Below are 288,358 nucleotides of genomic sequence, written 5' to 3'. Positions count from 1 at the left end.
ACTCTGACGGGCCCTCTTGCCCAAGCTTGGATAGATGCTCGGCGTCGCATAGCAAAGATAACTCCCGGGCAGCTCGGCGATAGCAACCTTCAACAGGCCACCGGGGTATGCTCTCCTTTTCTTTATTTGCATATTCGAATTAGGTTTCTAACCTGTGGACATTTGTTGGTAGAACTGGGTGGAGCAGATCGCTATTAGCAATCGATTGGCTGAGCTGGAGGACGAGTTGAAAAAACAAAAAACCGTTGGGGGTAACGGGCAGTCGGCTGCCGCTCTGGCGAAGGCCAAAAAATCGCTGGATGCCGAACGGAAAAGGGCTAACGATTTGGCGAGCAAAGTCGTTCGGCTTGAAACGATGATCAAGCAACGAGAGAAGGAGCTCAAAACGGCGACCACTCGGAAGCAACAGGCCATCAATGATATGGACCGTATGAAGGTGGAGATCAGGGGGTTGGAACAACGCATCAAAGACTTGGACGCCCTGTTGGCCGCCGAGAAGGAGAGCCGCTCGGCGGATCTCCAAAGATTCGACGGAGATCTGGCAGAGCTCCAAGCCGCCAGTGATGCCGCCCATGCCGCGCTCAAGGAATACCAAGAGGGGGAGTCGGCCCGCTCTGACGAGGTGAGGAAAGCGTTCCTTTGCTCGGAGGACTTCGGAGAGAAGTTCACCGACAAGATATCCCTCACGTTCGAGGAGGCGATCAAGGCGGCGGTGGGATATCTAAAGACCAAAGGTCACCTGCCTGCCGAGTTGACCATCCCCCCCGAAGATATAGCGAGCGTGATGGACACCATCCCCGACGCTCTCTTTGATTTTGATGTGTGAGGAGCGTTTTTATAAACTTTTTTGTATTCCAGCCGTTCGGCCCGAACTATCTCTGTAATGACTTTTTTAGCCTGCGTAATAGATGATCTTCTGTTCCTTTCACCTTTTATTGTGGCAAGAACTTACTAAATATTCTTTATAACCATTCCGCTCGGCACCTCGCTATGCCAGACAAGCGAATTATCTTTAATGTCTCATTACGCGCTTGATCAGCCGCTCAGCACGCAAACTTGTTTGCCTCTTTAATTCCGATTAACCATCCTTTGCTCGTCTCTCGATCTTTAACGACGGTGCTCGTCGGCGCGGACGTTTATAGCCGATCGGCGCAGCTCTCGATCTTTAACGACGGTGCTCGTCGGCGCGGATGTTTATAGCCGATCGGCGCGACTCTCGATCTTTAACGACGGTACTCGTCGGCGCGGATGTTTATAGCCGATCGGCGCGGTTCTCGATCTTTAACGACGGTGCTCGTCGATTTTCCGCTCGGTTTTTATAGCCGGTCGGCGCGGCTCTCGATATTTAACGTCGGCGCTCGACGGCGTGGATGTTTATAGCCGATCGGCGCGGCTCTCGATCTTTAACGACGGTGCTCGTCGGTTTTCCGCTCGGTTTTTATAGCCGGTCGGCGCGGCTCTCGATATTTAACGTCGGTGTTCGACGGCGCGGATGTTTATAGCCGATCGGCGCGGCTCTCGATCTTTAACGACGGTGCTTGTCGGCTTTCCGCTCGGTTTTTATAGCCGGTCGGCGCGACTCTCGATATTTAACGACGGTGCTCGTCGGTTTTCCGCTCGGTTTTTATAGCCGGTCGGCGCGGCTCTCGATATTTAACGTCGGTGCTCGACGGCGCGGATGTTTATAGCCGATCGGCGCGGCTCTCGATCTTTAACGACGGTGCTCGTCGATTTTCCGCTCGGTTTTTATAGCCGGTCGGCGCGGCTCTCGATATTTAACGTCGGTGCTCGACGGCGCGGTTATTTATAGCCGGTCGGCGCGGCTCTCGATCTTTAACGACGGTGCTCGTCGACTTTCCGCTCAGTTTTTATAGCCGGTCGGCGCGGCTCTCGATATTTAACGACGGTGCTCGTCGGTTTTCCGCTCGGTTTTTATAGCCGGTTGGCGCGACTCTCGATATTTAACGTCGGTGCTCGACGGCGCGGTTATTTATAGCCGGTCGGCGCGGCTCTACGGTTTAACGTCTGGGCTAGACGGCTTCAAGGCTAACTCCTTACCACGTCGAGCGACCTTGGCCTTCATATCCCGCGCCTGAACAATATTTATGCCCGGCCGAACAGCACGGGTCATTCGCTCAAGAGTTTAAATATATACCCCTCCCGGCCGATCGGCTTGGGGGCCTTCGCTCACAGCACTTAGCCCGGATAATTTATATGCCCCTGCCGAACGGCAAGAGGTCTTACGCAATAATCCTTTCGGCGGAGAATGCTTAATGTGTTTCCATCTCTTTGCTTCCTGCATCACAAGTACATAGGCAGCTAGCATATACAACAGAATAAATTACATCCGTGCCCCTTTCATCCAGCCCGATAAGGCTGGAGGTGATTTGCACTCCACGGTCGCTCCAGCTGCCGTCCGTCTTCATCCTCCAAATAATAGGCTCCCGAACGGAGCTTCTCAATAACCTTGAAGGGACCTGCCCAAGGGGCTTCAAGCTTACCGACGTCGCCGACTGGTTTGACTTTCTTCCAAACGAGTTCGCCGACCTGAAACGATCTGGGGATTACTCTTCGGTTGTAGTTCTGCTTCATCCGCTGCCGGTATGCCATCAGCCGAACGGATGCCTTTGCCCTCTCCTCTTCTACCAAATCCAGCTCCATGTTTCTCCGTTCGGCGTTGTCATCATCGTAGCTCTGGATCCGAGCGGACTCAACGCCGACTTCAACCGGAATGACTGCTTCGCCGCCATATACCAGATGGAACGGTGTGACTTCTGTCCCTTCTTTTGGCGTCGTTCGGACGGCCCACAAGACGCTCGGCACTTCATCCGGCCAACTTCCTCCCAAATGGTCGAGCCGAGCGCGCAGAATACGAAGAATTTCCCGGTTGGCCACTTCAGCTTGCCCATTGCTCTGGGGATAGGCTACGGACGTGAAATGTTGCTCAATGCCGTAGCTCTTGCACCAATCCTCTAACATCTTCCCTGTGAACTGCCGCCCGTTGTCGGACACTAGTCGGCGAGGGATGCCGAACCGACAAATGATGTGTTGCCAGATGAATTTTTTAACCATTTGTTCAGTGATCTTTGCCAGCGGCTCGGCCTCCACCCATTTGGAGAAATAGTCGACCGCCACTAGTAAAAATTTCCTCTGTCCGGACGCCATCGGAAATGGACCGACAATATCCATTCCCCATTGGTCGAACGGGCATGAAACGCTTGACGCCTTCATTTCTTCGGCCGGTCGGTGGGAGAAGTTGTGATACTTCTGGCATGAAAGGCAGGTAGATACTGTCCGAGCGGCGTCTGTTTGTAAAGTTGGCCAAAAGTATCCGGCCAAGAGGATCTTCTTGACCAATGAGCGCCCGCCCGGATGACCCCCGCATGATCCTTGATGTACTTCCTGGAGGATGTAAGCTGAGTCCTCCGAGCTTACACATTTCAGTAACGGGCGCGAGAAAGCTTTCTTGTAAAGCTGATCTCCGATGAGTGTAAACCGACCGGCTCTTCTTCTGAGGAGCCGGGCTGCATATTCATCGGAGGGTGTGGTGCCCGAATGGAGAAATTCTATAATAGGTGTCCTCCAGTCGCTTGGAAACGTGAGGCCTTGCATCCGATCGACGTGCGCCACCAGCAGTACTTTTTCAATTGGTTGCTGAATGGCTACTGGTGCTATTGAACTCGCGAGTTTGGCTAACTCGTCTGCTGCCTGGTTCTCCGTTCGGGGGATCTTCTGTATAAGAACCTCTCGGAAAGTAGCTTTGAGTTTTTCAAAGGCCTCAACGTAGAGTTTAAGCCGAACACTGTTGATTTCAAAGGTGCCGGAAAGTTGTTGAGCGGCCAACTGTGAGTCCGAATAGAGAGTCACCCGACCGGCACCCACATGCCGGGCTGCCTGCAATCCGGCTATGAGGGCCTCATACTCTGCTTCGTTGTTGGTAGCTTTGTAATCCAGCCGGACGGATAGGTGCATCTTCTCTTCTTGAGGTGAGAGCAACAATATTCCAATCCCACTTCCGAGCCGAGTGGAGGACCCATCCACATATATTCTCCACATAGCTTCCGGCTCTGGCCTTTACACTTCGGTCACAAAATCAGCCAAGGATTGGGCTTTGATCGCCGAGCGGGGTTGATATTGGATGTCAAATTCACTTAATTCTATCGTCCACTTGATGAGCCGTCCGGACGCTTCTGGATTCAACAGTACTCTTCCGAGTGGACTGTTCGTCCGGACAATGATGGTGTGAGCCAAGAAATACGGTCGAAGGCGCCGAGCGGCTAGAACCAAAGCAAAGGCTAACTTCTCGAGCCCGGTGTAACGAGATTCAGCATCTTTTAAAATATGGCTTAGAAAATACACCGGCTGCTCTTCGCCGCTCGCCCTCACAAGTGCTGAGCCTACAGCATGCTCAGTTGACGACAGATACATATAAAGTGACTCACCCCCGATCGGCTTGGCAAGTATAGGCAGGGAATTAAGATATGTCTTCAATTCTTCGAATGCTCGGTTACATTCTTCATCCCACTGGAACTTAGTAGCCTTGCGCAGGATCTTGAAGAATGGTAGGCTCCGGTCGGCGGTTTTGGAGATGAATCTGGACAAAGCAGTTATCCGGCCGGTCAACCGCTGCACTTCCCTTGTGTTTCTGGGAGGAAGCATGTCTTGCAGAGCTTTCACCTTGCTGGGGTTGGCTTCAATTCCCCGCTCGGTCACTATATATCCCAAGAAACGCCCTCCTTTTGCTCCGAAGAGGCACTTTTGGGGATTTAGCTTGACTCCATATTTGCGAAGCGTTCGGAAGGTTTCTTCCATGTCCTTGAAGAGATCGGCCGCTCGGACGGATTTGATAAGAATGTCGTCCACATAGACTTCCAGATTACGCCCGATCTGCTCCTTGAACACCTTGTTCATCAAGCGTTGATAGGTGGCCCCGACATTCTTCAATCCGAACGGCATCACATTATAGCAATATGTGCCGTTCTGACTTTTTCTTGATCTTCCGGGCGGCGGCACTTGATGATATCCTTGATAGGCGTCAAGCATGCAAATTAATTCGCACGTAGAGTCCACCAGCTGATCTATCCAGGGCGGAGGATAGAAGTCCTTGGGGCATGCTTTGTTCAAATCCAGAAAGTCGATGCAGACTCTCCACTTGCCGCCGGCTTGAGACTAATACTACGTTAGCCACCTCGGAGCTGCACTTCGTATGTGGCGGCCTCCGAGTTTCTCTACTTCCGCCGGATGATGGCATTCGCCTGAAATCCCTTTTCTGCTTCGCCGGCGTCGGTCGGACATGCATTCATCTTGCGCGGACTCGAAATTCGGCAACTCATGTGTCGACTGACGAAGACATCATGATTTCGTTGGAGACATTGGATCGTTCCTTCTTCGCACCTCCTCCGGATCGAGGCGATAAAGTTGTAGCCTCCGGGTCGGTGAATCTGTACTTCCTCTTTTTCTTCATAAATTAAAGAGGGCGGCTTTTCAGTGATGGCATTTACCTCGATTCGGGGTGCCTTCCGAGCAGAGTTGGATTCTGCTCGGACCATCTCGATATAGCATCGCCGAGCTGCTAACTGATCACCCCGTACTTCTCCCACTTTGTCTTCGACGGGGAACTTCATCTTCTGATGGAAGGTGGAGACGACCGCCCGGAACTCGCTGAGCGCCGGTCGTCCCAAAATGACGTTGTATGATGAGGGAGAGTCCACCACCACGAAATTGGCTGTTTGCGTCCTCCTGAGCGGCTCTTCTCCCAATGAGATAGCCAGCCGTATTTGTCCGACCGGCTGCACTTCGTTACCCGTGAACCCGTAGAGCGGCGTTATCATGGGCAGCAACTCGGCTCGATCAATTTGCAGCTGATCGAACGCCTTCTTGAATATAATGTTGACCGAGCTCCCTGTGTCAACAAATATGCGATGAATAGTGTAATTTGCTATTACCGCTTTGATGAGCAGAGCGTCGTCGTGGGGCACTTCTACTCCTTCTAAGTCTCCGGGCCCGAAAGTGATTTCCGGTCCACTTGCCCGCTCTTGGCTACAACCAACTGCGTGGATCTGTAGCTGCCGGACGCCCGCCTTTCTAGCTCGGTTGGAGTCTCCTCCAGTCGGCCCACCAGCAATAACGTTGATCTCGCCCCGGGAAGTATTGCTTCTGTTTTCCTCTTCCCGAGTGGACGGTCGGGACCGTTCTCTGGACGCCCGGCGATTATCCAGTCTCGGAGATCGGTGTCGATCGGGTGTCTGTTGATGTTGCCTCTCGGTGCGGGTCCGGTCAGCTTCATGAGTCCGTCTCCTGTCGGTGGGAGGTGACCGTCGTTCGGCATTCCTGGGAACGGGATTGGCCACGAAGGGAAGACTTCGACAATCCTTCGTGTTGTGCGTATTCGTCTGGTGGAAGGAGCAGAACATAGGGGTCCACCTCTTCTTTGGCTTGGGCCGAGCGGCAGCCACTTCTTGTATGTGCGACCTGGCGTGGGGGGATCGGATTGCTTCGGCTCTCGGTCCTCTAGGTGGCTGCTGAGCGGCGTGCTGTTTCCGCTCGGCATGAATAGGTGCCCGCTCGGTGGGAGTTTCCTTTTTCCGAGCGGCTTGTGCTTCTTCCACGTTTATGTATTCGTTGGCCCGATGTAGCATATAATCATAATCTCGGGGCGGCTTTCGGATGAGCGACCGGAAGAAGTCCCCATCCACAAGGCCCTGCGTGAAGGCATTCATCATCGTCTCCGATGTGGCCGTTGGGATATCCATCGCCACTTGGTTGAATCGCTGGATGTAGGCTCGAAGCGATTCTCTCGACTCTTGCTTGATGGCAAACAAGCTGACACTTGTCTTCTGATAACGCCGACTGCTAGCGAAGTGGTGGAGGAAGGCCGTTCGGAAGTCTTTGAAGCTAGTGATGGATCCGTCCGGCAGCCTCCGAAACCACCGTTGAGCCGATCCCGAGAGAGTTGTAAGGAAGACGCGGCACTTTACTCCATCTGTATATTGATGGAGTGTAGCTGTGTTATCAAACTTACCCAGATGATCATCCGGGTCCGTTGTTCCGTTGTACTCGCCGATCGTCGGAGGCACGTAGTGCTTGGGTAGAGGGTCTCGTAGAATAGCCTCCGAGAATTGGCGATTGATCCGCTCGGGAGATGAGTCCGCCCGGGGGGCTTTCCCTTTTCTGTCATCCCGCCTTGGCATTTCGTCTGAAGAAGAGCCTCTATCTCTTCGAGTTGGTGCGGCTTCAGGGGTGCGAAATAAGGCCCGGTGGAATGCGACGGTGGCTTGAGGTGCGTCCGCTCGGCCACCAGACGCCGATGTTGCTTGTTGCTCCGGCCGCTCGGCTGATGCTTTTTGTTTTAACCCCACAAGTTTGGCGGCCCTCATCTCAACCAAAGCGTCGAGTTCTTTCGTCGAAAGCGTCACCGTGTCTTGTCGTCCAGCCTCGTCCATTGTTTCCGTTCGGATGCAGGAGCGTTCCCACAGACGGCGCCAAATTGATCCTGTCCGAATCACCGAACCAAAGGATGCTGGGCACGTGGTACGCTCCTAATCGAGGACGTAGACCTCCGTCTGGTCGCACGAATCTCCGGCGAACCTGCACAAAAGTCGGGCCGGGAAGGGTTCCCGGCGTCGACCCTCCGACGCTCAAGTCAGGCAAGCAAATAATGCAAAAGGTGGCTCCAGAGATGATTTTTTCGCGTACCTCCGGCGAAGTAAGAGGCTCTATATATAGAGCGAGGAGAGAACTAATGCACGTTCATCGAGGTGCAGACGTGTCAACCACCCATACCTCGGTATGTACTTGTCAGAGAGCTTACCTGACACCATACTGCTACAGTCCGAGCATGTCTTTGATGGGACAGCAAGACACCCCGTCGCCAGACTAGGGGTATGGCGTAGCCATACGACTTGACGGCTGTCAGAGGGTGTTCCCTTCCTTTACCCACCGCCCGGCCGGGACGTCCGTCTGGCCGACCGGGCGAAGAACGTCGTCCGGACGGCCTTAATTCCCTGCGTCGGCCGGGCGGCCCGTCCCTCCGCTCGGTCATTATGTACTGTTTCATTGAGCGTCGGAACCCTGATCCCTACCAAGGTGCCTTTTACTACCAGATGTCCCTTCCTTCTAAATCCGGTCGGCTCGTCCTTCTCCGGCGGGCCACTGGGCCCTTTAACCTCCCCGCGGTGTTGATCCCTCGTATGGGGTTCCGGATTCTTACCACCGGATCAAATAGATTGTATCATAGATTTCCAATAAATATGTCCTCCTACCACAGTAAACACATATCCTATAGTAGACCACATGTCATCTAAATCTCCTGCATAGTTCGCATCTATGTACCCTACAACTTAAGGATCTTCCAATTGTCTACTGAACATGATGTCATAATCAGTTGTATTTCTCAAGTATCTGAAAATCCATTTTACTGCATTCCAATGTGGTCTACCAAGATTTGAGAAAAACTTGCTTAGCATACTAATTGCTTGCGTCAAATCTTGTCTTGTGCAGACCATGGCATACATCAAACAACCGACTGTACTGGCATAAGGAACTTTTGACATCTCTCGGACCTCGTCATCTATCTTTGGACACTGTGTACTGGATAACTTGAAGTGATGCGTCAGGGGTGTGCTCACTGACTTTGCATTCTTCACATTGAACCTATCCAGTACCTTCTCCACATGACAATGTTGAGACAACCATAATCTCCCTACAACTCTATCCCTGTGAATCCCCATCCCAAGAATCTTCTTGGTCTCTCCCAAATCTTTCATGTCATATTCTTTGCTCAGTAGTCTCTTCAGTTTGTCAACATCTTTCATCTTCTTCGCAACAATGAGCATGTCATTTACGTATAGTAATAAGAAAACTAGTAATTCATCTTCAAGGCTCTTCACATATATTCAACAGTCATATTCAGATCTCTTATATCCATTTTGAATCATGTATGAATCAAAATGTTTGTACCTTTTCCTAGGAGATTAATTCAATCCATAGAGCGATTTCTTCAACTTGCAAACCAACCGCTCTTATCTGGGCTAACTAAATCCCTCAGGTTATGACATAAAAATTTGCTCTTCCAAATTTCCATGAAGAAATGTCATCTTCACATCCATTTGCTCGAGCTACAAATTGTGATGTGCCACCAAAGCTAACACCGGTCTAATTAACGTATGTCTTACCTCTATGCACTACCAACCGAACCTTGAACTTTACTTCTTCTCCCTCTGACATTATTTCCTTCTTCTTGCATATCCACTTACACCCTATAGCTTTCTCTCCTTCAGGAAGTTCCACTAGATCCCACGTTTGGTTCTTATGCAACGACTCCATCTCCTCTGTCATAGCGCCTGTCCACCTGTCCTTTTCAAAGCTGTGTATCACCTCCTGAAAAGACGTAGGGTCTCCGCTACTAGTGATAAGCACATAAGATATCAAGTCTTCAAATCTGTATCTAGTAGGTGGTTTTACGACTCGTCTCATTGTACCATCAACTATAGTGCGATGCTTCGTGTGCTCTGAGCTAGAATCATCGGTCTGTAGCTCCACCTATATAATATTTTTCTTCATGTTGCTTTGTGGTGTTTCTTTTCCTTCTTCCTGAGTACATTATAGAATAGTTTTCTTGTCAAACACCACATCTCTACTGATCACCACCTTGTTTGCCTTAAGATCCCAAATCTTGAAGCCTTAACTCCTTTCTAATACCCCAAAAAAAATGTACTGCTTTGACTTCGTATCCAGTTTTGATCTTGTTGGGACCCTCAGAGGCCGGCTAGAGGGGGGGGTGAATAGCCCCTATACAAATCAAGCAAAACAAACATTTCTCGGACTTATAACTTAATTAAACTAAACACTGACATAAACAAAATAAGAGATAAACCAAAAAGACGAGACTCACAGATTTACTTGGTTACAACCGGGGAAGTTGTTAATCCAAGGAAGTTAAAGTGCACTAAAATTCTCCTTCAGACGGAGAAATTTCTTTACAACAATGGAAGCATAAAAACAGAAAGCCAAAATAGAACAGTGGATGTGTACAAGTATTGTTTCATAATTTCTTGTTATTTTTTAGCTTTGGGAGCAGGGTTGCTTATATAGCCCTGCTCGGGGCGCTTGGAAGGGTTCCAGGCGCCTGGAGAGGGATAAAATTTTATCCCCTTTGCAACAGATCATAGTCAAACGCGATTCGGATAAAATCCTGTTTAGGGCGTCCGGACCAGGAAAGTCAACCAAGTTGACTTTTTCCAATCCGGGCCTTCCGCTCTGGTTTCGCTCGCCTCGGTCCATGTCTTCCGCTCCGGTTCCTCTTGCTTGGGTGATCTCGACCATCCGGAATAAGGTTCACCCAAACCCAACTTCTGACCTTCTCGAGCAAGTTTTCGCTCCTGGCTTCTCGTCCCTCGGAAACGTCATGCACCTCCTTCTAGTCCGCCCGTGTACTTTTCGGCCTCGTCCCTTAAACGCACCGAGCCCATCGGCTCTCTCCCGTGCAATTCTTCTTGCTAGTTGCGTCTTTTGCTCGACATCCTGTGCTCCTAAGTTCCTGCACACTTAGACACATGATAAACACAACAGGATCTAACCTAACTTATTTGATCACATCAAAACAACCTAGGGGTACCATTAGATCTTTCCTCACTTGAAGATAGGTTGGACATCTAAAAACTTGAAGATGAGAGTAATCTACTTGATTCCCTGTCCATACTTCCTCTGACACTTTGTCTTCTAGTGCTGCCCTTGGTGATCTATTAATGAGATAACATGTCATGTTAACCACTTTCACCTAGAAATTATTTGCAAGCCCTACATTCAGCCTGAAACATCTTGCCATCTTAATTATTGTCCTGTTCAACCTTTCTGCCACCCATTCTGTTGAGGTGTCTTGTGAACCAAGAAATTGCTCATTATCCCATGCTGCTCACAAAATTCTTGAAATTTTGAATTTGTATACTCAGTCCCATTGTCTGACCCAATGCATTTGATCTTCCTTCTGGTTTGGTTCTTCACTTCAGTTTTCCACAGTTTAAACTTTACAAAAGTTTTTTACTTGTGATGCATAAAGTATACCCACACCTTTCATGAGAAATCATCAGTAAACCTCATAAAATACAAGTGCCCTCCACATGATACTACACTGGCTAGTTCCCAAATATCCATATTACGTAGTCCAGAATCCCCTCTATCTTGTTTGTTGTCATCTTGAATTGCACTTTGCTTTGTTTTCCAAGAACACAGAATTTTCAAAATTGAAGCTTGCATATCTTGGCACACTTCAACAAATCTCTCTTGTGAAGTTCTAGCATCCTATATTCACCCATATACCCTAGCTACATATGCCACAAGACAGTACTGTCTAATTTAGACTCCACCTACAACTGTAGTCCCTATCAACTTGTAGATGTTTCCTACTACCTTTTATCCTTTTATTATCGTCAGAGTTCCCTTGTTGACCTTTATCACCCCACTCACTGATTTGTAATTGTAACCAATATCATCCAGTGTGCCTAATGAGATCAAGTTCTTCCTTAGCTCTGTATATATTTGACATCATATAGGGTTTTGATCACACTATTAAACATCTTGATTCTGACGTTTCCTTTGCCAATAATTTTGCATGATGTATCGTTTACCATTAACACTGAACTAGAATCCACTACCCTATAGGTATCAAACCACTCTATGTTTGGAGTCATGTGATATAAACATGCAGAGTCTAAGATCCATGCATCCGTCAATTGCTCTGAACTTAGCATAACTGATAGCATATCTCTATCACCACTCTCTAAATTTTCCTCTTCAACTATGTTTGTAGATTTTGCTAAACTACCTTTGTTCTTTGCAACATGTTTCTTTATCTTTGGACAATCTCTCTTAATATGGCATTTGCCTCCACACTTGTAGCACGTGATCACCTTCTTCTTTCTTGACTTAAAATGAGCCTTATTGTTGTTGCCAGATCCATGTCAAGATTTGCTCCTACCACACTCTTGGTTGTTATTTACCATAAGTCCTTCTCCTTAAGAAACTTCATCGCTTGTTTTCTTCCTTTGACGAAAACCTAGCAACGCATCTTTGATCTCCTCCAATTAGGAGTTTCCTCACCCCACATCAAAATAGTAACCAAATTCTCATACGTAGGAGATGAAGGTAGAGAATTCAACAACATCAGCGGGTCTTCGTCTTCGATCTTCACATCAACCCGCTTCAGATCGCTCACAATCTGATTGAATATGTTGATGTGTTGGCTCAGATTGATTACCTCTATCATCTTCAGCTTGAATATTTTTTACTTAAGATACAGTTTGTTTCTCAATGACTTTGACATGTGCCGACTTTCTAGCTTTTGCCAAACTGCTACTGGTGACTCCTCGTCCGTGACATGGTACATCACATCATTTGTAAGACAAAGCTTGATTGTTGTCACTGCCTTCACTTGAAGTTCTTCCCAATCTGATCTTTCCATGCTTTCCGATTTTCTTTCTTCTAGCATCTTCTCCATGCCTTGTTGCACCAACAAGTCCTTGACCCTTCTTTTCCATAATATGAAGTTCTCGGTTCTGTCAAACTTCACCATATCAAACTTCACAAAAGTCGTCCCCAACACGTTGAAAAAAATCTGCCAAAAATCTATAGCTTTGATACCAATTTTTGCGCAAAGAGGGGGGCAACACCTCTCAACCTCTAAAGCGGAAGAAGAGAAAGAGATTGCGCGGAGCAACAAGATAAGACGCACAAAAGGAGAGCAAACACGAGGAATGAGAAGAAGAAGAAGAGTTATCGTGGTTCAACGGCATGCCTACTCTACAAAAATGGCTGAAACTTTATTAGAATTCTCTCTATATAAGAGAATCATATTACATGATTTTTGTGATTGTTATTGTACGATAGGTTTATAATGATCCCTATAAATAATGCATAAACCTCAAACCTGATAAAATCATAACAGAATTTTATTATGAAAAATCGCAACAGAATTCTGTTATGAAAATCGTAACAAAATTCTATTATATAAAATCATAACATAATTTTATTACGAAAAATTTTAACAGATTTTTTTCTTCCATAACATCCATCGCATTGGCCTTTATCCGAATATAAGTCACCTGTCAACACTAGGGCTAGCGATGAGATAGAAGAGATCTATGATACAGAGACGAGTCATGGGTGAGTTGTGTGTGGAATATATCTATGGCTTTGGACTAAAGTAGAGGTTCATGTGTGAGTAAAATATGGATTAAATTAAATTACTCGATAAAATTAATTAAATTTGAAAGTTCTATTCGGTTAATTTAATTTGTCTTTAAAAAATCAATTTATTTTTTATTTTGATTTTAAAATTTATAAATCAATTAAATTAAAATAATTATTAAAAGCAGTCACGGATGTAAAAAGAAGTCAAAATGATATGCTGAGTTGGGGCAAAGTCAAGAGAGGTTAATAACCATCTCTCTGAAACCAAAGCTGATCGGCCAATCGGCCGAGCAGGCCAACTAGCCAAGTAGGTCAACCAGTCTTCTTGGTTGAGTAAAGCAAAGTGAACACTTTTTGGCTAAGTATAGTAGAGCCAACCAGCCTGCCAATGTCGATCCGACTGATCTACCTGCCATTGTCGACCTGATCGACTGACCCGCTAGTGCCGATCTGATCGGCCACCCCACCAAGGCTGACCCAACCGACCGACCCACCAGGGCTAACCCGCCACCACCGACGTGCCAATGCCGACCTGACAGGCTGACCCGACCTGACTGGCCGCTCAACCATTCTTCAAACCAACCATCTTGCCTAGCAGAGTGGAGTCAAACTAACCAATCTTCCTATCTAAATAGAGCATCCAACTAGCCAGTCTTCCTAGACGAGCAGAGAATTCGACCATCCAGTCTTCTTGGTCGAGCAGAGCATCCAACCATCCAGTCTTCCTAGCTAAGCAAAGTATCCGACCAGCCAGTCTTCCTGGTAGAGCGAAGCAGAACCAAGTAAACCTATTAAAAGCCCGTTAGACCGCTGGGCTCATTAACCTTTTATCTTATCTACTAACACATAAGCAAGGGCAACGTGACCCTTTGACACCTAGACAAGGGTATTATGACCCTTTGACATCTTTTGTCTTGACATGACCCTCCTAAAAAAGACTACCCCCATAGATCAACGGGAGGGGAGAGAGGAGGAGAAAAGGAGAGAGACTCTTTACTGTATATACTTATTTTGTTATTTATTATATTGCACTATTCATCTTCTTTATACATGATATCATCGAAAACTAACTTGAGCGGTGGCGACCAGCATTACGACTTGCTCATTGATCTACCAGAGGGCACCCCCTGAGCCAGGGTACGTTTCTCATGCTTATTCTTCATGCATTTCATCTCTCTACCATTTAGCTGACTCTTAAAAACTTTCTGCGACTGACCTCAAGCATCAGAGTGCAATGCCAAGGCAAGCTCGGTCTGTTTGTAGATTCTTCTAGTGACGGGACAACTCACCCTCTCCTCTTGATTTTTAGCTTGAAGTCTTCATCGCGGTCAACACCAGCACAACATCATTGGTGGTCCACTCTTCTCAGCTTTTGGACGGGATCAAATTTGGCGTCGTATGTGGGAACTTCACCTGATTTGAAACGTAAAGATGGATAACGCCAGAAAACCCTCTTCCGCCATCTTATCTCAAGAGGACTTTGGTTTATTGGTAGCGATTAGAGTGAAAGAGATGATGCAGAAACAACAAGGGGTGAATCCTTCACCTACAGAAGTACCTGTTGGATCGAAAAGAATTTAGATATCTCCACAATGACATGATATTGTCCACTTTGGGCCTAAACCCTCATGATTTTACTCTTGGGCTCTCTCCAAAAGGCCTCATTCCAATGGAGATATCTTTCTCTTTATAAACCCATGATCTTTTCCATATGTTTTCAATGTGGGACTATGTTTGCAACCTTGTAACACCAACAATCCCCCCTCAACCAAAGGACCACAGGCTTCCCATGTCCTATCCTCAACCCACCAGGTCTTCCTGCCCCTCGGTCCACCCGACCTGCTAGGATTTCCTTGCCTAGTCGCAACTAGGACTTCCTACTTGGTGTCTGGTCCTCTTGATCCGAACATAGGAGCCCCAATTTTCTTTGTTTGAGGCCAATATTATACTCATATGGCTTAATCAGACCATAACTCTTGTGCACAATAGGCGGTTAAACCTTCTGGCAGTCCGGGCTCTGATACCAATTGTTGGATCGAAAAAAATTTAGATATCTCCATAATGACATGATATTGTCCACTTTGGGCCTAAACCCTCATGGTTTTACTCTTGGGCTCTCTCTAAAAGGCCTCATTCCAATGGAGATATCTTTCTCTTTTTAAACCCATGATCTTTCCCATATGTTTTCAATGTGGGACTATGTTTGCAACCTTGCAACACCAACAGTACCTGCAGTAGAATCCATTAAATCCGAGCAATCTCAGAGGATCTCCACTGGAGATATACTTCGAGATCCTCAGATAGAGTTCAAGGCTCTCCCTCCTTCCTTGTAAGATGCAGGTTGGCATCTGAGCCACCCACTTGAGCCAATAAGAAGGGAGGAGAGAGCAGTGCATGAAGTGAAAGATGCCCTAGAATCAACTATGGTGCCAGACCAATCACCTCCTAAAAGGCATCGACATTTATGTAATTACCATCAATCTCATCATCATTCTACCCATTAATGTCATTAGTATGCTAAGATGCTCCGTCGAATGGCAGAGTCAAGTGAAGCAGACAAAAGACCAACCTTGCGCCCCTCTTGAGGGTATTTTCCAAGAGCTGACTCAATAAGAAGATCCTAGATGGCACTTGAACTAAGCGTCTAATTGGCAGTTCGAGTCAACAATGTTAAAATAGCAAAACCAAGTTTGTCGATCGGTAGCCTCAAGAGGCATGTAATCAAAGATCGGCATGCTCAACTCGCACAAACGTTTGATTGGCATGCAAGAGCAAATCGAAGTCCAAAGTAAAATGTAAAAGAACGTCCGATCAGCATGTCCGATTAACATGCTCAACTCACATGAACGTCCGATCGACATGCAAGAGCAAATCGAAGTTAAAAGGTAAATGTAAAAGAACGTCCGATTAGCATGTCCAATCGACATGGCCAACTCTCATGAATGTCTTATCGACATATTTTAACCGGTAAAATTTTAATCAACTTCCTTTGCTTGGCCATGGGATCATTATGTTCGACAATCCCCATTGAAAAAATTCATCGGCTAGAAAAAGCCAATTGACTTCATTTACCATCAAGTGGAATCGGATTAGCACAAAAAAATTTTCAAACAGTGGCAAAGCTGATTCGTTTCAAAGGGACAACATCCCAACCAAATTCTAAATGGCATCTCGACCGGTAGCTCCAAACTAAATAGTCACTCGGCTGCCCCTAAACTTAAGAGTTCCGATCGGATCAACATTCCTTACCAAGTCATCACTCCTCTAAGTCGATCCAACTAGTCTTCTTGGTTGAGCAAAACATAGCCAACCAGTCTTCCTAACTGAACAGAGCAAAGCCAACCAGTCTTCCTGATTGAGTAGAGCAGAGCCAGTCAATCTTCTTATTCTAGCATAGTAGAGCCAACCAATTTTCTCGGCTGAGCATAGCCGATTTGCCATTCATCCTGGATGACCTGGTGAAAATCCTAGGAGTCGTCGACATCAAGTGAAAGACTGGATGGGCCGGGGATTGAAGTCCAACAGAAAGTCCTAAAGTCTCATATGCTGAGCAAGAGTCTAGACGGTCTGAAGGACTAGTCTAACAAAAGGTAAACTCTCCTGAGAGGAGTAGGTGAGGATGCGTTCCTCGAAGAGGGAATAGTAGGGGTCACTCTAACTTAAAGTTTTAGCGAAACTCAAAGTCAGTACCGGACAGTCCAAAGGCTGCCAAAAATTATCTTTACATGTTATTTGTCTTTTATTCTAACTTTGTTTTGCAAGAAGATTAACACTTTACATGTTAAAATTTTGGCTTGTTCGGTCATGATCGGTTGACTGAACCCTCAAGCAAAAAGATCAGATAAGCAGTGGCTTGATCGGGTTCTACCAAGAGATTGGTCGACCGAACCTCAAGTTCAGTCGATCGAACAGTAGATAAGCAGGGACTTGATCGGATCGGGTTGATCGGACCAGATAAGCCAGCGAGGATAGCGGGATTGGTCGATCAAACGATGGGATTGGTCGTTTGAACAAAGGCTTTATCCAAAACGGTAGCATCTAGACGGAAAGCTAGGCAGATGTAGAAGGCTCGATCAATCGATCAATGGTGAGCTAAAGATTGATACCGATATCAGTGGACCTGAATCAGGTCTGGCTCGACTATAAAATGAGGTTCGACTAACAGCTTCAGAGACAGACATTCAGACATCATTCACATATCCCATCGAAAATAGAGCTCTCATTCCTTGCGACAAATGGGACGCACCAACCTATAAGAAGATTGAAGTAGATGCAAAGGCAACTTAGACTCTTCAATGTGGCTTAACCAAAGAAGAGATGAACCGGGTCGACCCCTTCAACAACGCTAAGGAATTATGGGGAAAGCTAATTGAGTTATACGAAGGCACCTCCGACACTAATGTAAGTAAGCATGACTTGATTTTAAATAAGTTATACAATATTAAAATGTAGGAAGGTGAGTCGACAAGTCAACTCCACGCTCAAATCTAAGATCTGCTTAACGGACTACACGCAATCGACCAAAAGGTAGAGAATCGTGTCATTATCAGGTACACACTTAATGCATTTCCAAATAATATTTTATGGATATCCATGGTAGATGCTTACAAAGTATCTAAGGATCTTTCATTAATTAAATTAGATGAGGTATTTTTGGAATTTGAACTTCATGAACAGGCTAATGCATTGTTGGCTGAGAAAGGTATTACTTTGGTCGTAGGTACAAGCAGAACATGGGAACCAAAAATCAAGTGTCGAACCAAACCCGAGCTCGAAAATGAATCAAACTCAAAAGACGACGATGAGATCACTATCGAGCTCATCAACCTTGTATAAACATTATACAAGAAAAAGAAGGGCTTCACAAAATGTGAGATCAAGAAGGTGATCCAATCAAAGACGATGCAACCAAGCCCCAACTCGAAAACAAAGTCTGAAGTCACCTTCTATGGCTACAACAAGAAGAGACATATCAAGGAAAATTGTCCAAACCAGAAGGAAATGAAGAAGCAATGAAAGAAGAAGGCGCTACAAGCAACATGGGATGAATCATCATCGAAACACTCCAATAAAGAACTCGAACAGATAAGCTTCCTCGCACTTCTGGCCCGAGAGCAAGTTATCGAATCTGAGTCCGAGACAGAATCAGAAGCTGAGTTCGAATGAAGCCATGGATCTGTATCCAGTTCAGAAGGTTCCCAATCCCCTGGAAGTGACTAAATCCAACCTCTGGGTCAAGTCACTCTAAGAGGAGATCAAGGCCCTCAAGGAAGTGACTAACCCAAGCTCCTTAACCTAATCAGTTCAAGCTGGAACTTCAACTCAAGTCCAACAACTTGAGGAAGAAAATTCTAACTTGAAAAGTCAAGTCAAGGAACTTAGAGACTCATTGGAATGGTTCACTTTGAGTTTCAAGAATCTTGAGCTAATTTTTAGGAAACAAAGGGTCGTATACAACCGATTCGAACTTGGGTATAAAGTCAAACATAAATTTAAATCCTACCTATCTCTTGTTAATTGAGCAAATAAAAAAGTAGTCCAAGCACGAGTCCCCAAATCTAACTTGATTAATCAAGTTGGACTTGATCAATATTAGATCCCCAAAGATCAAATTCATTACCTTGATAGACTTTATCGAGGTTATGATCTAGGGTGAGCCAATAGAAAGACCATCCTTATTATTAAATAAATTTGTTTGATGTTTAATTTACTTCTTTCTTTATACTTGCCTAGATTAGGATACATAAAGACTTAGGCTTGATCAACACTTATTTAGTTAGATCAAGGATTCTCAGAAAGAAAATTAAATATTCAATTTCATTAAAAGACTTTGTCTAGAAGTGGTTGTTGTTCCAATATCCAAGAAGACATAATGCCTCGCCACAGCCTAGAAGTTAATTATGGAAATGAATGTTAATTTACTAACTATTAAACTTTACTCTAACTCAAACGTAAATCAACCTCCAGGATTTGAGGATTTAGACCACCCAAACCATGTCCTTAGGTTAAAGAAAGTTTATATGGATTAAAACAAGCAGTTAGGGCTTGGTATGAACGATTATCAACATACCTAATGATCCGGCAGTAGACCCAGGGTAGGCTAACTAAGCGAGCCGAGCAGCTGGGGTAGGTCCGAGCGGAGCTAGAGTTAACCCATCCAAGGGCTTGGGTTTCCGACGTCAAGGCTGGGAGATCGAAGGGCCGAGCGGTAGTCCGCTCGGCAGAAGCATAAGGGCCGAGCGGGAGTTCGCTCGGCAGAAATATGGGCGAGGGTAAAAGGTAGCCGAGCGGCTCATCCGCTCGGCCCTGGATCTAGGATGTTAGCAGGAGCATGTCTGATGATTAGGCCGTACACAAAATCGCACGATGGAGGATCTCGCCGTCACATCGTGAAATGGTCGGTACAGTAGCAGTATGGTCTCATGAACATCTTCCTGATAGATCCATATTTGGGCATGGCCCTTCTGACAGACCCATACTTGAGCATGGTCAAAGGCATGTTGTTGATTTGACCGGGGCATTCGGGTCTCCTCCAAAGGTCTATATAAGGCCTCCATTTCTTCACCGGAGGTATGAAAAATCTTGATTTGGGAACCACCTTTTTGTTATTCCTCGCCTGACTTGAGCGTCGGAGGGCCGTCGCCGGGACACCCCTCCCGGCCCGGTTTTGTTGCAGGTTCACCGGAGCATTCGAGGATTCCGCAGGAAACACCACGTGCCCAGCGTCCCTTGACTCCTGATTCGGACAGGATCAAATTGGCGCCGTCTGTTCGACGTTTCCGCCGCATCTCCAATGGGGGATCCTCGACATGCGGAACGCCCAACTCGGCGGGAGCCGAGGAAACAGGATCGATTTCCGCCTCAACCGCCGCAGAATCGGAAGAGGCAGCTTCTGTTTCAGGGGCGGACTGTGCCCCTCCCTCTCCTGTACCTGCCGGGCGGCTAGGGATAAGACCCCGCTCGGCGAGCTCCTTTTTGGTGGCCGCTTCAATCTCATTGGACTTCAGTTTCAAATGAGCAGTAGCCTTAGAGCGCCACATGACTTCAGCTGCAGGGGAAGAATCCTTACCCATGCGGTATGGGAGATTTGAGCGGATCAGAGACAACCCGAAAATGTACAAGACGCCTTCGCAAAGTAGCTTGTTGATGTTGAGCTTTTGGCCGGCCAGCATGTTGGCTGCATGAAGGTAGTCCGGCTAGCTCCTATACTTTCCGAGATCTGGTGGAAGCGGTACAGCGGTCTGCCACTTGGTTCGGAAAGATGGCAGCTCGGGAAGACACAAGTAAAAGAAGTACTCTTTCCAGTGTTTGTTCGAGGTTGACATTTTGTCAAAGAAAACAAGGCCGATCCACGACTGGAAGAGGAAGGTGCCCCACTCGGACTGTTTGGGGTAGTAGAAATAATGGAAGATCTTGGGGGCTAAGGGGATGTCGTGTAGCCTAAATAGGACAACCACTCCGCACAACAGCCTGAAGGAATTTGGGACAAGCTGGCCGAGCGGGAGGCGGAAGTAATTGCACACTTCACGGACGAACAGATGTAGGGGAAAGCACAGACCGACTACAAACTGGTTGAAAAAGAGACAAATACAGCCGGTCGGCGGGTCATGTGGCCGATCGGTCGCGTCGGCTAGGATTATTTCGTGGTCATCAGGAAGCTCATATGTCCGGATGAGGCGCCGGGCGTGCTCCTCATCGAATCGGCTCTCCATGGTCAAGTACCAAGGGCCCAGAGCGCTACCAGCGGGTGCGGAGGAGCTTGCCATCTCAGAAAAGCGGAAGAATGGCGAGAAATTGAAGAAAGGGGAAGGAAAGGGGCGAAAGGAGCAGGAAAAACCTAATAAGTGAAGGCAGAGGACTCACGGGGAAGGAAAGAGGTCGGAAGAATCACCGATGAGGGGATCGCCGCCTAAACCCAGACACTAGATCGCCGGAGGCCGCAGCAATGGAATGGAACAGAAGGCAACACGCAAACAAGCGTGCGGCGAAGGAAGGAGAGGAAGACTTTATACTGCAGAGGCAGGTCAGCCTCCACCGTCCGATCCAGGGCACGAGAAACAAGGACGCCATCGGGCCGTCCATTTCAAACGGGCGCATCCCCTCGTAAGTGACGTCGCCGCCACACCAGGATCGACACGTGGCGCTCTGTCACCGAGTGCAATTAATGCGCGTCATACCGCGCATGCTGTGATTTAATGAGAAAGATTTTGCGCGATTTTCGGGAAATGCAGGCGAATAAACATTTATCTGGAACGACAAGGCATCCCAATTGAATAGCCGAACGGCCTAACCTGATGTAAGGACCGAACGGCTCAAAGAATATTATAGGCGACGACTACCCGCTCGGACACGCAGTCCAGTCAGTCGGACTTACTGCCTCCTTCGACTAGACTTGAAGGGAAGGCAAGTGATCCGGCAGTAGACCCAGGGTAGGCTAACTAAGCGAGCCGAGCAGCTGGGGTAGGTCCGAGCGGAGCTAGAGTTAACCCATCCAAGGGCTTGGGTTTCCGACGTCAAGGCTGGGAGATCGAAGGGCCGAGCGGTAGTCCGCTCGGCAGAAGCATAAGGGCCGAGCGGGAGTTCGCTCGGCAGAAATATGGGCGAGGGTAAAAGGTAGCCGAGCGGCTCATCCGCTCGGCCCTGGATCTAGGATGTTAGCAGGAGCATGTCTGATGATTAGGCCGTACACAAAATCGCACGATGGAGGATCTCGCCGTCACATCGTGAAATGGTCGGTACAGTAGCAGTATGGTCTCATGAACATCTTCCTGATAGATCCATATTTGGGCATGGCCCTTCTGACAGACCCATACTTGAGCATGGTCAAAGGCATGTTGTTGATTTGACCGGGGCATTCGGGTCTCCTCCAAAGGTCTATATAAGGCCTCCATTTCTTCACCGGAGGTATGAAAAATCTTGATTTGGGAACCACCTTTTTGTTATTCCTCGCCTGACTTGAGCGTCGGAGGGCCGTCGCCGGGACACCCCTCCCGGCCCGGTTTTGTTGCAGGTTCACCGGAGCATTCGAGGATTCCGCAGGAAACGCCACGTGCCCAGCGTCCCTTGACTCCTGATTCGGACAGGATCAAATTGGCGCCGTCAGGCATCCCAATTGAATAGCCGAACGGCCTAACCTGAGGTAAGGACCGAACGGCTCAAAGAATATTATAGGCGACGACTACCCGCTCGGACACGCAGTCCAGTCAGTCGGACTTACTGCCTCCTTCGACTAGACTTGAAGGGAAGGCAAGTGATCCGGCAGTAGACCCAGGGTAGGCTAACTAAGCGAGCCGAGCAGCTGGGGTAGGTCCGAGCGGAGCTAGAGTTAACCCATCCAAGGGCTTGGGTTTCCGACGTCAAGGCTGGGAGATCGAAGGGCCGAGCGGTAGTCCGCTCGGCAGAAGCATAAGGGCCGAGCGGGAGTTCGCTCGGCAGAAATATGGGCGAGGGTAAAAGGTAGCCGAGCGGCTCATCCGCTCGGCCCTGGATCTAGGATGTTAGCAGGAGCATGTCTGATGATTAGGCCGTACACAAAATCGCACGATGGAGGATCTCGCCGTCACATCGTGAAATGGTCGGTACAGTAGCAGTATGGTCTCATGAACATCTTCCTGATAGATCCATATTTGGGCATGGCCCTTCTGACAGACCCATACTTGAGCATGGTCAAAGGCATGTTGTTGATTTGACCGGGGCATTCGGGTCTCCTCCAAAGGTCTATATAAGGCCTCCATTTCTTCACCGGAGGTATGAAAAATCTTGATTTGGGAACCACCTTTTTGTTATTCCTCGCCTGACTTGAGCGTCGGAGGGCCGTCGCCGGGACACCCCTCCCGGCCCGGTTTTGTTGCAGGTTCACCGGAGCATTCGAGGATTCCGCAGGAAACGCCACGTGCCCAGCGTCCTTTGATCCTGATTCGGACAGGATCAAATTGGCGCCGTCTGTGGGAACGCTCCTGCTTCCGATCGGAAACAATGGACGAGGCTGGACGACAGCACACGGTGACGCTTTCAAGGGAGGAACTCGACGCTCTGGTCGAGATAAGGGCCGCCAAACTCGTGGAGCAAAAACAAAAAGCATCCGCCGAGCAACAAGCGACATCTGCGTCTGGTGGCCGAGCGGAAGCACCTCAAGCCACCATCGCATTCCATCGGGCCCTATTTCGCACCCCTGAAGCAGCACCAGCTCGAAGAGATAGAGGCTCTTCCTCAGACGAAATGCCAAGACGGGATGACAGAAAAGGGAAAGCCCCCCGGACGGACTCATCTCCCGAGCGGACCAACCGCCAATTTTCGGAAGCCATTCTGCGAGATCCTTTGCCCAAGCACTACGTGCCCCCTACGATCGGCGAGTATAATGGAACAACGGACCCGGATGATCATTTGGGTAAGTTTGATAATACCGCCACGCTCCACCAATACACTGATGGAGTGAAGTGCCGAGTCTTCCTTACCACGCTCTCGGGATCGGCTCAGGTGGTTCCGGAGGCTGCCGGACGGATCCATCACAAGCTTCAAGGACTTGAAGCCTTCCTCCACCACCGCCCGCGGTCGGCGTTATCGGAAAACAAGCGTCGGCTTGTTCGCCATCAAACAAGAGCCAAAGGAATCGCAACTTACATCCAGGCGATTCAACCAAGTGGCGATGGACATCCCAAACCCATGGAAGCGATGATGACGCCTTCACACAAGGCCTTGTTGATGGGGACTTCTTCAGATCGCTCATCCGCGCCGAGACTATGATCACATGCTACATCGGGCTGAATACATAAGCGTGGAAGAAGCGCAAGCCGCTCGGAAAAAGAAGCTCCAACCGAGCGTGCACTTATTCATGCCGAGCGGAAGCAGCACTCCGCTCAAGAACCACCTAGAGGACCAAGGGTGAAGCAATCTCCCCACACCGGATCGCATGTACAAGAAGTGGATGCCGCTCGGCCCAAGCCAAAGAAGAGGTGGACTCCTATGTTCGCTCCTTCCACCGCCCGACACGCACAACACGAGATTGCCGGTCTTCCTTCGTGACTAATCCCGTTCCGAGGGTGAAGCGGTCTCCCCGTGACAGAGGCGAAGGGCTCGGGAAGCCGCCGGACCCGCATGGAGAGGCAACATCACGGGCCTGATCGGCACGATCACCCGGACAAGAGAATCGTCGGGCGTCTAGGGAACGGTCCCGACCATCCACTCGGGAGGAAAACAGAAGCAATATTTCCCGGGCGAAATCAACGTTATTCTGGCGGGCCGGCCGGAGGAGACTCAACCGAGCAAGAAAGGCGGGCGTCCGGCAGATCCAGGTAGCCAAGAGCGGGCGAGCGGACCGGAAATCACTTTCGGGCCCGGGATTTAGAAGGAGTAGAAGTACACGACGACGCGTTGCTCATTAAAGCGGTAATAGCAAATTACACCATTCACGCATATTTGTTGACACAGGAGCTCGGTCAACATCATATTCAAGAAGGCGTTCGATCGGTTGCAAATTGATCAAACCGAGTCTTGCCCATGATAACCCCGCCTCGGGTTTTGGCAATGAAGTTCGGGTCGGACAGATTTACCGCCATCTCATGGGAGAAGAACGCTCCGGAGGACCGGGACAATAAACTTCGTGGTGGTCGACTCTCCATCATCTTTCATTTTGGGACGACCGGGGCTCGGCGAATTCCGAGCGGTTGTCTCAACCTTCCACCAGATAAAGTTCCCGTGGAGGACAAAGTTGGAGAAGTGCGGGAGATCAACTAGCAGACTCGGCGTTGCTATATAGAGATGATCCGAAGCTTCTTCCGCTCGGAAGGTCCCCCGAATTGAGGTGCACGAGAAACCCCCGCTTTAATTTATGATGAAAGGAGGAAGTTCAGATCCATCCGACCCGATCGGAAGCCACCACTTTCATCGCTGCGGATCCGGGGGAAAAAGGAGAGGCTGATCCAATGCCTCCGGCAAAATTATGATGTCTTTGTCCAGTCGACACATGAGTTGCCGCATTTCGCCAACGATCTTGCATGAATTGCATGTCCGGGACGCTCGGCGATGAAAGCAGAGAAAAGGGACTTGACGAAAGCGAATACCATTATCCGGTGAGTAGAAAAACTTCTAAGGGCCGGCCACACCAAGGAGCAACGTAGTCTTGGTCTCAAGCCGGGCGGCAAGTGGAGGGTGTGCATCGACTTTCGAGACCTGAACAGCACCAAATCCTCTGCCCCGGATAGATCATTGGTGGACTCTACGGCCGAATTAATTGCATGCTTGATGCCTACCAAGGGTATCATCAAGTGCCGCCGGGAAGATCAAGAAAAAGTAAGCTTTGTAACGACACATATTGCTACAACGTGATGCCGTTCGGATTAAAGAATGCCAGCAGCAACCACGCTCGATGAACAAGGTGTTCAAGGAGCAGATGGGCGGAATCTAGAAGTTTATGTGGACGACATCCTTATCAAATCCGTCCGAGCGGCTGATCTTTTCAAAGATATGGAAGAAACCTTCCAAACACTGCGCAAATATGGAGTCAAGCTAAATCCCCAAAAATGCCTGTTCGGAGCTAAAGGAGGGCGTTTCTTGGGGTATATAGTGACTGAGCGGGGAATCGAAGCAAATCCCAACAAGGTGAAAGCCCTGCAAGACGCCCCCAAGAAATACAAGAGAAGTGCAAAGGTTGACCGGTCGGATAATTGCTTTATCCAGATTCATCTCTAGAACCTCCGATCGGAGCCTGCCCTTCTTCAAGATCCTGCGAAAAGCTACAAAGTTCCAGTGGGATGAGGAGTGTGACCGAGCATTTGAAGAGTTGAAGACATACCTAAATTCCCTGCCTATACTTGCCAAGCCGATCGGCGGGGAATCACTGTATATGTATCTGTCATCAACTGAGCATGCTGTAGGCTCGGCACTTGTGAGGGCGGGCGATGAAGAGCATTTTGAAAGATGCTGAACTTCGCTACACCGGACTCGAGAAGTTGGCCTTTGCTCTGGTTCTAGCCGCTCGGCGCCTTCGACCGTATTTCTTAGCCCACACAATCATTGTCCGGACGAACAGTCCACTCGGAAGAGTCCTGTTGAATCCAGAAGCGTCCGGACGACTTATCAAGTGGACAACAGAGTTAAGCGAATTTGATATCCAGTACCAGCCCCGCCCGGCGATTAAAGCCCAATCCTTGGCTGATTTTGTGACCGAGGTACAGAGGCCAGAATTGGAAGCTCTATGGAGGATATATGTGGATGGGTCTTCCACTCGGCTCGGAAGTGGGATTGGGATATTGCTCATCTCACCGCAAGAAGAAAAGATGCACCTATCAGTCCGGCTGGACTACAAGGCCACCAACAATGAAGCAGAGTACGAGGCCATTATAGCCGGATTACAGGCAGCACGGCATGTTGGGCGGTGAAATCTTCTATTTTGAAGCTAGCCTAGCAGGACAACAAAGCACCTTTGAAATCAATAGCTTGAGGAAATTCGGCTGAAGCCTTTGAAAACTCAAGGCTACTTTTCAAAGAAAAGATCAAGAATTTTCATGATAAGCACATTGTGGGTAAGGAATTTCATATTGGAGATAAAAGCTGCTGGTGGCGCACGTCGATCGGATGGAGGGGCTCTCATTTCCAGACGACTGGAGGACATCCATCATAGAGTTCCTCCGCTCGGGAAAAACACCTGCCGATCGGGATGAAGCCCAACTTCTCAGGAGGAGGGCCGGTCGGTTTACACTCATTGGAGATCAACTGTACAAGAAAGCTTTCTCGCGCCCTTTGTTGAAATGTGTGAGCTCAGAAGACTCGGCGTACATCCTTCAGGAAGTACACCAAGGATCATGTGGCGGTCATCCGGGCGGGCGCTCGTTAGCCAAGAAGATCCTCTTGGCCGGGCATCAAGTATCACAACTTCTCCCACCGACCGCAGAGGAGATGAAGGCATCAACCATCTCATGTCCGTTCGATCACTGGGGAATGGATATTGTAGGTCCATTGCCGATGGCGACCGGGCAGAGGAAATTTTACTAGTGGCGGTAGATTACTTCTCCAAGTGGGTGGAGGCCGAGCCGAAAGATTACGGAACAAATGGTGAAAAAATTCATCTCGCAACACATCATTTGTCGGTTCGGCATCCCTCGCCGACTAGTGTCTGACAACGGGCGGCAGTTCACAGGGAAAATGTTAGAAGATTGGTGCAATAGCTACGGCATTGAGCAACATTTCAAAGCAATGGTCAAGCCGAAGTCGCCAGTCGGGAAATCCTTCGTATTCTGCGCGCTCGGCTCGATCATTTGGGAGGAAGTTGGCCAGATGAAGTGCCGAGCGTCTTGTGGGCCATCCGGACGACGCCGAAAGAAGGGACGGGAGTCACACCGTTCCATTTGGTATATGGCGGTGAGGCCGTCATCCCGGTTGAAGTCGGCGTTGAATCCGCTCGGATACAATGCTACGATGAGGGCAACGCCGAGCGGAGAAACATGGAGCTAGATTTGGTCGAAGAGGAAAGGGCAAAGGCGTCAGTTCGGCTGATGGCATATCGTCAGCGGATGAAACAAAACTACAACCGACGCGTCATTCCCAGAGCATTCCAAGTCGGCGATCTTGTCTGGAAAAAGGCCAAGCCGGTCGGCGACGTCGGTAAGCTGGAGGCTCCATGGGCAGGTCCTTTCAAAATCATCGAAAAGCTCCGCTCGGGCGCGTATTATCTGGAAGATGAGGGCGGTCGACAACTAGATAGGCCGTGGAGCGCGAACCACCTCCAGCCTTACCGGGCGGGGTGAAAGGGGTATCACTGTAAACCACTACGTGTACATTTTTCGACTGATTATTGAAAATGCAGAAATGAAAAATCCGAGGAGCAGAAATAAGACCAGATCATCAGCACTAGAAGACCCCAGGCCGCTCGGCCGGGCTGCGTATAGAACATAAGCATCGTCGCCTAGAAGACCCCAGGCCGCTCGGCCGGGCTGCGTATAGAACATAAGCATCGTCGCCTAGAAGACCCCAGGCCGCTCGGCCGGGCTGCGTATAGAACATAAGCATCGTCGCCTAGAAGACCCCAGGCCGCTCGGCCGGGCTGCGTATAGAACATAAGCATCGTCGCCTAGAAGACCCCAGGCCGCTCGGCCGGGCGGCGTATAGAACATAAGCATCGTCGCCTAGAAGACCCCAGGCCGCTCGGCCGGGCTGCGTATAGAACATAAGCATCGTTGCCTAGAAGACCCCAGGCCGCTCGGCCGGGCTGCGTATAGAACATAAGCATCGTCGCCTAGAAGACCCCAGGCCGCTCGGCCGGGCTGCGTATAGAACATAAGCATCGTTGCCTAGAAGACCCCAGGCCGCTCGGCCGGGCTGCGTATAGAACATAAGCATCGTCGCCTAGAAGACCCCAGGCCGCTCGGCCGGGCTGCGTATAGAACATAAGCATCGTTGCCTAGAAGACCCCAGGCCGCTCGGCCGGGCTGCGTATAGAACATAAGCATCGTTGCCTAGAAGACCCCAGGCCGCTCGGCCGGGCTGCGTATAGAACATAAGCATCGTTGCCTTGTAGACCCCAGGCCGCTCGGCCGGGCTGCATACTATTATGGCAGGATGGGAAACTAAAACCCTGCGCTGTTCAGGGTGATAGAGGGAGGTTATTGCCTAGGAGCGAATGCCTGAGCCGCTCGGCAAGGTACATTATAGCCGAGACTACCTCGGGGAGGATTATATGCAAGCCCAGCGCTCGATGTGAAGGCCCGAGCCGTTCGGCCGGGTATATGGTATCACTTGAAGACCGACGAGCACCGTCGTTAAAAATCGAGAGTCGGACCGGCGACTATAAACCGCCGGGCGACCGACCAAGAGTCGGGACGCAGTCGGACCGGCGACTATAAACCGCCGGGCGACCGACCAAGAGTCGGGACGCAGTCGGACCGGCGACTATAAACCGCCGGGCGACCGACCAAGAGTCGGGACGCAGTCGGACCGGCGACTATAAACCGCCGGGCGACCGACCAAGAGTCGGGACGCAGTCGGACCGGCGACTATAAACCGCCGGGCGACCGACCAAGAGTCGGGACGCAGTCGGACCGGCGACTATAAACCTCCCGGGCTGGACCTCTGCACGGACCAGCATATCATATATTCTCTCCCCCGTTCGAGGTCGCGTTATCACCGAAGGCCCTCGAGCCGTTCGGCCGGGAGGATTATGTCCGAGCCACGGGCTCGATGCCGAAGACCCTCGAGCCGATCGGCCGGGAGGATTATGTCCGAGCCACGGGCTCGATGCCGAAGACCCCCGAGCCGATCGGCCGGGAGGATTATGTCCGAGCCACGGGCTCGATGCCGAAGACCCCCGAGCCGATCGGCCGGGAGGATTATGTCCGAGCCACGGGCTCGATGCCGAAGACCCCCGAGCTGTTCGGCCGGGAGGATGTGGACCGAGCCAAACGCTCGATGGGAAGACCCCGTGCCGTCGGGAGTGTAGTCTCGAGATCGACAAACTGTCGTTAGACATCGAGAGCCTCACCGACCGGTTTTCAGTTTGCCAACACTTGGCATTTGCTGAATACAAGCAGTGTGAATCCTCTAAGCGATTTAAACGAATAGAGCTTAACTGACTCTACGAACGAGCACCAAGAATACAAAGGCAATGAAGGGTAAACAATTTTAACAAAGGCCATTGCGCCGAGCGGCAATTACAAAAATTTAACATCCGCCCAGCGAATGAAATACAAAGAGTGCTTAAATGACGCACATCACTCCGGGTCCTCGAAATTAAAGAAAGCATCGGGGATATCATCAAGCAGGGCCGTCAGGTCGGAGGCGGGAATATGCATGCCTTCAGGAAGGTGGCCGCTCTTCTTCAGATACGCCACGGTGACCTTAACCGCCTCGGCGAAAGTAGAAGAGATGTGGCCCCCAAACTTTACGCCGAACCTCTCTGACTGAAGGTATTCTTGGCGCGCTGCAGCCAGGCGACTCGGTTCTTCCTCCTTATATTTTTTGAGGACCGCCCGGGAGCCAGTTAAAGAATCTTGGAGGGCCTTCAAGTTTGCTTCAGCCTTTGTGCGTTCGGCCGAACGGGCCTCCTGTTCGGCGTTCAGCTGGGCCTCCAGATCCTTGGATTGTTGACCTAGCGCACGGACCTCCACTTTCATTTTGTCCAGGTCAGCGATCGCCTGCCTCTTCCGGCTACCAGCGCGCTTCACCTCTTTGTCGCGCTTCTTCACCAAGGCCTCTAGCCTGATCGGCGGCCTTTTTCTGTTCGGCCTCGAGGGATTGTTTCTCCCGCTCGGCCGTGGAACCTTCCGACACTTGAAGTTTTTCAGGAGGCCCTCTAACTCGGCCACCGATGGCTAGTGGCAATTTGTTCACCAGGCTGTAAGGGAAATAATAATATCGGGAATCAAACAATAGCATGACACGGAATGAAGATGGGTTTACTGCGTCACGCATATTATTATCGCCGAGTCGATCGCCTTTGAATCGGGCGTCCTCGAAGAGCTTAGCGGCGGACCCGTCGAGGTTATTTCGTGAGCAGGGCTCGACGGTACCGATCGGCGGATAGAATCTTGATGGTTGGATGGCCGGATGCCGCTTCGGCAGCTGCGGTAGCCTGGCCCGAAGACTCCCCTATAGTGGAAGTTTCGCCGAACCGTCGCAGCGACGACGAGTCCGGGAGGAGAACCAGAAAGCTGTGCTGGTGGCGACGCCATAGGGGTCCCGATCCGTGATGGCGTGCGGTCGGGCGAAGTCACGCCGATCGGCGCTTGTAGTCCCTCCTCCTGGGTCGGCGGAGGGTTCAGGTCTCTTCGACGCTTCCGCCGCATCTCCAATGGGGGATCCTCGACATGCGGAACGCCCAACTCGGCGGGAGCCGAGGAAACAGGATCGATTTCCGCCTCAACCGCCGCAGAATCGGAAGAGGCAGCCTCTGTTTCGGGCGGACTGTGCCCCTCCTTTGGTGGCCGCTTCAATCTCATTGGACTTCAGTTTCAAATGAGCAGTAGCCTTAGAGCGCCACATGACTTCAAATGAGGGGAAAAAATTAAAATCGGTTAGACAAAAAAGCGAAGGGAATGAAGAATCCTTACCCATGCGGTATGGGAGATTGGCCCGAACGGAGACAACCCAAAATGTACAAGACCCCTTTGAGCAGCAGGTGGTCAATTTTGTACCACTGACCAGATAACCAGTTGGCCGCATGAAGGTAGGCCGGGTTGCTTCTGAATTTGCCGAGCTCCGGCTGGGTCGGCACAGCAGTTTGCCATTTAGTTCGGAATGCTGGCCGATCGGGGAGTCGAATGTAAAAGAAGAACTCCTTCCAATGCTTGTTGGAGGTCGGCATGTTATCAAAAAACTTGAAGCCTATTCTGCTTTGGAAGATAAAAGTGCCCGGTTCTGATTGTTTGGGGTAGAAGAAGAAATGGAATATCTTAGGGTCGAGAGGAATGCTGTGCAACTTAAAGAGGACGACCATCCCGCTCAGCAACCTAAAGGAATTCGGCACAAGCTGGCCGAGCGGGATGCGGAAGTAGTTGCAAACTTCCAAAATAAAAGAATGAGTGGGAAATCTAAGGCCGCCCTGGAATTGGTCTAAAAAGAGACAAATAGAGCCGGTCGGCGGGTCATGTGGCCGATCGGTCGCGTCGGCTAGGATTATTTCGTGGTCATCAGGAAGCTCATATGTCCGGATGAGGCGCCGGGCGTGCTCCTCATCGAATCGGCTCTCCATGGTCAAGTACCAAGGGCCCAGAGCGCTACCAGCGGGTGCGGAGGAGCTTGCCATCTCAGAAAAGCGGAAGAATGGCGAGAAATTGAAGAAAGGGGAAGGAAAGGGGCGAAAGGAGCAGGAAAAACCTGATAAGTGAAGGCAGAGGACTCACGGGGAAGGAAAGAGGTCGGAAGAATCACCGATGAGGGGATCGCCGCCTAAACCCAGACACTAGATCACCGGAGGCCGCAGCAATGGAATGGAACAGAAGGCAACACGCAAACAAGCGTGCGGCGAAGGAAGGAGAGGAAGACTTTATACTGCAGAGGCAGGTCGGCCTCCACGTCCGCTGGTGTCGAGCACGACGCCATCGGCCGCCAACAACGCCTGCGTCGTGGCGTCGCCGCCCACCGGATCGATCGTCGGCGCTCCGTCACCGAGTGCAATTAATGCGCGTCATACCGCGCATGCTGTGATTTAATGAGAAAGATTTTGCGCGATTTTCGGGAAATGCAGGCGAATAAACATTTATCTGGAACGACAAGGCATCCCAATTGAATAGCCGAACGGCCTAACCTGAGGTAAGGACCGAACGGCTCAAAGAATATTATAGGCGACGACTACCCGCTCGGACACGCAGTCCAGTCAGTCGGACTTACTGCCTCCTTCGACTAGACTTGAAGGGAAGGCAAGTGATCCGGCAGTAGACCCAGGGTAGGCTAACTAAGCGAGCCGAGCAGCTGGGGTAGGTCCGAGCGGAGCTAGAGTTAACCCATCCAAGGGCTTGGGTTTCCGACGTCAAGGCTGGGAGATCGAAGGGCCGAGCGGTAGTCCGCTCGGCAGAAGCATAAGGGCCGAGCGGGAGTTCGCTCGGCAGAAATATGGGCGAGGGTAAAAGGTAGCCGAGCGGCTCATCCGCTCGGCCCTGGATCTAGGATGTTAGCAGGAGCATGTCTGATGATTAGGCCGTACACAAAATCGCACGATGGAGGATCTCGCCGTCACATCGTGAAATGGTCGGTACAGTAGCAGTATGGTCTCATGAACATCTTCCTGATAGATCCATATTTGGGCATGGCCCTTCTGACAGACCCATACTTGAGCATGGTCAAAGGCATGTTGTTGATTTGACCGGGGCATTCGGGTCTCCTCCAAAGGTCTATATAAGGCCTCCATTTCTTCACCGGAGGTATGAAAAATCTTGATTTGGGAACCACCTTTTTGTTATTCCTCGCCTGACTTGAGCGTCGGAGGGCCGTCGCCGGGACACCCCTCCCGGCCCGGTTTTGTTGCAGGTTCACCGGAGCATTCGAGGATTCCGCAGGAAACGCCACGTGCCCAGCGTCCCTTGACTCCTGATTCGGACAGGATCACCTAATATTTGAAGGGTTTGACCAAGGCTAAATAGACCAAACCTTATTTGTTAACCCCTTAGATTTTTTTTATAGCTTAAATTTATATAGACGACATAATCTTTGGCTCAACAAATACTAATTTTTAAAAGATTCATTAAATTAATGGAAAATGAATTTGGAATGAGCCTAGTAGGAGAACTCAATTTCTTCTTAGGATTACAAATGAAATAAATAAAAGAGAGAATTTATGTTTTTCAAACAAAATATGCCAAAGAATTAATTAAGAAATTTGGAATGAAAATTTCTAAAAATATTAATACCCTAATGACAACTAATGTTAAAATTGACTCTGACTTAGATGGAAAATAAGTAGACTTAAAATATTATAGAAGTGCAATAGAAAGTCTGCTTTACCTAACTGCAAACCGACCTGATATTTTATTTACAGTAGATATGTGTACTAGATACTAATCTTATGCAAAAGAATCACACTTAACTAATGTAAAAAAGGATACTTATACACATTAAGAGGACTATAAGTGTAGGACTTTGGTACCCTAAGACTAGTGTTAGAGTGTATACTAAAAGCCTAGCTTTTGTAAACATTTATTTGTTAAAGTAAAAGAATCACATTGGTCAATATCTGCATTTATTTATTAAATGTAATTGTTCAATTAATTTATATAGTAGACAACATGGAGTGTGGTGTCACACTCAGAAGATCATGTTGTCGATTCTCTATAAATTATAAACAGTTGCTCGCGACTAAGATAGAAAGGAAAAAACTATCAGTATAGTCGTAGTGTAATTAAGTATTAATTTATCTTGACTAATAAATTACACTAATACACTTTAAGTGTATTGAGTAGGATCATTTAGGTATGTTCTTTTTGTACTGACTTTGTAAAAGAACTAAACCTTAGTTATTATGGAAGTGTGTGCTCTTAATCCTAATATAATAACAAGTACATATATTTAATATTTATTTCTTTGATTTATCAAAGGGTGAGGTTTAGCTCGATAAATCAATATGCCCGATAAGTTGGGAAATGATATTACTCATAGTGTGTGTTGTTGATTATAGAAGGAATCTGTGTCCTAGTTATCTAGGTTGAGAATGTCCCCAAGAGGATCTCATAAGGATTGCCATGTTAAACCCTGCAGGTGGACCTAGTCCAACATGACAATAAAGTTGAGTGGTACTACTCTTGGAGCTAGATATTAATTAAGTGAGTTGTCAGTAACTTACTTAATTAGTGGACATTCATAATCTTAAACACAGGGAGACTAACACACTCATGATAAGAAGGAGCCCATAATGTAATTTGGGATTGGTGTGGTAGTGCGGTAATAACTCTCTAGTGGAATGAGTTATTATCAATGAACTTGAGTTGTGTGTTCGGGGCGAACACGGGATACTCAAGCTCATCGGAAGGTCAAAACCAATTTCTCCTCTAGGTTCCTTTCGTAGCCTCATTATAGCCTCAAGTCCATCCAAATGTAAGACTCTTCTTGGTGTCCAAGAAGGAGGCCGGACCATTGCTTGGTGACCAAGCAATGGTCGGCCACTTCCTCTTGAAGGGGCCGACCCTATAGCTTGGTGACCAAGCTTGTAGGGGTCGGCCATAATAATTCAAAAAGGGAGGGTTGTTTTGAATTTTTAAAATCTTCTCTTTGTAGAAAACTATAAGTTTTAAAAGAGAGATTTTAATTTTTAAAACTTTCCTTATTTGAATTAGGCCACATGTTTAAATAGAGAGTTTAAAAGATTTTAAAACTTTCTTTTTTTAACCATCCTTATGGTTTAAGAAAAAAGGGAAAAGAAGTTTTAAAATTTAAATTTTCTATTACCATGTTAAAGAAGGAAATTTTATAAGAGAGTTTTTAAATTTAAAACATGGTTTTAATTTTTAGAAACTTTCCTTTTTTAACTCCTACTTTAGGAAAGAGAGCTTGTAAATTTTATAAGAGGATTTTTTCTTGTAAATTTTTTTAAAAAAATTATTTTTCCTTTCCTTTTAATTGTGACCGGCCGCCTTGCTTGGTGCCCAAGCAAGGGCCGGCCAATAGGATTAAACCAAATTCAATCCTAAACCAAATAAGATTGATCTCGACCATTGATTGATGATTGATTCAATCAAGAGGAAAGAAAAGGAAAAATAAAAAGGAAAAAGGAAAAACTCTTGGATGATTTTATTTTTTGTAAAAGGTTTTTCCTTATTTGCCTTGGGCAAGTAATATAAAAGAAGGGGTGAGGGGACTTCATGAGACACAACTCTTATTCTTTTGCTTGGGTGATCTCTTGGTAGCCGACCCTCTCCCTTCTTCCTCTCCCTTTGCTCTCTTCTCCTTGGTGATGGTGGTGGTCGGATTTTAGAAGAAAAAGGAGGAAGCTTTTTGGTGGTGTTCATCTTGGAGGATTGTCACCCACACGACGTCCAAGGCGAGGCGAGGAATATGACAGAAGATCTCGAGGTCATTAGCTTACAAAGACAAGGTATAACTAGTATTTTTCTTCCGCATCATACTAGTTATTTTTCTTTGTATGAATTCTAAATACAAGAGGCAATTAGATCTAGTTTATCGAATTTATTTTTCGATTTTGTGTTTTCTTCTTTTTCGAATTTGTGATTCGATTGTTCCTTTTGGTTAACCTAGAGTTATCTAAGGAAATAAATATTAGCTTTCCTTAAAAGACTTTGCCTAGGCGGTGGTGGTTGCTCCCATATCCAAGAAGGTCATGTGTCTCGCCATGCAGTCCTGGAAGCCAATTTTGGAAATTAATATTTATGGAATTAATAACCTAGGTAGATTTGAATCAATAGTGTTAAGTTCCGCTTGTGATTCAAATCTAAACCATTAAGAACAGATAAGTTAAATTTGGAATCAATGATGTTAAGTGTTGGAGCAATCTAGGTGCCCTAAGTTTTGATGTTTGGGCAAAGGTTTAAGTTAGGTTTATTGTTGTATTTGATATGCATTGTGAGTGTGCAGGATACAGGTACAACAAGGAAAGTCCAAGGGTGAGTCTTGGCGGTGTAAGTCCAAGCATGTAGTCTTGGCAACGTAAGTCCAAGTGTGATCTTGGAAAAGGAGGAAAGTCCAAGGATGAGTCTTGGCGGTGTAAGTCCAAGCATGTAGTCTTGGCAACGTAAGTCCAAGTGTGACTTGGCAATGGATGAAGTCCCGGAGGCGCGATCTCTTGGCAAAGGAAGACCCGACAACAATGACAAGGCCGATGGAAGCTCCAGAAGGCAAGACGTGAAGGATGGGGAGGCATCCGAGGGACGCAAGGCTGATGGAGGAGGCTAGAAGGCTAGGTCTAGGTTGCTCGGGCGAGAACGAGTATTGAGTGAATGTACTCGAGGTAAAATATTAGAATTAGGGTTTACTGTAGCGTTACTGCAGCAGTACTGGTGACTGTAGCAGTCGACTGGTGCACTGTAGATAGCCGTTGAGAGAGCCGTTGGGCTGACACCAGTCGACTGGTGCAAGGACCAGTCGACTGGTAACGGGCAAATAAGCTTACTGATTTGTTCCAAGCTCTATAAGAAGGAGCTTGGGATGGCCGGCCAAGGTGACGAAATTAGACTTGGTTAAAGCCTAATTAGTAGTCACCAAACGTGCTCAAGGTTCTCTTGTGTCCAAGTGTTCTTGGTTGGTGTTGTGGTGAGGTTTCTCCACCCACAAGGAGGTTGAGCTAGCCGGAGTTTGCCAGGGACTAATCCACCGACGGATTGAGGGATCGTCCACCTTACGGACACGCCGTGGGGGAGGTGCATGGTATCTCCGAACCACGTAAACACCTTGTGTTAGGGTTTGTGTTTGGTTGTCTTCTTCTTGTTCTTTTTAGGTTAACAGTGTTTGTTAGTTTGTTTTGTATTTTTCGTGCACTAACATTATTAAGAAGTAAAGTTTTGGGTGAGACGCTATTCACCCCTCTAGCGGGCAAGGTCCTAACAAGTGGTATCAGAGCGAGGTCGCTCTTCTACGGACTAACCGCCAAGAGAGCAAGAAGCTAGAGGAAGAAGAAGATGGAGTCCGAAGGACCGCTCGGATGGGATATCCGAATTCCACCTCCGTATGACAAAGAAGACTTCAATTATTGGAGGAAGCGGTTGGAGACATGGTTCCAAATGGATTGGAATCAATGGGTTGTCTTGAGTGACCCATTTGAAGCTCCTACGGACAAGAAGGGTAAACGCCTCCGACCTCGGCATTGGACCGAAGAGCAACGAGAGCAATCGGAGGCGGACAAGGAGGTAACGAGAATTTTACATAGTTTACTACCTTCTAATATTTTGTTGAGTGTAGGTGAAACCACAAATGCAAGTGATCTTTGGAAAAAGATCATTGCCTATCATGAAGACCCTACAAAAATCCAAGGAGTGGAAGAGCCCAAGGAGAAGGGTTCATTGGTCCAAGAAGAGAAGGACCAATCGAATGTTGACATGAGCTCAACATCCGAGAAGGAGAAGGAAGATGAGGAGGTATCATCCACATCATCAAGGGAGGAAGAAGTGGAACCTTCCACATCTTCAAGTGAAGAGGAAGAAGAGCAATCCAAGGAAGAGGAGATCTTAGAAGCTCAACCCTCCACCTCAACTACCAAGAAGAGCACAAAGGACCACATCAAATGCTTTGAGTGTGGTAAGATGGGGCACTACAAGAGTAGATGTCCTTCGCTCAAGAAGGTAAAGGAGGTAAACCCTAAACTCACTAAAGTTAATTTAGAAACTAATGTGAGTTGTAGGAAGAAGAAGAAGAAGGAGAAGAAGCATATTAGGTGCTTTACATATGGTGAGTGGGGTCACTACCACACAAAGTGCCCAAGGAGAAGAGAGCTCAAGAAATTGGTGCACTTGAAGAAGTGGGAGAAGAAGAGAGCTTCAAGGGTAAGGGTGGTAAACCCTAGTTTGAATGCTAGTTCAAATTTAAATCATTTTAATACTAATTATCATGAAAGTAGGAAGCATGATGACACTAAGGGTAAATATATTCCTCCTCATGCTAGATTTATCACACCTAAGGCTAGGAAGGTAGATAACAATTTAGGGAATAACTCTAAGGATTATAGATATATGCCTAGATATAGAAATGCTCATAGGGGTCAAGAAAAATCCAAGTCTATGGATTCAATGACGGAAAACCAAGTCTTGAGGTCAAGACTTGATAATTTAGAAAGAACCCTAGCAAGAATGGAAAATATTCTTAAGGATCAAAATGAGCATAACCTAGGAAAAGCTAGACAAGAGCCATCCAATGGTTATATAGGTTTGGGATACAAACCTAAAGCCAAGAAGGATGTGACTTCCTTTCATAGGGTTCCATATAGTTATGGGACCAACCCTAGGTTTAGTGGTCAAGCTAAAAGTACAAGGGAAGTTGTCCCTAAGAGTACTTTTGCAAAGACCAATGTGACTAAGACTTCTAAGAAGTCTAATAATGTCACAAAGAATGTCACAAGGGAGGTCATCCCTAGAGTTGACTTAGTAAAGGTGACTAAGGCTCCAAAAAGGCTAAACAAAGTCACAAATAAGGTTACAAGGGGAGTTAGCCCTAGAAATGACCTAGTGGAAGTGACCAAGGTTTCTAAGAAGCCTAAAAAGGTCCTTAGGAAGGTATCTATGGAAGTCATCCCTAGTGAGTACCTAGAGCATCCAAGGAGCACCAATAGGTTTTGGGTTCCTAGGAGCATATTCTCTACACCCTAGATAGGTTAGAGAGTGTCAACTCCAATTGGAAAGGTAGTTAACCCAACCTTTGTAAAGTTGACACTTGAGAGCATTTTCAAGGTTATTGTTAACCTTTGAAAAAGAAAAAGGTTATTGGGTTACTCTTTGAAAGAGTAATATATGTGTCAAAATTTGAGGAGTTAAATATAATTTAAATTGACACACTAGAGAGAAGCAAAAGTAATGCCAAATTTGGAATTCGACATTTTCTTATGGAATTAAGGGAAATGCAAACCTTAATCCAAATTGTCACTCTTGGAAAGAGTAACATGTGCCAAATCTTAAGGAATTATGTTTGAATTAAATTGGCACAATGTGGAAAAACATAAGAAATACCAAATTGGGGGTTTGGTATCTTCTTAGGGTAATTAAAGGAAAATCTAGGTCCTAATGTAAGATGTTTACTCTTTGGAAGAGTAAAATGTGTCAAACTTTGAGGTTTTGAACTTAATTTAAATTGACACATTTAGAAAAGGATAAGAAATGCCAAGTTGGAGTTTTGACATTTTCTTAGAAGGTTAAAGGCGAATCTAAGTTTTAATTTGATTTCATTTACTCTTGGAAAGAGTAAAATGTGCCATACTTTGAGGAATTTGTTTAACTTAAAATGGCACAAATTTAGAAAGAAATTAAAGAAATGCCAAGTTGGGGTTTGACATTTTCTTGATAAAATTAGGCAATCTAGGGTTAAATTTTGAGTTAGCTAGGGTTAAGAATACTTAGATAGGTAATCTAGGTAAATTTTATTTATGCTAACTTGCCATGATTGTTTGCCCATCATATGTCATGACATCATATTTAGCATTCACATTTTATTATGAAAAATACAAAAATGCCATGTCATGTCATACATACATCATGTAGCTATAACATGCTTTGCTTTTGAAAATTGCTTATTTTGATGTATGTCATTAATCATCATGCAGTATGTCAATTTCCTTGTGATTAAGGACAAAAGGCGTTTATTATGTATGGAAGTGTTCCAATAAGAGGGATCATATCAAGTGACATCCTAGATGGATGATCATGATTTTTACAATGCCTAGATAGAGATGCATGATCCCTTAGTTTAGGGCAAGACCAAATATACATCTCGCAAAGAACTATAAGGTGACTTGTATGTGTTTTAATACACGTTAGATACAAGTGAGATGTTAAGATGGTGAACAAAACTCAAGATGTTGATCTAGTGCATCTTGTTGAGTTTTAGGTTCATCAAAACACATAGTTATGTGTCTTCTAATCATTGGGAAAGCTAATGTACAAGTCATGTGCATTGAGCCCAAAGAACGTGGTTGGATATTGGTTTTGAAAATGATTTCAAAATACTTTTGAAAAACCATTGTGAAGACTATCTTTTGATAGTAATCATCATTGAAAAGTTAGACACAAATTAGGAGAAAACATTGAAGTTTTCAAGAGTTTTCAAATTTGTGTCAATCTTTGAAAATAGAAAGTATTTTCATAGAAAACTATTTTTCCCTGATAAAGTATACCCTAAATAATGTCTACATGAGTTTTCATGATGAAAACAAGTATGAATTGGTTAAGAAAAACTAGAGTGAAGTTTCGGTTGAAGTTTAGTTTCATTATTGAACTTTGAACCTCAAAACTTCAAGTTTTGATTTTCCTAATTATTTAAGAACCCCAAGTCATTGTTGGTGCAATGATAGAAGTTTGACCATATTTTTAGAGGGAGTTACTATTTGAAAACATAAAAATCTTTTCCAAGACCAAAAGGAGGTCAAGTGTTAAGGTAGCACATGACATTGGTAGGAGAGGTGTTACCAAGGACAAGGGAGAGTCATCCAAGGTCAATAAGAAGGAATATGCTAGGGTAGCATATAATTATAGCAAGGATGAGGTGTCCAAGATTAAGGACAAGAAGAAATTAATCAAAGACAAGGTGTCTAAGGTTAAGAATGTGAGTTTAGTAGTCCAAATGTCACCCGAGGTGCATCGAAGTGGCCTAGCCATAGTGGATGAGTCACCAAGGAGGTGACTAAGGTTAAGATTCCTAAGGATAGGAAGAGCTTTTGGGACCCATGATATATGGGTTATCAAATGTGCCAAGTGGTTAGGAGACAGACTTAAGTCTCTAACCTAGTGGGTTGGCACAATTGGGATGTGTTTCATGCATGAAAATATGACATTAGGGGTCATATTGCATAAAAATTAGTTTTTGATGTATAGATGTCATATAAACCCATTCTAGGGAAGTATTGTGATTTAGTATGGGCAGATACATCAAGAGGAAGCCAAAATTAGGACTTTAGGTCAATGTTCAATTGAACTATTTAGCTAGTTTTGAATTTTGTGTCAATCTTGGGATCTGTGATAAATATATTTTATATATATATTTTTCCCAAGTAGACAAGGGTACAATAGACCTCTCCACAAAATTTGGGGATTTTTGGAGGTCTAGGGAATTTTTGGTGCATTTCTGAAGTTGGCCTGAAAAGGCTGATTTTTGCAGAAATAGGGTGCCAGTCGACCGGTAACAATGTTTTTGAGCACAGAATGTCTCAGCTCATTTTCGATACCGATCGGTGATGATACCTGGTAACAGTAGATTTCGACCACAGAATGCTTCTGTAAGGTTCTGTCGAAGGGGTCAGTCGACTGGTACCTAGTTCAGTCGACTGATACCAGCCTAAAAATGTTTTTTAACATTGTTCTTGACCGTGTCAACTCGTTTAAATGTATGAGATTCATGGGGGATAAATACATGAGTTTAGGGTCAATTTGGATGACATGTTTTCAACAATTGGGATATTGTTAGAGCTCTTTTTGATGTATGGCAAAGGGGGAGAAGTCTAGGTTTAAGTGGGAAACCTATACACCTTTGCAAGAAATCCTAACTCGAGGGAGAGCTTAGGTGAAGGGGGAGCGATTGTTTAGGCAAAGGGGGAGAAGTTTACCTTTGCGGGAAATCCTAGCTCAAGGGGGAGCTTAGGTGAAGGGGGAGCCTAGAGATTTAGGTTCCATTATTTATGCATGAGTTGATTTGCATATTTATTTGCATATGTATTGCATTTATGTTTCCCTAACTTAAACAGGTTGCTAAACATCAAAAAGGGGGAGATTGTTGGAGCAATCTAGGTGCCCTAAGTTTTGATGTTTGGGCAAAGGTTTAAGTTAGGTTTATTGTTGTATTTGATATGCATTGTGAGTGTGCAGGATACAGGTACAACAAGGAAAGTCCAAGGGTGAGTCTTGGCGGTGTAAGTCCAAGCATGTAGTCTTGGCAACGTAAGTCCAAGTGTGATCTTGGAAAAGGAGGAAAGTCCAAGGATGAGTCTTGGCGGTGTAAGTCCAAGCATGTAGTCTTGGCAACGTAAGTCCAAGTGTGACTTGGCAATGGATGAAGTCCCGAAGGCGCGATCTCTTGGCAAAGGAAGACCCGACAACAATGACAAGGCCGATGGAAGCTCCAGAAGGCAAGACGTGAAGGATGGGGAGGCATCCGAGGGACGCAAGGCTGATGGAGGAGGCTAGAAGGCTAGGTCTAGGTTGCTCGGGCGAGAACGAGTATTGAGTGAATGTACTCGAGGTAAAATATTAGAATTAGGGTTTACTGTAGCGTTACTGTAGCAGTACTGTAGCGTTACTGTAGCAGTCGACTGGTGACTGTAGCAGTCAACTGGTGCACTGTAGATAGCCGTTGAGAGAGCCGTTGGGCTGACACCAGTCGACTGGTGCAAGGACTAGTCGACTGGTAACGGGCAAATCAGCTTACTGATTTGTTCCAAGCTCTATAAGAAGGAGCTTGGGATGGCCGGCCAAGGTGACGAAATTAGACTTGGTTAAAGCCTAATTAGTAGTCACCAAAGTGCTCAAGGATCTCTTGTGTCCAAGTCATCTTGGTTGGAGTTGTGGTGAGGTTTCTCCACCCACAAGGAGGTTGAGCTAGCCGGAGTTTGCCGGGGACTAATCCACCGACGGATTGAGGGATCGTCTACCTTACGGACACGCCGTGGAGTAGGAGCAAGTTATCTCCGAACCACGTAAACACCTTGTGTTAGGGTTTGTGTTTGGTTTGTTGTCTTCTTCTTTCTTGTTTTAGGTTAACTTTCGTATTTGTTAGTTTGTTTTTGTATTCCGCTGTGCACTAACATTATAGGAAGTAAAGTTTTGGGTGAGACGCTATTCACCCCCCCTCTAGCGGACGTCAAGGTCCTAACATTAAGTTCTGTCTGCGATTCCTTATTTAACTTATAAATAACACAATAGGTTATTTAAGAAAAGGTTCGACACTTGTACAAAAATTTTTGTACAGTGGAACCGGTACGTTTTCCTAGGTTTAACCAACAACTAGCACATTTGACTTAACTGGATACTCTAACTTAGACTATGCTGGGTGTAAACTAGATAAAAAAAAAATACAAGTGAAAGCTGTCAACTTCTAGGACAGTGCCTAGTAAGCTGATCTAGTAGAAAACAACACTGTATTGCTTTATACACTACTGAAGTAGAGTACATAGTCATGGGGGAATGTGCATCTCATCTATTATGGATGATGTATACCTTAAGAGATTATCAATTAGAATATAAAAATATAAAAATTTCAATTGATAACATAAGCTCAATCAATCTAACTAAAAATCCAATACATCACTCAAGGACTAAACATATAGAGGTTAAGCATCAGTTTGTAAGGAATCATGTAGCTAGGAGAGATATTGTACTTGACTATGTTGAGTCCAAGTCAAATATAGTAGACATTTTCACAAAACTCTTATCTAAATTTAAGTTCAGTACACTTAGAAGATAATTAGGTATATGCATAATAGAATAAATTCTAAAATTTTCAAAATCATTCCTTTTATAGTGTTACTTTTTCAAAAGTTATGATTTTTCAAAATTATATTATCTTTTCAAAATTAGTTTGATTTTAAAATTCTAGGATAAATTATTTTATTTTCTCCAAAATTCATAATTTTATTAGTATTTTCAAAGATTGGACTTAGCCTAGATCTCTATCTCCCTAGAAAGCATATACCCATAGGTTTCAGCTAGAGCATCTTGTTGGAACCTCGTGATAGTTTTGATGTGATCAACCAGGTTAAGTTAAGTTTTGTTGTGTTTGATCCTTGTGTCTAAGTGTGTAGGAGCTTAAGAACACAAGAAGCCGAGCGGAAGACATATCTAACGAGAAGGAGGACACGGGAAAGGAGCTGACGGGCTCGGTGCATCCGAGGGACGAGGTCCTGTGGAATAGTACACCGGTGGATGAGAAGGACGTGCGGGATGTTCTGAGGGACGAGAATCTGGAGCAGAAGCCTAGACACGACCACGGGCCGGGTCTGGCTCGGACCCGGCCTGGGCCCGTAACCGGGTCAACGGGCCGGGGTTGTCCGTTGACCCGGTTCACCGGGTCGAATCGGAACCGACCCGACAAGTTGCCGGGCCAGTTCCGGTTCAGTTGCTGCAAAACCGGCGAACCGCCGGTTGACCGGTGATTCAGCCCGCCGGTTCAGCCATAATAATTTTTTTTTTAATGGCTTGAACAGTCGATTAATCGGCAGTTCCAACGGTTATGACCCGTCGGTTAACCGACGGTTCATAGCCGTTGGGGGTATTTTTTGGATTATTTTTTTCAACAGTTAGGATCATTTGATCATTTTTTTATCAATGGTAATAATTTAGTGTCCGTTACTATCAAACCTCAATAAATAGAGAGCTTATTTCATCATTTTCACACACATCTTTTCTACTTTTACTCTTAATCTCAATTTCGTATTCTCTACATGCTTTCGTTTCTAATTTTCAATTACAATGGAAGGAGGCCACGGAGGTGCATCATCTCGAGCTCGGAAGGGAAAGCAAATAATGAATCCACGGGAGGAGGACCCCAACATTCAATCCACCGATGATGAGATCGAGCATCATCCGAATCTGACACCCGAAACACAAGGAAGTACCGAAGCGCCTCCGTACCTTCACTGTGGACGGCACCTTCCATGGCTGGAAGGCGCCTTCGATGAATAGTATGAAGGCACCTTTCTTCCCGATGGAAGGCGCCTTCGACCAGGTTGATTTTACCGTTGCCAAAGGATAAAAATTTATCCTTTAGCGGCTCGCTGGAGGCACCTTCCAGCCTGTTGAAGGCGCCTTCAACCTGCGGATAAAGTTTTTCAGGAACTATAAAAAAGCCCTTAGAGCTAGGAAACAGAAATCAACTCTTGTAATATTTTCTTACCAACTGTTTGAGCATTCAGTGAATATAAAAAGTTTTTCCACCTACACAAAGGAGATCTTTCAGTACTTTCATTATCCTTATATTAACAACCACCTAGGTTGTAATCAGGTAAATTCTGAGTTTCCTCTTTTTAGTAGTTAATCTGAGTTATTAGTATTGTTGCCTTTAATTTGAGTTGCAAGAACAAGAAAGGTGTTGTTTTTCTTTTTTAGGGAATTCACCTCCTCTTACCAACCCCGCTGAGCCAACACATCTCACAAGCACACTAGGAATACCTCACTCGTGTATGAAAAATACTTAGAATGGAGTGAGATTCATAAGGTATACTGTCTGGACTTCAGAATGCTTATGTTTGTGTATTAGCATAAGTCTTGACTATAAATATCAACTCAAATTGATCAAGTTAAGATATCTTTTTTAGTCAAACTAATTGAATTACATACTTAACTTGACTAATCAAGTGAACGCTACTACCTTATGGTAAAATGCTAGTAACTTATGGTTAGACATTTTTTCTAAGGAAAATAGATGATCATTTTAAAGATTTTTTTTTTAAAAAAAAAAACTCCCTTTACTTTGATCTTTACATGCTTGGACTCTAGAATAATCACTATTGTTCCCTCAAACTTAATAATTTTCAAAATTAATTAACTCCAGCCCACACAAACTTATAAGATGAACATGTTTGATAACTTAGAAAAAGTGAGATGGAAAATCAAGAAAATAGATAATGACTTTATGTTTTTTTTTTGTTTCTCATGCTTGAACTCTAGAACCCTCAAACTTAAATAATTTAGTTAAAAATTTTAAAGTATTAATCAAGGGGAAGTGAAAGGAGTTAAGCTAAGTTAAATTTTTTTTTAAAAAAAAAGTTAAATATTTTCTTAAAGTTAAATTATTTTTTCAAAATCTCAAAATTAAATATCCTTTTAAGTTAAAGTATTTTTTAATTTTAAAGTTAATTTATGTTTTTTAGAAAAAAGGTATGCTCTTTAGAAAGGTTAAAGTATTTTTAAAAAGGAAGTTTAGTTTTTTTTTTAAGGTTTCAGTATTTTTAAAAAGAAAGTTTAAATCATTTTTGAAAGATAAGTTTAAATATTTTTTTTTTCAAAAGACCTGTTTAATTTTTTTTTTGTGGAAAAATAAGTTTTGAAGCATGCGTAAACCAAACGCACCCTAAGATATTTTATTTGAAATTAAGTTTTTTTTCCTCCTTAAATAATTTTTAATATATGTCAAAGGGGAAGAGAATATTTAAAAGTTAAGGAGGAGAGAAAATTAAGGGATTGTTAAGGGGGAGAGAAAGTTAAGAGATTAAGGGGAAGCTAACAAGTTAATTCTTTTATTTCTGAAATAATTTCTTAACTTTAGCTATATGTTGTACATTTGTTGTATGTTGCTATATATTTTACTTAACTTTTGAATCAAGTTGTCATAATAAAAAATGGAGAGATTGTTGGTGCAAGGAGCATCAAATGATCGAACCCGAGTTTTGATTATGGCAAAGGGTTCAAAAGTCAAGATATTTTATGATCTAACAAGTGTGATTGAGCTTACAGGAAAGTCCTAAGTGTTCCTAGACAAAAGTCCTAATGGATTCTAGGTAGGTGGAAAACTCTAGGGGGGGTAACCCTAAGTCCTAGCGGGTGGTAACTTTAAGTTATGAAAAGTCCTAGCAGCGGTTAGACAACATAGTCCTGGTCCAGGGGACTGGGCAAAGTCTTAGGAGATTAAGAACGTTAGGTTAAATCTTAGAGTGGACTCTAGGTGAAAATCTTGGGGGTCGCGGACAACAAGTGAAAGACTGGACGAGTCGGGGATCTAACGTCCAGCAGAAAAGTGCTGAAGTCTCAGCTGCTGAGCAAAAGTTTAAACGGTCTGGAGGACCGATCTGGTAAAAGGTAAACTCTCTTGAGAGGAGTAAGTGAGGGTGCGCTCCCCAAAGAGGGAACAGTAGACGTCGGTCCGACCTAGAGTTTCAGCGAAACTCAAAGTCAGGACCGGACAATCTTAAGGTTGTTAAAAATTATCTTTACATGTTATTTGTCTTTTATAACTCTATTTTGCAAGAATACTAATACTTTGTAAGTTAGAATTTTGGTTTGTTCAGTCGACCGAACCCTCAAGTAAAAAAGATCAGATAAGCAGCGACTTTATCAGGTTCTACCAAGGGATCGGTCGACAAAACTGTTGGGACCTTAACGTCCGCTAGAGGGGGGTGAATAGCGGCTCACCCAAATCGCTCGCTTCCTACGTTGTTAGCTTGCGCAGCGGAATAATACAAAAATAAACAAGCTAAACAAAATACAAGACAAGAAAGAATGCAAACCAAGCTACACGATCATTTACGTGGTTCGGAGATAAAGCTCCTACTCCACGGCGTGTCCGTAAGGTGGACGATCCCTATCCGTCGGTGGATTACTCCCCGGAAGACCTCCGGCTGGCTCAAACTCCTTGTGGGTGGAGAAACCTCACCACAAACTCACCAAGACCTCTTAGACACAAGGAAAACTCTTGAGCACTTGTAGACTACTAATTAGACCTTAACCAAGTCTAATTTCGTCAACTCAAACCAAGCTCCCAAGCTTTGGTTTTATAGCCCGCGGTTGAAAACCCCGCCTACCAGTCGACTGCTAAAACATCTGTGGAAATTCGACCGTTACACCTCAACGGCTCGATTTCACACATTCTGTTCGCTGCCAGTCGACTGCCCCAGTCGACTGCTAAAACATGCAGTCGACTGCTACAGTACTGCTACAGTAAACCCTAATTCTTATATTTTACTCCGAGTACAATCTCTCAGCACTCGTCCCTGCCCGACCAACCTAGACCTAGCCTTCTAGCCTCCTCCATCAGCCTTGCGTCCCTCGGATGCCTCCCCATCCTTCACGTCTTGCCTTCTGGAGCTTCCATCGGCCTTGTCATTGTTGTCGGGTCTTCCTTTGCCAAGAGGTCGCGCCTCCGGGACTTCATCCATTGCCAAGTTACACTTGGACTTACGTTGCCAAGACTACATGCTTGGACTTACACCGCCAAGACTCATCCTTGGACTTTCCTCCTTTGCCAAGATCACACTTGGACTTCCTTGTTGTACCTGTATCCTGCACACTCACACTGCATATCAAATACAACAATAAACCTAACTTAAACCTTTGCCCAAACATCAAAACCTAGGGTCACTAGATTGCTCCAACAATCTCCCCCTTTTTGATGTTTGGCAAACCGTTTAAGTTAGGGAAACAATATATCAATAATAATGCAAATAAACATGCAATCTACACATGCATAAATCATGGAACCTAATCCTAGGCTCCCCCTTCACCTAAGCTCCCCCTTGAGTTAGGATTTATTGCAGAGGTAAACTTCTCCCCCTTCACCTAAGCTCCCCCTTGAGTTAGGATTTATTGCAGAGGTAAACTTCTCCCCCTTCACCTAAGCTCCCCCTTGAGTTAGGATTTCTTGCAAAGGTATGTAGGTTTCCCACTTAAACCTAAATTTCTCCCCCTTTGCCATACATCAAAAAAAGCTCCAACAATATCCCAATTATCGGACTCTTTGACCTCTAATGACCATAGACATCATGTATTAATTTCCCATAAGATTACATACATGTTCACCTCTCTTTTAGTCATTTTCTAGTGCTGAAAAACAATTTTAGACCGTATCAGTCGACTGCAAGAAGTATCAGTCGACTGCCCCCATGAAAACGAGCTTACAGAGACATTCTGTGCTCGTGAACAGTGTTACCAGTCGACTGGTAACTGTACCTGTACGCTATTCATGAAAAAATCAACCTTTTCTGGCCAACTTCAGAAATGCGCCAGAAATTCCACAGACCTCCAAAAATCCCCAAATTTTTTGGAGAGGTCTATTATATCAATATCTACTTGGAAAAAATATATATAAAAATATATCTATCACCAATCCCAAGATTGACACAAAACACAAAACTAGCTAAAAAGTTCAATTGAACCTTGACCTAAAGTCCTAGTTTTGGCTTCTTCTTGATGTATTTGCCCATACTAAACCATAATGCATCACTAGCATTAGTTTATATGACATCTATATATCAAAAACTAATTTTCATGCAATATGAACCCAATTCATATTTCTATGCATGAAACTCAACTCAATTGTGCCAACCCACTATGTTAGAGACTTAAGTCCGTCTCCTAACCACTTGGCACATTTGATAACCCATCTACCATGGGTCCCAAAGGCTCTTCCTAACCTTAGGAATCTTAACCTTAGTCACCTCCCTTGGTGACTCATCCACTATAGCTAGGTTACTTCGATGCACCTCGGGTGACACTTGGCCTACTAAACTCACCTTCTTAACCTTAGACACCTTGTCTTTGATTAATTTCTTCTTGTCCTTAATCTTGGACACCTCATCCTTGCTATAATTATATGCTACCCTAGCATATTCCTTCTTATTGGCCTTGGATGACTCTCCCTTGTCCTTGGCAACACCTCCCATACCAATGTCATGTGCTACCTTAACATTTGACGTCCTTTTGGTCTTGGAAAAGATTTTTATGTTTTAAAGGAGTAACTCCCCCTAAAAACATGGTTAAACTTCTATCATTGCACCAACAATGACTTGGGGTTCCTAAATAATTAGGAAAGTCAAAACTTGAAGTTTTGAGGTTAAAAATTCAATAATGAAACTAACCTCAACCGAAACTTCACTTTGGTTTTTCTTAACCAAACCATACTTATTTTCATCATGAAAACTCATGTAGACATTATTTAGAGTATACTTTATCAAGGAAAAATAGTTTTCTATGAAAATACTTCCTATTTTCAAAGATTGACACAAATTTGAAAACTCTTGAAAATTTCAATGTTTTCTCCTAGTTTGTGTCTAACTTTCCAATGATGATTACTATCAAAAGATAGTCTTCACCAAGGTTTTTCAAAAGTATTTTGAAATCATTTTTAAAACCAATATCCAACCACGTTCTTTGAGCTCAATGCACATGACTTGTACATTAGCTTTCCCAATGATTGGAAGACACATAACTATGTGTTTTGATGAACCTAAAACTCAACAAGATGCACTAGATCAACATCTTGAGTTTAGTTCACCATCTTAACATCTCACTTGTATCTAACGTGTATTAAAACACATACAAGTCACCTTATAGTTCTTTGTGAGATGTATATTTGGTCTTGCCCTAAACTAAGGGATCATGCATCTCTATCTAGGCATTGTAAAAATCATGATCATCCATCTAGGATGTCACTTGATATAAACCCTCTTTTTGGGATATTTACCATTTATAATAGATGCCATTTGTCCTTAAATAACAAGGGAATTAAAGTAATGCATGATGTTACATGGCATACATCAAAATAAGCAATTTTCAAAATGAAAAGCAAGCTATAGCTACATGATGTATGTATGACATGACATGGTATTTTTGTATTTTTCATAATAAAATATGAATGCTAAATATAAATATGATGTCATGACATATGATAGGCAAACAAAACATGGCAAGTTAGCATAAATAAAATTTACTTAGATTACCTATCTAAGTATTCTTAACCCTAGCTAACTCAAAATTTAACCCTAAATTGCCCATGATTTTCCATGAAAATGTCAAAACCCAATTTTGACATTTATTTTTCCTTTCTAAATTTGTGTCATTTTAACTTAAACAAATTTCTCAAAGTATGGTACATTTTACTTTTTCCAAGAGTAAATGAAATCAAATTAAAACTTAGATTTGCCTTTTACCTTTTAAGAAAATATCAAAACCCCAATTTGGCATTTCTTATCCTTTTCTAAATGTGTCAATTTAAATTAAGTTCAAAACCTCAAAGTTTGACACATTTCACTCTTCCAAAGAGTGAACATCTTACATTATGACCTAGATTTTTCTTTAATTACTCTAAGAAGATACCAAAATCCCAATTTGGTATTTCTTATGTTTTTCCACATTGCGCCAATTTAATTCAAACATAATTCCTTAAGATTTGCCACATGTTATTCTTTTCCAAGAGTGACAATTTGGATTAAGGTTTACATTTCCCTTAATTCCATAAGAAAATGTCGAATTCTAAATTTGACATCACTTTTGCTTCTCTCTAGTGTGTCAATTTAAATTAGATTTAACTCCTCAAATTTTGACACATTTTACTCTTTCAAAGAGTAACACTTATCATCCTTTTCATTTTCAAAGGTTAACAATCACTTTGAAAATGCTCTCAAGTGTCAACTTTCCCAAGGTTGGGTTAACTACCTTTCCAATTGGAGTTGACACTCCCTAAACCCATCTAGGGTGTAGAGAATATGTTCCTAGGAACCCAATACCTATTGGTGCTCCTTGGATGCTCTAGGTACTCACTAGGGATGACTTCCCTAGATACCTTCCTAACGACCTTTCTTGGCTTCTTAGAAGCCTTGGTCACTTCCACTAGGTCACTTCTAGGGTTAACTCCCTTTGTAACCTTATTTGTGACTTTATTAGGCCTTTTTGGAGCCTTAGTCACATTGGTCTTGCCAAAAATACTCTTAGGGATTCCTTCCCTAGTATCTTTAACTTGACCTCTAAACCTAGGGTTGGTCCCATAACTATATGAAACCCTATAAAAGGAAGTCACATCCTTCTTGGCTTTAGGTTTGTATCCCAAACCTCTATAGCCATTGGATGGCTCTTGTCTAGCTTTTCTTAGGTTATGCTCATTTTGACCCCTAAGAATATTTTCCATTCTTGTTAAGGTCCTTTCTAAATTATCAAGTCTTGTCCTCAAGACTTGATTTTCTCCCCATAAATCTCTAGATTTTGGTTTTTCATTGAATCCTTGAGCATTTCTATTTTTAGGCATATATCTAAAATCCTTGGTGTTATTGCCTAAGTTGTTATTTACCTTCCTAACCTTAGGTGTGGTAAATCTAGCATAAGGAGGAATATATTTATCCTTAAGGTTATCATGCCTCCTATTCTCATGATAAATAGCATTAAGATGATAAGAGTTATTTCTAGCATGCTTTTTATCATATGTCAACGGAATGGATTCATTAAATGATACCTTGGTTTTTACCTTGGAAGCTCCCTTCTTCTCCCACTTCTTCAAGTGCGCCAATTTCTTGAGCTCTCCTCTCCTTGGGCACTTTGTGTGGTAGTGACCCCCCTCACCACATGTAAAGCACCTAATGTGCTTCTTCTCCTTCTTCTTCTTCCTACAACTCACATTAGTTTCTAAATTAACTTTAGTGAGTTTAGGGTTTACCTTCTTGAGCGAAGGACACCTACTCTTGTAGTGCCCCATCTTACCACACTCAAAACATTTGATGTGGTCCTTTGTGCTCTTCTTGGTAGTTGAACTAGAGGGTTGAACTTCCAAGATCTCCTCTTCCTCGGATTTCTCTTCTTCCTCTTCACTTGAAGATGTGGACTCTTCCACTTCTTCATCTCTTGAGGATGCGGAAGATCTCTCCTCTTCCACCTCTTCCTTCTCTTTCTCTTCCTCCTCTTCCTTTTCCTCCTCGAATGTTGACCTCTTGTCAACATCGGATTGGTCCTTCTCTTCTTGGACCAATGAGCCATTTTCCTTGGGCTCTTCCACTTCTTGGATTTTTATAGGGTCTTCATGATAGGCAATGATCTTTTTCCAAAGATCACTTGCATTTGTGATTTCACCTACACTCAACAAAATATTAGAAGGTAGTAAATTATTCAAAATTCTCGTTACCTCCTTGTCTGCCTCCGATTGCTCTCGTTGCTCTTCGGTCCAATGCCGAGGTCGGAGGCGTTTACCCTTCTTGTCCGTAGGAGCTTCAAATGGGTCACTCAAGACAACCCATTGGTTCCAATCCATTTGGAACCATGTCTCTAACCGCTTCCTCTAATAATTGAAGTCTTCTTTGTCGTACGGAGGTGGAATTCGGATATCCCATCCGAGTGGTCCTTCGGACTCCATCTTCTTCTTCCTCTAGCTTCTTGCTCTCTTGGCGGTTAGTCCGTAGAAGAGCGCCCTCGCTCTGATACCAATTGTTGGGACCTTGACGTCCGCTAGAGGGGGGTGAATAGCGGCTCACCCAAATCGTTCGCTTCCTACGTTGTTAGCTTGCGCAGCGGAATAATACAAAAATAAACAAGCTAAACAAAATACAAGACAAGAAAGAATGCAAACCAAGCTACACGATCATTTATGTGGTTCGGAGATAAAGCTCCTACTCCACGGCGTGTCCGTAAGGTGGACGATCCCTATCCGTCGGTGGATTACTCCTCGGAAGACCTCCGGCTGGCTCAAACTCCTTGTGGGTGGAGAAACCTCACCACAAACTCACCAAGACCTCTTGGACACAAGGAAAACTCTTGAGCACTTGTAGACTACTAATTAGACCTTAACCAAGTCTAATTTCGTCAACTCAAACCAAGCTCCCAAGCTTTGGTTTTATAGCCCGCGGGTTGAAAACCCCGCCTACCAGTCGACTGCTAAAACATGCAGTCGACTGCCCTCGATTTCACACATTCTGTTCGCTGCCAGTCGACTGCCCCAGTCGACTGCACCAGTCGACTGCTAAAACATGCAGTCGACTGCTACAGTACTGCTACAGTACTGCTACAGTGAACCCTAATTCTTATATTTTACTCCGAGTACAATCTCTCAGCACTCGTCCTTGCCCGACCAACCTAGACCTAGCCTTCTAGCCTCCTCCATCAGCCTTGCGTCCCTCGGATGCCTCCCCATCCTTCACGTCTTGCCTTCTGGAGCTTCCATCGGCCTTGTCATTGTTGTCGGGTCTTCCTTTGCCAAGAGGTCGCGCCTCCGGGACTTCATCCATTGCCAAGTTACACTTGGACTTACGTTGCCAAGACTACATGCTTGGACTTACACCGCCAAGACTCATCCTTGGACTTTCCTCCTTTGCCAAGATCACACTTGGACTTCCTTGTTGTACCTGTATCCTGCACACTCACACTGCATATCAAATACAACAATAAACCTAACTTAAACCTTTGCCCAAACATCAAAACCTAGGGTCACTAGATTGCTCCAACAAAAACCTCGAGTTCAGTCAATCGAACAATGGATAAGCAGCCACTTGATCGCACCGGGTTAATCGGACTAGATAAGCTAGCGAGGATAGTGGGATCGGACAATCGAACAGTGGGATCGGTCGACCAAACAAAGGCTTTATCCGAAGCAGCAACATCTGGACAGGAAGTTGGGCAGATACAAAAGGTTCGGTCGACCGATCATGAAGGATCAGTGGTCCAATCAGTGTCGACTCAAAGACTGATCCAGAGATCAGTGGACCTGGATCAGGTCTAGCTTGGAACGATTCGACAACGACCAAACGTTACTTCAACAATTGGCGAACGATTGTTAATTCTATTGTTGTCAGTAACTTGAATTTATTACTATTGTATTTCAAGTGTATAATCAATGTTCGAATTATTAGTAATTACCCGACGAAAGTGATCAACGATGGCGGGCCTTGAAGTTGGAGTCCTCAAATGCTCCAAACTAAGTAAAACTTTACCATGTTAGCATTGCTTTTGCTTTCTTCTGTTTATTCCGATGCGTTTTACTCTGAAGTTTTTAAACGAATGAGAAATAGCCACGAGTGTTATTCACCCCCTCTAGCACGTCTCGATTTTACAGACTGGACTAGCATTCAGGTCATACATCGTGATTCTGATCTCTGAGGCATTCAAGTTATACACCGTGCCTCCAAAATCTAAGGTGATATGATGATGAAGAGGGGTCCCACCGAAGATGGGTCAAAGCAGGGAAGATGGGTCAAAGCAGGGAAGAACGACTGATATGGAGGTTAATGTCAAGATAGTCAAAGTCCTGGTCCACCGACTGGGAGTAGTAGGCTGAACGAGCCCCAAGGCTAGTCTAGCATGGCTGTCCAGATGGCCATCCGAGAAGAACCTGTGACTATGAAAGGTAGCCCTCCGATAACAAAAAAAGCCAAGTGAAGGAATATAGCTCTCTTTAGTATGACTGAGCAGGGACGTCCTTACCGAGCGTCCTCCAATCGGCCTATAGTGCGACCCACCTACATATCTCATCAAACTCTTTTGGAGGTTTATGCCACTAATAACAAAAAATGTCTAACAAGCAAATCATACTTTAGAAGCTTCCAGCTTATGACATTAGTTATTTGTATGCTCGCTTAAGGAAATGTGTTAGAGATACTTTTTTACTTGTCTTTTTCTATGATACTTTGAAAAATGTGCATACACTTTGAGATGTGTGCACATACACTACAGTGACACTATAAAAGGGGGTTTCCGTCCACAGGTGGCGGTGTGTGATATCTTGTTATTCTACACGCTCTAGCTACAATTTTCACTACTGTTTTCCACTAAATCAAAAATTGAATTGAGCATTAGAGGACCAACGCCAAGAACCCCTTCCCGGTCCGACACTAAAACTCCTGGTTTTGCAGGACAGCGAGGAGTCTTCATCAGGTCAACCATAAAGCCACGTTCACAGCCCGTCATCTTCTCCTCTTTCGGATAGGATCATAAAGTATTCAAGTCCTACACTGTGCCTCCAAAATCTAAGGCCTTGGTACATCATGCCTCCAATTCCATGGCATTTGGTGTTGGACCCCGTGGTTGTTTTAATGTGATCAACCAAGTTTAGGTTAGATCATGTTTGTCTCATCCCTGTGTCTAAGTGTGCAGGAACTTAGGAGCACAGGAAGTCAAGCGGAAGACGCAGCTAGCGAGAAGGACGGAACGGGAAGAGAGCCGACGAGCTCGGTGCGTCCGAAGGACGAGAGAGCTGCGAAAGAGTACACCGGTGGGCGTGAAGAACGTGTGCGGTGTTCGAGGGACGTAAAGCCGGGACGGAAGACTGCTCGAGGAGAAGGCCGAGAATTGGGTTCGGGTGAGCCCTATTCCGGATGGCCGAAATCACCCAAACAAGCCGAACCAGAGCAAGTCAACCGAAAAGTTGACTTGATAAGTGTTCGGTTGACCGAACCCTCTTATCGGTCGACCGAACCCCCTTTCATCAGCAACCAGCCGTTGGAGACACATCAGCAGCCACGTCAGCTATTGGGTTTTTGGGCCGCGAAAATCGCTTTTCCCGTCGCGGAAACCCCGAATCACCCAAAGTCGTAGATCCGTGCAAGGAAAACCGAACGAAATACAAGTACAAGTTTGAAAAAAAAACCTTTAGATCTACTCCTAGATCTATGTGTTGAGAGCTTTACCCTTGTTGCGTGCCCTTTCGCGTTCCCGCTCGTCCAAGGAGTTGCCGGATCTCTAGACAGTCAAGCGTCGGTCCTCTAGAAGTATCCACACGGACACGTAGGTGGAGAAGACCTCACACAAAGGTGTGCTAGAACCTTGTGTGGTCACGGCAAGAGGAGGAGAGGGAGAGAGCTCTCTTGAGGAAGAAGAAGAAGAAGTAATGCCTTGAATGAAAATCAAATTTCATTCACCACTTTTGTGTGGCTGGCCACTCCATGGAGTGTAACTCCCATTCCACATTAATCACAATTAATGTGAAGCCATTAAGAGGTGTTGTGTAACTCCTATGATGTGGCACATCATGAAGATGTGGACCATTACCATTGGTCCACATCTTGCCACCTCACAATGATGTGGCAAATGAGTAACCTCCACTCATTTAATGTGGCGAACCCACATTAAATGCAATGGAGGCTTGTAACCTCCATGAGGTGGCAAAGCAAGATGATGTGGAACAACACTATTGGTCCACATCTTGCCACCTCACTCATGATGTGGTAAAGAGTCAAGTCAAACTTGACTCTTCCTCTTCCTCTCTAGTCAAGTCAAACTTGACTCAATCTCTCTCATGGTTGATCTAATCTAACCATTTGATTCAAGCCAACTTAATATAATGAAACTAATTCATTAAATTAAATTGATCTAATGAGTCATAATCTAAATTAGACTCATTAAATACATGAATCAACTTGAGTCTAACTCAATTAGCCCAATTTGGATTACTCTTAATCCAATTTGATTCATCAAATGAATCTAATCCTCTTGGTTCATCGTATGAACCAAATCTCCATCTAATTGTCCTTAGTGTGTGACCCTATAGGTTCTTGTAACGTTGGCAATGCCCCTAAACTCATTTAGGAGCATAAGTAATGAGCGGTATCTAGCAACACATCATTACTACCCAAGTTACAAGAATGTTGAGATCCAACATCACCTTGTGACTACTAATTGTGACTCCTCACAATATGTGACATTGTCCTTCTATCCTAGACATCTAGATTGATCAATGTGAGACATAGACCGTGTCATCCTCTAATCAATCTAAATCTTGAACTCCAAGTAGACTCACTCAATCAAATGAGCTCAACATCTCATGTTGACTCACTTGGGCATGGCCATGCACTTCGTGGTCTAACTCTATCAAGAATATTGATGTCGCTCCCGTCATATGGGAGAGATAGATCTCATCTACATCACTCACATCCCTCTGCATAATTTGTTACATACCCAGTAATCGCCTTTATAGTCCACCCTGTTACGGGTGACGTTTAACAAAACCAAAGTACATAACTCCTTATGTAGGGATCCATGGTGACTTCAGGTCAAAGGACTAATAGTCATACTAATAGCCACATGAGAAAGTATATGACACTCATATAACGATCCATGATACTTTCTCATGGCGGGTCATTCAGTATACATTCTCTAATGCATACCCATGTGTCAGCTTGATATCTCTATATTCATGACTTGTGAGATCAAGTCATCGAGCTGACCTACATGCTAGTCTTATTGCATTAACATTGTCCCTGAATGTTAATACATGACTAGGAATGATTTAGAGTAGTGTTCCCTATATCATCTCACTATCGATTCAACTAATCGATTGATATAGGTATGAACCTTCTACTCAAGGACGCTATTATACTTAGTCTATTTGGCACTAATACAAATAAGTATAATAACCAAACAAATGCCTTTATTAATATACAAGAATATGATACAATGAGTCCATACAATCATCAAATGATTGGCTCTAGGGCTCTAACTAACAATCTCCCACTAGCACTAGTGCCAATCAGTATAGGCTCTAAGGCCTAATGACCTAGTGTGACCATCATGCTTTCTCTGTGCCAAAGCCTTGGTCAAGGGATCTGCGATGTTAGCCTCTGTAGGTACTCTGCAAATCTCCACATCTCCTCTATCGATAATCTCTCGAATGAGATGGAAACATTGTAGAACTGCTGTGAACTCTGCCAGCTCATAGCACTACCATTCAAGCAAAACACGAACCTCGACTGTGATCTTTAATCATCCTGATCGGTCTGGAAGCTGGCATCATTGTAACCCTTTACAGTTAGCTCATTATTGCCTCCATATATCAAGAAATATTCTTTAGTCATTCATAATTACTTAAGAATATTCTTGACCGCTATCCAGTGACTTTCACCTGGATCTGACTGGTATCTGCTCGTCATGCACAAAGCATACGAGACATCAGGTCGAGTACATAGCATGGCGTACATGATTGATCTTATGGCTGAGGCATAAGGGATCTGATCCATGCGGTCTCTCTCCTCTCTAGAAGAGGGACCTTGAGTTTTCGAAAGACTCACGCCATGTGACATCGGCAGAAATCCCTTCTTGGAGTTCTGCATGGCAAACCGTAGGAGTACCTTATCAATATATGTACTCTGACTTAGGCCAAGCAATCTCTTAGATCTATCTCTATAGATCTGTATCCCTAGAATGCGGGATGCCTCACCTAAGTCCTTCATTGAGAAGCAACTCCCTAGCCAGGTCTTGACAGATTGAAGCATAGGGATGTCCTTCCCAATGAGTAGTATGTCATCCACATACAATATGAGGAAGACAACTATATCCCCTACAATCTTCTTGTAGACACAAGGCTCATCTTCGTTCTTGATGAAACCAAACTGTTTGATTGCATCATCGAATCGAAGATTCCAGCTCCGAAAGCTTGCTTTAGTCCATAAATGGACCTATGCAGCTTGCATACTCTGCTAGTATGCTCTGGATCTACAAAACCCTCATAGATAAGTCCATCCATGTCAGTCTTTCTCTTAAAGACCCACTTACACCCAATGGGTTTTACCCCTTCAGGTGGATCAACCAAAGTCCATACTTGGTTGGTGTACATGGATTCCATCTCGGATCTTATGGCCTCTAGCCATTTCTCGGAATCTGGTCTCATCACAGCTTCCTGATAGGTGGTAGGCTCATCCTCTATGAGCACAATGTCATCATGGTCAGACAAGAGAAATGAGTATCTCTCAGGCTGACGACGTACCCTATCAGACCTGCGAAGAGGTATGTCTACTTGAACTGGCTGTTGGTCCTCATCACAGCTTCCTTATAGGTGGTAGGCTCATCCTCTATGAGCACAATGTCATCATGGCCAGACAAGAGAAATGAGTATCTCTCAGGCTGACGACGTACCCTATCAGACCTGCGAAGAGGTATGTCTACTTGAACTGGCTGTTGGTCCTCAACTCCTTGTGGACAACATCATCCACAACACTTTGTGGTTCCAGTTCAATTTCCATCGAGGCATCAATGCTATTGTTCGCATCTTGAACTTCTTCAAGATCGAATGCGCTCCCACTAGTCTTTCTAGAAACAAAGTCCCTTTCTAGAAAGACCCCAATCTTTGCCACAACTAACTTGTGCTGACTGGGAATGTAGAAGTAATATCCCTTAGTTTCCTTGGGATATCCAATGAAATAGCACTTGTCGCAACTGATGAATCTCGGTGAATCGGTAACAAACCAAGATTCCATCCAATACGCGCTCAACGCCTTCCCTAGAACCCCTGAATGGCCGTCCTTAGTAAATGTATACTACATCTCTAAGGACTTTGAGGTAAGTAGTTTAGAAAACTTATTTTCTACTTTCGAACTTCACGAGTCTCGACTTGCAGAGAAACCAGTAGAGAAGTCGAACCTGAACATTGCCCTACAAGCCAAAAAGGACGATCTCAACTCCGAAGCATCGATCGACGAAACTGAAGCGACACTATTGGTAAGACGTTTCAGTAAATTTCTTAAAACTAATAAATTTAAATCGCAGTCGAGGAAGCATCAATACAATAGAAGGACAGTCCGATGCTATAATTGCAATGAGGAAGGGCACATCAAGGATGACTGCCCCAAACTGAAGTAAAAGAACAAAGAGAAGCCTAAAAAATTTACGTCCTCTACATACAAGAGCCTGAAGGCTACATGGGACGATTCTTCATCCTCCGAGTCAGAAGCCGAAGCTTTCTCGGGACTAGCACTGGTGGCCAATCATCTCTTTGAAGATGACTCGGACTCAGAGATGAGCATAGATGAAGGGGGAGGATCATCAGAAGAGGAAAGTTACGATGAAGGGGGAGCCTCACCAAGTAAGGTAAGTGAGGTACGTGCACTAAAACCTAAACAGTCATTTCAAATTATTATAGCTCTTTTTAAAGACTTAGCTAAATTAGAAAAAGAAAATACTGAATTGAAATTGAACTTAGCAAAAGCATGCCCACTAGAAATGTATGATAATTTAAAATTAGAAAATGAAAAATTAAAAGTTGAAATTGAGAAATTGAAGAATCATGATGCATGCTTAAATAAATTTCCAAAATCAAAATTAAGAATTTATAGAAAATTAAACTAGTATATTAGAAAACATTAGGGACATTTTAGGAAAATTCTCAGAAATTATGTTCCCCCTAAATTTTTGAATGACAAAACCAGTAGGAAGGAATCTATACTGGATTCCAAAATCTTTACTAAATTAGAACTATATAAGTTAGAGCTTAACAACAAGTAAATTAAACAATGAATTTCTTTATGAAGCTTTGTCTAAGGAAGTGGTTGTTGCTCCAATAACCAAGAAGGCCTAGTGCCTCGCCACGACCTGGAAATCCGAAATATTGAAATAAAATGTTTAACTAACTTTATGGTAAAAGCATTAAAATTAGAATAAAACAATGCTTTAAAAGGTTACTTAAATATTTTTTTAAATACTGCACATGAAAACGTTTTGAAATTACTTTTAAAAATGAACTTAGCATTTTATTCAAAATGACTTAGAAAATTATTTTTACCCCGTTTTTGCTGTGATCAAAGGGGGAGAGTTTAGTAACAAGTTTAGGGGGAGTTAGGAAAAATTAAATTTTTTATATTTTTTCCCTTCTAACTTATGTTGTAAATTTTATTGTGCTTAAAATGCTAGTTTAGTAATTTTCTTAAAGTTACTATTTGTTTGTTTTTACCTTAACTTAAACTTGGGTTGATGCACATCAAAAAGGGGGAGATTGTTGGACCCTGTGGTTGTTTTGATGTGATCAACCAAGTTTAGGTTAGGTCCTGTTTGTCTGATCTCTGTGTCTAAGTGTGCAGGAACTTAGGAGCACAGGAAGTCGAGCGGAAGACGCAGCTAGCGAGAAGGATGGCACGGGAAGGGAGACGACGGGCTCGGTGCGTCCGAAGGACGAGAGAGCTACGAAAGAGTATACCGGTGGACGTGAAGAACGTGCGCGTCATTTGAGGGACGTAAAGCCGGGACGGAAGACAGCTCGAGGAGAAGGCCGGGAACTGTTAGAGTGTATACTAAAAGCCTAGCTTTTGGTATAAACATTTATCTAGAAATAAGAATCACATTGGTCAAATGTCTACATTTATGATAAATGTAGTTGCTCAATTAATTTATATTGTAGATAACATGGTGTGTGGTGTCACATACAGAAGATCATGTTATCGGTTCCTTATAAATTATAAACAGTAGCTCACGACCAAGATGGAAAAGAACAAACCATTGGAAGGTCGTAGTATAATTAAGTATTAGTTTATCTTAACTATATAATTACACTAGTACACTTAGAGTGTATTGAGTAGGACCATTTGAGGTCGTTCCTTTTATACTGACTTTATAAAGGAACAAAGACCTCAGTTATTATGGAAGTGTGTGCTCTTAATCCTAATATAATAACAAATACATATATTTGATATTTATTTCTTTAATTTATCAATGGGTGAGATTTAGTTCGATAAATCAATAAGCCCGATAAGTTGGGAAATGATATCACTTATAGTGTGTGTTGTTGATTATAGAAGGAAACTGTGTCCTAGTGATATAGGTTGAGAATGTCCCCAAGAGGAGCTCATAAGGATTGTCATGTTAAACCCTGCAGGTGAACTTAGTCCGACATGACGATGAAGTTGAGTGGTACTACTCTTGGAGCTAGATATTAATTAAGCGAGTGTCGTGAACTTACTTAATTAGTGGACATTTGTTATCTTAAACACGAGAGACTAACACACTCATAATAAGAAGGAGCCCAAAATGTAATTTGGGATTGGTGCGTAGTTCAATAATAGTTCTTTAGTGGAATGAATTATTATTGATGAAATTAAGTTGTGTGTCTGGCGAACACGGGATGCTTAATTTCATCGGAGACCAAAACCAATTCCTCCTCTCGGTCCCTATCGTAGCCTCTAGTATATAGAGATTTATACCCACCGATACCCACCTTCTTACCCATCCAATGGGGCCGGCAAAGATAGCTTGGAACCCAAGCTAGGGCCGCCAAGACCAAGTGGATGAGCCAAGTAGGTGGTCGGCCAAAGCTTGGGTCCCAAGCTTGGGTGGCCGACCACTAGAATATTAAAAGGATTTTTATTAAAATTATTTCTTATGTGGATATCATGATTTTAAAAGAGAGTTTAAAATTAAAATTTTCCTTTTATAGTTTTCTACAAAAGATTAAGAGAAGAGATTAATCTCTTTCCTTATTTGTAGTTTAAAAGGATGGTTTTAATTTTTGATAAAAACTTTCCTTATTTGTAAATCATCTACATGTTTAAAAGAGAGTTTAAAATTTGAAATCTTTCCTTATTTGTTGATTAAAGAAGGATTTTAAATTTTAAGAAAACTTTTCTTTTTAACCATGTTCATGATTTAAAAGAAAGTTTAAAAATTAATAATTCTCTTTTATTAGTTTCTACAAAAGATTGAGAAAAGATTTGATATCTTTCCTTATTTGTAGATTAAAAGAGATTTTAATTTTTAGAGATAACTTTCTTTTTATCCACATGTTTAAAAGAAAGATTTTAATTTATTAAATTTCTTTTTAATAAACCAATCATGAAGGGATTAAATTATTGAGAAATTTTTATAAATTTCCGGAAGCAAATAAGGAAGTTTTAATTGGTGTTTAAAATTTTATTTGCTTGGAGTTTTCTTGGTGTGGCCGGCCATTGCAAAATTGAAAAGAAAAATTGTTTTTTAATTAAATAAATTTTCCTTTTCAATGGCAAAAGAATTAAGGAAGTTTTTATTAAATTTTCCTTATTTGCCAAGACCAAGGATTATAAAAGAGGGGGTAGAGGAGGCTTCAAGATGAACAACTCTATTATTTTTCTCCCTCTTTTCTTCCTTGGGTGTGGCCAGCCCTTTCTTTCCTCTCCTCTCCTTTGTGTGGCCGAAACCTTCTCATGGTGGAGATAGCTTTGGTGGCCGAAACTAAGAAGGAGAAGAAGGAGAGAAAAGAAGCCTCTTTTCTAGCATCCCTTGGAGCATGGTGGTGGTGGCCGAACCTCTTCATCCTAGGAGAAGTTTTGATGGCAAAAAGGGAAGAAGAAGGTGCTAGGTGGTTCTCATCTCGAAAGATCGTTGCCCACACAACGTCCGAGGTTAGAAGAGGAATACAGTAGAAGATCAAGAGGTCTTTCTAAAAGGTATAACTAGTAATTTTTCTTTCCGCATCATACTAGTTATTTTTGGAAATAATACTAAATACAAGAGGCATACGATTCTAGTGTTTCGAATTTGTTTTCGATATAGTGTTATTTTGTTTTTCTTTTCCTTGTGATTTGATTGTTCTTTTTGGTTGACCTAAAGTTATTTTAGGAAATTAAATATTAGCTTTCCTTAAAAGGTTTTGTCTAGTCGGTGGTGGTTGCTCCCATATCCAAGAAGGCCATGTGCCTCGCCACGTCAGTACTGGGAACCAATTTTGGAAATTAATATTTAATGGAATTAATAACTTAGGTGATTTGGATCAAACGTGTTAAGTTCCGCAGGAGATCCAAGTCAAAACCTAAAAGAACAAATAGATTAAGTTTTGGATCAAACGTGTTAAGTTCTGCAGGCGATCCAAAATTTAATTTAAAAGAACACATGGTAGCTAGGAAAATGTTCAGACCTTTGTACAAAATTTTTGTACAGTGGAACCTCTAGGTTTTCCGAGTAGCAACCAACAGGAACTGGGTTCGGATGAGCCTTATTCCGGATGGCCGAAATCACCCGAGCAAGCTGAACCAGAGCAAGTCAACCGGGAAGTTGACTTGATAAGTGTTCGGTCAACCGAACTCTCTGATCGGTCGACCGAACCCCCTTTCATCAACAACCGGCCGTTGGAGACACATCAACAGCCACGTCAGCAACCAATGGCTGATCGGTCGACCGAACCGGAGATAAACCAGAAGACTTAGTCGAGCGTACTGATCGGGCCAGCTCAGAGAAATCGTTGGCTGATCGGTCGATCGAATCCAAGCTCGATCCAAAGAGACTACACCTGGATGGAAGGCTGGACAGGTACAACAGGTTTGGTCGACTGAACCTGGGGATCGGTCGACCGATCCTTCTCGAGTCAAAACCTGATCCCAAAAATCAGGTTATCTGATAAGTCTTGGAACCCCTATATAAAGGGGTCTCGAATAGCTGTTCAAGCACAACGAAAAAAGCAATCAACCCTCTGTGTTTTATTTTCCAAGCAATAGTTCTGTGCTCTCAAAGTGTAAAAGGCTTCCCGCCTTCAGAGAAGGAGACGTTTCTAGTGCGCTTTCAAACTGTCTTGGATTAACAACCATCTTGGTTGTAACCAAGTAAAAAACACTGAGTCTGGTTTTCTCTGTTCATTCTTTTTAATTCTGTTTAATTTTATAACTATTGTTTTATTTGAGTTGAAAGTTTGAGGAGGGTATAATTTTGATTGCAGGCAATTCACCCCCCTCTTGTCGGCCTCCGCTGCACCAACATTTGGGTCCTACACCATGCCTCTAAATTCCAAGGCATTTGGGTCCTACACCATGCCTCTAAAATCTAAGACATTTGGGTCCTACATCGTGCCTCTAATCTCTAATGTATTTGTGTTCTACACCGTGCCTCCAAATTCTAAGACATTCGGGTCATACATCGTGCCTCCAAAAAGATATTTGGGCCATACACCGTGCCTCTGATCTCCAAGACATTCGGATCATATACCGTGCCTCCAAATCCCCACTGGGCAAAAAGCTTCTTGGCAACTCCAAATTTAATTAGCAACATCCAAACAACAGCTCCAACCGGCAACCCAGCAATCCCAAGCAGTTCAACCATCTTGCTTAGCAGCTTGAGATTATCTACTCAAGTCATCTCACAGATACGTTTGAAACTTAAATTTTATAATTAAATAATATATATATATCTCTTTTTATCCGTCAACCTAAAAAATCAATCAAGTTCCAAAGGTCATTCAACTGGCCAAGTCCATTTAACAAAGTCCATGGTTGGAAAATTCCAAATGACAATTCCAATTTAATCGATAGGCAATCAACCTAGTGGCATCCCAGGGACCGATTCCTTGTAAAATTACAACTCCCTACAAATTAATCACGTGTAACCACGTGCAATTGGAAAAATCTCATTGGGTTCACCCAACTTTGGCAACACTCTATCACTCTCAAAGTCAAAACACCAATCGGTATCGCACGACCTCACCCGGAGACATTTACAAGTAGTGACAAAAGACAATCGACAATCGACACTTGAAGGATAATTTCCAATCAAATTCATGTTGAAAAATCTTCAAAAGCCTAGATGATAGGCACTCCCAACCGATCGACACTCTCCAAGTGAAATTCTAATCGGCCTAATCAATTACAAATCGAAGAAAAAATTTTCCTACCTAAACCTCTCACTCAGGAGCGATTCAGTCTGGTGATAGGCTTAGTCTAGTCAATCAGATTCACACATTCTTCGACTATACTTGAAGAGGAGGCTTATATTGGGGTTGCAAGATTGTAAACATAGTCCCATATTGAAAACACATGGGAAAGATCATGAGTTTATAAGAAAAATATATTCCCATTAGTATAAGGTCTTTTAGGTAGAGTCCAAAAATAAAACCATGAGAACTTAGACTCAAAGTGGACAATATCATGCAATTATGGAAACATCTAAATTTCTTTTAATCCTAACAATTGGTATGGATCGTTTTTCACTGGACTAACTGCTGGAAGAAGCACGAGCCAGAGTCATGATCCAAGATCGAACCATGTGGATGAAACCTTGAACGAAGTAGGTAGGGGAGGCCCTGAGCAGGTCAAGAGTAACTCAATGCTTGAGGGAAAACGTTATGGTCCTTTGTTCGAGGGAGAGATTGTTGAGGTTGTAAGACTACAAATATGGTCCCACACTGAAAACATAACCATATGGGTGAAACCTTGAATGAAGTAGGGAAAGCCTTGAGTAAGTCAGTGACTTGATGCTTGAGGGGAGACCCTGAACAGGTCAAGAGTAACCTGATACTTGAGGGGATATAGTCTCACATACAGTCTTCCTAGCTAAGCAGAGTATTCGATTAGCCAGTCTTCTTGGTAGAATGGAGCAGGATTAAGTCAACCCATTAAAAGTTTGTTAGACTGTTGGGGCCATCAACCTTTTGTCTTATCTATTGACACATAAATAGGGGTAATATGACCTCTAATTTCTTTGTCTAGACAAGACCTTCACACCTAAATAAGGGTATCATGAGCCTTTGACATCTTTTGTCTTGACATAACTCTCCTACAAAAAGTTTATCCTCGCAGGCCAAAGGGAGGGGAGAGAGGAGGAGGAAAAGGAGAGACTCCTTACTGCATATACTTATTTTGTTATTTATTCTCTTGCACTATTCATGTTCTCCATATAGAATATCATCATAAACTAATTTGAGCGACCGGTGTTACGACCAACTCACCTATCTACCAAAAGACGACCCCTAGGTCAGGATACGTTTTCCATGCTTATTCTTTACATATTTCATCTCTCTACCATTTAGCTAACTCCTTACAACTTTTTGTGACTACCCTCAAGAGTCGGAGTGCAAGAATGGGCAAATCCGATCTATTTGCAGATTCTTCCGACGACGAGGATTGCTCACCTTCTCTTCCTAATTTTTACCATCACTGCATCACCAACTATCTACTCTTCTCAACTTTTAGACGAAATTAATCATCAATCAATACTGTATATTTGAATCGGACAATAACAATACAACTCGATTCAATTGATGATAGCATCAATTGATTGATGCTGTCATCAATCAACTGATTAATTAATTGATCATATTAATCAATTTTAATATAAATTTAATTAATCAATTTGTTTTTTAACGGACTTGGTTATTGAACACTTAAACTGCCGAGAGAAATGCTTTAGCTGCCAAACACTTTGGAACCTAGTAACGCCTGATGCCGAGTTAATCTAAAAGCGATTCCCATATAACTAATGGACTAGGCGACGCCTCCCACATGTACTGCCGCAACTGACACTGCACCACGCTGCTGCAGCAGAGCTCTGCTCCTTCGAAACAACCTTTATATAAGCAAAGCAGCTACGCTGCACCCTTTTTCTAACAAACCACCACCTGATAGAGCTCGCCGTTCCTGGCCACTCCACCTGTTCCTGTACCTTTCTCCTGCGCCTTCTTTTTGACTCCCTATGCAGGGAAAAGAAATACGGAACGCTGACAGCGCTGCTGTATGCACGGCTCAGTGACGGAGCTGGTACGATCGGCAAAAGCGGAGCTGCAAGAGGAAGGAAAGAACAAGGAAGGATTTGAGGGTGGGAAAGGACCGTAGAAAGAAAGAAAAGAGGCGGATTCTGAGCTCACATCCATCGATTCTTTTGTCTGTACGCCTCCGCCAGTGCCCCTGCTTTCCGGGGGGCGCTTTAGAGCCCCCGGACAAAAGGAGGAACAAAACCTCTGTTCGCTAGTAATTAATATTAATGCTCTTTAATCATGAAAAAGAAAGGAAATTTTTGATTCAACGAGTTAACTCGAAGAAGATGCAGTTGATTCGCATGAAAATGAGATAAAGTTGATATAGTGAAGAAACGCTTCGTTGCAAGGAAGGGGAAGGGAGCTAATTGATTAACTATATAGCATCAGCGGTTGTGGAGTGGATCGGAGGCGTGGGGGACTCTCCGCTCGCTGCCTTGAAGCCAGGCCTTCGCCGGAGCATCCGCGCCGCCGCGCGCTGGCGCGGAAGAAGCCTGCAGGTTGAGTTTGGCTGCGTTCTCCTCGGCTCCTGCAGCCGCGGCGGGCGAGGAGAGAAGGAAGAGGAGCAGCAGCAGAAGCAGCGGCGGAAGGAACGGGAGGAGGAGAGGCGGCGGGTGCAGGTGAACTAGCGGTGCTGCCCGTGTCATGGCGCCGGCTGAGGGATAGCGAGGAGACATGGGAATGGAGTGGAGCCCTGCCGGCTGCGGCTTTAAGCATTTTCGGTCTCGCGCTGCTTTAGACTTTGGTTCGCTTTGGGAGAACCCGAGACAGGAAACTGCGGCTCCAACTGTACGTGCGCATATTTGCCTCGGCGGGCGAGCCGCTTGTCTCCGCGCCGGCCTGGGCCGCGACGGATTATGTGGACGGACCGATGGGATGGCGCGGCAGAGTGACGTCGTATGCTACGCTGCGTGGCAGCGGTGACAGGCCAAATAAGGAAATTATCGATTTAGGCTTTCCGTTTGATTTTGTTTTAAGTACAGATAGAAAGGTTTTTTACCGAACTTAGTTTTCTAGAATTTTACATAGTCACCGAACTTAGGTTTCTTTAATTTTTTTATATATTAATGATGAGGTTTATATATATATATATATATATATATATATATAAATCTTCTCCTGCGGTGCATTTCTTACGGTTTTGGTGCGGTTGCCTTCCTGATCGGTCCGGTGACCGATCAGGGGACCTCCTGATCGGTCTCTGGACCGATCAGGGAACCTCCGCTTCTCCCGGCGTTTGCTGGTGATCGGCGTTTGACGCTGGCGGAACACCCCTCGCCCGGATCACAACCGGATTCCGGCCGAATCGCGGCCGGATTCCGGCCAGATGGCTGTCGGAATCAGGCCGTCTGCGCTGCGACGCTAGCAGACGCAACGCTGCCGATTCTGGAAACTATTTTTTAGGGCGCCGGCAGCCATCTGGCCGGAATCCGGCCGCGATTCGGCCGAAATCCGATTGTGATCCGGCCGAGGGGTGTTCCGCCAGCGTCAAACGCCGATCACCAGCAAACGCCGGGAGAAGCGGAGGTTCCCTGATCGGTTCAGAGACCGATCAGGAGGTCCCCTGATCGGTCACCAGACCGATCAGGAAGGCAACCGCACCAAAACCGCAAGAAATGCACCGCAGGAGAAGATTTCTCTCTCTCTCTCTATATATATATATATATATATATATATATATATGGGTGTAAATAAGTCGAGTTGAGTTTTAGGGTGTTCAAATTTATTTGATAAGATAATTAAGTTGAGTTGAGTCGAGTCGAATTTAAAATAAACCAAACTTTTAAAATAAGTGTTCAATCTTGGTTTGATTTTTTTTTTTTTTAGTTTGAGCTTGGTTCGTTTAGATATTATAAAACTCTCAATTCAAACTTGACTTGAACTTGATTTGAACTTGATTCATTTAGATATTATCAAACTCTCAATTCAAATTTGTTTGATTGTTTAAAATTTTTAGTTGTTTAATTAGTTATTGAGTTTGATAATTTAAATTTATTTATTTATTTTATTTTATTATTTATTTAATATATTGAAAAGAATTTTATTAATGAATATGGTTCGTGAATATTGTTCATGAACATCGTTCACGAATATTGTTCACAAACGTTGTTCACGAACGTTAACGAGCTAAACATATATGTATTCAAGCTTATTTATTTAGCTTAACGAGCTACTCAAGCTTGTTTGTTTAATTAATCTTATGTATATTGAACGAACATAAACAAACTCTTATCAAACTAAATACCAAATTTATTCATGAATGTCTGATTTATTTATAACTCTATTTACATAAATTATTAATATACCGTACAGAGTGACATAATTGGTATTTTTATAGATAATTATTTAATAAATTTTAGAATCCATTTTTAACCGTGTAAAATATTGAATTTGATGGCTAATGTTTCTTATGCAAAGAGTTATTGTTGTACTGTCCCTATGATTTTCCCTTTCTAGAGAGTATGTAGAGAGTATGAGACGGTCCTCAAGAGATAGCTAAGCTAATGATTTCATTTTTTTTCTCTAATTAAAATGCATTCGATGTCCATAGAATCATCTCGACAAGACCTCTTCTGTGTCTAAATCAATGTGGTATTGATTTTCCTAGATTAAGGAATGAGTTGACTCAATAAAATAATTGAGATAGAGTATTTTTGGCCGGCTGGAAATTGATCAGATCGAATTTCTTCAAGGCGGGTGGTTTATTTTGCTCAGTAAGTTAGGAGGTCGGCTCTCATTGGGTTGGACTTCAATGAGGTTGGCCTTTGTCAAAATGACTTCTCAACAGCGTCGGTTATTGTTAGGATGACTTTTTAGGAGATTGACCTTCAGTCAAGTCACTTGAGCACCAAAGGAATCTTCGAATAGAGGTTTGTAAAGTCTCAATGAAAACAATAAAAGGGGAGCCAAGACAAACTTTGACAAAGCTTTTCCGACGTGACGTTCAAGTTGGACTTTGGAGAAAAGATGAAGAAAATGAACGGAGAGATATATAGATTTTGATTGCTTTGATGTTATAATTTAAATCATAAACCTTAAACTCGGAATCATCTTTAAATAGAAAGGGAAAGAATAGTCCTGATTCCCAAAGGACACATTTATTTTTTCTTAACCAAGATGATACACCTCTTGACGATCAACACTTCGATAATCATCGTGTCAAATCAATGTTTCAAATTGGGACGGGCCCAACTCCGATGTGACTTGGAAGGACTTGCCTTGAGGTCTTATAGGAGGGCCGACTTGACCCGAGCTCTCTCAGATCTTGCTCGAGCTTCATTTGACTTGACTCGAGTTTATCTTAGGATTGTAATTGAGCTGGGCCGAGCTTAGTTAATCTCAACTCGAGCTCAAGCTCAAAAAATAAAGAAATAAAGAGGTTTAGCTTGAACTTGATCGAACTTGTGAATTTGAGCTCAACTCCAGGCACTGCAGCTACCTCCGGGCACTATAGTCACCTCCAAACATTATCGCCGGCCACCATTGTCGATCACTGACGTCGTTGCTTCATCACTTTTGAAAGCCGCCGTCGACCGTCACCGCCAACTGCCACCTTGGGTCATCGTTAGCCAGTATTGTCGGCCACCACTACCTCCGGCACAGGTGCGATGACGGCCACCTGTTAGGATGTATACTAAAAGCCTAGCTTTTGGTATAAAACATTTATCTAGAAATAAGAATCACATTGGTCAAATGTCTACATTTGTGATAAATGTAGTTGTTCAATTAATTTATATTGTAGATAACATGGTGTGTGGTGTCACACACAGAAGATCATGTTATCAGTACCTTATAAATTATAAACAGTAACTCACGACCATGATGGAAAGGAACAAACCATTGGAAGGTCGTAGTGTAATTAGATGTTAGTTTATCTTAACTATATAATTACACTAGTACACTAAGAGTGTATTGAGTAGGACCATTAGAGATCGTTTCTTTTATACTGACTTTATAAAGAAACAAAGACCTCAGTTATTATGGAAGTGTGTGCTCTTAATCTTAATATAATAACAAGCACATATATTTGATATTTATTTCTTTAATTTATCAATGGGTGATATTTAGTTCGATAAATCAATAAGCCCGATAAGTTGGGAAATGATATCACTTATAGTGTGTGTTGTTGATTATAGAAGGAAACTGTGTCCTAGTAATCTAGGTTGAGAATCTCTCCAAGAGGAGCTCATAAGGATTGTCATGTTAAACTCTGCAGGTGGACTTAGTCCAACATGACGATAAGGTTGAGTGGTACTACTCTTGGAGCTAGATATTAATTAAGTGAATTGTCAGTAACTTACTTAATTAGTGGACATTTGTTATCTTAAACACAGGGAGACTGACATACTCATAATAAGAAGGAGCCCAAAATGTAATTTGGGATTGGTGCGGTAGTTCAATAATAGTTCTTTAGTGGAATGAATTATTATTAATGAAATTAAGTTGTGTGTTTGGGGCGAACACGGGATGCTTACTTTCATCGGGAGACCAAAATCAATTCCTCCTCTCGGTCCCTATCGTAGCCTCTAGTATATAGAGATTTATACCCACCACATACTCACCTTCTTACCCATCCAATGGGGCCGGCCAAGCTAGCTTGGAACCCAAGCTAGGGCCGGCCAAGACCAAGTGGATGAGCCATGTAGGTGGCCGGCCAAAGCTTGAGTCCCAAGCTTAGGTGGCCAGCCACTAGAATATTAAAAAGGATTTTTATTAAAATTATTTCTTATGTGGATATCATGATTTTAAAAGAGAGTTTAAAAATTAAAAATTTCCTTTTATAGTTTTCTACAAAAGATTAAGAGAAGAGATTAATCTCTTTCCTTATTTTTAGTTTAAAATGATGGTTTTAATTTTTGGTAAAAACTTTCCTTATTTATAAATCATCTACGTGTTTAAAAGAGAGTTTAAAATTTGAAATCTTTCCTTATTTGTTGATTAAAGGAGGATTTTAAATTTTAAGAAAACTTTCCTTTTTAATCATGTTCATGATTTAAAAGAGAGTTTAAAATTAAATATTCTCTTTTATAAGTTTCTACAAAAGATTAAGAAAAGATTTGATATCTTTCCTTATTTGTAGATTAAAAGAGATTTTAATTTATAGAGATAACTTTCTTATTATCCACATGTTTAAAAGAAAGATTTTAATTTATTAAATTTCCTTTTTATAAACCAATCATGAAGGATAAAAATTATTGGAAAAATTTTATAAATTTCCGGAAGCAAATAAGGAAGTTTTAATTTGTGTTTAAAATTGTATTTGCTTGGAGATTTGTATAATGGCCGGCCATTGTAAATTGAGAAGAGAAAAATTATTTTTAATTAAATAAATTTTCCTTTTCATGGCAAAAGAATTAAGGAAGTTTTTTATTTAAATTTCCTTATTTGCCAAGACCAAGGATTATAAAAGAGGGGGTAGAGGTGCCTTCATGGGTGAACGACTCTATTATTTTTCTCCCTCTTTTCTTCCTTGGGTGTGGCCGGCCCTTTCTTTCTTCTCCTCTCCTTTGTGTGGCTGAAACCTTCTCATGGTGGAGATAGCTTTGGTGGCCGGATCTAAGAAGGAGAAGAAGGAGAGAAAAGAAGCCTCTTTTCTAGCATCCCTTGTGATCCGGATGTAGGGAATGGCAGGGGAGTAATTAAGGAGAAGGAGGAGGGCTTTTTTGGTATTTGGACGTTTAGGTTTTTTGTTTGGGGATTAAGGCAAGCACAGGGGGGCTCGCGGAGGAGGGGCTGCCGCCGCCAGGGAAAAAGGGAGGGGGGTTTTTGGGGGTTCTGTTCGTGAGAGGAAAAGGAGGTCGCCGCCAGGAAAAATGGAGTCACCCTCTTATAGGGCTCCTCGCCGGCGCCGACGCCAGCCACAGGCTGCTCCACCTCCTCCTCTCCGGTCTCACACCATCAACGCCGCCTAGGAGAGGGCGTTTTTACCGCTGCCAGGGAGAAACCGAACACCGCCGTCGGGTATGGCGCCCAACGCTACCTTCTCCTCCGGTATCGCCTCCTCCAGCAGCAGTCGGCGTCTCCAGCCGCCACGGCCGCCTCCGGCGACTGCCACAGCCGTCGCCGGCGTCTCCAGAAACCTCCGACACCTCCGCCACTGCCGCCTGCACTTCCCGTGGTGGGTGCCGGCGATCACGGCGAATACCACCGCCATTGCCGCCTTTGGTAGCCCGCCGATGTGGATCCGGCCATCGTGCCGGTGTATTTCACTGTTCGTACCATTATTATGCTTGTTAGTCATTCGTATTATCTGGCCTGCGTGCCGTGTGCCGGCCTGTGAGCCGCTGTATTGTTCCGGACCGCTGCGACTTGATTATCGACACGACCAGCTCACTCATCCATCCGAGGGCGCCCCCCTGGGACAGGGTACGTTCTCGTACTCGGTATCTGTTTATTTTACTACTATTCTGTTATTATCTGGTTACTTATATGTCTGTGGGATTCGCCTCGAGCACCGAGGTACCAGAGACCGGGGGAACCCGGTCGCTGGATACAGGTACAGTTAACCGGAGGAGGACTTCTGACGATCTGGTCAACGTAGAGGACAGCTCATCAGCCGGGTTATGGGGATGCGGTCAACCTTCCAGACACGTCACACCGGCAGGTTCGTTTTCTCAGCTTCCAGACAGGATCACCTTGGAGCATGGTGGTGGTGGCCGAACCTCTTCATCCTAGGAGAAGTTTTGATGGCCGAAACTTGCAAGGAAGAAGAAGATACTTGGTGGTTCTCATCTCGGAAGATCGTTGCCCACACAACGTCCGAGGTTAGAAGAGGAATACGGTAGAAGATCAAGAGGTCTTTCTAAAAGGTATAACTAGTAATTTTTCTTTCCGCATCATACTAGTTATTTTTGAAAATAATACCAAATACAAGAGGCATGCGATTCTAGTATTTCGAATATGTTTTTCGATATTGTGTTATTTTGTTTTTTTTTCCTTGTGATTTGATTGTTCTTTTCGATTAACCTAAAGTTATTTTAGGAAATTAAATATTAGCTTTCCATAAAAGGTTTTGTCTAGTCGGTGGTGGTTGCTCCTATATCCAAGAAGGTCATGTGCCTCGCCACGTCAGTACTGGGAACCAATTATGGAAATTAATATTTAATGAAATTAATAACTTAAGATGATTTGGGTCGAACGTGTTAAGTTCCGCAGGAGACCCAAGTCAAAACCTAAAAGAACGAATAGATTAAGTTTTGGATCAAACGTGTTAAGTTCTGCAGGCGATCCAAAATTTAATTTAAAAGAACACATGGTAGCTAGGAAAAGGTTCAGACCTTTGTACAAAATTTTTGTACAGTGGAACCTATAGGTTTTCCGAGTAGCAACCAACACCACCACCAACAGTCGTCTCCGGCAGAAGTCGTAGGATATTTCTATCATTTTATAATAATACGAATTATATTCTTTATAAAAAATAATGAACACAAAACAAAAGAATACCATTGTAATCAAAGATTATATACATTATATTACCAAACATAGTAATGTAATCAAAATTATATTATATTACATTATAGACATAAGCTTAATTACATTATGCCCAACCAAACGTCGCTTTATAGAAAATTCCGTTCTAAAATCTTAACGGATTATTACAGATATTGTGTTGATTATACAACATGTTGAGAGAAAAAGGAATCATATTATGGTGGCAAAATGCGAATACACTCGCTCTCGTCCCGTCAATTCGTCCCAGGGCCAATACGGAGGAGGGAGAAAGGAATCTTATTATTGTGGCAAAAGGTGAATATGCACGTCCCTGCTAATTTGTCCCAAGGCCAACACGAAGGAGATAAATCATGGACGACTATTAACCTTTGAAATAATGACTAGTGAAAGGAATCGTATTATGTGGCGAAAGACGATTCGCTCGTCCCCAGCGCCCCCGCCAACCCATCCCTAGGCCAACACGGAGAAGATAAATCACGGATGACTACTAACCATTAGTGCAAATGGCCAAGACAGGAAAGGAATCGTATTATGTGGCAAAAGGCGATTCGCTCGCCCCCAGCCCCCCGCCAAACCGTCCCTAGACCAACACGGAGGAGGTAAATCACGGGTGGCTACTAGCCATTAGTGCAAATGGCTAAGACAGGAGGGAGGTCATGCTCGGTTATGTCGAGTTTCGACCCCAAGACCTCATGTGACAACACCTCATGTTTTAATGATCGCACCGCCCCGAGCGGAGGAAAGGAATCGTATTATGTGGCAAAAGGCGATTCGCTCGCCCCCGCCAACCCGTCCTTAGGCAAACACGTGTTAGAGTGTATACTAAAAGCCTAGCTTTTGGTATAAACATTTATCTAGAAATAAGAATCACATTGGTCAAATGTCTACATTTATGATAAATGTAGTTGCTCAATTAATTTATATTGTAGATAACATGGTGTGTGGTGTCACACACAGAAGATCATGTTATCGGTTCCTTATAAATTATAAACAGTAGCTCACGACTAAGATGGAAAGGAACAAACCATTGGAAGGTCGTAGTGTAATTAGGTGTTAGTTTATCTTAACTATATAATTACACTAGTACACTTAGAGTGTATTGAGTAGGACCATTTGAGGTCGTTCTTTTTATACTGACTTTATAAAGGAACAAAGACCTCAGTTATTATGGAAGTGTGTGCTCTTAATCCTAATATAAAGCACATATATTTGATATTTATTTCTTTAATTTATCAATGTGTGAGATTTAGTTCGATGAATCAATAAGCCCGATAAGTTGGGAAATGATATCACTTATAGTGTGTGTTGTTGATTATAGAAGGAAACTGTGTCCTAGTGATACTAGGTTGATAATGTCCTCAAGAGGAGCTCATAAGGATTGTCATGTTAAACCCTGCAGGTGGACATAGTCCGACATGATAATAAGGTTGAGTGGTACTACTCTTGGACTAAGAAATTAATTAAATGAGTTGTCAGTAACTCACTTAATTAGTGGACATTCGATATCTTAAACACAGGGAGACTAACACACTCATAATAAGAAGGAGCCCAAAAATGTAATTTGGGATTGGTGCGGTAGTTCAATGATAGTTCTCTAGTAGAATGAATTATCATTGATAAAATTAAGTTGTGTGTTCGAGGCACGGGATGCTTAATTTTATCGGAGACCAAAACCAATTCCTCCTCTCGGTCCCTATCGTAGCCTCTTATTTATAGAGTACTATACCCACATATACCCACCTTCTATACCCACCTAAAGGGGCCGGCCAAGCTAGCTTGGGAACCAAGCTAGGGCCGGCCTAAGCATGGTTGGTTGGCCCTAGCTGAACCCAAGCTAGTAGGGCCGGCCATAATTAATTAAAAGAAAATTTAATTTTAATGTTTATTATTATGTGGAAGATTTAATTTAAAAGAGAATTAAAATTAAAATATCTCTCTTGTAAAGATTTACAAAGATTAAAGAAAGAGATTAGATCTCTTTCCTTATTTGTAGATTGGAGAGATGTTTTATTTTCTCTTTAAAATTATTCACATGTTAATAAAATTAAAATTATAGATATTTCCTTTTATTAACCATGAAGAGATTTTAAAGAGAAATTTTATTTTTAAAATTTCCGAAACAAATAAGGAAAGTTTTAATTGTTGATTGAAACTTGTCCAATTTGCTTCCTATTGATTGGCCGACCATCATTGTTTAATTGGGGAAATATTATTTTATTTTTCTCAATTAAATCATGTCAAGAAAATTAAGGAAAATTTATTGTAATTAAATTTCCTAATTTACCTAGGCCAAGGAATATAAAAGAAGGGTGAGGTGCCTTCACAAGACAACATCTATTATTCCTCTCCTCTTTTTTCCTTGGCCGGCCATCATCTCCTTCTCTTCCTCTTGTGGTGGCTGAACCTCTCCTCTCCCTTGGAGTTCTTGTGGTGGTCGGATACTACTGAGAAGAAGAAGAAGAAGAGAGAAAGCTAGCATCTCTTGGAGCTTGGTTAGTATTTTGGTTTTCTCCTTGGTAAAGCTTTTCTTTTGTGGCCGAACCTTGGAGGAGAAGAAGGTGGTTGGTGGTTTCTCATCTTGGAAGATCGTTGCCCACACAACGTCCGAGGTTAGAAGAGGAATACGGTAGAAGATCAAGAGATTTTTCTATAAGGTATAACTAGTAATTTCTATTTCCGCATCATGCTAGTTATTTATGGAAATAATACCAAATACAAGAGGCTTACGCTCTAGTATTTCGAATATGTTTTTTCAAGTTGTGTTCTTTTGTTTCTTTTTCTTGTGATTTGATTGTTCTCTTTGGTTAACCTAAAGTTATTTTAGGAAATTAAATATTAGCTTTCTATTAAAGGTTTTGTCTAGTCGGTGGTGGTTGCTCCCATATCCAAGAAGGCCATGTGCCTCGCCACGTCAGTACTGGGAACCTTTTATGGAAATTAATATTTAATGGAATTAATAACTTAAGGAGACTTGGGTCGAACGTGTTAAGTTCCGCAGGAGATCCAAGTCAAAACCTAAAAGAACAAATAGATTAAGTTTTGGATCAAACGTGTTAAGTTCTGCAGGCGATCCAAAATTTAATTTAAAAGAACACATGGTAGCTAGGAAAAGGTTCAGACCTTTGTACAAAATTTTTGTACAGTGGAACCTATAGGTTTTCCGAGTAGCAACCAACAACACGGAGGAGGTAAATCACGGGTGACTACTAGCCATTAGTGCAAGTGGTCAAGACATGGGGGAGGTTATGCTCGGTCACGTCGAGTTTCGACCCCAAGACCTCATGTGGCAACACCCTATATTTTAATCATCGCACCGCCCCGAGGGGACGAAAGGAATCGTATTATGATATTACATTAGGCAGTGCGTCATCGTTAATTTGATATAAATTTATTAATATTTTTAAAGTTGTTAATAACTTTTAAATAAAAATATTTATTAAAAATAATTATTTTTTATTTAAATAATTGATAATTTTAGAAAATAAATACATCCGTTAATAAAATACAAAGTATAGTGGGTGATGTAATTAAGGCTTTTGATAACCGTTTCCTTTCGACGCTCCTCAAGTCATCGCCTGTTTTGAAAACCCCGCTCGCGTCCGCCCTGTCAACTCGCTTTCGTCGCCGCTCCGGCGAGCGATCCCGCTCGTTTGTCCCGCCCCCTCCCTCCCTTTTCGATTTTCCTCCGTCCCTCCACCAGATCCACAAACTGCCTCTTCTCGCTTGGCGCCGGTCGACATGAGCACCGCCACGATGCTGAGCGGCGGCCGCGAGCTCTCCCAGCCGCCCTCCGATGGAATCTCTAACCTCCGCTTCTCCAGCCACAGCGACCTCCTCCTCGTGTCTTCCTGGGACAGGGTAAGTAGTATTTGAAACTCACCTGCGATCCCCATCCCGCCATCCCTCCTCCCGACCAACATAAATGAAAAACCCTAAATCCCATCTAGGGCTCGAATTACTTTGAACTATTTCTCCATCTTCGATTGACTCGATTGATTTATCTAATGTTATTTTCAGACTATTCGTCTTTATGACGTCGGTGAGAACACTCTCAAGGCGGAGTTCGTGCATGCGGGTCCCGTCCTTGATTGCTGCTTCCATGATGATTCATCTGGGTTCAGTGCCGGTGCTGATCATTCAGTGAGAAGGTATGCAGGGAGGGGGTTCCGTTGATTATTTAGCTTTAAACAGTTCTAATGCTTAGTATAAAACCAATAGACTTTGCTTATTGTTCCATCGTTTTTGTGGTTAGCGAACTAGCAATAAAACGTTTGGATCGTTGAATTTGTAATTTTCTGAAGGAAGCTTCATCGTTTGGCGGATTGTCTTCAGCACCATGTATTTATTCAAAATTAATTGGGCTAACAAAGACTGTTTTTTGGAAGGTGCTGAATGGTAGGAGCAGATGCTGAACCCACATAGTTACATCTTTCAAAATTTCATATTTATCTTGATCCTCTATGATGAAACACTCTCTATCTGTAGGAATATTTCTTTGACATGTTTTTTTAATTGGCACGCCTCTCCAGTCCTAACAAATTCTCTACACTTCATTCAATGAATATGTACATTTTCCCCAAAGTTTCTCTTTTTTGGAGATATTTTTATTTAGATGGTTGGAAAATAACTTCATCACTCATCTGAGTTAGAAAATTTCCATGCTCATATGCCTATTGAAAACATGAAGGAAAATGTAGGTTGGGAAAGGAGTGAAATTAAAGATATCTATTGTTTCTTTGTCAGGAAAAAAACAGAAGGGAAGTTTTATATAGGAATTTATTCTCTTCAAATCCACCAAAACTTCACTGGCCGAAATAGTCAGAAATTTTTTTTCCTAATAATTCCACCTATGATCCCCATAACATACACAAAATATATATTATATAAATATTTTAAATAATCTATATCATATACATAAGTAAAGTTCATTTATGTATTACAAATGTAATTCATATGTATATAATATAAATAAAAATAAATTTGAATTTCACCTATCTTTAAGGTTATATGTTTAAAGGTCTTTTACACTCCTTTTGGGACTTCACAGTATTTATTTTTTTGAAGATATTTCTGAAATTTCAATTAATTTTCTCATGCATATTTTTCTTCCCCAAGGATACACATCCTTGATGTTAATTATTCTTTTTGATGAGTGTTTTTAAAATAGAAGTGGCAATGATAGTGTTTGTTAATGAATATAAGTTATGTATTGGAGAATGATAGATTATGATTTTTTTTCATAGCATTAAGATCATATAAAGAGCTTATGGATTAAGATTACGTATTACATAAAGTTTGATTCAATGTACCAAACAATACATGGATGACGGCAATGGATGTAAGCAATGAGAAACATATACTACCATGATTGGCAAATTTGGAATGGGCAATAGGGTGGACATGGGTGGAGAAGGGATTTTAATAATCTTTATTCTTTATGAAGGGACATTTGCAAGATATTAGAGAATATTCATGATGTTGATCATCATCATTGAGCTAAGTTTGCCCCATCTATTCGAGATCAGCTACATAAATCTTATTACTCTATTGAGCTATAATAGAAAATTAATAATAGTATTCAAATCAATTAAATTATTTTTCATTACATTAGCTAATATTTTCTTTGGTCTGCTCAGGCTTAATTCTTTGAATGAGATAATCTATTCTTTGCCTTTGAACTTTTTTATATGATTTCAACTTATTTTCTTTCATTCTATCATATTTTATTGCTAACCTGATTATTTATTTATTTTTTTACTATTTTTACTGGTAATCCATCTTAATATTCTCATCTTTATTACATTATTATTATTATTTCAATATGATGTTTTTTAATAACTGAATACTCCAATACATTAAATATCACAAGTCATACCACAATCTTATAAAATTTTCTTTTTAGCCTAATGGAATACCACGATCACACAAGACTCTTGTTCTCTCCATTTTGATCATACATTCTTTATTCTATTAATTGTTTTTTAACTAATATCTCCTTCTTGTTGGACAATAGATTCAAAATACTTAGAAATTATTAATTAAAGATTACATGCCAATCCATCTTAAGTATTTAGTCAATAATTTTCTTATTATTGAAATTATATTTCATATTTATTTTTGTTCTACTTATCTTAAAGCTTTTAGTCTTCAAAGGTTTTCTCCATAATTTAATATTAAAATTTAATCTAATTACACACTTGTAAATTAACACAATATCGTGAGCATAATTAGTTAGTCCATTTAGTATTAATGTCAAAAGATAAGGATTTAGAACTATTTTTGATGTAAACCTAATGACCGTCAATTATAAGAAAAATCCTTTGTTACCTTCACATTCTAACACAACGTAATAAAATTATAACATATTCTTTTTACATTAATATAATTACTTGTTTTTTTCTTCTACAAAATCCATCACAATAATTGCCAGTTAAAAATCAATAGAAGTCATACGCAAATTCTTTCTTCATTTCTCTATATTTTTCTTTTCATTGCCTTATTCATTAAATAACATCTATGGTACATCTTTCAAACGTGAAGCTATTTTTTTTCTTGAAATAATTGTCTAATCTCTTATTCTTCTTTGGCAATTCTATCAACATTTTAAAGGACAATTCATCTACTTGATACCTCTATAATTAGCACAGCATTGTATATCAACTTCATTCTCCTAGTTATAAATATGGTTGAACAACTTTCCTCCATTCTTTGATCAACTTCTTGATTAAAATTTTATTGAATAACTTAGTAACTAAATTATACCTTAATCTCCTAAAATCTTTTAAACTTTAATAGGAATATCATTTGATCTACACTTTTGCCTACTTTCATTTGCATTAATACTTCTCTAAAGTCGGTTTGTCTAATGTCACTAACAATTCCATAGACACGTACTTAGACGACTAATAAGTGATCTAATTAGGTGATGTGATCACGACCGATATACACATTAATTGAAGAAGGCAGCGACAAAAAAAAAAACTTGGTTAGTAATGATAAAATAGGATAAAATTCATTTAAATGAAAATAATATAGTAGGAGATTGAGCCGGAGGATCCAAGGAATGAAATGTCGTTCTGTGCCGGGTGGTATGAACGGTTTTTACTGTTCCATCGCATAGGTGAAACAAGCACCATGCGCGCGATGATTTCGGCGTGCGTCATGCACATCAGCGAAAGCACACGTGACAAATGGAATCGAATCGATTCCTTTTGTCGTGATTGATTAATCACATAACAAATTGTTTCCTTCTTAGACCTGACCACGGTTCGGAACCGCCGGTTCGACGGTTCGGAACTGTCGGTTCGACGGTTCGGAACCGCCGGTTCGGAACTGTCGGTTTGACGGTTTCAAGCACGTCGACCCTTAATCTTAACCGCCCAAGACAGTTATGGTTCACGGTTCGGAACCACCGATTCACGATTCTGTTCACGGTTCGCCATGGTTCACCACAATTCAAGATTATTATGTTAAAAAAATTAAAATTTAAAATTTAAAATTATTGTAAAAAAGGGCTTGCACTTATTTAAGTTGCCTATGCATCCCCTTAGGGTTAGGGGTGATCGCGGATCGAGTTGGTTCGGTTATTAGGGTAAAAAATTATCCGGCCCTACTAGATCAGATAATACAATATCAGGAGCTACATCCGGTCCTATATCCGACGGTTATTATGTATCAGATATTCGACGGGTTGTCAATTATTTGGATATCCGACTCTATATCCAATGAAATATAAAATATAAATATAAAACAACAAAAAAATAAAATATTTTAAAATGATAATAGGCATTATTCATTACACGTTGTAGCAGCTAATTGCCAGTAGCTACTATAACGTGTAGCAGCTTATTGACAGTAACTACTACAACGTGTAGAAACTTATCGACAGTAGTTGCTACAAGTAGGGGTGATTGCGGATCGGGTTGGTTCGGTTATTGGGATAAAAAATTATCCGACCCTACTAGATCGGATAATGCAATATCAGGACCCTACATTCGGCCCTATATCCGGCGGATTTTTATTTTTCGGTTCGGGTCGGTATGAGCAGGTTGGTCGGTTTGGCGGATTGACTGCTCACCCCTACTTAGGGTATAGGGGAGTCAAAGGCCACGTAGTTCTTTACATTTTTATCTTTTACATTGTCACTCACTTTCATTTCTCGTTCCTGTCATATTCGTTCCTTCAGTATCAAAATCTTCAACTTCATCATCTGAAAAACATTCCTTGGATTCTTTTCTCTACTCTAGTCCAATCGTCCCGTAATGCTTGGGCTTCCAATGAGTCGGGAGACAAAGTTGATCGTTGTTTATCTAATATGTTACCGCCGACACTGAACGTCTGACATTGGACAAGCTAAAATTTCTTTGGTGATCACGGAGAGGACGGGAAAGTTTTGAGCCTTCTATGACTACCACTTTAAGATATCAAAATTTTCGCTATCTGCTTCATTAAAATAAAAAAAAGTCGTATAATAATTCTCAAGTTCCTGTATGGAACTTGAGGATCCTCGTGGACGTTTTGTCCGTTCTTTTAATAAAAGTTGTGCTTTTGTAAGTTTTAAATTACTACTACTAGTTTGTTGTATTTAAGAAACATTAATTTGTGTTCTATATTTTACATAATATTGATTATAAATATCATATAAATAAATTTTAACATTATATATAATAAACTGGATCAGGAGAAGAAGAATTTTTAATTGGAATTAAAGCGCCATAATATAAATTTAACATTTCTTGTAAAACTTCTAATTTAAATCTAGGATCTAAAGCAAATGTAATTAAATAAATTTCAAGAATAAAATAAAAATATTTTTCCCATAAAGTTTTAATAACTTAGATGCAAGGAGATAAAGATTCATTATTAATATGTTCATTTAAAACTAATACTATATTAGAAAAATTTTCTAAAACTAATTGAACAGTGAGATAATAAACACCGAAAAGTTGTTCAATTGCATCATTAAATACTTTTAAAATTTTACAAATACTACTACAAATATTCCATTGTTGTGAAAATAAATATATATTAGTATTAGTATTTTATGCAAAAACTGAACATAATAATTCTTTATATTGAAATGAATCTTGTAATAATTGGTATGTTGAATTCCAACGTGTTGGTACATCACGTGGAAATTTTTTAGGTCTTATTCCATTAGTTTTACAAAACCTATCCCATTGTTTCATTATAGATGGATGAGACCATAAATAAGAAATTGTAATTCTAATTGGTTTAATATAATTTTCTAAAATTTTTAATTCATCTTGAACACATAAATTTAAAACATGGCATACACAACGAATATGAAAAAATAAACCGCCAATAATAGGTTGATAAACAAATTTTAGATCATTTATACCAGCGGTATTGGGACTAGTATTATCTAATGATATTGAAAATATTTTATGCGTTAAGCCATATTTTTCTAAAATTAAACATAATAATTGTGCGATTTTATAAACATTATCTAATTCATCAAAAACTCTATAAGCTAACAATCTTTTTCGGAGGTTCCAAGAATTATCGATCCAATGACAAGTCACACCCATATATGAATGTGTTTGCCAATGATCGCTCCAAATATCGAAACATAAAGAAACTTTATTATCTAATTTACTAAATTCATCAATTAATTTTTTCCTTGTTTTACTAATTTTTTAATTATACGAGTAAGTGTAGTCCTAGAAACACATTTAGCACATGAATTAAGAGATTTTTTTATAAAAATCTTTAAATGTGCATTTAGATCCAAAACTAAAATAAAGATGTTCTACGGAAATAAATTTAGTTAATAATTTTCTTAATTTATTATCCGAATATAAAAATAAATCGGAATCAGTACTATCGCTAGTTGAAAAAAATCTTGATAATTGTGTTTGAGAACGGTCGAGTTCATATTTTGTCGGGTGCTTCGTTTGTACATGTCGTTTCAACTACCCATAGCCGCCGTCGGCTTAGAATTTGTAGGAAGCATTGCAGTGCTTATATTTTGCACGCATTTTTCTCGACGGAAGATTGACCTTCTCAAAATATTTAGTAACAATAGAAGACTTTAGAAGAGGAAGTTCTCGAATCTTAGAAGTAATTACATTGGTACTTCCTTGTGTTTCGGGTGTCGGATTTGGAAGGTGCCCGATCTCATCATCGGTGGATTGAATGTTGGGGTCCTCCTCTCGCGGATTCATTATTTCCTTTCCCTTCCGAGCTCGAGATGATGCTCCTCCACGACCTCCTTCCATTGTAATTGAAAATTGGAAACGAAAACGTATAAAGAATACGAAATTGAGATTAAGAGTAGAGAAGATGTGTGTGAAAATGATGAAATGTGCTCTCTATTTATAGAGTTTGGATAGTAACGGACACTAAATCATAGCCATTGATCAAAAAAGGTCAAATGATCCTAATCGTTGAAAAAAGTACTAAAAAAAAAAATCCCCCATCCTCCCCAACGGCTAGGAATCGGCGATTAACCGACGGTTCAAATTGTAAAAAAAAAAAATTTGTTGAACCGGCGGTCCATCGGGTTTTCACCAAAGGAACCACAACCGGCCCGTTGACCCGGCTACGGGTCTAGGCCGGGTCTGGGCCAGACCAACCCGACCCAGACCCGGCTCGGGGTCGGGTCTTTTCCTTTTGTCGCGATCGATTAATCTAGTAGAATGAGAAGGTAAAAAAAAACCCTATATAAAGAGGCACAGCGATCAACAGATCAGTGGTGAGGCGACGAGGAGAGGTGGTGAGATGACAAGAGTAGGGAGATGACAGTAATACCGGCGACCACTCTTGAGTTATGATTTTCTCCTATTCGCAAATGACCCAGAGGCGTCCTTGTCTCAGATGCATCGCAGGTGGCGCTGGAGGAGTTGCAGGATGCATGGCTCCAGAAGTGTCCGCCATCGAATGCTTTCGCAGGCGCTGGAGGCATCTTGCAACACTTTTGGTGTCGCAGGAAGCGTCCAACGAGCTTCGGGCACCATTGGACGCTCCCCTTTCGGCGTCAAAGGCGTCGTGGGACGCTTCTCCAACGACGCTTCCGGCACCTCCGAAAGCGTCCAACGATTCTAGTGCCGCCGGATGCTCCTCCTTTGGCACTGAAGGCATCGTGGGACACCTTCGGCGCCTCCGGAAGTGTCCAACAATGATTCTGACGTCGCTAGACGCCCCTCCTTCGGCACCGAAGGCGTCGTGGGACGCCTCTGGAAATGTCTAACGATGATTCCGGCGCCGCCGGACCTCCTTCGGTGTTGAAGGTGTCCCAGGATGCTTCCGGAAGCATCCAGCGATGTTTTTGGTGCCGCCCCCCTCGCGGTGATATTACTTTTCACCTTATCGAAAATTAAATTGTCGATTTAATTAATTAAACAATTACCAAGTATGTGTGATATTTCAAATATATTTTTATAAACCGAAATTAAAATATCCCAATAAAATATTTAAAAACTATATTTAAAATTATTTTTTAAAAATAAATTTTATTAAATAATATTCTGATTTTTTTAAAATTATAATAATTCTGATTTATGTTATAATTTTTTTTTTATTTTTTTAAATTTCATTTAAAAGTTTTAAAAATATTATAATAATTTTGATCTATATTTTAATATATTTTTTATTATTTTAAATATCATTTAATGTCTAAATTTTTTTTAATAATTCAGGTTTATATTCTAATATTCTAAAAAATTATATTAAATTAAATTTATATTCTGTTTAATTGAAATTTTTTTTACTATTTAAAATTTATATTATTTAAATAAATAAATAAATAAATAATTTATATAATTATTATATATAAAGTAACACCTTTGTGTTAATTTATATATTTATTATAGATAATATTTTTTTTATCTTAGAATTAATATTATCATATTTAGCTTTTTTACTTTTAGGATTCTTACTTTCTTACCATATGAAATATATATTTCATATATTTTTATTTTAGAATGTCTTTACCAGATATGTTTAGGAAATATTACTTGTCCTTTATTTTAGAAGTTTTGATAAAGGTATGCTGTCAAGTTTATGATTCCTAGTAAAACACTTATAATCTTGTGCACTTCTGATCATTCTAAATTGAGAAATTTGAATTAATATTCTTAAGAGATTGTTTCAAATTTACTTTATAAAATTGTGTTATAAAAGATTGTTTTCAGGAAATTGCTCTTTATAATATATTCTTGATGTTATAAAATGATGACCATTACTTAAAAATATGTATTATTCTTAATTTTTTATAATGTATAGATAATGACACCAAAACAACAATCTCATGATCCAGTCTGAAACACGTACGCTGATTAGAAAATCAATTCTATTGGCAATGTTTGCATTGTGATATGATTGGACGCGGCGATGGGGTCACACGCTTAAAACATCTTGTTGGTCCATATTTAGATGAACAAGTGGAGGAGATCAAGACTTTGATCCTATCATGCAAGAAGCAATGGAACTTATACGAGGTTACGTTGATGTGTGATGGCTGGATAGGACCTACACAGATGCACATTATCAAGTTTTTACTATACTGTAATAGAAATGTGATATTTTATAAATCTATTGATGCAACTATAGATTATCATGATGCACCTTACATATATCGTTTGGTGGATAGTGTAGTTCAAAAGATAGGTGCAAAATATATAATGCAGGTGATTACAGATAATGGTGCCAACTTTAAGAGGGTTAGAGAGTTATTGGAGCAAAAGTATCAAATATTATTTTGGATACCATGCGCAACACACTGTATCAATTTGATGATGATAGATATCAATAAGCTCGATATAGTGAAGAAGGTAGTGAAAAAAGGTCAATCTTTAACAAAATTTCTTTATAATCATCATTGAGTTCATGGATTAATGAGAAAATTTATTGATGGAGAAAGTATGCTACCAGGAGCGACTAGGTTTGCCACTCGCTCCTGTTAAAATTGTTGAATTAGAAAAAAGTTAGATTAAAGGTCATGTTCTCGAGGATTGGGAAGCCTCTCAATATTCTAACACGATTGAAGGTAAGGTGTAAAAAATTATTATATTTGTTTGAATTTGGGACTATATTGCAAATATTCTTATAGTAGTAGAATCATTGTATGTTGTTCTACGTAAAGTCGATATGGACAAGAAGCCACAAATGAACAACGTTTATCGCCTAATTTATGAAGTAAAAGAGGAAATTAAGAGACGCCTGCAATCACCAACCAAATATCAACATTACATAAATATAATCACTACAAGATGAGACGATCAAATGAGAAAATATATTCATTTGGCCCATATGTATTTTTTAATGATTAAGAATTTTTAATATTGTTATTAATAATTATATATGTTTTAATTATTGTAGGTTATTATCTAAATTCGGCATATCAATACTGTTATAAACTTGGCATAAAAGATGATTTATTAGTGCCCTTCAGACATGTAATATCAAAACTACATACAAATAGAGAATCAATTGCTGAGACTATTAATGAAAGTCGATTATTTTGAGAGACATGATTTTTTAGCGACTCTATTGCAGTGTTATACAGATATAAAATGGATGCAGGTAAATATAGTAAAAATTATTACTAATTATTGTCAACAAATATAAATACTATTTACATTTTGTTCTTATTTATCTTACAGCTAAGTGGTGGTTACAATATGGAGGATCAACTCAAAATTGGAAAAAGATTGAGTACGAATTGTCTCACACCCAACATCTTCAAGTGATTGTGAATGAAATTGGTCAACTATCTCCCTCATTCATACAAAAGTATGAAATCGTTTTTCTTATCATCGCTTGGAGAAGATGATCTACGTTCATTATAATATGCGTTTTCAACTAAGAGCAATAATAGAAAAGAATGAAGAACAAGAGTCTGGTGATGTAGACTCATTTAATATTGGATTTGTCCAAATTGAGAATGATCCAATGATAAATTGGTGGAGCGCTATTGAGGCTGAGAATTCATGACTTGATGAAGCAGGAGACCCACCATCTCAATTTCTTACTTAATAGATTGAAAAAATACAAGCTATAGGTGAATTTGTGAGGAAGAAGATGATGATGAAGCTTTTGATTGAGAATTTTGATTTTCCGGATCTCGGTCTAGACGTTCTCAAACATCCCAATTCCAAACCCAATCAAAGTCTATAGATAAAGGTAAAAGTAAAGGCAAAACTCTTGCAATATTTACTGAAAAGAAAAAAAAAAGACAAACTTACTCCTTTTACGGGAAGGGGTCAATTGAGAATTAGAGAAAATCCACTCGATACAATTGATGAGCAAGAATATGATGACAGTGATGAAACATCATCACCTTCTGACATTGTAGTTTAACAAGAAGTTCGAAATGAGGATAGTGATGTTGATAGCAGTGTAAGTACTTATGGAAGTGATGACAGTGGTGATGCATTTGGTGGTAAAAATTATGTTTCCTCTACTCTAGCACCGAAACCATGGATATGTGAGATAGATTACACACATACAACTCAAGATTATGATCATGGAGCTAGAAGTAGCAGTATTCAATATCAACGTCGATATAAGGTGACAAACAAAAGAAAACTTATAATTATCAAGATATGCGGGAGAGTTTAGCGGAAATTGATTCTGGCTGAAATTCATCATACTCGTAACCTTCTTATTATAACTCTAATGCATCATCATATGCTTATCCGTATCCTTTGCCTATACCTCTATCCGTTCTGATTTTAGTGGTGCTAGTTCAAATCCAACTTCAGTGATGAATCGAGACACGTTGATGGACGTGGAGAAATCAATATTAATATTGCATGTCTTGGGATGATTATTTAATCTGGGTGCTGGAGACATATGGAATTGACCTAAGCAGAATGTTGCAAGAATCAATGATTCCATCTGATTCACGCCACTCCTTTTGGTATTAGTAAGCTACTCATTTTGGTATTGTATCAATTTTAATTCAAGTTATTGATATATTAATTTTCTTTAAAGAAAACTACATTTAATTATTTTTTTCTAATCATATTAAGTCGTCTAATAATTGAAAATTTATATAAAATCAATATACAAATTATTTTTAAATTATACATAATAAACATATTTATCTCATAATTACTATATATAAATAAAAAAAATACTAAAACTATATCGGCACGACACGATACGATATCAAAACCTTATCGTTCTAGTCTAAGACCGAAACCTTAGCACAAGTGGAGATTTTAAACCTTGGGAGGATCTATATAGCTGCCCTCACTTGGTGGAATAAAGACTTTGTTGTTTCATTTTCCTAAACCAAATTATTTGTAGTATGCTTAATCAATATTTTGTAATTATAATTTCCTACCTAAATATAATGCTTTATCAAGAACCTTATTGTCTAGAACTTTTTTATTTTCAGCTAATGTTAATCATTTTTTTCATAATCTAAATACCGCTAATATTATCTATCCCTTCATTCTGAACTTCTTCCATCATTCTATCTTTGAAAAAAAAACTATTATTTTTTCCCTTAAAATTTGATTTTGGTTATTCAGTTTTTTTTTACTACTTACATTTTCTAGTACCCATATCTAATACCTCTAGTTGGTATTGTTTAGTAATCCATTCCCTACATATACATTACAATTTTTGTACATAATTTATCTACCTTCCTATTAAGGAAAAAATTTAAGTCCAATTATTGCCACTCACAAAAATAATATGCTCATCTCTATTCTTAAAATGAGGATTAACTATTATAAATTTATAAGATATAGTAAAGAAAATCTAAATCGTATTATCGTCTTGGTTTAGTTGACTAAATTCAAAATATCCGTGTTTACCTTTGTATTCTCTAGAGACTCCCTGCATGTCCATTTTAATCTCCACATAAAATATTTAGTATCTCATTTCCTAACATCAACTTTAGTACAATAATTCTTTCTCAAGAATCTTTGAATTTTGACAGTGAGAACCCTTGGTTATTTTTTATCATCTTTGCTTTTGATGAGATGAGTGTTTGTATACAGCCTTCTAGCTCACACTTGTAGATTAAGATACCTAGTGGTGAAAAGCTCTGTGTGTCATGGATTGGTGACAACGTACCCTCATGACAAAGTAGGAGCAGGGTCCATGTTCATAGGTTTAGGCAATTTTTTGCCTTGACTATTTTGTCTAACACAACTCTCAACCTTTTTTTTGGAAGCATAGGATTGAGATCGGCAAACTATTTTCTTATATATTTCTAGGAAGTTTATTTTATCTTATGCATTAGATAAAGTTTGATTAGATTAAACAATTAATTAATAATATATTTGGATTGTCTAATTTATTTAGTATCTATAATAATTTGACGTTATTGGCTGTACTTGGCATTAACAATAGTAGGCAGTTATTACAATATTATGTTATAAACTTGACATTTAATATTCAAGGAAATGTTAATTGTTTATTTCAGATATTGTTTTGCAATATGATTAAAATATGAAACACATTAGTAGTAGCCAGTAGGTGATGCTTCATGGATTACAACTCACTGTATTGTGGTTGTAATTGTTGTATTGCAGTCACAATGTTGAAAGTGGTAGTAAACCACTTGTAAATTTGTCATTGGAATTGTATGAGGTTAGAAAATGGATGGCGACTAGCTTACAGAATTGAGACTCCACTCCACTCTGTTGTAGGCGATAACTATTTATGCTTTGCAAGAGGAGGGAAAACAACCAGGCACTATTTTGCAATGGGTTGCAGGTGAGGCCCAAATGTTGCTATGATAGGTTGTTGAAGGGCGCAAGAAAGAGGAACATATTGATGTATCTAGGATTATGTGGTATTACTTGTAAAGCCATTTTTATTTTTTTGTTTTAAAAGAGAAAAAATATTTAATTTTTGTTAAATTTACCTTTTCCAAGTAAGTTTCCCTTTCCTCTCTCCTCTTCCCGTCTTTGCCATTTCTTCTGGTACTTGTTCTCTCGGGACGGACAGTTGGCTAACGCATGGTGGTGTTGCTACCATAAGGTCTGGGGGTCAAATCTCGACTAGTAGCCAAGTCCTTGCCCCTCCCCCATGCACTATTTAATTGTTCAAGCCTAGTAACCACCTGTGATTTATCTCTTTCGTGTTGACCTGGGATAGGCTGACGGAGGCGCTGGGGCGGGCGAATCGCCTTTTGCCACCATTTCTTCTGGTACTTATTTTCTCTTTGCTATTTCTTCACTGTTATGCAATGCTTCATAAATCTGTTCTACAACCGAGTGTGACATCTTACCATGACATACCACAGTTTCCATCAAGTGTCACTTGTGATGAAGAAAATTTATGTTAACCTTCTCCCTTCTCTCGTTGCTTCACATTTCAATAGCTGACACCCTCTGCCTCAGTTGTGTTTTGCACTGCTTTTATTTGAAGGAATCGGAGACCAGTGACAAGAATAGAGTGTAACAGCTAGGTAGGTTTGCGATGAGAGTTATTGCACTAAAAAAAACATGATTTGCGACGAATTTATGATGAAATTAGCGAAGAAAAAACTTTTGTTGCAAAATATTCGTCGCTGATCAGCGACGAAAATATTCATCGCTGATCAGCGACGAAACAACGACAAATTTAGTGACAAATAGTTAGTAGCTTTTGCAACAAATTTTGTTGTCGCAAAATCCAAATTTTTCCAACAATACATATCTACAAATCTGTGCTATCATTCATACATATAAACCTAAACCTGTAAATCGGATACAATCAACAACAAAGATCTCACATAACAAAATCAAACATCCCATACATATAACAAATGACAAATCATACATGGCACCAAAGATCCAATACATAATATGATACATCGTACACATCAAAATTCCAAAACAAAATCTAATCATCACATACCATCCAACATTGTTCCAATCAAACTAGACAATGTAACATAAGATCCCATAACATCACAAAATTCATCTCCAGAGTGATCTAGCAGATCTTTGAAAGCTTCAAATTTCTATCAACCAACAGTTTTCTCTCAACGCTCACATGAAGTCATTTTCAAGTTCTTGCAGGGATTTATTAGCAGATGCAATCTTCTTGTTGAATGTCATCTTCTCAGAGACCATCAGACTCTTGTAGCTCCTTACCTCTGCTTGTTTTTCCTTTTCAAGCTTCGGCAATTCTTCCCTCTTCTTCTGCAAGGCCATGAAATCGAGGCGCTGAGGAAAATAGATTTCTCAAAATACAAGTAATGTTCCAATCTGGTTTGGGGGGGGGGGGGGGGGACTGCATGGCAGAATAAAAACTGAAACATTCTTTAGTCACTCATGGCAGAATAAGATAATTCATAACACAAATTGAACCTCAAGAATATAGAAGAAACCTAGCTGTACTTGATAGAGCTGCCTATTGTCCCCAATTAACAATTTTCTAAGATGTCATCCAAATGTTCTTATTCATTAAACATGAAAAACAACTCATTTTATCCCTTAGCTGGTCTGCCACATTGATAGCTTCTATCAGCTTCAAACAAAGAAAGTTAATTGTCTCGCTCAAACAAAATACCAATATATGTACTGGAAATAAATATAAAAGCTAGTTACAAGTGATTCTCTTCTACTGTGCCCTTCAAATGAAATACAATGACAGTGTGGAAAAGAGCCAATTCAAATAACAATGTTTTGCAAAGTGCAACCTCTGTCATGCTTGCAATATAAAGCTAAAGTCTCTCAACTTATAATTAGATCATATTAATCAATATAATGTCTATTGCTTTCATATTTACCCAACAATTTCAACTGCAAATTTATACCTTTCAAGTCTGGTTTCCTCTCAGCCTTGGTCTTGTTCAACCTGTTAACAACCTCATTTATGCGTTTTTCTACCTTGACTGTCTTAACCTGTCAGAATAAACAAGGCCAGTTACAGAGACTTCAAAAGAAGGAAGACAAAGTCAGACATATCAAACCAAATTTCATTTCAAATAACAAACAAATGTAATCACAATTACAATATAACCATCTCCATAGTCCAGACTATAATAAAGGGTAATTGTGCATAAGAAGGGAAAAAAAAACTAAGTTAAACCAAATAGATCAAAACAAAATCAAATTAAAATACAAAAAAGACAACTGCACATCAAATAAAAAATATTTGAAGAATCTAATGTAGCATAGTACATAAATGGTGCTAAAAGGATATCCAAATTTGGAACATGAAGATTTTAGTTTAAGATACTTCTTGAATGAAGGCTAAAAGGATATCCAAAAAAGACCTCTCAACCTTGGTCTTGTTCAACTTGTTAATAATCTCATTTATGCATTTTTCTACCTTGACTGTCTTAACCGGCCGCGGTTGCGAGGCCGGCAGTTGACGCGAGGCTGACAGCGGACGCGAGGCCGGCCGCAGTAGCGCCCAGCCGCGCTCAGTCGCACCCAGCTGCGAGCGCCGTGCAGAGGAGGGGAGGGGAAAAGAAAAAGGGAAAGAATTGGAGCTTACTTGAGGAGATCGGCATGCTTTGTGTTGGAGAAAACAGGAGGAGATCGGCTCATGTGTGCATGCGGAAGAGATAGCGAAATTAGGTCATGAGGGATTAAAGATCCCTAAATGACGAATCCAGTATTTGTCACTGAATCAGCCACGAACAGTGTATTCATCTCTGAATCAGTGACGAATGCATGGATTCGTCGTTGAATTTGCGATAAATCCTGATTCGTCGCTAATTCAGCGACAAAATCTGCATTCACACTAATCTAATACCCGATCATTCTGCAATTTAATCTAAATTTAGCGATGAATTGTAAATTCGTCACAAATTAAGCGACGAATTGTAAATTCGTCACAAATTTAGCGACGAAACATATCTTCGTCGCAAATTTAGCTACGAATATACAATTCATCGGAAAGTTTCTAAACGAATCTATTATAATTTGCTACAAATTTAATTTTCATCGCAAATTAGTGTCGAATTTAGCGACAAATAGTTTGGTCGCTATTTTTGCGACGAAAATTGTTTTGTTGTTAATTTTGTTGCTGTTTTGTGATGAAAGTGTTTTTCGTCGCTATATTTGTTGTTGCTTTGCGATGAATTAATTTCGTCGCTAAAATTCGTTGCAAATCAGGGTTTTTTTTTTTAAGTGTTGAAGTGTTAGGTCTTGCAAAACCTGGGTTTTTTTTCCTTGCAAATGAAAATATGATAATACTGGTTGATTGAAGTCTAAAGAATGATACAAGCATGTGGTCATATAGCATTAGAAAAACGGTTGGTTGCAAAAGAGTGGCAAGTTCAGATGGCAGTTGAGAAGCCTCTCCTGGTTTAGTCTAGTTCTTTTGAAGCTGAAGTGATCATCTGAGTACACCACAGAACTGTCCAAGATTTCAGTTCTTTGTTTCTTGTCTGACAGAGCAATCTATACTTTTATACTTCTATAACTATCTGAGTGCCTAATCAATTAGACAGTGAACATAGTTTAGCTATCTCGCCAGCAATAATACAGAGATGAACTGCCTGAGTTAACTATTCTTTCTGAATTTCATTATTTCAGGCATGTCTTTGGTTCTGGCAAGGAGGATATTTTGGGACATCATGATGCTCCTGTTCGATGTGTGGAATACTCTTATGCTGCAGGTACCTTTTTTTATTCAAAGTTGCTAATAGCCTAGTAATAATCTTTTTCTTCTACTTGATCCTGGAAGACTGAAAGAATGCATAGAATATTTATGTTTCATTTTGTGTGTTTTCCTATGTCCATTTTTTTTTGTTACTTTCACAAGTCTTATTGCAGGATCTTAGTTGTGCACTGAGGCTCGTTATGGAAGATATTTTTATGATTTTCTATAAAAGAATGTTATCTAAATCTCTATGAGCAGATGCGCTTAAGTTTATTTTTGAACTTAAATTCATTTGAATCTTTTTAGGCCAAGTTATTACTGGAAGTTGGGACAAGACATTGAAATGCTGGGATCCCAGAGGTGCTAACAGCTCAGATCGTGCACTTATTGGAACATATGTGCAACCAGAGCGAGTGTATTCTCTCTCTCTCGTTGGTTACCGTTTAGTAGTTGCTACTGCTGGAAGGCATGTGAATGTCTATGATTTGCGCAATATGTCCCAACCAGAACAACGACGGGAATCATCATTGAAATATCAAACTAGATGTGTTCGATGTTATCCCAATGGCACAGGTGAATATATTGTTCTTCAGTTTTTTTCATTAGCTTGTATTAAGTACTAAAGAAAATGAAGCATTTCCATGTAACCATAAGTCTGCTTTGTCTGTTTAGGAATTAGTTCTCATATCTAATTTAGTAATTTCATAACTGCATTTAGGAAAATTGGATTCTCAAATCTGCTGCCGTGTTCACTAGGAGGAAGGGGGTGAGGGAGAGAAGGGATGTGAAGATGGATAGGCAAACTTATTTTTTTCCTTCCAAGTGTCATATTTTGATCTCAAATGTGGGCTTGTGCTGACCCACTCAACATGGTCTTTCTCAGTCTCTATCTGAATTTGGGCAAAATGACCAATAGGAACTTTCCTCCTGTTCATCCCTCCTCTCCGCTCCTCTCCTCTCATTTATTTTGCAATTAAACAATGGAAAGCAAGCTTTCTTCCCATCTTTGATCCTTCACCTTCTATTCATCCCTCAGTGAACATACACCAATAGTTTCGCAAATATATTATGTATAAAATCTTGATATGTTGCGGACCTTCTTCTACGAACCTGTGCGTACCCCCGACTCGGGGCACCTCGAGTGCATGCAAATCATGCACTCAGTGCACCCCAAATGCACTCGGGGTGCCCCGAGTCTGGCATGCACACGGGTCCGCAGTGTAAAAATTCTCATTATGTATATATATAGTAAAATATAAGTTTTTTTGGTATCTATTTATTCTTTGTTACCGGTAGAAATGTGAATCACTATCATTGCAGATTTGCTAACATCTCTCTTCTCAAGTGATGTGATGAATGACTGAGTCATTGAGCTGAACCTCCAACTATTCTTGATTACTAGAGAGAACAGTTTTTCTTCTTCTTCCGTTGCTTTCTTTAGTCTTGTTTGACCCAAGCAATTATGTCACTTACAATACTGTTAACATTTTGATTGGCGATTGCTGAGGTTTACATTGTAATATTTGTTATTGTTGATTGCAGGATTCACTCTCAGCTCTATTGAAGGTCGAGTAGCTATGGAGTTCTTTGATTTATCTGAAGCTGCACAAGCTAAGAAGTATGTCCTCCATTAGTCTGCCATTGAATCAATCTATTCCCTCTGTCATTCTAAACTAGATGAAAGCACTTCATAGAGAATTTCACTATAAAATTTTTCGCTTTAAATTGGATCTATACAATTGGGCAAAGCTCGCCCCTAGCATCCCGTTCAACCCGCCTCAGGACCATCATGAGGGAGGTAAATCACGGTGGCTGAGAGGTAAGAAGATAGATGGGAAGGTGAGTTGTGTGAGGGTGCAGGGATTTACGCCCCGCCAACTCCGGGATTCGACCCTTCGTTCATTGGGCAAATCTGCCATCCACTTACCATCTCAGCTACGCCTGTGGAGGCAAATCGGATATATACAAACATGAAAAGTGTAGTTGCCTAATCCCAGCTTGGTAACCAAACCTGAAATTTCTTCATTAATGTATGCATGCACCTACTTCCTTGCTGCGCACTTGCATTAAGCTTCTTATGGAGTCATTTGCATCTAGTTTCCACTTTAATCATGTTGGATAACGTTTTTCTAAAAAAAGCTACAGCATCAGTCATGACTGATAAATATCAACTGTAACACTTGATTATCCTCATACCCTATTTTAGAAGAGAAAAAAAATATATCTCAATTTTCTTTTTTATCAAATACACTCGTATTTATATATATAAGACTCCCTTTAATTATGCTATCAATTGCTAATTACAATCAATTACAATCAAGCTAATCAATTACAATCCCAATAATTAAGCTACCGTATTCAACACTCCCCCCCTCAAGCTGGAGCATATATGTTAATCATATCGAGCTTGTTACAAAGTTCGGAGAATCATTTTTCTCCTAATGCTTTAGTGAAGACGTCAGCAACTTGGTTGGATGACGATGTGAATGGAGTAGCAATTTTTTAGCTCATTACACACTTGCGAATAAAATAACAGTCAACCTCGTTATGTTTAGTTCTCTGGTTACTTGCAATGTGAATAACCGCTTGATTATCACGGTACATAGGTAGTGGTTCATTGTAGGTGAATCCTAATTCTTCAAGCAAATTCTTTAGCCATAACATCTCAGTTACAATGGGAGCAGGTTCGGCAGTTGACCTAGTAATAATAGTTTGTTTCTTACTTCGCCATGTTACTAGATTTTCCCCTACATAAGTGCAATATCCAGAAGTGGACGTCTGTCGATCTTTAATCCAGCATAGTCGACATCTGAATAGGTTTCGATCTTTAGGTGTCCATTTCTCTTAAATGACTGCCCTTTCATTACTTGATGTACTTAAGAATCCTGATTGCAGCATCTTAGTGAACTTACTTAGGCTTTTCCATACAATGACTAACCATTCCCACTGCAAAGGAAATGACCAGTGTTGCACGGATACGGATACGGGTATCGTATTGGATACGACACGGATACGGGGATACGAAAAATTTTAAAAATATAGGACACGATACGGCTAGGAGACGGCGATTATTAAAAAATAAAAAATATTATATATATATATATATATCGTATTAAAAATTAAAAATCCTATAATAGAAAACCATGTTCATATTAGATCAACCATAATATCCATTACAAACAAAAAGTAAACATAACAAAATGCAACACACCAAATACATCTTAAATAAACAAGTAAAACTGTAAAAAAAATCAAACATCCATATCGGTCTCATCGCCAACACCGCCTTCGTCAGTAAATAAGACCGACTCCAATTCAGGTTCATCAAGAGACAAATTGGCAATTTCAAGGATAGCAGCACCCTCCATGTCCATGGAATCAAACCCATCTGCTCCAACATCCCACATCTTACTTTCTCCTTCATTATAATGTGGACTCCTCCTAGATAAAAGACGAAGGTTATAGTGAACATATACCAAATGTTCCGCTCTTTGTGGTGTTATCTTGTTCCTCTTCAATGAGTGTATGAAATTGTAGGTGCTCCAATTTCTCTCACAACAAGAAGAAGAAGATGGGTGCCCAAGTAGCTTTAAAGCTAAACTTTGAAGAGTTGGTGTAGAAGCACCATGGATAACCCACCACTTAGTTGGAGACATCAAACCTCGATCACGCATTGAATCATTATCAGAAAAATCATCAATGGCAGCTGAAAAAGAGGCAAACTCCTCATTAACACTTCTTCGTTCGGATGAATTGGAGTAGTATCTTTCAATGCACTTTTTCCTTTCCCTTGAAACTTCGATGTCCCTATGAGGAGGAAGACGATTAGGAGATTCTTGGAGCCACTCATGGCTATAATACCTACATAAAAAGATTGATAGTTTAACATCATTCATAAACTAATATTTCTAATTTGCTAAAACTTAGAAAGTTAAAATTTTTTAGAGATTTACCTTGGATTCAAAGAATGCGCCAAACAATGAAGAGGTGTATTGCTTTTATTCCATCGCTCCACTAGAATATTATGAACAACATCATAAAACTTTGAATCTCCACTATGAGGCCCCTTTGAGATAGCAACTCTCATTTTTTCTATCATTTCATCCCACCACTCATAAACTAAATGAAGACAAGGCTGATCAGTGTTTGCTTTCCTTAGCATCTCATAAATTGGACTTGTGAAAGCAAGTATATAATCAATTTGTTCCCAAAATTGATCATCCAATATCTTGTACTTCACTACTTTGGCCTTCACTACATCATCCTCCTTGTACAAATCCCATCTTTCACTAATCACCATGTTTTCAAGACATTTCTTGATTTGTCTGAACCTTTTAAGCATAATGATCGTAGAAGCAAATCGAGTATCCGCAAGTGATAGCATCTTCAAGTTTGAGTTATCGTTGAACATGGATAATCTCATATTGTGATTCATGATAAAATTCTTGATCATTGAAGCATCATTTGCTACTTCTGCTATCCACTTGCATTCATCAAAGGCTTCTTTGTTTTGTAGAGAGTCAGTCGGTGCACAAATATTCTTCAAAGCAAGATTCAATGTGTGCACAACGCAAGGAGTCCAAAATATGTGTGGGTACTTTGCCTCAACGAGTAGCCCAGCAGCTTTGCAAACAGGAGCATTATCGGTGACCACTTGGACAACATTCTGATGTCCCACTTCATTTATGGTATTAATGAGCAACTTAGAGATGAAAGCTTTATCCTTGTACTCACCTTCACAATTTATCGCCTTCAAAAACATAGGACCACTTTCGCAGACAGCCATGATATTAATTAGCGGTCTTCTTTGCACATCCGACCACCCATCACTACAAATACTAACTCCCTTTTGTTTCCAAGCAGCTTTTGTTGGCTCTAAAAGCTTTCCAATATGAGCTTTTTCTTTTTGAAGAAGTGAAGTTCTCAATAAATTGTATCCAGGTGGAAGATAACCTGGAATTGTTCGTTGAGTAGCCAAACTGAAAGCACGAACATAATGAGGATTCCTAGCAATATTGAAAGATAATCCCCCAGTGTAAAACAACCTTGCAATTTCAGAGTGGAGCTCATCTCTGGCATTCAAGTTAAAAGATTTTTCAAGCGGGCCAAGTGGTCCTTTCCTCTTCTTTGTTGGATCATCATTTTGCAAAATACCACTAGTACAAAATGAGGATTTTGAAGCCATATTTGATGATGTAGATGACGAAGGCAGCGGAACTTCTTTTTGTTTAGAATTCTTCTTTCTCAATTCTGCATCATCAATAAGTTGTTGCATACGCTTCATTTGATCCATTGTAACAGCCGTACAACCTGCAATTCCAGCACCTTTTTGTTTTAACAGGTGTGCTTTCACCCTTGAATATGATCCTTTGCACACTTTATTACATATATTGCATGACCAAGTAACATTTCCTCCTCCAACTGCCTTTTCCACCTTGGTTACAAATTTCCACAAAGGAGAATAATCATCAACATCCTCATGTGCACTGCCACTCTCATTTTGAAAACTTTCCATGGCAAGTAAACTGAAAATAACAACTAACTGAACTAAGAAATAAGAAGCAAAGCAGGGGACTGGGGAGCCTATTGTTAAACTTACCAGAAATCGTACCAAAAGCAAAAACAAATTTGTGAACTCAAAAGAAAAAACAAAAACCTAAACTTACCACTTTACCAGAAGAGGGCACTGGGCAGAAAGAGGGCAGCGACGGGAGAGCTGTTGCGAGCAGCGGCGGGAGACGGTGAGCAGCGCCGGGCTGCTGCTGGCTTCTGTGAGGGCTGCTGTTGAGCAGGCGACGACGCGACGCGGACGCCTGGCTTTTGCAAGCAGCGGCGGCGACGCTAGCTTGAGCAGAGAGGCGACGCTGGCTTGAGCAGAGAGGCGATGCTGGCCGCGGGCTTCTGCGAGCAGCTACGAACTGCTGCTGGGTTCTGCGAGCAGTGGAGCTGTGGCGGACTTTCTTCGAGCAGCAACAGGCGACGCGGCGAAGAAGTTGTCGCGATGGAGAAAATAGAAAAGCAATCGGGGGCGTGGGAAGAGTAATTTAGGGTTTTTTTGTGATTTTAATAAGTAGTCCTCATAATTTTATTATTTTTCATTTTTACTCTCGAAATTTTTAATTTTGTTACAATTATGTCCAAACGTGTCCGAAAACGTGTCTTGTCCGTGTCCTAGCCGTGTCTGGCTGGTCAAACTTGGAAAAAGTCAACGACACGGTTTTTGCCGTGTCCGACACACGTATTTGCGTGTCGTGTCCGTGTCCGACACACCCAAAAATTTTTTGGGAGGGGTGTCCGTGCTACATAGGAAATGACAGGTTTCGTTGTTAAGTAAATGATTTTCCCAACAAGTCGTCTATATTTTTCCTTATCCTTAAAGAGTTTCCTAATATCATCCCAAACACTTGGTTTGATATCGATAGGAGTATCAACCGGTTTTGTTCCAAGCAATCCAATTTCTTTGAGTAAATCTGTATTATATTTCCGTTGGCATAATGAAACTCCTTACCGTAATTTTAATTCCCAACAAAATACTTATGACGCCCCATATCCTTAGTAACAAAGTGTTGATGCAAATATTTCTTAGTTTCGTTAATCCCACGTATATCACTGCCAGATATTAGGATGTCATCAACATAAACGATAAGTACAAAAAATGATCAGATTTACACTGCCTGAAGCCAACAACTTTGATTATATTACTGAATTTATCAAACTTAACTCTGGGGCTTTGTTTAACATCATAAATAGCCTTTTTAAGTTTGCAAACCATAGAAGCATTCTCCCCCTAGTAATATATCTTGGAGGTTGCTCTATAAAAATGGTCTTGTGCAAATCACCATAAAGGAATGCATTTTTCACATCTAGCTGAAACATTGGCCAAGATTGATTAACAACCAAGGAGAACAAAACTCTAATAGAATTCAGACGGGAGAGAATGTAACACCATAAGTTTGTGTAAATTCATTGGCTACAAGACGAGCTTTGTATCCATTAATAGTACTGTCAACTCTATAATTCAGAGTAAACACCTAACAACAGACAGTAGTGCAGTTACTAGTTCCCAAGTACCACGAGAGGTAAGAGCGGATATTTCTTCATCCATTGCAGTCGCCAAGCAAAGTGTTGATAATCTCAGAGTAGGAACTTTGGTAGATCAAAGAGAAATAACAAAAGCGCGGAAAGCAGGATCCAGATAATCAAACGAGATATGGTTAAACAATGGATGAGTAGTGCAACAACGAATACCTTTACGAAGAGCAATGGACAAATCAATATCGCAGGGGTGAGGAGCACTAGGAGTTGCAGGAAGTTGGCATGGAACCCGAGACATATTCTGGCTGAGAATGCCTCGTATACACCTGCAATGGTTTGGGAGACGAAGCATCTGTAGTAAAAGACATAGATCCGGTGATTGAGCAAGATGGGGGAAAAGTATAGTTGGCACTCAAAAACATAACATCAGCACAGATGTAATTGCATTTTGTGAGTGGATCAAGATAATGATATCCTTTTTGTGTACGAGAGTATCCAAGCAAGATGTATTTAATGGAACAAGGAGACAATTTATTCAAGCCAGGAGGAAAATTATGAACAAAACAAACACGATTGAATATGTGAGGAGGCAGAAAATAGGATTGTCAAGACGAAGACATGATAATCGGATTTCCCCACGTACGCGACATTCTATTTTTGAGGAAGCAAGTTGTGAGAACATCACCACCCCACAAATACTTAGATGCATGTGACAGAAGTATACGAGTTGCGTCTAAAATATGACGGTGTTTGTGTTCACACCATTTTGTTGGGTAGTATATGAGCAAGACGTTTCATGAATTATGCCATGAGAATCATAGAATGTGGAAACAGTTTCTGAGTGAACTCAAGGGCATTATCAATACAGAGAGTGCACAAGTCAACAGTATATTGGGTGTTTATTTCATTATAAAATGATTCTAGTACATTAGGAATCTCACTTCTATTTTTGAGTAGATATAATCATGTCATGCCGGAATAATCATCAATAAAAATTATAAAATACTAAAAGTCCCCCCTAGACTCAACTTTACTAGGTCCCTAAACATCACAATGAACCAGTCTAAAAACAAAAGAACTACATTTATCAACTTTGGAAGGAAAAAGATGTGCGATGATGTTTGCCGAACTCACAGGCTGGAAATCAGTAGACTGAACATGAACTAAATTTTTAAGAGAGGAAGAAGAGGGGTGACCTAGACGACAATGTCATTGATAAAGAGAAACAATTGTCGAGAGTGCCCGGGAACATGCAGGTGTAATAGAATCCAGATAGTATAGGTCATTACGCTCATGTCAGCCACCAATCATCCTCTTCGTTTGCAGGTCCTGAAAATTGAATTTTTGTGAGTCAATGCGAAAAGAACATTATCAAGAATGATATTTGTAGTGGGCCTAACAATACCTATTCCCGTAATCGGAGAATAAGTGCCATTGGCTAGACGGACAGGAGATAAAGCTGAGGAAACAAGAGAGGAAAAGAGGATAGATTTGTTACCAATAATATGGGCAAAAGCACAAAAATCCAACATCCAAAACTTATCATGAGATATAACAAATGCACCTGCAGAGGATGAGGTAGTGACACATGAAATGCTAGTAGAAGAACGAAGCAATTTCTCATAGTCAGTACGAGAAACAGATACCATATCATTGTTTGGTGATGGTTTGGTAGACGCACTATTAGCGCAATCAAGCTTACCAAACTTCACCCAACACTTCTCGGAGGCATGGTTGGAACAATCACAGTGAACACATGAACAACCACCCTTGGTGGCATCAGATCTGCGACCCCGACCGCGATCACCATTACAACCTCGAGAGGACCCCAGGAGTAGCCATAGCCGAAGTGTCGAAAGATGGGGAAGAACCAACGTCAGAACGACCCGTGGTCACACGAAGAACCCGAGGTAGAGCATTCAATATTGTGTGAATGTTGTCACTTGCTAGCAAATTATCCCTAACCAGTCGTTGAGTGGAATCTAAATCGGATAGGAACTTTGTGACCAAGAATTCTTCCCACTGATTCTTTTGTGTTTGAGCATCATAAGAGAGAGGTTGGTATAACAAAATTTTATCTGCAACCCCTTTAAGAGTAGTAAAGTAGTTACTAACAAACTGATCGTCTTGGTGAAGAGTGGAGATTATTTACTCTAATTCGAAACACAAGAAACATTCTTGTCATTCGAATACATGCCTCGTAAAGCATCCCACATCTCTTTTTGGTAGTTTCCACGAACATAACATTAGTGCTCACTGACTCCTCCATGCCGTTGAGGAGCCAAGCCATAACAGAACAGTTGTCTAAAACTCAATCTTAATATTTTGGATCTTTTATGTTCCTTCTTCTCGTGAGACCTCAGGAATACTTCAAACGAATGTGATCACAAGAGATAGTTGGTCCCATTCAATATAATAGTGGTAGCCAAATTGGGTTTAGAATCTGAAGACTTCATCGCAGGAGGAATTCAAGGACAGAAACTTGAGTAGTAGTAGATTAGAACAACATCGCTTGATCCCCTCCTGCGATCGAGCAGAACTTGAGATCTAACAGCCGGTTGAATCAAGAAATTCCTATCTGCTGCTTACTCTAACTGCGTGAGATCTAGCAGATGAGATGAGACCGAAAGGAGAGGGCTGGTAGTTGTGTAGCAATAGGTGACACAACAGTATTAGGGTTTCTGGTAGTGGCAGCAGGAGAAAAAAATAATAAGAAGGATTAACCTTGCTATGATACCATGTAGATGACAAAAATGTATCTCAATTTTCTTTTCTATCAAATACATCTATATTTATATACATAAGACTCTCTATAATTATGCCCATCAATTGGTAATTATAATCCATCACAATCCCTATAATTAAGCTACCATATTCAACACCTGTATTCTCTCTCTAACATCAGAATTGAGGCTTTGAGTTTTCATTCTCAAGAATTAATTTTTCAAGTTTTGCCACAGATTTTGCTACTTCATCATCCTTTATCCATGTCACCCTCTTTCTCGTGAATGATGGTTCAGGTACGCATTCAAGTGCCACAGGAAATCTGAAGCTGGAAGGGATACTGTTTATCCTGTTAATGCAATGGCATTCCATCCGATGTAATATATCTAAATACTCCTGATAGATAAATGATAAATTTTAAGCAATTATACTTATCAATTTTATTTTATTTTTCTTGAGATATGGGACGTTTGCTACTGGTGGGTGCGACGGTTATGTTAATGTGTGGGATGGCAATAATAAGAAAAGACTATATCAGGTACACTTCTAATACAATTGATAGTGTACTAAGAAGTTAGCACTGACACTGTGTTTCTGCAGTATTCAAAATACCCAACTAGCATTGCCGCATTATCCTTCAACCGGGACGGCCGGCTGCTCGCTGTAGCATCGAGCTACACATTCGAGGAGGGAGAGATACCGTAAGTTCTTTAGCTTTCTTTTTTGGCTCAGCATGAGCAATCATTGTATGCTTTAAACTGTTTTATTGTTTTGATACAAAGCTGAGTTTCTGATACTGACAGACACGAGCCTGATGCCATCTTCGTTCGTAACGTAAATGAAGTCGAAGTCAAGCCGAAACCTAAGGCTTTGCCGGGGCCGCCACCTTAACCTGGAAACTTCAATTCTTTTTAATAAGCCATGAAGATCTATACCTGTACCAGGGAATTTCTGCTTCCACTTGTAGGATTTGCTAGCTATTGAGAATATCCAGTAAAGTTAAAAGAGACCAAAGTCGTGCAATTTAGTATTTATATTATTGTTATAATTATCTTTATTGCAATAGTTTTGGAAATCATTTTTCTCAGTTTGTATCCTTTTTTCCTGTCTAGTGATACAATTCTGCTAGCGAATAGAAGCAATGAGGAAGAAGATTCAATTTTCAAGTATGAGATGCAATACATCTCAGGACGAACAAGCCATCTTCAACTCAAAGTGAAAACCATGGTGCTTATGGCAATCACTGCTTCAATTTCCACTTCTGCCCCTCCATTTTCGCACAAGGAACCCTAACTCATACCATCAACAAGCATTTTAGCCTTCATCAAGAATTACAACATAATGCTAACGCAATTTTACAAGGAATCAATTGTGTTTAGGACCCTTCTACAGAAAATGGTGGGCATTGACAACATGAACCCAAAGAAGTAACTCTTTCCTGAGCAATTCATCTTCCAAAGCACTCAATCAAGGAATCAACCATGCGATCAGTCCTCATCTGGCACACTCATGCTCTCCAGCGCAATGGCTGCACTCTCGACATGCTGCAGAAGAATGCCGTAGATCTTCCTCCTCACTCGCCGGCATGCCTCCACTTCTTCACCCTCCGTCCACATCTTGTCTCTCCCTTTATCCCTTGGCCAAGTTGAGTCCTTGCTGGTGATGTTGTTCAGCCAGTCATCCACCCTCTTCAGTTGGCACAAAAGGGCAGCTACTTGGGCCTCGCACGAGTCAGACCCCGATCCACTTACAGAATCGAGAAATCTTTCGAGATACCGCAGGAACCGTCTGTTGAACTCGCACTGCAATGCATTTGAGGCCACCAAGAGGTTGCCCACCTTGGATGATGCATTGTTCCTTGGCTTGAAGCTTGGCACGCAAGGATAGCTTGAGGCCACTTGTGAATCTTCAGTTGCATTGTTCATTTGAGTTGGGGGTTTTGCGAGATCCGATTCAATGGCTGTTTTGATCCACAAGGTGGCACAGCTTTTCCTCTCTGACGCAACCTGGGACGATTCGTTCGGTTTCCACAAAGATTGCACGATCAATCTCATCTGTGCCAGCTCCCGGTGGAAGTTCAAGAAGCTGTTTACGACACGCTGCGGATCGCCATCCTTATCGACTTGCAGCTCTGCGTACAAGCTACAAGAGGCAAAATCTGAGGAGAAATGCAAGGAGCTGAACAAGTTAGTTAGTCTTCTCCAATCTTACTTGAGGCACTCGATCAGTTTCTCTGAGGCAGAGGCTTCCAGCAATGAGTCTATGGCAGCCTGAAGAGCTGTGTCTCGTTGCCTCATGACCTCCTGCAAAGGTGGAAGCTATGGAGCCATGAAAATGGAGGAGAACGCGACGCAAAACTGTTACCTTTCCCTGCTTGATCAGGAATTTCGTGCCGTGATGTGAAGAACCCAAAGAACTGGATATGGAGGAGGTTTCTGAATCAGGGAGTTTGCGTTTCGTAGGACTTGCAGGCAAATTGAGAGATTTCTCAGTGTTTCTCGAGGTGAAGCTGCAACGCTGAGGAGAAGATTTACAGGTTTTGGTCGATCAGTCGGAAGAAATGGAACAGTTCGTGTTGAATTGGAGTTGTACCTTGGCGCCGGTGTTCCAGCTTTTCCTCGGCCGGAGCACGAACTTCGAGGAGGAGGAGGGGGATGAGGAGGAGGAGGAGGTGAAGGAAAATCTGGAGTCGTCGGAATCGTAATTCTCGTCGTCGACGGAGAGGCCGGTGGTCATGTTGATGGATCTCGGTAAAGGGGAAGTGGTGGGGGAGGAGGTGAGGATGAGATTGAGGGTCTGGTGGCGGTCGTCGGCGAAGGAGTGGCTCCTCGAATGCCTCTTTTTCTTCTCCGGTGGAGGGACAGGGGGCGTGGCGGCGGTGGGGCGGAAGACAGGGGAGGACTTGGGGGCAGGGGAAGGGTGAGCGACGTCGACGGTGTCGTGGTTGCAGGGGTGGCGGCCGGAGAGCAGGCGAAAGTCACGGAGGACGGGGACGGGGGAGGCGGGCTCGAGGCGCCGGGTGTTGATGAGCTGGCCGATCTGGAGGCGGTCGGCGAGGATGAGGTCGTTGAGGTCGGGGGAGAGGGAGACGAAGGTGGAGTGGGAGGCATCGGAGACCTTGACGTAGAAACCCCGGTCGGGGCGGAGGTCGGGGCCAGAGAGGGCGGGGACGATGCCGGTGATCTGCAGGACGGAGGGCGGCTCGTGGAGAGGGCGTCGAGGCGGGGTCCCGCTGGAGGGGGCGTCTATGTCCTGGAGGAGGCGGAGGAGGACGCCGGGGCTCAGCGAAGCCATGGGAGGAGGCGGAGGAGGGGCCCCACCGCGTTCCTTCGACAGAAGGGGAGGTGGAGGGGAGGGAAGGTGGGGAGTTGGCGCCAAAGGGGGAAGCCGGTCCCACCGAGTTTGATGGCGGGAAGCGCGTCGGTCGGTCGGATGGACTCCAGTGACGATTGGTGGGAGGAGGAGAAACAAAACAGTTGGCAAGTTTGGGAATGGCTTGGATTTCCTAAAATAGATAAATTAAAATGTTTTTACAATTGTTTAGGAAAATAGACGTTCAACGTTTTTGGATTAATAAATACATATTTTCAGGGAAATGTATAATTATTTTAAGGGAAAAATAAAAAAAAAATCTTTTAGGGGAAAATATATAATTATTTTGGATTAATAAACTAATTCAATGTTTGCGCATGACTTCAACCAAGAGCCTGGTGTGCCCCTTCTTCCCTATCAATCTCTTGCTTCAGAGGATCTCTAGATCCATGATCTCTAGATTAATTCGGTATCCCTATTCATTTATTAATAGGATGGATTATATTTCATCTATTAAATAGATGGGTCTAACTCACCCTACCAATAATTAGATATGACCTCCCTGATTCAAAAGATCCTGAGAATCTGCTTATTTGCTTTGGTTGAGGATTCACTTGCAAACTAGTATTTTACCCGACACAAGTGGGAAGAAAGAGATGAAGCGAGACGAATGAATGAAGTCCTTACGAAGTTAGAGTGGAGAAGGAAAATGCACCTCACTATGTTTAAATTAATTTATCAGATGAATCTGAAAGCATGAGCGAGTGTAGCATCTACATCCAGACCTATAAAATACTATTAAATTAAAATATTATTTTTTAAATTTAATCAAAATTATTTAGTCAACAATAATTCCAACTTAATAAACATTAATTTAATAATATTATAATAATTTTAATCAAAATTTAGAACAATTTAATTAAAATGCTATTTGAACAAATATATATATATATATATATATACACATACACAAAATTGTTATTACCTTTTGCTACGGAACCATACGGACAAACTCACGTAGCATATCTTTCTCATTATTTCTTATCGCGCCACAGCAATTTTTCCTTATTTTATTTTCCTCTCGTCGTCGCCGAAGCCTCGCGTTTCTCCTCGCCGCCACTGCAATTTCTCACAGCGCCTGCTCTCTCTCTCGCCGCGATCCTCCTACATCAGTCTGGAGCTCAAAAGAGAAAAATGAAACAAAGAGAGGAGGCATTAATTCAAAGTCAAGCCGGTGATATTAACAAATATTTTAGGAGAAATAGCAGAATAGAAAGAGAGGAATTAGGTGATAATTTGGTGATTGAAGAACAAAGTCACAATGAAAATGAGGAATTGGTTGACGCCGCCAATTTGATCGCGGCGAATGCTAACTTAGAGGCAGACTCTCAACATGAAAATTTAGCTTCAACTCTGAATTTGCAGCATCCTGAAAATTGGAATAACATCAGTCAAAAATTGAGAGATTACTTAATAGAAATGGGTCCAAAAAGAGTGAATGATTTTTTGTTTCCCAAGGATAGTAACAATAGACAGTCCGCTCCGACTCCGGTGCGACTAGATCCTCAGCAGCCGAGACTTGCAGGTCGACGGTGGAATATGTGACCGATGATCCCCAGGTTTGCTGCCGAGTGGGTCCAGGCGGCCGAAGGCGTCGGCAGGGGGCAGGTGGTGAGCCGGGGCGGTGAGCGGAGAGAGAGAGAGAGAGCAGGCTGAGGCGAGAGAGCAGGCGCGGCGAGGAGGATCTCGAAGCTTCGACGAGAGACTTCTGTGGCGGCGAGGAGGGCAGTGGGCAAGTGCCCTGCGGGGGCGTGGTGAGCATTGCGGTGACACACAGAGAGCAGAGAGAGAGACAGGCTGCGGAGAGAGAAGAGCAGGAGGGCGGTGGGCAGGTGGCTGGGGGGGGGGGTGCGCGGTGAGCATTGCGGAGAGAGAGAGAGAGAGCAGGTTGCGGCGAGGGAGAGAGAGTAGGCGCGGCGAGGAGGATCTCGAAGCTTCGGCGAGAGACTTCTGTGGCGACGAGGAGGATAGCGGCGAGAGAGAGAGCAGGCACGACGAGAGACTGCTGTGACGGAGAGGAGGAGGAACGTGAGGCTTGAGGCTTTGGCGGCGACGAGAGGAAAAGAAAATAAGGTAAAATAGGAGAAAGATATGCCACCTGAGTTTGTCCGTATGATTTTGTAGTAAAAGGTCCATAGGATAATAATTATATATATATATATACTAAAAATGTGATGTCAAAATAATAATTTAAAAAAAACACAAAATAACTTTAATGCGAGATAAACTATATAAGAGACGCCGTCGCCGAACAACCAATGCCATCGCCAGTCTAATTATTTCTCTCGACCTTGCCCGCGCTAGGATGCCCTGCCTCCGCCCAATCCCCCTCCGCCCATCCCCAAACCCTAGCGCCAATTCACCCTCCCTCCATTCCAGACCACCAATGCTTTCCGCCGCCTTCAGAACTTCCCTCTTCGCCCGACCCACGCCCAGGGGCCGCCTCGACAACCGCACTCCCATTTCTTGTCTTCCTCTCAGAATTTACCCTCCCCCGATTCGATCCTGCAACGGGCGCAGGAGCTTTCTTGCCTCCATTTCCAGGAGCCTCTGCTGTTCCACTGGCAGTAGAGTCGCCCGTTCGCCAGTTGGCAGTGGTCTTGATTCCGATACGAGAGCGATGCCTTCCTCGGACCAGAGAGTTCCAGTTCTTGAGCTGGTTCGATCGCGGGGTTTCCGTTCTCTGCTTGCGATGATTGCCTGCGGGTTACTCGCGGCAAACTGTGGCAGAGTTCTTGCTGCAGAGGGAGTTGCGGAGTCTGGCATTCTGGCGTTTGGTTCCAAAAAAGCAGTTTTTAGTGGGTCGTGGCCTAAGTTGTTACAGGTTCTTGGCGTGCTTCGGGAGCAAGGTTTGTTTTTGGCTGCGCTGCTAGGGATTTCTGCCTTCTTTTCTATGGCGGAAACTTCCATCACGACTCTGTGGCCTTGGAAGGTGTGAAAAATATCGTCTTTTTAGTCTCAGTTATCCTGGATGCGCATAAAGTTGTGCAATTCTTACCTTTTGCAGTTTCGCATAGCATCCGCTGAATCTAATTTTAGGTATAAGATTTAGGTCGCCTGGAAAGATGTTTCGCTGCTTCAATTTTTCTGCTTTATTTTCTGTGGTAGAAACATCCATCATTTTACTGTGGTTTAGTAAGGAATATCGTGCTTTTATGTTAGTGGCTGTACATAGAGGATGGACGATCGTCTAATGCATAAGGCATCCATGGCATTGATCCCTTATGATGCTATTCGAAGTTTCAAATAGAATTTTCTAAATTTATGTTAGGTTGAGGAGTTAGCATCACATGGAAAAAGACATCTTGTTTGCTTGTTGGACTCATGAAGAGAGGAATGATATCCTAGGATTTATGCAACCATCCACCAACCTTGTTTGAAGGAAGGCTGTCTTCCATTTGTTGTTTTACTGTCATAAGATGTAGGTAGTTTCCATTCTTGTTTGTTCAGGTATAATTCCATATGATATTAGTCAAGTATCCATTTCCATGCTCGTGTTTATTGAGTCAGCATTTTTTTTTGTTATTTTTGAGCAATGCTAATCATTGTTTTATCTAAATGTTAGTCTTAAATTTACTTCCAAAGAAAGGAAGATATGGGTCTGTGAGGAGAAGGCATACATGAGGCCAAGCGGCCTAAGCTAAGTTTTTCCACAAACTTAGTGTTTCTCAACTTTGGTTAACTTGTTTAGTTGACAAGACAAATTGACAAGAGAAGAAAGAAGTAGAATACTTAGTTTCCTTCATATTAGTTCCACTATTGTATGGCAGTCTTTTATTTCTTTCAAACTGCACCTGATTCGCTTATGTATTATTGACCTGTAATGCTCAGCTAAGAGGAAGTGGAGGAATAATTTGATATTGTTTTACATCATTCTGGTCTTCACTTTTTCTTCATTTATTCCTTACACAACAATTTCAATCTAATTAGGATCCTAGAGGTCTTTGAAAACCCATCATAGCATGGCATAGTTCATGATCCAGGGAGGCGGTCCACTTCATGCTAGTGACAATACAGAACTATAGATGACTAATTTGTCAAATTGTACTCAATTGCTTAGTGCCTAAACCATCCTACTCACAACCAGTTTTATACTGGTTCAGCTTCAGTCGTGATAACCTTGGTTTACATCATCTCCTCGCATTCCAATATCTTGTTTGGTACTACTTCAATGACATCCTACTGCCTGCGTTAACTTGCATCATGTGACTCCTATCTCCCGTTTCATTTCCATTGTCGACACATTGGACTAATATACATTTAGGACCATCATTGTATTCCATGTTATGCATCTTTTCTAGAATATAGCATGCCTACATTTCATATACTTGTATTATGGGCTATTATTAGGTGCTAATATGCTCTGGATCTGAATTCTGGTTCTTTTGGAAATATAAATTTGCCCTGCCGGAAATAGTGATTTTAAGTTCGGAGATGTTGGTTCAGAGACAAGCCTTTAAAGCAATGACAAGGTTTCTCTGATGTGACTAATCTGCCATAAAATACCATTTTTTTTAATAATGAAAAGTTGTAGTACATAGATTGACACTCCTCAAATTTAAATAGACTTTACTGCACTAAGAGTCGTTCTTTCTAGAGTTGGGTTAGTCTATAATAAACTAACAGCAGTTGCATGAGAATTGCACATGCTAGTTTAGTAGCAGACAACAAGAAATTGACTTTTGAATTGCTTCCATATGCTTCTTTTAGCCATATTATTGAAGACATGAATATATGTTCTCCCCTATTCTTGCAAGCTTAGAATTGTAAATGACACAAGAGCGGCATAATTATGTTATTTATGCACTGAAAGTGAATATTACAATTAAATTGTAAATGCATTTACCTGTATTTGTCTATCTCCAGCATAATAAAGCTTATGTGAATGTGTTTACCTGTATTTGTATACTTGTATTTGTCTATCTCCAGCATAATAAAGCTTGAAGGGCGTAGTTATTTTATATCAGGTTCGTGAATTAGCTGAAAAGGATCCTGAAAATGGTGTGTTCAGAATGCTTCAGAGTGATGTTACTCGGTTTCTGACAACCATTCTCATTGGCACAACGTAATAATTGACAATTTAGTACTGCACATGAGCTTTTGTGTTTGATGTTTGTGTTATTTAAAGCTCCCACAAGTGTTTGAGTTCATAATTGTCTTATGTTTATTTTTGGTGATGTGCATTCAGTGTGGTCAATATTGGTGCCACAGCACTTGTTACGGATGCAGCAACTGCAATTTTTGGAGAAGCTGGAATTAGTGCAGCAACTGGAGTCATGACTGTATGCTCTTAACTTCATCTGCATTCTTATTACACTATGAAAGTTTATGCAGAGGTATAGACTGTTATTTATACACAGTAAGTTTATGGAGGGATCCTTCTGTATTAGCTGATTGGGTACCCATTAATCAAGTTGGGCCAAACTCTGTTTCCGTGCATTCCTAATTCATACCACAGCAGCATAACCATGTCATATATTACATTACGAAATTATATGTAGTATCTGCAATAACTTGAGTCATCCTGTTTTGATGTTTTATGTGTGTTTTTGTATGTTCTTGTCTTAGAGTTGTATAAACAATTGGACTGATTAGTATGTTTTTCATGATTTTAGGTTGCTATTTTGTTGCTAACAGAAATTACACCAAAAAGCATTGCTGTTCATAATGCCGCGGAAGTAGCTAGGTTTGTTGTCAGGTGAGATGATTTTCTGATGAAGCATGATTTTCTTTTCTTTAACCAATTAAGTATTGAATCAGTTACTAAATCTTGCATGGATTTTTAAAATGTTAACAAATCTTTCATAAACTTTCATTTTTAACAAATGCATTATATCTCTTAAATTTGTAATTGAAACAAAACTAGCACATTCTCAATTGATGCATTTTCTATGAATATTGAATTACATTATATATGGATTCAACAAATTTGAACATAATTTGTTAAAAAGATTTTAAGATAAATAAAATTTAATATATTAACATATTACATATTTGATCATTAGAGAATCAAAATGGCATGATGCCCTGTGAAAACATTATCCTGAGGAACTAATTAAAATTATCTTAAGTTTTTTGCGATTGATTAATTACAAAATTGGAAGGATATGATTTACTTGCGCAATGTGAAAGTTTGTTTTAGATTTGTTGAACCCTCAAAAGTTATTGATAGATTTAATGATTAGGTTTTTGTCTCTCTGTTCTCTTCTTAAATTGGTGTGTAATGATTTCTTATGTTTCAAACTAGGTTAGACCAGTAGCATGGCTTTCAGTAGTGCTATATCCTGTTGGGCGGATCACCACTTTTCTTTCGATGGGTATGCTTAAAATGCTAGGTCTAAAAGGTAGAAGGTAGGTTGTATACACATTAATCTGTTTATTCTTTTGTTTTATTTTCTTTGGCTCTTCTTCATGCTATCTTGTGATATAATTTATAAATTGGATCTTTGCATACAATTCTTTCTTAGTTTTCTTACTATAATGCAAATTCATTATTATAATTATTAGAACATACTCAAAAAAATGATGAGAGGTAGAACATCACTCACTTTTTTTTTAAAGAACTCGAAGGAAAGAAGAGACTTGGTTGTCTCAACTCATTTATTTCCACTTTTGATCTTTTAATGTGTTTAAAAGGTGTAATGAAAACCTTTTTAAAATGATGAGATATTGATGTATGTATGTGTAGATGCCTTTTTTTTTTTTAAAGCTTAGATAGGAAGACTGTACCTTAAACATAACTAGCATATGGACCCTCACAATTTGTGGAGAACACTTTAGTTATTGAAATAACTCTTGCAAAATATGTTTACATGATAAAATCCAAGTCCAACAACAAATATAGGATTGATGGCAAGAATTCAAAATTTTCATAGTTCTCAATAGCAATCAAACACATTTAGAAAGCATAATTTTCTCAAACAAACCACGGAAGCATGTTATCAGCAAGAAAAACATAAAGTATATTAGCAACTCGTTGAAAACAAAGCTTTACCCATTTTCAAGAAGATCAGCAATTGCATAGTGTAACACGGAGAAGATCATATTTGTCCCCTCGGGATGGTCTAGTGGCTCATGTGCTACCATCATGAGGTCTGGGGTTCGAATTTCGGCATAGTCGAGGTAAATGCCTCCCTCATGCGTTAGTCACTATTCTAAAGGCTAGTAGCCACCCATGATTTACCTCTTCTGGGTTGGCCCTGGATGGGTTGGCGGGGCGCTGGGGCGAGCCTAGTCGCTTTTTTTTTTTTGCCACCACGGAGAAGATCATATTTAAGAGAAACCATCTAGATGGAAGATTTTGATTATATATTTTTTTCCAATGGACACAGTCATTTTCATCTCATGTCTGTAAAGAAATTAGCCAAAAAAGTATTTATAGAACAACATGGACTACAACTTGTAGTTGGCTTAACTTCTTAATTTCAAATTGCCTCTAATAAAATATTATCTAGATACAATCAAATGCAGTATTGGACATAAAAAATTGCCATAATTTAGGATTGCAGTTATCAAATCCACCATAGATGAAAAAGTTGATGTTTTGTATAACTCTTGCTAAGCTAAAAATGGAGAAAATGATGGATAAATCAATAAATTATAATTAAAATTTAACTCTATACCAACTAGAGTTTTGTGCATAGGGTTATCCTTCCGACTATACTATGCAACGATAAAGTTGCTGCCATATAACCTAGAGGTCATGGATTCAAGTCTCGGAAATAGCCTTTTGCAAAGTAAGATAAAACTGTGCACAATAGACCTTTTTCTGGAACCCCATATTAGCAAGAGCTTCGTGTACCGGGCTGCCCTTACTACTATTTTCAACAATGTAACTAATCTTAGAACAAAGAGAGTTTCATTCATTGGAAAATAGCTCAGCTAGCATGCACAATATCAGTAATCACGCTAACCCAAGCTTATTGAAGCTTGTGTCAAAAACACCTCTGACATCATCTAGCATTCACAGTTGCAATTCTAATATTAACTGTCTTTAAAGCTGGAGATATCATTGACACCATTATAAACATTCCACATATGTGCTTTTATTACTGTAACTTCTTCATAGTTTCATACTTGTGTTATGTAAAGAAAAGAGACCAATTTTATTACTTGTGTTTTGATTACCCACCAGAGAAACTCTAACAAACCCATCAAACTTTTCTATGAATTCATCAACTGGAAGTGCTTCCAATGATGCATCCTTATCTTGGCCAATAAAGGTGGAGAAAAATATAAAATATTAGTTCCCATTCCAGACATTCTACTTGTCCTCTAGCTATGACACAATGATCACCTAATTACAATTAAATTTCATCAGGAATAACAAAAAATAAAATGGAAAGCAACAATAAAAAGATGAGATATGAAACATGCAATTGGTACCAAATATGTAGAATTGTGTCATGGGTAAATATACAGACTCAAGTTCTTGATGAATACGTTAGTAGTAAGCATATATGTGACAATGTATTGTGATAGCCCAAACAATAAAATATACATTTGCGGAAGCATAAACAATAAATGAAATACTAACATGAAAGGTGTAACGTGGTTTAAAACTTTGCTTCTTCTCCACATCCTACAGCACGCCGAGTGCATCACCCCCACAGATCCATTATCATCACCCCTTAATCAAGGGGATAGGGTAAGTTTTTACAAGTCACAGTTTGTACTCCTAGGATAACACCTTCACCCAAACTAGGGAAGAGGTAAACTACCGAGAGTGTGAGATGTTGAAGCCTTCCACCTTAGTCCAAGCTCTTGGATTCCTTTGAACACTTCATTTTGAAGAGCTCCAAAATTTTATTGAGTTTTGTTAGATCTTATAATTGCCCAAAAGCCCTCTAAGAGCATATATCCCTTTGGTTCCATTGTTCACCTTAGAAGGCTAAAAATGACACCTTATGAGGTACAGTGTTTAATCACCATGTATAATTTGAACGTTAGAATTTCAACAGTAGAGTGTTTAATCAATTGAAAATACCCATTTAGTTGATTGACCAAGGCTCTTTAATCACCATGTATAATTTGAACGTTAGAATTTCAACAGTAGAGTGTTTAATCAATTGAAAATACCCATTTAGTTGATTGACCAAGGCTCTTTAGTCGATTGAGCTCTAATAGAGCCATTTTGTTCATATATTAGATTTTAGTATACCTGCGACAAATTTGTGTAGGATCGTAGAAGTTGAGGGAGGGGGTGAATCTCGATCATTTAAAACTTTGCTTTTTCGTTTTTGTAAAACTGAATCGACCTAGAGTAGCAGCGGAATAAAAGTAAAGAAAAAGACGCAATTCGGTTTTACTTGATTCGTAGTTTAACGACTACTAGTCTAATGCCCATGATTCTTGATCGCTTTCGATGGACAATCTAAGATAGTTCTTCTCTCCAAGAATTCTCGGAGAAGAAGCAGATTCGTACAAGTATGAGATATACAGTAACAAACTATGCAAGTACAATAAAAGCATACAAACAACAATCATATGAGATTAAGCGTAGGTTGTTGGAAGCCCGCCCACCGTTGTAGTAGTTGTAGCTTGCACAAGTAGTAGTAGCAGAGACGAACAAAAGAACAAACATAATTGATTTCGAACAAAGAAGTGATATCGGTTCGGACCTCAAGGCCTTCCGATTGAAACCATGTTCTGTCGATTGAAACCACATTCTGTCGACTGAACCTTTCTATTGACGGAATCTCCTATCCGTTGACTGATGCCCACACCCTTGTTTGCCACGATCCGATCTGTCCGATCTCATAAATCTCGCTCGACTAATCTAGCTTATCCGTCGACGAAATCCTGAGTACTTCTTTCCTGCGCTATTCGATCTGATCGTTTGGCATTTTCTTTATGGTTTAGTCTACTGATCACCTTGATCCGTCGACAGAACCAAATGTTTACCATATTAGCCAAGCTTTGATTTGATCTCTGTCATGTTGGCTGGATCAGTCAACTGATCTCTACGTTTAGTCGATTGAACCCTTGGTCAAATCGGGACTTTGTTTATATGTAACACAAAGTTAGCATAGGCAGAAATAATAATAATAGTAGTCTTGCAAAACATAATTAAACAATAATATAGATGCATGAATATGACAGTTAGGATTGTTTGGATCTCAACTTAGAAACCTCCGTTGGTTTCTTTAGTTGGATCAACGTCTAGGGTTTGTCTCAACTGATACATCACCTCACTATTCCACTTCAAGAGTTTACCTTAACTTACCCGCCAAACATCTGGTTCTCTAAACCTATTTGGACTTCATCTATCCGTTTAGTGTCCGATCGACCCAATCCACTAAAACTTCTCACTATCTAGGATTCTCTCCCCTAGGGTTTTCCTTTGCTCGGAGACTCCTCCAAGACTTCTCACTTACATAGGGTTCACTCCCCTAGGGGGTTTCCTTTGTTTGGAGTTTATTCCTCCCAGACTTTTCAACTACCTAACTTTTGGTTAGGACGTTTCTTTGTCTAACGTTTAGTACTAGTCACTGGTAGACTTCTCCCCTGTCTAATTTAGGACTTTCCCTTGCCTAACCTCCTGTTAGGACTTCTTATTTGTCTAACCTCTAATTTCCTTTGTCTAACCTCCAATTAGGACTAGTTATTCGGTAGACTACTCACCTTTGCTTAACTTCCAGTTAAGACTAGTTACTTGGTAGATTTCTTACCATTGCCTAACCTCCAGTTAGGACTTCCCTTACCTAACTTCCAGTTAGGACTAATCACTCGGTAAACTTCTCACCCTTGCTAATCATGTAGTCAACCTTGACTTGATTAGATTCCATTAAACATATTGTCAAACAAACATCAAAATCTAGAGGTCGATTGCACCGACACTTTGATGGACTTGTTTAGTCAATTCAAGCTAGGCTAGGCCTGATCAATTTCAAACCCTGTTGCAATCTATGAAACACCCTTCGAGCATCTCAAAGCTTCAACACTAACTCCTAACCAGCTCACTCGCCCCTTAAGCAATCACACATGATGCAATTTACATTTTTAGAAACAAACACAAGATTACATCATTGTAATCAAGCAACTGGGTTCATCTATTTGGGTCTTCAACTGCCCGCCCTCAAATGATTTGATCACTCCTCGATCTAAGATTTCAATCCTCAAATCCATCTCGCTCTTTCTTGATTTGGGCTTCTCGTCCTTTAGTACTCGAAGTTCCTTGATTCGGACCACTTGCCCTAGAGTCCATCAATTGCTCGATTCACTACCTTCCCTCGAGCACCAAGTCTGTTTGGTATGACTAAACGTGCACATGTGATGTAGCAACAACAAATACAAAGCTAACTTAAAATCAAAATAATATGGTCTAACCCAACCACAAAGGAGTCATCATTTTCCCAACACAATCATTTTAATTTTAAGAATGATTCTCAGATTGGGGGTTATATGAATAAATTTCATTGTGAGGACGAAGTGGATCAAATGGAGTTGAAAACCAACAAATTCCTAGCCTATATAAAAGAAACCTTTTATATGCTTAGTTTTTTCCCCTTAAGGCATGGTTTTAAATTTTGAGCCGTATCGAGAACGATACGGTTTCGGTATCGTGCCGTGCAAATATGATTTTAGTATTTTTTTAAAAATATAAAATATATTAATTAAAAAATATTATTATAATATTTGATTACTATAAATACTTATTATTAGGTCAAATTAATATTTTAAAAATTAGAATTGAGGAAAAGTCAATTTAGGATTAATTAAAGTTTAGACAAAATAATTAGGATCAAGTATATTTAAATTGAATTGAATTTATTTTATTCAGTTTACTTTTTATTAAATGTGTTTAAATATGAAGAGGAAGGAGAAAGAATTAAGAGGGGAAAAAAATAACTATTAAATAAATTAACAGTTAAAAAAGTAAAGTTTTTTTTTTCTTTAAATTGAAAAAAACTTAGCCCGCGAAGCTTGCGCGTGACCTCCTCGTTGCGATAGGGCTTGCCCATAGGCTCCTGACGATCGTGGGCTTGCGTAGGCTAGAACACGGCCTCCTCACTACTACGAGGCTCTCGCGCGGCTAGGGTTGAGTATTCGGTTAAAACTGAATTGAATTAATCGAAATCGTACAAACTGATTTTTTTTGAATTAATCGAACCAATCGAAATTTTCAATAAAAACCGAGTTAATTGAACCGATAAAATATGGTTAATTCGGTCAGAATTAACCGAACTTCCGAATACTGAGAAGAGCTTATACTCAGATGTTTGCGATTAACATACCTACGACGAGAAGAAGATAAAATTGAACATACAAGAAAAGGCTAACCAAGTAAAATTCTCATACCAAAAGATCAAAATTTCGGTTTTCATCAAAACAAGGAGGTGCGCGCAGAACATTTTTTCCTCTTAAGAAAATATATGAATAAGAACAAAGACATTGATCAAGCAAGCACAAATAACTTCTTCTGACCAAATAATAACTTGAGGGGAGGGAAGAATGTGATTAGGGTTTGGGAAATGGAAGGAAGCGAAGTGGACACGGCAAAATTGTTGAATCTGGTTCTGCCCTACCAAGAGGATTGCTGGAGCGAGTGGGAGACATCGGTGCTGGTCAACTGTGAGAACTTGCAGCAGAAGCATTGAGGATGGTGAGAGTGACGGAGAGGATGGGAGTCGGGAAAGGAGAAGCATGGGTATCACCGACGCTGTTAGCTCCAAGCTGTAGGAGGGGAGGGTAGGGGCTTCAACTTCGAAAGGTGAGAGCGACAGAGGCTGTTGGTGAAAGCGACGGACAGGAGGGGAGTCTAGAGAGTAGATGAGGGGAGCCGCGAGAGATGAGTCACGGGAAATAGGAAATTGAGGATTTTAAAGTGTTTGGTTTGGTTTTTTTCAGTTTAACTGAAGAAGAAACTTTAAAATCGAACCCGAACTGAACAACCTGAATTAACCATTTTTTTTAAAACTGAATTCCGAAATAACCTAACTGAATTGAAAATTTTGGTCGGTTTAATGAATTGTTGCTCATCTCTACTCGTGGTTGTGGGGCTTGCGTGCGACCTCCTAGCAGGATTTTTTTTCCCGGGGTAGGGCTGAACAATAAATTTAGCCTGTGCTATCCGGTATGACACGAGATTTTAAACAATGTTATTAATTACAAGATTATTTAATAAATATAATCCCAATCACTTTTATAAACTCAAAATAAGACCAAGTCAAAAAAAAAGTTTATATCATCTCTAAAATTATAATGAACCTTAAAATCCATTGAAAATAGGAGGTCTCAACATGTTGCATTGTTGAGAGCGGTGCATGTTGCATGCAAATGTCAGAAAAATTTGTTTGTCACGAGATTGTTCTTTGTCAAGTAATAACCATTGAAAACTTCTTTTGATAGAAAATCCAAAATGGGAATGTTGAGAAAAGGAGATTTGAGGTGGTTGCCTTTTGTTGTGATGGAAGGTCGCTAAAGGAGGGTCTCCATCTAAGATCCTAATTCCAAAAGGGTGGGATATAGTTGACGAGTGGGGTGGAATGGGGATGGTAGTATACCTGGCAAGGAAGGGGGAGAAGGGGAAAGAGGAGATCAGGAAAGAGTAGTGGGGTGAAGATCATGCCAGAGGGGAACAACGATGGGAAGGATGTGCCAGAGGGAGCCTACCTTAATGAGGTCCTTGTCCTTGTTGATCTCAACCTTGGATGGTATGCCCATTGGATATCTTCGATGGCAAGGATGGCAATTCATTGGCATGGAGGCAACATTGAATGAGGTCTTAGCATGACGAAGGGTCAAGATTAGGGTTTTGAAGAGGAGGGTGTGGTGTGTTGTTATCGGACAAGATGGCGTAGGAAGATGGGGAGAGAAGCTATTCTGTAGGATGATGAAGAAGAAAGGGACGGTATATGATTGGTGGCATTGGGGTGTATGATGGATTATGGCATGGGATGGGGAGGAGAGATACAACTCCATAAGAACGATAATATCTTGCAATCCGATCTTGTATAATTGATGGTTGAAATTTTGCATTGTATAGTGAGCAATTCGATATTCCATGAGCTTTTCCTTCGTATGTTCTATTGGCATGCCGGTTGGCACCTCGTGAGCACAAAAATCTCACAGGCTTTAAAAGTATGTTGTTAATTGTTTAGATGTGATATGACATAACACAGGACTTATGTTGTGAACCATGGCTCCCCTTTATATTTGTTGATGAAATGAATCAGTTTGTTACACTCATTGGTTATACAAGATTCATCCAAGATCAGTTTGTTACACTCATTGGTTATACAATTACAAGATTTACCAAAGATTATCTTCATTGATTTGATTTAATATATATATTTTATTTATTTATTATTATTATTTTTAGCTAGCACTAGGTATCCAGCTCTTCAAACCGACTAATCCTGGGGTGATTGGCCGGCCCAGCTCATGAAAGTTTTCCACCGGCCACTAGTGTAAATTAGGAAACGCTCATGAAGGCCCATCCAGACGGCTAGGTTCTTAGGCCTGCTTCTCACTTGAGGGAAAATATCTTGTATTGCGCCGTAGTTGAGATTCGAACCCTTGATTATTCGTTGGAGGACCTAACCATTGCACCATTGCTGTGTTGGAGATGATTTGGACCTAGCTAGTACCTACACATATTTAAAATATTCTGTTGGTTCTCTATGATTCCTTGATTTTATTGATAATATTTTGTGGATAAAATATTCTATTGCCATTGTTATTCAGAGAGAATTTTTGCTCCATATGTAGGATTCAAACATAAAATTCTATAACCAATTACATGTGAATGAAATATTCTATTGCCATTTATGTCCTCTTTAAAATAGTTAAAGTCCCATCAAAAAACAAAAGATTTGGCAAAGACTATAATAGTGCAACAATAGAGACTACAGCAATGGAGAAACTTGACAACATTTCGGCTGAAGGTTAAATTCTAATTGATAATGATCTTCAAGCTGAGGTACCTTCTTTTTTGATTCACCTCAGACTGAAGATGCTGTAGGATTTTGAAGATTGTGAGGATGAAATGATAAGTTGTGAGAGGTTGCAAAGTGAAATAGAAATTGCCTGTCTTCTTCTCTAGGGATTGAAGATGAGATACCCTAACCCTAAGAAATAACTTGCACTGATACCTAATTGAAAGGGATAAAATGCTATATTAATATTGTTATTTAAAGAGAATTATTGCAACCCATATATTGGACACAAACAAAATGCCCTATAACTAAATACGAAATGTAGGCCTATCAACATATAATCATAATTCCAATGGTTCTCAAAATAATTCTAGTAATGCCAATCATGATTAACTAGGTGTTTTATACAACTTTAGCGGACAAATTATCAAGGAAAGGGACAATACTTGACAATAGTAGCTAATATTGGAAAATATCATACTTGATGAAAGAAAGAAGAGTTCACTATGGCTTTTATGAGAGAGGAAACTTTAAGGAATTACTCTAAAGAGTAATCTACCTTCGTTGTGAGAGTTTTTTTTTTTTTTGTTAATCCATGATTTACTTGCTAGAAAAAAATTTGAAACATGTCAAACTTATAAATCAAACAAATTTTTACATAAAATCATACCTTGAGTTATCCAAAGCTCATTAGTTCTTGAACAAATCTCTCTCTCTTTCACACAATTCACCACTTCTAAGCTTTTGCTATAGTTGAACTTTACCAAGATTGTCCTCTCATGTTTAGCAAAGTGATGGGTTCACCAAACTATAACTCCTTATTGGATGATTTAAGTGATGCAACACTAAGAAGAAAAGCGAACCAAACTTGATTAAACTGAAAATCATCAAACCCTATGGGTTGGGGTCTCTATTAAAGGTCCCAACATTTACCTATTTGCCAAAATAACTTATTCCCCTAAAACAAATTTGATTTATCTAGTTTTGCTATGACTAATCAAAATAAAATCACAAGTTCTATAAAATTCTAAAATTTAAAACTCCCTAGTCCCTAATTATTTCTGTATTACTAAGGGCTCATATACTATATTGAGCCTGATCCTACATTGTCCTCCCACAAATCTACCATAATTGCTATGTAGCACTATCTAATTCTGCTACCAAAATTGTGACAACTCATCCCACTAAAAGAGGAAAATATTATCAAATAAAAATAATTCAATAAAAGGGAATCCTAATCCCTTTTGTAAGTTGACAATGAGATCAATTTTTCATAAAAATATTCAAGGATTTTGGTGCTTAACTGTGCCGCTTGAAATGGGCACTTTTTATTGCTTTTGCATTGGACCAACACTGACACCCCACCGGCATGGATGTGCCTATGGAGAATCCTATGCCATCCATCCTCGCCAGTTGTTGTTGGCACAGAGTGTGATAGAAGGATCGAATAAATTCATTAATTCGATCATCATAGGTAATCAAAGAGCATGATTAAGGCTATAGATGCTCAAAAACTCACTTGACAACAACATACGTAAATCAGTGGGAGAGAATAACAACAGCGAGGGCAAGTGATGACTCTTTTGCTCATAACAATGTCCACGGGTATGTTGAGATTAAGTTGGAAGGATGGTTTTGCCAATTGTGATCGCTCAGCCAAATTGTGACCATGACCACCCGGGGAGGGGGAAATAGCAAAGTAAATTGCAAGCGAGAGAGAGATTTATAGATTTTGGATTTTTTTAATATAATGGTTATTATTATAATCATTATATTAAAATCATATTAGTGATATGTATTTATAACAGTGTTATAGTTCATATAACCATGTTATAAATAAATAATATATATCAGTTTTATAAGGCAGTAACAGTGATAAAATTAATTATATGATTGTTATATGGATTTGTAATAATGTTATAAACCTGTTATAAACTCATAACAATAATTTTATATTATATAACTATTATAATAATAAGATTATATATATATATATATATTGCAATTATATAAATATATTATATTAATTAATAATTCATTAAGGAAATTGATAATTATTTAATATAATTATAATATATGAATTTATATTTTTGTTATTATTTTTTTATATCTAATAAAAATGGAAATAATATTTAAAAAAAACTAAAAATATTTGAATTGGAAACTTTAAAATCAATTTGACATATACGATGTGCGGTAATTTTCAATTAATTCAAATTCATTTGAATCGATTAAATTTAAAATTGATTTTAGTTTAAAAAAATAATTTTATAATTTCAAAAATCATTGTAACATTTTAAAAACTTTAATATGTTAAAAATTTTAAAAAGCATGACTTTAAATGTTTGAAATAAATTTGATTTCAAAATAAATTCCTAAAATATATTTTAAATGTTTAACTTAAATTTTTAAAAATTACAAACTTTAAAAATATTACAAAATAATTTAAAACCTTAAAATAACTTCAAATATGATGAATACTTTTTAGAATTATCTTTGACTCTTTAGATGTACTTTTTGTTTTATTAACCACTAATTTATAAGCATAACAAATTTGGGATGACAAAATTATTATGTAGTCTAATAGTTATTCAAATTTTTTGAATAATATTCCTATATGAAGATATTTATTCTATTTTTTTTTGTAAAATTAGATTTTCTTATGATTTTTTTATGAATAAGATCATTTGACAACAAAACAATTGTCTTAGTCTTATAATCCAATTTGGAGACACACTTCGATTAGTGAATCAATTTCATTAGCAATGTTTGCATTGCAATATAATTGGATGCGTTGGTGGGATCACATGCCTAAAATAACATCTTGTTGATGGATATCTAGAAGTTTTTTGGTAAAAAAAAATGTTCTTCAAGAAATCTGTCATGTAATGTAGACTTGATGGCAAAAAAGAATTAAAATATACAACAATCAACAATCATGCTTTATCCCATTAGATGGGGTTAGCTAAAAAAAAAAATTAAAATATAAACAACGTAAATTTTTTAATAGACGAGCCTATAGAGAACTCGTGTATGTTGAACTTGAATGTCATGGTGAAGGTATTCTAAATTATGAAAACTTTTAGTGCCTCTCTTGTTGAATATGTGTATGAGCAACTTATGCGATATAATGGTGACACAATTGACACTAGTGGAAGTGACTCAAGTGGTGCTAGTGGAAGCTACCTAACAACATTAGGGAGGAGTGCAAGTATTTATGTTACCTTAACATGAGGTGGTATTGGTAATTTCTTTTCTTCTACGGGATGAAGGCTTAAAGTTGATATTGCTGATATTGATCCGCTGACATTCCAAGACTAAGTTGGTAAATAGACTAGGATAAGTATTACTAATTTTTTTATTCCAATTGAATTTCCCCTAATGCAGTAAGCAATACATACTACCATAGCATGGTGTCCAACATCCAAAAATCTACCTTGGCATCCAATCTCCAATTGCATATGAAATTTCTTATCCTTATTTTTACAAACAAGCGTACGAGATAAAACTTGGATCATATCGTGCGAGAAGTAATGAGGCCTATATGGAGTTATGTTGATGTGTGATGGCTAGACAAGATCTACATAGATGAGTATTATTAATTTTCTACTACATTGCAATCGAAAGGTGATATATCATAAATCTGATGATTAATTGTAGAATATCATGATACATCTTACATGTAATCGTCATTGGGTTCACGGATTAATAAGAAAATTTATTCACTTTAAGAGGCCTAGAGAGCGATTAGTGCAAGAGCATCCAACATTGTTTTGGATACCATGCGCAGCAAACTGTATCAAGTTGATGATAAAGGATATCGGTAAATTCAATATAGTCAAGAAGATAGTGAAAAGAGGCCATCTTCTCTATAATCGTCATTGGGTTCACGGATTAATAAGAAAATTTATTGATGGGAAGATTCTGTGACCAACAACAATTAGGTTTGTGACTCATTTTCTCCTATTAAAGTCTTTGTCTCCGAAAAAAGTGGGATTGAAGACTGTTTTCTTCTAAGGATTGGGCTGCCTCTTGATATCGACTGAAGGTAGGGAGTATAAAAAAATTGATATATATGCTAGATTTCGGAACTACATTATAAATATTCTTATGACAATAGAGCCCTTGTATATTGTTCTACGCAAAATCAACATGGATAAAAAGCTGCAAATGAGCAATGTTTACCATCTAATTCATGAAGTAAAAGAGGAAATTTAGAGGCGTATAAGATGGGACAACCAAATGGGAAAACATATTCATTTGGCAAGTACATATTTTTTTAACAATAATTTATTTAAAAATATTGTTATTAATAATTGTATATGCTTAATTATTCTGTGCAATTATTTCACCGGTGTATCATTGTATCAATACTAATTAGGCTAATCATAAATGACAATTTATTAGTAGCCCTTAGAAATGTAATATCAAGTCTACAAATAAATAGAGAATTAGATTCTGAGGCTATTAACGAAAATCAATTCTTTTGGTGATCCTTTAGCATTGTCATGGAGGATCACCCCCAAATATGAAAGAAGGCTGCCGTACGAATTCTCTCATAGACGACGCCTTTAAGTGGTTGCGAAAGAAATTGGTTAATTTTCTCTCTCATTCATTCAAACATTCGAAATTGTCTCTCTTATTGTTGATTGGAAAGGTTGGTCGGCCTCCATTATAATATGCGTCTTCAACTAAGAGGCATAATAGAAGAAAAAGAAGAACAAAGTGATGTAGACTCATTTGATATTGGATTTATTTAAATTGAGGATGATCCAATGATGAATTGGCAGAGTGAGGTTGAGAATCTGTTACTTGATGAAGTTGAAAATCCTCCACTACCAAGTGCAAGTTAGAGGAGATGTTGGTGAGGAAGATGATGATGATGATCAAGCTTTTGATTTTCTAGATCTTGTCCCGGATGTTCCCATATATCCCAACCCCAAAGCCGATCAAAGTGTATGGGTAAGGGTAGAGCTCCTACAATTTTTACTAAAGAGAAAGGAAATGGCAAAACTCCTGTTTTCAATGGAAGGGGTCAATTTAGGATTGGTGAAATCCACTTGATGCAATTAATGAGGAAGAATATGAGAGTGATGAACCATCATTACCTTATGACACTCTTACAAGAATTTTAAAACGATAATCATGAAAGTACTCAAAGGTGATAACACTGGCGATGCACCTAGTGGTCAATGCCGATATAAGGGTGACAAACAAAAGGAGACTTATGATTATTGAGATATGCAAGAGAGTTTATTTGATATTGATTATGATTGTAGTTCATCATATTCTCTCAACCTTTTTATTATAGCTTTAATGCAAATGATTCATCATATCAAAGCTAGGGGACATATCTTTATCCTTATTCTGTGTTGTACCTATACTAATTCCAATTCTGATTTAGTAGTGCGAGTATAAGTCTAACTCCCAATGGTGAATCGAGACATATTGATGGACATATGGAGAAATTAATATCAATACTACATGCCATAGGATAATTATTTAATTTGGGTGTTGCAGAACTTTGAGTTTGATCTTACAATATGTTGCTAGAACCAATGCTTCCATGACACTACTTTTGGTATTAGCAAGGTGACATGTTATGATGTTTCAATTTTAATTTGAGCTAATGATGTATTATTTTTTTTTTCAAAGAGAAATATATTTGTTTGCTTCTGTCTAACAATTTTAAATTGTTTAATAGTTGAAAACTTATAAAAAGCCAATATAAAAAACAATATAGAATTTTTTATAATAAAAAATATATCGAGTAAATACACATTTACCTAAGAATTACTATATATATAGATAATGTATAATATAAGTCAAAACCATCATACTATTGTCTCTTTACTTTATAATATAAAATTTAATGTTATTTACATTCTTAAATCATATTGACAATTTTAAATATTCTTATAATAAAAAAAATATAATTACATTAATTACAAGAATAATTTGAAGTAGTGAGAATTCGAATTCACTATCCATTCATATGAATATAACAAAAGCAATATTCAAGATTATCAAATCTTTGAATTTATGACAATTTGAAGCCGAAGACCAATCTTCAACAATGCATATTCTCAAATTCAATCTCTCTCAATAAAACTACCTATTTTATTATGTGCAAGAATAACAAAAAAATAAAATTTGAATTTATATCTTGCTAAAATTTAATGTATTGAAATATGGACGCAATAGTAAACACCTGAAATATAAAATCATTAGTGAGCATTTATAATAATCAAATATTAATAAAATGATTCTTCAATTAATATACACTAATATTTTAAAAAGAAAAATAGTATTGAAATCGTATCGGTGTGGCATTATATAGTACCGAAATTGTATCGTTTTGATCCCGGATGAAAACTTCGGCACAGTTCAAAATTTTAAACTTTGCTATTCATTACTCAAAACTTCAACAAATTCTCAAATAAGTAATGACCTTTTAAAAATCTAAATAAACTCCCAAATAATTTAAACAACCTTTATTTTAAATCCCTAACTAGGTCACAAAGGTTACCTAATTTATAAATCCAATTATACAAAATAACTTTTTTTTTCAATCCCAAAATATGCATTATATCTTCATACTAAATATTTAACAATAAGGTTACATTGTGGGCGATTACCCATTCTATATATTTATGAGTTTATTTAATGTCCATGTGAATAGAATATTCTGATTCATGACAGGATATTTTTATGTTATATTGATATGGGTGAATTGGTAAAATTAAATAGGTTAATTAATAACTTTGGTTTTATAACTAATTTTTGCATTGACATCATTTAAAACAACTTAGTTTATTTTAACTTAGTTTTTTGGGTAAAAAATAACTTATGTAACCTTGCAATTATGTGGTGTGGTCATTCTAGCACTGTGTCACCAATGTTATTGGTTAGTAGGGTCTTGTTTTCACTGGTTCTATGCTTCATCAGTACCCTGTCGATGTTCTTCACTCAGACCATGTGTCAAAATTGTGTAGCCCTACTTACATGTTTTTAAGGATGTGGAAGTTTTGCTGCCTATTCCATTGTTTATTTTAATTTTGATGGTATGGCCAATTTGAGCACTTTTGATGTTCCTATGGATTATTTCTTTGGAAGAGTGGATCCCTTCCCAAGTGGCATGAGATCAAACTTATATATGTTCTTGAATACACCAACTTGCACTGGAATCTGCATTCTCATACTATGATTTTCTCTCTCCCTCTAGATACAAGATGTACCATACCTTATATGCCTCTGTCTGATTAAACAACAATCCAATGATCATTTTCACCTTGAAACCGAATGGTGGCAAGTTCTTTATATGATTTCTTTACTATTCCATGTTGAAGAAACTTTACTATTAATTTATCTTACCTCTCATCATTCTTATTGTCAATATAGTGAACCTTATGTGACCGAAGATGAACTGAAGTTGATGTTAAGAGGAGCAGAACTAAGCGGCGCAATAGAAGAGGAAGAACAGGTGCTGCAATCAATATTGATTGATTCAAGACTTTTGTTTTTTTTTTCTCCAAGGAAATTTGCTTTAGCTTTTGAGATTAAGTAATTATTTGTTTGCCACTCTTTGTGCTAGTCAATTCACTTAGTAAAATGTAATATCCAAGATTTTTTCTTCATATATTCAATTTTATTTCGGGAAAACACATGGATAAAACTAGTATCTACAAGTGTGTATCTCTTAAAATGTAACTAATATTGACATGCCTCGCACAGTTCCTTATCTTCTAGGCATGCACAAGTTCCCTTTTTTATTTATATTTTAGATATTAATTTCAATGGGAAAAATAGGTCATAGTGTCCTACCATTATTTTCTAGCATGATGTCCAATGAAAGTGTATTATTACATACTGGGTTGTGTGGCTGAAATGGGTAGTCATGGTAAATTTCGGCATGTTAAAATAAGATGGTCATTAGGTTGTTGATATAAATCAAATGGTGATTGAGCATTTCTCCAAGAGGATAGAGAATGTTATGGTTTAACATTGCACTAACAAGAGGAGGTAGAAGGAAGACATACTTCTAAAACACAGTGTGCTTTTTTAATGCATTGGTGTTTTCTTTTCTGATTTTTCGTACAAAGATAACATTTATGCATCCTCCAAAAAAGGTGTTGGAAACTTTAGTTTTTGTTTTTCCCCTTATGTACTCCATGTGTACTATACATCTCATTTTTTGCATTATTTGCTTAGTCATGTTGTCTAATTGTATGACAAACATCTAAATGCTTTATGTAGTGCTTAATAACAGGATATGATTGAAAATGTTCTAGAGATAAAAGATACGCATGTCAAGGAGGTAATGACTCCTCTGGTTGATGTAATTGCCATAGATGCAAGTGCAAAGCTAGCTGATTTCAAAAATCTATGGGAAACATATCAATATTCAAGGTATGTTGGACAATTGATTTGTGTGATCATCAATTTGTCAAAATCTGATATACCTATTATTCATGCTAATGCTAGAGTACCTGTTTTCCAAGATCGGATTGATAACATAGTGGGCATTGCATATGCAATGGACATGCTGGAATATGTGGAAAAGGTTAGAGTCTCTTAAGTTTGTTGCTAGTGAGCCAAAGTGTCAAATTTCCAATTTTGTCCAATAACTTTTTCCTGCTCTGAAGGCTGACCATCTAAAAGACTCGACTGTAAGGGAGATTGCTCACATGCCGACATACTTCATTCCTGGTAATGAAATTTGGATATTTAAGCCGTCAAATTAGAACATTCAAAATCCTAACGTGCATTTCATGGCCTATTATGTTTCAAAAACTTGTTGCTTTTAGTACTTTTTTCATTGTTAAGCATAATTATGAAATTCATGACACAATTCTGATCATATGACATGTTCCAATTCACATATAAAACAAAATGTTCTTATGTATAATTCAAAAATGAAAAGAAGTGTGATTATTCAGTATATTTAATATGATCCGATACAGATCTTATGCTGGCTCATTAAAGTTGAATTAATCATCTAAAAGGATATCTAAGTTATTAAAAATTACTACTAAACCAACATATACCAAATTTATTATCAAAGAAAAACGAAATGATGATTTTTTTTACCATACCATAGAAGTATAAAGACCAAACAAATAGAATCTTATAGTTAATGATGACATAGAAGAAAAACAATTCTTGTCAAATGTGAATTCTCAACACCTAATGATGGGAAAATAAATCTTGTCACATTGTTACAAAGAATGCCAATAAAGGTGAAATAGCGACTTAGAAGACATGTCATGCCTAACTTATCTACCATTAGAGACAATCATTTTCTATATCAAAAGAATTTGGCAAGTAAGATTTCTATTGCTCATTTTGTTTAAAAGGGCAATCCGATGCACGAAGCTCGTGTGAATGTGGGGTCCCGGCAAAGGGTCAAACTATATTGGGTTTATTGTACGCAACCTTACGTTGCATTTTGCAAAGGGCTATTTCTGCGACTCGAATCTATGGCCTCAAGGTCACATGGCAACTTTACAATTGCTCATTTTGTTTCAATTCTTAAAATGAATACATAGTAATGTGTCTTGTTGTTGATAGAAGAAATGTTCCTATATATATTTTTTTATCAATTAAAATCAACTTATTATTATGCTATTAAATGAAATATTATATTATTCACATGCTTCTAGATATCAAGACTATTTTGAATAAAGATGAATTAATTTTTAACATATTTTATTTTATTTTTATTTAGGTCTACAATTCATAATTCACCAAAACTATTTAATTTTACAACCTTGTCAACAAGTTTTGTTTCCAGTTATTCATTTAAATTCAACTCATGTTACAGATTCGATGTCTGTGTGGAACTTGTTGAGAGAGTTACGCATTAGGAAAGTCCACATGGCTGTTGTTTTGAATGAATATGGGGGAACTGTTGGTGTAAGTTATATTTTCAGTTTTTTTAAGGAAACTCAAACTTCATATTTTTGTTTGTTGGTACTGATACTCTTAGTTGCTTTTTAGAGAAGTGCCTAACATTGGTTCATGAAACATTTAGTTTTTAACATTGTCATCCCATTATATACATGTTTTTGCCATATTTTCTTCCATGTATTTTAGAGTGTGGATCTTCTTATGTTATCTTTCATGTCTCAAAACAGATCCAACAATTATGAAGTGCAACTTGCTGCATTGTTTGGTTCATGAGAAATTCTTCACTCTTTACTTTCCAGGAAAAAGTAAAGAATTTTTTTAATCATTTTTTTATACCTCTGTATGGTGAAATTCATTCTTTTAAAAGGACAGCCCGGTGCACAAAGCTCCCGCCATGCGGGGTCCCGGAGAAGGATCCATTGTACGCAGTCTTACCCTGCTTTTTGTAAGAGGTTGTTTCCAGGATTCGAACTTGTGACCTTTTGGTCACATGGTAACAACTTTACCGTTGCGCCAAGGCTCTCCTTCAAATTCATTCTTTACACAAAATATATTTTTTTTATCTCTCTGAAAATAAGAAAAAGTATTATGAACACTGTTAGAAAATAAAAATAGAAAACATTGAACTATTTCCTTAAACACTAATACAATCAAACCACACATGCTTCTCGTATGGGCAATATACTTTAGGTTTGTAAACAATTTCTCATTTTGCTTGTGATCCTTCCTTGTAGATCAAACACTACTACAATGATCATGCCTAACCTTATTCTGCAATTTTTATCAATTGGATATGACACGGTCTTAAGAGGATTGGCACAAGCCACTAATTAACGAAATAGTGAGACAAGTTGGAGATGGTGCATTATATCGAAGTTGGTTTAGCAGCAGTGTCAATGGGTTGCCCAAGCTATATGACTCAGGCCCGGTTGGCTAATTTAGGTGTTGGGCCGGGTTGGGCATGACACACTTTGTCATGGGCATGACCAACGACATTATCTTTCCTTGCCCAACCTGAGCTAGTTGATACCACCCTTATTTGCTTAGTCCATTAGCTGCAAGATTGATACCCATGATTATTTTGTCTATTGCTCTTTCTTTGACGACTTGTAGTGGTTGCTAACATGAGCAGGAAGAGCAATAGAATCACAGAGGCAACTGTTTGTTGTCGGTAGACAAAAGAGACGCCGAATAAAGAGAACAAACATGAGGGGCTGGTTCTTGAGGTTGGCTGTGTTGAATGAGGAATCAAGAATAGGAAGGCTCATGACCACTTCTACACCAAGCTAAGGTGTGAGCGCTGCACAAGTGGTGGAGGCACAAGTGTCGCACATCACGATCGTGAAGGAGGTGACAATGGCCAATCACACACATACTGTGCAACGGTCACGAGTGAGCATGTGAAGGACCTGAGAGCCATTGGGTCGAGTACTAGTGTGGCTGTGGAGACACTTGTGAAGCATGTACAAAGAAGCTAGTACTATAGTGAGATTTTGCACTGTGGTGTTCTGCCCAAGATGATGTCACAATTGTAGTTGACAGCAGAGGTGTGCAACACACAAACTATTGAGGAGAAGCAAAAAGGTGGATGAGGGTGTTGGTTGTTACTCGGAAAACCTAGAGGTTCCACTGTACAAAAATTTTGTACAAAGGTCTGAACCTTTTCCTAGCTACCATGTGTTCTTTTAAATTAAATTTTGGATCGCCTGCGGAACTTAACACGTTTGATCCAAAACTTAATCTATTTGTTCTTTTAGGTTTTGACTTGGATCTCCTGCGGAACTTAACACGTTCGACCCAAATCACCTTAAGTTATTAATTCCATTAAATATTAATTTCTATAATTGGTTCCTAGTACTGACGTGGCGAGACACACGGCCTTCTTGGATATGGGAGCAACCACCACCGACTAGACAAAACCTTTTATAGAAATCTAATATTTAATTTCCTAAAATAACTTTAGGTTAACCAAAAAGAACAATCAAATCACAAGGAAAAGAAAAAACAAAAGAACACAACATCGAAAAACATATTCGAAATTCTAGAACGTAAGCCTCTTGTATTTGGTATTATTTCCATAAATAACTAGCATGATGCGGAAAGAAAAATTACTAGTTATACCTTGTAGAAAAACCTCTTGATCTTCTACCGTATTCCTCTTCTAACCTCGGACGTTGTGTGGGCAACGATCTTCCGAGATGAGAAACCACCAACCACTTTCTTCTCCTCCTAGCTAGGTTCGGCCACAAAGAAAGAAGCTTCACCAAGGACGAAGAATAAAACACCAACCAAGCTCCAAGGGATACAAGCTTTCTCTCCTTCTTCTTCTTCTCCAAGTAGTATCCGCCACCACAAAACTCCAAGCAAGAGATAGGTTTCGCCACCACAAAAGAGGAAGAAAGGAAGAGGATGGCCGACCACAATAATTTTCTTCAAGGATGAATTGCCACCACCAATGCTCCAGGGATGCTAGAGATGAGACTTGCTTTCTCCTTCTTCTCCTTCCTTGATCCGCCACAAACAAAAGCTCCACCAAGGATAGGTTTCGCCAACAAGAGGAGAAGAGAGAAAGGGAAGGCCCGACCACCAAGGAAGGAAAGAGGGAGAAAATAATAGAGGTTGTCACATGAAGGCACCCTCACCTCTTCTTTTATATTCCTTTAGCAAATTAGGAAATTTAATTACAAAATTTCCTTAATTCTTTTCATGTAAAGAAAAATTATTTTAATTAAAATAATTTTCTTCTTTTAAAAACAATGGTCGCCACTTAAAAAAACAAAATAAGGAGAGTTTTAATTAATTAAAACTTCCTAATTTGTCCGAAATTTTATAAAAATTTCTCCAATAATTTTATCCCTTTTATGATTGGTTTATAAAGAAATTTCTATAATTTTAATTTTTCAACGTGAATAATTTATAAAGAAGAGAAATAAAATATCTTTCTAATCTAAAATAAGGAAGAGATTTAATCTCTTTCTTAAATATTTTGTAGAGACTTATAAAAGAGATATTTTAATTTTAATCTCTTCAATAAATTATATCTTTCACATAAGAAAATTTTAAAATTAAAATTTTTAAATTAAATAGGGCCAGCCACCTAAGCTTGGGCCACCCATGAACCAATGGTTTGGTAGGCCTAGCTTGATCCACAAGCTATCTTGGTCGGCCCCTATAATGGGTATGAAGGTGGGTATAGGTGGGTATAGTACTCATAAATAAGAGGCTACGATAGGGAATGAGAGGAGGAATTGGTTTTGGTCTCCGATAAAATTAAGCATCCCGTGTTCGCCCGAACACACAACTTAATTTTATCAATAATAATTCATTCCACTATAGAACTATTATTGAACTACCGCACCAATCCCAAATTACATTTTGGGCTCCTTCTTATGAGCGTGTTAGTCTCCCTGTGTTTAAGATATCGAATGTCCACTAATTAAGTGAGTTACTGACAACTCATTTAATTAATATCTAAGTCCAAGAGTAGTACCACTCAACCTTATTATCATGTCGGACTAAGTCCACCTGCAGGGTTTAACATGACAATCTTTATGAGCTCCTCTTGAGGACATTATCAACCTAGTATTTCTAGGACACAGTTTCCTTCTATAATCAACAACACACACTATAAGTGATATCATTTCCCAACTTATCGGGCTTATTGATTTATCGAACTAAATCTCACCCATTGATAAATTAAAGAAATAAATATCAAATATATGTGCTTGTTATTATATTAGGATTAAGAGCACACACTTCCATAATAACCGAGGTCTTTGTTTCTTTATAAAGCCAGTATAAAAGAAACGACCTCAAATGGTCCTACTCAATACACTCTGAGTGTACTAGTGTAATTATATAGTCAAGATTAACTAATACCTAATTACACTACGACCTTCCAATGATTTGTTCCTTTCCATCATGGTCGTGAGCTACTGTTTATAATTTATAAGGTACTGATAACATGATCTTCTGTGTGTGACACCACACACTATGTCATCTACAATATAAATTAATTGAACAACTACATTTATCATAAATGTAGACATTTGACCAATGTGATTCTTATTTCTAGATAAATGTTTATACCAAAAGCTAGGCTTTTAGTATACACTCTAACAATCTCCCACTTATACTAAAAGACTAAGCTGCTATATCTGCTGCCATACATCTGATTCCTAATCCTTCAACATGCCCATCAAAAGCTCTTGCCTTAAGGACCTCAGTGGAAGGATCATAGGTCATCACCGACGCAATCTAGGCAACAACTTTTCCTCGCTTATACGATTTCTCGTATTGGTGGTACTTGCGCTCTATGTGTTTACTTGCCTTATAGACTTATGGTTTCTTGAGTTTCATATCGCACCAACATTATTGTAATAATCTTTGGACAAACCGAAATCATATCTAAGTCTATCTTGAGGTTATTAAGTCATACACTTTTAATGGCTACCTCAGGCTCGCCATATACTAAGCTTCTATGGTGGAGTCCAGAAAACACCTACGCTTATCACTCTTTCATAGTTATGACTTTACCTCCTAAAGTAAACACAAAACCCCGAGGTCGACTTATTATCGTCCCTATCCGATTGGAAGTCAAAATCCACGCAACCCACAGGGACCAAATTAATCGCCTTGTAAGCTAGCATATAATCTCTAGTTCCTCTAAGGTACTTTAATATAGCTTTCGATCCAATGTCCTTGGGTTACTTTGATATCTCCTAACTATGCCCGGCAAAACTGATCTCGTGCATAACATACATTAGGTTGTCTAATTGCCGAAGCATAAAGAACTGCCTACGTGTCCTCAATCTCCTTTGATGTCATCGGAGACATCTCTTTAGATAAAGACACTCCACGCTTAAAAGGTAAGAAACCTTTATAGGAGTTTTGCATGCTTAAAATGAGCAAGGATTTTTCCGATGTATCAAGCTTCGAGATAAGTAAAATATATTTTTCTTGCGATCCCTTATTACTTTGATCTCAAGAATATACATTCTCCCAAGTCCTTTATATCGAATTGTTTGACAACCATACCCTTCCGACAACATTTTGATATTGTTTCCAACTACCAAAATGTTATCTACGTATAGTACAAGAAATACCACCACGCTTTCATCGCACCTTTTGATACACAAGACTTATCGGTTACTAAATAAATCCAGTCTGGATTACTTTGATAAACCGGATGTTCCAAGACTTGAAGCTTTGCCTCACCATGATCGATTGAGCTTACACACAAGATGCTCTTAGCCTTTTGCAATGAACCCTTCTGTCGCTTTATATGGATGCTTTCTTCAAGACTTCCATTAAGGAATCTTGTCTTGACATCCTCTTGCCGAATAGATAAAAGAATCCTGATAAACTTAAGCATGATTACCAGTGAAAAGTTTCCTTTTCATCAAGCCTTGCTTTGAAAGTTACTACCTTCCCATCCCTCTTTCCTATTATAGACCTTTTTACACCCAACGGCTTTTACACCATTGGTGATTCTACAGCTTCCAGATTTTATTAGAATCATATATTCTAATTCTTTTATTCATTACTCTTTGCCAAGATATCTGCATCTTTATCTTGGAGTGCTTCATCATATGATCGGAGATCGGTTCATGTCCTCCAGGATCGAGTCCAAAACTCCTAAAACATGAACCTATTTAGGTTGACAACTCTCCCACTACAACAAGACACTTTCTGAATTGTGTATCAATTTGTGATACGTGTTGCAGTTTTCTTGGTATCTCATCTTATACTTGGTACTAGGTTGAGCGTGTCCTTTATTATTTCCTTAGAACAAATTTACTTATGAGCACGTGGTTCATTATATAGTCATTTTCTAAAATCAGCCATTGATGCTAACAACGACCTTCCGATTTTTAAGACTATAAACCTACTTTGTTTATCTAGATAACTTACAAACAAGTGAACTCTATCCAACTTATCATTATCTCTCTTGTGCTAGATTACGAATCCGAATATGCTTGAAAATAGGCTACGCCTGTTAGAATTCTATATGAGTAGAGAGTTATGACTTGGAAGGAACTATGTTCACTTTTTTCTGAGTTTATCCTTAAAATAAATTTGTAATTTTTGAATAACTCATCATCTATCTAATTATTCCATAAGAGTTATTTACCTTCTTCTACTACACCATTCTGTTGTGTGCAGTTAGTTAGGATTGAAATCTAACTTCCGATAAGTGACTCTAAAATCTCTCAAGAGGTACTTGCCCTACGATCTTCCATAGTGACTTTTACTTTATTCCTCCGCATCAACCTTGACTCTTTGAACTAATCAAAGTACTTAGTCTCGCGGTACATTAAATTTATTAGTATCTTGAATAGTTGTCATAAATAGATAAAATATTCAATACTACCTCTTATCTGGATAGTCATAGATCACACAAATCCGAATGAACCGATTTCAACATATCTTGACTCCATACCCTTGGACTTAAAAACTTCTTGGTTATTTTCTTCCAAGTAAGACTCATAAGTTGGAAAGATTTCCACTACCAATGAACCCAAACGTTCATTGTACCAATGAATCCTACTCAAGTATAACCTAGCTTTAGATACCAAAGATATAATTGGTTCATTTCAAGGTTGCTTTCTCTTAAAATTAGAAGATGTGTTACTAATTTCCATTTGTTGCATCGTGGGAGTTATTGGATTATAAATTGTCCAACCATCATACCGGAATAGATAACTTTCCTATTTTTCTTGATAACAACTTTGTCATAAAAATGAAATAATATCTATAATAGTTTAGAAACTGAAATCAGGTTCTTTCTAAACTTGGTACGTAAAGACAATTACTTAAAATCCATATTTTATTCTTATCATAAGATAAATATCTCCCACTGCAACAGCTACCACTTTTACAGTAGTGCCCATGTGGACGGTGATTTACCTTTCATTTAGTTGTCGGGTTTCCTGGAACCCTGCAATGAATTGCAGACATGATTAATGGCATCTTGTATCTACACTCCAGGTTCTGGTAGATAACACCACTAGACATGTTTCAACTAATGAATTAAATACACCTAAATTGTTCTTAGTTCTAAGAAGACAGTCAACCTTAATGTCCAAGTCCTATTTCCAATCATTACAATTGGGACTACTAAGTCTTTTTCTATAGTATGACTACTAGGGATTGACAAGCATCCTAAGAATCACAAAAATATTTGGTCAAGATCAACTCCTTAAAATCTCCATAAATTTTGTGTATACAAAATCGAAGAGGAGATTTTATTCATTAATTTTATTATCTCGTCAACTTTACTTTATGACGAATAAAATTAATAGTTGATCTGTCTTTGATCAAATATTCGTCAAAACTCTTTCAATTTAAAATAACATCGATTCCTCAAACAATATTATTTAAATTTACCAACACCTCAAACACGTGAATTTCGTACGCCACGTTAGTGGACGTATACAAAGTCATCATTTGTAAGAGGAGGGTTTTACCCATTGACTATCTTGTCAATATAACTTTTGACAAATAAAATTACCTCAAACACCATGAATCTTGTATGCCACGTTAGTGTGGACGTATACAAATTCAAACATTGTAAGAGGGGTTATTAATTTTATTATATCGCCAATCTAGTTTTATGACAAATCGATAGTTGGTTTCCTTCGTCACACAAGTGATAGTAGTGACTCCGTTGGGAGGACTAATGTGTCTAAGTGTATACCATTACTGACACTAAGTCCATTAATAAGATTATGCCCTTCCGTTGGGAAGATCACACGCCTTAATTAACTTCCTATAGTCATCCAAAATGGAAGTGTGATCACAAACAAGCTCATCCGTTATGGAGGAAGGCACTCGAGCCAACGCTTGTTTGCATCACTTACAAACCAAGAATGGAGACCGTGGATTTACTTAAAATCCTCTCCCACTTAGTTATTTATAAATTAGGAATTTTAACTATGCTAGCCTATTAAATATGTAAACCAACATGCACACACAATATATAAAAGCAATAAATAGAAAATCTAATTTTCAACTATTATGGCTTTTATCTCTAGTTATCCTTCGTGTGTTGTCATCCCAAGCTGCTGCCATATCGCATCCATCTTGCTCCTAGTTCCGCTGCGCCTCTGGTCCTTAGAAGGTTCCACGCTTTGCAAGATTCGATCCGCGACATAAATAGAATTTTACATTTTGATCCTATATTCCATAAAAGGAATGTACATGTATCTAGATCAAAAATAAAATCCTAATTAAACTAAATACAGCTCCTGCTGTATTTTAATACAATCATGCACACACATATAAATGTCCTTAACATGTCCAAGAGTCCAATCACACATAATAATTAAAAGCCATAATAGTTGGATCCTGCATCCACAAAGTTAGCACGTCCTACTATTAACCTGCCTAAATTATGTATGACATGTGCATAATTAACCTAATACCAAATACACAGAGGCAAAACCCTAGCTCTGATACCAATTGTTGGTTGCTACTCGGAAAACCTAAAGGTTCCACTGTACAAAAATTTTGTACAAAGGTCTGAACCTTTTCCTAGCTACCATGTGTTCTTTTAAATTAAATTTTGGATCGCCTGCGGAACTTAACACGTTTGATCCAAAACTTAATCTATTTGTTCTTTTAGGTTTTGACTTGGATCTCCTGTGGAACTTAACACGTTCGACCCAAATCACCTTAAGTTATTAATTCCATTAAATATTAATTTCCGTAAGGCGAGGCACACGACCTTCTTGGATATGGGAGCAACCACCACCGACTAGACAAAACCTTTTATAGAAATCTAATATTTAATTTCCTAAAATAACTTTAGGTTAACCAAAAAGAACAATCAAATCACAAGGAAAAGAAAAAACAAAAGAACACAACATCGAAAAACATATTCAAAATTCTAGAACGTAAGCCTCTTGTATTTGGTATTATTTCCATAAATAACTAGCATGATGCGGAAAGAAAAATTACTAGTTATACCTTGTAGAAAAACCTCTTGATCTTCTACCGTATTCCTCTTCTAACCTCGGACGTTGTGTGGGCAACGATCTTCCGAGATGAGAAACCACCAACCACCTTCTTCTCCTCCTAGCTAGGTTCGGCCACAAAGAAAGAAGCTTCACCAAGGACGAAGAATTAAACACCAACCAAACTCCAAGGGATACAAGCTTTCTCTCCTTCTTCTTCTTCTTCTCCAAGTAGTATCCGACCACCACAAGAACTCCAAGCAAGAGATAAGTTTCGGCCACCACAAAAGAGGAAGAAAGGAAGAGGATGGCCGGCCACAATAATTTTCTTCAAGGATGAAGAATTTCGGCCACCACCAATGCTCCAAGGGATGCTAGAGATGAGACTTGCTTTCTCTCCTTCTTCTCCTTCCTTGATCCGGCCACAAACAAAAGCTCCACCAAGAAGATAGGTTTCGGCCAACAAGAGGAGAAGAGAGAAAGGGAAGGGCCGGCCACCACACCAAGGAAAAGAGGGAGAAAAATAATAGAGGTTGTCACATGAAGGCACCCTCACATCTTCTTTTATATTCTTTGGCCTAGGCAAATTAGGAAATTTAATTACAAAATTTCCTTAATTCTTTTGCCATGTAAAGAAAAATTATTTTAATTAAAACAATTTTCTTCTTTTAAAAACAATGGCCGACCACTTTAAAAAAACAAAACAAGGAGAGTTTTAATTAATTAAAACTTCCTAATTTGTCTCCTGAAATTTTATAAAAAATTTCTCCAATAATTTTTATCCCTTTTATGATTGGTTTATAAAAAGAAATTTCTATAATTTTAATTTTTCAACATGTGAATAATTTATAAAGAAGAGAAATAAAATATCCTTTCTAATCTACAAATAAGGAAAGAGATTTAATCTCTTTCTTAAATATTTTGTAGAGACTTATAAAAGAGATATTTTAATTTTTAATCTCTTCAATAAATTATATCTTTCACATAAGAAAATTTTAAAATTAAAATTCTTTTTAAATTAAATAGGGCCGGCCACCTAAGCTTGGGTCCATCCAAGCATTGATGTGGCCGGCCCTTGCTTGGCTCCAAGCTGGCTTGGCCGGCCCCTAAATGGGTATGAAGGTGGGTATAGGTGGGTATAGTACTTCATAAATAAGAGGCTACGATAGGGACCGAGAGGAGGAATTGGTTTTGGTCTCCCGATAAAATTAAGCATCCCCGCCCTGAACACAACTTAATTTTATCAATAATAATTCATTCCACTAGAACTATTATTGAACTACGCACAATCCCAAATTACATTTTGGGCACCTTCTTATTATGAGCGTGTTAGTCTCCTGTTTAAGATATCGAATGTCCACTAATTAAGTGAGTTATCGACAACTCATTTAATTAATATCTAAGTCCAAGAGTAGTACCACTCAACCTTATTATCGTGTCTAAGTCCACCTGCAGGTTTAACATGACAATCCTTATGAGCTCCTCTTGAGGACATTATCAACCTAGTATCTCTAGGACACAGTTTCCTTCTATAATCAACAACACACACTATAAGTGATATCATTTCCCAACTTATCGGGCTTATTGATTTATCGAACTAAATCTCACCCATTGATAAATTAAAGAAATAAATATCAAATATATGTGCTTGTTATTATATTAGGATTAAGAGCACACACTTCCATAATAACCGAGGTCTTTGTTATTTATAAAGCCAGTATAAAAGAAACGACCTCAAATGGTCCTACTCAATACACTCTGAGTGTACTAGTGTAATTATATAGTCAAGATTAACTAATACCTAATTACACTACGACCTTCCAATGATTTGTTCCTTTCCATCATGGTCGTGAGCTACTGTTTATAATTTATAAGGTACTGATAACATGATCTTCTGTGTGTGACACCACACACTATGTCATCTACAATATAAATTAATTGAACAACTACATTTATCATAAATGTAGACATTTGACCAATGTGATTCTTATTTCTAGATAAATGTTTATACCAAAAGCTAAGCTTTTAGTATACACTCTAACAGAGGGGAGGCCACCGCCAGCCTCCTCTTAGGGGATACCACTTTGAGAAACATTTAACTCTAGAAGGGTGGCTCTAATACTTCATAGAATTTGGGAAAAATATATATTGTATTGCCTCTCATGGGATAACCAGAACCCATATGTACATAGGACTCTCAGCATAGCCCTAATTCTAAAATATTAATGTTGAATTAAACTCACTACATAACAACTTATTAACCCTGATACTTATGATAGGGTATATTGTCCTATGTTATTTTCAGCAATGTTTTATTAAATATTTAGTTAGAATCATCCATATATACATTTACTTAACTATTTCACCTAGTCATTTTGTTTTTGTCACTGTTGTGTTGTTCTGGTGCAACTTAATTTTTATATTGTCACATTTAATTTTTACAATTTCTTCCACTCTTGGAACCTTGATATTGACTATTGTTATAGCTTTATACTCTAAATCTAACTAGAATCTAACATCCTATACAGTTACAAATAGACTAATATTATAGCTCTATATTCTAAATCTAACTGGAATCTACCATCCTATACAGTTACAAATATATTTCTGCTTGAACTCAAGTTAATCAAATTTGTATTGTCTTCTCTTTCTTTTTTTTGTTTACTTTTGACCATGGCCATTGCCTTGTAACAGATAGTAACTCTAGAAGATGTTGTTGAAGAAATTGTAGGAGAAATCTTTGATGAGAATGATTCCAAGGTAAGCAAATTATATTGTAGCATCTATGAGATTTTTTTTTATATTTGTGATAACACCTCATAATCAAATTTTCATGTTGATTCCTTGATTTACGTCTTCCTCTTCTTAAGAACATATAGATCTAGTTTAAATATTGATTTTCTTTTCATTTGCCCACTTAACATCATTAGGTTCCTCCTATATAATAGGATCTGAGATTCATGTTCCTGTGTGTTTATTTTGAAATCAACTAATTTGTCAACAACTTTTCTCCTCTTAATCACACACTTATATTATCATTTCTGCCTTCCTCTTCCAAGTCACTAGACCACATATATTTCACTTTGGAATGCTTTAGTTATGAGGATTTCAGGTTATTGTAGAAATAATTTGCTTACGCTGAAATACTTACAGTTGTTGCATGTCTAATTGAACTAAATTAAACTAAGAAATTCATGTAACAAAAACCTTACATATATAAAATTTGAATTATTGTAAAGATCCATTGTTCCAACGAAATGGTATGATTGTAAATCATCTCATCCTCGAAGATCCAAGCAATGGTTGAAATGTCGAGCTGTGCTATCTAACATGAGAGTGATACCTAAGACTAAGCGACAATCGAATCATTATTGTGTCGCTTGCACTGATACAATAATAGTGGTATTGGACCAAAGTGTAAAGATTTGTCTTTTCTTGTTTATACTGTGCCAAAATTGATGAAATTCTAGAGTCATAAAAGGGATGGATGAGAAATGGTTACAAATCAATGGATTGGAAATTAAGCTATGTGGAGAGTAAGCTATGCATGCCTGAAAGAAAAAAACATAATGGGCAAGTAATTAGGTAACGAATTGTGAGAAGTTGACCTTGACGTCTAATAGCATTCTGAGCCTCGAGACACAATTTCATCGTTGTGCAAATGTGCTATTCTGCCGTTGCATAATTAGGGATTTGGATGTCATACCTAATTATGTCACTTATAGTAATTGTATAAGTTATATAATCGGACGGGATCCTCTAGACCCGTACCTCTAGTCCGCTCCTAGAACAGGAGTCGCTCATAGGTGGGATTCCATGGACGTCACCTGTTTCCCACCAATGAATGAAGTGGTCCATCCTGATGTTATAATTAATCAATTATTATTAATTTAGATAAGTTATTATTATATAGCATATAATTATAATTAAATAATTTAAGTTATAATTAGTATAACTTAGTTATAATAACTTAAAGTACAAGTGATGATGATTTAATTATAAAATTATATGTAAATATACTAAGTTATGATAACTTAATTGTAAACTTATAGGTAATTAAGTTATTAACTTGATAAAATGTTATGCAACTTATATCACAATTGTTATGGAACATAAATATTGACTTGGATAACACTAGTGTTCTAAATGGTGGTCTAAGTGAAAAGCGGGCATCAACCGCACTGCCTAATGCCTTATGTAGTGCTTTAGGCGGTCAAAGATGAGGTGAGGCGGGTGAGGCGAGTCAGTATGTGAGGCGGTCAAAGTCAACAAAATTTAAAAAAATCTTGGATATATTAATTCACTATCTCCCTACCAAAACATAAATAACTTTACCAACCCACCAAGTCACGCACAACCTTAGATACATTGGAGGAGGATGAAGAAGATGTTAATTTTGAGTCCGATGATGGGAGGATTCTAGATGTTGCTGGTGCATGTGTAGATGATTTAGAAGATTAGTTATGGTTAGTCTAGTCCTTGTTGGCTTCTTGCTATATTGGATTCAAATTTTGAATTTTAAACTTAGACTTTTGGTAAAAGTAATGATATTACTTTTTTAGTGTTAATATGGTAATGAATCTTTATTAATTATCTTGTTAGTTGCATTTATATATTTATTTGAATTGTATTTACCAAATTAATTAGGTTTTTAGTTAACCATATAACAAATAAAACAACAAAATTTTCATTTCTATCACGATCATACTCTACTTTTCACAATAGATTTTTTTTTTCTATTGTGAAAAGTAGATACAAAAAAACCCCAAACCTAATATACATACTCTTATTCTACATATCACATCCACATACGATATTTATATACCACAGCAACTAGTTCCAACTGATCCTGTTTGATATTGAGGAGTTCAATACACTAATTAATGTTAATCATTTATACCTTATATAAATTATATTGTATGAAGCTTATTTATACATAAACATCATTTAATTACATGCATCATATAAAGAATGATGACTATTGATAAATAATATTATGTATAAAAAATAGTAAAAAAAATGCAACCACCTAGGCAAGGTGGTAGGCGGCCATTGATCGCCCCACCACCGCCATTTACAACACTGGATAACACATACGTATACATATTTATAGAAGTACAAATATCTAATTAATTTATTGAACAATCTATTGACTTGTACAATTATTTAATGAATCAACATATTTGATTTACTCAATTATAAACAACCACAACTAAAATATAAGCATCAAAATTGTATTGACACGACACAACACGGTACCAAAATCATATTGTTCCAGACATATATCGAAACTTTGGCACAACTTTTGTTTATGTTTGAGGGCCTTGGACAAGGTCTGCATGCCAATTGACGAACGGTGCAAAATGTTTTTCTCTTGTCAAACAACATGAAATGATGTGTTAATCTATGATGGTTGGTTCTTTTTAGACTTAGTTAAGTTGTCAGTTTGTCGAAATTGCATGATTCATATTGTTCATTTGTGTTGTAATCTAGCCCAAATTATTTTCTTCTCTTAGAACATGGGTTCTTTGCCTCTATATATAATATGATTTAATGTTTCTTTGTTAATAAACACAATACATTATCATGCATCTCAACTTTATCATGTGTAATCATGGAATTAAGGTTTCGCTGTTTTCAATCCTCTTAAGGGGGTATGGAGTCTCCCTCTCACCCCTATTTCCTTCCATCACCTCTTTTCAATCCCATGTCTCTATTCTTCCACCTTTAATTTTAAAATTTTTCGCCATATCACACTAATTTTGTATTAAGAGAGGAGAGAGAGTGCTCCCTGGGTGCCATGCTGCGGCAAAGCGTTTGGTGGTTCACATAGTACCATGGTTCGAAACCCAACCGTGGCGGCAACGGCAGGCTTTATAATGGATTTTCTTCTTTGGAGGTTGGCTGCTGGGCGAATTGCCACGAGCGCTTCCGGATTTATTCGGAGGGGAGTAGGGGGGAAGGCCACCCATCTCCATGATTAATTGGGTGTGTAAAGGTCTAGAAGATACCTGGATTAAAAAAAAAAAGGAAGAAGAAGAGAGTGAAGAGGAAGAATAAGGGGCATTCTTATGTTTCCATGTCTGTTGTCACAATCAAATCGAGTAAGGAAGAAGAATTATGCTTGATCCGTTGTTGCCTACAACATTTATACCACCATCAAGTCCAATTAATCTTTTGGACGCATCCATCTATATTCTTTTTTCTAGTCCCTAGACCAAGTGTCACACCCATGTTTTTGGCTCGTTTCTACAAAGGTAGTTGCAAAAAAGTTCAATGACATTTTCTCCAAAAAGCTTTTGATGAAAAAAATCATCTTATAAGAAGAAAGGTTAAGTAAAATGTAAGATAGCTGCAGTTAGCATAAAGGTGAAGTGAAAAAAGTAACATTGGAGCGTTAAAAGTTAAGATTTAAAGCCGCCAGCTAAGTATTTCACCTCAGCAATGCATGGTACTTTTAGAGTTTGAGATTTATATTGATAATAAAAAATAATTTATTGATATATATTTTTAAAAAATTATAAAATTTCCATGTCAAGAATGTTAGTTTTTCCATAAGATTCTTTTTATTAGATGTATTGATGCTCATACATAAAATTATAAACATATGTAGTATTTAAATTTTATGCAAAATTGTTAATTAAAATTTTTGTTTACCTATATAAAAATCATTAAACTATGTTCCAAATCTGGATAAAAGAGAAGGTTGCGCTACGTTGTTAGCTAGCATTAAATTATGACAAATGTTTAATGAATTGATCTATTAAACTATTGTACTAATGCTAGTTTGTTCCCCGGAAGGAATACGTTACAGGTCCGACTGTAATGTCTCGGCAAGGACTGCTACATCTCCAAAACTCGGGTGTAGTGCTAAATATGTAAGAGTTCGCTTGCTGAGGGTTATGAGTTTGGAACGAGAAATAAAGATTGGATTTTGCGATAGCATATGATCTTATATTAGTTAATATATTTTTTAAGAAAAGAGAAGAAATACATTCAAAAGTGGGAATAATAAATCATAAATTGACTTTCTTATGGTTAGGAAGAGGGATAGAAAGATTTGCTATCCAACATAGGTTAATAGTGTTGGATATATGCCTCAAGTATAATATCAATAGAAAGAAAATATATACAACTCCTACAATTAAGTGGTGGAAGTTAAAGAATGAGAAGCAAAATATATTTAAGGGGAAGGTAGAGTACAAACATTAGGTGAAATATACGGTGACTCTAATACGACATGAGATATGATAGTATCAAAGTTGAAAATAGTAGCTAAGAGTAAGGTTTAAAATTTCGACCCGTACCGAAGTTTCGGTTTCAGACCGGAACGATATGGTTTCGGTATCGTATCGTGTCGTGACGATATAGTTTCGGTATTTTTTTATTTATATATAATAATTATAAGATAAATATGTTTATGGTGTATATAAAAATAAGTTGTATATTGATTTTGTATAAGTTCTCAATTATTGAACAATTTAGCTTTGTTAGAAAAAATAATTCAAAATAATTTATTTAAATAAAATTGATATATCAATAACTCGAATTAAAATTGATCTATCTATAATAATAAGTATATAAATTAATATATGATATTACTTTATATATAATAATAATAATATAAATTAACTATTTATTCATTTAATTAATTATTAATTAAATAATATATATATTTTAAATAGTAAAAAATATCAAGTAAAAAATTATAAAATAATAAAAAATTATCAGAATATAAATATTATTTATTAGATTTTTAAAAAATTTTTAAAGATTTTTTTTTTTAATTTTTAAATGAAATTTAAAATAATATAAAATATTAAAAAAATATTAGAAATTTTTAAATGAAATTTAAAACATTTAAAAAAATCAGAATATTAATTAATAAAATTTATTAAATTTATTTTAATTTTAAATATATTTTTTTTTTTATATTTTATTAGGATAATTTAATTAGGGTTTATAAAAGCCTATTCGAAATACCGCACATCCTTAGGAATTGTTTAAATTAATTAAATAAAATAATTATTTATCAGAAAAAGGAATAAAAACACGATCGCACGGATCGCTCACCCGCGATCGTTGCGGGGGACGTACGGCGGCGTCGACAAGGTCCCCGGGTGCGTCCGGTGGCGCCTACAGGGTCGTCGGATGCGTCCGGCGGTGTCGGCAGGGTCATCCGACGACGCCTTCGGCGCCACAGAAGACTTAATGCGACATCTCCAGTGTTGAAGGTGTCCCACGTTTCCTCTGATGTCGTTGGAGACGTCCCGCGTCTCCTCCTGCGCCGTCGGAGGTGTCCACGACTCCTCGAGACAGGGACGCCTTCTGTGCCGGTTTCGGCCGCGCAGCAGCTCAGAACGACATTTGGTTCCTTGGCTAAGAGTGTACTTGGTGAGTCAAAGGGACTTGCACCACCAAGTAAGAAATCTTAGTGGTGGAATGAGAAAGTACAAGAGTAATTGAAGGAAAAAACGAATAGCTTATAAGAAATTATATATTTGTAAGAACGAGGAAAACTTAAAAAAATATAAATAGCTCAGAAAGAGGCTAAGAAAATAGTGAATAAAGCAAATAATAAAACTTTTAAATGATTATATCAAAAATTGGATACAACAGAAGGGGAAAGAGACATTTATAGAATAGCTAGAGTGAGAGAAAGGAAGATAAGAGATATTATCCAAATAAAATATATTAAAGATTAATGCAATATGGTACTAGTAAACGATGGAGAAATAAAAGAGCAGTGGAAAGTGACCAATTTAATTTAGGTAATTTAAGTACGTTAAATGAGTATAGAAATTTAAATTTTTATCGTAGAATTCAAACTTCAGAAGTAGAACAAAGTTTAAATAAGATGCACAATGGAAAAACTGTTGAACCAGTTGATATTCCGATAGAGGTATGAAAGTGCCTAGGAAAATAAGGTATTGTATGACTTACAAAATTATTTAATATGATATTGAAAATGAAAAAAATGTCTGATCAATGAAGGGTAAGTATTCTAGTTCTCTTATATAAGAACAAGGGAGACATACAATTGTGCAAACTATAGGGGTATTAAACTAATGAGTTATATCATGAAACTTTGGGAAAGAGTAATAGAAAAAAGATTAAGAGACGTGATCGAAAATCAATTTAGGTTGATGTTCGAAGGTCAACAATAGAAGCTATATATTTTTTTAAACAACTAATTGAAAAATATAACACACGGTATTTATTGACTTAGAAAAAGTTTATGATAAGAGTGAGAAATTATATGGAGAATTTTAGAAAAGAGAGGTGTTAGCGTAACATATATTGAATTAATTAAGGATATGTATGAGGATGTAAGGATCAGAGTAAACACTTTAGGTCGAGTAATTAAAGCATTTCCAATAAAGATAGGGTTATCTAATGATTATCTCTAAAGCCCTATCTTTTTACACTAATTATGAACAAACTGTGCACATTCAAGACATAGTACTATGATGTATGTTATTTGCAGATAATATTATTTTGGTAGATGAAACACATGAAAGAGTAAATGTTAAACTAGAATTTTGGCACAAAACCCGATAAGGAAAAGGTTTTAGGCTTAATAAAATAAAGAGAGAATATATAAAATTTAAGTTTAGCAATATTAGACGTAATAAAGTTGTTGCTTTGTGACTAAAAGGTCATGGGTTCGAATCCTGGAAATAGCCTCTTGTAAAAAACAGGGTAAGACTGCGTACAATAGATCCTTCCCCGGGACCCCGCATAGCGGGAGTTTCGTGCATCAGGCTGTCCTTTTTTTTCAACGTAACAAGATAATTGTTAAAATAGGAGATAACGAGTTGCCTAGAACTGAGAGCTTTAAATATTTAGGTTTATTTTTGTAAAATGATAGAGAGATTGAGTGATATGTCTTTCATAGAATATAAGCAGGATGGTTGAAATGGAAGAGAGCATCGGGTATTTAATGTGACCTTAAAGTATCTCTAAAATTTTTATAAAACCACAGTTAAACCTGTTATGTTATATGAACTGAATGTTGGGCTATGATTCAAGCACATGAGCAGAATATGAAAGTTGTAGAGATGAGTATGTTAAGGTGGATGTGTGGACATGCGAGGATGGATAAAATAAGAAATAGGAGCATTAGAGAGAAAGTTGGAGTTGAATCTATTGAGGGAAAACTTCGAGAGATAACAAACACATACATAAAATAAGTTAGAATTTATTTAAGTATAGATGATGATATCGTAGGGGATAGAGTTCAATGATGTAGAAGGATCCATATATTCGACCCCACCTGGTAGGATAAGTTTTGATGGTTGTAGTTGTTATTGTCTATAGCAATCATTTAGTAAAAAAAATTTAAACAAACAGTATGACATAGAATCCTATTGTCCACGGATCGTAACGATTTGGAATCTTCTAGAATTTTTGCAAATGGTCTGTATCTTGCAAAGAGATGGTTAAATTAAGAGCTGGCATATTAATGAAGAAGGAAATATAATGAAAAGAAACATACCTAAATAAACAAATTAAAAGAGAAAAAACCTATGCTGCACTATATCACCCAGTGTTCTCATATACAGCACTGCTGCTCAAGCAGTTCTAATTAATTAATTTATCGAGGAATATGCTGCAGTAAATCACTCACTGCACGTACAGCAGTGCAGTCTGCCGCAAATTCGTCCACGCCACCACCAGGCATCACTGCTGCAGCAAATGTGTCTGAGATAATGCACTGCCCCTAAAATTTGCCTGAGCACGAGCTTTAATATAATGAATATAATTTTCATCTTTCATTTGTTCTTAGATATATTGTTTGCTTAATTTAGGATGAAGATTAGTTATTGTCCATCCATTCTAACATCTATCTCAAAGTCTGTATCTTGAGATCCTGGTATCTCCCTTTTCTAGAGTAAAATGACTGAAAATTTTAGTCTCCTGTTGACATTTCTCTCCTCTGAGATTTGATATGGTAAGTTGTAACCCTATATATCATCATTGTTTAATACTTTTATGGATCTACTATGCTTGTTGGTTACAGTTTCGAAGGCAGTTAGTCATTATCTTTCTTCTAGTATCTTTTATCTCAGGCAAAGTCAAAACATGACTCAGTCTCGATGACATTTTCTCTTTATCTCTTGGAGTTATATCATACTATTACCCAGTCTCTCTATTGGTATTCATTTGTTGTTTCACCCCTTGAAGGTATGATCAACTCGTTAACTTCAGTCTAGATTGCACCACATTATTCTCAATTGATGCACCAGGATTGTATCCTCAATATATTTCATTATCTTCATTGTTTTTGTCACACATTAGAGTTATAACTTGAAGGAACATTAAGTTATTATAGTTAATAGTTGTATACTTGTGTGATTATAGATTTAATCACACAGGAGGTGTTAAGTGAATATTATATCAGACATATAGACGAGTGTTTTCTTTTTCATTTATTTTCTATCTATTACTATAATTCTTCAATTTACTTGGTCACAACTAGTCTGTAGCTAAATTGTTAATATGACAAATTCCTTTGTCAAAACCATTTGCCATTGTTATTGATCTTTTTTACATTATTCCTCTCAATTCAGTTATGTTACTCTAGTTTCAGAAGACTAATTAATGCAAAGAACTAAATAAATTGGTCTTTCTATAATAAATTGATAAATAAAATAAACTGATTAGGGGTTTGGAATTCATTATTTTATTTTAGGTCACTTTTTTAATTTCAAGTTGCTCCATTTTGCCTAAATTAGGTTCCAAGCCTGATTTATCATAAAAACTTATGAAAGATGATTTAACCCATTGTTTAAGACATTATTTACAAGTGAAATCTCACCCATTTCGTTCTCTTTTCTCTAGCATTATGAGGTTGTATAGCGAGGCATGTGACCTGAATGAAGTTATATCGTAGCCTAAGATCAACCCTTCTTCTATGAGGCAACATGATGTCTTCCTCGTCATTTGTAGGATTTGGGTATTGAAATATTGCATTGCTATGGAATACATTCCATGAATATATATAAATTCACGATAACACCCTAAACTCAGAAGTACTAATGTGTAACTGAAGTCATTACATCTAGTACCTAATTAACCCAATACTTTTAAGGCTCCCTTAAGTTGGAGTATAGATATTATCTATTTCTATCTTGTTTGATAAATTAGAAAAACTCATAACTAAAACATAGACTAGAGACAATAATAATGCAAGCGTAATATTCAAACACTGGGCAAACAAACTTAGGGAGTTACTGAAACATGCAGCAAATACTCCTGTTCATCTCATTTCAAAGGTACAGAGAGAATTGATGGAGTAGCAAGCCACGATCGCTTAGACCAACCAACAGATTGATAATGGAGGATCAAAGTGTGAAAATATTATAACTAATGTCTCGAGTGGGCTTTCTCCATCAACATGAAATAACCAATAAAGGAAGAACCCAAGGGTCTTGGAGGAAAAATAGATTGATAGATATCATAGCTCAACTATTTGCTAAAATTAGCAATATAAGAATATAACATTTTCTCTGATTAGACCTTCACTGGAGATAGAAGCACAAGTTAACTCTTTACTAGACTATTTTCTTTGTTCAAGTCTTCATTGGCTTTTCGATGGCACATATGCAAGAAAACAAGGACCAACTAAGACTTGAGGAAGGAAAAGCAAGACAAATGCCCATTAGACTTCCATTTGTGTTGCAACCCAAAGAAGATGAGTGTGGAGGCAGTGTGATTGGAAGAGGAATTGATAAGTGGCTTCATTGTTGTCTAGTAGTATTAGATGAAACGTTGCCTTGTGGCCCAAATTGAAGATGAAAAAGAGGAGAGGTAATGGGAACACAGGCTGCAATGGAAGAAGAGTTAAGGAGTCTGACCAAAGAAGAGGTTGTGGAATCGAAACCATAATTACCTGTAATCTTAAAGGAAGGATGTACTAGTTTATTGCATAGCCTTCTTTTGTAGTTATTATTACACATCATGATTTTACATCATCTAAGAAAGATGAGAGGAAGAGATGCAAATGTTTGGTGTGATCTTAAATTCAAATACTTCAATACTAAGGATGAAACCGTATCTATATAGATAAGATTGGACAATTTAGACCGTTGAAGAATCTATTGATTTTATTTTTATAAAATATGAATTTTATAATAATTTTTATGAAAATTATATGAATATGATTTTAAAAATATTTTTTTAATCTTTTTATAGTTCCAATTTGACACTTTGAAATTTAAAGTTTATAAAAATAAAAATTTATGAGATTGAAATCCTTATAATAAATTGAACAAATTCAGATTTTACAAATTTGAATTTTAATTATAGGAAATTATTTTACTCGAGTTGAACCATTGGACACACAATATATCAAATCGAAGCTCGTTCAGAGATTTTCGATTTGACATATTATATGCCCCGTGATTCAATCCGAAGAAAAAATTATGACCTCTCAAAGTTATAACTTGTAGTTGTAGCAACTACGAAATTGTTGTTGCTACGTGTATACTAGATAAACTTTGAGAAATAACTTTTTGACTCGGATTGAACCATGAGATGTATAATATATCAAATCGAAGATCTCTGAATGAGCTTTGATTTGATATATTGTACGTCTCGTGGTTCAATCCAAATCAAAAGTTATGATCTCTTAAAATTGAACTTGTTGTAGCAACTACGGTTTCGTAGCTGCTACAATGTATATGCTGGGTAAACTTTGAAGGCTCAGAACTTTTAATTCAAATTGAACCATGGGATGCACAATATGTTTAATCAAAGATCTTTAAATAAACTTTGATTTGATATGTTGTGTGTTATGTAGTTCGACCCAAGTAAAAGTTATGGTTTTCAAAGTTTAGGGTTTAATATTTGTGTTGTAGCAGTTACATTTTTGTAGCTATTATAACGTGAATGTTAAATTTTAAATTTTGAGACGTCGTAACTTTTTACTCGGGTTGAACGAGACACATAATATATCAAATCAAAGCTCGTTTAGATATCTACAACTTGTTATGGGGTGGAACCCATAACTGTCAGGTTTCAAGCTAAAATTTTTTTCAAAAGCTCTGAACAATTTGAGTCTTAATTTTTTTTTTCATGTTGTAGCAACTATGAAATCGTAGTTGTTATAATTATGTGGCAGTTCAATTGTAGTTGCTACAACACGCCGATTTAGGCGGGAAAAAAATAGAAGAGAGATAATAATGAGAATAAACTACTACTTTAGAGTGGACAGTTATGTCATTTTACATGAGGGTGGGATGCACTTTTGATAATAAATCAATATAGGTGCCCTTTGATGATCCCTTAAAAAAAGGGCGCCCTTTTGATTTTTGCCCATGTTTTTTTTTTTTTTTTGTAGAAGAACTAGACTTTAACAACCGTGTCTATATTCTAACTATGCGTTGGTATTTTTCAAGATAAAGCAAGTAGTCACTGTCTATCTTCTGTTTCATGCTTTACAGGATGAGATTCACAGAAAAACTGGTTATATTGTGATGAAAGAAGATGGTATATTTGATGTTGATGCTAATACATCAATTGATCAACTTTCAGAAGAATTGAATATTAAAATGCCAGAGGTCTGTAGTTTTATCTTGGTGAACATCAAAGTTATTGTCAAGAAAGTGCTACTAAAATCCTGTCATTTGAACTATTTTTACCTTTTGCTTATTGTGTTTAGGTTTCTTCTTCTTAATTTCTCGGTAATACTGTTGTAGGCCTTTGGAGTCTTATCTATCAAAACCGTGTCTATGTTATCATGGAAATATCGGTGTTAAGTTTGTGCATGCTATTTCTCTAGGGTACAATTATTTTTTGCTGGAGTAAATGCCATTTAACTTTAGTGGAAAAGCATGGTTGATGATAAATGCTAAAATTGTGATATTTAGTTTGGAATTGGTCATCCCAATGTTCTGTAATCTGATAATAAAAGGCTTCAAGGTTTTGTTTTTACATTTAAGAGATAAGATCAAGGTTTGAAATCTCATTTCAAACCAAAGTTCCGATCCCCAACCGAAACGAGTGTTATGTTGTACCTGGTGTGCTGACACACCATGTCATAGGCACCAAGGAGGAGAGGAAGAAGATTAAGAAGAGGTGGAAAGGGGAGAAGCCGGAAGCAACTTACCTCCAGAAACCCTAGACATGAAATTGGCGGAGTTACTTGTGGTGGTATCACTCATTGAGGAAGGAATCAAGAAGAAAGAATTGTGGAGGGAGGAACAGACTCGGTGTCACCATTGCTCGCGAATGGAAGGAACTTGTTGTCACCACTGCTTGTTGGTGCAAGGAACTCATTGCCTATCACCTTTGTGGCTAACCGAGGAAGGAATAACAGAGTTGGGACACTTAGGAATGAGTCAAAGTCTTGTATAAAGAAAGAAAATTATCATGAGGAAAGTATTATCCTATATATGAAAGATACACTGAACTATGTATAAATAATAATAGGAAATGTAAATGGGCAAAAACCATGAAAGTTTACATTTCTTTTAATACAAAAGTTAAATCTAACAATTTAGTTCATTTGGAACCCATTTACTAATTTAACATCCTTTTAATCCCCTTTTTTTTAAAAAAATGCAACAATTTATTAATTTAAATATAGTATTTCACATTTATTTCATGCATAGGGAACCATTAATCAGAGATCAAAAAGTAGATTTACCCACCTAAGTATACACTGATGAAAAGAGCCCCACCTAAGTTTGCACCGACGAAAAGAGTTGAACAAGGTCAAAACTATTAACTAAGGAAACGTCAACATTTAAAAAAATAGACATTAGGATCAATGGATTCAATATACAATGCAAGGCAACATGTCACCCTAAACCCTACAATGACAACCAAGCCTTATCCCACTACTATATGGATTCTTTTATGCCATTGAGCTCTATGTCCTACTATATCATCATCTATACTTAAATAAATTTTATCTTATTTTATTATTACTAAGCCTTTTTTGGTCTTTCTTTTCCTCGTTTGATATGTATGTTTGTCATAGTTTCACATCGCCTAACTGGAGCATTTATTGGTCATCTAAGTACATGCTCGTACCATCTTAAATGTGTCTTTCGGAGTTTTCCCTCAATAGATGTAGCTCCGACTTTCTCTCTAATGCTCTTATTTTTTATTCTGTCCATTCTCGTATGTCCACACATCTACCTTAAGCATCCTCATCTTTGCAACTCTCATCTTCTACTCATGTACTTAAGTCATAATCCAACATTCAGCTCCATATAACATAGACAGTCTAACTGCGATTTTATAGAACCTTTCTTTAAGTTTTAGAGGTATTTTATGGTGACATAAAACACCCAACGCTCTCCTACATTTCAATCATGCTACTTGTATTCTATGTAAGACATATCTCTCAATCCCTCCATCGTTTTGCAAAAATAATCCTAGATATTTAAAACTCTCGGTTCCGGGCAACTCATCATCTCCTATCTTAACAGTTGTTTCATTACGTCTAATATTGCTAAACTTAAATTGCATGTATTTTATTTTTATTCTATTAAGTCTAAAATCTTTTACTTCTAGTGTTCCTGGCCAAGGTTCTAGTTTAACATTTTCTCCTTCACGTGTTTCATCTACTAAAATAATATCATCTGCAAACATGCACCACGGTACTGTCTTAAATGTGTGTAGTGAGTTCATTCATAATTAGTGTAAAAAGATAGAGACTTAGAACTGATCCTTGATGTAATGTTTACGGATGGATTTTACCGTTCCATGACGGGAACAAAATCGGCACCTAACACGCGATAATTTGGCGCGTCACGCGTGACAGATGGAATCGAGCTCCTGTCGCGCAACAAAAGGAATCGAAAACCCGACAGATTAATTAAAAAAAAACCTATATAAAGCAGGGAAGGCGTCAACAAGTAGCGGCTCGGCAGCAGCACGAGCGGCGACCACTCTTAGGATAGGTATGATTTCTCCGCAAACGGTCGTAGGCGTCCCGGCCGCCTACGATTCAACGTGGCTTCAACGTGTCGTCCTGGACTGCATCGCATCACAAACGTCGTTGGAGGCATCGTGGGATGCCTCTAGTATCGTCAGATGCCACCGAAGGCGCTGGATGCCATCGGAGGCGGCGCGGGACACCCTCGCGATGCCCTAGCCTAGATATAAATTAAAATTTCTAATTTATTTAATTTAAACAATTCTTGATATTTCAAAGAGATTTTTATGAATCCTAATTAAATTATCCTAATAAAATATATAAAAAATATATTTAAATTTTTTAAAAAAAAAAATATTTTTTTATTAATTAATATTCTGAAAATTTGTTTTATACTGTTTTAAATTTTATTTTAAAATTCAATTTTTTTAAATAAATCAGATATATAATCTAATATATATATATATATTTTTATTATTTGTATTGTTTTAAATTTCTTTTTAAATTTTTTAAAAAATTATAATAATCAGATAATTTTTTTATTATTTTGTATTGTTTTAAATTTCATTTATTTTTTTTTTAAATCTTAATTTTTTTAAAAAAATTCTAAGAAATTCTAAAAAAATTACAATAATCAGATTTATATTCTGATTTTTTTTATTATTTTATTTTTTTTACTGTTTTACCGTTTAATTGATAGTCAGATTTTTTTTACTATATAAAATATATATTATTTAAATTAATAATTAATTAAATGGATAAATAGTTAATTTATACAATTATTATATATAAAGTAACATCTTTGTGTTAATTTATATACTTATTATAGATAATACTTTTTTATTTTAGAATTAATTTAAAATTTGGATCCATGAATATTTACATATTTAGGCTTTTTTACTTTTAGGATTCTTGCTTCCTAAACATATGAAACATATATTTTTTTCTTATAATGTATCTACTTGCCTAGATCAATTTTGTTTGAAGAAAACCATATTTAATTGTTTTTCTAGCCATATTAAGTTTTTAAATAATTGAGAATTTCTATAAAATCAATATTCAATTTTTTTTAAAATTATATACAATAAATATATTTATTTAATAATTAGTATTTATAAATTAAAAAAATATTGAAACAATATCATCACGGTACAATACGATACCGAAACTATATCATTCCGGTCTGGGACCAAAACCTCGATACGGGTCGAGATTTTAAACCTTGCCTTTATGTAACCTTATCTTTATGGAAATGCTCCAGTTATTTCTCCTGAAGTCTTTACTTTGGTCGTTACATCCTTGCACATATCTTTAATTATTTCAATATGTGTTACAGTTAGGGGTGTAAATGAACCCAACCACTCATGAGCTATTCAAAGCTCGATTCGATAAAAGCTCATTTAATAAGGCTCGTTAAGATAAACAAACCAAACTCAAGCTTCACAATATTCGGCTCGTTAGCTCGTGAACATGTTCATTAAGCTCATGAATCAATTTTTAAATAAAAAAATAATAGTTTTAATATTGAATTTATAGATTTTACGCTCTACTTATGAAACATATAGACAAATATATTAAATTTATTTATTATAATAAAATTATAAATTTTAATAAGAATATTATAATTTTCTCTAAATATATAATTTTATTTTTAATGAATATTTAAATTTATAATTTATATTTATAAAGCTCATTTAAGCTCGATAAAAGCATGAATATATTCGTTAAATAAAACTCGAGTTTGACTCGATTATAAATGAGTCAAACTCAAACATTCAAGAGTTCGGCTCGGCTCGATTACACCCCTAGTTACAGTACGGGGTTATTATGGTTGAATTATTTAGGGTATAGCATTATTTGGGGTATAAGATTATTTGGGATATTAAGATAATTTAGAATAAAGGGTTATTTGGAGTTAGGTTTATTTAGGGGTATAGGGTTATTTTGGGTATTAGTGTTATTTGGGGTATTAGGATTATTTGGGGTATATGGCTATTTGGGGGTTTTAGAGTTATAGGTATTAGGGCTATAGGATTATTTGGGGTATTAGGGCTATTTGAGATATTAGGGTTATTTGGGGTAGGGTTATTTGTGGTATTTGGATCTTAGGGTTATTTGGGGGGTAGGATTATTTGGGTGTTAGAGTCATTTAGGGCATTAGGTTTATTTAGGGCTTAGGGTTATTAGAGTTATTTAGGGTATAAAAAATTAAATTTAGAGCATATAACATACAAGGTTGTTGATGATGCACAATGGAGTAGAAAGCCACTGTGGGTGAAAGTTATATATATAGATAGATAGATGCTGCCCACTCTAGGTGTGTGCCCCACGTGTGCACCTAAAGCCTAAAGGGGTATGCCCACGTTGCAGGGTTGACTGCCACCTACAGGGCATGCCCACGTTGAAGGGTGGTGTCCGATTAGGCTTCAAATTTATCTGAACCTTTTGCTAGCCAATAGTGTGGTTGCTCTCGGATCATGATGTGTTGCACCCCTAGATATGCAGCCAAATTCCTGCCCAAATCAGCCCTTTCCTTTTCGCTGCCATCGCTTTTATAAGCTTCCCCATCCACCGAACACTTTGTTTTTTTTCTTTATCCTCAACCCTTAATCCTACCCTATCACCTTTATAAGATTCTCTTATTTAGTCACTAAAATTAATAATCAAATTGCTATTTAAAATCAAATGAAGTAAATATACGACATATAACATTTTCTGAATACAATATAATAATCTTGAAATCAATATTTGAGATCTCAAGCCATGCCAAAGATTTGGTCTTTGATGCGTAGTGCTAGGTGCAAATTCGAGGTGGAGGGGGATATAAGATGAATGAGAAGAAAAAAAAGAAAAGATAGTAGCTAAATTCCTTAGGGTAAACTTTATGTGATCAAATTTTGCCTATCAACTAGAATAGTATGGTTTTGGCACTATGTTGTGTCGATACTCAATATGCTTTGTTATTCTTTTATATATTCGCATACATTTAGTTTATTTAGTTATAAAAATCAGATTTAACAATTGAATAATTAATTAAATTAAATTGTATTTATAATTTTTTTTCCATGTGTCAATGTACGCAGAAATTAAGATGAATTTTACTCATTTGATGGTTTCTCACTTAGATTTTCTACTTTTTGTATGATGTTTGCAAATGATATTGTTTTAGTAGATGAGACATGTGAAAATGTAAATATTAAACTAGAATTTTGGCGGATGTAATAGAAGTGAAAGGTTTTAAACTTAGTAGAATAAAAATAGAGTTTAGCAATATTAGACGTAATGAGTAATTGTTAAAATAGGAGATAACGAGTTATCTGGAACTAAGAACTTTAATTGTTTAGGATAGAGGGATTGAGAGGGATGTCTTACATAGAATACAAGCAGGATGGTTGAAATGGAGAAGAGCGTCGAATGTTTTATGTGATTGTAAAGTACCTCTAAAACTTAAACAAAAGTTTTACAAAATATCGGTTTGATCTGCTATGCTATATGACACTGAATGTTGGGCTATGACTTTATCACATGAGCAGAAGATGAGAGTTGTAGAGATAAAGATGTTAAGGTGGATGAGTCGACATATGAGGATGGACAGAATAAGAAATGAGAGTATTATAGAGAAAGCCGCAGTTGCATCTATTGAAGGAAAACTTGACACATTTAAGATAGTACGGATATGTAGACGGTCAATAAATGCTCCAGTTAGGCGATGTGAAACTATGACAAATATGCACATCAAACGAGGAAGAGGTTGACTAAAAAAGACTTGGTTAGCCATAATAAAATAAAATAAAATTTATTTAAGATTAGATGAGATAAAGGTTGGTTGGTTGATTGTTGTTGTTGTTGTAGTATCTCAATTACTTGTTGAATTTAAAATGCTTTATTCATTCTTACTAATATGTGGCAAGGTAAATTCATATAACTTTTGCTTCTATAATTTTCTTCCATTTTAGTTATTTATTTATAAAATTTAAATAGTAAGAATTAGATAATTAACTGAATTAGAGTTTTAGAAAAAGCAAACTATTAAGACTAATAAAAATTTTTGAATTCATTTTGACATGTGTAGGTATTAAGACATGTCGAGTGTTATCATAACACGATACTCATTGGCGCAATCCATACAAGAGGCACAAGAAAGGCCTTCATTCCAATCAAATATTGGATTTTGATAATTTACAACAATTATATTTTTCGATCGTGCCACCCGGCACACAACGAAATTTCAAACCATGCTTGAAATATAGCTGTTCCTGGTCCCCTTGTTCTTAGTGCTAAAATTTGTCGAGAACTGTGATAATAGTTTTTGAAACCTTGCTTCAAATTCATAGATTTGCATAATTGCTCTTAGAAATCTCACATAAAAGCCTCAAATATGATTGTTGGAATTCTTGTCAATCATCCTTCTTTGCTGCCTTTTCATCAGGATTTACAATCAATTGTTACAAAATTGTAACTTGTTTTTTCCTCAAATGACTAGGGTCATCAGTATGAGACGGTATCTGGTTTCATCTGTGAAGTGTTTGGTTATATACCAGAAGAGGGTGGAAAGATTGCCATGGTTCTTGAGAAAGCAATCGCAGAAGAAAACAGTGGTTACAAAAATGCAGAATCAGATGGTTCATCAGAGAATGAGAAACACCAAAAATATGAAATAGAGGTATATTGCACATTTGTACTACAATTTTATTGAGTGTGCATTTTAGTATATCAAATCTTGTTATTAAATAATCATTGTGGTGTGCCATTCCTCCTCCTGGTTGGAACTATTTTTTTAGCAAATTTGCTCTCATTTCAGTCCTGCCCTGTGGATTGGCGTCACCAGCTTATCTATCTACCCACCTCGTGGATCGGCGTCATAGGCTAACCTCTCAAATGGCTCAATCAGTCCATTTGAATTGATTGGCTTGATTTGTCCATCCGACTCAATCAACCCAATCAATATGTCCAACTCGATCAACCTAATCGATTTGCCGGACTAGGTTACCTCAATTGATCAATATGTCCAACTTGATTGACCAAGTTGTTTGACTTGGTCACCCCAATCCATCCATCCGATGATTGATCCATCAAACCAAATCAATCTTATCTGCCCAACCGGCCTAGTTAATTCATCCGACCTAATCAAATTATCAAGTTCACCTAGCTCAATGCATGATTGTGCTACTCGACTAGTCTAGCTTTGATCGAGTTGTCCATCTTGACCGATCTACTCGATTCATCAAACCCACCAAACTTGACAAGCTTGCCCAACCTGATCGGACCAACTGACCCACCCATCCCACTAGACCGGTCAACCCACATAGCCCAATTGGCCCACTTATTTCCATCTGGCTTGATCAACATGACTAACACAACCATTTTTCTAGTTTGTAGCTCAATCGGCCTCATATGTTTGTTTGACTCATTTGACCCAGCCAACCCACTAGTACCAACCGGCATAATTGGCATGATTGGGCATTTGGATCGCTCGATTGGTCCAGCCCAACCAATGTAATTGGACCACTCTGCTTGCCAACCCAAGTGATATGATGAATTCAACTGGTTCATTCAGCTCGCCTAGCCTGACCACCCTACCCCAATTGGCTCAACCTACCGATGAGTTTATTTAGTCCTCTAGCTTGATGGCCCATTTGACTGGGCTTGTGTAGTCGATTAGATGAATTGTTTGAGGATAGAATAGATAATAAAAGTTATTCCTGCAATCGAGTAAGAAATAACTATTTCTTATCAATTAGGAATAATAATTCTGTAGGAATTAATATTTTAAAGTCATTTTTACAACCAAATTAGGTGATGTTTATTTCATAGGAATTCATAGAAAATAGAATTGTTATTTCTATTAAGTAAATTTATCATTACAAGTTTCAATGGAAGCTGTAACTGTGCTGTTTTTGTAGAATGCAAGATTCCTCAGGACAGGACGGGAGGCATGAGTGATAAAATGTGTTTGCATCAGTCTATAATTAAATCATCCAGAGATCAGTTCTATATTTTTAGCATATTATTCTTGCTCATGATTTAAGTTCTAGACTTGTTTGCATTTGGATGTGCTCCTAATATTATTCTCATAATCAAGCATGTGCCTTAAATTACTGTGATGTATGGAATGCGCCAAGGCCTCACCTTGATCTTCTCTGCTGGCATATAATTTGGATAGTTGAATATCATTTGTCAAATTGAGAGAATAGTGGAAGGTTTTACAGAGCATTTTATCATCTGAAGATTCTGAACTGCATGATAGTCTTCAATGTCTTCATATTTCTTGCTAAGCATGTTTCTTTTTCTTTCTAAAATTAGTGTAATTAGTTTGCATAGAAACATTAAATCTAGTATCTGATTTGTCTATTCTTTGGATTATGCAGATAGTGGAAGCTAATGCTAGGAAAGTTGGCAAAGTCCGTTTCAAAGCAGTAAGTAGTAAAAGTTCAGACTTGGAGACAAAGGGTATAAATCGTCTAGTTTCTAAAAAGGTTGTTAAGCGGAAGAAGCAAATTGATCAACTTGAGAAGATGAAAGAAGACAGCCCTCTCCAGTTCACAACCTCATGAAATGTTGAAAATTTCTCTGTTATCGTAGTAATGGCAGTAACAACTGCTAATATTGTTTGTCTTGTTAGAGAAATAAAAACCAATGGTAACATGGTAACACACTTGGTGGGAGATAAGAGAGAATCGAAGGAAGAAAATATGAATGATTAGGCGGAATGTAATCTTTTTGTTATAATGGCATGAGATTATGTTTCCCAGCAGATGGATGTTGGCAGTTTGTTTTATATATATTTTTTTTCCTTGTGTTTTTCTGCTCGGAACGAACATTCTCTTAAATCATGTAACGGAACAAGAAGGAGAATCTGATGGATAGATTTGGAGATGAGATTGTTAATTTCTGCCCTTTTGCTATATCCTTGTCAAGATCAGATTTGTTTGGAACCTAAATTTTTTCATTATTTTAGGTCATTTAAAGTCTTTTTAATTTTCCTTGATTGATCTTTTTTCTCAAGTTAGTACAAGGTAACATAGTAAATGTGTCCAAGCATTGAAAAACAGCTGTTGTCACCGGCAGCCATTGCTGCCATAGCTAGTAGGTTGCCTCTCGCAACATTGTAGCAGCAAATTTGCTTCTTGGTGTCAAGCCAGGTGAGGAGTGCAGCGGCGCTAATATCTTGTGAAACACCTTTTTAACATTTTATCCTCATTGTTTCTTCATCTTGCAATCATTTCAGGTTAGCCGGAATCATCTATGGCAGAAATGAGGCACTCTTCTTCCACCTACAGCGGTATATTTGGCAGTCTATTGGTGAATTTCAACACGTAGGCAGGCTCTTCTCCCCTCTTTGGAATGGGTGGAAACATAAGAGGTTGCCAAAGGCAAATAATGTTGGTCGGAGGGAGAGGGATATTTTAGAAATTGTTATGTGGAATTGAGGGTTTAAGAAGATGATGGCTAGGTGTTGTAAGTGAGGTGAAGAGGTTTGAAAATTGAATGCATTTTGGAAGTTATGAGTTGTGGGGTTGGATTGAGTTATGGTAGTTTAGCGAGATATAAATTAAATTTGATGTGTTAATTCTTACAAAGAACTTTAAGTTATTTAACTCATTTTATTTATTTATTTATTTATTTTGCTCGTAGTATACTATTTATTGTCTTTCAGTTATTTATTTTGCTAGTTAATTTTTACAAGGACATTATTATGTGTTGCCATCTTACTTTCTCTTGATTTTGGGTCTTGTAAATTCATGCTTTAAATGTTAGTGTGTAGCATATTAATTTTTTTTTCTTGTTTATATGTTATTAAATCCTTGCTTTGGATGTTATTGTGAGTCTCATAAACTAATGCTCAGCAGTTAGCAATGTCATTCGAGGGCTCTTATATTCTTAGCAAGCTAGTTCACACACTCATGAATTATTCAGGAGGTTTAGTTACAAGCATTAATGAATTTAGCTTGTGAATCTTCATTTTATTTATTATTTTGATTTTGGCTTGCTAATCTTGAATTTATTTATTTTATATTTTTAAATATGAAGCTTTAGTTAGGAAGATTAATGAATTTAACTTATTAATCTTCAATTTATTTATTTTTAAATATGAAGCTTTAGTTACCAAGATTAATGAATTTAGCTTGCTAATCCTCATTCTATTTATGTTATATATGAATTTAGATTGCTAAATTTATTTATTTTATATGTTCTTAAATATGACGTAGAGTGCCCATATATATATATATAGTTTTTTGAAAGATCATACTACTTAGAAATTTGTATGAATTTGACCCAATTCATCTGTGACGATGAGATGATGCGTGAGTGACGATAGCAATAAAGTGATGCATAAATATTTACTTATTTATTTCCCTTTTTCAATTGCTCGGAAATTAATGAAAGAATAAGGCAAATTCCAAAGTCAAGATTTTTCACTAGTATACTTTGTCCCTTGTGGTTATAGTCTTTGGGAAGAATTGGATTGTTCTCCTTTTTTGACTTGGAAAATAAAAACAAAATAACTTTGACTTATGCATGAAACAGAAGTCGATCGGTCAACACAAAAATAAATAAATAGTAATATTAATATGATAAAAAATAGAAAAGAATAAGTTTACACTTAATTTGTCATGTTTATATATCTTACTTTATTTCATACTGACTAATTCAACAACTTAGTATAGTTGATGGAGGTTTTAAAACATGAATTCGAAACGAACTCAATAAAGAGAAAATATACATTAGATTTAGTATCATCGAAAAAAATTACAACAGAAACAAATTAGATTAAATAATAGACTATGAATCTAAATGCAGTGGAATCACCATTGTTTTGTATGGTCCACGAAATTCAGTGATCGCAAGAAGAAGAAGCAGAATAGTAGACGGATTTTCAGTAGGGATTTGGATAATGACGTACTCTCCTCACCAATTAAAGTACGGAAATCTCAAGTTATCAGATTCTACAGGGACCACGTCCATAATTAATAATAATTAGATCACCTAGATATCATGTGCGTGTTACGGTTTCTACAAAGAGATATTTCTTTAAATATCTTTTAATTTTAAATATCCTTAATTGAAAGAAAATATTATGGAGGGGATTTAAAATCATCGGATATTATGACAAAAGACGAATACGTTCGTTAACTCATCTCAGGGTCAATACAGAAGAGGTAAATCACGGATGACTACTAGCTTTTGGAATAGTGACTAGCACATAAGGGAGGTATTTACCTCAGCTTTGCCGAGATTCAAACTCCAGACCTTATTGCGGCAACACCTCATGTGCTAATGATAGGAGAGTAGATCTCCTAGTGATAGGTAGTGATAGGAGAGCAGATCTCCTATATCACTTTTTTATGGTCCAGGAGATGGACCACTCATATTTGTAGTCGGATCGTAGTCATGATCCGGCTGCAATTGGTTGCGGCCCCTTCTTGGGTTCATCGTCCCATCAGATTATAGTTTGATTCAGAGCGGGCGGCCGGAGGCAGCCCGGAGGACACCGGTGGTGGATAAGTAGCCAGGTTGCTGGGCGCCGAGCTAGGGTCTCCTCCGGGCGACTTTCGGTCGCCCGCTCCGAACCAAATTATAACCTAATGGGGACGGTGAACCCAGAAAGGGATCAACCAATTACGATCAAATCGCGGTCACGATCCAGTCACAAATATGAGTGGTCCATCTCCTGGACCACAAAAAGTGGTCCAGAAAATCCTGGCTCTATCGGAGAGGCCTGATGATTTCTCTATCTTTAATTTTTTAAACATAAAATTAAAAAATATATATATATATATTTAATGACGAAATATAGGATATTTAAGAGTGAGATAATTGATAGGTGAGTCTCATAAATATTTAATTTGTGGAATATTTGATTATAGATTTAGAATATTTAGAAAGTAAGATATTTAATTGATGATGTGAAAGTAAAAAATCATAAATATTTTTAAAAAATATTCAAGCTCTTTTAAAAATAAGATATAAGTCTATCGAATGATGAGATAAAATTCATCGAGTCCTTCGAATCTCTTACTTTGATAAGTAAACTCTTGGATTATTGGATTTTTTTTCTTCTTATTAGTAAGAGCTATACATCACATCAGAAAAATGTAGGGCTGGTCAAACCTCGTGATAAAGGGACAAACTCTTCCGCTTAGAAAAAATTAGTTCTTAATTAAAATCTCTTGAATGTTCATTAATTGACAAACGAGATTGTGTTAAAAAAGTTACTCTGTTATAAAAATTATACAATCATCCTCCAAACTATTAATTATTACGAACATTTGGATGTATTTACTTTGTTTTGTTTTTGTCTAATTTACTATGTGTTTAGCTTGAAGCTAAATCAGTTAAAAGAGTTTATAAAATATGGAGTTTGAAGGTGAGACCTTAAGCTCAAAAGAAAATATAAAAAAGTAATAAGGTCAAAATGGGCAATAAAGAGAACTTGGCAAGCTAAGAGATTGATGTCAAAAATTGTCGGTTGAGAGTTATAAATCTTTGAGTATATTGTCAGTGTTATTGTATAGTTTGAAATACCTTAGCTTGATATCATGGATTGAAATCTTGTATTATATGATAAAAGATGATCATTCGTCCAGAGCGTCTTTGTCAATCCGTTCTTAGATCAATACGGAAGAGATAAATCACGGATAACTACTAATCATTAGTGCAAGTAGTCAAGACTTGGGAATGGACATGCTCGAACACGTTAAATTTTGATCCTAAAATTTCATATGGTAATATCCTGAACGAACATGCTAGATCGATAGAAATGTCAAAATGTATTATTCTAACAAAACTAATTAATTCACACGCGCGTGGATTGAAATCTTTGAGCATATTGTCAGTGTTCTTCTAGCATGATTTTTTTTTTCAAAAAAAAACAAAAATATTACAAATCTTTGATTCTTTTTCTTTAAGAATTTCAATTTTTGACTATGGAACACACCCACGTGGGTCGATTTTTGACTTCCTGTCGACCCTCACGTTAATTAAACGCCGTGTCAACTTAAATTATCAAACAAAGGCATTTATTATTCCGCAAATCCTCCTGCTTTTCTTGACTTAAACATCCTCATTTAATTAATTAATCTCATATAATTTTATCAATTATCACAAACTATTTATTTATTCATTTTATTATTATTATTATTTTATTTTATTTTTTCTGATGCCCCAAAGATACCGGCACATGCCGCGTGTCCAGGTGGACTCGCCCGTGTGATTCTGCTCCCGCGAATGGAAATGGCATTAATGTAATTTTCTCAAACGACAGTGGCATTTGTGTAATGTTAACCGTTTCTTTTCTTTTTTTTTAAGCAGCCGAGTTTGATTCGTCCAAGCTTGGAGTTCGCGTCTTCGATTCAAATCCCTTTTTTATTCAGGTAAGAAATCGCAAATCTGCTGTGCTCCTGATTTGATCATATTGTGTTCTTGCTCTCGGAGCTTGCTTGATCGAGAAATGGAGATTAAAGGAGGGTTTTTGCGTTCGCTTCTCCCAACTTTGCTACCCTTTTTTATTGCTGTGATGATTCGGGAATTTGAATGTTTCTCTTAATCTTGTGGTTATTTCCATCTTCCCTTTCTGATTTTTTCTTTAATGGTTAGTCGACAAGAGGGATTCCTTGCGGGAGAAAAGGGAGAATTTTGGATAGCTCTGTATCTGAACTAGGGTTTCTGGTTGGGTTTTGAGCTGCAGATCTGGCTTGACTTTGCCGCCTTGTTTTGTTTAGGTCTCATATTAGAAACAGATATTGGATTGGCTTCTTTTGAACTTCACTCAGATGATTAGTTTCATATGTTTCATATTTCTTGTTTCGCTTCTGGTTTTAGTTGGAAATCAGTTTTACTCTTGATTTGGGAGATGGGTTAGGTATAAATTTAAGCCAGTTTGCGATCAGTGCACAATTACTGTGGAACAAATCACAGCTAGATTCCTTCAAAATTTCTACTTTATTATCTTCAATTGAATTTTATTTATCATTTTTCATCGCTCCAATCAATGACCTTGCCCAGTTTTCCAGCAATCTAGTGCCATAATGATTATTGATTGATGGCTCTGCCTCCATTTTCTCAAAGAAAAGTAATTGTTTTCAGCATCAAACATCAACATCAGTAAGTTGCGTTAGTCCATCTATTTGTGGTTGGCTACAATACAGATATTGTTATCTCCATTCAACTCTTTGTAAGTCTCTATTAGCAATACTATTCAAATATTCTAAAACCTTGAATATATTCATATCATATTGACCTTAAAACAAGTCACTGTTTCACATGTAAAGATGAAGGAGAGTTTTGGAACTAAAACCGCTAAACTTGTAAACCATCTTTATGCTTTGCACAGTGGGATGTTAGAATATTCTACCATATGATTGTGATTTTATATGTTGCTTTTAGATAAATCATCATTGAGTTGTGTTTTTTCTACTGATTATGTTTGCAGTACAAAGCATTTTTCCTACTTTTGTGAAGTTTATGATTTACTAAATGCTAAAGAACTTTGTAGATGTGCATGCCTGTTTACATTTTTAAAACTTTAGTAACATATTTTGTTGCTCCAGAAATATGTAAAATGTAAAAGGGATCATCGGTAGGACAGTTCTTCATTTGGTGTTGTCCTAATTTGCCGGATTAATACTTCGATGCAAACATCTACAAAACGCAAAACTTTTGACGAACACCAGCAGTCATTGAATGATATAAGTTTGCTGGATGATAATGCGGAATCCCATCTCATGACTGGAGATCACCAATCCTCGGGATATCTTGCTTCTGAGGATGCTTCAAATCATATAAATGTTCAGTCACAGGCATGTCAAATGCAATTCTGTACTCTTGAATCCTCCATACCGACTGGGAATTATACAGTGCAGAATTCCTCATCTTCTATCCGCCTCTCATTTACCAGTGGGAGTCCCATATCCCAGCCAGATTGGCACTCTGATCGTGTCCATGGATCTCCAGTAAGTGCTTCGTGTGTTACTGAAGATCCGAATGATCTAAAGTCTAAGTTAAGGGATATTGAGCACAAGATGCTGGGTGCTGAATATGATACCATTGAACGACTCAAGAACACCTACTCAGCCCATCAGCCTCCAGGCCTGGAGAAGTGGAGGCAAGTGATGGGAATTCCCAGAGGAGACTTGAAGCAGCATCTCATAGCCTGTGCTAGAGCCATCGCAGAGAATGATCTTCTCGCTGTCAAATGGCTTATTCCGGAGTTAAAGCATATGGTTTCAGTTTCTGGGGAACCAGTTCAACGACTAGGAGCATACTTACTCGAAGGCCTCATAGCTAAGCTGTCTGCCTCGGGTAGTTCCATCTACAAAGCTTTGGAGTGCAAACAACCAGCTAGTCCTGACCTCCTCTCCTACATGCATATCCTTTACGAGGTCTGCCCGTATTTCAAATTCGGCTACTTGTCTGCAAACGGGGCAATTTCAGAGGCAATCAAAGATGAAAACATGGTTCACATTATTGATTTTCAGATCGCTCAAGGAAGCCAGTGGGTCACTCTCATTCAAGCCCTTGCTGAAAGGCCTGGTGGTCCGCCACATCTACGAATCACCGGAATTGATGATCCTTACAATGCGCACGCACGAGGTGGTGGTCTGCACATCGTGGGACGGAGACTCTCTCGACTGGCTCACTCATGCAATGTACCATTTGAATTTCATGCCGTGCCAATATCGGGATGCGATGTGGAAATTGAGCACCTGGACATTCGCCCTGGGGAGCAATTGGCTGTAAACTTTGCAATGGAGCTGCATCACATACCAGATGAGAGTGTGAGCACAAGGAACCACAGGGATCGAATTCTGAGAATGGCTAAGAGCCTTTCCCCCAAGGTAGTGACGCTCGTGGAGCAAGAAGCCAACACGAATACTGCTCCTTTTTTCGCAAGGTTTCTCGAGATCCTGGAATACTACGCTGCCGTCTTTGAATCAATCGATGTTACTCTTCCTAGAGAAAACAAAGAGAGAATCAACGTAGAGCAGCACTGCCTTGCGAGGGACATAGTCAATGTGATCGCCTGTGAGGGTGCCGAAAGGGTGGAGAGGTATGAGCTCTTTGGGAAATGGAAGTCCCGGTTAACCATGGCCGGATTCCGGCCATGTCCTCTCAGTCCTTTGGTGAATGCAACCATCAAGACACTATTACATAGCTATTCACAATGCTACCAACTTGAGGAACGAGCCGGTGTACTTTATCTCGGATGGATGAACAAGCCTCTGGTCGTTTCATCCGCCTGGAGATGATCCAAAAGATCGGCAGACCTAATGATGAAGGTTTGGTGTATCTACTCGTAAACTAGTCCATGAGCATGTATACATTGGTTAAACATCAGAGTAAGAACAGAAACTTATAATCAAACGTCTCTAAATCTATTTTTTTTTAATTCATGAAAAAATTAATTATCCAAATAATTTTAGTCCATAATATTCTTTGAGCACTTTTAAATTAATGATTAACATAAATATTCATTCAATTATATTATTTAAGGGTGACAATTCGAGTCGGATTTAGATTGACGGATTTGAATTGGTGAATTGACGAGTTAGAACATCAAAATCTAAATCCGACTTGATTAATATTTCGGGTTAAATTATTCGATTTGAATCGGATCCGTTTATTTGTATTTGATTCGAACTCGACCTGAAATGATTCATTTATAAAAATATATTTATCTTAATCCGAACTTAACTTGAACTTGATCTGAAATACTTATTTTATAAAAATATATTTTTATTTTAACTTGAATTCAATCAGAATCTGATTTGAAAATATTTGTAAACGGATTTACGGGGTGTAATCGATTCATTTTAGGTTGATTTAATTCGATCAATTCATTAATTGTGTCAATCAGGTAAATCTAAATCCGACCCGAATTTAATAAGACTTGATCCTAATCTATTTTTTTTATGTTCAATTCGAATCGTGTTTTCGCGTTCGATCAGAACTTGTCATCCCTACATATTATTCCATGCTTACAGAAGAATTAAATAATTTTTATAAGTTATTTTGACTGTTATAATAATATGATCTTAATTAGACATGTATAATTTACTAATAATAATTCATTAATATAATTAGGAATGCTCGGGACATGGTACAGTGAGAAAGTGTTCTGTAGATTAATCAAGTACGATGGTTCGAAGAGGTATTGTTTCGGGTGGGTCTAAGGATCTCGATATTGATTATAATTTAAACTATAAAATTATAATTCATTTACATTATATGAAAAGTACAAAAACTAAGCATGACATGCATAATATAAAAATACAAATTCTAATTTTAGAAAAATCAATTAAATTAAGCTCGCTTGAAGTTGAATTATCCTCATAGAATAAAACAAACAAACATAAAATTAATTTATTTTAAAATTTTCATACGTGATTTGAGAAAAGGAAAAAATTGATTAAATTAAAAATCATTTAAAAAAAAAAATATTGTAACTTTAAACACGAAACAAATCAAATCGGCTCCAGTGGCAAGGGGTCCGGCCCGATTTACCCTAAAACGGCTCTTCCTCGACCGAGCTCGGCCGCCGAGATCTTCAGCCGCCGAATAGCTCTTCCGCTGTCCACCAGCCATTCCACCAATAAGGTATACCTGCATCTCTTCTCCTGGCTCATGTTCCCCTTTGAAGCCCTTTTCAGATTTTATGTTGAATATGAGTAATGAATCAACCTGAATCCTTTCGTTGCAAGCTCCTTGGAGGCCTTGCTGTTCTGAGCTTGGGATTTTTTTAATCCTTTGTCTCCAATCTAAGTTTGATTACAGTTGGATGTTTCTGATTGAACTTCTGATCCTGTCGTGTTGTCCTAAGATATTATTTTTTCGTAGAAGTTTGTTCAAAGTACTTGTAAGTGGGCATTTGAGTTGAGATTATGTACTGTTGTTCTGTCATATTACATATAGACCACATACTATGTTTTTTTTTATATATAATTGTTGACCCCTTATATGTGATTCAGCTTGTTCTATGTGCAAGTTTTGAAATTTTGGAATTCTGTAAGTTGTGGATGTGTTTGATATTAGGTTTTCGAGCAATGATATGCACAAAGAAAAATCTCAAGGAAATACTCAATGATAGACACATAAATTCACGGCCCACCATTTCACTTTTTATGGGTCCCATCATTTTATGTGTCTATCCTTGAGTATTTCCTTGAAATTCTTTCCTTGAGCATATCATTTTTCTTAGGTTTTATAAGAGATGTTGTCTCAACGTATGTACATTGGATGACTTGCCTTTTCATCCGATAATGTTATCTCAACTTAAGTGTAGGATGGACAAATGGTCTTATAAAGGAGAAAAGAGACTGGGATTCAACATTTTGTTCTAAATTTCTCAAGTTTGATTCATCTATATTAGAAGAGTTAGAATAAATTTGTTTCCAGATGAACCTTTCTGCTTCATCTTAGGATGAGCGTCAAGCAAGAATTGAATGTGCTAATTGTTCTATTGGGATGATTTTGAGAATCCTAGATAAAGCATTCGGCTAAATAAGGTTCAGTTTAGTTATGTTTGAATTCAAGATGGAATGTAGGAGTGACAGATGATCTCAATTCAGATAAGGAGTTCATGCAACTTAGATGGTAGGAAGTCAACGAATAAGACAAAGGTGGAGAAAAGTAACCGCTTACCAAGGTGGCAAAATTAACACTAGCAAAAGAAGTGTGAATGTGTTGAGGTGAATATGAGATTAAAATTTCTAACTAAATCAACCAGTAAAACAAAGGTGGAGAAAAGTAAGAAGAGTAAATGCTTACCAAGGTGGCAAAAATAACACTAGCAAATAGGAAGTTGAGGCGAGCTATAGAAAACATGAGTAGAGACCTTTGGGAGCTTAAACCAAAAGTAAATATTTTTAACCAACATCATTGTGTGGCAAAAGGTGAAACCGTCATCTTGGTGGCCCCTCCAGGGCGATCTCATACTTCCTGGAAGGAGGTAAATCACGGTGGGCTTCAAATATATTTTAACCAACATCATTAAAGCAAAAGGTAATATCGCTCATTCCAAGCGCTCAATATCACCGGCCCCACGACAAGATACAGGCAGGTAAATCACGGGGGACATGTTGCCTTAGCGCAACAACCCTTTGCATGAAGGAGGTCAAGCACCCAATGAGACATTTTTGCACTCATTGGAATTTAATCCCAAGACCTATTGGAGCAAATACTCATACAAGTACCAACTGCACCAACCCGTGGGGGTAAACAATGATAAGAACGTAGAACGGCCCAAACCAACATCATTATTTATAGAGGAGGTTCTCATAAGAAGAAATAAAGATATTAAAGAGGAGCGCAACTTTAGGTCGGTAATAATCACAAAAAGTCAAGAGTTATCTTCTGATAATGGCTGAAGAGGATCAAGAGAGATTTCTTTTTAAATTCTAAAGAGCTCTTTGTAAAACATGACACGAGAGGAAATAATTGATGTGAATAAAATTACTATATCAGATACAAAATCATATTTTGAGCAAAACACAATTCTATTTCATAAAAATAATTATTGGTTTTTATTTCTCATACATTATATCTTGAATCTGAACAAACTGAACCTAATTTAGCCAAATTTCTCTATTTAGGCTTCTCAAATTCATCTCTAGGAAACAATCGACACCTATCTGAGTTTGTTCCCATGCCAATTCTGAGATGAAGTAGAAGGGTTCATCTTGAAAGAAATTTATTTTAACTCTTCAACTATAACCAAAGCAAGCTAAAAATTTAGAACCAACTATTGTATTCCAATATTGTTTCTCCTTTGCAAGAAAATTTGTCTGTTCTATGCCTATGTCCTTTCCATAGTTCTCATGGAAGGATCAGAAATAGAAGATTGTTAATAAAAAGTACAGATTATACTATGTGATTTTTTCTCTGCTACTCTGCTCAATTACATTCACATTCCTTTTTTTGCCAAAAATATTCTCAGAGAGTCACAAGTTTTTTTTTCCTTTTTGGGCTTAGTTTAATTGCTAAGCTTGGTTTAATTTATTTTTCAGTTTTGTTGTCAAATTTAATTTTCATATTGTAAAAGAAGAATCTTCCTTGTTTTGTTCTTTCAAAACTCTGTTGTTTTGTGTTTGCAGCATAACTATGTTGAGCCACATCCCCTTTTTATTGGAGTTTTAGTTTCGTTTGCCTCTTTCAAATGCTTTCTTAAGTCTGCTAAGGATGTTGTCAACTTCGAGTTGCTTCATGTATTCACTTTTCTTTGCCATGCAACTTGTTTTCCTTCAATACCTTAGACATATTTGTTCCAATAAATCCATCGAGGAATTATTTGCAGAATAAGCTATCATGGAGGAGGAACCACAACCTCTTAACTATGTTCATGAGACTGTGCTGAAGAAAAGAAAAATCAGTGAGGATTGGGCCATTAAGAGAAGGGAGCTTCTAGCAGAGAAAAAGAGAAGTAAGAAAGAGAGAAATAAGCATCCAATTAAGAGGCCTGAGGAGTTTGTCAAAGAATACCGAGACAAGGTTAGTAAGTGATCCATATTGTTTACTTGCAAAATGTATCTGTTAAAATGCTGTACCTTTGCCTCATCTCTTTCACTTTGACTAACTCATCATCTAGTCAAAAACTTCTTTATCGAGGGAGACATTTATCTCCATATTAGGTTCATTGTAAGCATTAGAGAACTCTGCTGAAATTCTGTCTTCATGGATTTGTACCTGGTCAACTGTTAAACGTTTTCCATATGATGTGTTTATTTGTATTGCAAAGTTGTTCATTCTAATATCTTACCTTCTCTACATTTCGTTTTCACATTCTGGATGGTCAAAGCAATTTTATTCAGTTTATCGTTAACAATTTTAGAACAGATGTAACTTTGTACTGGATTTATCTTTTTGAAAAGAAGACAAAGGAGAGAACCTAAGAAAATTATGGTAGTTGAAGGAAAGAACCTAGGAAATTTATGGATTATGGAGTCTTTCACTGATTTACCTTCAGTTGGCCTTTGTGAAAAGCAACTACGGTTTTGTGTTCAGCAATGAAGAGAGTAGTTAGCTTAGGGTTGGCAGGAAACTTGAATGTACGGGAAAAGAGTGTAAATGCCATTTGGTTAGACAAACAGTTGTTATAAGAAGAAATCATGAATTATAATGAAAGTGCTTAGCCATCTAAAGTGCTAACATATTCTTTGCTTATGTCACTGAATTCTACAAAACCTTACAACAACAACAACCAAGCCTTACTCCACTAGGTATGGTTGGCTATATGGATCCTTTTACGTCATTGAACTCTATTCCCTACTATATCATCGTATATACTTAAATAAATTTTATCTTGTTTTATTGTTGCTAACCAAGCCTTTTTTGGTCTTCCTCGTTTGATGTGTGTCTGTGTTATAGTTTACATTGCCTAACAAAAGCATTTATTGGTTGTCTAAGTACATGTCCATATAGTTGGTGGCGCATTTGATTCATAGGGTCAACTGGTCTATTCCATATGGATTTACATGGAAGACGTATTCCTGTGATTGCAAAAATGAACATGATATCAATTTCCATGGATTGTGATTCCCTAATCATCCCTCTTAGATATTCTTTATTCTAATTGAAGGACTACTTGAAGGAATATCTATTCAACTCTATTTAATTCTCCAAAAAAACTTATGTCATGAAGCAGAGAGGGTTGAAGCGACTAGTGTGATGATTATTTAATCTAAGAAAGACATCCATGAGGGAAATTTCCAGAAATGATAATTTAATCTAAGAAAGGCATTAATCAAGGGAAATATCTATAAATGGTAGTTGTGATGGTTTATCAGGGTGATTTCTATGTCATGACTATTTCTTTTGTTTGAGCCATTTTACCATCTTAATTTTGGTTTATTGGTTGGTTTTCTTGCTACCATTTACCATTTCTCCTCTGATACTACTGCATCTCTGGACAATGGAGTTTAGAACTGTGGTATTATATCATCTCTGGACAATGGAGTTTAGAACTGTCTTACTGCACACATTGTTATAAACACTCATGGAACTAATGAGAGGGCATACATTGAATACCTCTTTTCTACCCGTTTTTCCGAGTGCTCTTGTTCATCTCACGTGCATGCGATAGTTTCACTGTTATTTATAAGTAAGTTTGTAGTTAGCTATCTAATCATTCTGAATAGAAAATGCCTTTTCTTTTTTATTATCTAATATAATTGCATTTTTTTTAGGAGTTGGACTTTGTCCGCATGAAGCAAAGGGTAAAACTTCGGAAGTTGCCTAATGAAGCCGTGAAAGCCGTGAAATCTAAGCTGCTTTTTGTCATTAGGATCCATGGGTTAGTTATATAAAAGGAATCTTACTTTGTCTTCTTTCTTTAATCTTGTTTAATCTACATGCACAGTCCTTTTTTGGCTCTAACTCAACCTTGCGTTCAGATCAAAGGATATGCATCCACAAACAAGAAAAATCCTGAACAAGTTGCGGCTTGTACAGATATTGAACGGTGTGTTTCTCAAAGCCAATGAAGCAAATTTGAGAATGTTATTGAGGGTGGAACCATTCGTCACTTATGGGTAAGAATGGTGTTCCTTTATTCTCACTTAAGGCAGAATTCTAGTTTTTATAATTTTTTTCTTCTAAGATGTCTATTTCAACTTTGTAGTTACCCCAACCTGAAAAGTGTCAAGGAGCTTATCTACAAAAAAGGCCATGGAAAAGTAGACAAGGAAAGGACTCCTCTAACAGACAACAATGTCATCGAGCAGGTAAGACGTGTCCTAAAATTTTTGATACTACAGCAATAAACTCTGATCTAGTTCATGTTCCCACCATGGACATATTGCCACACAAAGTTGCAAGCATACTAATACTTTCAGGAATGGGGTCTTTATGATAGTGGAAATGACATTTATGCATGTGAATCTTCAATGTTTCTTTTGGTGATAATCCCAACAAAGGAAAATTATGCAATCAATGATGGTAACAAATGAAGCATTTCAAAGAAACATTCAGTCAGTAGATCGTATAGAGGACTATTCTAACTCTTAATAACCTAAAAAGAATCTTCTCGTATAGGTGTACTTGAAGCTGCAAAATGCCTATCATAAGTGAGCATGGTTTGAGTTATTTGCACGGCTTAAAGTGAGGATGGTAGATGTTTATTAAGTCCCATCCGACCTCACCCAAAACATGCTTAATAAATACAACATCTGAAAGTCACACGATGCAGATTGATCCATTTATGACAATTAACACAACCTGAACCATTTTCAACTGTTCATTGTGTGCTACTTCTTCAAAGTTTGTCATACCTTTTGCTTCACTTGCTCATTTTACTTTTATTGCTTCAGTTTCATTATCTCCATTTATTATCGATGTTCACACTTGCATTTCTGTGGAATAGGCTCTCGGTCAGTATGGTATTCTCTGTATCGAAGACATCGTGCATGAGATAGCTACAGTTGGATCACATTTCAGGGAGGTTACAAGGTTCTTGTGGCCATTTAAGCTCAAGTGCCCAGAGAGAGGTCTTCGGATGAACAAAAAGCTCTACAAACAAGGAGGGGATTCAGGCAACCGTGAAGATCAAATCAATGAGCTGATTGATAAACTGAACTAGGGGGCTGAGTCAGCCAATGGTGGTGGTTGACAAACTAATTGCACCAAAATTCGCAATATCGGTAGTTAAAAATATTCAGTTCCATGCTACTCTCTCTTATTTTCTGCATCCTACTTGAACAAATTTTGCAAGTAGTTTGGTAGATAGCTATAGATTGCGTTCAATATGATATTTTTCTTCCAAAAACATTTAACCTTGCTATAATTTTTTTGTGTCATTAAAATATTATTGTCTTTTATGTTCCGCCTTAAAAAAATCTATTTAGTTTAGAAGGGTCAAGAATTCATAGACATTTTTAATGAAATTTTACTTGGCAAAAATGTCAACAAAGTTGCCTTACAATTGAAAATTGGTAGTGTTAATTCTAAAAGGAGCTTTCTATTTGATTAATTATCATGGCAAACCTTTTAGAGGGCTGGAGAAGAAATGCAATAAGTTCTTGGCATCTTTTATAAACTTTTAATTGTTCCTGGTCTGAAATTATATTTTATTATTTTATTTTTAGGTTCCAACATTTTCAAATTATTTGTAAGTGTTTTTTTTTCCTCTACATGAATTGTTTTTTTTTTTCTTTAAGAGAAGTAGTTATCCTATTGACTACAAACTTTGGGTGCTTCTCTATACAATGAAGAACAGTGACACTAAAAAGCATTTGGGAATGTTGTGGTCGGTGATACTTTTCTCGTATGCTCTATGCTCTCTTTACTCCAAGTTTGGTTTGAATTGACTCCAAGTTTGGTTTGAATTGAAGAATAAAGGTATCCAAGGGAAAAAAAAAAACAAAGAAATTCCTAGCGAAAAGGAAAAGGAAAAGGAAAAGGAAAAGAGAGGGAAAGGGAAAAAAACGAGAAAGAAATTAGACTTCAATTAGTTTGCAGTCGCCTCGTGGATTCTCGCAGTTGGGAGTGAGGCTGCCTCTCACGCGGTTTTGAACAAGGCATGAGCTTTTGAAGAGATTTGAACGAGGCATGAGCTTTTGACGAGGATGGAAAGTTCATTCCGTCTAATTTAAACTCTATTATTTTACAATAAATACGTCTTCGAGCTAGCTAATTTTGAAAGTGATCTATCTGATTTCACTCAAATTTTTAAAAAATTTTCAAGAAGTACATATGGATCTTGACATATGGTCTAATATCATTAGTGGTTCGAGCACCATGCGCATATGAGGTGTCTTACATGAGTTTCAAATCCTTATTGCATGAGAGTCCGTCCTATCTCTTATTATCTCACCATGCTCTAAGACTGTAAAAAAAAATTGACTTTTTTAGTTGATATCTTGTTTCTAGTTTAAGTTGACTAATTTTTTGGGATGATCGATCCAATTCTATGGAAGTTTTCTATCGGGTATGAAGATTAATCAGACAATGATTGCAACGGGAGATCCGTCAACTAAGTGTTCTTAAATAAATCGTTTATTAAAAAAAAATTCAGCCGTTAATTTGTCGAAGCTAGAACTCTAGTTTTATATCCCTAAAAAGGTGTCTTGCCACATCCAAGTGACCCAATATTATAATTCCCATGGCAAGATAAAAATAGATAAATTAAAAGAAATATTTTACCCTAATGCAATGATCTTATACGAAAGCATGGAGGAGGAAATGCTCGGACACGTCGAGTTTCGACCCCAGGACCTCATATGGCAACACCCCATACCTCAACCATCGCACCACCCCAAAAAGACATTATATAATATCATGATAATATATTTGATGCTCCCGGGCCAGATGCAACGGTAAGAGTTGGGCCGGTTTAGATTCCATAAGTCAAAAATCGATGAATAGCTAGTTTGGTCCGTCAGTTCACTAGATTCCCGTTGGAATCAGCGGTCTCTAGCCGTTGAGGGAGGGATGAGTTTTTTTGGGTATTTTTTTCAACAGTTAAGATCATTTGATCGTTCTTTGATTACTGATTGTGATTTAGTGTCCATTACTATCCAAACTCTATAAATAGATAGTTTATTCCTCATTTTCACACACATCTTCTCTACTTTTAATTTCAATTTTGTATTCTTTATATGTTTTTGTCTTCATTTCTACGTACTTTCGTTTCTAATTTTTAATTATAATGGAAGGAGGTTGTGGATGTGCATCATCTCAAGTTCGGAAGAGAAAGAAAATAGTGAATCTGCGCGAGAACCCTAACATTCAATCCATAAATGATGAGATAGAGTACCTTCCGAATTTAACATCCGAAACACAAGGAAGTATCAATGCAATTACTTCTAAGGTTCGAAAAATTCCTCCTCTAAAGTATTCTATTTTTATTAAACATTTTTGAAAATGTCACTCATTTGTCGGGAGAATTGCGTGCAAAATGTAAGCACTGCAATGCTTCCTACAAATTCTAAGTCGGTGGCGGCTATGGGTCGTTGAAACAACATGTAGAAACGAAGTACCCGACGGAATACGGATTCAATTATTCTCAAACACAATTATGTAAATTTTCTTCAACTAGTGGTAGTATTGATTTTGGTTTATTTTTATATTCAGATAATAAATTAAGAGAATCATTAGCTAAATTTATTTCCGTATAACATCTTTCTTTTAGTTTTGGATCTAAATGCATATTTGAAGATTTTTTGTAAAGAATCTCTTAATCCATGTGCTAAATGTGTTCCTAAATTTACACTTACGCGCATAATTAAAAAATTAGTTAAACAAGGGAAAAAGAATTTAATTGATGAATTTAAAAAAATTAGATAATAATGTTTCTTTATGTTCTAATATTTGGAGTGATAATTGGCAAACATATTTGTATATGAGTGTGACTTGTCATTGTATCGATAACTCTTGAAACATTCAAAAAAAAGATGTTAGTTTATAGAGTTTTGATGAATCACATAATTCTCATAACATCACATAATTATTATATTTAATTTTAGAAGAATACGTATTAATTTATAAAATATTTTCAATATAATTAGATAATGCTAATTCCAATACCACTTATATAGATGATCTAAAATTTATTTGTCAACTTATTATTGGTGATTTCTGTATGTCATGTTTTAAATTTATGTGTTCAAGATGGATTAAATTTTTTTAAAAAATACATTAAATCAATTAGAATTGTAATTTCTTATTTATGATCACATCCATCTAAAATGAAACAATGAGATAAGTTTTGTAAAACTAATACATTGGAATACGATCACCAATGAGATAAGAATGTTAACTTTATATTATTATGATCGGGTTAATATTATATTTGTTTTAGCTTCTAGATCGAGTTAATATTATATATAATGTTAGAATTTATTTATATGATATTTATAATTGATCATGTCCGAATGCTGAATTAATGGGCGCTGGGCACGTGGCGCTCCCCAGCTGCTGACGTGGATCTTCGACTGGTTGCACGAACCTCCGGTGAACCTGCACAGAAGTCGGGCCGGGAAGGGGTTCCCGGCGGCGACCCTCCGACGCTCAAGTCAGGCAAGCTAGCAGTGAAAAAAGTGGCTCCAAGGTTGCTTAACGCGTACCTCCGGCGAAGTATAAGGCTCTTTATATAGAGTGGTGAAAGAGCTCCTGCACGTCCACCGAGGCACATACGTGTCCGCAGCCCATACCTCGGTATGTGTCTGTCAGAAAGCTTACCTGACGTCATACTGCTACAGTCCAAGTACGTCTTCGATGGGACAACAGAACACCTCGTTGTCAGACTTGGAATATGGCCTAGCCATAGGACTTGACAGCTGTCATAAGATGTTCTCGTCCTCCTCTACCGACCACAGGCCGAGGCGTCCGGCCGGCGGGACGGGGCGTCCGTCCGGCCGGCATTCTTCTTACGCCTGGCCGGACGGCACTTACTTCACGTCCGACCTTCTCTCTCCATCGGCATGCTGAGGAGATCTTCGGTAAGATGTTATATAGGGACTACTAGCAGTATGTTATATTGCCTTCGGACGATTATGACGTCTGCTCGGCCCTTCGTTACTGTTCAATCGAGCGCCAGAACCCTGATCCCTGTCAGGGCGCTTTTTTATTATCGGATGTTCATCGGTCGGCCGGTCGGGAGGCCGACTCATCCTTCTCCGGTCGGCCGGTCGGTCTGCCCTTTTCTCATGAGTCCGGTCGGCTCACCCTTCCCCGATGGACCACCTGGCCCTTTGACTTCCACGTGGCGTTGACCCCTCGCTATGGGGTCCCGTGTTCTAACCGCCGGATCAATAATTAATATTATACAAAATATGTAATACAAACTAATAATTTTAAAATACAAACAAATGACCCGTAGTAATTTAAAACTTACAAAAGCACAACTTTTATTAAAAGAACAGACGAAATGTTCACGAGGATCCTTAAGTTCTATACAGAAACTCGAGAATTATTTTATAACTTCTTTTGATTTTACTAAAGCAGATAGCGAAAATTTCGAATATTAAATTAGTAGTCACAAAAGGCTCAAAGTTTTTTTGTCCTCTCCGTGATCACCAAAGAAATTTTAACTTATTCAGTGTCAACTGTTGCTGTGGAGCAAACGTTCAGTGCCGGCGACAACAACATATTTGATAAACGATGATCAACTTTGTCTCTCGACTCATTGGAAGCTCAAACATTACTCGACGATTGGACCAGAGCCGAGAAAAGAATCTAAGAAATACAACTAATTAGATGATGAAGTTAAAAATTTTGATACCGAAGGAATGGATACAACAGAAACGGGAAATGAGAGTGAGTGACAACGGCACTTTCAAATGTAAAAGAGTAAAATGTAAAAGAACTATGTGGAATTTGATTCCTCTATACCATAAGGTGATATGTGGGCAACTTAAATGAGTGCAAACTTTTTTTTAAAATAAATTTAAAATTTTAAAAATTTTAATATAATAATTTTAAACCATGGTGAACTGTGAACCGAACTATGAACCAGCGGTTCCGAACTGTGAATCGTAACCGTCTTAGACGATTAAAGTTAAGGGTCGACTTGTCAAAAATCATCAAATAAACAGTTCTAAATTATTGAATCGTCAGTTATGAATCACGATTAAGTCTAGTAAGATGTTCAAAAAGTCTTTTAAATACCTATTATTTGAATTTTAGTTACAGTCTACTGTAGAATACTTTTGTTTAGTGGGATAAAAACTTCTAAATTTGCTTGGGTCGGGATTGATGGGACTAGATAAAATGATAATATATTTAATATCATATAAATAGATATGTATTTCATGGTTTATGATACGTATTTGATACATAATCATAGTATCTGTATATGTCAAAATTATTATCACCTCGGGTCGGTGTGATAGTTAAAATATGAAATATTACATATAAGATCTTGGGGTCAAAACTCGGTACGTCTGAGCATGATACGAACCCCACCAACAAATATGATGGAACTCGAGACAAAAATGGATAGAAACCTAGGGAATAGAGGACAAGAGTGTGAGCTTTGACCCGTAACCAAGAACCGACATGAACCAAGCCTATGAAGGAAAAGGAAACATCATACCAAGGGTGATAAATTTCGATGGATTGAACGTCATGAGAGTAAACTCGATAAGTTCAGAAGTTCTTTCAAGAACTAAGATAGCACACAAATCTCACCAAAAATTAAGTTACTTTATATTAAGATGTCCCTCTCTTATATAATGGGAGTGAACAAGAAAGAGTACAAAATAAATACATACACAATTAGAGTCTTAATGTTGTATGCCTCATGCAAGTGATCTAGGAACTCAAAATAAAATAAATGCATGCATAATTAGAGTTCCAATGTCTCATGCCTCATGCAAGCTATCTAGGAACCAAAAACAAAATAAATACATTAAGTCTTCATGCATGAACGAGTTCCCATGTTTATTAGCGTTCTTCCGTTATGTGCGGCTGAGTCATGGATGGATACGCCCAATTATGTGGATTAGGTCATGACTAGCCGTTGAGATTATCTTGGTATCTCCTTACTCATAGTTAGCCTAATGTTCTTTGATTAGCCTATTTAGCACTTCCTTGAAATGTTTTACCCAAAGTCTTGTAATTGGGCCTTCTGGAAGTGACAAATGATCTCTCGTAGCTTCAGCCCTTGGGCATACATCATTCTTCCCTTCTTAAAAAAGAGTTATCCTCAAACCATCACCTACATCAAACGGGGACAAATCGGTAACATTAAAATTAGAATATACACCATACTCACATGGTAGTTCAAGTTTATAGGCATTATCATTGATGCGCTCCAATACTTGAAATGAATCATCCCCTCAAGGTAGAAGTTTAGAACGACGTTTGTTCAAAAATCGCTCCTTCCGGAGGTGCAACCAAACTCATTCTCCTGGTTCAAACACAATTTTTTTGCACCCCTTGTTAGCTTGTTGCATGTATTACTGGGTCTTTTTCTCAATATTTAGTCGTGCTTGTTCATAAATCTTCTTTACGAATTTGGCATTCTGCTTACCATCTAAGTTGATATGCTCACTTTGCATCCCTATCAGAGACATTGGTCCTAGGCATGACATGTAACCTAATAACCTCTTTAAACACTACAAGAAAAAAGCCTAACAACAACGGTTTTTCACCGTTGTCGTAGCCCATTTTGAACTGTTGTTAAAGGCCGTGTTGTTAAAAGGGGTGCCCAAAGACAACATTTTTTAACCGTTGTCTTTGAAGGTAAATACAACATTTTTACAACAGTGAAAAACTGTTGTCTTTTCCTTCAAAGACAACAGTTTTTCACCGTTGTCTTTGAGTGTCTACCTTTAATAACAGGGTCTTCAACAACAGGGTCTTCAACAACAGTTTTAAACTATCTACGACAACGGTAAAAAATCGTTGTCTTTTTTAGAAAAAAAATTAATACACAATTTTCCAATATTATAAATCATTCAAAATACTAAATTTCAAAATAAAATTTAATATACAATTTTCTAACATTCAAAAATAATATCTATAACATTCTGAAGAAATTTCATAAGCAACCAACAAAATTTCATAAGCAATCAACAAAATGATAACACTATTAAAATAAAGGTAGAACAATATAACACAAGATTTTCTATTTAGATGTCGGTGAAGAGGAGGGATTGCAGCTCCTAGTGCTCCTTAATTTGTTAAAGTCTCTTCATTTTTTTAGCTTGTCGACATTCTTCCCAATACTCTTGAGGACACCTATTCGAATAAAGATATATATTACAAATTAGCAACTAAACTGTACGTGTGATTCTAATTGCACTGCATAAATGTTACATAACCATAAAAACCATTTGATATAGTCATCTAATAGAAGTGCAAAAAGCGTTATCTACGTAACATAAATGGTAACCTCTTGAAATAATATGGTGGCTCTTAAATTTCTTATTAAGCAGAATTTTCATTCTATGTCACTGCATACAAAGCTTCTATTATAAATCATGCAAACATTATTTTTTCTAGTGATCAAGCAGCATTAATTCTAAAAGGTACAATCTAATGCAAATGTTCCCACACACTCCATATGATGCTAAGGAATAAGTCATACATTAAATTCTAAAAGGGACCATTAAAGGAAAGAATGCCTTAAATAAAAATGAATCCAGAAAGAGTAACAAAAATCAATGCAACATAATCTTAAATAATAACATTATAGCAGGATAAAGATGCTAAAAAGAGTAGTAGATTGAAGAACAATCTATCATTGATCTAGACTTCTTTGGTCAAAAAAGTATGCTACAATCCCAAATTAAGCATCATAGATGTATAATTCCATCAAAAGAACTAACTCGCTGTCCAAAAGTAAGTTAAAAAATGCATAAAATGATTTAGAGACCTAACAAAACCTAATCTTAATCTAATTAGAAAACTCTAATTAGCTCCACCCAACCTATTCATGAAAATCGAGACTTACTCAGTCTAAAACGCTAAATGTTGTACAATTAGGTAACTAGCCATGAATCTAAAAGATCGCACCTTGTCGAAAAAGGACAGCAAAAGTTGAGCAAGTGAGCTTTGGTTTATGATTCTGCTAGATCTGAACCTCTGTATATTTGTGGAACACACATCCACAAAAGGACTCCTAAAGAAGTTACTCCATCCTGTAGCAACAAACAGTAGAAAATACACATACACTAAGGAAAGGCCTATATCATAATTATAGACATGCAGGCATGCAAAAAAGACGTAAGAAATAAAGATGTTTCAAGGCTCTAGAAGATATATAGGGAATGCAGTTTAAAACAAAGATGTAGAAGCAAAATTTGAACTGCATGTATGCTTCACTAAGCATGTATTAGAGGGTTCAAACATTAATATCTTCTCTAGTGTCCCAAACCATTAGCTTGAAGAGTACATTTGAAGAGGTAATATAAAACATAATGCCAAAGGAACAGGTTTATATGGTGCAGTCTCATTAGTTCTTAATTTGCCTCAACTTGAGAGTTCAACTAATTTCTTGAGTTTGCATGGTGTAATCTTTTGGGTCTCAATCTCATGAAGGTGGAAGGGGCTGCTGCAGAGGGAGGAAGAACTCCCTGCATCTAGGACACCTTTGCACACGAAGGTTAAATTTCGTTTAACAAGAAAAAAGCACTAATTTAGTGGCTGCAAACTCTAAAATGTCTTCAGAATCTAAGGGAGAACAGAAGACAAAAGAACTGGAGACATAACAGCTGATCAGTATCACAAGTACAAGGTCGATCGTGAGTTTTTTAGGCAATTATGCAATCCTGTGAACTGTAGGCATATAAAATTATGGTTTTTCTTGTTGGCAGGAAGATGTGAAGTTGATGCATGACATGGGCCTAGATGCCTACAGATTCTCTATCTCCTGGAGCAGAGTCATTCCTAGTCGGCATTCACCTTGCAATAATTTATTTTCCTGACCAAATAGTTTAAGCATTACATGATTCTAATTGGTGTCATGTTGCAGATGGTAGAGGGCCAGTTAATCCAGAAGGGGTGCAGTATTATAATAACTTGATCAATGAACTCAAGAAATATGGTACAAGTAGAATAGTGGTCATACCTTAACAATTTCCAGTCACAATTTTACCAAACTGTGTTTGGCCGGCAGGAATTGAACCTCATGTCACTCTTCTTCACTTTGACCTCCCCCAATCTTTGGAAGATGAATATTCTGGACTCTTGAGCCCAAAGATTGTGTACATTTCTACTACAGCCCTTTCATTTGCATCTCCTCGAATAATGTCTAAGATAGTGTCCATTGTGATGCAGAGAGGACTTCACTGCTTATGCTGATGAAATGCCTAAGATAGTGTCCATTGTGATTCAAATACCTTGTTAACCATTTTTTTTAAATGAAATGTCGCATGCCATGTAGCGGTACAAATAGGGGACTGAAATGGGGTGGCCAATGTTCCCTGCTCCGTGATATCGATCTGGGACTCCTGTCCCCAACTTATAACCCGCGTAAACGTGATTGCCTGCTGATCAATACCCAATTCTTGTAGTTTCCCTTGAGATAGATGAAGAAGACATCTACCAAGAACAGCTCTCGATCCCTTTGCATGGCCATGGCCTGCAAAGCATCATGGCGCAGCTTCTACGCTTTGCTTCTGCCGCTACTCTTCCTCCTCTTGTCCCAGGCTGCTATTACAGCTACGGGGCAGCAGCAGCAGCAGTGGAGCCAAGAAGCTTGTGCTCCCTTCTCTTGCGGTCTGTTCCACGACATCAGCCACCCATTTTGTCGAACAACTGATCCGCCTCAGTGCGGGGATCGGATGTACGAGCTCACCTGCGACGGCGACAAAGCCACCATCTCCATCGGCTCCACACACTACTTGGTCACTCAGCTATCTTACAAAAGCGGCACGATCCGCTTGGTGGATCCGAAGTTTGCGAGCGGAAGTTGTGGCCTCCCTTCCCAATCTTTGTCACCCTCCGATCTTTCAAGCTCTGGCTTCGACCATTACCAAAATGGTTGGTGGGCAAGTTTCATGAGTTGTAGGAGAAGAATCGAGGCCCAGAGTTTGTATCAGCTTGTTCCTTGCTTGAGCAACAAAAACAACACTTTTGTCTATGTTGTTGTTGCAGATAAAGGAAATAGTTTGTCGTACCTTTATCCATCATGTCATTTTGTGTCGATGATTCCAGCGGCAGAAGTGAGGAGGCACTAGTGAGGAGGCAGCGAAGATGGATGAAAGTCGAGGTGGCGAGGAGGAGGCGCTGGTGAGAAGGAGGCAACAAAGATGGCTGAAAGTCGAGGCGACGAGGAGGAGGCGGTGAAGATGGCTGAAAGTAGAGGCCGCGAGGAGGAGGTGGCGAGGCCGAAAGTTGAGGCGACGAAGAGGGCGGCGAGGAAGGAGGTAGCGAAGAGGGTGGTGAGGAGGGAGGCGGCGAAGAGGGTGGTGAGGAGGAGGCGGCGAAGAGTAGGGTTTTGGGAAAGAGACAGAAAAAAACAAGCGTAAACAACACTTAATAGACAGAAAAATGACGAAGGAGAAAAAGTGGCGAAAGAAAAAACAATCGCATTCAACAACACTTAATAGACAACGGTTTTTAAAAACTGTTGTCGTAATCCCAAAAAAGCGCACATAGACAACAGTTTTAAAAAACTGTTGTCGTACCCTTTAAAAACCGTTGTCGTATCCCCAAAAAAACATAAATAGACAACAGTTTTTAAAAACCGTTGTCATAGGCCAAAAAAATTACTAAAAGACAACAGTTTTTGTTAAAACTGTTGTTAAAAGGCAAAAAGACAACGGTTTGGTATAAAATCGTTGTCGTTTGCGTGTTGTTGAATGACATTTTTCTTGTAGTGAAAGAACAATTCAGCTATATGTGATGTATCATCGATTTTATAACATGGAATGAAATGTGCCATTTTGGAAAATCTATCTGCTACGATAAAAATTGAATCTCTCCCCCTCTTGGTCCGGGGTAATCCCAAAATAAAGTCCATTGAAATATCAGTCCAATGTTCACTAGGTATAGGCAAAGGAGTATACAAGCCATTAGATTTCAATTTAGATTTAGCTTGTTTGCAAGTGAGGCACTTCTCACAAATTCTCTCCACATCACGTTTCATATGAGGCCAAAAGAAATGATCCTGTAAAACCCCTAAAGTCTTAGTTGTTGGTGTGGGAAGCATCCGACGATCGAACCGTTGTTTTGATAATGGCAAAGGAATTCAAAGTTAAGGTTATGTTGTTATCTAACAAGGTTCATGTAGCTTGCAGGAAAGTCCTAAGTGGTGCTTAGGCAAAAGTCCTAGCTGCGGTTAGGCAGGTGGAAAACCCTAGGGGGTGGTAATCCTAGGTCATAGGGGGGCGGTAACCCTATGCGGAAAGTCTTGGCGGGTCGAGGGCTTCAGGCAAAAGTCCTAGGGGGTGGTAACCCTAGGTGAAAAGTTCTGGTGTCGCGAACCAGGTGGAAGACTGGACGAGCCGGGAAGCGGGAGTCCAACAGAAAGTCCGGAAGCATCGAGCGCCGAGCAAAAGTCCAGTCGATCTGGAGGATCGTACTGGCAACAGGTAACACTCCTGAGTGGAGTAGGTGAGGACGCATTCCCCGCAGAGGGAACAGTAGGCGTTGGGTCGACCTAGGACTTCCGGTCGGAAATCCGAATTCAGACTCGGATAGTCCGAAGACTGTCAGAATATTTCATAATTAATATCTGTGCTAACTTGGTTTTGCAGGATGTGTTTGTATTTGTAGACTAACATGTTTTGCAAGGCCAAAAACTAGAGTTTAGCTTCGGATGAACAGTGTTCGAGGCGCCTCCATGGAGCTTGGAGGCGCCTCGGGTGCAAGCCGAAGCCAGCTGTCCAGAAGAGCTGGAGGCGCCTCGGATGAAGCTGGAGGCGCCTTGGACCAAGGCTTGAAGGCGCCTTGAAGAGGCTTGGAGGCGCCTTAAAACAGATAAGGTGCGACCAGGTTTGTGCTGATCCACCCGTGCGACTCGGCGGCCTGGAGGCGCCTTGGACAGGCTTGGAGGTGCCTCCAGCACAGTATAAAAGAGGGGTTCGAGGCAGCACTCCAATAATCATCATCCAAGCGATCCTTCTGCGACAAGCTGCTAACGACACGATCCCGAAGTGCTGTGATAACCTCCCGACGACCCGGAGCTTCGTTTCTTCATCTCTTGTTGTCGGTATAAGATCATTATTTTAAGTTAAGCTGTAATTGTTATTCTTGTAAACTTTATCGATTCTATAGTTGTTGCCCACCGAAAGCGGTCAACGACCGCGAGCCTTGGAGTAGGAGTCGTTATAGGCTCCAAACCAAGTAAACGACCTGTGTTTGCATTGTGTGCCTTTTATTTCCGTTGCTTTATTACTCTTATTACTCGTCAAGTTTTACAAAGTCGATTCCGAAACGCGAAATAGCCACGAGCGCTATTCACCCCCCCTCTAGCGCTTCTCGATCCAACATTAGTAACGCCAAAATGACCCATCAAGCTTGTTAGTAATTAGCCCTAAGAGCCAATCATGAGATGATTAGGCCTTTTGGATTACTCATTGAGTTAGACTCAAATGAACTCACTCATTGGATTGAGTCCAATCCGAATTAGACACATTGGATTAATGAGTTAGACTCAATGAGTTAGACTTATTGGATTAATAATTAGTCCAATATAATAATTCAACCCATTAAGAGGAATACAAAGAGACAAAAGACCCTTGGTATTCATAGGATGAATATATATAGGTTTTTTGGAATGAATTTTTGATTAGATGAGAATAAGATGAGAAAGAGATGAAAATGGTGACTTTTTATCTTCCTTCTTCTTCCTCCTTCTTCCTCCTTGGGCAAATTTACTCTTGGCCGAACCTCCATGAATGGCTAGCACCATGAAAGTGGTTCTTCTCCGAAAGCTTCATTCGTGTGACGAACGAAGGATGTATTCGTGTGGATACCATAGAGGCGCGTGTTAGTTGCTACTCGGAATACCGTCCTAGTTCCCCTGTATAAAAATTTGGACAAGCATAGAACTATCCTAGCTACTCATGTGTTCTACTAAAGTTAAATTTGGATTGCAAACGATGCTTAACATTATTAATCCAAATTTTTTCCTTTAGAAGTTAAATTGAATTGGGAACGAAACTTAACATTCTTACTTCAAGTTTAACCGATGTGATCTTCCTAAGTTAAACCATATTAAGGAAGTTGATCAAATATCTATTTCAAGGATCAGTTTCCAGGTCAAACGTGGCGAGACACTAAACCTTCTTGGGTATAAGATCATCCACCACTGTCTAGACAAAACGTTTCAAAGAAATCAGATATTTAAACTTCTCACAGTAAACTAGTTTTAATTACAGAAACCTAAATAAAAACACATTATCGAAACATGAAATCGAAACGAATATCGATAACAAAAACAATAATTAAAATCGATAACCTCTTGTGTTTGGTTTTTCAAGATCTATATAAAGAAAACTAGTATGATGCGGAATAAGACAATTAGTTATACTTTTCTTTGTAGCTAAAGACCTCTTGATCTTCTGTTGTATTCCTCACCTCCTCTTGGACGTCATGTGAGCGACGATCTACCAAGATGAATTCCACCGGGACCATTTCTTCTTCTCGAAGACTCTTGAGCCATCAAGGGATGCCAAAATAGGAAATTTCCTTCTTCTTCTTCTCCTTCAAGCAACCGGCCACCAAGTGCTTCTCCTCTTCTTCTTCTTCCTCTCCAAGCAACTGGCCACAAGGATATAGCAACCCTTGATGCCGCCGATCCTAAGGAAGCAAAAGAGGTGACATGATGAAGGTGGTGTCGCTGGCCACAAGAAAGAAGAAAGGAAAGGAGCATGGCCGACCACTAAGGAAATAGAGAGGGAATAAGAATAGGTTGTCAAGTCCATGAGACACTCTCTCCCCCTCTCTTATAATCCTTGGTCTTGGTAAAAAAGGAAAGTTTAATTAAAACTTCCTTTTAATCTTCTTATGGCCGGCCACATCATGATATACTAAAAAGGAAAAATTTTTACAACAAAAATTAAAGCTTCCTTTTAAACCATGATGTTTACAAAAAAGGAAAGTTTTAAACATAATTAAAACTTCCTTATTTGTGGCCTCCTTCTAAAAGAGGAAATTTTAATAATAATTAAAATCTCTTTTTTTAAATTTCATATTGTACATGGTAATAAAGAAAAGTTTTTTAAAATTAATCTCTCTCTCTAAACATGTAGACAACTACAAAAAATGAAAGATTAATTAAAACTTCTCTTTTTAAATCATGGTTACATAAAAGGAAAATTTTATCAAAAATTAAAATCTTTCTTTTAAACATTATAGACAACTACAAATAAGGAAAGATTTTAATAAAATTAAAATCTCTCTTTAATCTTTTGTAGATAGCTATAAAAGAAAAGATTTTAAAATTTAAAACTCTCTTTTTTTAAAACCATGAGAATGACTATAAAAGAAAATTTTTAAAATAAAATTTCTCTTTTAAATCTCTTTCATGAATGACTATAAAAGGAAAAAAATTTAACAAAAATTAAAATCTCCTTTAATCCTATGTGGGCGACCCCATGCTTGGACACCAAGCATGGTTTGGCCGGCCACTACTTGGGCTCAAAGCCTATACTTGGCCGGCCCCTTGCTCCAAGCAAGGTTGTGTCCGACCCATTACTTGGATAAAAAGTGGACTTAGTGGATATAAGGTTTTATAGAGGCTACAACATGGACCGAGAGGAGAATTGGTTTTGGTCTCCCGATGAGCTTGAGCTTCCTGTGTTCGCCCCGAACACCCAACTCAAGTTCATCAATAATAACTCATATAACTAAAGAGTTATTATTGAACTACCGTACCAATCCCAAATTATATTATGGGCTCCTTCTTATTATGAGTGCATTAATCTTCTTGTGTTTAAGATATAGAATGTCCACTAATTAAATGAGTTACTGATAACTTACTTAATTAATATCTAGCTCTAAGAGTAGTACCACTCAACTTCATTGTTATGCCGGACTAGGTCCACCTGCAGGATTTATATGATAATCCTTATGAGCTCCTCAAGGGGGCATCATCAACCTAGATTACTAGGACACAGTTTCATTCTATAATCAACAACACACTATATAAATAATATCATTTCCCAACTTATCGGGCATATTCATTTAACGAGCTAAATCACACCCTTTGATAAATTAAAGAAATAAATATTAAATATACGTGTTTTTATTATATCATGATTAAGAGCATGCACTTCCATAATAACAGAGGTTTTTGTTGGTGCAGCGGAGGCCGGCAAGAGGGGGGTGAATTGCCTGCAAATAAAAGATACCCTCCTCAAAGCTTTTCAACTCAAAAATAAAGCAACACTTAATAAAAGAAAGAGAAGTGAAGACAGAATTTTTAACCTGGTTACAACCAAGAGGGTTGTTAATCCAGGGCGATGGAAAGCGCAGTAAGAAACTCCTTCCTTGAAGCCGAAGAAGCCTTGTACACTTTGAGAGCAAAGAAGTTGCTTAAACAGTAATTACAGAGTTGAATTTCGTATCAAATCGTTATAACGAATAGCTACCCGAGACCCCCTTTATATAGGGGTTCTAGAGCTTATCAGTTAACCTGAACCTTCGGGATCAGGTTTGACTCGAGAGGGATCGGTCGACTGATCCCCAGGTTCGGTCGACTGAACCTGCTGTCCTACCCAGTCTTCCGTCCAGGTGTAGTCTCTGAGGATGAACTTTTGTTCGGTCGACCGATCCTTATGTTCAGTCGACCGATCGACCAACGGTCTTCTAGCTGAGTTGGCCCGATCATCTTGCTCGACTAAGTCTCTAGATTAACTTCGGTTCGGTCGACCGATCAGCTTCACCAACGGTCAGCTTCTGACGTGGCATTCGACGTGTCTGCTGCGGTTGGCTTCGGTTAAAGAAGGGTTCGGTCGACTGATCAATAGGTTCGGTTGACCGAACCGTTGACAAGTCAACTTCCAGTTGACTTGCTCCGGTTCGGCTCCTTGGGTGATTGCGGCCATTCGGAATAGGGCACACCCGAACCCAGTTCCCGACCTTTTCCTCGAGCAGGCTTCCGTTCGGCTTCTCGTCCCTCGAACGCCGTGCATGTTCTTCTCGCTCCACCGGAGTACTCTTCCGCAGCTCTCTCGTCCTTCGGACGCACCGAGCCCGTCGGCTCCCTTCTAGTGCCGTTCTTTTCGCTAGCTGCGTCTTCCGCTCGACTTCCTGCGCTCCTAAGTTTCTGCACACTCAGACACAGGGTTCAGACAAAACGCAGGACCTAACTAACTTGGTTGATCACATCAAAACTACCACGGGGTCCAACAATCTCTCCCTTTTTGATGTGCATCAACCCAAGTTCAAGTTAGGGTAAAACAGACACAAAAAGTAATTTTAAAGAAAAAATTACTAAACTAGCATATTAAGAATAAGTTTTGCAATAAATAAAATTGCAACACTATTTAGAAAAATATTAAAAATTTAATTTTCCTAACTCCCCCTAAACTTGTACTTTTCTCTCCCCCTTTGATCACAGCAAAAACGGGGAAGTAAGTTCTTACGATAGGAAAAAAAAATTCTAAGCATTTTTTAAAAAAATAAGAACCATTAATTGATTAATTTTTCAAAGTATTATTCAAGTATTAATTTAAAAAATTTCAAAAAATCCAAAATAAAAAATTTTGTACTCTTTCAAAGCATTTTAATTCTACTTTTAATGCTTTTTCAGAAAGTTAATTAAACATTTTTGTTTCAATATTTTAGCTTCCAGGTCGTGGCGAGGCACTAGGCCTTCTTGGTTATTGGAGCAACAACCACTTCCTTAGACAAAGCTTTCATAAAGAAAATGTTTAATTTTCTCTCTATAAAGCTTTTAATTTTAAGAGATTAGTTTAGCACAGATTTTGGAACCCAATAGAGGTTCCTTCCTACTGAATTAATCAGGAATTAGGTGGTACATAGTTTCTTGGTATTTTCCTAATTTGACCCTGATGATGTTTAACATACCAGTTTAATTTTCCATATAACATTATTTTTGATTTTGGAAAAATATTTTCTTTTAAACATGCATCAGATTTCAGTTCTTGAATTTCATTTTTTAACTTTGCATTTTCTAATTTCAAATTTTCATTTTCCTTTTCAAATTTATCTAACTCTTTAGAAAGTGCTTTATAAAACAAAAGGACTGAGTAGAGGTAAGATTGCGTACCTTACTTACCTGATTTGGAGAGGCTTCCCCTTCACTGCAACTTTCCTCTTCTGATGTTCCTCCCCCTTCATCGATGCTCATCTCTGAGCTTGACTCTTCTTCTAGCTGATGGTTAGCTAGTAGAGCTAATCCTGCGAATTCTTCGACTTCTGACTCGGAGGATGAAGAGTCGTCCCACGTTGCCTTCAGATTTCTGTGCTTGGGTCGAGCTGGCTTCTTGCTTCTTTCCTTATCTTTCTGTTTGCTCTTCAATTTTGGGCAATCATCATTGATGTGCCCTTCTTCGTTGCAATTGTAGCATCGGACTGTCCTTCCTTTTTGATGACGTTTACTTGACTGCGATCTAAATTTGTTAGATTTAAAAAACTTATTAAAACATCTTACCATTAACGCAACTTCGTTTTCGTCGATTGACGCTTCGGAGTCGGGATCATCCTTTTCAGCTCGTAGGGCAAAGTTGAGGTTCAACTTCTCTACTGGTTTTTCTGCAAGTCGAGACTCGTGAAGTTCGAAAGTTGAAAACAAGTTTTCTAAACTACTTACCTCAAAGTCCTTAGAGATGTAGTAAGCATCTACTAAGGACGCCCATTCTAAAGTCCTCGGGAAGGCATTGAGCGCGTATCGGATGAAATCCCGGTTGGTTACTTCTTCTCCAAGGTCCGTTAGTTGCGTTATCAGCTCCTTGATTCTTGCTTGGAGTTGCGCTACCTTCTCGCCGTTGTTCATCCGGAGGTTTATTAGTTGTGTCCGGAGGATGTCGCGCCGCGCCAGTTTCACTTCAGATGTACCTTCGTGAAGCTCCAGAAATTTCTCCTAGAGATCTTTCGCTGAATTGTAGCTTCCGATCCGGCTTACCTCCTGAGGTGGCAGAACGCTGAGGAGGTGGAATTCAGCTTTTCCGTTGGCGACAAAATCGGCTTGCTCCTTCTTGCTCCACGTTTTTCTTCTTTGTCTTTAGGAGCTGCAAAACCATATTTCACAGTAATTAAAATATCAAAATCTGTTTTAAAGAATACCTCCATTTTTCGTTTTCATGTAGCGAAATCTCCGTCGAAATTCGGGGGATGAATGTTCGCGCCGGCCATTGTCTTGATCGTAGTGCTTCAGTTGGTGGTTAGTCCTTCTGAGGCGATCAGGCTCTGATACCACTTGTTGGTACAGTGGAGGCCGGCAAGAGGGGGGTGAATTGTCTGAAAATAAAAGTTACCCTCCTCAAAGCTTTTCAACTCAAAAATAAAGCAACACTTAATAAAAGAAAGAGAAGTGAAGACAGAATTTTTAACCTGGTTACAACCAAGAGGGTTGTTAATCCAGGGCGATGGAAAGCGCAGTAAGAAACTCCTTCTTTGAAGGCGGAGAAGCCTTGTACACTTTAAGAGCAAAGAAGTTGCTTAAACAGTAATTACAGAGTTGAATTTCGTATCAAATCATTGTAACGAATAGCTACCCGAGACCCCCTTTATATAGGGGTTCTAGAGCTTATTAGTTAACCTGAACCTTCGGGATTAGGTTTGACTCGAGAGGGATCGGTCGACCGATCCCCAGGTTCATTCGACCGAACCTGCTGTACCTGCCCAGTCTTTCGTCCAGTCGGGATGAGCTTTTGTTCGGTCGACCGATCCTTATGTTCGGTCGACCGATCGGCCAACGGTCTTCTAGCTGAGTTGGCCCGATCATCTTGCTCGACTAAGTCTCTGGATTAACTTCGATTCGGTCGACCGATCAGGAGGTTCGGTCGACCGATCAGCTTCACCAACGGTCAGCTTCTGACGTGGCATTCGACGTGTCTACTGCGGTTGGCTTCGGTTAATGAAGCGTTCGGTCGACCGATCAATAGGTTCGGTCGACCGAACCGTTGACAAGTCAACTTCCAATTGACTTGATCCGGTTCGGCTCCTTGGGTGATTGCGGTCATCCGGAATAGGGCTCACCCGAACCCAGTTCCCGGCCTTCTCCTCGAGCAGGCTTCCGTCCGGCTTCTCGTCCCTAGAACGTCGCGCACGTTTTCTAGCTCCATCGGAGTAGTCTTCCGCAGCTCTCTCGTCCTTCGGACGCACCGAGCTCGTCGACTCCCTTCCCGTGTCGTCCTTCTCGCTAGCTGCGTCTTCCGCTCGACTTCCTGCGCTCCTAAGTTCCTGCACATTCAGACACAGGGTTCAGACAAAACGCAGGACCTAACTAACTTGGTTGATCACATCAAAACTACCATGGGGTCCAACAGTTTTGTTCTTTTATATAGTCAGTATAAAAAGAAACTACCTCAAATGATCCTGCTCAATACACTCATAGTGTACTAGTGTAATTTTATAGTCTAGATAAACTAATATCAAATTACACTACAACCACTCCAATGGTTTGTCCATTCCATCTTGGTTGTGAGCTACTATTTATAATTTATAAGGACCTGATAACATGATCTTCTGTGTGTCTCCTCACACCATGTTATCTACAATATAAATTAAATGGGTAACTACACTTCACATAAATGTAGATATTTGACCAATATGATTCTTATTTCTAAATAAATGTTTATAAAGCTAGACTTTTAGTATACATTTCAACAGCGCGGGCGCTTGATCGCGTTGAGATATGCATCCAAAGAAAAGTTGATGTCGGGACTGCGAAGGGCACACAACAAAGATATACCTCTCATGTAAAACTTAGTATATGATTTTTTCTCCTTCGCATGGATCTTTTGGAGAGGATCTAGTTAATTTTCCGCTGCGCTTAAGCGTATTTAATGTGCTAGATCCCTACAAAGCCACCACCATAGGCTTCCCTAGTAAACAATTCACACAACAAACACATAGGCACACATATCTATTTTCATAAAATAAAAAACCCATCATGCCTATAGAATTTACCAAATGTAACTTTGTCGCATGCTTTTAACATATCAAAAAAATCAGTATCATTAGTATATAAATCTTTGATATATTCAAATCCATGTAATTTTGTATCTAAAGTGGAAAGTAAAGCATACCTTCTAGATAATGCATTAACAACCACGTTCTCTTTTCCTTGCTTGTATCTGATCACATAAGAAAAGTCTCAATGAATTCCACCCATTTAGTATATCGTCGGTTCAACTTATGTTGGCTCTTCGAATGCTTTAGAGATTGATGATCTATGTGAATCACGAATTCTTTCGACCATAGATAATGCTGTCATGTCTCCAATGCTCTTACCAATGCATATATCTCCTTGTCATATGTGGGATAGTTGAGAGTGTCTCCACTCAACTTCTCATTGAAGTAAGCAATGAGTCTCATCTCCTGCATAAGCATAACATATATACCAACACCAGAAACATCACATTCGATTTCAAAGGTTTTAGAAAAATTTGATAGGATTAGTAAAGAACAAAACTTAATTTTTTCTTTCAAAGTATTGAATGTCTTCTCTTGCTCCTCTCCCCATTTGAATGACTCATTTTTCTTGATGACTTTAGTAAGAGGAGTTGCAATATTGCTAAAATCATGAACAAATCGTCTATAGAAGCTAGCCAAACCATGGAAACTCCTCACTTGGCTAATTATTGTTGGTGTTGGCCACTCTTGGATTGCTTTCACCTTTTCCTCATCCATCTCAACGCCTTTAGCACTAACAACAAACTAAGAAACACAACTTTCTCCGTATAAAAGGAGCATTTATTGAGGTTAACAAAAAGCTTTTCTTCTTTTAACACACTCAAAACTGAGCTTAAATGTGTGACATGCTCTTCTAAGTTTCTGCTATAAATCAAAATGTCATCAAAATATACAACTACAAATCTACCTAAGAAAGCACACAAAACATGGTTCATCAAACTCATAAAAGTACTAGGAGCATTAGTTAAACCAAAAGATATTACTAACCATTCATATAAGCCATGCTTGGTTTTAAAACCAATTTTCCATTCATCGCCTTCCTTCATCATAATCTGATGATATCCACTTCTAAGATCAATTTTTGTGAACACACAAGAACTATGCAATTCATCAAGTATATCATCAATTCTAAAAATTGGATGATGATACTTTACCATTATGTTATTAATGGCTCGACAATCCATACACATCCTCCATGTTCCATCTTTCTTGGGAACTAGTAGCATAGGTGTGGCACAAGGACTTATGCTTTCTCGAACATACCCCTTCTCTAGTAATTCATTAACTTGTTTTTGAAGTTCCTTTACTTCCTCTAGATTGCTTCTATAGGCAGGTCGATTTAGAATGGATGCACTGGATATAAAATTGATTTGGTGCTCAATTCCTCTAATCGGAGGTAAATCATGCCGAACCTTTTCAAGAAAGACCACCTCAAATTTTTGTAAGAGATAAACAATAATACTAGGCAAAGACTCATTAGGGTCGTTAGTACTCAAGAGTGTCTCGTTATACAAAAGGATAAGGGGCGACTAATTTGAAAACAAAACTCGTTTGATCTCATTTTTTTTTTTGCATAAAAAATATTTTTCTTTTTCTCTCCTTTTTTCCTTTCCCACTCCTTTTGGCTCATTCCTCTCACTTTCTTTTCCCTCAATTTCTTTTTGCTTATATTTTCCCCTCGATTTCTTTTCTCTCAATTTCTTTCCCTCTCTTCTTTTCATTTGCTTTTTGTAATATCAACTTGTCCTTCATAACTTGTCTTAGAGTCAACGGTACGAGAATAATAGGTTATCCCTTCAGAGTAAAAGTATACATATTTGTGAGACCATCGTGTGTTACCTTTCGATCGAATTGCCAAGGTCTCCCCACAATAAATAGCATGCATGCATGGGAACCACATCACACAACAACTCATCTTTTATTTGCCAATGGAAATTACTACCAAGACTTGCTTTGTTACCTTAATTTCACCGTAATAGTTTAGCCACTAGAGTCGATAATGACGCGAATGTTTCCGAGTTGATAGTGACAATTTCTCCACCAAATCAGTACTTGCTACATTGGTACAACTCTCCCCATCAATAATAATACTGCAAACCTTGTTATTGACAAAGCAACAAGTATGAAATATGTTCTCCCTTTGATTACATTCTTCCTCCTTAGCTTGTAGATTGATAACTCGTCGGGCCATTAAGAAGTCTCTAACAACAACATGTTGCTCATCATCACTGTCCTCCTTTTGTGGCACTTCTTCAACTATTTTATCCTCATCTTCTGACTCAAGTTCACCTTGGACGTTTATTGCTATCACCCTTTTGTTCACACATTGACAGACTATATGACCATGCCCTTGACATTTAAAATATTTGATATCACGAGTTTAGGAAGAAATGGACTCACGATTACCTTAAGTAGTAGATATTGTGGGTTTGGGCTTCTTGAAGGGTTCAAACTTTGGATTATTTTACAGTTGTTCCTCCTTTCTTGGAGTTATTCGCCATGTGTTGTTAATAGTCATTGGTTGTCCCTTCCTAACTAATCGTCTTCTCTTTAGTTGTTCTTCCACTTTTAGTGCTTGGTGGACCATGTCCAACATCTCTACATAATGCTGCAATTCAACAATATTTGCAATTTTTAGGTTTAAATAATGTAAAAACCTGGCTATTGTGGCTTCCCCGATCTTCATCGACATTAGCTCACATCATGAACAACTCCATCTTCTTGAAATATTCATCCACATTTTTGGAGCCTTGAGATAACCTTTGAAGCCGCTGATATAAGCTTCTATTATAATGGCTGGGTACAAACTTTTTTCTCATGAGTACTTTCATCTTCTCCCAAGTGAACACAGGTTGCTCACTATTTGCTTCTCTGAGTCATCACCACTTGATCCCACCAAACAATAGCATAATTAGTGAATTCAATAGCAGCTAACTTCACCTTTTTAAGCTCTGAGAAATCATTACAGTCAAACATTATTTCCATCTTAGTTTTCCATTCCAAGTAAGCTTCTGGGTCATTTCTCTCTTGGAAGGTTGAAATCTTGAGCTTAATCCCTCCTAAATCATTATTTCTTCTAGGTCTGTTTCTATCTCCTCGATATCCAATCCTGTCCCGGCTGTAATTTTGCTCACAAAAGTCTTCCACCACCTCTTCATCTTCTTCGACATCAACCCCTTGAGCATATCTTCATTGTGGTATAGTAGAACAGTCTTGTTGATGTCTTCTAGGTGTCCCATCCTCCACTCGATCGAACCTCTCATGGAGAGATTCTAATTTAGCCCTCATCATCCACTACATTTCCCCATCAATGCTTGCAATTGCAGGTTCAGAAGTTGCCTAGCCCTCTCAATTGCTCCATCATCTTGGTTGTTGGACATGTCTACAAAAACAAAAGAAAACATCACAAACACTCAACTTACGTTTGGGTGGTAGGCTCTCAATTGATGATATCTCTTAGTTCTTAATCAAACTTTAGAATAAATTGGAATATCACGTAACAATTCAAAAGATACCACTGAAACTTATGATGACAGAATTTTAAGAGAAAATGAAAGAGTAGAAGTTTGAGAGTAAGAGAAACAAAAAATAGAGATTATTGAAGATAATTTACTTCGATTTGCACAAGCAGCTTTTTCTTCTTTTTCTTTTTTTTTGATGCGCTTTCTTTTCTATTTTTTTCATTGTGCTTTTCTTTCTTTTCTTTTTTTTTTCCACGATTTTGGCTGAACAAACAAGTAAAGATAGATTTGCACTTGTCTTTTAAACGAAGCTTTGATACCAGATGATACGAATCCCACGAACAAATGTGATGGAACCTAAAATAAAAATAGATAGAACCCCGGGAAATAGAGGACAAGAGTATGAGCCTTGGCCCGTAACCAAGAATCGACATGAACCAAACCTATGAAGGAAAAGGAAACGCCACACCAAGGTGATAAGTTTTGATGGACTAAGAGAGCACATAAATCTCACCAAAAATCAAGTTACTTCATATCAAGATTTCCCTTCTTTATATAATGAGAGTGAACAGGGAAGAGTACAAAATAATTGTATGCACAATTAGAGTCCCAATGTTGCATGTTTCACACAAGTGATCTAGGAACCCAAAACAAAATAAATGCATGTATAATTAGAGTCCCAATGTCTCACACCTCATGAAAGTTATTTAGTAGCTCAAAACAAAATAAATACATACACAATTAGAGTCTCAATATCACATGCCTCATGTAAGCAATCTAAAATACTTAAGTCTTCATACATAAACAAGTTCCCATGCTTATTAACGTTCTTCCATCATGTACGGTTGAGTCATGCATGGATACGCCTGATTATGTAGATTAGGCCATGATTAGTAGTTGGAATTATCTGGATCTCTCTTTGCTTATAGTCATCCTAATGTTCTTTGATTAACCCATTTAGTGCTTTCTTGAAATGTTTTGTCCGAAGTCTTATAATTGGGTCTTTCGAAAGTGACAAATGATCTCTCATAGCTTCAACATTTGGACATATATCAGAGCATGCCCTCCCTTATGCCTTGACCATTTTTATTAATGACTAATATCCACTCATGATTTATTTCCTTTGTGATATCTAGAGACAAGTTGACAGAAACGTTAAGGACGAACGAATCATCTTTTACCACATGCATAGGTCCAAATTATAAATTTGATCATATGACCTCATTTAAAAGTTATAAGATGATTATGCACAAAACATCCTTAAATAGTGTATTAAAATCCATCTAAACTTAGTTTTCCCCACTTTTTAAATATATTTTTAAAATTTTTATTGGATTTTTAAAGCTTAACACATGCAATTCAATCAATCGATATTAGTCAAATTTTAAATATTAATAAAAATTATATCTCGATCTCATGCTTAAATTAAAATTATTCTTAAATTTTAAAAATATTTATTAAATAAATAACAAAACCCAGTTAAACCAAATTAAACCAAACCAACTTAAACCAAAAGCGAACCGAACAATCCATCTCTTCCTGTTTGCTCCAGCCGCCAACGCCCTCAAACAAAACCTCTCTTCCCGTCTTCCGGGTTTTATCCTCTTCCCTTCTTCCTCCTCGCCTCCTCTCTCTCTCTCTCTCTCTCTCTCTCTCTCCATCTCTTCTCCGATCTCTAGCAACGCTGGCTTCGGCGGCCTCATCCCTCCCGATTCCTCTGTGGCGAGTCCACGAGCTCGGCAGGCGAACTTCACATCAGCTACCTTCGGAGAATCGCCTCGGGCTATCACTGCCATCCCGCTCCGCGCCCTCTCGTGTTGCTCTCAGTGCCCCCCGGTCCTCCCCCTTTCCTGTTGGCTCTGAGCCACCGGACTCTGACGACTCATTTCCGGTACCCTTTTCGCAGATTAGCCCTCGCCAATCGCCCCTCTTGCTAGACCCTGATGGAGATTCCGTTGTTTGCGCCAATGGGGCGAATTTCAGATCTCCATGGAGAGGGCCTGGACTCGGGCTTGATTACCCCACTGAAGAGTTAAAAATGGTCTTTTTCGAGGAGCCGATTTGGGTTTCGCCAAAATACTCGATCGAATTTGATGCCGCACGGAAGATAAAGAGGCTGGATTCTTTGAGGGAGGAAAGGAGAAAATATAATTCTTTGAGGAGGCGGCAGATCAAGGCAGAGACGGAGGTGTGGGAGAGGGCAGTGCAAGAGTACAAGCAATTGGAAAAAGTGATGCTTGAGAAGAAGCTCGCGCCGAGTTTACCATACGTTCAATCACTTTTCTTGGGGTGGTTCGAGCCGTTGAGGGACGCAATTGAGCGTGATCAAAGGTTGCAGAAGACGAAGAGGCAGAAGGCTGCATATGCTGAACACATTGGGCTCTTGCCCGCAGATAAAATGGCAGTTATTGTAATGCATAAGATGATGGGGCTGCTTATGGTAGTGGGCCAAGAAGAGGGGCGTGTGCGGGTTGTTCAAGCTGCAGTTCAAATTGGCGAAGCCATTGAGCAGGAGGTAGGATATATCTTCCAGAGCCACTCTCTCACGTGTTTCTCTCCTTCTGTTGTGTTTATTCCATGTGAAACTCCTGAGCTTTCTGTTATTTGTGCATCTTTGTGTGTTCGAGCATATTTTCAATGCCAAGACCATGGCTTTATTTCTCATTATATGTCTTGTCAGTTGAGTTCTATGACAGGTTGTTGTTCCTTTTATATAGAATCAAGAAAAACATCTCACAAAAGGAAAAAAATAATGCACAATGCAACTTCAACAAGAAATAGCTAATTGACCAGATTGGAAACATGGTTATGAGTTAATTTTTTTTTGGTGAATTAATTATTTGTAGTTTATGATGCTGTAAGAACATCGACTTAAAATTCATTGGTTATTTATAGCTTGTTGCTCGCTAGTTTCATGAAGAAGCATGTTATAAATAGGACTGCAACATTGATGACCTCTAGATCTTAGACTTATAGCCACTATTTCTTAAAATATGCATACGTGCTAATTGTCTATCTCTGCATAATTCATATAGGGTATGCACTTATGTCCATTTAGATGCAAATGCAACATGGTCATTTTTTCCATGTTTTTTAGGAAATAAATAAAAGCTATAGTTCCCATCCAAATGGCTTAAAGCATAATTGTTCAACAATTTTTAATCTTCTCTACGAAGGGGCTTATCTATCAGGATGACATCCTCACTGACACCCTCAGACTTGTCTGCTATTTGAGGTTAGAAATAGGGAAGATGAGTTTGCTTATTACCTTATAGGAGACTTCTGTTGTTGAGTCTAACTGTTGGTGAACTTTAGCTTTTTTGGTTGTGTTGAACAAATACTTAGTGACTTGATAGATTCATTTAATCGAGATGACAACTAGTCATTGAAGCAATATGCAGTCAGCTTGCACACGATGCATACTACTGGAGATTGAAAAAAATGAGTAGTGCTTACTCCTGTTTTCTACATTTCAAAATATATTGGCTCCCCATAACTCATTTTCTTTCGATTATGATTTATGAATTTATGATTATTGTAATTGTATTATGAGGACTATATAATTTTAGTTTTATCCTGTCATTCTGATCATTATGTTATCACATTCATGTTTTTTCCCCCTATCTCCAGTTTTTCTGTCTTTAATTTAATTACTCCACTTCCAGTTTAAGATCCAGGCATATCTTGCGAAGAGTAAAAGACCAGGAAGAAGAAACATTGGGAATGATAGAAATGCTATCTTGGAGAAACATGAAGAGATCTTGGGAAAAAGAATGTTGAAATTATTACAAATGAAGAAGCTGATTGAGGTAAAGAAGCTCCTAAAAAATGAGCTTGAGATAGAGTCTTGGGGTCGTGATGGCCAAGCCAAGGTTTGTGCATCTGAATTGTCTAGATTTTATCGAATAATAATATTTGGCATTGTTTGACTCTCTTAGTGAGGAAATTTTTCCTTATGTGCAGTTGGGCTGTCGCTTAATTGAATTACTCCTAGAATCAGCATTTGTACAAGTAGGATCAGACCGATTAGAAGATACCATACCTGTGGTTCAACCTGCTTTTAGACACATGCTTAAACATATTCCCAACGAAGATGGGTATGATGTCTTTATTTTTGCTTGTCTGGTTTCATATCGTATACTAGTGATCTAGAACAAGTCTTTTTTCCTTTTATTTATACAGGAAATCTGTCAGTAGATATGGAGTGATAGAATGTGATCCATTAGTCCGCAAGGGGCTCAACAATACTGTAAGTTGTGATTTTATTCCAATTTGAGTTGGTTGTTAATATTGTATTTCTTGATGTGTTTATTTATTCCAATTTCAGTGATTAATTAGTTTTTCTACAGAAGTGCCAAGTGCTACTAAATTGGGTTCTTTTTCTTTTTTTGCTCAATCATGACTTAGACTATTGTAATAACAAATGGATCGAATTGTAGTGCTTATGTGAGTTTGATGTGATTCCTAATCACAATCAAATTTCACAACCAAAATATCATGTACCCATTTGTAAGACAAGCATAGTTCATGTATCATGTGTGAACTCTGACCTATTGTATTTTCATCTAGATAATGTAGCTCAAGTCAGACTGCATGTGTTGGGATTTGGTCTATCTAGTCCAGTCTAACTACCTGCATGTGATGGGGCCATAGGAGCTTAAATAATCTAATTTCCTACTAGGTTGTGTTTGGAATAACTGATCACCTTATTGAACATAACATTTCCATTTAACTAATTTGGACTCAGGTATTTCAGTTTTTGGTCAACATGGATTCACCTGGTTTTGGATGACCTTTAGCTGGAGTTGCTATATGGTAGTTTGACTATAATATTCTCACTTGGCTCCTTCAGGGGATAAATTAATATTAGTTCCACTGCAATGTTTTTCTCCCCTGCTGGGGCATGGGATGCTATGCACCAGATGTGTTCTTATAAGAAAAATGTGTTTCAAATTTGTTACAATTTGGGAAAATATATTTGTTCTAAAGCAAAATGACCATTCTATTCAGGAATACTTTACTAAGCTTAAGGTCAAGTGGGATGAATTCTATATATCACTTTATTACTCTTGGTATAACGGTCCTTGAAAAACAATTGAGTTCCTTGTAAGCTAGTAGCAAGGTCTCTTTTTTGCTTTACTTGTCTAACAATGCTTTAGTTGATGCAAATATGGCACTTCTCTTCTCCTATAAATGCTCTTCTTGGGTATAACATATAATCTCCTTTAGTTTATCTGCTACATACTTGATTTCTCTGAATAAATTATGCACATGTTGCTATACTTGACTACCTGATATTTCCTTTGTCAGTGTCTTTCATTGTTGTGTGCAAAAACCTAATCGTGCAATTATTTTGCACAATATTAAGGATTGTTCAGAAGAGGTTTGCTCTCTGTGCTACTATACTATTGTAGCAAAAGGTGATTATGCTCACCTCAGGAGTCCCTCACAGCCCATCTCTAGGTTATGTGAAGGAAGGTAAATCACAGGGTTAGCTTATAGCCTACCGCCAAGTGGCTAGGAGATGAGAGGAGTTTTTTCCCTGGCACCTTGCCCCATTATAGCAAATCTGTTACCCTCTAGCCAACTAGGCACCTCCATGGAGACTCTCTATGTTGCTATACTAGATAATCAACTTTCTGTCAGCTACCTTTAAGTCAGATTGGTGATATCAAACACATAATAACCTAGGTGTTACTTTGTTGTTATATGATTACCGGGTACATATCTTGTACAATGTATCTCATATGAGTCTCTCATTCTCTCTCTTTTTTCTCTCCCTTCCCTAATGAATTCTGTGTTTTGTTTTCCTCTCATAAGGATCAATGGTCAAAAAATCAGTCTTGTCTGCATCTGAATTAAATATTATAATAAGTTTTGTTATTGCTTACGTATGTTTTCTAAAATATAGACTCATATCTTTACAATTTGTGTGCTAGTTGGAGTAACTTGTTAAATCCAAGTTACATCTAGGCTGATTGAGAAAATCAGGGTTTAGGCAATTCAATTTGCAGATTATCTCTGTATGCTTTCTTCTCTACAACCTTAGTTGAGCCGCCTTTGGTTCAGGAATTATGATGTCTAGTAAAACAGGTCCATGTTTATCATTTTCACCGTGTATCATGTTTGCATCAATGCATGATCAAACACAAACCAGGCCATGTTGTCCCTGTAATACACAGCTGTTGTTTGAGAACTACATATGTATCAAACCTGCATGGGAGTCATGGTTCTACCCCCAAAATGATTAATCTTGGAATGGTTAAATGAAAAGTAAAGAAATGAATATTACATGACCTTGTGATATTAGGTTTAATCAATTAACTTTACAAATTTCTTTGTTGGCATTGCTATCATTTTACTCGCTAATGTTTTTATTGGGATTCACTTTTAAAATTCTGATTATACTAATTGAACTTGCAGGCTAGGCACATGATCATCCCATACCTCCCAATGTTGATACCACCAAAATCTTGGAAGGGGTATGATTGGAGTATAATAAATGTAGTATTGTGCAAGATTATGTAATCTTTGTGACTATTCACACTTTATTAAAGCTTGCCTACGTCAGAAAATTGTATATCTTGTTACTGTCGGGATTCACTCAAGGCTAACCTGAAGTCTGGTTACCTTATTGGTTTCTATTGTGTACTTGTTATTTATAGTACTTTCTGTTTGTCATATTGTGTTTATAGATCTAAACTGTCTGTATTCCTTTTCTTTTTAAGGTATGATCTTGGTGGGCATCTTTTCCTTCCTTCTTATGCTATGCGGACACACGGGGCAAAAGAGCAACAAGATGCTATTAGAAGTGTTCCAAGGAAGCAACTGAAGAAAGTATTTGAGGTCTCAACAGTTCTTTCTGTTCTAAACTTAAAAGTCCATATTCTTACTATTATTTCTTTTTTACTTCCTCTGTCGCTGTACAATAAGCTAAGAAATTAAGTGTTCTAAGGAAGCAACTATAGTAATTTTCTACGTATGCTTGCTACCAATTTTTTAGTTCAACTAGTGATTGTGCAATTAGCTAGAATTGTTTGTGAAGGATTCTGCTTTAGTGCTAACCAGTAGGTGATGTAGAAAGAGCAACAATTTACTGTAAGCGAAGTTGTTGACAGTAATTTGCTTTTGATGATCAACATGCTCATTCTTGTGTTCAATTTCTGGTTGTTTGTGTATGCAACCAGGAATTTATGAAATGACAGTCATATTAATTGTATGTGAAATATTCTTTTCCTTTGTTCCTGGTAGATCAATTTTACCTCTGCTAATTTTCACTTCATACTTATGTGTAACTAACTAGGTCTTTGCGTAATAAGAATTTACGTTTAGTTACTATATCTTACTTTCCTTTTTGCCCTACTTATTTTGTTTAGAATACTAAATCAACCTATACTATATACCAATTCTTCCATTCATTGTCTGTAAATTTTTTTAATGAAATTGCATACACAGCCATAACTTTATGGTTCATAGTGCCCTACAATACACAAAAAAGAACAGATTCCCAAACAGATTCAAAAAGTTAATGTATCTAGTTACCAGGAGAGATTGGACATGTCAACTACAACATTCCTAGTCAAGCAAGAAAAAATATAATTAACATGATTGAAAATGATCTGGTATTACTAGCACAGCCTTACAAGAGCTTAATGACAAAATGATATTCATGTATCTACTCCACCTAGTTAAATTAATTGCTTCTTGTTATTTTTGTTGTTAGATAGTCTAGTAATCGTTTCTTCTTAAACTATATCCTTGTATCTGGATTATCAATCTGCATATTTGTGCAGGCACTGGATACACTTGGAAGAACCAAATGGAGAATAAATAAGAGAATTCTTGATGTTGTAGAGATTCTTTGGAGCCAAGGTGGAGGTATTGCAGGTTTGGTTAATCGCAAGGATGTGAGTGGGTTGTCACAATGTTTAACTTAACTTAATGATTCAAATATAATAATGATGCTCTTTTTGTGATAATGTGGTTTTGAAGATTCAACTTTCTGATCGACCTGACTCAGAGGATCTGAATGAGATCAAGAAATGGAGATGGAACACTAAAAAAGCTAAAAAGGCTAATAGCGAGATGCACTCTCTACGTTGTGATATAGAACTTAAACTTTCTGTATGTTATCCTGTTCCATCTGTTCTAGTGTACATTTTTTCTGTTGCAACTTATTCTTGAACTGGGCGTCATCATAGATAATTGTTTATGTAATCCATCAATTACATTGCATATGATTGCAACAGGTAGCCTGTAAACTGAGTAGCGAAGAAGGATTCTATTATCCCCATAATCTTGATTTCCGGGGTCGTGCTTATCCAATGCATTCACATCTAAATCATTTAAATTCAGATTTATGCCGAGGGATTTTGGAATTTGCTGAAGGGAAACCCCTAGGGAAATCTGGTTTACACTGGTTGAAGATACATCTGGCGAACATATATGGCGGAGGTGTTGAAAAGCTTTCATATGACAGGAGGTTAAATTTTATTGAAAACCATTTGACTGATATATTTAATTCTGCGGAGGATCCCATTTGTGGTAAGCGGTGGTGGATAACTGCTGAAGACCCATTCCAGTGCTTAGCTGCATGCATTGATCTTAGAGATGCCTTGAAAAGTCCATTGCCACACACAACCGTCTCTCACTTGCCCATTCATCAGGTGATCACTTAATTTGATGCAAATGTAATCTCTTAGTTACTAGAGTTGATGTATTCAATAGACCTACTTAATTTCACTAGTCCATGTGGTTGCATTTCAATTGTTAACTTGTTGCAATTGTTAAGACCTTTTTTGACCTGGAATATATCACTCTATAGAACTTGGAATCGGCCAAGAAAGCAAACTACTAGTATTTGCTAAATACATTGAATGAACAAAAGCACAACTTGCTAGCTACAACTGTTACTATGTTAGACGTGTTAGCGACTTACCGATGACTAATAATTAAACCATTTAAGGATGGAAAAAAAAAACAAAATTGGCAACCGAATATGAAATAGTGTTCAAATTTTGTTGTCAAGGTTTAAGGTATTGAATCTTGCCATCTTTGGTGGAAGATTGACATAGAGGAATTGTCGGCATGCTTGGCATGTCTGTACCTTGTTGTGATATGGGTTATTCTCTCAATTGAGTCATGTGTGGTATTGGCTACATGTGTTTTCGGCCAACTCTTGCTGCGACAGGAGGAATCAAATGATTCCTTTTGTTTATTACAAAGGTGGAGGGTAGGAAGATTTGAGCTAGGGTTAATTTGAGTACCAACTACCATCAGTGGTGTCAAGCACTTGAGGCAATGACAAACTGAATAAGAATATCGGAGAAAAATTCGCCGACAATAGGGGAGAAGTGAAATTGATCGTAGAGGGGATCAGTGGTTGGTGGGGTCATGATTGGGGTGGGAGGGTTTTGCCCTTGCATTGTCGACGTCAAGGTAGAAGCAAAATTGTGTTAATCACGATTGGGACTGTTACAGAGTTCATAACTCCTCTATGATATATATATATATATATATATATAACAATTATTTATTATATTTATTATAGTTACATATTATATTTATAACATTATATATTATATAACATTGTTATTGATCTTGTTTGAAGGCTGAGGAGATGACGCACTGGCTCAAGTGGATGGTTGTTGACGAATAGTTGACTCTTCGATTTGTGATGAAGCTCCTCAACGGTCCTGCACACAACGGGATGATTCAACAAGCGTTAGTGACCAAAGACCAAGGAAGGAGTCCCTAGCAAGGTCCTCCGACGCTCAAATCAGTACAACTTCCGGCAAATGGAAGGAGAACTGTAGAGGATGTGCGAATTAATGTCTTAAATGCCCAAATTGCGTACCTCGCCAACGGATAGGACCCTTATTTACACCACCTCTCACAATCTCAGTGATCATGAGATGGCTTAATGCGTCAGAGTTTGGTAAGTTGTTCCTCAAAGAGATTCCGAAGAATCTTTTTCTATCCACAGATGTACCTCTTTTATCGTTTATAACTTAAACCTTCTCTGAAGTCGTTAGAGAAGGATGTCGGTATGGATGAATCACCAATGGGAGGCAAGATAGCCTCCGAAGGAGGTTCCGAAGGAATATTCCCTGACAATTATGACAAGCGGTTAAAATGTTGTTTGATGCTCGTCTGTTGAATGTATCTCGATCGGTCCATAAGGTCGATTGTATTGCTTGCTATTGTAGCAATCTGCTTTGTCATATGTTAAATACTGTAGAGATCTGTTCAGAGACTAATATAGTGTCCACAGTATGCCAAAGCTTCATTCAAGAAGTCATATGATGAATTATGTATGTTGGAGCGTTATTTTAGGGACAATGTGACATTAGGTAACTTAAACTCGGTCGACCTGTACCCGACCGAGCGGATATGTAGAGTTTCCTAAGGATAAGTGTCTTTAAGCCCGTTTGGTCTTTGCTCGGCCGGGCATACACAGAGATACTTATGCTCGACTGGCCTCTATCCGACCGACCTTATACTAAGAATTTTATAATGCCAAGTGTCCTTAAACTTGCCCGATCTTTACCCAGTCGAGCGTACACGGAGAGTGTTATGTTCGCTTGGCCGTTATTTGGTCGGTAAAAGTTTGATTAAGCTAAGTATCGTTTAAGCCCGCCTGGTCTTTACCCGGTCGGGCGTACACGGAGATCCTTATGTTCGATCAACCTTTGTCCAACCAGTCTTATACTAAAAGTTTTATAAGGCCAAGTGTCTTTAAGCCCGCTCGGTCTTTACTTGGTCGGGCGTACACGAAGAGCATTATGTTCGACCAGTCTTATACTAAGAGTTTTATAAGGCCAAGTGTCCTTAAGCTTGCCCAGTCTCTATTCTGTCGGGGGTACGTGAAGAACCCTATGTTCGACCGACTTTTATCCGACCGATCTTATACTAAGGGATTTTTCAGAAGGTCTAAGTGCCTAGAGCTCGGTTAGGTTTTTACCTTGCCAGGCTCTCTTACACTCGGTCAGCTACTTGCTTAATCAGGTACATTATTTCCTGACTTCTAGAGCAAAATACTAGAGTCTTTATATCTGACCAGCTTTACGACCGATCAACTCTATTCGAGTGTCCTATTTTGTAAACACTCGGGCAAGATCCTAGAGTTTTAACACTGGGCGATCGACAGAGTCATATGGGAAGTGCCCCCCATTCTGACTTTGACCCCCACCTTACTGAGACTTTGACCACCACGTCATTTTCGAGATTCGCTTGCTATAACCCATATCACTAGCCTCCCCTTCAAGTCTAGTCGACGGAGATGTAAATGACTGACTGGACTCAAGTTCTATTTTTCGCACATTGGCATTCTCACTAGGGTTATCCGGTAATTCGTAAAGAATCACTCTCTGATAACTGACTATTTAGAAAGGAGGGAGTACCAAAGACCTGTGAAAAGACATTTTGTTTTCAAAAAATGCATCGTTTGTCATGTTCGTCATATATGCCCATTTATGGGCGAGTGCCACGCGACACCACTACTCATTTTCTACAACATCTTCTGACATTCCCTACTTCATATGATGCAACCGCACGCCCCCCTTTGCAAATCAATGACCCTCCTTAGTCATGCCATTCCAATTTAACGGTGGCAATTAAACTCCCCTTTTTATAAAACCCTAGGCGCTGTGAGTTCTTCACCCTTCGTCCTTCCTCTTTTGGAGTTCGTTTTCTTCGACGACCTTCCTCTTTCCGTCTATTTTCTCCTACGATCTTCCTTGCTCTACATTCCTTCTTTCTCGAATCTCAGACAACCTAGTAAATTGTTCACTTTCTATCTAAGATTTGTTCTACCATGGCCCAGGAGTCGTTCGCCCCGTGGTATACTTCTACTTCTTCAAGTTTCGATGCCTCTGATTGAGCCTATCTCTATTCTAGATATGAAATCCCTCGTAATTACCGCATTCGTTTTCCTTCCCAAGGCTATCCTCTATCCTACCCTATTGACTCCTACTTTCAACCAACCCCAAGAGGACACTTCTTTATTAGGTTGTTCTCCAGATCCCATTCTCTCTATATCTCTTGGCCCAAGTACTACTTTTGCTGCTCCGGAGTGTCCTTCCCAATCATCAATCGTTTTTTCTTTGCCTTCTGCTCAAGCTTCCTTTTATCCGATATCTTTTCTTCCTTCTACCCTCCCAATATTATTAGGAGGTCGCTTAATAGATGCTTGGAAAGACTAGCTTAGCAAACTCACACCCACAGAGCTAACAGATGAATTTTCATATGAGCGGACCAAGGTATTATCACTTAGTCAACTATTTTTATCCCCTTTTTAGACTCGTAACTATGTTCATTTTTCAGCACTAGGCAATTAGTACGAGCGTTGCTCAACAATTGCATGATTTGGTGAAGGAGAATGAGTTACTAAAACAACAAACCTCTCCAGCGATTTCTATACAAAACTCAGAGCAAATAAAAGAATTATCTGCTCAACTGAAAGAAGCTCAAGAGCTTGCTGAAGCTGAGCGTGAGAAGGTAACTTAGTGGAAGACCACCTTGGAAACTCTTAGGGCTCATCTTCAATCGGAAACGAACTTTCGGAAAGATATAAAAACGAAATTGGGTGAGCAGATTACCGAGAATGAGGGGTTATGCGCTCAACTTCAAAGTCTACTCACGCAACTAAACTAGCTACTAGGGAAGCTGAGTTGATGACCAAAAGGTTGAGCAAGATTCCTTACTCTCCAATTTGTTGATCGCTCAAATTGAAACAACGACCGCTCGAGTGACGTTAATAGCTTATCGGGCAGGAGAGGATGAGCGATTTGAAGAAAGGAAAACAATCCTTTTCCACACCCGCGAGTTCAATGTGCCCATTGCTAACTCCATTTCTAGGGCTCTTTTTCTCGGAGCCGAAGGAGCGATGACGCAGTTAAAAGAGGGTGGATATCTAACCTCCGATCCTCTAGCCAACTTTTTGGACTACCAAAAGATACTTCATGCTGCCTCGTTCGGCTTACTTCCCCGTTTTTCTTAATATGCCTTGCTTTTTCTTACATGTTCAAGTTTGTTCTTAACAGCTATTAAACTTTTGTTGCATGCTTAAGTCTTTGGTTAAACTTATCGACCATATTTTTAGTTTTATTATTATTATTTATATATTTTTTTTACAAAATTTTGCTATGTAACCCCACCGTTTTCGATATATGGGCGCTATAGTAGAGATAATTTGGCTCCGTTTGGGCAAAAACCTGGGCAAAATGAGACAATGCCTTTTAGGATCGCCCACTCGGCCAAACGAACTGTCACATGCGATGTCCATTTGGCCAAGGATGTCAATCTTTATGCCCGATCGAACTTCAGATTCGTTTAAGTTCATACTCGTTCGAATGTAAACCTTAAAAAAGAAATCTGGGATTGGTCGAAATTAAACATGTTCAGTATAACATCACTTAGTATGTCTCGGACCAACGTAATATGTTCTAGGACGTTCACCTAGTATTTCCCGGACGAGTTTTGAAAACTCATCTAAGCTTAAGACTATTAAGGACTAGTCATGCTCTCCCCTTAAGGAATTACACAAAAAGCCGTGTTTGTTTTGGTAAAAATATTGACTCTTCCAGTTAAATGCCCGTCGAATCAGTTATTGTTGCGGGTTTTTCATTGGTGACACGTGTGTATGCATTATTATAGGTGTACTACCTTTTACTTATCTTTTACTTTTTCCGACTATTTGACGGTTCACAGCTGAGCTCGTCTTTTCATTATTATAATCTAATGGTTCAAGTCGAGAGGGGTTTCCGAGGAGTCCTTATAAAGTCTTTGTGAGAAAGATATAAAACCGTAAAACTTTAATTTCTTCTTGTGTTTGGTTGCTACTTCTCCTTCGACCCTTGGCCCCTCTTTTCCTCTATTTGTTTCTGTAACTTCACAAATGGATGCGAGTGGCGAATGGTATACACAATGTTCTTCTAGTTTTACTATCGACGACGCCTACGACCTCACCATTAACTATGGTCTCCCCACTTACATAGTTGTTCCTACTGAAGAAAATCGTCCTCACCTTTCTCCACCAGAAAGTGTGACCATCTTTAGGGAACATATCATTTCCGGGCTTCGTTTTTCTCTTCATCCGTTTTTTGTCAAAATATTTTGATATCCCGCTCCACTAGCTTATCCCTCAATCCTTCTGCATCTTAAGTGGTGTTATCATCGTTTTCTGTTTGTTAAACATCCCTCTATCTCCTCGCCTATTTCACCACTATTTTATTCCCCGACAAATAGCAAATGGGCTATTTAAGTTTCAAGTTTGTTCTAAAGTGATTTTAATAGGGTGTCCGCTCAGGAGGAATGGAAGGATAAATATTTCTTCATTCGTCTTCCACCCCTTCACCTTTTGTCACAACCTGGCAACAAAATCTTCCTTCTATCCGTAACTTATGTAACATTTTCACCGATCCCATCCTTCGAGAAGCTTTAGAGAAACTAAAAGGCGCTAAATTCAACTTATCGGCGCTAATCATAGAAGCCTTATTATTTGTTTTTGGGCTGACCCTAGTCAATCTGGAACTAAGTGTCACCTTCGGTAAGTAAAAATCCCTGCCTTTTTCATACTTAATTATTTATTATTCACTGATCCTTTGTAATATAAGTTTTTAATTTTCACTCATTTTTATAGCTGAGGTCATTCTCCCAGCTTTCTTGTATAAAAACACCAGTTAACAAGAGCAGCCTTAACCAAGATGGGGGAGGATTTGTTGAAGGAGCGTCAACTTGAATAAGCCTCTACCTCTGAGGGTCTACTCCCTCTGGCTGGACCTACTCATGAGTCCCTTCCAACTCCTCGGAGTCTGATACTCTTCTCGTCATCAAGCGCAAAAAACCCCAGACAGAGGCTTCAGGCCCGGATATGCACGAGCAGCCCGTCCCAAAAAGGTCTCGCCTCGTTTTGGCTAAGATCTCTTTTGATCGAGGTAAAGAGCCCGGTCTCAAAAACATAGTCGTTCTCGTTTTGCAATTGCTATGATGAGGCCAGACATTCTCATACATATGTCTCATGTGATTCCCCACCTCCTGAGACAACATCAACTTCTATCACTACTCAATCAATTCCCCCACTAGCTTTAAGTGTTACTTCAATTACTCCCCGTTCTAAGCGTTCGTCCAATAAGAGATTCCACGTGTCTAAAGGATTAGTACCTGGTCAAGGTCCGGGGTCAACTGGACCAATATCAGCATCTTTACCTATCCAACCAGCTCCCATTCATCCACGACTGCCCGAGATTCCTCTTGCTCTTCCCTCGAGGCCTATGTCTTCAATTTATTCCCCATGTCTCTTCCAACAGTCCGTTGGGTTACCATCCTAACAGTGAATGGACGCCACTTCACCCTTACCTTATAGGATACTTAAGTTGAAGGGCTCATTACCCGAATTATGGGTGCAAGCACACAAACAAGCGCAAGGAACTACGATCTCCAAGTATGTTGAAGAATACAACCAAAATGCTATTGCGGTAAGTTTATAACTAAGTTTTCTTAAGTTACTTTTATGAACTATAGCTTTGCCATTATTCTATTCAGTTCTACGCCTCTGGATTACACTTGGGTCAAGTTGTGGATCTGGTAAGGGCGAACAAAGTTTTGAAGGATCGCATGACAAAACTATAGGCTACTTCCAGCGTTCCCGATAACGAGAAGATTCTCTTGCAAAAAAAAATAGGGGAGCAGGCTGAGCTTATTTCTGGTATAGAAAAGACTTTACAAGACTGCCAGCGATTATTCAAGTCTCAAGCAATGGACAAGCAGAATTTAGAGCTTCAGTTGCAAAGTAGTAAGTCCAAACTCCAACTGGAGAGAGCAATGAAAGAGAAACTCCTTTTAGATCTAGCCCACAAGACTACTTTGTTAGAAGAACTGAGGCTTAGATATGCATCTCGTTCTCCTGAGCTGACTCAAGAGTTATCCACTAAGAATTTCGTGCTGCTACAGCAACAAACGGAGTTAGATGCACGGGAAGCCCAGATAGAATCCCTATAAGCCCAGTTGGATGCTGCAAAAGACTGAAACGAACACCGCTCGGGCCAAATTATCCACTTATAAAGCTGGGGAGGATGAACATATAGATGCAGGGAGGAGAGCTTATCTAGACTCTATTGATTTTAAAAGAAAATTAGCTAAGAGATTTTCCGGGACACTCAACCATGCTGTGGGGGGAGTGATTCAACAACTGTAGGAGAGTGGTCATTTATCCTCAGAATCTTCTCACCAATCTATAGACCAACACCGACTCTTCAGAGAGCTCCCAGAGGATCTCTTGAGCAAGTTCGATTGAAGTTTTTCATGCGGGGACATGTAATTATATGTAATTATTGAAATAAAATCACAATTAAATATTGAGCTGTGTATGAAGTAGTATTGGGTGACACTTGTTCTTCTTGTGTATCTTCAGAACCACCAATATTGCTGATAACATTAGATCCCACGTGTGTTCCTTGTGCAGTATACATTAATCTGTATAAAATGCTAGGCGAGGCAATAACACCGAGTAGAATAATCTAGCTTCCATATATCACCAAGTAGTCTTCATAATGAATTCTTGGACGGAATAATAAGCCGGTTAAACACATACTGCCGAGTGAAATAAATCAACCGGACTTTTATAAGTAATTTTCATAAAGAATTTCCGGAGTGAATAATGAACCGGATGGACATATAATGCTGAGCGAAATAAATAGCCCATTTAGTTATAAACAGTTTTCATAATGAATTCCCGGATTGAATAATGAACCGGACAGACATATAATGCTAAGCGAAATAAACAGTTCGGATAATTATAATCCCTTGATGTTGGAATCTGTCTGTAATGAATACTTATTTATAATCTGTCCAGGATCTCGGGGGCTTAGAACAGATCCGACCGCTTAAAGATTTAAGAATTTGTAGGCGTGAGAGCACGCTTACCTATACTTGAATTTAAAGTCGTAGTTCGACTGTATAGAATTTAAAGTCGAGTTCGACTATGTACAGTTTAAAATTGAGTTCGATTGTATAAAGTTTAAAGTCGCAATTCGACTGTTTAAAGTCGTAGTTCGACTGTATAGAGTTTAAAGTCGCAGTTCGACTGTATAGAGTTTAAAGTCGCAATTCAACTGTATAGAGTTTAAAGTCGCAGTTTATAGAGTTTAAAGTCGCAGTTCGACTGTATAAAGTTTAAAGTCGAGTTCGATTGTATAGAGTTTAAAGTCGAGTTCGATTGTATAGAGTTTAAACTCACACTTTGACTGTATAGAGTTTAAAGTCGCAGTTCGACTGTATAGAGTTTAAAGTCGAGTTCGACTGTATAGAGTTTAAAGTTGAGTTCGACTGTATAGAGTTTAAAGTTGCAGTTTGATTGTATAGAGTTTAAAGTTGTAGTTCGACTGTATAGAATTTAAAGTTGAGTTTGACTGTATAGAGTTTAAAGTCGAGTTCGACTGTATAGAGTTTAAAGTCGCAGTTCGACTGAGATGAATCCGCCTGCACTTTTTATTGAATGTATAAAAGTTGAACAAAATAGAGGAGTAAGTTACAGGCGTACTTGTCAAGCTCTATAAGATTACAAATGATTGGCACTCCAAGGTTTATCCAATCTCCGGCCTTCAGCATCTTCAAGATAATAAGAACTAGAGGCGAGCTTTTGTACCACCTTGAATGGTCCTCCCCATTGTACCTCTAGTTTATTAACGTCTCCGACCGATTTGATGCGCTTTCAGACTAGATCGCCCACATGAAAAAAATCTAATTCTGTCTCATCCTTTGACGGTATGGCATAAGCCGAGCTGCTACTTTGTCCCGAGCTTCTTCTATCAGATCGAGTTCCATAAAATGTCGATCGACATTATCTTCGTTATACAAACTCCTGCGATCGGATTCTACCCCTATTTCGAGTGGGACTAGTGCCTCACCACCATAAACCAGGTGGAAAGAAGTTATACTTGTCGATTTTCAGGGAGTTGTGCGATATGTTCATAATACACTGGGTAATTTGTCCATCCAACTACTCCCAATATTATCTAATTTAGTCTTAAGCCCTCTTATAATTTCTCTGTTTGTTACTTCAGCTTGTCCATTACTTTGTGAATCAGCTACAGAAGTGAAGGCATGTGTAATACCAAATCCCAGACACCATTCTCGGATCGTTCTGTCTTGAAATTACCTTCCATTATCGAAAACCAACTTATGTGGAATGCTGAATCTGCAAAGAATATGTTGCTATAAGAATTTAATAACCATTGACTCAGTTATTTTAGCTAATGACTCAACTTCCACCTATTTTGAGAAATAATCTACTGCTACCAATAAAAATCTCCGCGGATGGCAAGGAAAAAGGTCCTACTATATCCATCCCCCATTGATCAAATGGGCAAGAACCATAGAGATTTTAAACAATTCTGTAGGGTGATACGGGATGTTCTGGTGCTTCTGACAAGATAAACAAGTCCTTACTAATTGAGCTGCATCAACATGTAAAGTAGGCCAAAATACTCAGCCAATAATACTTTTCGAGCGAGCGACCGACCTCCCGCATGACTTCCGCAGGAATCCTGATGCACTTCGTGCAAAATGTACCGCCAATCGTTCGACCCGATGCATTTGAGTAAACGACAGGAAAATGCTCTCTTATAAAGATGATCCCTAGTCATAGTAAGCCAACTAGCCCTTTTCTTGAGTATTCACGCTTGTTCCCTGTCGGTGTATATCTAAAGATGTTGAAGCTGGAGACTTATCTCATGACTATTCTAGATGCAAGATCTCAACTCGATGCCTTTGGAATACATGACTTAATAATAATAATAATAAGTCATGTATTCCAAAGGCATCCAGTTGAGATCTTGCATCTAGAATAGTCATGAGATAAGTCTCCAGCTTTAACATCTTTAGATATACAATGAATCACCAAACATAATCTTGAAAGATGAACTCAATAGTCAACACCTGAAATATAAAGTCAGTAGTGAGCATTTGTAGCAATCAAATATTGATGAGATTTTTTTAAAAATTAATATACACTTATCAAAACCTTATTGACACGATAGAGTACCAAAATTATATCGTTCTAGTCTCTATCAGAGATTGAATCTTTGATATGGTTCAAAATTTTAAACCTTGATTTGTTGTACGTATGTTAGTACTGTAATGTGACATTAACTGCATCTTTTGTTTGAAAGATGCAATTTTATATTTCTTCTAATTAGATATATTAGATATGGCATAACTTATGGATTTCAAATGAGCTACAATTTAATCCACTTATTTATGGTAATTCAAATGGCTATCCCATATTTTACTTGGCTGTATAATTTGGTACAAATAACAGTTCAGAGGTTTTTGTTGGAATTTCACCAAGGCAACATGTCTTAGACTTAACAATACCTAAAAGGCAACTCGGTGCATGAAGTTCCTTCAATGCAGGGTCCCAGAAAGGGTCTATTATATGCAACCTTACCTTGCTTTGCAAGAGACTGCTTTTGTGACTTGCACCCATGACTTCCATGTCACACGGCAACAACTTGACTATTGTGTCAAGGCTCCCTCCAGACTTAGCAATACCTGAAACAAGATAATTAGAATATAGTTACCAACCACATGCATCCTATTCCAAGTTTCCTATGATACTTGGGCTTGTGATATCTTCTACACAAGTATGAAAGGAATAAATGAGGATTCCAAGTATTGGAGAATATTATGGTACACGGACTCTTGTATTAGTTCTTATTTTTTCTATTTCTTATTCTTTGAGGTTAACTGTTCACTGCTTTGCATATTAATCAAGGATATTGATACTTTGTGGCAATTTGTATCAGACGTCAGTAGGTATTGTTATTTTTCTCTTAAATATAAGTTACATATAGCAAGATTATATTCTGCATCATAGATTCTGATCCATTCTTTATTAGCATACAGTTATCATTGTTGAAAATTCTTGTTGGGCTATTTATTCCCTGATGTTTTCAAAATGTGATTTATCTGATTTGGTGCTGGTTATTTAGGACGGTTCCTGCAATGGCTTGCAACATTATGCAGCTCTAGGAAGAAACAGTGTATGTTAATGTTTTATTTTTCCCCATTTTTTGAGAAATCTGCATTGGAGACGCATCGCTTTTGTTTCCTGTAAATCACATAATTAAATTCTTTTAGATGCTGAAAATTTACAGATGAGTCATATATGTAAAACATTTCCCTTTTATGGAAAATCTTCCCCTTATTAGCATCATGATTTCTTCCTACTTTTCTTTACTGTGATACATATTTTTGGCAAGTTTTTGTACTTATTTTGTTATCCTTTACAATCTCAGCTAGAGGCAGCTGCTGTGAATTTGGTTGCAGGAGAAAAGCCTGAAGATGTTTATTCTGGGATAGCTATCAGGTACTTTGGCGTCTGTTATATTCCAATTGCAATATGCCCGTGGTTACTCTAAATTAGCCCTTTCTTTTCTTGTAAATAATTATAAAATTTGGCTTTGCAAATAGTGTTTTCTTTGTTAGGTACGATCTCAGTTGGTACTGGTAAGCCTTTTCATATTTAGCTAACCTTAGGTTTTCTTATCTGTTTGTGTTTTCAGTTTGTCAACACGTTTATATTTGGTTCTTAAATTTTCTTCAACTCGAAAAGCAAGAGAATTCATTACATTGAGTTATGATTATTTATTATTTATTTTATTTTTTACTCATGAGTAGCCATGTTGCTTGGGCTTTTGGCTTGGTATGCCCCTCCCTAGTAGTGTATGACGTCAAACACCAGGACCTCCACTTTGACCCTATGCCCTTCCTTGAAAATGATGTGTTGCCCATCTAGATCCATATCTTATGTTAGATACTTGTGTACCCAAGTCTGAGGAACTTTTATGAATAGTGCGTGTGATTTAACTTGAACTGTTCATCATTTTGATCATTTGAGTTTGCATTAGTTGTCAAATCTTGCCCAAACGTACTCTTTTCAATAGATGATCATGAATTCCAAAGAATAGTTAATCTATATGATTCAATTCTGTAATAAATCTACCCAACCATTAAATTTCTCATCTCACCCATTAGACCTCTTTTCTGATAGTGCCACATGTATTGGTTTACCTAGTCAACAATTGACATGCCAAGTCACGACAAAGCTAATAACTAAACTTGTCAACTCACTCCAGTTTTAGTTGGTAAGAATAACTTGGGGTTTGTGTCTTGGTTTCAACATATTTATCAGGATGTTGACAAGGCATATGCTAACCAGATTATTCTTCTCATGTGGCACAGTCAATGAAGCAAATGAACAGCTAAGTGTGCAATTAGCATGCTCTGGATTACATGTGGAGCATTAAATAAAGCAAATTAACAGGCAGGCTGAGTAGGCTTTAGTAATTAGCTAGATTCAAAAGGGTAGCCCGGTTCACGAATCTCCTGCCAATGTAGGGTCCCGGGAAAGGATAATTGGCTAGATATATCACAAAATAAAAAATTCAGCAAGATTGATTATTTCTGGAACTTCAGACTAAATCTGTTAAAAGCCAAAATTTTATGGTAAGATCTAGTTGTCAACTTCCAATGATGTCTTCCATTGACAAACTAAGCCTATGGAAAGGTTCTGGGTATTTTATGGTTTGATTATCTTACTTGGCAACTAATGGATTATGATATTTACATTACCAACTTGGTTAAAGTTGTAATAGGGAATCTAATGCGTTTCTCATTTTTGCAAAATTTTAGGGTTCTAGAAATAATGCAAAAAGACTCTGAGAAAGATCCCAACGTTGTGCCTGCTGCTTTGCTGGCTAAAATCCTAATTAATCAGGTTAGTTGAAAACTGTCAAAAATAACCTCCTGTTGTGAGTGCTAGTAAAGTTGTTTCCAAGTGTATACAATTGAACATTATTCATCCTTCGTAGCTTTCAGGTGGATCGTAAGCTTGTTAAGCAGACTGTAATGACATCCGTTTATGGCGTGACGTATGTTGGTGCTCGTGAACAGATCAAGAGGAGGCTCGAAGAAAAGGGTGTGATTAAAGATGATAAACTTCTCTTCAGAGCATCTTGCTATGCGGCTAAAGTGGATAATATGACACAAATCATTTTGAGTTGATTTTAAATCTACTATAACTGGAAATAATACTTATTCTACTTAGTTTGTTGCAAATTGAAGGTGACTTTTGATGCTCTTGGTGAGATGTTCCAAGCTGCAAGGAGTATTATGAAATGGCTGGGAGATTGTGCCAAGGTCTCTTTTCTAATTTCATCAACTGTTTATGACTTTGCTTATTTTATCTTTTGACTAGACCATTGGCTTTTTAGCTCAGGCTAGCCTTTTGGAGTACATTTTAAGAATTATGGCTTACATCTTTTCTTGACTATGTAGAAGAAAAGAAGAGAATTTTTACTAGAGCATCTGTATTGTTCTTTTAACAGATCATTGCTTCTGAGAATGAACCTGTTCGATGGACAACTCCTCTTGGACTCCCTGTGGTTCAGCCTTACAGAAATTCTGAAAGGCACCTGGTGAGTTATTTAGCACATTGGATTTTAATTTTCAGGGTGGTTATACTTGATAATTCAAGTAATCTTTCTAGTCTCTTGATTTTTTTTACACGTATGTATAAACAATATTAAGTGATCCATACCAGCCTTATGCAACGATATCCCCATCCCATTATATAGATGGCCGGACAGTGCCGGTTGGTGTGGGTACTCTAGAGATATCATCCTTACTTTGGAACATTATTGCAATATTAAAATAAACTGGTGGTTTTCTTTTGTATTATGCTGTTTGATTTGCACTCGATATTCATATGTAAATATTTAGTTTGAATTTACCCTGCTTTTGTTGTGTGTGTAATGCTTTAGACTTCTTGCAGATAAGAACTTCTCTTCAGGTTCTCTCATTACAAAGAGAGGGTCAATCGGTAAGCTCATCTTCTTCTAGAACGCCCTCATGAATTATTTACGTCCTTACTGAAATTTCTGCCTATGCCAGGTTTCAGTCAAACGGCAGAAGATGGGTTTTCCACCAAATTTTGTACACTCCCTTGATGGTTCACATATGATGATGACTGCTATCTCTTGCAAAAATGCGGGTTTGCATTTTGCAGGTTTTTCTCAATTCCTTGATAAACAATCAGTCGTTGCTGCCTGTCCATGATATTTCTGTGACTAGTGATATTAATTACAAAAAGTTGACTGATTCTGTTTGTTCCTGCTAGTGTTTCAATATGCTCTTTGTGAAATCAGTGTTCACAAGAAATCGACCTTTGTATTCATTATTTACACATTCTGAATTTTTTAAGAGGATATCTGAATTTCTTGCAATACACACATCATTTGAATATGAGGATGGAGATTATAATTACAAATATGAATATCATTTCTACCTCAAATTTGTTTTGCATTGTATTAGAACACTGCATGAACAAATTACCAAGTGTGTGAGATTGGTTGACCTAAGAAGATGAACCAGCAGAGCACAATGGTTCTCAGTGAGGACATGATGGATTAGGCCTCGTATGTGTTATAGTAGCAACTGCTGTATTTATCAACCCTTGAATGGTGACTGAAATTTAAGATTTTAATTATTTGTGTTGTAATAAATCAATCTGGAACTGAAATATAGATTTAAACGATCTATGTTAATTGAAGCAAATAAAGTATAAGCTGAAGATAAGTATATGAAACTGACTATTGTAAATTCAGGTTTTAGGTGAAGTAAATGTTAAATGCAACTTAAATTCCTAAACAAATAGGTAAAAACATTAAAGATTATGTTTACACAAGTTTTTGGGGTGTAAGCAAGTTCAAATTATATATATATATATATTTGTATGTAATATATTGTTGGTGTGTATGCAATAAAATTGTTGGATTTATGAAATTATTGTAGGGTATAATTAAGATTAACATGAATGTAATGTTGCACCTGGTGGTGTGAGATACCATGAATAGAATAAGGGGCGAGATGTTAAAATGAAGAAGAGCTTACGGAATTGTGCACAATCTTGTGTGCTCCTTTTTGTTGTGTAGTTGGAAACATCTACAAATTATTATGCAGTAGAGAATCTATAGATAAAAATGCCAATTGGATATATAACATTATTATAAAAAGATGAACTCAGAAATAAAAGCATTAAAAAGACAGTTTTAGACGGTAGGTGATTTTAGGCAGTAGGTTGGCATGACAAATTGCCTCACCGTATCATGATCTGCTTTAACCGAACCCAACTATGGTGCCCAACCTTACTCTGACAGAAACATGGCACACATGACCCAAACATAATCCGCTTACGCAGGGTAGGTATGGGTAGGATTTTCTTTATACCTCGGCTGCCTTCAATACCTGACAAAAAAGGAAAAAAATAAATCAAGACCATATGATTGTTTGAAGATGATCATAACACAAGTCAGGTCAATTAGAATGAATTCCGATAGAATAAGAAGATCATCAAGCAGAGTTTTGTTAATGTAATATTTAAAAGATTGTGCCGGTATTAACATTCAATGTCCGTATAAAATCTATGTAACTGGCTATAAATCCTTGAGAAGTCTTGCTTTTCTATAGTTCAGTTTGAAAATGTTCAGAACCTACACTGATAAATATGTAGGTGCTGAGATATAGCTACTGCTTTACTTGTGTGGACACATACCTCTCATTTTTGTGTGCCAATTTGGCTGCAGGGGTGCACGACTCTTATTGGACCCATGCATGTGACGTGGACAAAATGAACCGGATCTTAAGAGAGGAATTTGTGGCACTTTATAACAATCCAATTCTGGAGAAGGTGAGCAGCTTTTCCCTTCTTCCTACTGAATGTTCTCCTCTTACTTTTTAGATCATTTGCAAGGTATCCTTTAAGGAGTTTGACAGATGATAAAACATCTTGCAGTTGCTTGAGGGCTTCAAAACATCCTTTCCGACGCTGACATTTCCTCCGCTTCCGGAAAGAGGTGACTTTGACCTTAAACAAGTTTTGGAGTCGCCGTATTTTTTCAACTGAATCATGGTATGCCTTATTTTCTTTTGGATCCACTGCCCGTGCCACTTAAAAATCCAGCCTTTCATGCTATGCAAAATAGATCATTACAAGATAGTAAGTTAGGAACACATCAGTTGTACAGTAAATTAATTCTGCACCAATTGAAATCATCAAGCATCAGCAACGACATCATTTGTATGAGTTCGAGTTGTAGCATCTGAAAGGATAATGTCTTTCGATATCATTCATTATTGTGTACATCACCTTTAACATTCCATTTCAGTTTTCATGTAACAGTTCAGGATGAACTCAGTAACGGATTTCATTCATCATTGTATACTTCACCTTAAACATTCCATTTCAATTTTGTTGGGTGCCATCATTCGTTCATTCATTAGTTCTTTTTCAGTAGCCTCCGGGGCTATGGTATAGTGGAAGGGTGTCCAGTTGTCACTTAGGCATTCACGATTTGATTCCCAGCTACAGCTCATATGCAAAATTTTTTCCTTTAAATGGGACGCGTAATCAAGAGATGCAGGGTTTTGACTGTCTGTCGTGAGCATTCTTAATTTATTCCGATGATTGATGAAAAATTTCTATAGAACCGGACTGATCGTCCTAGATTCGACGTTATCTTATCTGGTTATTTTTTTTATTAGTTCTTGTTCAGTAAATTTAGGGTATACAGTGGAATCTTGCAGCAGGTCTGTGTGGTTTTTGATGAATGTAGCAGGTAGTAACTTTTTAGAAACAACCAATTTCGTCGAAATATTTGTATTCAGGTTATTAGAAACTCTGAATTTGTCCTTTATCAATTTATCAAGGGTTATTTCTAAGGTTTGTCACAGTTAAATGCTCCGGGCCATTTGAATTTATCTCATAACAATTTATCTAAAAATATTTCCTTCGGAAATTAGCTTTAAACGTCAGATGCATCTATTTATCTATTTATCTTGACAATCTTTATCTTTGCGGAGATTTACTAAATAAGAGTTTCTTGAATGGGAATAATATCTGTGTCGAGGGATGAGCATGCAATTATCGCTGTCAGTCGGGTCAATCCATGGTGGGACATGTTAGCCCATGATGGGCTAACTATTTGATGAGGCGGGGTGGACTAACTAGGTTGAGAAATTTTTAACCTAATCTAATCCAAGGCGGCTTGTCGGTTTGGCGGGTCAACTCGCGGGCTCATCAAAATTCTTTAAAAAAATTTAAAAAAATATTTTATATCTTTAATGTTTTACTTCGGAAAGATTTCATCAATCAAATGTATCCATAAACATATATTTTAAATATAAATAGACACAAATGAGTACTTAAAAATATATGGACACAAATGAATACTTATGTTATGAAAAGTACTATTTTTATTTCAAAATTATAACAAAGATAATAAATTGACATAAAACTTAATTTACATGTATTTCTCGACCCGAGGGTCAATCCAAGTCCATCGTCGGTCGACCCGCGTGGGTCGCGTGCCTAGGCGGGTCGGCCTGCGATAGGTTTGGGTTGATAAAATTCTAACCCAACATTCTTAAATTGTTTGACAGGATAAATCAATCTGACGGATCCAATTTAAATTGACAGTTCTAACGAGTTAGATCCGTCTGACCGCTTTACATCCCATGCTAGTGAATGAGATTAATTAGATTTATTATTATTATTTTTCTTACTAAGCTCTCTATTTATTTTATTATTTATAATAACTTCCCTATAATTCTCATATTTTAAATTTTAAATGATACTTTTATTTATTTTAAAAATATTTTTTTTTCAATATAGATAATTAATAATTTTTAATTTATATTAGAATACAATAGGAAGCCACACAGGTTGTGCTGACGTTAGAAATATAGAGTAAACTCTCTAGCATTGGGGTTAGTAATGTTAAGTTTATTTTGATCATCCTAAATAGATATCATCGATTTTATAATAAAATATATTTTATCCTATTGATCCTTTGCATGAAAAAAGCCAGACACTAAATAAGGTATTTTAGATACCTACTCTCCGTGATTAGCATTAAGAATATATATGCTTTAAATTTAAAATGTCAAGTAGAAGGATATATTTATATTATATACTAATAATATACTTTAGATGTTAATAATATGCCCTTGGAATATACTCTAGAATTAATAAATAAATACTATTCATTCATATAAAACAATAAATTTATTATTTTAATAAAAATAAATTACTCTCAATTTAATCACTATAATTAATTATATCCTATTTTCACCGCTCTCCCTAAAGAAAGATTTATTATTTCCTACAGAATATCAAAAGTCAGGTGTATAAAAAAAGAAGCAGCATATATATCAACTCAACTGAATATATATATAGCATTCCTCATCTGACTTGATATATATATATATATATATCATGCGTCATTGACTTGGACTCTTCTCGACAATGTCGTTGGCGTCTAATGACGGGCAGAATAAAGTATCATATCGTCGATTTGCATGATGACTCTAATTTTTCACAAAAGAATTGAAAAGAAAAAGAAAACGACCGGCCGGTTTGTGGCCACTTGCATGATAATTTCCACTGAAAGAACGTAACGATTTAATTAATATTGACCGATGACCAGTCCTTGCAATAGACATACACTGAAAAATTAAGAACGATTGAATTTAATATTAGACCACTTGTGTGTTAAAAAAGTGATTCCTCCCTCCCTAGCATCCTGTCAATTTTTTCTTAAATCAACATGGAAGAGATATATCATAGATAAATTAGTACAAGTGACAAAGATACAAAGGAAAACATACTCGGATGCACTTAATTTTAATCCTAAAATCTCATATGTCAACATCCTATATCTCAATCACTGTACCACCTGGAGGGAACAATTTGCACTTCCACTCGCTGGTGGATGAATGGCGATTTCCACTGAAGAAGAACGATTTAATTTTGACCACTTGCACTTGCACTTGCACTTGCTGGTGGATGAATTAATGGCAATTTCCACAGCTAGCGCCACGAATTAACTGGATTAATTAATCTAAAACCCCCCATTTTTTTTATGATCTATCTATCGCTTCGAGGTATTTAAGTAGACTCAGTACTCCTCATCAGACAGTAAGTATATACTCTTCACCATAAGTAGACGGCATTGCCAATTTGTCATTGCCATTGCAGCTAGTTAGCTAGCTGCAGAATCACAATCGACCTGATTAATTACGAAGATTATGACAACGGCCTGGAGGAGAAGCACACTAGTCCGTTTCCCTGAGCCAAGGCCACTACTGCATCACTACCCCCATCGCTGCTACTATCTAATTCCTCTTGTCTGGCTCTTTATCACTCTCGCCTTCTTCTTTCTTATGGAGGTATCTGGAGTAGAAGCCAGAGTACTCATGAGCAGCAAAGGGTGCTTAGAGAAGGAGAGGGATGCTCTCTTGCTTTACAAAGCCTCCATCAAAGATACTTCCGCCCTCTTGTCTTCGTGGAATATTGCCCAAGTAGACTGCTGCGCATGGACTGGCGTAGTCTGCTACAACACAACGGGCAGAGTAGGAGTGGCCGAGCTCAACCTTCAAGAGATGGATTTGAGGGGTGAGCTCCTGCATCCTTCATTATTGTCTTTAACTCATTTGCACACCTTAAATCTAAGTTATAATGACTTTGAGGGCGCCCAAATTCCACCTCTTATTGCTTCTCTTAACAAACTCAGGTATCTTGATCTTTCTTGGTCCAACTTTAGTGGAACCATCCCCCCTCATCTTGGAAACTTAACTAATCTTCGTCATCTTGATCTCAGCTCGTATTATAATTCTGCCAAAGTTGTCCACAGCCTAGACTGGCTCTCTGGCCTTTCTTCTTTGATTTATCTGGACATGTCCGTTTTGGATCTCAGCGCTGCCTCCCATAATTGGATATGGGCAGTCAACATGCTACCTTCCCTACAAGTATTAACTTTATCTGATTGTAAAATTAATAATATCCCTCAGTATTCTCTTAGTTTCCATCTCAACCTCACTTCTCTCAGGATTCTCGATCTTAGTTTCAATAACTTCAACTCTTCTTTTCCTAACTGGTTGTGCAATCTCACCAGCCTCTCCTATCTTGATCTTTCAAACTCTGGAATTCAAGGGACTCTGCCTACCGAAATTGGCAACTTAATTGGCCTCACGCATCTTGATCTTTCCTCCAATTGGCTCTCCGGTCCCCTTCCTAATGCAATTTGGAAATGGAAGAATCTATTAAGTCTCAAACTGAGCTATAATTTGCTTGGAGTTTCTTTACCAGTCGGGATTACGAATCTCTCAAGCTTATCTGCACTATGGCTTGATAATTGTTCACTAAGTGGTCCAATACCTAGTGACTTAGGAAATTTGACTACTCTAAATACTATTTCTCTTTCAGATAATTCACTTTCTGGGTCAATACCAATTGAGATTTGGAAACTAGCCAACCTAAATGACCTTGACCTCTCTTATAATTGGTTCGAGGGTGAAATCACTGAGTTCCACCATTCTAATCTTACTTCTCTAGATCTCTCCTACAACAAAATTAGTGGTACTTTGCCACCAACATCCCTACCGAGTTTGACTAAACTAAATTTTTTAAATCTTCGTTGGAATCGACTTGAAGGTCTAATTCCACATTTTCCACCCAACCTTAATTTTCTAGATCTATCCGATAATGCCTTTTCGGGAAAACTACCACCGGCCTTATTCATGCTGCAGCAACTATCTTATTTATCTCTATCGCATAATCATATTAATGGAAGCATACCACCCAATGTTTGCAATTCTCATATACTTGAGCACCTCGACATGTCAAATAACCAAATAACCGGAGAAATTCCTCAGTGTTGGCAAAAGGATTCACTTCTTGAGTATATTAATTTGGAAAACAATATGCTCTTTGAAGAAATTCCAAGCTCTCTTGGAAATTTGATGAGACTTCAGTTCTTGCATTTGAATAACAATAATTTAAAAGGGCATCTTCCATCATCAATGCAAAATTGCACTTGGCTACGGGTTGTTGATCTTGGTGACAATAGTTTTTCTGGAAATATACCAGTGTGGATTGGTCAAAGTTGGCAATACTTGGGCATTCTTCGACTACGATCAAATATGTTTAATGGAAATATTGATCCACAACTTGGATATTTAAGATATCTACAAATTATCGACCTTGCAAATAATAAATTGTCTGGGCTAATACCACGTTCCTTTGGAAATTTCAACACAATGATTTCAACATCAACAAGATCATCTCATCGCTTTGAAGAAATAATAGAATCTGCAGACATAGCTTGGATATTTAATGAAAATATTACTTTAGTTACAAAAGGAGATCAACTTACCTTTTCTTCCATTCTTTATCTTGTCAAGAGTATAGACCTTTCAAATAATGGCTTGACAGATGAGATTCCTGAAGAACTAGGACATCTTGTTGGACTTTACAATTTGAATTTATCAAGGAACTACTTCAAAGGCAAGATCCCAGATAGTATCGGTGGAATGAGTTCATTAGAAACTCTAGATTTGTCACTCAATAATTTGTCAGGGATAATTCCTCAAAGCTTGTCAAAACTAAATGCTTTGAACCATTTGAATTTGTCTTATAACAACCTATCAGGAAATATTCCCTCTGGGCATCAGCTTCAAACATTAGATGATGTAACTATTTATATCGGCAATCCTTATCTTTGTGGAGACATAGTAAACAAGAGTTGCTTTCATGGGGACAACAACAATGCAACAAGCAAGGAGAATGCAATGTTATCGCCAATGTTATCAATCTATCTCAGTAGTACACTTGGATATTTTGTTGGATTGTGGAGTGTGTTTGCCCTTCTACTATTCAAGAAAAGATGGAGGTACTCTTACTTTAAGAAAGTCGATGAAATTTATGATAAATTCTATGTGACAATCAAGATAAAATTGAATGGAATAGCGAATGGTTTGTTTTTTTTTAGAAAAAATAAAGTTTATGGTGAATGTAACAATAAGTAGTTTGTATATTAGAACTTTGATCTTTTCTTGTTAAGCATGATGTATCTTTTCTTGTTAAAAAGTTTATGGGTAGTAAATTGCTAACAATAATGAGAGATAAATGAAGTTTTAGGGATATTTTAATGATTTAAAAAGTTTTATAGAAATCTTTTAAAAGGCCAAATTATTCTATTAATTTAATTTTTAATTTCAAAATGTCTTTCGAGAATTACATTTTTTTCATCTTATTTTTAATTACTTTTCATAAATACTAATATAAAATGCTTTATAAGATTTTTAAATAATATTTTTATTAAAAAAGTAAATAATTTAAAGCTCCATTTATTAATAGGCCCCAGATTTCTATACAATTTTAGAAATACTCTATTATAATCACTAGAACTTTGCATAAATTTTTCTTATTTACCCTAAACTCTAAACTAATCTTAATTCTCAATCTCTTCTTTTACTGAATTAAGTCGACTAAAATATAGTTAATTGTTAAAAACGATGCATTTTATGTTATTATCTTTAATAATTATATAATTTTTTAATTCTCATTAATATTTAATTAAAAAATAACCATGAGTAGGGTGAGAATAAAATTTTCAATAAAAATTTACACAATATTATCTTTATTTTAGCACTTAATTAAATTTTAATTTAGTTTTAAATAAAAATTACATCAGCGTCTAAATAATTACAAATATATCATCTATTTTTTTCTTATTCTTTGACATCCAATTTAGTTTTAACTAAAATTTAATCTATTTTTTTCTTATTCTTTATCATTCTTAATTAGTTAAATGCTAATTATGCTCAAGATCTTATAATCTTTTAGTTAAAAGCTAGTTTAGTAGGTAATTTGTAAACATTCTTGTAAAAGATTAAATAAAGAACATTTAAAGATAATTACCTCATAACTTTCTCATTTTTAAAATAATGCATGGTCACCAAACTAATTAACTAGTTTGTTTTTTAAAATAAGATATAATATGTATAATGTAGGTAAAATCAGGAGTAAAAACCAAAAATCGATGTAAGCAAAAAAAAAAAAAAAAAAAAAAAAATTGAAGTGAACTAACCATTTGTCAAAATTTTAAGTTTTGATATAATTTTTTTAAAAAAAATTGTCTACTATTTATTTATGAATATCATATTTATTAAATTATATAACTAATTGATAGTTATGTATTATATATATAATTATTTTATAATTTATTTAATTTTATAGGAGCGGTGTAGTTATAATTGTGTATTTTCTTCTTTTAGATTTTTTTTCCTTTCATTTTTCAAGGATTTATGATCTTTAGGTGTTTATTGTAAGATCGAAAGGAGTGCTATTCCCGCCCCCACCCCTTTAGTGCTTCTTTTGATCCTATAATTATTATCAGAGTGGAGTCGTTCTAAATTGGTGCAACTATTGTTTGAGTAGAATTTTTTGGCACATTTTTTTTCTAGATTTTCATTTCAGTTTTTCGCTTTTAGTCAGAATTTGTGCAATCACCTCTTCTGACAAATATTTCATTATTTTTTTTATTTTCTCGAAGCTGATGCAACACTACTCGAGCGATATTTTTTTGATTACGTTATTCTATTCTTAATTACACTATTAATCCAAGACCAAGTCTTAGTACATTTTTCGTGTTTTTGTCATGTAAGATATTTTAATGACTCATCAAGAAGGTTATAGTATCACACGATCGTCTCTTTTCTTTGATGAAGACTTCAGCTACTGGAACAATCGAATGGAGTACCATATGAAGACCTAGGTGGAGATGTGGATTATAATCTAAAATGGATTCATAATCCCCACAGAAGATGGGGTACCACACGTTTGTGACAAATGAGATACTCCAACAAAAACGAAAATTGAGGTAGACACAAAGGTGACTTAAACCCTCAGTGTGGCGTCACCAAAGAGGAGTTGAATCGAGTTGGACTGTTAACAAGCACAAAATACCTTTGGGAGAAGTTGATAAAGTTACACGAAGACACTTCTGCTATCAAAGTATGTAAGCATGATTTATTGTAAAATAATTTATATAATAAACAAATATAAGAAAGAGAGTCGGCAAGCCAGCTACATGCTCGAATCTAGGACCTCCTAAACAAACTTCATGCAAGAAATAAAAAATCATGATATTATAAGGTATATGCTACAAGTCTTTCCTAGGAATACCTTATGAGCATCTATGATAGATGCTTGCGAGGTTTTCAAGGATCTTTTAATCATTAGATTAGATGAATTATTTTCCAAATTTAAGTTACATGAATAGATTAATGCATATCCAGCCGAGAAATGTATTGTCTTGCTTGTAGGAAAATTCAAGACTAAGGAATCGAGCCCGGATCTGAAGATGATAAGGAGATCATATTCAAACTAGTCCATTCCTAGTTTGGAAAATGCTAAAGAAAAAGAGGATGATCCAATCAAAGGCCCTAAAAGTGGCGTGGTCTGATTCATCGAAAGAGTCGGGCGAAGAAGAACATACTCAATCGAGCTTATTGGTACTACCAGTATAATCTCACATTGTCAAAACCAAATCTGAACTTGAGTTCGAGACCAAATTTGAAATCCAGTTTGAGTCAAGCCATGGATCCACATCCAACACGGAAGGTTCAAACCCCACTATAAGTATTGCTGTAATTGATAAACTATATAGCATGATTTCTTACTTAACTAGAAAATTGGCTAAGTCTAATGTCTGAGTAAGTCACTCGAAAAGAAGATAATAACCCTTAAGGAGGAGAGTAACCCAAGTTTTTTGACTGGCCAAGTTCAAAGTGGAACTTCATCTCAAGTCCAATAACTTGAGGAAGAAAATTCCACTATGAAAAATCAAGTCAAAGAACTTAAGGAATTATTGGAACGGTTCACTGTGAATTCTAAAAATCTTGATATAATAATTGAAAAATAGAGTCCTATATAATCGATCTGGATTCGGATACAAGGCTAAGACTATGTTCAAATCTTATTTATCTTTAGTAAATTAAACCACTAGAAACTAAGTTCAAGAATGAGTCCTTAAATTAAGCTTAACTAATCAAGTTAGACCAAACTAATATTAGATCCCTAAGGATCAAATACATTGTCTAGATAAACCTTATCAAGGCTATGACCCAGGGAGAGCCTAAAAAAAAAAAAATTCTTGAGATGCATGTTTGATTGATTTACTGCTTTTCTTTACATGCTTAGTTTACTTTGTGCTTAATTTAGAATGGTTAAAGGTTTGATTGATGTTGACAACCACCTAGCATCGGAAAGGATTGAATGATAGTAGGTTAAGGAAGTTTTGTCGACATCATGTCTAAGTTGAATCATACATTCTACCTGGCGCAATCAACTTAGGGGATCTAGTTGAAGCTGTTGGATCGAAAGTGCTAGGGGGGAGTGAATAGCACTCGTGACTTTTTCACATTTTTTGTAAATCGATCCGTAGAACGCAGTGGAATAAAGATAATAACAAAATAAAATAAATACTAACACTACTTGGTTCGGAGTCTGTGACGACTCTTACTCCAAGGCATGCGATCGTCGATCACTTTCGTTGGGCAATCCACTAATAAGTCAAAGAATTACAAGAGAGATTTTGATTACAATGTAAATGCAAATATGTAAAATTGCCATCACTTTTGATAAAGACTTACATGTTCAAGACCTTAGTGCATCATGCATATATTTATTGGTTAAGACTTACATATTCAAGTAATTGTAGCTCATTTGTTAAAGTCGGTATCGAAGTCGACGTCGGTGTCGAAGTCAACATTGAAATCAGTGTCGCTATCGACATCATTGTCGAAGTTGGTGTCGGCGTCAAAGTCACTTTAAAGTCATGTCGACGTCAATGGTGTGTGAGCGTAGGGCTAAGCGAGTTGGGCGATGCGACTGTTTTTCATTACAACGCAAAAAATACCTAAAATAATAATTTTTGGAATTAAGATAATAAAATAGGGATAAATTGAAAAAGAATTTTTTTTAATTCTCCTTACCCTTCCTTACACCCCAAATCAGTGTAAGAAATTCTTTCGTTTCATGGGTAAGGAAGTTTAAAGCTTATCCTTCCTTATCTTTCCTTTTCGTAGCTCACTTCCTCCCAAACATGGTTTCAAGTTTCCCTTCTCCTTCCCTCCCCTTCCCTCACCTCCTTCCAAACAGTGCGTAAGGATTTGAAGATTTATGCTTTCGATTATCGAAACAGTGTTTCGGCATTGTAGAGTCGTTTCTTGAGCAGCGCACAAGAGAGAAAGTTATTCAAATTGATGTACTTGAGGTGTTGGTCGAGCCCTCCTTTTATAGGCCCATCCGAGCTCCTGGACTCGTCCTTGAGTGCCCCCATAGGGTTGACATCAATGGCGTACTCTTGTCAAAACTCTATCCGACGAATTTTAACTACATCTGGATGCCCAGACCCTTTCGGGCGCCTACACTATGAATTACAATGTCCAATCTGAGTGTGCCACCTTAGCTCACTTGAGTGCCAGGATTTGCCCCAGTCCAGATGCCTGGACCAATTCTAGGAACTTGGACCCAGTTTGGACGCCTGGACTGTCTTTTTCAACCTTTGATTTTTTTGCAACACAAAGTTAGTTCAACAAGCAATAATATATAAAGCAGAGTAATATTTGACAATCTCCAGACTGTTCGATCATAATTTTGAATTTTCTTGAAACTCGAGGTCGGACCGACGTCTATTGTTTTCTTTACGGGAAACATGTCTTCACCAACTCCTCTTAAGAGAGTTTACCTTTTGTCAAATTGGTCCTCCAAACTGTTTGAAGTTTTGCTTAGCATCCGAGATCTTAGGACATTCCGCTGTATATCCGAACCCCGACCTATTTAGTCTTTTGCTCGATGTTTGCGCCCTCCAAGACTTCCACCTAGTGTCCTCGACCCTATAATTTTTACCCGACATCCTCGACCTACCAATACTTCATCTAGTCCCACAAATCATGATTTTCTTGCCTAGCCGCAACTAGGACTTTCCACCTTTCTAGCCAAACCACATCACTTGTAAATCAAGGGAACATTCTTGAGGTTGAATAATAATAATAATAATAATAATAATAATAATATTATTATTATTATTATTGTGTTAATAGAAATTTTATATTATTCATTTTATGATATGAAAATATAAATATTATTGAGTGCTAATATATATATATATATATTAGCAAAATTAGTGATCCATTTATATGTAAATAAATTTTTTAGATATTTTTTCTAATTATTAATCATGTATCATAAAATTTTTATACTTTTGGTAGGATTGCATGATTTTACGATCCTATCCTGACTAATCTGATCATGATCCCAAATCGATTCTACATAGGATTGTGATTTTACAAACTATGATCCACCATATACTATCCAAACATCCATAGTAAAGTATGCAAAATCCAATAAATATACAAAAAAATCTAAATACCGTAATGAACATCCAAAGTATCGAAATCCATAATAAAGTATTCATACCATGATACAAATCAACTACAAAGACATCTAAATTAATCCTTTGAGCAATCTATCAAATTATGCAAAAAGTAAAATATGATAGATTATTATCAAAATCATGCGGTAAAAATATAATTTATGTATAACTAATTTTGTATGTAAAAAAAAGGTACCTGAATTAAATTTTGGATATCTATGTTGTTGCTGATGATGAATATATAAATCACATGACAAAATCTTTCTACGAAAATGTAATACAATTATAAATAACCAGATTATAATATCAAAATCGAATAAATATATTTTGCATGATTATGTGTGATAAAAAAATAAAGTTATAGTTGAATAAACCTCAGAATGAGCTAATCAACAATGTCCTATGGGTCTTGAGTCTCTTGTGACTCAAGACAATGCTATGATTGGGTATATATAACAATGACTGCTCGCATCTCGGCCATAATAGCATCATCTCTAACCGCTCGATCGACCATCCTTTACTCCACTATAGACAATCAATCTCTCAGTTCTTGATTTTTCTTATCTTAATGACTACATCTCAGTAAAAAAAGCAGAAGTAGAATGACCACTAGGACGATCATAGATCACTTTGGCCAGGGAGCCAAAGCCTAGAGGGTGAGGTTCTCTGTCTTTCCATCAACAACATCGTAATACATATCATTTATGGCTTGGGTGGATGGAGGTTGTGACTCCACACCCTTGGTTGATATGACTCACACAAGTCAGAATATGACCTCTTAGATATCTTTCTAATGCTGGTCCAAATGGGTTGAAACTTTGCTAATATAATGGTGTTGATTTTATAAGTATAGCGCAACGAGGGAGATGTTTTTCCATGACCAGTGCCACTCTATAGTTGGTTTTGGAAAAACAATGCCATGGTCGTGTGCCACTTGACACACGACCATAAATTCAGGTTGGAGTCTTAGAACTAGGTTTGACGACCATAATTAGATTCTACACCCTCACCCCTTCCTATTAATATCAAGATTTCAGAAATCTAACGCTTCTAGGTCAATCAATGGATTTCGATCAAAACCCATTTATGGACCTAGAGGGGTCATATCAGACCCATTCCAAGTTATATGGGTTCATATTGCACACATAAGTCAGAATATGCTCTCAATTATGTTTATATCTCTTCCTAATGATGGTTCAATTGAGTTGAAGTTTTGTTAACATAGTAGTGTTGGTTTTACAAGTACAGCACCACAACCAAGCTAGCTTTCCCAGAACAGTGCCACGCTGTAGCTGGTTTTGAAAAAATAGTGCCAAGGTCTGTGCCACTTGGTACACGACCATAAATTCAGATTGGAGTCTCAGAACCAAGTTTGAAGGGCATAAATAGATTCTACACACTCACCCTTCCTATCAATACCAGCATTTCAGAACTCCAAGGTCTCTAGCTCCAGCAATAGGTTTTAGTTAAAACCCATTGATGGTGCTAGAGAGGTTGGATCGGACTCATTCCAAGTTATATGGGTTCATACGACTCACACAAGTCAGAATATACCCTTAATTATTCTTTAGATATCTTCCCAATGCTGGTCCAAATGAGTTGAAGCTTTGTTAACATAGTGGTGCTGTTTTTACAAGTACAACGCTACAAGGGAGCTGTTTTCCTTCAACACCTCCACCCTGTAGCTGGTTTTGGAAAACTAGTGCCATGGTCTCATGCATAAATTCAGGTTAAAGATGCCCTCAATTATTATTTAACGATCTTCCCAATGTTGGTTCAAACGGTTTGAAGATTTGTAGAGATAGTGGTGCTGGTTTCCAAGAATAGCGCCATGGCGGAGCTAGTTTTCTAAGAACAACACCACGCTATAGTTGGCTTTGGAAAAATAGCGCCAAGGTTCGTGCCACTTGGCACGCGGCTATAAATTCAAGTTGGTGTCTCAAAACCAGATTTGGATGACATAAATAAATTCTACACACTTAATATCCAAATTTACGCACCATATATTGACTTATAAGATGCTGACAAGCGATATTGAGAATATTTCTTCACACATTCACCTTGTAAATTAGATTGAAAAGATTTGTTTATATGTTAATGTAACATATTCAGTAATGTGTACTATCATCCCCCAAAAAATACCACAATGTTAAAGATCAAATCACTGGATAAGATTTGTCATGTTGGAAACTTGAAAGCTGAGTGACGCATTATCTTATTCCCAACTTAAAATCTATAAGTTTTCATACGCTTTTGTGTGAAATTTATAGTAATTCCATAGTAGAGAGATTCAATGAATCGTAAAACCAAAAATGCACAATCATATTTGTAAAGAAAGAAGTCAAAGAATTAGGTCAAGATGATTAACTATGAAAAGTAATATAATTATTTATGATGAAATTTATTTGGGAACAAACACTTCTTGGATTGTGAATAGGTGAACATGCATTATAGCATGAAGGGTAGGGTGCCAGTTTCCATAAGTTGATTTCTCCATACTTAAAAATAAATGAATCTATAACCATCAAAGACACACAAGCCATCAACTAGAAAACAAATGTTGTAGTAAAAGAAAAAAATAATACTTACTAAACCTACAGAGTGCTCCATGTATACTTGTTTTACAGATACAGAATTGTAATGTATAATCTCATGTTTTTCTAAATCAAACACTATAAGGCGATAGTGTTTAGTTTGTTCGTGATGCATTGGATAGAATATGTATCTGAAGGCATTATTAATATTGGTTTGAACCATATGTACAAATGAATCATTCCCCATGACAAGGTATATAACCTGTGTAAAAATCAAAGTTAGAGCTTTCAAATGTAAGAAAGTTTTATGGTTAAGAGGAAAGGAAACTCATCCTACAGGGAAGTCAGGTGCACAGAAGATCGATGGGTGGTATGCACGATCACTACGCTTCCCCTCATCAGCTAATACTGTAAGGTAAGTATCAATTCATTCCCCGCCAATCAATATATTCCAGTCGAATATAGTTAATAATGAATTCATGTATAATATCACCACATCTGTTGACCATACAGACTGTTTTGTTGATCTACACCAGACAAAAAGGCAACGAAGAAGCAATTAGTCTTGCATCAAAGTGCAACCAAAGATTATATCAGGAAAACAAAAACAGTAATGGTAGTTAAAGTTATCTCACTTTAACTTCGTGATCCTCTTCACTGAATCATAAATAATTGGATCTAACTTTTTGCCAAAATATTCATTGACTTGCTTGAAAATTCTGCTCTTCATCTCATTGATGACTTTAATTGGATCAGTATCCATTTTTGCAATGTCTTTGTCTTTGGATTCAACAGTCGCTTTGTCAGTTATGTCACGACCACTAACAATAAGCTCTTGACCACCATTTCATCACCCATCTCACCATCCATTTCAGTTCCCCTGCTACCTAGAGACTGCGTTGACTCAGCTACAACTAATTGCTCATCAAGCTTCTGCCTTTTACCTTTACACTGATAGGACACATTTTTTTAGCACATCTCCTTCTTTTTTAGCAATACCAGTAGGCCAGCAGAGTGTTGGTGCTGGCACCTCAAGTTTCTGTGACTTAGACGGGTCTGTATCATTCTGTAGTTAACCTATTACACTCTCATTTGAATCAGTTACCAAATCTTGAGAAGTTATCAAACAACCCTTTTCAACAATTAATAACTGGAGCTCATTTATGATATTATTGTTTTCAGATATGACACTCTCCGTATCTTTTTTTCACCTCTTCAACGCGATTAAGAAGCAATTGCTTTTCTTTTTCCTTCTCAGCGATGATTAAGGAGCATTCTCTTTTAACCTCATCCATGCGTTGAACAAGATCTTCAATTTCTTTTCCTTATGTGAGATTGTAAGATCCTTTTCCTGACATGATATGCAATTTTCAGGGCCATGCCGTGATGTAGTAGGGGACTGGTGTGAGGTTGATGCAACCACATCTCCAAGTTGTTGAGTTGGTTTTGCAATTGTTGATACTAGAAAGGCCTCTGCATCTGCTGGAATCAGGTCTATTAATATTTGATCTGAGGATAGACGATCTATCATCCTTTTGACATTACTAACGTGAGAAGTACACTTTGTTCATCTCAACTTGGGAAACAAATATAGCTAATTTTGTGGATTGATGGTAGGGAAATGCTTATACATCCACACCTACAAGGTGATCATAAAATGTAAAGAAAATAATAAACATTAGTACTATGAAAACACATTCTAACTTATAGCCAATAAAGTCGGAAAATCCTTTAGTAAGGGTCTGGGTCTCGTACCAATGTGCTATGGTTTTTTCTCAATGTTAAAATCGCCCCGATTAACTTTATTTGAGGAGCCAGGTAACTCTGCTTTCATTATATATTATTGTGCTCAGTATTCTTATTGTAAAAAGATTTCTTTATCTCTAAAGCTTATTTAAGAAAGAAGGAAATATAGTAGTGTAATTCATCTAGAGAATCCACCAAAAGGTGGAGTAGAAACTTAAAAGTTACTAAACCACGTTAAATTCAAATGTCACCTCGCTTGATCTTGTAATTATTCTTTGCACATATTCTATATTATTAGTTTATTTAAATTAACATATTCATTTTTTGCTGCACACTTAACTTAGCATAATAATTTTAAATTTAATTAATTTATAGCACATATATTCAGTTAGCCTCATTGGCTAGTCTTAGAATTGACCGATTCAGTCCCATAAAATTTTTCCACCGACCATCCAAATAAATTTGGAAGCACTTACGACGGACAGCTAAAAAAATCCAACAGATTTGTTAGAAGATGAAGAGCAAAAAACTATAACACTCAAGATGGGAGGAAATTACTTCTTCATTTTCATTTCTAAATTGTTAAATCTATAGGGTATTTATAGGGTATACCCAAAATGTATTTACATAAATACATGAACCAATATTAAATGACATGCATGCATCATCCAAAGAATCATTCATGAATCCTCCAAAAGAGCTCCAATATTCATGCACATAATATTAAATACTTAATTAATCTAGTTTATATTTTCAACATCCCCTCTTAAACTAGATTTATTACTCCAAGTAAAAAACGTAGCTTCTTGAAAACATCAAATTTCAACGGTTTCGTGAAAATATCGGCAACTTGATCGCGTGACTTCACGTATTCAAGCTTCACTTCTTCCTTCGATATACAATCTCGAATAAAATGATACCTTGTATCAATATGCTTGCTTCTTTCATGAAACACCAGATTCTTGGCCAATGCAATTGCAGATTTATTATCAACATAAATCTTTGTCGGATCTTCTTGTGACAGATTCAATTCTTTCAACAAACTCCTTAGCCAAATAGTATGGAAAACACAAGAAGTAGCAGCTACATACTCCGCCTCACAAGTAGAAAGAGTAACAATAGGTTGCTTCTTAGAATTCCAAGTAAAAGCTGAATTTCCCATAAAGAAAACAAACCCAGTAGTACTTTTTCGACTATCAATATCACCTGCCCAATCACTATCACAATAGGAAACAAGCATAAAGTCGTTCGAGAAAGCATACAAGATACCATAATTAATTGTACCTTTGATGTAGCGAAGAATTCTTTTGGCAATTTTCAAATGTGAAGTAGTAGGAGCTTCCATGTAACGACTCACAAGTCCAATGCCAAAAAGAATATCCGGTTTAGTACAGGTTAGATACCTCAAGCTTCCAACAAGACTCTGGAATAAAGTTGGATCAACTTTTTCACCATTTTGATTCATGTGTGGCTTGATTCCACACTCCACGGGTGTTCCGACCGGCTTGCAATTTTTCATATCAAACTTCTTGAGAATTTCTTTAGCATATCCTTCTTGAGAAATAAATATGTCGTCATCTCGTTGCTTTACTTCAATCCCAAGATAGTAGGACATTATGCCAATATCTATCATCTCAAACTCCTTTGTCATAACTCTCTTAAAATCTTCAAACATCTTTGGATTATTCCCTGTAAAAATTAAGTCATCCACATATAAGCAAACAAGTAACATATCACCATTTTTATCATTCCTTGCATTGAGAGCATGTTCATGTGGACACTTGATAAAACCATTTGCTTGAAAATATTTATCAATTATGCTATTCCAAGCACGAGGGGCTTGCTTCAAGCCATAGAGAGTTTTCTTCAATTTTAGCACTTTATTTTCTTCATTAGGCACAACATAACCCAAAGGTTGATCAATATAGACTTCTTTCTCCAAGTCTCCATTCAAAAATGCGGATTTTACATCCATTTTATGGATTCTCCAACAGTTTTGAGCTGCAATAGAAATGATCAACTGAATTGTGTCAAGATGAGCAACAGGTGCAAATATCTCATCATAGTCAATTCCGGCCTTTTGCTTGTACCCCTTGACAACCAATCTTGCTTTGTATTTTTCAACCTCGCCTTGCGCATTTCTCTTTATTTGGTACACCCACTTCACACCAATTGTGTTCTTGCCATTCGGTAATGATACTAGCTCCCATGTATCATTCTTTGTGATTGCCTTGATTTCTTCATTCATGGCATTTCTCCATTTGTTATCATCAGCAGCATCCTCATAACTTACAGGCTCGGTTTCTACTAGTAAGCAAAATTGAGTAAAATCACTAAAATTTACCTCTTCAGTGGCATCGTAAATGTCACTCAAACTTCTAAATCTTTGAGGCCCTTCACTCGAGCTTGCTTGATTTGTTTGTGAATCTTGTGGTGGCGGTGTTAGTGGTGGAGTATTAGGTGGTGCCATGCCTTCTTCCCCCTCATCATCAAGGGAAGAACTATATCCCCTCTCTTTCTTTCTAGTACTCCATTCCCAAACACCTGCTTCATCGAACTCAACATCTCTGCTTATGACAATCTTCCCATTGCTTGGATTATACAACTTGTACCCTTTAGAGTTTTGATCATAGCCGTTGAAGAGATACTTTGCACTTTTATCATCAAGCTTTGTTCTTTTCTCATCATGAACATGCGTATAGACAATGCTTCCAAAAACCCTTATGTGTAAAACACTTGGCTTGTATCCGCTCCAAGCTTCTTGAGGCGTCATACCATGAACACTTTTGGTGTGACACTGATTTATCAAGTATACTACACAAGAGACAGCTTCGGCCCAATATTTATTCGGCATATTCTTGCTCTTTAACATACTCCTCACCATATTGAGAATAGTTCGGTTCTTCCTCTCTGCTACTCCATTTTGTTGTGGTGAGTATGGAGTCATCATGGGACGATGAATGCCATTTTCTTCACAAAAACCTTGAATTCATTAGATGTGAATTCTCCACCTCTATCGGACCGAAGAGCTTTGATTTGATAGTCACTATGTTTCTCCACCATTAATTTGAACCTTTTGAAGGTTCCAAACACCTCCGATTTTGCTTTCAAAAAATACACCCAAGTTTTCCGAGAATAGTCATCAATGAAAAACACAAAGTAATTATTCTCACCAAGTGATGATGGCTTGATTGGTCCACACACATCCGAGTGTATCAATTCCAATGGATGTTGAGCCCTTGTTAAAGACTCCTTAGGAAAACTTTTCCTCGCTTGCTTGCCAAAAAGACATCCTTCACAAAGTTGATTAGGATGGTTTATGGAAGGCAATCCTTTCACCATTCTTCGTCTACTCATCATTGTCAGCCCATCGAAGTTCAAATGCCCAAATCTCATGTGCCATAGCCAAGATGAATCTTTGAAACAAGATTTCAAACACATAGGAGCATCACTTTGAATATTTAGCAAAAACATTCGGTTCTTTGTCATGGGCACCTTAGTAAGCAATCTTCCACTATCATCTTTCAACGTCAAGTATTTATCTTTTAGGTGAATATCATAATTCTTTTCTAATAATTGGCTCAAACTCAAAATGTTACTTTTCATGGCCGGCACATAAAACACATTGGAAATTAATTGATGACTCCCATCTTTTGAACGAATCAAAATCGTACATTTTCCTTTCACTTGAACTTTCGAAGAGTCGCCAAAAGTTATATCTCCATCGGTTGATTCATCAAGTTCCACGAACAAATTTCTCCTTCCACAAATGTGGCTACTTGCGCCGGAATCAAGATACCATGTACTCTCATTCTCATCTTGATCATTTTTTGCAAGCTAGAAGCAAAGTAGGGCCCAAATCTTCTTTTGCATCATTGCTCTCCGCAAAATTATTTGTCTCCTCCATATTATTTCTACATTCCCAAGAATACTGGCCAAGACGATGACAAGTAAAACATTCAACTTCAGATTTGTCATACTTCATTTGATGGCCTCCACGACTTCTACCTCTTCCACGACTTATTCTTTGATTGAAGTTTTGACTCCTCTCATTATTATATGAGGTGTTTTTGTCACCTCGTCCACCTCTTCCATGACCCCGACCTCGACCTTGGCCCTACCCTCGAGATCCTCCACGTCCGCAACCTCTTTGGGATGTGCCTTGGTTTGTGTCTTTCAATGATAACTTTGCTTTCAAAGCTTGTTCAACTGATTCTTGAACCGGTTTTATCAATCTTTCTTCATGTGCTTGTAAAGATCCAGCAAGTTTATCAACGGTCATGGTGTCTAGATCTTTAGACTCTTCGATGGCAACCACGATATAATTAAATTTTGGATCCAAAGATCTCAAAATTTTCTCAACAATTCAATCATCTTTCATATCATCTCCATATCTTTTCAATTGATTTGTGACAGCCAATACTCTTGAGAAATAATCTGAAATGGATTCGGAATCCTTCATGCGTAGAGATTCAAACTCTCCTCTCAATGTTTGGAGACGTACCTTCTTCACTTTATCAACACCTTTAAATGAAGCTTGAAGAGTTTCCAATGCTTGCTTGGAAGTAGTTGCCGCAGCAACTTTCTCGAACATCTTTCATCCAAACTTTGATGGATGAGGGTAAACGCCTTTTGGTCCTTCTTCTTGGTGGATGCCACATTTTCATCAACGCCATTCTCCACAGGATCCCATGCTTCATATGATCCAAGCAAAGCCTTCATTCTTATGCACCAATTATCATAATTTTTCTTGGTGAGAGATGGAACAACAGATGGGGTTCCATTCGACATTTTCCTTCAAGTTTTGTCTCCAAACACAAATGGCGGCTCTGATACCACTTTGTTAGAAAATGAAGAGCAAAAAACTATAACACTCAAGATGAGAGGAAATTACTTCTTTATTTTCATTTCTAAATTGTTAAATCTATAGGGTATTTATAGGGTATACCCAAGATGTATCTAATAAATACATGAACCAACATTAAATGACATACATGTGGTAAAAAAAGACGAAATCGCTCACCCCCAGCGCCCCCGCCGCACCCGACACAAGGCCATCACGAATATTAAATGACATACATGTATCATCCAAAGAATTATTCATGAATCCTCCAAAAGACCTCTAATATTCATGCACATAATATTAAATACTTAATTAATCTAGTTTATATTTTCAACAAGATTATCGATAGTTTTGTTGTTAAATAATGCTCTAAATAAAGCATGGAATGCATTAGTTTGGATTGATATATAATGAATTAATGTTTCCTCTTCTTCCTGCAGATAAAGCTAATGGAGTTTGTGTTTGAAGACAGATGTGCTAAAAGAGGAAACGACACAAATTATATTATTGTGCCCAGTATTCTTCTCCGGCCTTTCGTCGTCGATGTATCTGGACATGTCCTTTTTAGATCTCAGCGTTGCCTCCCATAATTGGGTGTAGGCAATCAACATGTTACCTTCACTACAACAATCAATTCTATATCATTGTGGTCTTAGTAATATCCCCCTCTCTCTAAATTCAATTTTAGTTATTTGACTGACCTCTATTTTAGCATTTGACCCGTGTTAGACTGACTCACTTTATCGCCGCATCAAATAGTAAACTTATTTAATTTGTCGCTCTCTCTGCCGTCAACGACCCGCCTCAGCTGCATCATTGTCGGCGTCTCGTGACCGGCCAGGAAAAAGCATCGCAATTTTCACACAAGAAAACGATGGATCTATTTGACCAATTTCCACGGAGACAACTAGCGCTGGTTATTAAGTGTGCGTGAAAGTGTGAATAGTAATGGTAGGAGGTAGACTATTAAATTCAATTTTGCTTTTGCTTTTCGATTTGAATATGTTATTGATGATACTAATTAAGCACGTTTAACTCGATTTAATATTTTAACAAGCACGACAAATGATTCTTTTGTAGCAAAAAAAAAGAAAAATTGTAGATTGTTGCAATAATGGCGGCGGAGGGAAATCGGCTCTTCATTCAGTCATTCATTCATCCATTCTTCAAGATAAATAGTCATTGCTATTGCCTTCGGGCTACTGCAAAAAATTAATTAAGAGCATGGCAACGGCCTGGAGTAGAAGCAGACTCGGTTTACGCGAGTCATGGCCACTGCACCACCCCCAACAATACTTCTGCTACTATCTTCCTCCTGTCTGGCTCATTATCAGTCTGGCCTTCTTCTTTCTCATGGAGGTATCTGGAGTAGAAACGAGAGTACTCATGAGCAGCAAGGGGTGCTTGGAGAGGGAGAGGGACGCTCTCTTGCTTTTCAAAGCCGCCATCAAAGATCCTTCAGCCCGCTTGTCTTCGTGGCGTGCCCAAATGGACTGCTGCGCATGGACTGGCGTCGTCTGCCACAACAGAACGGGCAGCGTACGAGTGGCCGAGCTCAACCTTGGAAATCCAAATGAGGGAACCAATTGGAGGGGGTACAGATTGAGGGGTGAGCTGCTGCATCCTTCATTATTGTCTTTAAAGCATTTACAAAGCTTAAATCTGAGTGGCAATGACTTTGAGGCCACCCAAATTCCAACACTCGTTGGTTCTCTTCACCCACTGAGGTATCTTGATCTTTCTTACACCAACTACAGTGGAACCATTCCTCCTCATCTTGGAAACTTAACTAATCTTCGTCTTCTTTATCTCAGCCCATATTATAATTCTGCCAAAATTGTTGTCCACAGCCTAGACTGGCTCTCCGGCCTTTCTTCTTTGAAGTTTCTGGACATGTCGTTTTTGGATCTCAGCGCTGCCTCCCATAATTGGGTATCAGCAATCAACATGTTACCTTCCCTACAACAATTAATTCTATATGATTGTAGTCTTAGTAATATTATCCCCCTCCCTCTAAATTCCCATCTCAATCTCACTTCTCTCCTGACTCTTAATCTTGGTCGGAACAACTTCAACTCTTCTTTTCCCAACTGGTTGTTTAATCTCACGAGCCTCTCGTCTCTTCAACTTGATTACTCTGGAATTCGAGGGGCATTGCCTAATGAACTTGGCAACTTAATCAGCCTAACATATCTTGATCTTTCCTGGAATTTGCTCCATGGTCCCCTTCCTGATGGGCTTATGAACTTATCAAGCTTGTCCACACTGAAGTTAAAGAATTGTTCACTTTCTGGACCAATACCAATTGAGATTGGTAAATTGTCCAACCTAAATGTTCTTGACCTCTCTTTTAATTCCTTTAAGGGTGAAGTTACTGAGCTCCACCTTTCCAACCTAACTAAACTAGTGGTCTTGTCATTGATTGAAAACCCCGTCCTTACTATACCAGTAAAACACACTTGGACCCCTCCTTTCCAGTTACTAAGCATTAGCTTAGGTAATTGTAAGTTAGGTCCTGAATTTCCTGCATGGCTCCGTTCACAACAATCCCTCACGGAGATTATGTTGTGCGATACAAGTATTGAGGGTAACTTGCCTGAATGGGTTTGGAACTCTTTTTCCAACATTACTTTTCTAGATCTCTCGAACAACAAAATTACTGGTACTTTGCCGGCATCCTTAGAGAGTTTGAATAAACTATCCACTCTAAGTCTTGGTTCAAATCTACTTGAAGGTCCAATTCATCATTTGCCACCCAGCATACATTTTCTAGACCTATCTTTTAATGCTTTTTCAGGGCCACTGCCACCAACCTTATTCATGCCTCAATTAAATGTTATATTTCTCTCACATAATCATATTAATGGAAGCATACCATCCAATGTCTGTAATTCTCATACACTTGAATACCTCGGCTTATCAAATAACAAAATATCTGGAGAAATTCCTCAATGTTGGCAGGAGGGTTCATTTCTTAAATATATTCATTTGGGAAACAATATGCTCTCTGGAGAAATTCCAAGCTCTCTGGGCAACTTGACGAGACTTCAATTCTTGCACTTGAATAATAATAATTTAAAAGGTGATCTCCCATCATCATTGCAAGATTGCAAACAGTTAGCGATTGTTGATCTTGGTAACAATAAAATCTCTGGAAATATACCTTCATGGATTGGACAAAGCTGGCAGCAGTTGCGCATTCTTCAACTCCGTTCAAATATGTTCGATGGCAATATTGATCCAAAACTTGGCTATTTGAAGGATTTGCAAATTATTGACCTTGCAAATAATAATTTATCCGGGCCAATACCAAGTACCTTTGAAAATTTAAGCTATGTGATTTCCGCATCATCACCAATACAACTTGGAAAAATGGTTTTTCATATGATCTATTTTGTAGACAGGACTTAGGATGCCATAACTTTAGTTATAAAAGGGAACCAATATGACTTTTCATCTATTCTCTATCTTGTAAAGAGTATAGACCTTTCAAATAATAGTTTGACCTATGAGATTCCTAAAGAATTAGGATATCTTGCTAGACTCTAAACGTTGAATTTATCAAGAAACTACTTCACAGGCAAGATCCCAGATAGTATTGGTGGAATGAGTTTATTGGAAACTCTAGATTTATCCTTCAACAATTTATCAGGAGTTATTCCTCAAGACTTATCAGAATTAAATGCTTTGAACCACTTGAACTTGTTTTACAATAACTTATCAGGAAACATTCCCATGGGATACTAGCTTCAAACATTAGATGATGCAACTATTTATATTGGCAATCCTTATCTTTGTGGAGACTTAGTAAACAAGAGTTGTTTTCATGGAAACAATATCAATGTGACAAGCAAGGAGCATGCAATATTGTCACCAATGTTTTCGATCTGGCTCGGCGGCGCACTTGGATATATTGTTGGATTGTGGAGTGTGTTTGTCCCCCTACTATTCAAGAAAAAATGGAGGTACTCTTACTTTAAAAAGGTTGATGAAATTTATGATAAATTTTATGTGACCATCAAGGTAAGATTGAATAGAGGAGTGAATAATTCAATGTAACAGTCAATAATTTTTTCATATTAGAAGTGTGAGCTTTCACGTATTTTATAGTTTCTCATATTAGAAGTGTGTTAACTTTCATTGTAAGCATGGTATTTTTCAGGAACTATATACTCGAGACATTTTGCAAATGAAACAATGCTATGGTTGTGCTGTCAATGTAAACTATTACCTAAACAATGCACTTATGCTGTTTTCATTTCAATATCAATTAGTATAAGTCCTCTCAATGTGTGGGTTGTCAAATCCTTCAAAGTAGATAAGAATGAGATTGATACTAAATCCTTAAAAGTAATGAGAGGTTAACAATTTTAAAAGTTTTTGAAAATTTTTAAAAACGCCAAATTATTTTATTAATTCAATTTTTTTTAAATTTCAATATCTCTTTCAAGAATTACATTTTTATTTTTAATTACTTTTCACAAATATTTATAAGGTATGATTAATATAAAATATTTTCTAAGATTTTTTTTAAAAAATATTTTTTTATTAATAAGTAAATAACTAAAAGCTCCATTTATTAATTGATAAGCTCCAAATTTCTTTAAAATGTTAGAAACACTTTATAACAATTCTTTAATGCTTTGCATATTTTTTTTCTTATTTACCCTAAATCCTAAACAAATTTTAACTCCTAATCCCTTCTTTTACTGAATTAAGTAGTTATTTTCTTAAAAATATAATGCATTTTATGTTATTAACAATTTTTTATATAACTTTTAGTAATTATATAATGTTTTTAATACCAAAAAGATTTAACTAGAAATTAACATTGAGTGAGAATAAAATTATAGATAAAAATTTACACATCATTATCTTTATTTTAACACTTTATTATATTTCAAATTAAATTTACATCAACGTCTAAATAATTATAAATATATCATCTATTTTTTTTTCCTAATTCTGTAGCATTCTTTTGTTGAAAGCTAATTTTGTAAACTTTCATGTAAAAGATTAAACTAAGAACTATGTAAAGATACTTACCCCATAACCTTCTCATTATTAAAAAAAAGTACATATTCACCAAACTAATTAATCGGTTTATTTTTTTACTAAAAAAAGTATGATATGTGTAAAGAGGTAAAATTAACAGTAGAAACACAAAAAATCTATATGAGCTAAAAAAAAAAATGAAGCGAACTAACTGATTGTCAATTTTTAAGTTTTTTTAAAAAAAATTTAATAAACCATATAAAATATATTATGAATACCGTATTAATTAAATTATATCTTATATAATTAATTAATAGTATTGTAAATGATATATAATTACTAATGATGAACCTGGGTTATTTCCAAGTGGCTGGTGTCATTTCTCGACCTGCAGCCAAACTCAACTCTCGAACATGATCTTATTCCCCAACTCAAGGCTTTGACATCGGCATCCCCCAACACCCCCAACTCAATTCTCAAACACTAACATCCCCGAACACCTTGACTCAATGCCTGAACACCGACATCCTTGAGCACTTTGGTAGATTTAGCATTCCCGAGCATGCCGGCTCAATTCTCAGATACAAACATCCCTTAGAACCCCAACTCAATGCTCAGATATAAGGGTAATCATAGATCGAATTAGTTCGGTTATTGGAGTAAAAAATTATCCGACCCTATTAGATCATATAATGCAATATCAGGATCTACATCCGACCCTATATCGGACGGTTCTTATGTATCAGATATCCGACGAGTTATCAGTTATTTGGATATCCGACCCTATATCCAATGAAATACAAAATATAAATATAAATATAAAATATATAAAATATTTTAAAATGATAATAGACATTACTCATTACACGTTGTAACAGCTTATCGGCAGTAACTACTACAACGTGTAACAGTTTATTGACAGTAGTTGCTATAAGTCGGGATAATCGTGGATCGGGTTGGTTCGATTATTGGGATAAAAAATTATCCGACCCTACTAGATCAAATATTGCAATATCAAGATCCTACATTCGGCCCCATATTCGGCGAATTTTTTTTTTCGATTCTATTTGGGTCGGTATGAACGGATTGATCGGTTTGACGGGTTAACTGTTCACCCCTACTCAGACATCCCAACACCTCGACAGAATTCTAGGATGCTGGCATCCCCAAGCACCCAGATTTAATGGTTGAACACCGACATTCCAAAGCACTTTGGTACACTTAGCATTCCCAGGCACCCCGACTCAATTCTCAGATACAGACAACCCTGAGCACCAACTGTTGTCTTCGAATTTACATGTCTGAGCCCCAACCCCGTGCTTAGCATACTCGGGTACTAAGAATTTGCAGTCCCGAGCACCAAGGGACGTATACAGATGGTCATTTTTGAACACCAACGTATTTAAGCATTTGGCTTCGACTCCGACAATATACTTGGTGATTCCACCTAATAGTGGTCAGGTCTGATTTCTTAATCGCCTACTGAGGAATACATGGTGGTCTATGAGTGGAGATACCTATAACGCCTATCAAATCTAGTTCCCTAATTGGCTACTAAAGAATGCGTGGTGACTCTTAATCGACCTTTGTGAGGAGAGTGGGGGATGTGAGGCATCCTACGCGGAGATGTTTTTCTGCTAGCTATGTAATGACCGAAAAAGGTTAGGAAGAGGTATGACTTTCTTCTCGCGCTCAGAGGTGACACTTCTCGAGTAAACTCTCATCTACTTTTTGATGCAAAATCAATCCAAACTTCGAAGGACTATAACTTTTGGCTCGAAACTCAGAATCAAACTTTGTCGAATCTCACACATGTAAAATTTTCAAAATTTACATTTGTTAAGGGAACCTTGTAACCACCAACTTTCTGGCCCGAATGCCACCATTTGGTCCCTTGTCCGATCCTTCAAAATTTTTATTACTATTGTTAGTAATTATAATTTTTATGATATTTAAGATAATTTTGGTATTTCTGGATTTTATGGGTTCTAATTTATTTATATCAATAACTTGTTCTATTAATCTTAATTTCTTCAAAAAGATTTTCTGTTCTAAAATGATCTATTTTCTTTCTCTACAAGAATAATTTAATTCCATTTTTTTTTTCCTTTCTTAATCTTAGGATCTAGACTCTATATAAACACCCGTTTAACTGTAGGAGGAAGCATCCCTCAATTATTAACAAAATTTATTTTTTATCTAGCAAATGGTGGGTTTTCTTTTTGTTTTCTTTGGATTCTCTTTTTTGTCTTCTCCTCAAGTCTCCTATCTCGTCAGCCTGTAGGATAATCAATATCCAGTCCGACATCACATTTCCTCTTCTCTACATGTTATTCCTCTACTCAGTGCTGACTTGAGCGTTGAAGTGACCTCACGGGAAAAGTTAGCCATGCTAGGACTCGTGGGAGATAGAAGGGGGGGGGGAGGGGAGAGGTGAATAAGTTCGATCACTTCCCATGTTCGCTTTGTGCTCGTCGTTGAATGCGCATGGGAAATCTTGACTCAACTTGGACGTCACATGCACTACATCTCGGCTTACTTGGTATTCGCCTCCTTGAGATGAGGGTCTACTCCTAGCTTACCACTTCCACGAAGAATTTCCTCCTCGAAAACTTTCTAGATAAGTAGATGCCTCTTATAAACTTGAGCACAAGAATACAATAAGAAATGAGAATGCAAAGACAAATGAAATCGAAAATGACTTTACAATCAAAACCTTGCTTTCTTTGACCTATTATTGTTTGGAAATGTCTCTTATTGGTCCAGAAATATAGTAACACTTTTCTCCAAAACCCTCAAGGACCAATGGCTTCAAATCTCCACTAAATCTCCTTTTACAAGGTTGATTTCGGGTTGAAATATGTCTCTCGATTGATTAAGTTTATCCTCAATCGATTGTCATGCGATATCCGACCATTTAAACCTACAAAATGATTCTTTTTCGCCTAACCAATTGATTGGTGAACTGCATCAATCGATTGTTGGATGTTAATTGATTGTTTCAATCAATTCCACATCCTTCCGTTCGCTTGAGAAAATATTTTTAATCGATTGTCTCAATCGATTGCCGGATGTCAATTGATTACTGGATGTCAATATATTGATTGCCTCAATTGATTCTGTATAATTCTATTCGCTCAAGAAAACATTATCAATCGATTACTATAAACTCTGCATCCTTCTTTTTCGCTGGTCATCTTCAACCTCACCAATCGATTGACTATACAACAAACCTAGAATTCTGATTTTTTAAGAGGATATTTAAATTTCTTGCAATACACACACATAATTTGAATATGAGGATGGAGATTGTAATTTTCAAATATGAATAACGTTTCTACCTCAAATTTGTTTGCTTTGTATTAGAACACTGAATAAACAAATTACTAAGTGTGTCTGAGATTGGTTGTGACCAGCAGAGCATAAGTAAAGGATTCTTGGCGAAGACGTGGATTAGGCCTTGTATGTCTTAACCCTAGAACGGTGCCTCAAATTTAAGATTTTAATTATTTGTATTGTAATAAATCAATCCTAGAAAGATCATAAGAGAAGAAAGTTGGACATAGATTTAGCTATTAAAACAATCTAAATTAATGGATGTAAATAAGGTATATGCCGAAGCTTATATATGAGCAGTGCATAATTTAACCGAAAACCAGTCACACAGAGCCAGAAAACTTGCTCTGATATCACTTGAAGGCGTTGGAATTTAGTTCTGTTTCAATTTCCCTGTACAAAAATTGTACAAGTACAGAACTTTTCCTAACAACTCGCATGTTCGATCAGACATGTGTTTGATCAATCAAGCAAGTTCTTGACGGATCAAAGCACACCTTGATTGAAGTACAAGATCGCTGGCCTCTTATGTTGGTATCCAAAATCGATACAAAGAAAACTAAACTAATTACGTAGTAGAATCAAAGAACTAGTTGTACCTTTCTTTTGTAGCTAAAAGACTCTTGATCTTCTGCTGTATTCCTCTTCCTCTTCTTGTACGTCATGTGGGCGACGTTCTACCAAGACAACAAATACCCTTCCCTTCTTTTCTCCAAACCGCCGGCCACTAAGAGAAGACCTAGGATGGGGCGCCTTCTCCTCTTCTTCCTTCTCCGCTTCTTCCTCATCTCCAAGCCGTTGCTCACCAAGGAATCTAGGCAAGTGGCGTCGACCCCTAGCAAGGAAGAGGAGGCGCCGACCCTAGCAAGGAAGAGGTGGTGCCGCCGGCCCTAGCGAGGGATGGAGGTGGTGCCGCTGGTGCTAGCAAGGGATGGAGGTGGCACCGGCCCTAGGAGGAGAAGGTGGCGCCGAAAACCACAACAACTACTCCTTGGATGGGTGGATGCGAGACTTTATATAGAGGCTACAACAGGGACCTAGAGGAGGAATTGGTTTAGGCCTCTTGATGGGCTTGGGCGTCCTATGTTCGGCCCGAACACTCAACTCAAGTCCATCAATAATAATCCATACCACTAAAGAGTTATTATTGAACTACCGCACCAATCCCATATTACAATATGGGTTCCTTCTTATCATGAGTGCGTTAATCTCCCTATGTTTAATTAAATATGTTACTGACAACTCAATTAATTAACATCTAATTCCAAGAGTAGTACCACTCAACTTTGTTATCATGCCGGACTAAGTCCACCTGCAGGGTTTACATGATAATCCTTATGAGCTCCACAAGGGGACATCATCAACTTAAATAATTAGGACACATGTTCCTTCTATAATTAACAACACACTATATAAATAGTACTATTTCCCAACTCATTGGGCCTATTGATTTAACGAATAAATCTCACCCATTGATAAGTTAAAGAAATAAATACTAATTATACGTGCTTGTTATTATATAGGGATTAAGAAGGCGCACATCTATAATAATAGAGGTTCTGTTCTTTTAGGTAGTCAGTACAAATCGAACAACCTCAAACGGTCCTACTCAATACACACATAGTGTACTAGTGTAATTTTATAGTCAAGACAGACTAATACCAAATTACACTACAACCGCTCCAATGGTTTGTCCCAATTCATCTTGGTTGTGAGCTACTATTTATAATTTATAAGGAACCAATAACATAATCTTCTGTGTGACACCACACACCATGTTATCTATAATATAAATTAAATGGACAACTGCATTGACATATATATAAATATAAAATGCAAACATTTTACCAAAATGATTCTCATTTCAAAATATTTCAAAATAGATGTTCATACAAAAGCTAGGCTTATATTATACATCCTAACAATGATTGGGTATATTGAGCAATAACTACTCGCATCTCGGTCATGATAACATCATCTCTAGCCGCTCGATCGACCATCCTTTACTCCACTATGGACAATCAATCTCTCAGTTCTTGATTTTTCTTATCTTAACGACTACACCTCAATAGAAGAAGCAGAAGTAGGACGACCCCTAGGACGATCATAGACCACTTTAGCCAGGGAGCCAAAGCCGTAGAGGGTGAAGTTCTTTGTCTTTCCATCGGCAACATCGTAATACATATCATTTATGGCCTGGGTGGATGGAGGTTGTGACTCCACTCCCTTGGTTGATATGGCTCACACAAGTCAGATATGACCTCAATTACTATTTAGATATCTTTCTAATGTTGGTCCAAATGGGTTGAAACTTTGTTAATATAATGGTGCTGATTTTATAAGTATAGCGCAATGAGGGAGATGTTTTTCCATGACCAGTGCCACTCTGTAGCTGGTTTTGGAAAAACAACGCCATGGTTGTGTGCCACTTGACACACGACCATAAATTTAGGTTGGAGTCTTAGAACTAGGTTTGAAGGCCATACTTAGATTCTACACCCTCACCCCTTCCTATCAATATCAGGATTTTAGAAATCCAAAGCTTCTAGGTCGATCAATGGATTTCGGTCAAAACCCATTTGTGGACCTAGAGGGGTCAGATCTAACCCATTCCAAGTTATATGAGTTCATATTGCTCACATAAGTCAGAATATGCCCTCAATTATGTTTATATCTCTCCCTAATTATGGTTCAACCGAGTTGAAGCTTTGTTAATATAGTGGTGTTGGTTTTACAAGTACAGCACCACAACCAAGCTAGCTTTCCAAGAACAATGTCACACTATAGCTGGTTTTGAAAAAATAGCGTCTTGGTCCGTGCCACTTGGTACATGACCATAAATTCAGATTGGAGTCTCAGAACCAAGTTTGGAGGGCATAAATAGATTCTACACGCTCACCCCTTCCTATCAATACCAGCATTTCAGAATTCCAAGGCCTTTAGCTCCATCAATGAGTTTCAGTCAAAACCCATTGATGGTCCTAAAGGGGTTGGATCGGACCCATTCCAAGTTATATGGGTTTGTATGGCTTACACAAGTCAGAATATATCCTTAATTACTCTTTAGATATCTTCCCAATCCTAGTCCAAATGGGTCGAAGCTTTGTTAACATAGTGATGCTGATTTTACAAGTACAGCGCCACAAGGAGCTATCTTCCATCAACATCGCCACCCTGTAGCTGGTTTTGGAAAAACAATGCCATTGTCTCATGCATAAATTCAGGTTAAAGATTTCCTCAATTATTATTTAACTATCTTCCCAATGCTAGTCCAAACGGTTTAAAGATTTGCAGAGATAGTGGTGCTGGTTTTCTAAGAATAGCGCCTTGGCGGAGCTAGTTTTCCAAGAACATCACCACGCTATAGTTGGCTTTGGAAAAACAGCTCCAAGGTTCATGCCACTTGGCACGTGACCATAAATTCAAGTTGTTATCTCAGAACTAGGTTTGGATGATATAAGTAGATTCAACACACTTAATATCCAAATTTACGCACCATATATTGACTTATAAGATGCTGGCAAGCGGTATTGAGAATATTTCTTCACACATTCAAAAATAGCTTGTAAATTAGATTGAAAAAATTTATTTACATGTTAATGTAACATATTCAGTAATGTGTACTATCATCCCCCAAAAGATACAACAACATTCAAGATTAAATTACTGGATGAGATTTGTCATGATGGAAACTTGAAAGCTGAGTGATGTATTATCTTATTCCCAACTGAAAATCTGTAAGTCTTCATATGCTTTTGTGTGAAATTTATAGTAATTCCATAGTAGAGAGATTCAATGACTTGTAATACCAAAAATGCACAATCGTATCTTTAAAGAAAGAAGTCAAAGAATTAGGTCAAGATGATTAACTATAAAAAGTCATATAATTACTTACGGTGAAATTTATTTGGGAATAGACACTTCCTGGACTATGAATAGGTGAACATGCATTATAACATGGAGGGTAGGGTGCCTATTTTCATAAGCTGATTTCTCCATACTTAAAAATTATTGAATCTACAACCATCAAAGACACACAAGCCATCAACTAGAAAACATATGTTGTAGTAAAAGAAAAAAAATAATACTTACTAAACCAGTAGAGTACTCCATGTATACTTGTTTTTCATAAACAAAATTATAATGTATAATCTCATGTTCTTCTAAATTAAACACTACAAACAAGGTGATAGTGTTTAGTTTGCTCGTGATGCATTGGACAGAATATGTATTTGAAGTCATTATTGATATTGGTTCAAATCGTATGTACAAATGCATCATTCCCCATGCATGATAGGGTACATAATCCATGTAAAAATCAAAGTTAGAGCTTTCGAATGTAAGAAAGTTTTATGGTTAAAAGGAAAGGAAACTCATCTTATAGGGAAGTTAGGCGTACAGAAGATCGATGGGTGGTATGCATGATCACTACGCTTCCCCTCATCAGCTAATACTGTAAGGTAAGCATCAATGCATTTCCTGTCGTCAGTCAATATATTCCATTCGAATATAGTTAATAATGAATTCATGTATAATATCACTACATCTGTCGACCATACAAGCTGTTTTGTCGATCTACACCAGACAAAAAACAACGAAGAAGCAATCAGTCTTGCATCAAAGTGCAACCAAAGATTATATTAGGAAAACAAAAACAATAATGGTAGTTAAAGTTATCTCACTTTAACTTCGTGATCCTCTTCACTGAATCATAAATAACTAGATCTAACCTTTTGCCAAAATATTCATTGACTTGTTTGAAAATTTTTCTCTTAATCTCTTCGATAACTTTAATTGGATCAAAATCCATTTTTGCAATGTCTTTGTCTTTGGATTCAATAGTCGCTTTGTTAGTTACATCATGGCCACTAATAATAAGCTTTTGATCACCCATCTCACCATCCATTTCAGTTCCACCGCTACCTAGAGACTGCGTTGACTTAGCTACAGCTAATTGCTCATCAAGCTTCTGCCTTTTACCTTTAGTCTGATAGGACACATTTTTTTAGCACATCTCCTTCTTTTTTTTAGCAATACTCGTAGGCCAGCAGAGCGTTGGTGATGGTCCCTCAAGTTTTTGTGACTTAGACTGGTCTATACCCTTTTGTAGTTGACTTATTACACCATCATTTGAATCAGTTACCAAATCTTGAGAAGTTATCAAACAGTCCTTGTCAGCAATTAACAACTGGAGCTCATTTATGATATTATCTTTTTCAGATATGACACTCTCCATATCTTTTTTTAACCTCTTCAATGCGATTAAGAGGCAATTGATTTTATTTTTCCTTCTCAGCGATGATTAATTAAGGAGTATTCTCTTTTAACCTCATCCATGCGTTGAACAAGATCTTCAATTTATTTTCCTTCTGTGAGATTGTAAGATCCTTTTCCTGACATGATATGCAATTTTCGGGGCCATGCTGTGATGTAGTAGGGGACTAGTGTGAGGTTGATGCAACCAAGGTTGTTGAGTTAGTTTTACAATTGTTGATACTAGAAAGGCCTCTGCCTCTGCTGGAATCATGTCTATCCATATTTGATATCATCCTTTTGACATTGCTAACGTGAGAAGCACACTTTGTTCATCTCAACAACTTGGTAAATAAATACGGCTTTTGTGGATTGATGGCAGGGAAATGCTCACACATCCACACCTAAAGGTGATCATAATATGTAAAGGAAATAATAAACATTAGTACTGTAAAAATACATTCTAACTTACAGTTAATAAAGTCGGAAAACCCTTTAGCAAGGGTCTGGGCCTCGTACTAATGTGCTATGATTTTTTTCTCAACGTTAAAATCGTCCCAATTAACTCTATTTAAGGAGCCATGTAACTATGCTTTCATTATATATTATTGTGCCCAATATTCTTATTGTAAAAAGGTTTCTTTATCTCTAAAGCTTATTTCAGAAAGAAGGAAATATAGTAGTGTAATTCATCTAGAGAATCCACTAAGAAGGTGGAGTAGAAACTTAAAAGTTACTAAACCATGTTAAATTCAAATGTCGGTCTCATAAAATTTTTCTAGCGGCCACTAGGATAAATCAAGAATCACTCATTGCGGACGGCCAAAAAAATCCAACAGATTATCAATAGTTTTGTTGTTAAATAATGTTCTAAATAAAGCACGGAATGCATTAGTTTGGATTGATACATAATGAATTAATGTTTCCTCTTCTTCCTGCAGATAAAGCTAATGGAGGTTGTGCAGATATGCTAAAAGAGGAAACGACACAAATTATCGTACAGCCTAGACTGGCTCTCCGGCCTTTCGTCGTTGATGTATCTGGACATGTCCTTTTTGGATCTCAGCGTTGCCTCCCATAATTGGGTATAGGCAATCAACATGTTACCTTCACTACAACAATCAATTCTATATCATTGTGGTCTTAGTAATATCCCCCTCTCTCTACATTCAATTTTAGTTATTTGACTGACCTCTATTTTAGCATATGACCCGCGCTAGACAAACTCCCTTTATCGCCGCATTAGATCAACTCCAACTGGTGCCCTTTTACACCATTTTGGTGTAAAAAGGGACACCAGGTCTCCTCCAATGAAGACCCCAAAACCTGCACCATTTTGGTGTAGGTGAACAGTGCAGCACCAAGATTGTGTTGTACTGTTCACTTGCACCAATTTTGTGCAAGTATGGAATTTTAAAATATTTTATATTTTAATAAGCAAGTTATATTTAAAATATTTTTAGGTGTTATTAGTTTGGTGAAAATATTTTTTAAAAAATATTCTAAATTGTTTATGATTGTGTATAATCTTTAAATATTAAATATTAGTTTGTTTATTAAATTATTTATAACAAAATTATAAAAATACTAATTTTAATTTTCTTGTAACTAAAAATATAATATCATAAAAATTAATAGTAATTATTATCGTAATAAAAATATTTAACAAATTAATATATATATGTTGAATAATAAATTATAAGATGGAAAAATAGAATATTCTAAAGAATATTCCTTTTAGTGTAGCAAATGATGTCCATTGATTGGAGTTGGAAAAAATTTTAGTGCTCAAATGATACCAAATTAGCATTGAAAGTGTACCAAAATAGATTTTGTGAAAGTGTACCAAAATCTTAGTAAACAAACTTATTTAATTTGTCAATCTCTCTGCCGTCAACTACGCGCCTCAGCTGCATCATTGTCGGCGTCTCGTGAGCGGCCAGGAAAAAGCATCGCAATTTTCACACAAGAAAACGATGGATCTATTTGACCAATTTCCACGGAGACAACTAGCGCTGAGTATTAAGTGTGCGTGAAAGTGTGAATAGTAATGGTAGGAGGTAGACTATTAAATTCAATTTTGCTTTTGCTTTTCGATTTGAATATGTTATTGATGATACTAATTAAGGACGTTTAAATCCATTTAATATTCTAACAAGCACGACAAATGATTCTTTTGTAGCAAAATAAAGAAAAATTGTAGATTGTTGCAATAATGGCGGCGGAGGGAAATCGGCTCTTAATTCATTCATTCTTCAAGATAAATAGTCATTGCTATTGCCTTCGGGCTACTGCAAAAAAATAATCAAGAGCATGGCAACGGCCTGGAGTAGAAGCAGACTCGGTTTCCGTGAGTCATGGCCACTGCACCACCCCCAACATGACTTCTGCTACTATCTTCCTCCTGTCTGGCTCATTATCAGTCTGGCCTTCTTCTTTCTTATGGAGGTATCTGGAGTAGAAGCGAGAGTACTCATGAGCAGCAAGGGGTGCTTGGAGAGGGAGAGGGACGCTCTCTTGCTTTTCAAAGCCGCCATGAAAGATCCTTCAGCCCGCTTGTCTTCGTGGCGTGCCCAAGTAGACTGCTGCGCTTGGACTGGCGTCGTCTGCCACAACAGAACGGGCAGCGTACGAGTGGCCGAGCTCAACCTTGGAAATCCAAATGAGGGAACCAATTGGATGGGGTACAGATTGAGGGGTGAGCTGCTGCATCCTTCATTATTGTCTTTAAAGCATTTGCAAAGCTTAAATCTGAGTGGCAATGACTTTGAGGCCACCCAAATTCCACCACTCGTTGGTTCTCTTCACCCACTGAGGTATCTTGATCTTTCTTACACCAACTACAGTGGAACCATTCCTCCTCATCTTGGAAACTTAACTAATCTTCGTCTTCTTTATCTCAGCCCATATTATAATTCTGCCAAAGTTGTTGTCCACAGCCTAGACTGGCTCTCCGGCCTTTCTTCTTTGAAGTTTCTGGACATGTCGTTTTTGGATCTCAGCGCTGCCTCCCATAATTGGGTATCAGCAATCAACATGTTACCTTCCCTACAACAATTAATTCTATATAATTGTAGTCTTAGTAATATTACCCCCCTCCCTCTAAATTCCCATCTCAATCTCACTTCTCTCCTGACTCTTAATCTTGGTCGGAACAACTTCAACTCTTCTTTTCCCAACTGGTTGTTTAATCTCACGAGCCTCTCGTCTCTTCAACTTGATTACTCTGGAATTCGAGGGGCATTGCCTAATGAAATTGGCAACTTAATCAGCCTAACATATCTTGATCTTTCCTGGAATTTGCTCCATGGTCCCCTTCCTGATGGGCTTATGAACTTATCAAGCTTGTCCACACTGAAGTTAAAGAATTGTTCACTTTCTGGACCAATACCAATTGAGATTGGTAAATTGTCCAACCTAAATGTTCTTGACCTCTCTTTTAATTCCTTTAAGGGTGAAGTTACTGAGCTCCACCTTTCCAACCTAACTAAACTAGTGGTCTTGTCATTGATTGAAAACCCCGTCCTTACTATACCAGTAAAACACACTTGGACCCCTCCTTTCCAGTTACTAAGCATTAGCTTAGGTAATTGTAAGTTAGGTCCTGAATTTCCTGCATGGCTCCGTTCACAACAATCCCTCACGGAGATTATGTTGGGCGATACAAGTATTGAGGGTAACCTGCCTGAATGGGTTTGGAACTCTTTTTCCAACATTACTTATCTAGATCTCTCGAACAACAAAATTACTGGTACTTTGCCTGCATCCTTGGAGAGTTTGAATAAACTATCCACTCTAAGTCTTGGTTCAAATCTACTTGAAGGTCCAATTCATCATTTGCCACCCAGCATACATTTTCTAGACCTATCTTTTAATGCTTTTTCAGGGCCACTGCCACCAACCTTATTCATGCCTCAATTAAATGTTATATTTCTCTCACATAATCATATTAATGGAAGCATACCATCCAATGTCTGTAATTCTCATACACTTGAATACCTCGGCTTATCAAATAACAAAATATCTGGAGAAATTCCTCAATGTTGGCAGGAGGGTTCATTTCTTAAATATATTCATTTGGGAAACAATATGCTCTCTGGAGAAATTCCAAGCTCTCTGGGCAACTTGATGAGACTTCAATTCTTGCACTTGAATAATAATAATTTAAAAGGTGGTCTCCCATCATCATTGCAAGATTGCAAACAGTTAGCGATTGTTGATCTTGGTAACAATAAAATCTCTGGAAATATACCTTCATGGATTGGACAAAGCTGGCAGCAGTTGCGCATTCTTCAACTCCGCTCAAATATGTTCGATGGCAATATTGATCCAAAACTTTGCTATTTGAAGGATTTGCAAATTATTGACCTTGCAAATAATAATTTATCCGGGCCAATACCAAGTACCTTTGAAAATTTAAGCTCCATGATTTCCACATCATCACCAATACAACTTGGAAAAATAGTTTTTCATATGACCTATTTTGTGGACATGACTTACTGGGATGTCATAACTTTAGTTATAAAAGGGAGTCAATATGACTTTTTGTCTATTCTCTATCTTGTAAAAAGTATAGATCTTTCAAATAATAGTTTGACCAATGAGATTCCTAAAGAATTAGGATATCTTGCCAGACTCCAAACTTTGAATTTATCAAGAAACTATTTCAGAGGCAAGATCCCAAATAGTATTGGCGGAATGAGTTCATTGGAAACTCTAGATTTATCCTTCAACAATTTATCAGGAGTTATTCCTCAAGGCTTATCAGAATTAAATGCTTTGAACCATTTAAACTTGTCTTATAACAACTTATCAGGAAACATTCCCACGGGATATCAACTTCAAACATTAGATGATGCAACTATTTATATTGGCAATCCTTATCTTTGTGGAAAGTTGGTAAACAAGAGTTGTTTTCATGGAAACAATATCAATGTGATAAGCAAGGAGCATGCAATGTTGTCACCAATATTTTCAATCTGGCTCGGCGGCGCACTTGGATATATTGTTGGATTATGGAGTGTGTTTGTCCCCCTACTATTCAAGAAAAAATGGAGGTACTCTTACTTTAAAAAAGTGGATGAAATTTATGATAAATTTTATGTGGTGATCAAGGTAAGATTGAATAATTCAATGTAATAGTCAATAGTTTTACATATTAGAAGTGTGAGCTTTCATTGTAAGAATGCTATTTTTACGAACTATACACTTGTGATATTTTGCAAATGAAACAATGCTATGGTTCCTATGACCTAAAAATTACACTTATGCTATTTTCATTTCAATATCAATTAGTATAAGTCCTTCCAATGTGTGGATTGCCAAATCCTTCAAAGTAAATAAGAATGGGATTGCCATTTCTGATATAACCTTTAATAATTATATAATATTTTTTTTAATACCCATAAAGATTTAATTAGAAATTAACATTGAGTAGAATAAGAAAAAAAATTACAGATAAAAATTTACACATCATTATCTCTATTTTAACACTTTATTAAAATTTAATTTAATTTAAAATTAAATTTACATCAACGTCTAAATAATTATAAATATATCATCTAATTTTTTTCCTACTTTATCATTCTTTGTTAATGGGTGAATCATATTTGGGTGAATGTCAATGCGATGGATGCTATGGAAGAAAAATCTATTAAAGATTTTCGTAATAAAATTCTATTACGATTTTATATAACAGAACTCTGTTACGATTTTCATAACAGAATTCTGTTGCGATTTTTCATAACAAAATTCTATTATGATTTTACTAGGTCTGGGGTTTATGCATTATTTATAGGGATCATTGTAAACCTATTGTACAACAACAATTATAAGAACAATTAGATGTGATTCTCTTGTGTAGAGAGAATTCTAATAAAACTTCGACCGTTTTTGTGGAGTAGCCACGTCGCTGAACCACTATAACTCTTCTTCTTTCTCTTCTTCTTCTCCTTTCTCATGTTTGATCTCCTTTTGTGCGTCTTTGTCTTGTCGCTCTGCTCGATCTCTTTCTCTCTTCCTCTTCTTTCTCTTTAGAGATTGAGAGGTGTTGCCCCTTCTTTGCGCAACAATTGGTATCAGAACTACAGGTTTTGGCAGATTTCTTCAACATGTCAAGAATAATTTCTGTGAAGTTTGATATGGTAAAGTTTGACAGAACCAGAAACTTCAGATTATGGCAGAGAAGAGTCAAGGATTTGTTAGTGCAACAAGGCATGGTGAAGGCGCTAGGAGAAAGAAAATCGGAAAATATGGAGAGATCAGATTGGGAAGAATTTTAGGCGAAGGTAGTAGCAATAATCAAACTTTGTCTTACAGATGATGTGATGTACCATGTCATAGACGAGGAGTCACCGGTGGCAGTTTGGCAAAAGCTGGAAAGCCGGTATATGTCAAAGTCATTAACAAACAAGCTGTATCTCAAGCAGAAATTGTTCGGGCTAAAGATGACAAAAAGAATCGATCTGAGCCAGCACATCAACATATTCAATCAGATTGTAAGTGATCTGAAGTGTGTTGATGTGAAGATAGAAGACGAGGACAAGGCGCTGATGTTGTTGAATTCTTTACCTTCATCTCCTACGTATGAGAATTTGGTTACAACTTTGATGTGGGGTAAGAAAACTCTCAAATTGGAGGAGATCACATGTGCGTTGCTGGGTTTTCACCAAAGGAAGAAAACAAGTGACGAAGTTTCTCAAGGATCAAATCGAGAAGGCTCGTTCTAAGTCGAGAAGGAAGAAGGTGATCACGTGTTACAAATGTGGAAGCAAAGGGCATATCAAGAGAAATTGTCCAGAGATAAAGAAACATATTGCAGAAAATAAAGGTAATTTGGCAAAGTCTACAAACATAGTTGAAGAAGGAAATTCAGAGAGCGATGATGGAGATATATTATTAGTTATGTCAAGTTCGGAGTAGCTGACGGATGCATGAATTTTAGACTCTGCATGTTCATTTCATATGACTCCAAACAAGGATTGATTTGACACCTATAGGGCAGTGGATTCTGGTGTTGATGGGAAATGATGTGTCATGCAAAGTTATCGACATAGGAAATGTTAGAATCAAGATGTTTGATGGTGTGATCAAAACTTTATATGATGTCAGATATATACCAGAGATAAGGAAGAACTTGATCTCACTAGCTACACTGGATGATATTAGTTGCAATTATAAATCAGTGAGCGGGTTGCTGAAGGTTAGTAAGGGAGATCTGATGGTAATGAAAGGGCAAAAGGTAGCAGGAAACATATACAAGTTGATAGGGACTACAGTTACAGGTAGAGTCACCTAGGTGGAGTCTGAATCAGACGGTACTATCTTGTGGCATATGCGACTAGGGCATATGGGTGAATGCGAGATGTTAGAACTTCATAAGAGAGATTTGTTGAAGGGTGTCAAGACGTGTGGGTACAAGAGGCACAAGAGGAACACAATCGGTTTACTTGGTTCGGAGCCTTCAGCGACTCCTACTCCAAGACCCAGGTCTCGCGGACCTATCGATGGGTAATTCACTATAAACCTCTTTCGGTACCTCCAAAAGAGAGAATCGAAGTATAGGGAAAGTTAGAACAAGTGCAACGCCCTGTACTTGTCCTTTTGCAGTATTTAATTACAAAAAAAATTTACCGACACTTTGGAGATCGAAGTGGGAGTGCTCGTGTCAATGTTGGTCTGCTGGCCATGATCAGAAGTCCTAGGATCAATCATCGGGCACAACAGCTTTGCAGCAGAGTCGTAGCAAAAGCCTGGAGCAGTCAAAAGTTCAATCGGATGCGCGGTAGCTCGTATAGTAGTTGTTGAAGAAGCTTTGGGCAAGCAACCTTAAATAGAGCATGGAAGCAACCTTCCATAACCATGGAAGGCGCCTCTAATAAGGCAAGTTTAATCCCGAACAGTCCAGCACTTATCCGCTGTGACGCCAAAATTTTATCCTATGGAAGGCGCCTTCCATAGCCATGGAAGGCACCTTCTATGAACAGTATGAAGGTGCCTTCACTGCTTGAAGGCGCCTTCGGACACTGTTCATCCGAAGACAATTTTCTTCTTTTGCCCTACAAAATAATGTTAGTCTAAAAATACCCTGCAAAATAAGTATTAGGACAATTTAATAATAATATAGATTAGTAATTAATTCCTGTCCTTCTAGGATCAGGAACTAGTTAAGGTCTTAGCTTAGGGATCCTAAATGGACCTAAACTGGACCGACGCCTACTGTCCCTTCAACCGGGACACGTCCTCACTTGGTCACTCTCCTCCAGTGACTTACCTCAACTTACCAGTTTGCCAGACATCCGGTCAGCCTGTCGACCTGTCTAGATTTCGTGTCAGCTATCTGGTGGGCCCGTTGACCTAGCTGGACTTCGTACCAGCTATCCGGTTGACCCATTGACCTAGATAGATTTCGTACCAACTATCCGGTCGGCCCGTCGACCTAGCTGAATTTTGTACAAACTATCCGATCGGTCCATCGACCTAGTTAAATTTCGTACCAGCTATCCGGTCGGCTCGTCGACCTAGCTAGATTTCGTACCAGCTATCCGGTCGGCCCGTTGACCTAGCTGGATTTCCTGCACATTCAATCAAGTGGTTAGATCACGACGGAATCTAACTTAACTTACTTGTCATTCATCAAAACCTAGGTTAGACCGTTAGTGCGAATCACACCAACAATCTCCCCCTTTTTGATACAATGATAACTTGGGTTAACTTAGAAAAAAAATGCAAGTATGAATAGACACTTGATTTGGTTTAAGTTATTCGGATTTTGATTTATTTCAAGTTAACCCTTTAACCCTCCCCCTTTGCCATTCATCAAAAAACCTAAATTGACAGAAAAAAATTGCTAGGAAAAGTAAGAAAACATTTGACAATATGTCTCAGGACTACTTTGAGGGAGGAGAAAAATGTATAACTAAAAATAATTTCAAAAATATTTGACAACATATATGTTCAAGGATAGTTTTGAAATCACTTAGTGTTTTTGAAAAAATGATAAAGAAAACAACTTATTTAAAAATTATAAAAATAAATTTTGAAAAGAACCTTTTTAAAAAAAAATCAAAGTGTTTTAAGGCATCTTGTCAAGCAGATTTTTCAAAGTGTTTTCAAAACCTTTAAAGCACTGTATATAAATATTTTTTTAAGGATGATAAAGTTGAAAATACTTTAAAATCTACTAATTTTAGAAGCTTTAAAGTTTTCCCAAAATTTTTTTAAAAATGCTGAGTTCTCCCCAAAAAAACTTTAAAAAATCTAGGGTTAAAAGTTCTCCAAGACAAAAGTTAAAATACTAAATGTTGCAACATTAAAAATTGTCTGAGACAGTTTCCAAAAGACATGTAATAATTTTAAAAATAGATTTTTTTAATGGAATGTTTTCAAAATTTTGCTAACTTATTTTTCCTCCCCTGAACTTGATATTACTTTAAAATAATCTAATCAGTAATAAATTATCCTTAACTGTCTAACCGTTAGTTACTAACTAACTATCATAAGATAGTAGTGTTCACTTCGTTAATCAGGTTAAGTTTTTGTATCCAGTTAGTGTTTGACTAATCTGGATTACTTAACATGATTACTGTAGATTTGATATTTAACGCCCAGACTTATGTTGATGCACTGATATAAGCATCTTAAGTCCAAGCAAGATGTCTATGCATCTCACTCCTTTCTAAGTTTGGAATACACAAACAAGGTTACCCTAATATGTTGGTGAGATGCTCAAGTCCTAAATCTATAGGTGCATGCTTTCTATGGATTTTATCTAGGCTAAAGCTAAAATTGATTTTAAAAATTCTAAAAACAAGGGAATTTTGAGAAAAATAAATAATATCTTTTACCCTAGAATTTGGAAATGTTGAAAATATTGGTCCTAGTATACTAAACACATTCCTAACTGACGTCGTAAGGTGCTAAATTACTTTCAGGGAGGGGTTTAGTGAATATGTCAGCTAAGTTTGACTTGAACTCAATGTAATTGAGTTCAATGTCACCTTTAGTAACATAATCCCTGATAAGGTGATGTCTAATTTCAATGTGTTTAGTTCTTGAATGATGCACAAGATTTTTTTGTTAAATTAATTAAGCTAACATTGTCAATTAGTACTTTTGTTTTTGTAAAGTTTAAATTAAAATCTTTTAGAGTGTTCATCATTCATAACAATTGTGCAAAGCATTCTTCTATTACTATATATTCTGCCTCAGTAGTAGATAAGATAACAAAATGTTACTTTCTACTAAATCAACTGACAAGTGATGGGCCAAGCAACTGACATCCACCACTTGTACTTTTACCGCCTAGTTTACAGCCAGCATAGTCTGAGTCAGAGTAACCTATAAGTTCAAAATTGCTTGTTCTAGGATACCAAATTCCTACATTTGAAGTTCCTTTTAGATATCTAAAAATTCTTTTTACGTTAGTTAAGTGAGATTCTTTAGCACAGATTTGGCATCTAGCACACATACTAACTGCAAATAAAATGTCATGTCGACTTGCAGTCAAGTATAGAAGGCTACCTATGACACTTCTATAGTATTTTAGGTCAACTGGTTTTCATTTGGATCATTATCTAGGATTGTGTTAGTTGCCATTGGAGTTTTTATTTCTTTGGTGTTTTCCATTCCAAATTTTTTGAGTAATTCCTTAATATATTTTTGTTGGTAGACATAATTTCCTTCATTAGTTTGTTTAATTTGTAGACATAAAAAGTAAGCTAGTTTACCTACTAAGCTCATTTCAAATTCTTGTTCCATTAAGGTTATGAATTCTTGTAAGAATTTTAAATTCGTTGACCCGAAGATTATGTCGTCTATATATACTTGGGCTATAAATATATTTTGTTTGATTGACTTTACAAATAAGGGTTGGTTAATTTGTCCTTGACTAAACCCTTTGAAAATTAGGTAAGAGGTCAACCATTCATATCAAGCTCTAGGTGCTTATTTAAGACCATACAAGGTCTTTTTAAGCTTAAAGACTTAGGTCGGATGATCTAGACTCTCAAATCCAGGTAGTTGACCTACATACACTTCTTCTTTTATTAGCCCATTTAAGAAGGTGGATTTAACATCCATTTGATAAAGTTTGAAACCTTTATGGGCTGCATAGCTAAGTAACATTCTAATAGATTCAAATCTAACTACTGGAGCATAGGTTTCATCATAGTCAAGTCCCTCGACTTGACTAAACCCTTTAGCCACTAGTCTAGCCTTATTTCTAATAATTTCTACATTTTCACTTAGTTTATTTCTAAAAACTCATTTTGTTTCTATTACCTTTTTATTGGTAGGTGGTGGTACTAAGTCTCATACTTCATTTCTTTCAAATTGGGCTAGTTTTTCCTGCATGACTATGATCCAGTCTGGGTCAAGTAAAGATTCTTCTATTGTTTTGGATTCAATTTTTGAGATTAAGGATATTTGACTTAAATTTCTAAATGATGATATGGTATGAACTCTTAGATCTAGGTCACCAATTATTTGGTCAATTGGATGACTTGGGTTTACTCCTATGGTTCTAGTAGGTTCACTTAGTTGAAGTTGATCTTCTTCTTCATGACTTAGGTTTTCACTGGCTCCCCCTTGACTAGTGATACCTCAAACAAATTCGATTGTTTAATTCTGGGGTTGTTCTAGGTTTTGGTTGGACTCTTCAAATTTTACATTTGAGGTTTCTTCAATTCTTAGTGTAACTTTGTTATATACTTTGTAACCTCTACTATTTAGTGAGTAGCCTAAAAAGATTCCATTTTCTATTTTTGAGGTAAAGTTCCCTAAGTATTCTCTTGTGTTGAGTATGTAGATTGGGCATCCAAATATTTTAAAGTATTTAATATTGGGTTGTTTATTATAATAGAGTTCAAATGATGTTTTATTATGAGTTTTGTTTATAGTGGTCCTATTTTGTACATAGCAGGTTGTGCTAACAGCTTCTGCCCAAAAGTATTTTGGCATGTTATACTCATTTAGCATTGTCTTAGAGGCTTCAAGTAGAGCTCTGTTCTTTCTTTCTACTATTCCATTTTGTTGGGGTGTCTTAGGGCATGAATATTCGTGATGATAACCATTTTCAAGATAGAATTGATTAAAGTTATGATTTTTAAATTCACCTCCGTTGTCACTTCTGATTCTTTTAATTTTTTTAGCCTTTTTCTTTTTCAATTTGTTTGTAAAAATTACTAAAGATTTCAAATGTTTCATCCTTATTTTTTAAGAATTTTACCCAGGTAAATCTAAAGTAATCATCTATTATTACTAGGCAATATAGACTTCCACTTATTGTTTTGATCCCATGGGAGTCAAATAGGTCTAAGTGCAATAGTTCTAGGATTGAATTTGTTTGAAGTTGATTAGTTGATTTGTGAGTAGACTTTGTTTGTTTTCCTTGTTGACAGATATTACAAATTGTTGAGTCTAAGTTAGGTAATTTTGGTAAGTCTCTAACTAATCCATTTAATTTACTTAGATTTCTAAAATTTGTGTGTGACATTCTTCTATACCATAACCAAGTTTCTTCTTTTTTGTGTTAAATAACACTCAAGTGAGGAAATTATTAGGTTAATTGCATAGATATTGTCTTTTCTAAACCCTTTTAGACTTATAGAAGGGTTATCTAAGTGTTTAATTAGGCATTCAGAGGATAGGAACCTAACCTTATATCCAGAATCACACAATTGACTAATGCTAAGAAGGTTGTATTTGAGATTTTCAACAAGTAATACTTTCTTAATAATAAAATCAGTTTAAGTTCAATATTACCTACCCTAATTACCTTGAGTTTGCCTTTGTTTCCAAAGGTAACTGTTCCTAAACTTTTGTATGTTAATTGAGTGAACTTGATGTGATCCTCCATCATATGTTTAGAGCAACCACTGTCCAATATCCACTTGGTTTCTTATAATAAGTAGAAGTTAATATTAATTTAGATTCGAACTAACTTTTAATTTTACTTTTAAAGTTTAAGTATTTTTTTATTTTATTTATTTCAATTTTATTTTTATGTTTAATTTAGGTTTAAGTTTAAAATTTTTAAATTTAATTTTAAATTTTAATTTAATTTTAATTTTAATTCTAAGTTTCATTTTAGTTTAAATTTTAGATTATCATTTTGATTTTTTATTTTAAATTTCTTAGTCATCTCACCCAATTTATATTTTCAATCAGGGAATCCTATGATTTTGTGAGATGAGTTAAAGTTTAATTTCAATGTTTGGTTTAACTTTGTGTTAGATTTAGGTTTAGCTTTGGGCTCAACAAATAGACATTCTTTAGATAAACTTCTGGGCTATGGTGAGTCACTTGGACATCATTAGAGTAATCATGCCTTCGAGATTTTTCAAATAGTCATATCCACTGAACTTAATACAAAACCTTGGTCTAACTAGTTAGGATCCGTAAGAGATAGTTTCAGTTAGTTCCACTAAGCCAAATACACCAAGTTGAAGTCATATCTTCCTAGACATGCATAGAGATAGTTTCTCTAACCTACTATAATCCAAAACTTCACCAGTACTTTTGTCAAGTTAAACTGTTATCCCTATTTTAGCAAGTCCTAATTACCCTGCCAGATAAGTTATTATTTCGGAGGTGCCAACTAGTTTGGAGTCTTCCCCTGAATTATTGAACATTTTGAGTTTAAGTTTTAGGTTTATGTCGACTACTTTTATAATTATAATATACTTGATTATAATTTATATTGTATTTGTTTAAGTTAGGTTTGAATAACTTAAGGTTTTTCTTTTATTTTATATTTATTTTTGAAGATTTAACTTTAGAGTTTAAGGGAGAAGATTTATTATGATTTATATAATAAATTTTATCTTTAGGAATGTAATATTGATTGAGTCCTACCTGTGTGGTTAGAGACGCTTTCGGAACTCAAGCTTTACTTTGATTTTTATTTTGGTTATCTAAAGATATAAAGGATTTGTTGGTTGAGCTGGACTTATATCCGAGTCCGGACTTGTTGTACACAGCTCTTTGTGATCCAAGTATCATGTCAAGATACTTAGATCTAGTTGTGAATTTTTCAAGTAATTCCTTTAGTTTAACTGTTTCATTTTTTAATCTGAAGATATTCTCCCCAAGTTTTGCAATTTGAGTTGGGATTTCAATTGAATTGATTCAGTTGTTGAGTTCAATTTTAATTGTTCATTAAGTTTATCATTATCTTTTGTTACTTCATTTATTTGATTTTCATAAGTAGTTAATTTCCTATTTAAGTATGCAATGATTTTAAAGAATTTTTTATTTAAACTAAAGTATACCTCATCGGAACCTTCGAAAATGAGTACGGACTCGTGGCTCGACTCCGGCTCGGACCCGTCTTCCGATTCACTTTCTGATTCTAGTTGATATGTCATCAATGCGAGGTAGTTGGAATGTTTTGTTTCTTTGCTGTTTGAATCTTCCTCTGACGATTCGTCCCACGTTACTTTAAGGACCTTCTTATTCTTTAGATTCGGGCAGTTGGTCTTATAGTGCCTCTTCTTGTTACATCCAAAGCAGGTTACGTTCTTATTGTTGGAGTTGGAGGTGGAGTTGATCTTCTGCAAGTCCTTTTTGCTGAAATTCTTCTTTCTCCTAGTGAACATTTTTCTTACCAGGTTCACCAGGTGTTCTTCATTATTTGAGTAGGGGTCAGACTTGACCTCAGGTTCCAGTTTAGATTTGGACTTATCTTTTGATGACCCTGTAGGGGATTTTGTGGCTGGCTAGGAGGGTTGAATGGACGACACCCCCAAATAATCGCTTCCTACGTATTTGTTAGTTGCGCAGCGGAAATCTAATACTAAATACAAATACGAAAGCTAAAGACTAAAGGAAAGAACAAGCAAGCAAACCGACACGTCGATTTACGTGGTTCGGAGATAAGGCTCCTACTCCACGACTGCCCATAAGGTGGACGATCCCTATCCATCAGTAGATGACTCCCCGGTAAACTCTGGCTAGCTCACGTAGCTCCTTGTTGGTAGAGAAACCTCACCACAACTCTCACAAGAACTCTTGAGAAGCTAGGGCACTGGTAGACTACTAATAGGGGTTAACTACCTCTATTTCATCAGTCCTAACAAAGCTTCCAACCCTTGGTTATATAGGTCACGGGTTGGAAAATCCCGCCTACTAGTCAACTGCCAAAACCACCAGTCGACTGCCCTCTGTGAAGATTCGACCGTTACATCCCAATGGCCTGATACCAATCGACTGGTAAAAGTACCAGTCGACTGCTCCACACTGGCCGAGCAAACAAAAGCATTCTGTTCATTCTCAGTCGACTGTCCAGTCAACTACACCAGTCGACTGATGAAACCACCAATCGACTGGTACCCGAGTACAATCTCTCAGCACTCGGACCCTCACCCTTACGACTCACTTGACTCTTCGTTGCAACTTTGACCTCTTGCCTTCAACCCTACTTCCTTTGGTTCTCGTCCCTCGGATGAACCCGAGCCCGCGGCTTGTCCCAATGTCAACTTTCGCGTATGCCTCGAAGTCGCTTCCCTCGGCCCTTGTCCTTGTTGCCTTGTCCACGGTCTCTCGGATACTCCATCCTTCACCAGACCCGAAGTCATCAACCTGAGTCATATGTGTATCTTGCAAACCTGCACAACTCAAATACACATATCAAATACAAGGGTGAACCTAACTTAAACCCTTTACCCAAATATCAAAACACATGGTTGCACGGACCATTGGGATTGCTCTAACAATTTCTCCCTTTTTGATGTTTGGCAATACGTTTAAGTTAGGGAAAATAAATAGCAAATAAACATACTAAAAACAATGAGCTTACATTGCCAAGGCTACACACTTGGACTTACATCGCCGAATGAACTTACGTTGCCAAGGCTACACACTTGGACTTACATCGCCGAATGAACTTACGTTGCCAAGGCTACACACTTGGACTTATACCGCCGAATGGAAAATGTAAACATGTATTGGAACCTATCCCAAGGCCCCCCTACACCTATGCTCTCCATTAAGCTAGGAATTTTTCACTGGGCTATTTAAGAACCTATCAAAAGGCTCCCTCTACACCTAAGCTCCTGAGCTAGGATTTTCACCACCGCAAAGGTATTTTTAGGTTTTCCCGACTAAACCTTACTTCTCTCCCGTTGCCTAATATTAAAAAGCTCCCAACAATATCCCAATTGTCGAAAACTTGATAATCCAACTAATCCTAATCTCGTGTATTTATCCCCCTAGAATCTCATACACCTATACGAGTTGCCCTGGTCAGAATCCAGTGCTGAAAGCAATTTCAGGCTGGTATCAGTCGACTGCTAGAAGTATCAGTTGACTGCCCTTATCGAAATCAACACACAGAAGCATTCTGTGTTCGATATTCACTGTTACTAGTCGACTGGTACCCAAATTCCAGCCTATCCTACATTTCTGACTCGATTTCAGAAATGCACCAATAATTTCATAGACATCCAAAAATCCTCAAATTTTATGGAGAGGTCTGTTTTACCCATGTCTACTTGAGAAATATACATTACAAAATATATCTATCACCAATCTCAAGATTGACACAAAATCTAAAATTAGCTAAATGGTTCAATTGAACCTTGACCTAAAGTCCTAGTTTTAGCTTGCTCTTGATGTATTTGCTCATACTAACCCACAATGCATCCCTAACATTGGTTTATATGGCATCTATACATTAAAAATCAATTATCATGTAATATGACCTCAATTTCATATTTCCTTACATAAAACACAACCCTTGTGTGTCAATTCCCTAAGGTTGAGACTCAAATCCATCTCCAAACCATTTGGCACACTCCATGGCTCCTCTAGACTCCCAAGTAAAATCCACTTGAGATCAATTTGTCATGGGTCCTAACTTGACTCTTAGAGCTCCCCCTAGAGCTCTTAACCTTAGTCACCTCCCTAGGTGACTCATACACAATTGCTAGGCCACATCGGTGCACCTCCGATGACACTTGACCTATAAACCTAACCTTTTTAACCTTGGACACCTTGTCCTTGGTTAATTTAACCTTACCTTTAAATGACTTTCTCTTGCCATTTATTGTCTTCTCCTTGCTATAGTCATATGCAACTCTAGCATAAGACTTTCCCTTAGCATTGGAGACACTAGATCGGTATCCTAGACCCGATCTATCATTGTTGGGTCTTTGACTACCCAACATCATACTTAAACCCTTAGATCCAACATTGAATATTTCTAGAGTTTTCTCCAACTTATCATGCTTTACCTTCAAAGCTTGATTTTTCCTTTCTTGGTTCCTAAACCTAGAGTCAACATGTCCACCATGGACATTCCTAGACCTACCCTTTCTAGGCATGTGTCTCCCCTTCTTGGGATTAATGCCTAGGTTCTCCTTAGGTCTATCATGTCTAGGTTTATCATGAATGGTTCTCCTAGGGTTATAAGTGACAAAATTAGCTAAGGTTTGGGCCTTGATAGCCGTTCGGGGTTGATATTTTTGTCAAATTCGCTCAAATCAATTGTCCATTTGATCAATCGTCCGGATGCCTCAGGGTTAAGAATGACTCTTCCCAATGCATTGTTGGTCATCACGACGATCGGATGTGAAAGGAAGTATAGAAAAAGTCTCCGAGCGGCGAGTACTAGCACGTATGCTAATTTTTTGAGGCATGTGTAGAGGGACTCTATATCTTTCAATATATGACTCAGAAAATATACAAGTTGTTGCTCTGAGCCATTCTAGCACACCAAGGCCGAGCCAACCGCATACTCAGTGGATGACAAGTAAATCAAAAGCGGCTCGCCGGCGATGGGTTTGGCCAATACAGGCAGGGAGTTAAGGTACCCTTTAAGCTCTTCCAGCACCTTGTCACATTTTGCATCCCACTGGAACTTGGTCGCTCATCACAGTATCTTGAAGAACAGAAGACTCCGATTTGAAGAAAATCAAGAAGCACTTGTAGGACCTCATCCAAGCGGCTAACGTTCTTAGAGTTGTCATCTTATTGGAAGAAAATTCATATAATATGTGTTAGTACAGTTGGCACTAATAATTAAACTTTGGTTTTGATAAATGATAAATGGTTAAAGTTAGCTTCTGTATGATCTAATACTTTTATTAAGTGTGTAGGAATTAATGGTCTAGAGGAATTGAAACTCAGTTAGGTCTAGGTCTGAGGACCTGATAACTAGCACGAAGTTCATATGTATCATGGTGTGACCTGATATCTTGCAAGAAGTCCAATTGGGTCTATGACACCTAACAGCTGGCTAAAGTCCATTAGATCTGCGGACCTGACAATTGGTAGGAAAACCCAGTGGGTCAAGAGGAAAGTCAAGTGACTGTAAATGGTAAGTGAAGGTAAGTCACTGGAGACATTTTGGATGTCTAAGCTGTGACCATAACTAGATCCTGATCTTGGTAAGACATGATCTAATTATTAATACTATTTTATATTATGCTAACTCTATTTTATAGGTTACACATTGTCTTTTGGACTAACATATTTTATAGGATTAAAATAAATAAGCAAGCCTCGGGTGAACAATGTCTTTTGGACTAACTAATCATTCTTTTAAGACATAACATTCTTTTTTTCAAGTTTGTTAACACATAGCATACTTAGCTAACTCATAACATAAACAATCTCTATCTTTCTTGGCTTAGCTAGGGCATTCTTAGCAAACCAACTTCATGATCCGTTGAATCCACATTCAGGACCTCTTCTAGATCCTCCTCAATCTCTTCAAGATCCTCTTCTATAGGTGGTATTTCTTGATCTATATAGTGAAATAATTCTACACGATTCTGCATATGTGATATGCCTTTCATGGAGCCCCCATATATGGTGTGCTATTTCATTAAGGTGTATCGGTAGCAATCGAATCATAGTCCAAATCTTGTAATTATCCAGGATTGAAAAATCTCGCTGTTTGAGTTTCTAAAATAACCTATTGAGACTTTTAATGTATCCCCTGACCCCATAAGAAGGGGCATACACTATCTCCTGGATAGCCGTGATACGGTGATAAAGAGGGTCCACCAAGTGCAAGTCAAAGGTAGAAGATAGCAGTTGACGTGGAGGTCAAAGTCAAAGAAGTCAACGCCAAAGGACCAACATGCTTACTAAATGGTAGTCGAGCGGAGGCCCACATCAAGGGTCGACTGGGCAATGGGATGAGCCAAGCGAAAGCGCGTGTAGATGATCGGATTGCTATTTGGGTCAGGTGTGAACATACTATCTAGACTTATCGTCGCAAGGAAGAGAAGCCGAACAGAGGAATACTCGGCCGAACAGAGGAATACTCGGCCGAGCAGAGGAGTACTCGACCGAGCAGCTATTTCACTCGGCCGATCGGCAGAACACTAACATGTATTTGGATATACTTTTAGGAGATGACGTCGGCGACACGTGACATGATCTACAGGCAGATCATACGACAGACAAATCTGAGGATGTGCCCACGACAATTGGAAAGCGTGTCCATGACCACGTGTCCAAGACCAATTGGGGAATATGTTCGCAACCAATGAGAGAACATGTCCATGCCTCGAAAAACATGTACGTAGCGCCAACGCCGATGATTGATTTGAGCGTTGGAGGGCCAACGCCGAGGACCTCTTCTCTGGCTCGACACTGACATTTCTCATGGTTGCAGATCGGAGTGTGATCTACATCCAATCAATATAGCAGTCACATTCCTAACTTTCCGTCTCCATGATTTTCAAACAGGATCAACCTCAACTCATTTCATCACACATCACGATAAATCATAGGGTATATTATCTGTGACATTTGAAATTAGAAATAATAAAAGCAATACAAAACCTACCAGCCATAATAAAATTGGTTCAATTCAATTGAAAATATACATTAAATCAATACACTAAGAACACAAAAGTAATCAATAGATACCGGATAATTTTCCAAACTCGAATATAAACAATTTTTCCTCATTAAATTCATTTTCATAAAGAAAAATTTAATTAAAAAAACTCTAAATAATTTAGAAAAATATTTTAAAACAAAATCAAAATATTAATATGAACCGGCCCATGGTCATAATGCGGTCATTGCACTTCGTCTGCTCTAGTCCGGTCAGGATAACTCCTGAAGTCGAAGCCGAGGCCGAGTAGGTTCACCCTCGCCGCCATCATCCATCTAACGCACCAGACACAAGCTATGAGGTTGCACAGGATTGGATAGGGCATGAAGTTATGGAAAAAGATTTTAAGCGGCAAGTGGAGCTTGCTGGACCTTCCAACATCTCCTCCACTTTAATTGACTGACCTTTCTCGCTACTGTTAAATTCAAGGTCGACCTTTGAATTTTGATCAGTTATAGCCTTATCATAATGGAATCCCTCATTCTTGACCGAGAAATCATATTATTCTGCACTTGTTGGAGAAAAGTTGCGTTCAATGAACTCATTTGTCACTGGTGGAGGAGATTGAATCTGGCCTCTCTTACCTGCAAAATTGATGGCAGTCTGATGCTCAAATTAATCGGAGTTTAAATTAGAAGATAATTAAACAATGAAGCAATTATCATCCATGATACCAATTCGACTACCATGGGGGCGACGAATTCAGTACTGAGACGGGCACGGCATTGAGCGGTGAGCTGCTGCACCCGTCGTTGTTGTCTTTAACTCATTTACAAAGGTTAGACCTAAGTTGCAATGACTTTGAGAGTGCCCAAATTCCACCTATTATTGGTTCTCTTCACAAACTGAGACATCTTGATCTTTCTTGGTCCAACTTCAGTGGAACCATTCCCCCTCATCTTGGAAACTTAACTCATCTTCGTTATCTTGATCTCAAGTCAAATAATTATATTCATTTTGCTAAAGTTGGCCACGGCTTAGACTGGCTCTCTGCCCTTTCTTCTTTGATGTATCTGGACATGTCAAATTTTGATCTCAGCGCTGCCTCCCATAATTTGATATCGGCGGTCAACATGCTACCATCCCTACGACAATTAAATCTAATTGGTTGTCGTATTAATAATATCCCCCTTTCTCTTAATCGTCATCTCAACCTCACTACTCTAAAGACTCTTGGTCTTGGTTGGAACAATTTCAACTCTTTTCCTAACTGGTTGTGGAATCTCACAGGCCTCTCGTCTCTTCACCTTGATAACTCTGAAATTCAAGGGGCATTGCCTAATGAAATTGGAAATTTAATTAACCTAGTAGACCTTGATCTTTCTTGGAATTTGCTCTCCGGTCCCCTTCCTGATGCCATTTGGAGATTGAAACAGCTAGCAAATCTCAACATGAGTTTTAATTTCTTTGGAAATTCTTTACCAGTCAAGATTATGAATCTATCGAGCTTATCCGAACTAATGCTTGTTAATTGCTCACTTACTGGTTTGATACCCAGTGAGATAGGAAATTTGACCACTTTAAATGCTGTTTCTCTTCGATCTAATTCACTATCTGGACCAATCCCAGGTGAGATTTGGAAATTGGTTAACCTAAATTTCCTTGACCTCTCTGTTAATTCCATCGAGGGTGAGATTTCTGAACTCCACCTTTCCAATCTAACCAAACTAAAGGCCTTGTTCTTCTGGCATAACCCTTTCATTACCATAGCAATAAAGCACACTTGGACCCCTCTTTTTCAATTGCAAAGACTTTGGCTTGGTTCTTTTAAGTTAGGTCCAAAATTTCCTGCATGGCTTCGTACGCAACAATCCATCACAGATTTTACATTATACAATACAAGTATTGAAGGCAACTTACCTGAATGGTTTTGGAACTCTTTTCCCATCATTGCTTTTCTAGATCTCTCCTACAATAAAATTAATGGTACTTTGCCAACATCCCTAGAGAATTTAACTGAATTATCTATGCTAAATCTTAGATCAAATCTACTTGAAGGTCCAATTCCTCATTTTCCACCCAACCTAAATGGAATAGACCTATCTGTTAATGCCTTCTCAGGACCACTACCATCAACCTTATTCATGCCATATTTAGAATTTTTATCTCTCTCATATAATCATGTTAATGGAAGCATACCATCTCATGTCTGCAATTCTAGTATGCTTGAGTACCTTAGTTTATCAAACAACCAAATATCTGGAGAAATTTCTCGATGCTGGCAAGATGGTGGATATCTTAGCTATATTGATATGGGAAACAATATGCTGGTTGGAGAAATTCCAAGCTCCTTTGGTAATCTGATGGAACTTGAGTTCTTGCACTTGAATAATAACAATTTAAAAGGACATCTCCCATCAGCACTGCAAAACTGCAAACGATTAGTAACTGTCGATCTTGGTGATAACAAATTATATGGAAATATACCTTCGTGGATTGGGCAAAGTTGGAAGCAATTGCACGTACTTCGATTGCGCTCAAATATGTTTAATGGCAGCATTGATCCACAGCTTGGCTATTTGAGCGATGTCCATATCATCGACCTTGCAAATAACAACTTATCAGGGGCAATACCGCATTCATTTGGAAATTTCATTGCAATGATGTCAACATCAGCAAAGCAACTTCCACGTTTTTTTTCAATGGATATGGAAACTGACAATATAACTTTAGTTACAAAAGGTGAACAATTTACCTTTTCATCTATTCTTTATCTCATGAAGAGTATAGACCTTTCAAATAATGGTTTGACAGATGAGATTCCTGAAGAATTAGGACATCTTGTTGGACTCAACACTCTGAATTTATCAAGAAACTATTTTAGAGGCAAGATACCAGAGAGTATTGGCAGAATGAGTTCATTGGAAACTCTCGATTTGTCCTTCAATGACTTATCTGGGACTATACCTCAAGGCTTATCAAAACTAAATGCTTTGGATCATTTGAATTTATCTTACAACAACCTATCAGGAAATATTCTCTTCGGAAATCAACTTCAAACACTGGATGATGCAACCATTTATATTGGCAATCCTAATATGTGCGGAGACATCATAAATAAGAGTTGTTTTCATGGGGATAATACCAATATGACAAGCGAAGAACATGCAATATTGTCGCCGATGCTATCATTGTATCTTATTAGCGCACTTGGATATTTAGTTGGATTGTGGAGTGTGTTTGTCCTCCTCTTATTTAAGAAAAAATGGAGGTTCTCTTACTTCAACAAGGTGGATGAAGTGAAGTTTATAATAAAGTTTATGTTCAACAAGGTGGATGAAGTTTATAATAAAGTTTATGTGGCAAAGAGAAGATTGAATAGGATAGCGAATGATTAGATTTTTTTTAAAAAAAAAAATCACTACCAATGTATAACAATAAGCTAGAATTGTAACCATATGGAAAAGTGTATTCTTGTGATATTTTACAAATGAAATAAATTATGGTTCTACTGAAGTTTAATTTATGACATAAATAATGCATATATGTTATTTCCATTTCAAAATTACTATGGTCCAATGACTAATTGTCGGATCCCTAATTAAAAATTATTGGTAAGTGTTGAATGATGCGGGTAAAATTACAGATGTCGCATATGTGTCAATTCCTCACAATACTTGATAGATTTATGGGCAAACATTAAAACGATGCCTCATTCGTTCTGAATCATCAAACGATACTACATCCCATCATCAATCTATATATAATTAACCAATTATCCTCTCGTACACTATTCTATCTCTCGTCATCCAGTCCTTTCAGTCAGTTATATAAATAAGACAAATTCTCGTTACAGTAGTTATGAACAATTTGTATCTACTATAACATGAATATCATTAAAGAAGATAAATCTCTATCTATGAATCATAATTATTATAATATTATATTAATTAGGATATTCAAAATACTACATTATTATAATATCCATCAATTTATCAAAAATATGAATTCATTATCATATACTCATTATAACAACATCTTTCTTTCATCCACATTCCCTTTAACATTAACACTCATTATTTATGAGTCTCATAATCTACTCAATTATCTTAAAATTATATCATATTATATTAAATAAAAATAGTGAGTTGGAATGAAAATATGTGTACATATTAGTGGATATTTATAGATGAAATTTTGAATTAATCGTTAAAAAATAAATCATTTTTTTTAAATTTTTAATTATAAAATTTATAATTTTTTAATAAATAAAATTTAAAAAAAATTATACACATGGAGATGTTTGAATACGTTCAAACGAAAAGGTGGTATAATATCCTTCCATAACGTCAAATTAATATATAGTATCATTATAATACCATATTAAGGGACGCGTTACAGATAACCTTACGAGATAGTATATATTACAACATAAATATTGTAGATATTTATATTATATTAATTATGTTATAATTATGAATGTTATTAAATAGGGCAAATTCATCTGACACTGCATTTGATGCATGTTGTAGAGATACGAGGAACTTTGTTAAAAAATACAAAAAAAAAAAATGCCCTTGATGATTCGGAAAAATGAGGTACCTTTTGATTACTCTAGATTTATTGACTATTGCCTCAACTTAACATTAAATTGATAAATTTTAAAAGTAAAGTAAAATTTTCTACTCAAAAGAAGTTTATAGTTAACTATTAAAGTTAAAAAAATATGGATATTTTAAAATTTTATGAAGGGACTAAATTAGTGGACGTAGACTAGAAAAATATAATTTAAAATTAAATGTGAAATATAATTTATCAAATTTGAATGAAATTATAAATTGAAAATTATGGAGGTAAAATAATACTTTTCTCCCTAAAAAACTCACTGTGTTAAAAAAACATTAAAAAAAAAATCAAATTGTAGGGGTTTTT

General features: G+C 38.1%; 12 protein-coding genes across 15 annotated transcripts; 10 read left to right on the top strand and 2 right to left on the bottom strand.

Annotated features, from left to right (window-relative positions):
- Positions 1 to 78,881: 78,881 nt before the first annotated feature.
- Positions 78,882 to 106,708, top strand: LOC122007054 (mitotic checkpoint protein BUB3.1-like). Its single transcript, XM_042562816.1, has 9 exons — positions 78,882 to 79,200; positions 79,360 to 79,490; positions 95,805 to 95,887; positions 96,178 to 96,444; positions 97,414 to 97,489; positions 105,927 to 106,007; positions 106,090 to 106,168; positions 106,231 to 106,331; positions 106,434 to 106,708. Exons 1-9 carry the CDS (start codon positions 79,081 to 79,083, stop codon positions 106,519 to 106,521), a joined length of 1,026 nt encoding a protein of 341 aa, XP_042418750.1. The 5' UTR covers positions 78,882 to 79,080; the 3' UTR covers positions 106,522 to 106,708.
- Positions 98,992 to 100,643, bottom strand: LOC122007053. The gene is made up of 2 exons (XM_042562815.1): positions 99,825 to 100,643; positions 98,992 to 99,732 (listed from the first exon to the last, which is right to left on the bottom strand). Exons 1-2 carry the CDS (start codon positions 100,631 to 100,633, stop codon positions 99,123 to 99,125), a joined length of 1,419 nt encoding a protein of 472 aa, XP_042418749.1. The 5' UTR covers positions 100,634 to 100,643; the 3' UTR covers positions 98,992 to 99,122.
- A 219-nt stretch (positions 106,709 to 106,927) lies between the features above and the next one.
- On the bottom strand, positions 106,928 to 109,092 carry LOC122007052. Its single transcript, XM_042562814.1, has 4 exons — positions 108,223 to 109,092; positions 107,995 to 108,147; positions 107,842 to 107,933; positions 106,928 to 107,772 (listed from the first exon to the last, which is right to left on the bottom strand). The coding sequence occupies exons 1-4, from the start codon at positions 108,922 to 108,924 to the stop codon at positions 107,118 to 107,120; spliced, it is 1,602 nt and encodes a 533-aa protein (XP_042418748.1). The 5' UTR covers positions 108,925 to 109,092; the 3' UTR covers positions 106,928 to 107,117.
- Positions 109,093 to 111,268: 2,176 nt separating this feature from the next.
- LOC122007051 (DUF21 domain-containing protein At1g55930, chloroplastic-like) lies at positions 111,269 to 166,526 on the top strand. 2 transcript variants are annotated; one of them, XM_042562812.1, is made up of 14 exons: positions 111,269 to 111,934; positions 113,970 to 114,067; positions 114,191 to 114,284; positions 114,618 to 114,700; positions 115,255 to 115,353; positions 131,283 to 131,364; positions 132,151 to 132,290; positions 132,366 to 132,444; positions 132,527 to 132,590; positions 133,705 to 133,796; positions 145,442 to 145,507; positions 157,195 to 157,311; positions 164,122 to 164,301; positions 166,007 to 166,392. In XM_042562812.1, the coding sequence occupies exons 1-14, from the start codon at positions 111,308 to 111,310 to the stop codon at positions 166,190 to 166,192; spliced, it is 2,007 nt and encodes a 668-aa protein (XP_042418746.1). In that variant the 5' UTR covers positions 111,269 to 111,307; the 3' UTR covers positions 166,193 to 166,392. The 2 variants fall into 2 exon arrangements, with proteins under 2 accessions (XP_042418746.1, XP_042418747.1); XM_042562813.1 differs by lacking the exon at positions 157,195 to 157,311 and having other exon boundaries at positions 166,007 to 166,526.
- A 4,392-nt stretch (positions 166,527 to 170,918) lies between these two features.
- On the top strand, positions 170,919 to 174,002 carry LOC122007050 (scarecrow-like protein 21). Of its 2 annotated transcripts, none has more exons than XM_042562810.1 (2): positions 170,919 to 171,013; positions 172,190 to 174,002. In XM_042562810.1, exon 2 carries the CDS (start codon positions 172,271 to 172,273, stop codon positions 173,885 to 173,887), a length of 1,617 nt encoding a protein of 538 aa, XP_042418744.1. In that variant the 5' UTR covers positions 170,919 to 171,013; positions 172,190 to 172,270; the 3' UTR covers positions 173,888 to 174,002. The 2 variants fall into 2 exon arrangements, with proteins under 2 accessions (XP_042418744.1, XP_042418745.1); XM_042562811.1 differs by lacking the exon at positions 170,919 to 171,013 and adding an exon at positions 171,020 to 171,743.
- A 1,084-nt stretch (positions 174,003 to 175,086) lies between these two features.
- Positions 175,087 to 181,413, top strand: LOC122007049 (60S ribosomal protein L7-2-like). 2 transcript variants are annotated; one of them, XM_042562807.1, is made up of 6 exons: positions 175,087 to 175,235; positions 177,931 to 178,124; positions 179,819 to 179,925; positions 180,026 to 180,163; positions 180,253 to 180,355; positions 180,994 to 181,413. In XM_042562807.1, the coding sequence occupies exons 2-6, from the start codon at positions 177,942 to 177,944 to the stop codon at positions 181,207 to 181,209; spliced, it is 747 nt and encodes a 248-aa protein (XP_042418741.1). In that variant the 5' UTR covers positions 175,087 to 175,235; positions 177,931 to 177,941; the 3' UTR covers positions 181,210 to 181,413. The 2 variants fall into 2 exon arrangements, with proteins under 2 accessions (XP_042418741.1, XP_042418743.1); XM_042562809.1 differs by lacking the exon at positions 175,087 to 175,235 and adding an exon at positions 177,817 to 177,841.
- Positions 181,414 to 189,791: 8,378 nt separating this feature from the next.
- On the top strand, positions 189,792 to 190,376 carry LOC122004705 (beta-glucosidase 11-like). Its single transcript, XM_042559552.1, has 4 exons — positions 189,792 to 189,810; positions 189,890 to 189,965; positions 190,048 to 190,119; positions 190,192 to 190,376. Exons 2-4 carry the CDS (start codon positions 189,905 to 189,907, stop codon positions 190,374 to 190,376), a joined length of 318 nt encoding a protein of 105 aa, XP_042415486.1. The 5' UTR covers positions 189,792 to 189,810; positions 189,890 to 189,904.
- Positions 190,377 to 190,651: 275 nt separating this feature from the next.
- On the top strand, positions 190,652 to 229,883 carry LOC122004704 (DNA-directed RNA polymerase 3B, chloroplastic-like). The gene is made up of 20 exons (XM_042559551.1): positions 190,652 to 191,239; positions 206,106 to 207,104; positions 208,255 to 208,461; positions 208,553 to 208,686; positions 208,772 to 208,838; positions 211,013 to 211,071; positions 211,318 to 211,435; positions 212,383 to 212,496; positions 212,582 to 212,713; positions 212,839 to 213,255; positions 224,581 to 224,631; positions 224,887 to 224,957; positions 226,283 to 226,367; positions 226,469 to 226,621; positions 226,715 to 226,789; positions 226,978 to 227,067; positions 227,424 to 227,471; positions 227,543 to 227,657; positions 229,234 to 229,337; positions 229,443 to 229,883. The coding sequence occupies exons 1-20, from the start codon at positions 190,652 to 190,654 to the stop codon at positions 229,551 to 229,553; spliced, it is 3,738 nt and encodes a 1,245-aa protein (XP_042415485.1). The 3' UTR covers positions 229,554 to 229,883.
- Positions 229,884 to 232,903: 3,020 nt separating this feature from the next.
- On the top strand, positions 232,904 to 235,513 carry LOC122004703 (receptor-like protein EIX1). The gene has a single exon (XM_042559550.1). It carries the CDS (start codon positions 232,904 to 232,906, stop codon positions 235,511 to 235,513), a length of 2,610 nt encoding a protein of 869 aa, XP_042415484.1.
- Positions 235,514 to 251,274: 15,761 nt separating this feature from the next.
- On the top strand, positions 251,275 to 264,715 carry LOC122004702 (receptor-like protein EIX2). Its single transcript, XM_042559548.1, has 2 exons — positions 251,275 to 253,363; positions 264,576 to 264,715. Exons 1-2 carry the CDS (start codon positions 251,275 to 251,277, stop codon positions 264,713 to 264,715), a joined length of 2,229 nt encoding a protein of 742 aa, XP_042415482.1.
- A 1,232-nt stretch (positions 264,716 to 265,947) lies between these two features.
- On the top strand, positions 265,948 to 270,362 carry LOC122004701 (receptor-like protein 46). The gene is made up of 2 exons (XM_042559547.1): positions 265,948 to 268,749; positions 270,063 to 270,362. The coding sequence occupies exons 1-2, from the start codon at positions 265,948 to 265,950 to the stop codon at positions 270,360 to 270,362; spliced, it is 3,102 nt and encodes a 1,033-aa protein (XP_042415481.1).
- A 14,143-nt stretch (positions 270,363 to 284,505) lies between these two features.
- LOC122004700 (receptor-like protein 46) lies at positions 284,506 to 286,824 on the top strand. The gene has a single exon (XM_042559546.1). It carries the CDS (start codon positions 284,506 to 284,508, stop codon positions 286,822 to 286,824), a length of 2,319 nt encoding a protein of 772 aa, XP_042415480.1.
- Positions 286,825 to 288,358: the final 1,534 nt, after the last annotated feature.

Source organism: Zingiber officinale, chromosome 7B, assembly GCF_018446385.1.
Source record: "Zingiber officinale cultivar Zhangliang chromosome 7B, Zo_v1.1, whole genome shotgun sequence".
NCBI classification, from domain to species: Eukaryota; Viridiplantae; Streptophyta; class Magnoliopsida; order Zingiberales; family Zingiberaceae; genus Zingiber; species Zingiber officinale.
Note: the sequence above shows the minus strand (reverse complement) of the source record. Positions and strands in the feature narration are given on the sequence as shown.

Coding starts and splice junctions, on each gene's coding strand:
- LOC122007054 (XM_042562816.1), top strand. CDS start 79,081: ATGAGCACCGCCACGATGCTGAGCGGCGGCCGCGAGCTCTCCCAGCCG. Junction 96,445..97,413: donor ATGTTATCCCAATGGCACAG/GTGAATATATTG, acceptor TGTTGATTGCAG/GATTCACTCTCAGCTCTATT. Junction 106,008..106,089: donor GCAATGGCATTCCATCCGAT/GTAATATATCTA, acceptor ATTTTTCTTGAG/ATATGGGACGTTTGCTACTG.
- LOC122007053 (XM_042562815.1), bottom strand. CDS start 100,633: ATGTTTTTGAAGGCGATAAATTGTGAAGGTGAGTACAAGGATAAAGCT. Junction 99,733..99,824: donor GCGCATTCTTTGAATCCAAG/GTAAATCTCTAA, acceptor CTTTTTATGTAG/GTATTATAGCCATGAGTGGC.
- LOC122007052 (XM_042562814.1), bottom strand. CDS start 108,924: ATGGCTTCGCTGAGCCCCGGCGTCCTCCTCCGCCTCCTCCAGGACATA. Junction 108,148..108,222: donor GCTGGAACACCGGCGCCAAG/GTACAACTCCAA, acceptor TCTTCTCCTCAG/CGTTGCAGCTTCACCTCGAG. Junction 107,773..107,841: donor AAACTGATCGAGTGCCTCAA/GTAAGATTGGAG, acceptor TGCCTCTTGTAG/CTTGTACGCAGAGCTGCAAG.
- LOC122007051 (XM_042562812.1), top strand. CDS start 111,308: ATGCCCTGCCTCCGCCCAATCCCCCTCCGCCCATCCCCAAACCCTAGC. Junction 114,285..114,617: donor CAGCAACTGGAGTCATGACT/GTATGCTCTTAA, acceptor TCATGATTTTAG/GTTGCTATTTTGTTGCTAAC. Junction 157,312..164,121: donor TGAATATTAAAATGCCAGAG/GTCTGTAGTTTT, acceptor TCAAATGACTAG/GGTCATCAGTATGAGACGGT.
- LOC122007050 (XM_042562810.1), top strand. CDS start 172,271: ATGCAAACATCTACAAAACGCAAAACTTTTGACGAACACCAGCAGTCA.
- LOC122007049 (XM_042562807.1), top strand. CDS start 177,942: ATGGAGGAGGAACCACAACCTCTTAACTATGTTCATGAGACTGTGCTG. Junction 178,125..179,818: donor TCAAAGAATACCGAGACAAG/GTTAGTAAGTGA, acceptor CATTTTTTTTAG/GAGTTGGACTTTGTCCGCAT. Junction 179,926..180,025: donor TTTGTCATTAGGATCCATGG/GTTAGTTATATA, acceptor CCTTGCGTTCAG/ATCAAAGGATATGCATCCAC.
- LOC122004705 (XM_042559552.1), top strand. CDS start 189,905: ATGCATGACATGGGCCTAGATGCCTACAGATTCTCTATCTCCTGGAGC. Junction 189,966..190,047: donor CTGGAGCAGAGTCATTCCTA/GTCGGCATTCAC, acceptor GTCATGTTGCAG/ATGGTAGAGGGCCAGTTAAT. Junction 190,120..190,191: donor CAATGAACTCAAGAAATATG/GTACAAGTAGAA, acceptor TTTGGCCGGCAG/GAATTGAACCTCATGTCACT.
- LOC122004704 (XM_042559551.1), top strand. CDS start 190,652: ATGGCCTGCAAAGCATCATGGCGCAGCTTCTACGCTTTGCTTCTGCCG. Junction 212,714..212,838: donor ATATAGAACTTAAACTTTCT/GTATGTTATCCT, acceptor TGATTGCAACAG/GTAGCCTGTAAACTGAGTAG. Junction 229,338..229,442: donor ACAATCCAATTCTGGAGAAG/GTGAGCAGCTTT, acceptor AACATCTTGCAG/TTGCTTGAGGGCTTCAAAAC.
- LOC122004703 (XM_042559550.1), top strand. CDS start 232,904: ATGAGCAGCAAAGGGTGCTTAGAGAAGGAGAGGGATGCTCTCTTGCTT.
- LOC122004702 (XM_042559548.1), top strand. CDS start 251,275: ATGGCAACGGCCTGGAGTAGAAGCAGACTCGGTTTACGCGAGTCATGG. Junction 253,364..264,575: donor TTTATCCGGGCCAATACCAA/GTACCTTTGAAA, acceptor TTCTTCCTGCAG/ATAAAGCTAATGGAGGTTGT.
- LOC122004701 (XM_042559547.1), top strand. CDS start 265,948: ATGGCAACGGCCTGGAGTAGAAGCAGACTCGGTTTCCGTGAGTCATGG. Junction 268,750..270,062: donor AATTTTATGTGGTGATCAAG/GTAAGATTGAAT, acceptor TATCTCAAGCAG/AAATTGTTCGGGCTAAAGAT.
- LOC122004700 (XM_042559546.1), top strand. CDS start 284,506: ATGTCAAATTTTGATCTCAGCGCTGCCTCCCATAATTTGATATCGGCG.